Source organism: Atheta coriaria, unplaced genomic scaffold (genome assembly GCF_025399875.1).
Source record: "Atheta coriaria isolate IRGN ID8LTWV9N9 unplaced genomic scaffold, Caltech_Dcor_3.1 hic_scaffold_9_pilon, whole genome shotgun sequence".
Lineage (NCBI taxonomy): Eukaryota > Metazoa > Arthropoda > Insecta > Coleoptera > Staphylinidae > Dalotia > Dalotia coriaria.
The window spans coordinates 3080937-3335921 of record NW_027045451.1 but is presented as its reverse complement, the minus strand read 5'-3'; the positions used below and the strand labels follow the sequence as shown (position 1 = coordinate 3335921).

The following is a 254985-nucleotide window of genomic DNA, read 5'->3' as shown; positions in this document are numbered from 1 at the left end:
GTCGGGGTCATGTAATAACCCTATGACATGTCCGGCAAGAGCGAACCGCACGGAATTTATATTACGCATTCACAAATATTGCAAATTTTTCCACATAAACATCGTCCATATTCGAAACATGGACGTAATAAAGTTTTTAAAGGGTTAGATACAAAATATCAATATATATTAATATATTTCAATATCACATCCAAAAATAAAAAAGATAAATAAATGTTTGTGATTTAATTATTTAAAAATATAATAAATACGTGCCTGTATTTTAGAATTAAATAGATTACAATGACCAAAATTTTGTATGCACGAGTATTGTATGGTTCTATATTGGACACAAGGTGAATTCAAAATGGAGGCAAATGTGGTCGTTTGTATTTATGTTTATAAGTAAAAAACGACAAAAAATGATAACGACAAAAATGACCCAAAAAACTTTTTTTTCATTTGGTTAGTACACAATATAAAATCCTATTTATGAATATGGCAACATTTATAAACAAATAATGTTCTATTTTTACGAAAATAACATTTTGTACAAAAAAAAAACGCATAAAAACCTTGATTTTTTTACTAATAGGCTTGACTTTTGCTTAAACCAAGAGCGGTGACATCATTGTCGTATATAAATTTCGATAAATTGGATGAGCCCTCATGTAATTGGAGTGGGTGTTGTTTGTCGCATTCCGGAGACACAGTATGTGTGGGTGTATATGTTGAGCTTTCGCCTGCGTTGCGATGCGGTGCGTTCCGTTTCTTCTACTTTGCGCGTTCTTTATTGAATCCCAATTAATTACGTCCTTGTTATTTACGATGTAATAAAACGAGGCACGGCTCCTGCGAGCTAGCCATGTGTTTTTTTAAGGATCGCACGCGTCCGCCTTCCTTCCTTTCTTTATTGAAATTTCCTATTGACTCAACACTTCTAATAAAAAGAAAACGCGCGGCGATATTAAATTAATTAAAATCTACCAACTATAATATTTTATTTCTGTTCGACATTGATAATTCACTTCAATATAAATACCTATTTATTGAATGTTTTTTTCTGTAATATAAATAACTGACAAAGCATGAAATCATAGAAAATCATAGCAAAATCTTGTTTATTTTAATTGCTTGTATCGAATTGCTTCCGAACGGTTTCCCAACGATATTGGTTTTCATTTACGGCACGATCACGCTTCGACATCAGCATGGCTTCCACAACTTTACTTTCATGTATTTTTTCCTTATTAGACCCGTGTAACTTTATCTCTCGAATAGAAACACTTTTTATTTAATGTAACAGAAAAGTCTACCACTTCCAAAGAGTATTTGACTCACTCCGTTCTAGAGTTTGATGTTGCGGACGCTTAAAAACGAAAACAAAATTTAATCAACGCAAAACGTTGTAACCACCACGCGTCAAACGCGCGAGGAAGTAGTGATAGTGTTCCTGGCACGACAAAAAAAAATAAAAGAATCGAGCACAAACAGAACGTCTCGGCCTCGGCGCAATAAATAGAAATAAAGAAGAAAGTTGGAAATCGATCACTCGCCAGACGGATTTTGGCGGAGGCGCTCATAGAGACATACATAGGCAGTGCTAGCAGATGTAACAGACCTAGGCGAATGTGAATCCACGGGGGAACATGAAATCCGAATTGATATTTCCTCATATGAATTGTTCCGGCCTTTCATCGCGCGGCGGACCTTCACCGACAAGATGGTCCTGGCGGTGCCGTTCGCCGAAATAAGAAAAACAACGTTGCCGCGCATATAAATCAAGTTTTTTCTGGTAAACCAAGACTAAACCAAAGCATATCGGGCAAATGAAAAAGAAACCAATATTGCCAAACTTTGTTTGTATACAAATAGAATTTTGTATATTAAGTGTGCGTATTGGGACTTTTAAACACTTCAGAGTTACAAATTTTGAAAAAAAAAATATTTTTTTGTATTTTATTGATGAAATAAAAATAAAGCTTTTATATGTGTGCAAGTTTGTCCATTTTGGGTTGTGTCCTTTATTCCTGCCCCACCCTTTGACCTCACCTTTGGCGTTTGCTGCGTATTTTGTCCTTTTTGTTTTATTTTTCTCGTCGCTTCGAGTGTTTAAGTGGTGCGTTTGCGTAGGACTGAATGCAGAGATGTAGAAACGTCGCGCTCCTTTTTGCGTACGGAGCTTTACTTAATCAAGGCAAATGGCCCTTATACATCACCCTTCCGCCGCGCCGTTCGCACGCTCGTAACGGCCGGCGACTGCCGAACGAACAGAAAGGAAATAATAATTTAATGAAAGCTTTCCCAGAGCTTTCACGAAGCTCGAGAACGCACAGTGTACACACACTATTGGACGAGCCCAAAAGGACCCGATCCACCCCTAGTTTAATGCACAAACCACGAGGACCACAACTTTGCTTTAATTTAACAAGCGGCGGCGGCGCTGCGGACGGGAATGATCAAAAAGATCAAAACAAATCTCCACCAAATACCTATTAATGAAATTCGGCCAAAAAAATCTATTAATTTAAGAGTAAAAAGCTTTTTTTACCACTTTATGATAAAATAAGTAACGAGATAGAAATTTGCGGGTTATTTATTTTGCAAAGTCTGTTTGAGAACAGAAGACGAAAATATTAGCAGCAATTAAGTATGAAAATGAGATATAACGAGGGCGGTGCTCGTTATAAGGGTCAATTACTACCCTATGTTGAGCAAGTAGCCTTCATTACAGTCACATCCACAAGCATATTCAAATGGCTCTCATAAATATCAATAGGCTCGTCGCGCAAACTACGAAACGGCGCGGCGCTTCAAAGGGAGGCGAGACATGAAAAAAACAACACAAAAGAAGTATCAACTCGAGGGATAGAATCCCAAGATCATAAGAGTTGAAACACGTACTCAGCTTATCAAAATAAACAAAAAAATGAAGAAAAAAACATAATTTTAAACAAAATAAGAAAAAAATCTAAAAATAGTTTTATACAAAACCATAAATTACCCCCGGCTTTGATTTTTCACCCTCTCGTCGACGGCAATTAATCTTCGATCGGCGCGCGGTTGAAAAATGAAATCGCCTAGCGGGGCGCGGCGGCGTTGATGGCGGAGGCGCCGGTCTTGTGCACGAGACACGCGAGACGCGAGTTCTTAATCAACATTTCGAACGTAACGCTTCACGTGAAACGTCCGAGTGTTTCATTGCACGCGGGGGCCAGGCGTTCGCCTCCGGTTGCCGGCAGATTTTCGCATCCATTCGTTATCGCGCTCGCAAAACTTGATGCTTTAACGAGCGTCGTTATCGATTGAAAAGTCACATATTCTATTTATACACCAGCAACTTTGGCTGGTAATGAAAGATTACAAAAAATTACAAAACAACTTTCAATTGAATACTTTCAGGTAGACTGTAGAAAGAAAAAAATAGCTACTTAGCTATTAATGTGTCAACCGGTTGAGATTTGTTTTTGACATTTAAAAATTGCGATATTATTTTTTCATTTCAGTTTATTTCAGGTTTAAATCCTGTCCGACAATCTCGTTTACATTTACGGTCATGGAATAATATTATTTTTTCATTTTTCATGGTTCAAAAGCAGATTTTTATTTGATCAAAAATAGTAATAACAATTAAAAAATATTTTGACAGTTAATTGGGTACTAGCGCAATCTATTTTCTACTAGTTTTTAAAATAGAAAAAATTTTTTTTTTTTTTGAAAATAGCATGTTTGACTAAAGTCCCCGTGTTCAACATAAACGCCCATCTGAATAACTGAAACACAACCAGCTTAATTAATTCCGTATTCATAGCGCAACATAATTTAAGTTTAATATCGCTCCAAAGTGCGCCACCTCGTGCCATGTGGCAAGGTACTCGAGTTAAACATGCAACTCGATTTTCGCAGTCGTGATTTATGCACTAATTGAGCAATGAAACAAGAATGTATTACAAAGTTACATGTTTGTATAATTTTGACATTTTACGAAAAACATCTCTATACCTAAATTAATATTTAAAAATATTAATGCAAAGCGGATAAAATGTGAGTTCATTAAGACAGGGCAATACCCTCATCTTAAAAGATAGAAAGTCAAGAGTGAAGAAGTGGTGTTTTTTATCTGCCTGGCGAGCGCGCAAAGATCCGGAGTCGTTTGCAACGTCTCTTGAGTTTTATAAATATACCCCTCGGCAGCATCGAGGCTACATAATACTAAACGATTCATCTTGTCTAATTGGGTCGATTTGTTCATCCGACGCTTTTCCTGCCGCGCCCCGCACGAGTAATAGAAAAAAATTTAAATTCGCAGCTTGATTGCGGCGTTAGTGGTGCGAATGGCAAGACACCCCCGATATGCCTTCGTCAGACGCAAATGAGACAAAATTTTAGACCGGCCATGGCAGAGATTCGTCGACTCCAGTTGAAAAGAGAAAGTGAAGAATGTCGGGGGTGACGAGACGCAATTGAAATGTCCTCGAGGCAATGAAAGCCAGCACCAAAGGGGTTGAGTTTTGTGAGTTTCCTAAGGTCTTAAAAGATGAGTATTGTTTGAGCCTCAATGACACCACTTGACTCTCACGCCAGCACGGCGCCTTACACCAAATTACCATCAAAAAGCAAAACAGAACAAAAACACAATTTAAATTAATATTCATCCAAAAAACGAAAAAAAAAAAATTTTTAAGGATAGGAGTGTCAAATTCTCACATATTTTCCTATCGAGGAATCGGGCGTGCCCCAATTGTGTACAAGCCGCAGTGTCAACAAGGTTCGTAAACCTTGTTCGCCTTTGTCGGCGGCAGGCGACAGCGGCAACGCTTCAAAAGTCCGGGCTGGGTTAGATGCATGCGAGGCATGTTAAAATGTAACATATGCGCACGAAAATATTCGCCAGCCGAAAAGTACAAACGAATTGAAAAAAAAAACGGAATAAGAATATTCGCAAACAGATAGGTGCGAGGTGCGATAAGGACAGGAACGCGTGTGCGGGTGGTATTGGAAAAGGTGTAGCAGAATCGAACGTGCCACGTCGTTCTATTGCCAAATCGCACAAAATGGCAACGCGAACGGCTGGCGAATGCGTAAGGAAGAAAGTTTTTTTTCACTCTGGACAAAAGTTTAGTTTTATACACAATGTTACAAGTAGATTTTATTTAAAATTTAAAATTATTTACTTTAATTTCTTAATGTATTTATTTCGGAAACTTAGTTTTTGTTTACTTGTCCATTAATTTGTTAGCACATAGAAGCTTTGTGTCGACAAGTATAAAACAGTTAATACCGCGATTGACGCGCACAAAGCGCTCCTCGAGAAGCCTAAAAAACCAGAACGCTGACTCGATGAGGCGTCGAGGCGTTGAAGACGAGGTAAGTGGCGATTCGTTCGGAGTGTGCGGACAAACGCAATAAAGACAAATGAACGAAGCGACGACAGCCGAAGCCGTAGTTATGTGTCATACAATAAAAATGTTATTCGTAGCGGGGTTTAGGACAACGCGAAGCGCCTCACACGTAATTGTCCTTTGTTTGGCTCTCGGACCCGTCGAGTTTGATTTACTTTCGCGTCTCTATTACGTGTCACAATATTGACTTAGTCATGAGTGTTATTTGAACATTAAAACTATGTCTGTATACCTCGTTACAAGCATTTTATTTTGTTTGACAACTTGACCCATAGTGGAAGTAGGTTACAAAAGACGCATTTGAGCATAAATTAGAATTGTCTTTAAAACGTCGTTTTACGTCTTTGAACAAGTCGTAGATTGCAAGAATAGAATTTTATTTATTGCGCGATCGTAAAATGAGCCGTTGCGAGTTTATTATTTCCTGTTAACGAATAGAATTGTTGCGAACGGAAATGTCGAAAACCCGAACTGCAGCGATAAACGTAATGTAGCAAAAAGTTTCCGCGTGAAAAATCAGAAACGTTTTCTTGCTTCTTTTCCTACGCTTTTCCGCAATCATGCATTTCTAGTTCCAATACTGGCATGCAATTTCAAATATTAATATTAACATTAATCGGAATTTTTTACAATTTTATTAAAAATTTCTTATTTTTCAAAAAAAAAAACTCTCTCAATACTATAAAATGTATTCTCAAAAACAAAAAAAAATAAAAAAAAATGCAGTTTGGATAAAGATTTTTGGGACAAAAACTTTAAAAATTTGTAAAAACGACAATAAATTTTTAAATTGTTCATTTTTTGTGACTTTTGAGAATTTGCACGTTTCGACCAAGACGTGCGCAGCCGATAAGAACTGTAAATCATTTTTAAGGACTGCGAAAGTATTGCCAAACGAGAGGTAGTTGGAAGATCTGAACTGCGCCGTTGGGGGAGCCAAACGCGATGCTCAATTGACCTCAAGTATTGCGCGAGGGGAAGAAAACCGCACGTAAAGTCGTCCGTCTTCCCAAAAGGTTGAATTTGAGCGATTTATGAGTGTCTCGATAAAAATTTACTTCGCGCACGTATTATTAAAATTTCACCTTATTGACAATTTAGCAAAAAAAATTAAAACTAAAAACTCCTCATCAACAAAAAAAAACTATTCAAATCTAATCTCTGCGTATCCTTCAAATGATATTTTGCTGCATCAATCGTTAAACCCATTGTTCGCAGGTTTTTGTTGCATGAAACTCGCTGAACTCACCAGTTGCCATTATTACTTGCTTCTCAAGTACTCGCCGATCCCTTCTTTTATTCTTTACAAGCCTTCGCTCATTCATCGGTATGTTTTTTCCTTCATGAAACTTACAAGTTCATCTTCATCTATTTTCGATTAACTCCCTATAACTTATAGCCGCTGCATTGTTGGCAAACTTTTCCAAGTTAATAACACAATGAATAAACCCACTCAGAGTGGCTATCGACTGGTTGCAGCAAAGAAATTTATAACTTTCGTAATTATTGCGCAGCAAATTCGTTTTGTTTATTCTGTATCAAAGAGAACAAGCGCGAATAACTGGTATAATGTGATGTGATTTATTTTACGGCCACTTATCCCTATTCTACTGCTTTTTTTCTTACTGCTCCACATTCGTATTGCTTTTCGATGCGATGCGGTCGAATCGGAGAAAAACTCGTTATTGAAACTTTAGTGTCAATTATGTATCTTCCACAGTCTGATGGATTTTTATAGATTTCACGCTTTATTAGCTCGGCTTGAGCTTGAGCATAATACATTATACAGAGTGTGCTTAATGTGATCCTGTGGGTTTTTGCAGCTGGATAAAAACCACACGCAACGCATCGGCATCTTCTTACAACGAAAAGGAAACCAAAACGTAAAAAATTAATTAATCGCTCGATTAAATAGATAATTCGCGTCGTTTCATTGGATTTCGTTGCCTATATACGTCGGGTTTTTATTTTATTTTTTTCGTGCAGCCCAACTTACCAAAAGCTATTTATATATAGAGTTTTATTTAATAATGCGTGATGATCATGTGAGGACCATTTCTTCTGCTTTTCGGCTGGCGCACGCTCGTTCATAGTCTTTATAAATATATAAATAGAGACAAAGACGAGCGCTAAGCAGAAAAAGTGTGCGCTTCGAATTTCGATGGAAAAGTGCGGGCGCGCGCGAAAGTGAAAGCCAGCATGCGGGGGCGTGGGAAAATTGGTCGGCAGAAGGCCACCGCGGAGTCGTAAAACGTCGCTGGTGCCACCGCCTTCGCCTGCGGCGACAAACGGCGGGAGCGCATTCCGGACGTCCGGAATCATCGGTCGATTCAACGTTTTCAACTTTCTAACTGTTTTGTAATGAATAAAACCAATGATACTAACATTCCAGTGATGAGAAAAATATTTATTAATATCTGATATTTAAAAAAAACGGTAATTTATCAAGGGATTATACCTCAAGGTCAGTTGAAGGTCAAACATGTCTAGGATTTTTTTATGGAACATTTTAAGTTATTAATGGATTACCAAGTTTTTTATTGCAAAAATTGATGGATTAACCTCGTAATTTTTTCTTAATCCTAATTCTTATAAATCGACTAAAAGCAAAAAATAATTTTCTCCAATTTGCTTGCATGCATTCCTGGAGCTCTTTGCATACACCGTCAACTCAATTCAACTCAAATGCCCGGTAGTACATTTTTTATTTGTTTTCTACATTAGTCTCTGTTTTCCGGTCTTGCACCCCGAAACGTCTTATTGCATAACGTCGCTTCTCGCGCGAGTTCCATTTAAGTTTGCCGACGCAAAAACGTATCTCGCACTTGCTCCGAACTTCCGCTTTTTCAAAATTTCTTCCATTCACAACTTTCTCGCGCAACTTCCCGGGTGTTTTGTTCGACGTGCACACGCTGCGCCAACTTATGACAATTTAGAATTTACTGCAATATGCAAACGCCAAGTGCCGTGCGCTGAAGAAAATTGCTCGCGATCGGATGGATTCATTCGTTTTTAAGCGCGCGCGTCGTCTATGATTTACAGCATCAGGTAGACGTCCTAAGATATGTTCTCATTTGACTAGTTTTACGTTTGCCGTAAGAAGATTTGAGCGGAAAACCGTTTCGGGAATGCTTGAGCTCGATGATAGAGGAAGATGCGGGAGGGATTGCACTTGATGCGACGCTCAGCTTTTTTCTCATTTTGCGTCGTTCTTTTTGAACGTTCAAACGTTCATCGCGCTATTACGGAAGACTGCTCGCTCCTGCACTTTTATACTCTTCGCTCGACGCCGCGGTATAAAATATAGAGGTGTAGCCCAGGCTAAAGCGTTATGTGATGTAACTAGTTTGGTGGAAAATGGGGGCGAAATATAATAAATTAAAAGTAATCGCTTCGACGGTAAGCCTCGTCCATATTTTACTGTGGCGAAAGACCACCGCGTGCGGCGTTCTTATCCGCTGAATGTTGTAAAGGCCTTAACAGCAGGAATAACCTGATACTCGAAGACACAACGATTTCAACGCTACAAGATTTATTTTTTTATTGATTTTTAATGTTTTCAGACAATACAATAGTGCATTTTATGTACACACCAAGTTTAAACCAATATTTTACATCAATAAAATTTATTTTTGGCAAAATTTTGTTGTTTATATTTTATTCTAATATATAAACTATACAAATACAAAATTTTATTAAAAAATCTCCAGTGGTTTTTGTGTTATCAAGGCACAAACATACACATTCATATTTTTAATATTAATAGGATAAGATAAAGAGTAAACATGAAATAATTTTTCCGAAACGTTGTAGGAAAAAAATCATGACTCTAGTTATGCAGATAGATGCACGGATAAGAACTTCGGATGCAAACTAGGCGAATGCGCCGGGCAACGAAGCAAAGACAGAAATAAATGAGTGCAACCGCGCTGAAAAAGTACCGCCAATGTCATCGCGCTCCAAAACGCACATTGTGTAAGCGCAGCGTACAAGAAAACCATTCTAAACACGTTTTCCTCCCAATGCCAGCCAAAGAGTAACACAAGAGAAACAGATTTATCATATTCATGACTTAACTCTTTCCCCAGCGTCTTTAGAAAATATCTAAACACATTTATTTCGTTAAAATAAAATAAAATGCAGCGTAAAAATGCGCAACATGATTAATATAATACTGATATGTATCATCTGTTTGTTGACAAATATTGTGACATGTTGTTGGCTATATAAAAGCGCTTTGCATTCGCCATCGCGTGCGTGTTTACAGTATAGACGTCGAGGAGTGAGACGAGTATAAGTGATGTTGAAAAGTTGAGAAGGACTTAAAGAAGAAGCGAACTCAAGCACTCGTATGTTGCCTTTTCAGTGCACAGTGCACATTTACGAGGATATGCTACGAGTATATGCGTGCAATGGCGGATTTGCTTGACGTAAGCACACACAAAAAAAAGAAATCGATGAACTGAAGAGCGAAATGCATTTAAACATCGTGCATTCGCAGCGGTTACGGCCCGATGAGCCACGACATATACACATTTCGATGACAAATGCACGCGACGTCCGACGTTTCCATCCGCATCTCACTAAAAACACGGATGGGGCCAATTGAAGCATTTCCATACACTGTACACACTTGAAAATCAAAAAATACAACACATATTACTAATTAAACGTTCACAACAAGCAGAAATAAGTAAAACAAAAATTTTCAGGATGCAGGACTTGTATTCGATGATCCGAATAGAATAAACGATTCCAGCGTGGCTGGGGCATTTGCAAACATGCCAAATAGTAAAAGAGCCTATGGTCCACGAGTAGGAAAATCCAAGTATCCAAGGAAAGAATGTTTCCTATTTACTCTGATAGACTAATCATTCCAACAAATAGGGTAATACCCCGAGGGAGAGCGTCCACTTGTAGTCCACCTTTAACAACGCCATAAATCTGCTCGTGCACCTGTTTTTCTCGTTTTCTCTACGTACGCCGACACCGGGCGAAAAAATAAACGCAAAGCAGTGACGTTGCTTTTCTGCTTTTCGGCCAGTGGCATTGTGTGTATTTTCTGTGTGTGTCTCGTTTTTTTACGCTGCTTTCGTGCTGGAGTCCCCGCGGACGACAGACACTAAATAACGCCCAACGTGAAGCACTTCTTCTCCTTCTAAACAATCTAAGCATAGCGTACCACGGTTTATGTTCACTTATATTGCCATACCAAACCAGCAACAAAAAATTTAAAAACCAAAAAAATATTTTTAATTTTTTACAATGAAATTATTTCATTTACGAATAAAATTTTAATTTACTTGGAAGAAAATATATTGTAGATTTTTTAAAACAATGAAACAAGCAGTATATAAACATTGAAGTGTGCGAATAAAACCCGAAAAACCGCACATAAAACTGAATATAAAATACGATGTGTCAGTAAAAAATACAAAGACAAGATTTCTCGTTTTTCGCCCTTTTGTTTTATTTCACTTGAGCACCAGCGGCGCAGAACTTAAAAAACAATATAAAACCCATGCATAGACACATAATAATCAACATTTCACGTTTAAATTTTAACCCTTTCAACTAATACTTTTGAAGATATCGTTTATTTTCGTTAGATAAGCGCACTGCCGAAAGCCTAAACATATAGATCATACTAGGGCCTCGTCCGCGGTCATAATTTATAGTGGTAGGTCATGGCGGTGTTTGTATACGCTCATAAATAATCTCCTTTCCCCACCTCGCCGCCCCGCGCCGCGCGCAATTGTAAAACAGATGTAAGTTATTGCGTGGCGACGTGTATATTAATATATGTATCTTTGTTTCGCTGCGCGGGATGCAAAAGCACACGCATTCTGCACATGTCGATGGAACACGATCCCGGAATTAATAATTTTGTAAAATATTAACTCATGATGCGGTTTGCATATTAAAACGTCATTAACAATCGATTTAATCGAGTTTAAATATTGTTTTATTATCAATTTTGTAAACATAACCTCACTTCAGTGTTTATTTGAAAGTTTGGTAACCATAAACGACGTAAAACAGAAAACTTTGATTAAAATTCATAAACATTCAATGCAAGCAAAGGTAAGTTGTTGGAATTGAGTGTTTGCTTGTTTAGTTGCCCCATCATCAGCAAAAGTAGTTGTTTGACATTTGAATACATTCGTGCGGCGGAAACAAGCATACAACGAATCGAGCACAATTGCCACAAATAATTTGCATTTGTGTGTTCTCGGAATTGCTGCTTCTGATGCATATCAAATATTGCGATATACAGGACATTAAAAACTCGGAATGAATTAATACGATAATACTAGCGCTGATTTGAGGTTAGGGAATATTTATAGGTTAGAATGTGGCGATCACAGTTTGTAATTTGTGGCGGGAGTTTGCAGAAACTAATAACTAAAGTAAGTAAAGTGCCCCCTCTTAAATAATGGTATCGTTGTGTTCGGTAGGTTGCATTATGTCGGCGTACCACTCAATGTGCCGCCCCCTCCGCGTATTATGATCGCTGACCGCGCCGGAGTGCCGGATTGGGATTGCGCAAATTCGCTGGAAATTTCCAATTGGCGCCGTCGTTGCATCGTGTAAATCTCGATTACAATTTTGTACGCCGAATTTCGCGATTGCGCGCCGATTGCGACTTTACTCAAAATTATGAGCGCAAAATTCAGGTACGCAAAATTTCAACAAAAATCCAAACAAATCGCAATTCTTGGAGTGTAATTCTTGGTGATTTTTTAATAGTTCTCCTATGTTTAGGCTTGATGCGTCTGTTCGCGACTGGTTTTGTCTTGATTCAGTGCCGAGTTCACTTTCGGCCTTGCCGAACAAAGCTGTGACTGATCATAAATCTACGGCTTGCTCGGCCCCTCGTACATGTATAAAAGAGATTGTCCCTTTGCTTCTGATAACTGTTTTATCCCCGGGATACGGTGTGCGCGCAAGGACGATGGAGCGACGTCGTCGAAGTCAACGGCTCCGGAAGGGGCGCGAGCACAATGCGCGTCCGAGAATAAGTGGAGAAAAAGTGGAAATAATAAGAACGCAGAGATGGAAAAATTAATGTTCAGCGAAGAGGAGAAAAAAAAGGAATTTCGCCCCGGATGAAACGAAAAGGAATGAAGCGAAATGAATAGGTTTATTCGAATTAGGCTTAAATATAAGACGAGACAATAAAACTTGTTAGGGATTATGAGCAAATTTCATCTCGGAATCCTTTTTTTCTTTTTCTTTTATTCTCATGCATATTAAACGTATCAAAAGGCTATGACTAGTGAAATTTCTATTTTGCATCGCTTGTTAATGTGCAGACGTTTACTTTAGCGATTAAATTATCGACTAATATGCATTATCTTCATATTGTCGGCGGCCGCCTTGGAATATCTCCAATAAGCCGTCAAGCGCATGCCAAACCCCAATAACGCACCACCTTCGAGTCTATTCACCACGCCACGCTGCGGTGTCTATTAATCTGAAGCCAAATAAACAGCCGCTGTTTACTTAATATTATAAACTTCAATAAACGCCGCCCGCGCACTTTGGCCGAACGTTTTACGGTTCCACACTCAAACTGACGTCAAACCACCGCCAAACACTATAACTACGTGGAGGTCATCAATTGATAAGCGGTATTGAAACCGAGCATAGGCGGTATGTGTGTGTTGAGCCGTGTCGAAGTTTCCATTTTGTAAATGCGCGGACTTTAGTTTGCTTTCGGATTTAGGCCCCAACGGCTTGCCGACATCCCAGCCGGCTGTTATTAACATTATAATATCGTTATTAATTTGAGCGAAAACCGCAAGAAGCGCGCGGGATGTTAAGTATATTAATAACTCGTAGTTTCAAACTGTGCGCTTTCCTATTGGGGGAAAGAGATTCGGTTTAGGAAGTATTTTTAGTCGGAAGTAGTTCACATGAAAATTAATATCTCTAATTTTAGTAATTTTAAGTAATTTAAACCACAAAACAAGAAAACAAACAAATTTGTTTATAAAAAGTGTTAAAATAGCTTTATTTTATAACTGTCACTTGTCATAGTTGTTTCAAACATTTCCCCACAGATGGCGCATAATGTAAACAATGAGTAGCTTATATTTCCGCAACCCAAATTACATTTTTAAATCTTCTAGCAACATCCTAGAATAGAATACATCCAACATTGTGGCAACCTGCTCCTACCACAACAATTAAACCATATTGTAAGTAGAAACCATCTAGACTCCAACCGAATCACGCCGCCATTGTTGGCATCACGATCCGCCGTACACATGTCTCTTTCGGATGTGTGCGCGTGTTATAACAAACCGTAAACTTAGATTAGATTAAAGCGCGTTAAATTTCCTCTGCATCACGCCGCCGCCTGCAGGAATAATGGCGGCTGGTGGCGGCGCACAATGCGCGAAGAGTCAATGGCAGTTTGCCGTGTGTTGTACAACTCCCACCTCGATTGTAAGCAATACGTTAAGACGGAAGTGGCGGGCCGGCGGCGGCTGCATGCATCAGCGTCGGCGTCTGTTCGTGCATAATCCTTTAATCTAATCAGGACACTAACAAGTGTGCACGGCGACTGCCAATACATCTACGTGCAGTAACCGTACACGAACAACAAGTCAACGCGGCGCGTTGGAGCGTTACTTCACCTTGGTGGGCTTTAAAACCTAATGGATGGTGATACAACACCAGTGCACAAGTTATTATAAACATAAGACATCATTATTATTATTATTAGAATTTTTTTGTGGAGTCATTGGATGCTTTGTGTTTTTTTTTTACATAAAAAAGGTTCAAAGATGAATTTTTTGTAGAAATTCGTGGGGCTCAGATGCGAGTATGCGCAATTTTCGAAGATCCTCTCAAGAGTTTCCCACATCTCAGTTGCTGCGCGCCCATCCGCACATGAAACTGCGCTTAACTGCTTGTTTTGGTGATGGATTATTTAATCTGGTTTTCATTCACCGTCTTCCTTTCCGTTCTCTTCTCTCATTTTTCCTTCGATTCGATACGTCCGCCGGGCGAATTTATTCCGAGGGCATCGGTTTCCCTCGCGTTAGTTGCACGTGCGCCCACGCCAAATATACAAGCGGTTGCTAACTATCTTCTCTCAACACAGAAAAAAATCAAATTTTAATAAATTTTATTATTTATTCACCACAATGTGTACATTTTAACAAACGTACTGTAGAAATAAGTCACGCGGTAATAGTGTGCGCGTAACTGATGGAAAGCGGGCGGAAAAGCGTTGGCGCAGTCGGACCGCGCAAAACGAGAAAAATTTAAAGCTTCTTACGTGTTATATTTGGGGCGAGCGCGGCGGCGGAAAAACGCTCTTCTCGCCGAAGCTAAAAGCGAGCTATCGCGTATCCAGATTGAGGTTTTAAGGGATAATAAAACACGATAAATCTACGCGGGATACTTTAATGTCTAATAGCGTTCTCGTCTTCGTTCCGTTTTTCACATACTCTGCGTTTTCATTCCGCTTTTTTTCTTTCGCTTTTCTTTCCCGCCGGTAGGACGTTTTAATTTTCACATTGCTTTTCATTCACTCGTTTTGACATTTAATTCTGGTCTACTTCAAGCGACTGCATTAAATATGATTCTTTATCCTGGGAAAAGTTACGTGCAATTGATAAAATCGAGTGCTACAGATGACTTTGTTTCCACGCAACATGAAAAATGAGAGTTGGCTACTTTTCCGAATGCACATGACTTGATAATAGAATAATTAATCACTAAATTCATTTTTTTATTCATTAATTAATGTGCTGCGTGCAATTTTTGCGCTGTGCCGTAAACGTTGGAAACAGAAATTGTGCGCCGTTGTTTAATTTGGTTTTTGTAATTTTTGTTTTGTTTATTTTGAATAAGCGCGGCGAAAAACTTTTGGAGAGGGAGGTAAACGCACGGCAGTTTCGACCCGTTCGGATGATTTATGTTTTCATTGTGCCAAAAGGATTGCACCAAGTTTGCGAGCATTTGTAATGTAAAATGAGCTGAAAACAAGCAATTCGAAAATAATTTCATCTAAAAAAAAGTTAAATAAAGCGCAACATTAATTTAAAGTTCAAGTGACATTGATCTCCAAACACCAAAATAACCTTCGGTAAACCGTAGATACACATTTCAGCTACATGTATCCTGGCTGGACGACAGAACGGATGCAGTCGCCATTTCCGGTCCATGTTGGCCTACCGGATTTATAAACCGTCCGTCATTTATTCTCCGCTGCGAGCCAAGCGTACGCTTTCCACGTCCATGGATCATAACTGATCTGAAGACCTTAATTCCACGACCCACAAAACTACACCCCTTTCTTCTACACCCTCAAATCCATCCATAACGCCCGCTTTAGCCACAACTATTATTGCTAATCTAATAATCTTTATCTAATCTGGCGTTATCAATAATGCAAGTGCTTTTGGGGCTCCGCCCGGCCAAAAACTACGATTTCTCCGATTTATTACGAGTTTATCCGCAATGAACCACATAATAATTCATAAACGGTCGCGATCAAAACTTTTGGCACCCATACCGCATCCCGAATTGTGTAAAATATCGATTTCGGTGGCGGGTCGCGGAGTTGGTTTATCTAAAAATATTTCATACGCGGCGTTTCACATTTCTCGTTCTGCGATCCTAGAGCACACTGAGTGGCCACTCGAACTCGTATGAATATTGCAACACTTTTTTCGCTCTTGCACGAGGCATCGCAACTCATCGCGGGCGTATGCGGTGTGCACGGCGCGATAATAATTCCATATTAAATCAGAAACGCGTTGCGTACAAAAAGCGTCTTGGATGATGTAGGTGGGTGCGCACAATGGCGTCTGCTGCACAAACACGGGGTTTTCATTCAGTCCGAGTAGTGGGTCGCTGAACGTCGCGCAATGCATGTGTATTTGTGCACAAGATGAAATTTGCGAGGCAGCTCACATGCTTTTCACATTTATCTCTTGTATTCAAAATGCTCGCCTTGATTCACGAATAAACAGTCTGTTAAAGTCGCAAAAAGTTCACAAACTTCATCAGGGGCTCTCCTAGAGAGCAATTAACGATATTAAACAAATTTTAAAAAAATTAAATTTAAAATTTACAGTAGAAGACTTAATTTTTATTTTTTGTGCATATTTGAACGCTTAGTGGTTGTTGTAGATACACAACTGTAACCAAACACACTTTGTGAGAGTCTGGAACGACTTCGTTGAGTGGTGCACACTTTGCCGATAGCGCCGCCAATATATTACCAAAAGTAGGTATATATCAGTTCGTGCATGCAATGACGTATAGACAGACAGAGACGTATTCCCACCGCACCAAACCGAAATCTCGATTCGTCTTCTTTCCATTTCGTCCTTGCTCTGGTGTGTGCATTTCAAAAACGAATGTGCAATTACCAGTCGAATCACGAATCACGTACGCGAGCCACTCGTTCAACTTATTCCGTTCTTGTATTTTATTTTTATTTTCTTTTTGCGCCCCCGCATGCTTCTGTCCTCAGCATTCGTAGTCGGAGCGAAATGAACAATCATACATCAAGCACTCAAGACGCATCCCAGCATGGAATTGAATAAATTCGACGCCTTTTTCTTGCGTTTTGTGCAAACAAACTGTATATGAGTGTGTTTATGTCATGTATGCGCGCTTGTGTATTACAAAAATGCGAATTTATTCTCCGTGCGTACGGAAAGTGCTTTCTATTTTTATATTGTCGCGCAGGAATGTCGAGGTTCTCTACGGTGCAGACGCGAAGCGATTTCTTACACATTCGCGCCCGTTTCCAACTGGATTTGCTGTTTTTTCCAGCGCTTCCTTTTTTCCTGCATGCCAGTTCCTATTTTTTAGCTTGATTTTATTGCAGGATATCTGCGGCAACGACAGGGGAGTGAAAAGTTGTCAAATGTCATATACAACAAACACCCATGTCAAAGAAACAAATGTATTCGCCTTTTTTATTATTAGTTTTATATCAATTTGAATTATAAACCAAACTTCCACCTGACGGTGATAATTATAACCAACATTCAAAAGACGCGCGCTTGCAACTAGCGGCGATAATTGGAACTAACTGGCTTAGAATGCACCAATGCGCATGCGCGCTTTGCAAACCTTGAAGCTGCAGTATCCGGCGTGCTGCCATTTTACTTGCTGGCGTAAAAGTTAAACGCTTTGTTAGAAATCCGTGCGTCGTTTTATTAAAAATTTTAATATCACCAGCTCGTAAAATCGGCGCGGGTTTGATTGAAGCCAGACTTGTCGTCGCTGCACGCCCGTGCGTTTAATACCCAGCGATGAAAAACAACTCGACGTATTTAATATCTTCACACATAAAACAGCGAGGGAAAAAACACGTAATACACTCGGCGCAGCGACAAGGGTAAGGATCACGCTGTTAATTTTAAAATTGGTGTCGCGCTTAATTGAGCATCGTCGGCGTCATTTACGCCGGAGCGGGATATAATTAAACATTTTTTGTGCACGTTCTATACTTTTTTCGGTGTGAATAAAGCACCAGCGAGGAATGTATGCAGGAATTATATACGGTAATCATTGGTACTTCGATATTCGTCCCACGCTCTGCTGAAATGGTTAAAATATTGAAATCGTACATCGATGTATGTACGCGTGATTACGCCGGACAATTATCGGCGACATTCGTAATATATTTTTGTCGCAAATTTACGCGTTTGAAACTCGCGTTTATATTCGGCGCGTGGAAAAATTGTGCAGCGAAGCGCGAGGCTCGGTATGTGAGGAACAGTTTTTTAATGGGCATTAACCATGTGTTGCACACTGGAAATACGACCATTGCGGTCTAAATGAATAATTAAAACACACGAAACAAAAAAAAAAACATTTAAATCACTGGAAAATTATCATCCATATCCAGAATTTCAATGGAAATAAACCGCTGCAATTGATTTCTAATGTTTTTTGCGGATTTTTTTTTCATTTTAGCAAAGTTTTGAAAAAAAATTTCAACCAGTATAAATTTTTGGCATAGGAAATAATTGCAGCGCATTCATGCGTTATGACAGGCAAGCAGGAGCGGTCAACCATTCACAACAAATAATTGTTTTACCAAAACTTTACACTAATTCACATCATTTACCCCTCGATGCTGGGCTATTGCCCATGACCACGCTTTACGATTCGATGACTGCGACAAATTGTCACTGCAACAAAAATTTATGTTTCCACCGAATTAATTAAAGGTTGCAAACAAAAGTTTAAATTATTCCTGTTTGCGCTGTTGGATTGTATCTTCCTGTGTCCCTTTACGTCTATATCAACTGTCAGGTCAGTATTCTAGACCATCTCTGGAAACTCCTAAATGGAAACACCAATAAACCAGGCCGCAACACGAAGGAACTGTAAATTGAACTGGCATTATAGTTTACTTTAAAACTTTGCCGCATTCCTGATGTAAAGTGACGAAGAAAGCTTCTAAAAGGACAAAGAAGCGAAAACGACGAACAAAAGAAATGAACTCTTAAAAGCCGGAACGTCCTGCAGTCTATGAGGGAAGTTTTTTTAACACACCGCTAGAGTGTCGGTTTGTGCAGGGTGCAATGCAGCGTTCTGTCCATCGGGAGATTATCCTCGAATGCACGCCACGTACTTCATTTTACGTCTGGGCAATAAAAGTTTAAAATTAAGGAGGAGAACAATTACAACTATATAAAACTTTTCAAGGTTTCAAGGACTTTATTTTGTCGAGGACGTAGCAATTTCCTAATATTATTGTTGAGGTTTAAGTTTAAAGTTATATAAAGTAGGATACTTTAGATAAAATTTTTTGGATGGTATAGTCGCTTGAAATGCGCTTGAAAAGTATTTTTTTCCTTGGAGGATAAGAAAACAAAAGCGCAATTCACATACACAGGAAAAAAATAAAAAATAAGAAGTTGTTCTGTGTTTGCTAGAAAGTTTGCGGCGCTCGGTGCGCGTTTATTGCGGACGGAATATCAAACAGGACGATATGTTATACGTCCTATCTTGGGGAGCAGCTTTCGATGCAGCTTAAACACACAAATATACTGCATAGTGGGTTTGTGCATTCGACACATTTTGACCGCTTGAAAAGCAGTTTTTTCACTAAAATAAACCAATATATATGTAAATAAAATTGGTTTTAAAAAAAAGTATAATATGCAAATAATAAAGCTTTTATTTGCAAGATTTAACATGCTTGATACTTGTTGCAAGCTCGTTATACCTAAAGTTCAATGCAAAGATTTTTTTTCATTCATTAACGACAATTACGCTTCGCCCGGCGAGAAAAAGTTCCTCCCATCGGTCGGTGTAAAGTTGAACGGAATGATTCAATCACGCTCCTTCAGGATGATAATTGACGAGGGCAAATTCTATTAAACACAATGACGTTTCGGTGGAAAATTAAATTTTAATGAGATTTTTCGCACGCGGCGGTCGTACCTTGTGGATTTTTGCGCGATGTCAACGGAATTGCGCACGTATTTGTGCACTGAAAGCCGCGCGCGCTGTTGCAATCACACGACGATTTCAGACGAGCGCGTAAATAGGCGAAACCGTAACGCATAATGAAAACTCCGAACTGATGCATGACAAGGTATGTGCGGCGAAACAAAAATTGCACGCGGCCGAAGCTAATGGGTTTAATTTTTCGTATTTTTGAAATTTTACCAACGAAAAACGCTGACGTACGACATAATTGCATTATTCCACGTATTTCCATTTAAGCAGGTCACATTTCATTCGCATTCTGCAAATAAATTTAACTTATAAAGTTATTTAATTATAAAAAAAACATAAAATTTTATATTTTTGGTATAATATGGTTTTAAATTTAATATATCTATTAGTTGCTGCTGCCTTTGTGGTTAATTTGCAAAATAGACTTACAACGCACGAGATAATAATCGTAATCATGTATGCATTGAGAAATCCACGCTCAAAGGCTTTCGTCATCCATCATCCATCGGCGTGTAGTTTGATGTGTACTCGAATTCTACAGTCTGACGGTTAATCTCATTTGCTATGCATTAAGGCCGCCGCGCGTCTCAGCTACTACACTGGGCTAACAGACGTGACTTGTTGCTACGAGACTAGTTTAAATAAAATCAAGCTCTGCCAAAAGGACTAACCAAGTTGGTCCTGAAATTATAATCGCCAGCCGGCGTGCGATCATTCAAACCGCGACCAAAGACCGCGTGCGTCTTGAATTGCGAATTTGTGCCCACAAACGCGAAAGATGTCAGCGAATCTATAAAGTATTCAACTGCTTTGCGATGACTACAAATGCCTACGAATATAAAATCAACATTAACCTCATATCCGGTTTGATAGATTAAATATATATTACTTACAGTCATGTCTTGCGCATCCGACTTGATCTCGGCCATTGTTTGCGATGAAATTGATCGTACCCAAACGCTGTGAGCTTCCCGAACATCCGGCATTGGTGACGAGCGTAATCACCACTTTTGCGTCGGTTGGTTCTAGCTTGTCGTGTTGATACGATGTAAAGAAGTCGGTGAAGCCGGGCCCGGCTGGGTCTAAAGCAATTATTTCCGACACCAAATCAGTTTGGCCCAGGTATACTGATAGTGTCCGACCCACAAGACCAGCTATATGGGCACCCAGTGAAAACCCGACCAATTCGACGCTCTGAATCAGCGCCAGGCGCTGTAATCTTCTTATAAACGAAGCCACCTCGTCAGCTACTTGTCTTACAACACTAGCCGAACTCGCATAATTTGGATTCATCGAGTCCAACCAGTTTACTCGCACTGTATTGAAACATTTATTCGGAATGTTATTATATTTTACCGCTAATTCTTCAAATATATCTTCATAAGCGTTGTTTCTCCATCCGGGAATTATAAAAACGCATAGACAGTTTTTATCGAATTGTTTTATCCAGAGAGTGTTGTTTACATCGTAGTCGGAATTTTTAATTTGTTGATTGCTTAGAATAAATTCAACCATATGAGCTGCTTGATGGTTATATTTATAATTAGTTATTTGTTTGGTAATTGTGAGTATTACGTACCAGATGCAGAGGTTAATTGTACGAATGCAATGGAAACTAATACACAGCATGGTAATCGGAGCATATTGCTGGGCCGGCGAGGAATAAAACAAGACTGATTGAAAAGTGCAACCACAGCGGTAATTTATTTGCGCCGTTTAATCGATGACTAATGGCATGTTTAATCATTAGTTTACCAATTTACCGGCACTCAATGTTTTGCTATCCGTTTTGGTATGAAAACAGTCATTTCACGCCCAAGGTGACACATTTGATTTGCATTAATGTGATATCTACAGCTTTGGCGAATTTTCATCAATTGTAATTTGCAAAGTGCAGACTAAACATTAATTATTTCATTCTGAAGTTATTGCTGCACGCTGATTATTATGAGTAATTATCGTGGTCATGATAATCAGTTGTTGGTATGAAAATTCTTGACTGATTATTATTTTATCCATAATTTTTGAAGTGATATATGACAGGTTTCCACCGTGATTACAAGTAATTTACTGCTTCGTCAATGCGTAAATTAATTCACATCGCTTACACACATGCCACTTGCAAACATGGCCTAACCAGGCGCTTGTTATCGCAATTAATCCCCTTCCGCCACAATAAAAATGTCTAGACGCCATAATGTTGAAAGTTATTCACGATAAATGAAGCGTTTCTAATAGATCTAATTAGTTATGTGCAAAGTTCTTGTTAATTTCATTTAGTGCGCCTCGGCGAGAATAAATTCACTTTTGGAAGAGACGAAGAGAGCTAATGAAAAGTTTTAATTGGTTAAGGCATTTTTACCACAACGTTTGAGAGGTGACACACTGCGGCGTGCTTACAGTGTGGCGAACAGTTGAAATGTGACTGGATGCTGAGGGGTAGGAGAAGAGTGGTTGACTTCAGTCGGCGCATAATGAGCCATCGCGCCGATAAGTTTTAACGAGCTGATGTTAATGTGATGTTAATGAAACTGAACGACTCGGGGAGAACGTGTAGAATCTGCTGCAAGCGAGCAGAATTTACGCACACGTGAGTTTTAAACAACTTTTGATGCAACTGGTATGAGCAAAAGTTTTTGCGTGAAAAGTGTGTTACGTACATCGAACATTTTCTGCAAGCGTTGTGCACTAATTGGCAAAATATGAAAAAGATTTTAATTGACAGAGGTAACTACCTTTAAGCTCGACATGTCTCCGGGAAAGCTAATCAATTTTTCGGTTTTTAAAATTAGATTTATGTATATAATAATACTAATCTCGTTTCTTGACGTAGATTTTTTTGTGTTTAGATTGAGTTTTCTGCAATTGGTCTTGATGTCGTTGGAAATTTTCTCGGTTAGTTTCATTTTCCTTACAAGTCATTTCGCTTCATTAGAAAAATTGCACGCTGCAACGAGTTGAAAAAAAAAAGCGAACGCTTTGCCACCGCGTGCGGTCCCCGCCTATAAGCGAATGTCCTGCACGATTTCCTTTAACTGTGCTCCATATCTTCTTTAGGCGTTTCTTCTTAGGCGTTCTTTTTTTTTCTGCTTCGTTCGTCGGCGCGCACAGCAGGCTCTTCGTCCGCTTTTCCAATTTAGTTTAAGTGCGCCTCGCTTTTCTTCCTATAAAGCTAACTATACTCGGTCTTTAAAAAGTCTATTTCAAGAATGACATTTTTTAAATTATATAAATGATCCGGTTTAAAGTTTTCCTAATAATTATTACCAAATAATACTTGTAAAATTAAAAATTCAATTACACCATATTTACGACTGTTTCCCTCGAAGTGGTAAAGGTGGTAGAGGTATTAATATATTTTTTATGTTCGAGAGGGGCGTTGAAAAACATTTTTTTTTTTGGGTTATCGATATTATATGGTCGTTTTTTTTTTCTTCTTTGCTTTTTCTGTTTAAAGCTATACCTCCAGCGGCAGGGCGGTGGCATGAAAATACGTGCAAGTGGTTTATTTGCCCGATGTGCATACGGCAAGCCGCCGCCGCCGACCAAAGGGAGTTGATGTGATAAATCCGCCGCGCCGCCGGCGGCAAGGGCGCAAGTGGTCGAGCAATAAAAGCCATATGTCAGAGAAGTTGCTGTGTCATATTGAAGCTACCAAATTACCGTTTCCTTCCGCGTATATTTTTGCATACGCGAGGGGGCGGTGGAAAAGGCAGCACGTTTGCCACGCGCCATTCCACTCGCCAAACAAACGGCAAACAACGACGCGCGCACTTTTAGTTTTCTCTTTATTTCGTGCGGTAGAATGATGAAAACAAAAGTTTTCTACGTCAAACAAATGAAAATGTACGCCGAAGTTATTTTTACTTGTCATAAATTTTACATGTGGTATGACTATAATTATCATTATTGATTATAATTGTTTTGATAAATTCCGGTAATTTTTTGGTGTAAGTTAAACAAACGTTTTTTTGGGCAAACACCGAGAGTTCATATTACATCGCAAGCACACTATTCACACACATGCAGTAGAACAAAAAAAATTGCACGGACAAAAAAAGCAGCAAGATAATTTATAATACTTTTTTTGTTTATTTTGCTTATTCGTTTTGCACGTCCCATGTCAGCCGCAATGGAAAAGCGTTTTTTGCGCGTGTTTGTGTGCGTTTGTGAGTTTTGGGCCACGTGTGAGTGCCGGTAGCGCTGGCCGGCGCCTCCACCACGCTTCGCAAACCACCATTGCATAACAAACAACACGAGCGCATTTGGAAAACGACGAAAAACGCCGCACATAAATAAAAACGAGAGAAAAAAATAACCGCGACCGAAACCGACGAGGACGACCAAGGAGCAGCGTAATATATAAGCACGCTCATTATTTAGAACCAGACCGAAATTTCATCATTGAGCGCAAACAAGCAGAACACAACGCTAAGAATTCTAAATCAATACCGTTCATTTGTGTTTCACTCGGCGAATTATTTTGCTAAAATATATTTTTAGCTATGAAAAGAGTAAATTTGTTGAAAGCTGTATAAGTTGCGAGGAAAACACGAAAAATGTGAGTATAAGCGGACTAATTAACCACAACCCACATCAAAATGGCCATAAACCAAAAAAGCCTACGCAAACACACCGGTGAACATGAGTACGCTGCACGTAAATGTTAAAAGTTATTTTAAAATGTACCTTAAACAAATAATGTTTTGTGCGCGATTTGTACGCTTTGTACGAAGCGCAATTTTTATTTACGTTTTCATTTCGTGTGTGTTTTGCGATCAAACGCTTGGTAATACCTATTGCCATCGTAGATTCTTTCATCCTTGCGCTAGTCGGAATTAATTGGATTGTGGCACGACACGATATGAAACCGGGAAACGGTGAAGTGCACTTTGAACAGCAGAAAGCCGCTGTGTACAATGATAGCAGCGCGATAACGACGTGGTGGTATAGATGGCGGCGTGGAGGAAATTGGCAGGACGAAAACAATGCTAATGCTCACGGCTCAAATGGTCGTCAATTGGCACGAGCAAAGTCGGCACAAACGTAATTATATAATTTCGTTATTTTGCGGTGGCGAATAGTGGGCCAGGGATATTTGTGAAGTACGTTGATGTATTGTTGTATTATGTGATTATTTGTTTGATTTTTTACTGATTACTGTTTGTTGTTTTGTGCATGTTTTATGCGCCAATTTATTGGATTATTTTCGTTGGTTGACACGTCGTAAAGTAGCACGTTGGGATTATTTATTGACATTGAGGAATATTTGATTTATTTACATACAAATTAGGGAATTAACTATTTCATACAATCGTACATATCACATTTACAATATGAGTAATAAATTAGTTTTGACCCGCGAGTTTGAAAGTGTAAATTTTATTATTGTTGTATAGACATCATTGATATTTGAATTCACGATTCACAACGGTACACAGGCCTTAGCGCAGCACAATGTCAGATATTTACCGCGTTGTTTTGATGTTGTCCTTGTTCCGAATCAGTTGTCTTAGTCGGTTGAGTCGTCTGATAGTCTCCAATTTATTGCCAGAAAGTGCATCTTAGATCCATCTCTAGTTTCTCTAAGCAACTAAAACTATGATTTTTTGCTCGATTCGTTCATAAACATTGGATTTATCTATCAAAACACGTTCCTTACATTTTAATATCAGTACAGACCAAATACAGTCGATATAATTTTGGCTTATTGTATACAAATTCTTTTATTGTGAATTATTTATTAGCAACCAATTTAATAAATGAATATTCCTATTTTGCAGGTTGAATTCATAGCAAATTTACAGTTGATAAGTGTTTATTCAATAGTGTTTTATTTTCTGTGATTTTATTCGTGTAAACGTTTATTTAAAATAGCTTAACTAATTGCATCTTTTTTGTATCTTATATTTGGTTTAAATTAGCGGCGCACAGGCTTCAGGCTTGAGGCCAGATATTCAGCGCGTTTGCATGTTGTTGATATCGTCCTATCGGCGTGGCTGTCTCAGCAGCCGGCTAAGTCATCTGATTGTCACCAATTTATTGTCAGAAAGTGCATCTTAGGCCCATCTCTCTTCCATCAAAACAACTAAAACAATTATTTTTTGCGCGATTTGTTTATAAACACTGGATTTATCTATCAAAACACGTTTCTTAAATGAATATCAGTACAGACCAAAGGCACTAAATATAATTTCTGCTTAATGTTTACATATTATTTTATTGTGAACTATTTATTAACAACTAAATAGCTAATAATTGCATACTTCTGTTTTGCAGGTTGAATTCGTTGTAAATCGACAGTTTATAAGTGTTTCTTCAATACTGTTTTATTTTCTGTGATTTTATTCGTGTTGATGTTTATTTAAAATAGCTTAACTAATTGCATTTTTTTATTACGCATCTTTTATATTTGGTTTAAACTAGCGACGCACAGGCCTCGGCTCGGGTTAAGGCCAGATATTCAGCGCGTTTGCATGTGTTGATATCGTTCTCGAGCCGGCGCGATTGTCTCAGCAGCGGGTTAAGTCGTCTGATGGTCATCGATTTATTGTCGAAAAGTGCATCTTAGGTCCATCTCTGTTTCCACTATATAACTAAAACTATGATTTTTTGCTGGATTCATTCGTAAACAACGGATTTATTTATCTTTTCACACTTTTACATTTATAATATTATTACAGATCAAGAACATTCAAAATCATTTCTGTTTATTGTTTATATATTATTTTATTGTTAATCATTTCTATACAACCAAATTTTAATGATGAATATTTTTATGTTGCAGGTGGAATACGTTGCAAATCAACAGTTGGTAAGTGATTATTCAATACTGTTTCTTTTTCTGCGATTTCATCTGGGTAAAAATATTAAAAGTGGCCTAACTAAATGCATCTTTCATTGAACATCTTTAATATTTGGTTTAACTTGTAACGCAAGACTTCAGCTCGGTTCATGGCCAGATATAGCGCGTTTACACGTTGTTGATATCGTTCTAGACCCGGCGCGGCTGTATCAGCAGCCGGCTAAGTCGTCTGATAGTCTCTGATTTATTGTCGAAAAGTGCATCTTAGGTCTATCTCTCTTCCATCTAATCAACTAAAACTATGATTGAATTCATATACTGTCATTTTCCCTTATTATACACCCCTCAAATTTACTTTTTGCAACCAAACATAGCAGGGATGTTATTTTACTATACTCGAATAGGCTATAACATTGCAAAGTTTTATCCAAAAAATGTGAAGTAGATTATGCGTTATTAAGCCTCAAAAACAATTTTTAAACCTTTTCCACAAAATTATTTTCTAACAAACATTACGGTTTAACCGAACATGCTCCAATTCAGTATAGACAGGATAGCAAAGAAAAGAGAATTGAAAATGTAATAGCCCTGTCAGTGCATTCTTTAGTGGGTGGTGCACTCTCATATTGCACATATTTGTCGTGCAAACAAAAAGGTAAGGAAACAAGACGTCTCACATTAACATAGCATAATATCTCGGGCGCACGCAACCCTCTCTCGGAATTCACGCCGCCGCTCGCTGGCGGCGACACGAACGGATCGCTATACTCGCCCCCTATATCATTTAAAAGTCTAATAGAACGAAAATAACCGCTCGCCGAGCCGGAAAACTAAACCGATGTGCATACCTATCAGACGCCAAACGAAATTCCGATCTTTTAACACTGAATAAAACGGCGGACAATAACACCAACGAAAAACGTAAGAATTTTTAATTGAAACCCAATTAAAAACACAATATGACAAATGTATACACATAATACGAAATTTAATCAGTTGTGTAAACCAAAACTCAAGTGCAAATCAAATCGAATTGGGGGCTTGTTGCGTGCAAGACAATTGTGTTTCGCAATTTATGGCGCGATTGTCAATTTAATTTACGGAGAACAAGCGTAGAAACACTCAAAGAAGAGAATAATTTCCTATTTTCGTCTATGACTCGGAACATACAGTCGACCTAATAGAATTAACAAATAAATTAAATTAAACTAATTTTCAATAAAACATTTTTACTTCTAAATGTTTCATATAATTAAATATAAATTGTTATCCAAGAATTGTTAAATTGAAAACAATGCTGATTGTATGATATTGATTGTGCAAAATGGAACACTTTGTATACTTGCTTTGGTTGAGCGTTTTCCCAATTAGTTCGGCAAGGGCGCGACGAACTTGAACGCCGGCGAATGTAAATTCGAAACCACCAAGTCGCTTTTAATTAGCTCTCGGCTCGCGAGAGCGCCGCGTTCGCATTCCTTTTCGCGATGCCGGCGGTGTCGTTTTTGTGGCAATGAGACGCGTCGAAAATTCAACTAAAGCCGGAACACACTCGGAACAATGCGCCCAACACTTTCGCGCCGCCCACGCAATATAAGCGCTGGGTAAATGTGCAAACACAAGCGCAGCACTTGTTTTTACGCTTGAATTAATTTTTTTTCGCGGTCTTGTGGCTTTACTCGGATTTTTAGCATGCGTATTATTTCCACATTGCGGTTGTGCGTATTATAATATTTTGAAAATTGCATTAAAAGTAGGCACATCGAAGATTTAGTGTGTGTTTTCGTGTAATCAATTTATTCAATTCCATCATGCGGTATTTTTTATATCCAATTTCGTTTTCCCCGAAAGCCCTTTCAAGAGTCTAGTTGTTTCTGCTCTCGTTTACAACCCCATTCAGCGGCTCCCACGCCCCAGCAGAGGAAGAAAAAAGGCGCATTGCAAAACACGGCATTATGCGCATTAGCGAGCGCCTTTCCGCGCCCTTACTCATTTCGTTTCAATCTTCACACAAATTGAGCCGCAGCCGCGTGAAACGTGTGTATCGAGCCCGCGCCCAGCTAACACACCGAGACTAAACGAAAGCCTCCGCCTCGAAAAGAGGAAAATCAGGCACCCGAGATATCGCCAGACGCTTTCTTGAAAAAGAATGCGCGGAGACGACGAAATAAATGCACGTAGCTAACAAACACATACCGACACGCATAAATTCATTCCCGTAGAGTGACCGTATGTGTGTATGCGTGTGGTGTGGATATGGTGGCACAGACACACGAAGATGATGAATGCCGGCGGCGTTCGCGCGTTTATTCTTCGTAATCTAGACGACGACGGCGGCGCGCGGAAAAATGCGGCACGTGTGTTTTATGAGGTGTTGGGAGGAGCGCGAAGCGTCGCGTTCGCATTTAGCACCCGCCGCCGAAACGTACTTCTAATCCGCCCGAACTGCTACCACGTTACCGTTTCGCTGGAGCAACGGCGGCGGGCTTTCAGAGTTTAGGCTTATTAGGTTTTCCGTTCCGTTAGCGCGAGTGCAGGAAACCCGCGGCGAAGATGCGCGCTGAGTGCCAACAATGATGGCGCAATAAGGTGGAAAAAATAAACCAAACGTAAAAGTAACGCGACGCGAAAATATCGAATAGAACATGTTTTTCGTCTTGAGAGAGCGATGTTGATGACATTGATGTAGATTGACGTGCGTATTGCTAATAGAATGAATAAGAATGGGGTTTTGCGTGTTTTTATGTAGAAATTTAGGAAAAAAATACAAGTAATGATGCTATAACACGCCAAATCAAGTTTTACATCAATTAAACATCTAAATTTAAAGTTTTAATGGTATATTAAGTATCTAGTGGCCAAACGGGAGTTTTTGTCACGCCCCGTGACTAAAGTAGCCTCCCGTGTTGAAAGTACCACTTTTTGTGTCTCAAAACTGTAAAAAATTGCAGTTTTAAAAGTAGAAGTTGATAAACAATAATAATACTTATATTTGACATTTATTACATCATATTAATATATCTAATAAATAGTAAAATCGTGACGTGACAAAATAAATTCGAAAGATAAAAGTTTTCCTATTAAGCAACCCAAAAAATTCCCACATTTAAAAAGCAACTTCATTAATATTTATAACTTATTTTTGGCGATAATAATTCTAATCGTAGAATTTTCGATCGAGCGTTTTATAAATTAGCCGCACATTGATTGCGCACGCGCGTGCGAGCGTCCTCCGTGATTTTCCAGATCCAAAATACTTTACTTTATATATTATCAACAAGATTAATGACTTTTCATTCTGTGTTTGACTTTGTGCTTTGTGCCGCACATAATGCATAATCGTTTTCGCATTAAACCGGTAATAAATTAGTTTATGCAAGTTTTACGACGGCGAGCGATTTATACAGAAAAAAACCACGAATTTTATTTGACAAAAGATAAAAGTACAAGAGCAACTCGAACTATTCAAGTGAATTTTAATTGCACGCTTGAAAAACTCATTTTATTATACAGGCTGTCACACATAATGTTTAAACGAATTGCAATAATATTATCGCGAAACCAACGAATCGCTGATTATAGAAGACTGGAAAATTCTGTACCAGATAAAAATTTAAAATATATATATTTCCTACAGTAAAGGGTCGAAAAAGGCGACTAAAAGTGCTAAAAAGTGACATTTTTTAATTTTTGCCCATTTCATTCAATCGCGAATATCTCGTAAACTAACAGAGATAAATAGGTACAACTCGCAGAGAATATTCTACGGACTAATATCTATAACATACAGTAGTTAAAGCGGAAATCTGAGAAATAAATTTTTTTTACTTAAGAAAAAATTGCCAAGGGGGGGTGCTTGATACTTTTTTTCGACGATTTTTGAAAATTCATATCTCTTAAACTAAAAGCCAGAGCAACCAACGAATCGCTGATTATAGAAGACTGGAAAATTCTGTACCAGATAAAAATTTAAAATATATATATTTCCTACAGTAAAGGGTCGAAAAAGGCGACTAAAAGTGCTAAAAAGTGACATTTTTTAATTTTTGCCCATTTCATTCAATCGCGAATATCTCGTAAACTAACAGAGATAAATAGGTACAACTCGCAGAGAATATTCTACGGACTAATATCTATAACATACAGTAGTTAAAGCGGAAATCTGAAAAATAAAATTTTTTACTTAAGAAAAAATTGCCAAGGGGGGGTGCTTGATACTTTTTTTCGACGATTTTTGAAAATTCATATCTCTTAAACTAAAAGCCAGAGCAACCAACGAATCGCTGATTATAGAAGACTGGAAAATTCTGTACCAGATAAAAATTTAAAATATATATATTTCCTACAGTAAAGGGTCGAAAAAGGCGACTAAAAGTGCTAAAAAGTGACATTTTTTAATTTTTGCCCATTTCATTCAATCGCGAATATCTCGTAAACTAACAGAGATAAATAGGTACAACTCGCAGAGAATATTCTACGGACTAATATCTATAACATACAGTAGTTAAAGCGGAAATCTGAAAAATAAAATTTTTTTACTTAAGAAAAAATTGCCAAGGGGGGGTGCTTGATACTTTTTTTCGACGATTTTTGAAAATTCATATCTCTTAAACTAAAAGCCAGAGCAACCAACGAATCGCTGATTATAGAAGACTGGAAAATTCTGTACCAGATAAAAATTTAAAATATATATATTTCCTACAGTAAAGGGTCGAAAAAGGCGACTAAAAGTGCTAAAAAGTGACATTTTTTAATTTTTGCCCATTTCATTCAATCGCGAATATCTCGTAAACTAACAGAGATAAATAGGTACAACTCGCAGAGAATATTCTACGGACTAATATCTATAACATACAGTAGTTAAAGCGGAAATCTGAAAAATAAAATTTTTTTACTTAAGAAAAAATTGCCAAGGGGGGGTGCTTGATACTTTTTTTCGACGATTTTTGAAAATTCATATCTCTTAAACTAAAAGCCAGAGCAACCAACGAATCGCTGATTATAGAAGACTGGAAAATTCTGTACCAGATAAAAATTTAAAATATATATATTTCCTACAGTAAAGGGTCGAAAAAGGCGACTAAAAGTGCTAAAAAGTGACATTTTTTAATTTTTGCCCATTTCATTCAATCGCGAATATCTCGTAAACTAACAGAGATAAATAGGTACAACTCGCAGAGAATATTCTACGGACTAATATCTATAACATACAGTAGTTAAAGCGGAAATCTGAAAAATAAAATTTTTTTACTTAAGAAAAAATTGCCAAGGGGGGGTGCTTGATACTTTTTTTCGACGATTTTTGAAAATTCATATCTCTTAAACTAAAAGCCAGAGCAACCAACGAATCGCTGATTATAGAAGACTGGAAAATTCTGTACCAGATAAAAATTTAAAATATATATATTTCCTACAGTAAAGGGTCGAAAAAGGCGACTAAAAGTGCTAAAAAGTGACATTTTTTAATTTTTGCCCATTTCATTCAATCGCGAATATCTCGTAAACTAACAGAGATAAATAGGTACAACTCGCAGAGAATATTCTACGGACTAATATCTATAACATACAGTAGTTAAAGCGGAAATCTGAAAAATAAAATTTTTTTACTTAAGAAAAAATTGCCAAGGGGGGGTGCTTGATACTTTTTTTCGACGATTTTTGAAAATTCATATCTCTTAAACTAAAAGCCAGAGCAACCAACGAATCGCTGATTATAGAAGACTGGAAAATTCTGTACCAGATAAAAATTTAAAATATATATATTTCCTACAGTAAAGGGTCGAAAAAGGCGACTAAAAGTGCTAAAAAGTGACATTTTTTAATTTTTGCCCATTTCATTCAATCGCGAATATCTCGTAAACTAACAGAGATAAATAGGTACAACTCGCAGAGAATATTCTACGGACTAATATCTATAACATACAGTAGTTAAAGCGGAAATCTGAAAAATAAAATTTTTTTACTTAAGAAAAAATTGCCAAGGGGGGGTGCTTGATACTTTTTTTCGACGATTTTTGAAAATTCATATCTCTTAAACTAAAAGCCAGAGCAACCAACGAATCGCTGATTATAGAAGACTGGAAAATTGGTCTCTGAAGACGACGACGCGCGCCGAAGACCATCCATTATTCACCGGGGATGAACTCGTCAACTTCAATACATTATCGAAGTCGAATGTGTGGAAAAAGACGAAGGCCCGTAGAGGTAACTGGAGAAGGATTGCGTAAGAGATACTGCTGTGTGCCGGTACGACACAAAAAACCGGGCGAATAGTGTTTTTTTTCCTTCCACGCGCAGGAGGCTTGCATGTGAGGAGAAAGAAAAATATTTTTCTTATTCGCATATCTACCGGCATTTCTGAGCCCTCTGCGTGCGTATTTTTTCAGCGCTTACCTTCGCTCCAAGCCCTCCAGCAGCTCGTCTTCCACGAGTAAGTTATATCCTGTTAGCTGTGTGGGCTCAGTTGAATTTTTACACTGTGTTAAAAATGTGTTGCGTTCTGTTACCGACAACATATCTTCAACGCAGCATGCCTACGGAATACTACTTTCGCTCGAGATGTAGGGGCGGCGAATGTGTACTGCGATAGTGAAGTGTGAAAATGGAATTATAATTTCAGACGTGTCATTTATTGCGGCGGAGCGGCGATGTTTATTTATCAAAGTCAACTCGTGCGGTGGCATTAATTTTACTTTGGCGAAAAACCGACGTTGACGTATATCTACATTCGATTTCGTTTCTGTCGTAAATATTCATTTATTTAAATAGTTTTTTTGCTATTCGACGCAAATTTAAATTTTCAAGGTGGTAAAATCTTGTTTGCGATGAAAATTATGTGAAATCTATTTTCATAAAAATTACAACTTGGCATTATAGAAAATTAGATGCAATATCACCTGAAATATATTCATGTTTTTATGAGGGTGTAAATCTAGGCGATGTAACTTTTTATTCGCCACCCTCGTGCGCTAGCTGTCGTCACACGAATGTCTATTAGGCAAGAACCGGTCCAAATCTGCATGCATAAGAAGGATGCAATCGTAAAACGTTCGTCTCCGCCACCCAGGTAAAATCGACGCGAACATATCGAATTATACAAAAGTGCCTATATAATTTTATGGCCGAGATCACCTTGCTATACGTCTGCCGCCTTAAAAAGTAACCGAATGTTTGAATGGGTTTTCCGCTGGTCTGTACTCACTCTCTTTGGCGAAGCGAGAGGAGGGTTGTCGGTCGGCATGTTAGCACGAATATCAGCTGATATATTTCTTCCGCGAATTTAAGCATAACGATATTTTTTATGCTTTCTCGTTCTCTGCGAATGGGAACGGAAAAGCTGGTCGCTACGTTTACGTTTACATTTGGAAACCGGGCAAGATGCTGTTCTTGTTTTAAATTCGATTACGCTTGGTTGGATTCCAATTGCCGGCAGATTTCTTGTTTGTGTTATTACACATATGATAAATATGATGGGTTGTTTTGTTTTTGATTGATGTATTAACTTATTTTATAGTAGATTATGTATTTTTGGCTATCACAATGCATCTGATGATATTGTTTATACGTTATTTTATGGTATACTATATTTACAACAAAATTAATAATGCATATTTCTATTTTGAAAATGGACAGTTGGTTGATTAATTATTCGCTTATTAATTAATTAATTATTAGCCTAAATAATTACATTTATGTGGCTTGCATTACTTTTACATTTGAATAAACTCGTAACGCGCAGGCTTCAGCGCAGCTGAAGGCCAAGTATTCAGCGCATTTGCACGTTTTCGGTGCCCACCTTGAGCCGGCGCAGCTGTCTCAGCAGCCAGCTAAGTCATGTGATAGTCTTCGATTTATTGTCATAAAGTGCATCTTAGGTCCATCTCTAGTCTTTCTATATAACTAAAACTATTTTTTGCGTGATTCGTTCAAAACATTGAATTCATCTATGTTTACATACTTGTACATTTTAATATCAGCACAGATCAAGGGCAAGCAAAATCAATACTGCTTATTGTTTACATATTATTTTATTGTTAATTATTTATATACAACCAAATTCCAAATTAATAATGCATATTTCTGTTTTGCAGGTTGAATGCATTTCAAATCAGCAATTGGTAAGTGATTATTCAATACTGTTTCTTTTCGCGGTTTTATCTGCGTAGGATTTTGTTAAAAATGGCCTTACTAATTGCATCTTTCATTGAGCAACTTTTATATTTGGTTTAACTCGATGCGTACATGCTTAGGCTCGACGCAAGGCCAAATATTCGCGCGTACGCGCGGTGTTGATATCTTTCTTGATCCAGCGCAGATGACTCAGCAGCGGGTTAAGTCGTCTGATAGTCACCGATTTATTGTCGAAAAGTGCTTCTTAGAGACATCTCGGTTTCCACTATAAAACTATAACAGTGATTTTTTGCGTCAAAATCAGTTTGGCTTGTTGTTTACATTTTGTTTTGTGGTCGATCATTTGTTTACAACACAATCAACAGTGCACAGTTATATGTTCGTGTTAAAATTACGTTGCTGTTCGCATTTCAAAGTAATATAAGGTGAGTGATTATTTTAGAATACTAGTTTGTTAATGGACAAAATTTACGGAAACTATAACTCAAAAACGACCAATAACGTAGAAATGTTATTCGTTTGTAAATAACTCCAGCTAGCGTTCCAGTGAATTAAAATAAAAAATGGATATGAAAAAAATCAATGCATAATCCTTTCGCAAAACTGAAAAGACCTTCGGAGCAGTAAAGACGAGATTTTTTTTACTTACATAACATAGGTCAGAAACGAAGGAGCGAAGGAATATAAGCCGCGACGCTCCTCGCCGGCCCCCCAGACCACGGCTGGAAAACGGCAAACGGCAAGATAACGCACGTCGCGAATAAATTTTCTTCTAAGGCCCTAAGTGGAATTCGGATTATGAGGATTGACACAGAGCTAAATTATTATGCTCGAAGGCCTCTTTTTAATGCCGCATGTCTCAATGTTTTCATTCCCGGCTGCTTCTCGCCCAGTGCGCCAAGGGCTAAAGTTAAACCCTCTCCGGCTTATTTTCATCAGCCGTCTATTATTCAAACAAACGCGCGCGAATATATTTTTATCTAGTCATTAATCGCCTCGCGCGCTTCATTTTCAACAATGGAAAATATGAAGAGCCTTTACCTGCACGCCGGCGATTCGATTCGAAATTAAGCGATAATTATCAGCGCATGAAATTTTAATTGCCGGACGCGCGTATTTTCTCCAGACTTGAGACGCCGCGCGCAGAGGTGAACGGAAAGAAATTTTGCGTACGTACGCGGTGCAGCTAATTAATCAAGCAGAAAGCGCCAATTCATTAGCCTAGAAAATGAGGAGCGCGTCGCAAAAAGCAGTAATAAATCTTCAATTAAATCGCAATTACTTAAACGACGGACGCATAAAATAGAAGATATAGTGCGAGTGCACCGGGGGCAATAATAAAATAGCCGGCGTTCCGGCGTACCAGCGCAATGTGGAGCGTGCTGCGCGGGTGTGTGTAGGTATATACGATGGGGTGGATGATAGAGGTGGCCTTTGTGCCACTGCCTCGCGGCGCGCAAGACATCGAACACTTTTCAGTTCCTTGTTTCTGATAGCTATTATTATTTATAATTGTGCCGGCGCGCATTCCGAGTGCGAAATTATTAATTAATTAATCATCTTGGAGTGCACGATTTAATACTCTCACGACTATTATTTAGGTCAAAATATATTTTATCTTCAAAATTATTATAATAATTTTCTTAATTTTTCTGGTAAATAAACCAAACAATAAAAGATTAAATTGCTATGTTTGATAATTGTATCGTATCTCAAAAAATAAGCTACACGTGCATTTTAATCACGAGGTTGATTATAAGTGACTAAAATACTTTAGTCACGGCCTTAGCCATCCGTGTTTAAAGTACCGCTATTTTATCTCAAATCCGTGGAAAAACCAGTGGTAGTAGAAAAAGATTATTATTAACACACTGTATATTCAATAAAAATAGAAACTAGACACGTAGGCAGTAAATGGTTATTCAGTGTGAAAGAAAACTGCAAAAAGGAACGCAAAGCCTACTACGTTGTGCGTATTCCAAATAGCAGTCGAATCCAAAACACACAAGAGTTTTAATTAAACGGTTTCGTATGCAGTTGGCGATATACCACTCCAGGGCTGTACTAAATAATTTACAAATCCTTTTTTAATTAAAAAACTAATCAACCGCGTAAAAATATATTTTTTTAATTATTATTATTTAGGGAAGTTGTTTGGTAGTTACTTAATTTATAGTTATTTATATAAGTAATCCGGTCCTAATTTGATCAAACACTTCAATAGTTGAGCTGGTGAATTTTGGCTATGGCTGTATTACAGCAGAGATGAAGGCGAGAGGATAGCCGGCAATTAGACGCGAACTGTACGTTCCACCAAATTTCGAGATGTGTGAAGGCGGCAGGGCATGCCGACGCCGCTTGAATATCAAATACACCTACTACCCACCATCATTCTCTCCAGGATTTCAGCGTTCTTGAAAACTAAAAAACATAAAGTTTAAATTAACAACGTTTCAAAACCGCAGATTTTCCCACATTTTTATTAAATATCTATTTATGGTATAATTTATGCAATAGTTAATGCATCAGGTTATAGTTTGGTTGAGTTTGACTCTTTGCGAGCACAATTTATGCAAGACTCTAATTTTAAACGTGGAAAATTCGAAATCAATGCAAGCGCTGAATGCAATTTGCCGTGCGCTTGACACCTGTGCACCGAGCGCCATTGCATTGAACGTTTAAATTTGCAGTAATATTTCAATGATTTCGCGCGTATTGGCGCATATTGATTGCGACCAATTCTTTGAATTACTGCCTTGTGAAATTGTTTGCGTATGCCTAATTATGTCATAAATTTATAATGGCATGACATATTTCGTTTTGTTAACACTTTATTTTTACATTACTATATTTTCGCAGAATTTGCTTTTATTTTATTTTGTATGCCAATATCATACGTGCAAGTTACCGAATTTTTCAAAATTGTTACATTCCAATTTAATACTTTAGCCTGATTTACATGTTCATATAAATGAAGTTCCAGCGAAAAGCATCGGGTGTGTGTTCATAAAAACATAGTTAGAGTGGTTTAGACCCACGTCCGTTTGCGCAAAGCCGTAATCTATTAGCGTGTCGCTGTGGGGTGGAAAACTAATATTGGTTTTGCACAATATATCCGCTAGTAACATGACGTGTTCAGCCGCATTGCGATTTAATTTTCCGCGATTGTGGAACAAATTGAATGATGTTTGCAATGCGTGCGCCGCACGTCGATGCATTTTTTATAGTTCCGAGCGCAATAAAACTGATGAAATATTCACGCGTCAAACAACTGTGTCACCACCACATTGCTCAAGTGCTTACCTAATGTCAAATTACGGCGTATTACTACGACTAGTGGCGCTTAATGTGATTTTAAATTTCCATCGCAAACATTTACGATTCGCAGGCGTTAAGTGCGCTAATGCATAAAACTTGAAACAAGTTTCGTAAGTGGATTAATATTCGAAATTCTTGTTTACGCGCGTATGTTTAGTGCGAAACTATTTCGGTAGTTTTTGAAGTTTTCGGTACACGTTTCGTGCTTGTGATTTTAAATTGCGAGACAAGTCAAGAGTTTGTGTACCGGCTCATAACAAACTCATTAATTCTTGTATAATCTAGGAATCGTTTTTGCTGTTCCATGCGTGCGGCAATTTTGTTCATTAGTCTTCTAGGATTAGTACAATTCTCAGGGCACTTTTAATTAACTTCACGTAATTTCTAAACGCGTATTTTGCGTCAAACGTTTTCGAGGCGCGAGGGCTTAACACGCTCGGAGACACGCTTATCTCGCCGTAAAGTGGATGTTTAGAAATTTGGAATCGTCTAAATCGGAAAGTGATGAATTGCGTTTTAATTGCGCTGCGAAATCCAGCCAAATGATTTGTTTAAAGCGAAACATCCTCGAAACACAATCTGTCACCTGGCACAGGCATGACATTAATTCGGTACATAAATACCATTCCGTTTCCGGTTTATTCTATGTTCGATTACAAATGTCCAACATTGGTATTATATAAACTGTAGGCAACCAAGTATACACTTTTTGCGATGTTTGTGCATTGTTGTTGATACATTTTGAAAATATTGATTCGTTTTTTGTTTGCGTCAAAGAAATGACGCGAAAATGCATGCAAATTTTGCGCGATTATGATTCCCGATCCACGAGAGTGTCCGAGAATTCGCTTTCGGAATTTACCGACGCATTAAAACCCTCGCCGCGCGAGCAAAAGCGACTTTCCAGCGAGCGCGCACTCGTTCGAATATAAATCGCTTCGATGCGATGCGGAGGCGACGACGGCGGCGGCGGGCGGCGATGCGAAAACAACGCGTTGTTCAGCTGCAAACCGCGCGCCCCGGCCACCATCGCCCACGCTGCTGCCGCCACCACCGCCGCCGCCAAAGCGAGCTTCGTTGTTTATTCCATTTCCAAACCCATGCGACTCTCGACTCCCGACCGAGAGCAAAGAGCACAATAAAACGCAAAACACTACAGAAGAGTCGTGCATTTTCTGCTCGAAATATCAAAAAAATTTGCATGCGGATTGCATTCATTGCGAATGCATTTAACTTCTTTTTGTGTTTTTCTTGGCGTTGCAGCATGTGTAATAAAAGCAAATGCACACAAGAAAAAAATAAATAAATAAACGCGCGCAATTTAAGTAAATTTCGACGTGAACTGGCGATGGAAGGAAAATTATTTAACCTGTTGACTCAAACAAAGATTTATTGTTGCAATTTTTCCTAGCAGCTCACCCTCGATACCTACGAGTATATAGCTCTGGTCGAGTTGTATTAACACACACTTTTTCCTCATAATCAGAACATAAAGAAGGCAGAAAGACGGTAATAATTGCCACGCGCGCTATGATTAATTTATAAAGGACGCCCGCGCGCGCAGAAAGCGAAAAATAATACACAAGCAGCGAAGACGCGCGCGTTGGTTGTCCCTAAGTCCGTTGACAAACATATTTAAATTTAATCCGCTTTATTTATGTCTTGGCAGAGCGGCTTGGGGATGCATTTTCCTTGGATAAAATACTACGAGTTGCCGCACCGAGTCGGCAGATTAATTTAATTTATCGATACAACCCGGAAGCAACCCCCGCAAGATTTACTTCTTGCGTTGGGCACTAAATATTTATTAATTTTACTTAGAGCAATGCAAAAAGCACTTAAATTTACTTGTGAAAACTGCGCGAATATTACGAGAACTTTAAATAGAATTCATTATGCGTTTTATTATAATTTTAAGAGTATTCGCAGTTTAATTTAGTTTCCTGAATAGATTTGTTTAGGTACGTTGATTATTATTAAACAAAGAAAACTTTATTACGAAATATAACAAGCGTTGGATGAAATGCAATTATTTTTAGTTGTTTTAGATCTCAAAACGCAAATAATAATAAAACTGTATGGAAAATTGTTTGATTGTTGATAATTATAACAAAAACAAAAAGAAATGCGTGTAATATTAGTTGTAGTTAAAAAGTAATTAAAAATGCAGTCGGCTTTGTGCCGTCAGTGACTGATGGCTTGCATTAGCAGAACCTCGAATATCCAGCACCGGAACTCGTCACAATAGCCGCGCGCCATTGTAGTTTGAAACGCGCCATGACAGAATGCGTAATCTGTCGTCCGCTCGCATCATAATAAAGCATTCTGAAACGTGCGTACGTGCAAAAGAGAATCATAGTCCATGAGACCGACGGCTCCAAAGAAGTGACGTACGTGTTCACGAGTATGAAGTGTCATGCGCCGCCACTATCATCATAATGTCGCATATTTTTGGCCAACTTTAATTTCCTGTACGCGTACGTGCTCAGCGTATAAAATAATTACCGCCGTCTGAAGAAAATTTCTATGGGAAAAGTGCATGGGAAAATTAACAGCCGCAATGTGCATGCATCTGGGTAGAGTAAAAAGTGAGTCATTGAAAAGCGGAACGGAAAGAAATAGAGTTGACGAACGGGGCGCAAGCGAACGATTCACTTTATCGGATTGAAAGCATTGCCAGTGTGCATCCGGGTTCAAAGGTGCTTCGGCCATAAGTACCGCGTGGCTCGGTTTAGACTAGGAGTACAGAATCCATACCACGGCGCGCTAGTTCTGAGCGGGACTTTATTCACTTTGGCACTCGAATTGAATTTACCAACTACCGGCGGCAGTGGCGGCCAACGTTGTCGCCAGGAGGACTGTGCACTCCTTGCTATTATTCTTAGTTTTCCTTAAAGAGCGCCCGGAAACGCCCGTACCCACCCGGAAGAAATGAGAGCGTTGGGCTGCAATAAAAAACGAGCGCAACGAGAAGTAGATGCAACCGGAACGCGAACAAAACGGAAAACAGGACGATGTTTGAGCTCAAAGGAAATGCACACACAACCGAGATACGCGGTACTCTGATGTCGAGTGTGCTGCGTTCTGCAGGCGAGAGCGTCATTACATTCCAATAATTTAAGTGAAGCGATTCCTGCGGAAAAGTTTACCACTCGATAATGTCGACATGTATGAAATTTCGGGAGGCAAACTTTGAAAGACATATCAAACGTGCACGAAAAAATGATTTGCTGCGTGGATTTAATGCCATAAATGGTGAATTTTTTTTTGCCGACCAACCGGAACCCGGAATATCAAATAAAAAATGTATGAAAAATGCGCTCTTAATAAAAGCCATTGAGGCGCGGATTCCCGGCGACAGCACTTTCTCACTTTGAAACAAAACGGCTGGAAATTTTGGCGCCAGCTGCTGAAGCTTTTATTTGCCTGCCGAAATTCCACACAATGTCGAATTAAACGAAGTGTGAATGTGACTGTAACGGGCCCCCGAGCACAACTTGTGTGTCACTTTCGCTCTTCGCGGCGCACAGTTGATGTGTGTCATCAGGTGGCGTCGAGACGTTTTAATTCGTTCATAAAAAGCGCACGGGCGCAACGGGTGCGAAAATGAAAATTCCTTAAATTATGCACGAGTCGCGTCTCTCGTTCCGGCTTGCTGCTACACGTCGGCGACAAGCCAACTGGTTGGCTGGGGTTCGTCGAAGGATTGTTCCCGAACGAGTGAGTGCGCATGTGTGTGTGGGTGTAAGCATGTCGTTTTCGTCCCGGTGATAGTGGCTGCACAATCTGCGTGCAGATTTCGTTTCGTCCGAGTAACAGATTTAGAAATGAACGCGTCCGAACACACTGAGCACTCGAAACTTCAGCTGGATCTAAGCTGGGGGCGGTCAAATTGTGCAGGCGATTTTCGCATCATTCGGTATGTGTTCGAATCCAAATCGTGCACCGTGTCGCACAGCGGCCTTCTATTTCTAGTAGCAATTTGTAGGAAAGCAAACGTTGTTATCGAATCCGGTTGCCGGTTCCTTTTTGCATTCCGGCTTCCTTCAGCCGCCGCCGCCGCCCTGGAGTTTTAGCTGCAAATGGATAGCGGTAGTTAACCCTGTCAACTCAACTCTTATGCTCGAGCGGATCCGGAGGACAAACCGAAATAAATACAGTCACGTTCGACGCCAATGGCGTCGGCGAACGTCTCTTCTCCGAATGCCTTCAATACCTTAATAAAATCACCTAGCTCGGTGATCTGAATAAGACGAAATTGGATTCTGCCTGCAGGCCGTGCTTTTCACATGGTGTCCTCTGCAATTCCACGTTTGTGCGCTTTCAGCCTGCGTGGGGGTTTAGCGAATGTCGAAATAATGATAAACGACACCGAAACCAACACCTACTTATCTTTACCACGAGCATTCAGTCATTCATAAAATTATATATTAAAAAATATAGGAATGAGATTTTTTTTCGAAAAAAAAAAACAAAGAAAAATGCAGGTGCACTTGAAACAAAGCTTTCTACTTGATCAACTTTTAATAATACAACCGTAATGAAATGTACGAAGCACGGTTTTTATTCTTGTTATTGAAAATCATTTTCCATCGAAGATTAAATTCCGACCTTACCGCCAGTGACATTTGTCTATCTGGCAGGCGTTTGTTAAGCCACCAACATCGTCATTCTCCACGATGCGAGTTTGATCCCGATGGAAGATGAGTAATGGAGCATCATCGATGCTTTGTCAGCAGCGGAGCATAGCGCCGAAGGCGGCAAACGACGGCAATACCAAAACTACCACCACCAAGCAAGCGCCTCCACCATTACATGTCTGTCACTCGCCACCGCCGTCGCGCCACCCCGCGGGTGTTTCAGCAATGTTTCTTGCTCTTCTCGCCTCGACCTCGTTGGAAAAGCTTTCTCGCAAATCGCGCATCGTTCGGTGTATTGAACTCGCCGCCAGGATAGGAGCTTACATTATTCATTAGCATAACGACAATTTCAGGCGCGACTCGTCACCGCTGGTGAAATACTGATGACCGGCAGTGCGCTTCAAGCGCGCGAATAATTTACCATTTGCAACCGGGTTTAATGCACATTTTCGGTAAATATACAATAACAAGAACATGGAGGATAATAATCCAACGCAACATTACCAACAACGGAAAACAATGGATTAAAATTAGCAGAATGAGAGTAAATGTAAACATAAAATCAAAAAATAGACAATTTTTTAAATTTATAAATAAATTCTTCAGGAGACGTAAGTTACAGATACACTTTGTATAAATATTTTAGTAGAGTATCTAGAGCGTAGTTGGTTTGTGTCGAAAAAGTTCACAGCGAACGATGAGCCGTCGTTGTCAACATTTGCGAGACGTATCGATGGTAATTACATAGTCGTTGGCTTAGATCCAACAAGGGGTGTGCACCCTGCCTCGCCAGCAAGCACACCATCACACAACCCATCAGGACCTCCTCCGATCGCAATCCTGGTTGCTCGTTGAATAAGTGCGCTCGATGCCATCGCCGTGCCATCGCGACGACTAAGATTGATTTTATCAATATTATAAATTACCCTCGAGCGCATAATTCAATATATTTCTAGGCATTACGCCCGGCGAGTTATTCCCGCATTTCTTCGACGTCGACGTCAGCCAAGCGGCTGTAAAGTTTGCAGTCGCATGTCTCGTCGTCGACCGCGACGCAGGAGATGCTGGGCAAACAAGCCGAGGGCAAAAGAAAAGAGTATTCGACGGAGGAGAAAAAAATCACCGCACACACTATGTGAGGGTTTTGCACGCTCCTCTTCTATTTGTTGTAGTTTTTCCGATCCAAGCGTCGAGCGGCGCAAAAAGTTGCGGTTCTTCTCGTTCTCATTTCAGCGAGAAAGTTTACGAAAACTGTTTGAAAACTCGAAGACGCGATGATTAAAAGATAAAGGCGCGGCGCGTTCCAATGAAATTGAATTAAATTTTATGCACGGTCAAAGCGAAAAACTCTTGCTAAACTCTGATTACGAAATATTTGCATATAAATAAAGAAGTTTGAATAAAAACTAAAAAAAAAAGTGTGACAGTGTATCCAAATCATGATAACAAATGTCAATACAAGGTACTTATGAGTATATTGAATGAACAATCTATGCGCGTTTTTGTCCACCCTCATCGCAATTGGTTTCTTTTTTTTGCTCGCTACCCTCGATAAAACACTGATATTTTTTATTGCTCGTACAGCTCGATTCTGATTTATCACAGCATGTCTAACATCGGATTGTTTCGAATGACACTTTGTATCTATCCGCGAATGACAGGCGGTTTAATCATGCATAGAGCGATAAACGTCTACAGCACTTCGCAACGCGATAATGACAGTTTAATGGCTGACGCTTTTTATTTCGTGTACGCGTGTGTTCGTTGTGTTGTTTTGCACGCGGTGTGGTGTCGGATCAGCGCGCTTCAGAACTCTGGATGTCGAATGCAGCGCCACGCCGCTAAATATCGTCGGAAAAAGCGCAATGCGCTTAAATGTCTCGCCGCTAGAAAAACCCAGCAGCGACAGCCAATAAAACCAATAACGCGCAGCAATCTATAAACAATGACAACGTTCATTTAACGTTTGACATGAGGTCTGGTGTTGGGCTCTGGCATAGCCTGCAGGCGAGCGGGAGAATTGACGCGTTCAAATTACACTTTGAAATATTTTTAATGGCGATAGTACAAAGACCACTACTTGTATTAGACTTTTTAGGTTATAGTATGGTGAGCGAACTAATAATGAGGGCACATTTTGTATAAAATCAACATTATTCTTTATTTTTTCAACTCGGGACGCAAAATTTCCATTTTTTGCTTTTTAAGAATAAGTATTTATTATGACACCTTTTTTGTTACGATTTTTTTGCGTTTTCCCAGTCGGAATGCTTGGAAATTTGCATAATTTTATTTTAATCTCGAACGGGTTGTTTTCGAGCGTCCGTCCGGCGGCGACCGAATCATAAATCAACCTCAATCGCAATCGCACATTCACATTGAGAGCGAGACGGACGGATTTCGAGTGGCGCATAAATTCCGAGAATGATACATGTCGCGTCTGCGTCACGTCTCTATCAATGTTTCATTCATATTATCAGCATCAAGCGCAGAAGAATGCTCGGCCGGAAGCAATCCGTTGCTCACGTAATTAATTTGCATATATCGGTACGAGTGACGCATGCGCAGCGCATATCAACGTTCGGCAAATGTTCGAATTTCAATTTTCATTTGGATTAATTAGGCCGATAGTTATGTATGGCATAGCATAGCATGTGAGTATCAGTGTGCACTATCCAATTAACGCTAATAAATAACCGCCACATGCTTTGATGGTGAATAATTTCAGTGTTTTGCATTTGATTAATCCGCTAAATTCAAAAAATCGAATTCATCTTGCTGTTGTTTTATTCCATAAATATGTAAATGCGCACGCAGCGCATTTCTCTAATTCGACTTAATTGATACGTGTTTGTTGAATTGAGGCGGCGTGCTAAGTCCACAAATTGCTTTTCGAAACAAGCAACCGCGCGTAAATTGCACCCGTAGGTAAGTAAGTAAGAACAAGCGGAAAAGACAGGGTCGCGAATTGCGCCTGCGAGTTTGCACGCATACAAACAATCAAATTACCATTTGCATAATTGGATTATTTATTAGCGGCTTTTCACACGATTCATTCGCGCGAATTCATCATCTTACTTCTTCAGTGACAAGATTATTAAAGAAGTCAAGCGGAAAATCTAAATGTTTACGTTTAGTCACAATTCTTATTTTAAAAAATATAATATTTATCCGAAGAAAATATTACTCACATTTTTGCGTATAATTAAATTTGTATTTGAATAGGACTTGTAGAAAATATTTTGATCTTCGGACAACAGCGAAGAAGAGTCGAAAGTTTGTTAATTAATTTCCTCCGGGCGACATCATTTTAAAGTTTTCGACATCTTCCGCTTCGTCAGAGTGCACACGCTGCACAAAGCCAGCGCGAATGCAGAAAAGCCAGGAGGATTCCTCTGAAAGTACCGTTTATTGTCGACAAGGCCTGTCTGCTACAAAGCCAGCGCGCTACGTAGGCGTAGGTGTAGATTTACAAGCAATTTGCTCATTGCGCGGTTTGTTTCTAATTAATGAGATGACTTAATCTTTAATCATATCTCTCGTGTGTCGGTAAAGAGCGGTTGCGGCGATCTGTCACCGTATATTAATTCAGTAATTCAGTGCGGGGTTAATACACAAAGAGTATTTGCTTTCTGTTAACATAAAATTTAATATCTTAATGTAGTTATGGAGTGATTTTTGTTTGAAGTACGAGTACAGACTCAAACAGAAAAGATTTACGTCAAAGTATAAACAATGTGGGTAATCTTGATGAAATATTTAATATTTTAGTTGTGTATTAGTGTAATTATGGATATTGCCGTTACAAGTTTAATTGAAATGCTTCAAAGATTCCAAAGTGTACGTTGCCACGCAGATATTCACTTCAGATGAAGCGAATTTTGACTTTGCATCAACTTGCTAGCAGGAAACTTTCAACACCGTTTCGAAAACTACCCCTTCCAGTATATTACTCGTACTACTAAAACATTGAAACTTGACTAACATAATTAAAAGTTTCAAGATACCTACTTGGAATTATAAAAATTCTTGTAGCTGCTTATCTTTGTTATTTATATCCGTAAGTTAAATTAAATGCTTATGATAACGATCCGGTTGTTATGCTGTTGACATTTGACCTTTGTCATTTGACATTGAAGCACGTTTCGTTCATCACAATTTCGATGCGCGCAAATTCACCCCTGCTGGCGCGCGAAATAACAAATCGCAAACGACGAAAACGCAAATTCGCGTTCGTTTGATGACAGCGCAGATGCGAAGTTGGTCGTCATTACGATTGCGGTTAAAGTAATAAGCGTGAGCGCCGAACAACTTGAAATGAATGTAAATCAGCATTATTTCATTAATGTCCCACTCGCATGGGTTTTACGAGCGCGTAAAACTCGTGCGGATGTGTGGCGGCTATAGGCCCGGCGAGTTTTCCCATAGCGCGCGCTCGAAACCAGCGCTTCTCGAGAGAAATCCAGCAAATCTAACAAATATTATCGTGCGCAGGTCAAAAGGCAACTTTATAGGTTCATTCAGCGTTCACTCAACGTCCAAACGCTTTGATTTTAGCAAAACTTTGTCTTTTACGAGCCGTAACTTGGCTTTGGAACAGTGTAACTAATATTTATATTTGATCAAAGTGTCTTTGAAGGCCAAATGTAATCACACATAGGCTCTTTGTTTGTACTTCTTTCAAAAAAGAAGAAAAAACATAGTTTTGTGGACTTTGTATTCAAGTTTCTGCGTTGTGTACAATAGTTTGCTAGGCCGTTTAATGGCCCAGCTGTAAAACTGACGGCTGTCAATATAAGTTGCTGTATTTGCCAAAAGTGCCCACCGAACTACCGAATAACAATGGCTGGTGGTTGGTGGTCGGGCGGAACGATGATGATGCGTTCGCACAGTTTTACGACGCATCCGAGAATACTGTCTTTCGGCGTTGTTTGCTTCCCGATCTTCTTGGCTCCAGAAACAATTCAAATTTTGCCCGATAGTTATGATAGTCGCACATCCAGTTGACTCGTGCCTGTCTAGCGGACCAGTTTCCCAACTTGTGTAATTATTGCACAGCATCAGCTAGGAATTGTCGGTCGGTGGCCCGAATTCTCACCAAACAATGTTTCTTATCACATGCGGAATATTTTTCTTCTTTTCTTATATAAACTAAGAGATTTGTAGACAAATTCATACAAGTGCAGACTAATCAAAACGGGCCGTAAGAAACGCGATAGGAAGGAAGCGTATTAAACAAACAAGAGTTATGAAAACAGAGGCGAAAGCAAACAAGCACGTGAGTGAATTATGCGGTTAGATAATATCGCAAGTGCTGCCAATTTCAGCCAACTTCTTAACTAACTATTAATTGAGCAAACGCTAGGTAGGAAAACTCTTGCTTTTGTTGAGAATGTACAGGAAGCAGTTTTTAGTCACTTTTGTTGGCTCATATTTTTGCTCGGCTGGCCTTGAGATTTTATCGCGTTGCTGTCGCGTGAAGTGTACGACCTTGACCCGGACACACATTTGCGTAATGAAAACTGATATTAAATATTTGAAGGGTTTTTCGTCGCGTTCGCTCGCGAGCTTGTCAGCGCAGAGACAAAACGAATTCCGCAGCGCCGAGTTTGTGCTACACAGCATGGAAATCTGTCAGCTAGTTTTATAAATGCAGGCGAGGGTGATTGTGATGGCGCGCGCGTTGGTGTCGGCGGTGGAGAGTTATTAATGGTTCGCGCCTCTTTTCGGTTTTGTTGTTTTATATCTCGCCCCCGATAAATAATAGTCCTCGCATCCAGAGATTACGTTTCGCGAGGTGGCCGCGGACGAATAAATAAATGGAAGAATAGACGAGGAATGCGCGTAGGAGTAGAAAGACACTGGCGCAACACGCACTGAAAGTTGTGAGAGATGGTAGATGACAAGATGGGAAGAAGGACGCGCCCATCAGAAGACGTCGGGAATATTAAAATGAGTGCTTGACGGTTTACATAAATCAAGCGTGTTTACGTTTTTCAAGGATACAACAGTTCCATATCTTTTAAATATATCATATATAACGAGCGGTTTGTAGACAATACAAAACCACGTGAGCAGATACTCGGAAAAGGATGAATTTTATTTTCTACCAACTTTTAAAAGAGTTTAAAGTGCATTTTTTCGAAAAATAGCATAATACATGTGCTAAGCATCGATTTGTATTCTGTCGGTAACTATTGGTAACTGTTGAACATTCAAAATTGGCTGAAAATGTAAGCCTAATCAAAAAACAATGAACGCCTCAATAACATTCTTAGTTTTTTTTTTCTTCTTTTTTTGCATCGAATGCTGTGATCATATGGTGCGCCCTTTTCTGGCGGCGGCTGCTCCGCATTTTGTTCGGTTGGCAGTTTAAATATTCCGTGACTAGTCAGACATCGTACAATTTTACATCCAATTTTACTGCAGATTCTTGCTGAAGCGCGCGAGCGCTCACCCTACGCACGAAGATATTCCGCCCTCTGACAAACTACTACATATCGTTTTCCCAAACGTCCGACGGCCATAGGTTGTCGTTTTCTTTTATTTTCTACTCCAGTGACGTATTTACAAATATTGCCTAAGTAAAAAATTAATACAACAAAAGTATTATTAAAATTTAATTAATTTTAGTTAAATGTTTTATAAGAAGTGAAATTTTTTTAAATTTGTTTAATTCAACCCTGTATTGAACCAAAAATTGCACCGGATTTGTCGAATTTAGTGGTTCAGTTATTTGTTGTCTTTCTATCTGGATCCCAGCGCTCCCCATCAGAATCCCATTCGTAGCACAAGATAGGCGACGCACAAGTTGAGGGACAAAAACGAATAAACGAGTAAGCGAATAGTCGAACAAATAAAAGTCACAATATCGAAGGGTTTCCTTCTATTATTTTCTCGTATGCACACGCGAGGCAGACGGCGGCGCAGTTGAACCAACACACGTATACATTTTGGTTTTGCGGCTAGCGTTGGAACACTTTATTCCTAGTGTGGCGCGCAGCGTATTGCATTTTTACGCGACGTCGATGACATTAAATTATTGCGGGCATTCGCGTATGAAGCACGTTCGATTCAGCGGCGCTCCTTCCTGACGAATCTCATAAAATGTTATTTATTGTAATGCGCTGCAGCGATGCACGCTAGAGGGTTGAATCCGGTCGGATCTATGCAAACAGCAAATACATTCGAAAGTCCGCGATTTTGGATTTCCATCTGCGCGTCGGGTGTCAAGTGAAAACGAGACGTATTGTCGCGAGAATGGAAATGTAATGGAATAGATGAGAAATTGCGGAATTTCTCGGATTTTCTGCCGAGTAAAATATACGTATTGACTTTTAACAAACAAGAAAATGAATTGATACATTATATTATTGATAAAAGTAGTATATTTTATTCTAATTATTTGTCCAGTAAAGAATTTTAAGTGCCACTACCCTAATCATTTCAAAAAGGATGTGTTGGTATGTAGAGTGGTGTGGCGTCCGTCGCCTCTCACGTAAAATAGACGGTAAAACGACGAGCTTTCGCGCTCGGCGCGTCGTAAAGTATTCAAACGTAATTAACAGTAGTAGTGAAATTAGTGACGGAGCGTGAAATGATTTCGTTGTAATAGGCTTCCTTTTAAAACGGCAACGGCAGGCGTCGTGTCGCGGGGGAGTGCGAGTGCGCACCCGATGGCCGCCGTCGGTGTGCGCCGCGCAAAACCATCCGCAAAACGACGACAGTGTTACAACGAAGATGAAATAAGAAGGAAGCGACGCGAGATTGCCGACTACCCATTAGAGCGCGCAGCAGGCAGGGACAGTGCCGGTGTTGGTAGAGGAATGGTGGCAGGATAGTCGGGATTGAGACCCGGTTTTGCTGCCGGCAGAAAACGCAAAACGAATGAAACAATATGCTCCGAATTCGGTAGTGACTCAGTTAGTTATATGGGTTATAAGGAGCTTCACTTTTCCTAATTGCATTAACTTAATTAGGAACTTCCAACTTGGCAAGAATTTTCAAGTGGGTTTTGTGTGTTTTAAATGAACATACTGCTAACACTTTCTTTTAGTGGTAATATTTAATTTGTTGCACAAAGAAAAAAAAATATTTAAAAAAAAGGCTGTGAAGGTTATTGATACTGATAATAACAATATCCTCTTGTTGACGTAGTGTCAATTAAGCAACATGACCACGCGCAGTAACCACGTATGTAGATTAACACTACCTGTCGGGGCCCCGCTTGATCTACATGACCTGTGCATTTCGATCCACTCATACGTTGCAAGTACTCGCCCTTCATTGTCATCATTTACGAGCTTGTAGCACACCCGCCACATCAACCTGACCGAAAATGCTACTAAACGATGCGGTCTCGTCCTGCTGCCGCCATAAACCCATCCACCCATCCAACTCGGCCGCCAATCCGGCCGCAAAAAGAAAATGCATTAGCTCATCCCCCCATTCCATCGCACATTCCCCACCGCACTACGCCTCGTCGTGCCGAACCTGGAAAACAGGAAACCGTTGCCTGTAGTCCTCTAGTCCGACGCGACCGCCCAACCACTGGACCATCCGCAGATCCGCCAATGCCGCAATTAAATCGACGAGCTAGAAATCGGTCAATAAATCATGGCAAAGCCAAAAATCCACCTCCGCTCGAGCGACGCGCAACAATGTATGGCGGATCAACACCGAAGTTATTCCAGTTTGCCCGGAAAACGACCGAAGCGTCATCCCACTAGATCCGGACTCAATCCGAGCGGGTTTTAATTAAATTCAAGCGTTTCCGTTTTCCAAATAAATTAACAAAGTAAATGCAATAACTTAAAAGTCGTCCGAATTTGTTTGTTTTAGGCTTTTACGTTCGTGTGCGCATGAAGGGCGGTTGGTTATGGAACGATTCTTCTTCTTCTTGTTCATCTGCTTAAATTTTTCGAGCCCTGCGCGTGCACAGAAAAAGGGGTTGCTTGCTTGCTGCGCCTAAGTAGTTGCGAAAGTTTGGGAGCGCCGCGGGCGAAAGTTTATCTCAGTTACGCGCAATAATCGTTTGTTTGCCTTATGAAAAGTCGTTGAGTTGCTGTTCGAAAACAATAATAAATTGAAAAGTTCTGTCCTCGTTTTACTACGCTCGATCTGCAACAGGAGCAAGACATCCAAAGAAAAACATTCTTTGATGATACACTCGGTATTAATTTCTCAAACTTTGTTAAATATTTATTATTAAGTAATTGTATTTCCAACTTTGTGGTGATTTATTTTTTGCGGGTAAAAATCAATTTTTTGAAATATGTTTTTATCACACGGTGGAATATTTTTTTAAATCTTCGTAGAAGCAACTTTCAAGATTCTTTATGTACCGCCGGTTATATAAGAATTGGAGGGTGCAAAAAGCTACAATATGCCCTCAGTTTTATGGCCGAGGGCAAATAAATATGGAACATACTCTGCGATACTTTTCTTTGTGCCAAAGTTGCTGAAATATGCATATGGAAGTGTCGGCTCGTTCATTATATCAATTTTTATACAAAAAGCTAAAGCATGTAAGTGCATACTTAAATTATAAATCAATATTTTAAATTTTCACCAAAAATCTCAACATTTATGAAGAACAACTTCAAAATTTCTTATAAATTAAATGATTGGGAAACTCTTTTCAAGTTTTTATAATTCCACTGATTTCAAAAATTAACTTTAACCAATTTATTTTATATTATTATACAAACATACGAATTTATGGAAGCATGTGTCGCAGTGTCGCAATGTCGCATAGTACAGTCGGGTGTTTTATGATGTTTATGATTCATGCAACCATAAAAATGAGTTTATGCGATCGTTTGCCACGAGATAACCATGTCCTCATGTCTTCAAACACTCAATAAAATAGCCTACCAACTGATACCGCAATAAAATAAATATGCGTTCAATGCACGCGTATGTAAAGTAAGCACTGCGGCACGACACATCAACAAAAACGCAATTTCAATTGCAATTAAGCAAACACCATCAGCATCCAAACACATTTACATTCGCATAGGTGAATGCCGGAAAACAAACCATCAAGAAAGTTAACATCGACATTAGTCAAAAGTCAATTACAGTTAGTAGATAGAATATGATTTATACTCGAAATATACTGAATGTTTTAATGTTTTGTTTTAATTTTTTTTATTACGGATTAAAAATTGAAACAAGTACTCAACATGTTTTCCAACAGCATGAACATATGTGGGATTATATTCGTACATCTTGTATGCTTGGATACGAAGAGTATTGGGAGTAATTCCACTTTAATGCCATGACGTCGGTTGCACGCGAAACGTTCGAAAAGTTTAAAACAACACGCGGGCGGCAACCCTGAAAAAAAAAGAGCCAAGCGGGCGCGAGTCCCAACCGGTTCGAAGTGCGGTGATTGATGATGGCATTGTTTTCCAGACGCACTTAAAATCCAGCATTAATTTTTCCCATTTTTCCAAACGAACGTTTATCTTGTGCGTCTGCCAGTTACCTAGTGCCGTCGAGTGTTTGTTGTTGTAACGATGTGCAAGCGCCGAAAAAAAGAAAAAGAAAAACGCTCGCCAATGGATGATGTCGGCTCTTGATGATATTTTGCGAACTGTACTGTGTTCATTAACTTGTAAAAACTCTTAACAAGAGGTGAAATAACACTTTTGTTATTGTATTGTTTCGTGATGTAAATTTACAATTCAAACCTACTAGTTTTTTGTTTGTTTTTAATTTGTGGGATTTTATGGTGTTTAAGTAACATGAGATTTCTTTGTTGGCGCACCCATTAACTCGATGTTAATTCTTAATACTTTGATAGTATGTATGCGTCGACAACAATGTGCGAGGGCGACGGATGAGCGATTTGTACTTGTAACCCAGCACCTCTCGGTTCTTGCGCCCTGTGCGATAGTGTTGCTGCGAACTATTAGCGCGCGCGATTAATTCCGAACTCTAAAACGACCCCATCGTCGCCACCGTCCCCGACAACAGCGGCGCCGGCGATGACGAGCGCCGGTTCTAATGGTTTTCGCACAACCTACCTCATTAATTTTGTCACGTGCAATTATAACGAGAGACGTACTGAAGAATATCGTATTTCTGCGTGGAACCTCTAGATTTAGAGTTAACACAACTAAAACTTTGTCTTTTTTTGACAGAATCAAAGTACCAAACTAAAAAATATTCTCTGTGAGATCCACTTCGACCAATTTCATTCTAAAAATAATGAAAAAGTAATGGTTAGTAGCCAAGCGGAGTCCCTCATGCCACATTTAGAATCTATGTCATTCGTGTCAGAATTCACATCGATATCTTTCGATTCATAACAACATTATTTCCTCTCTCTTGGTCAGATCTCGTTCGAAAAATATATGTCATCTCTGCACTCGTTTTTGTGCTTTTTTTCTGACTGCCTACCCTATTCGCTGCGGGAATGATCTTTGCGTGGCAATTTCTGAATCGACTCTTTTGTGTGCAACGCCTGCAACGACCCGACGCGCATCAGCGCATACTTCGACATTAATATATGAGGAGGAGTGGATGCTCGACGGGGCGCGCTCGTCTTTTTACGCCGCCAGCCGCCGCCGTCCTTCACGGTCGCCTTTATCCTGGTTGAGCGCGTTCAATAATAACGATCGTTATATTCCTATATATACGGAATCCGTCTCTCTCATGCGCGCAACTCTCCGGAAAATGGTTCAGGATATCAGCGCGTTCTCTTTCTGGACATGGATATACAAGGTGTTGCATTTGTTTAGTTTTAATTATATTTATGGGAACTAGAGAGTTTATTAATGCTTAGTATATAAACGGATTAATTTGATTACTTGAGTTTTAATTTATTGCGATTGGGTGTGATTTGAGGTGAGTGCGATTTGATTAAAATCCTTTGCTTGATGGACAGTTATCACTGAACAAATCTGTGATCGGTGGTGCTGCGTGGATACTGCTGTGGCCGGCGTGATGATTATCGGGCATCCATCGGTCCGACCGAATGCTTTAATCGAGATCCTCATCATAATCGATGGTAATTGAATCAGACCTGGCCAGAGTGATACCCTGGAGAATTATCGTCCACTCGAGTAGCAACGATAGGCAGCAAAGATTGAAATTTCCCATTTACACAACGCTTCACGGTCTTATCAAATCCAAAAATTTAAAAATTTTAATTTTCTTTAGCAAGATAACACATAAAATACAAGTTAATGAAGTAAAAGTGTTTTACAGATAAGATTAAGCTCGTCTTAAAGAATCTCCTTGCACATGCTAATCCGTAGTTAACGCGACAACGTAAAATTAATTAAAAGCGTTTGCTATCAGCGTGTATCGTCGTAAAATTGCGGAAATGCGCGCGCGCGCGCGCGTACAATGAGCGTTATTCTCATTACGCTTTACGATTCGCCAATAAATATAGAGAATGGGATAGTGATGACGGTGTTCGTGTCAGTCCTGTCAAAAGGACAAGCCCAACGAGCCCGAAAACAGGCGTCCAATTCAAATATGGCGCTGTGCGCTTGTTTTCGCTGCTCAAGATACACATCAACACATGAACACATCCAATTCTCGCCTCGACTGTCAGCGGCTCATCATCAAGTCTAGATACTTGTTTGGTCGTACATCACATTCCCGTCTTGTTTTGTCTATGCCCGATTGTCCTTCCACGAGACGCTATCATTGACGCGTTTATCACGCCATGCTCCGAATGGTCCAAAGTTGAGTGCATGCTCAAGGACAAAGCGTTAAAGGACACAATGGACAAGAACACAAGGACTAGAGGAATGCAGAACTACACAGAAATTGACATTGTATCGGCACATGGGGCAATATCGAGCGATAGATGGTATTGTGTGATATTGTATGATGTGTATCTGGGTAGTTAATTTATTTTTTGTTGCATATCAAACAAAACAATCACAATAAACTTGATTTTGGCATTTTGTTGATTATATTTGATGAGTTAATTAATACAACGGCAAGTTTTGATTAAAATTTATTATTATTTATTTATATCTGAAAATCTGGTATTGAGTTTTGTATTATTATTATGAGGCAGGTATTGTTGTTTTTATTAATCTCAACAGAACAATTTGTGTTAATTAATGATGTTGCTGGACTAAACTAATTTACCTACATGTCATAACATAGATTTTCATAGTGCGGATAGAACCTATAATACATTGTACACAAATCATAAATATAGAGTGCAATCATACGCTAAGCGCTAATCAATTAAGCAATTAATTCGCAAAATAAATGAACACCCGGCGCTTCTTGCTATTTGCCGCCCCGCCGCAGTAACCAGCTCGAAAGCTCGCTCGCTCTGTGTACTTCAATGCTCTTTGTGCACGCCCGCGCTGTTTCGCAGCTAATTATTAACGAACGAATATGTACAATTTCACAATGCACCCGCTGCCGTTCAGCGGGCGCGCAAAGCAAACTTTCATAGAAATGTGAATCGTACATCGAGATTCATCAATGGCGTGACTACAATGATTCTTGTAACGCGTGGGTAAGGCTGTCAACGCTCATGAATAACGAAGTTCCGCTGGGAATAATTTGACTACATGCAATGCAAATAATTCGCCATTAATTGGCCAAAGTAATCAAGAGTAATCATCGCATTGATATACCAGTACGTATGAAATGCATGTTGATTACGAAAATGTAATTTGGGTACAGTTGAAGTTCTAGATTTACTAATATTCTTGCAAAAATTGTTGCTGGTGTTTTGTACACCACGTGATAGTGGAATTATCATCAAAACATTAAACATTATGCACGACAAATACGCAGTACGTCAACGCTGGGGGCTGTATGGACACAACAGACATTACATTCGACCGAGAGTCATTTGAGCTTTAGTGGCAAATGGTGAATTCGCTCGGATGCGAAAATGTTTCCCCTGTGTGGGCTGTGTGGCGGTGGCGGCGGCGTCACGGATGAGACGACGATGGCGGTGTGTGCGCCACACATCTTCCACGTTCCACGCGATGCTATCGCGCCGTGGCAAATGGTTTCATTAAATCATAATTATTGCTGTACGTCTAGACATTAATCGGACGCTTTTAGTCAGAAGTGCGCCCTTTCGCTAAGTTATATGCGTGATATGGCCCGTTTGAGATGTAATGGCGACGCACAAACGTGTAAACAATTGCGAAAAGTACAGGAAAAGAACAAATTGCAACGTTTTACATTCTGTCTCAAGTTGACACTTTTATAAACGCATTTGGTTCAACTTGAAACATGTCTGCTAATGGGACAACTATTATAGTTACAAATGATAACTCAGAAGTGAACAATAAGGTGTATTAAATATAAATATTTCTTATTTATCGATGGTGAATAAATAATTTTATTTGAATACTGCTATAGCCCTCTACCAGAATAAAGTTGTACCTTTATATAGTTCATGATTTCACTCACAGATGGCGGACCATTCTGTAATTTTGATTAATTTTTGGGACAACTTTATTTAAATTATTTTTAGTCGTACAAATACTGTTAATTTAAAACGTAGATTTTTAAAACAACTAATTTAATTAGAGATTGTATATTTACATTTAATTATCACGTTTATTCAATAATCTGGTATTAATGGTAACCTTGTCACTTTTGAGATGGCACTACATGGCACACGTTTGTTTACATATTTTGCTGAGAAATTAAATTAATAGGATAATTTTTAGTAAAATGTAACTATTGCAATTAATTATTAATCATAATTAATTAATGTTTGCATAAATTATACCTATATTAGCAAATTTCGTGCAAAAAGTTGCATCTTTGTCCCGAAATGGAATGCGCGCGCAGCCAAACCTGTAAACCGGTACTTTCAAAAACCCGTTTCCAACGATTCGCGCCGTTACATTGACCATTGTTGATTACTTCACATTATTTCGCTTCATTGGTCGTGTGTGTGCGGCCTGTGTTGCCTCCAGTCGGCTGCATCTGTCCCTCATCTGCTCTTCAGCACTCTTCGCTCACTCCATTCGTGCGTGAATTCGCCTTGGCGAAGGAAGAAAGAACCGCGTGGCAATCGCCAGCTCTAACCGCCACCATCATTCCGAAAGCATGGCGAGTGAGAAACGCACTCATTCCGAACAACTCAAACAACTATTGCACGAATTTCCGCACGAAATCGTCAGTCCTGTAAGCTGCAGGTAAGCTGCAAAAGTTAATCACAACATATTATAACCATTCAATTTTTCCTCAATGACCTTATCTGTGCTTGTACTGTGCAACAATGTCAATGCCCTGTTGCTTCATTTGCTCCATCTGAATGTTTGTTATTATATTACTACACTCATTTGAGCTGAGAATTTCGATTGGCATAACGGTGCTTTTCCGATGGTGCACGCGCAATTAACAAACAAAATTCGCTTATTCGATGAATTAATTTGTGCAGGCCTCGAAAGAAGATGTGGGTGTTTAGGACGTGGTCTGTGGCAAGTATGTTATTTAATTCATATTGCACCAGTCCCGGCCTAATCAACCTCATTGCATTCAACTCGATGGATTTTTATTGTCATGCATGCATTTTTACATTATGATAATAAACAGGAAATTAAAACAAACCCACACGTTTCTACTGTGAACAATCAAATGTATTGTGATTTACTTCCTCATGCTTTGTTCATGTTTACAGTGAGACTGATGCCGCCAAAGTACAAGCACTATCAAAATATGTGTATCCGGTATTGAAAACTGGAATTGAGCACACACTTCGGCAAATCTTGGAAAAAGATGCTCATTTTGTCGCGTTTGGAGAAGCACTTGACGAATTAGAATCTTTGAAACAGACTGGCCAAAAGAGGACAAAGTAAGTGATTACTTCTTGATTAGTACAACACAGCGGTTAAGAATTTAACTAAGAATTCTATTTTATCTGTTTTTTTAGTACTCAAGATGTGGAACCAGGAAAGATTGATTTTGATGATTACAAAATTATAGCTCTGCATAAACAAATTCGTAAAATGCAGAAGAAAATTCAAGCCAACAACACAAAAATCAACAATCTGATGAATCAGGTTGAAAGGAAGCGAGAACGCGTTAACAACGTCCACACAAATTTAATGCAATTGTAAACAATTATGATTGTAGTAAGTTACTGTTGATAAACGCCAAATATTCATCTCTAGCTTCTTGTTCTTTTCTGCATTTCATCATCCATTCTTCATTTTGTTGCTGCAATTCTTCTATTTTCTGGCTGGCAATGCTAATTTGCCTATTTACATCTTCAACATAGGCTTTAATACATGATTGTTCCAAAATCACAGCATTTATTTTGTTTCTTATTTCAGGGAGTGATTCATGCTGAGCATCTTCATCTTTAACCTGCAGGAGGGCTTCCAGTTTGAGTAATTCCAGCTCAAGTTTACAATTTTTCTGATGTAACGCCTATGAAATGTGATATATTAATTAGTTTATATTTTTTAATATTATGATCTTACATTGATTTCATTTATATGCATTTGTGCATTGTCACTGTACTCCCTAAGTTTGTATTGATTGATGTGATATTCTCCTGTATGCTGGTGATAAGCAACGAAGGTTTCCGCATTTTGTTGCTCAGCTATGACGAGTTTCGATTTCAAAGCTTCGTTCTGTCCTCTTAGTTTATTTAGCGCGCTATTCATGATTTGAACTTGGTTGGAACGTATCTGTTAAATTGAAGGTTGTGACAATAGGAAATGAATGCTTCTAGAATACCGTAGATGGCGCCACGTATTCTAGTTCTTGAAGAAATCGACGAATTCTTTGTTTAAATATTAGATTTTATGTTTGGCAAACTTTAATTGTTTAATTCAATATGAATGAAATTAAATTGTTGCATATATTTATAGCGTTAAAAACGTTGGGACCAGTTGTAATCTAAAATTATTTATTCTTCTCTAGGTGAGCTCAACAGATGTCGCTGCATGTATCATTTACGCTTCTACGGTTGGTAGTAAAGAGACGCCGAATCGGCGCAGAAGCAAGACGCGCGCGAACCGCTATGTGGTGTGCGTGCAGAGGGCATTTATTATTCAGCTGTTTGTGGAGCAGAGCATCGCTGGCGCCATTGCTTCCGTTCGGCGTTAAATTCCCAGAGTGATAGAAAAAGAGTTTGCAAATTGTGTGCGTCGCCAACGTCGGTCTACTACGAGACGAGCGGCTCGATTAAGGTTAGTATATTCTAATAGTTGCAATTACGCCGCACGCCGCGATTACATACGCCGAGCAGTCGGCGAAATATCGATAAAAACATGCGTGCTAGCGCTAGGGGCTGCCGTCGTTGTGCCGGCTGAACGACCTTTTATCATCATGGATGGCATGCCATGTCGTGAGGTTGGACGCTTCGCGGGCATCGATGCCGCGCCGCCGGTTTCTGAAATTATTGTCGACGCACGCCGACACTGCCCGCGCGCTTGCTATTAAAACGAAATCAAGTAATAACACAACAGTTGATGTTGATAAAATATTATGATCATAGATAAACGCGATGTTGGGTTTGCGCACCGCACGGCACGATGGCTGTGTGTACATGCGTGAATGTGTATGCGTGCTAGTTGGATAGAATAGATCGTGTTTTGTTTGTTTCGGGTTAGGAAACATTTCACACTTATCTCTTTGTTTTCACGTGGCTTTGCAACATTGCGACGTTTTATTTTGGGCGTTTTTTGATTTGGTTTATAATAAATTTACGTGAATCTTGGATTTATTCTTTGCTTACATCTAGAGCGAAAATGATATTTCCGTATTTTGATTTCGCAATACTACATAACTTTTGTGATTTATAGGAAGCGGATTGAAATGTGCAATTTAAATAATTTTATGTTTCTTTGATGGTAACAGGATACGAAAGACATTATTACCTCCATAGTTTATTTTTATTTTAACAAAGACTTGTCAAAAATAGATATTTATTAACATGTTTTTATCACAAGGTTTTCCCTGCTGACAAGTTGCCGCTGAAATTCCATATCAATCTAGTTAGCAGTTATTATCGCCCGGTGACATCGCGCTGTTCCAAAAAAAGATCGTTAATTAAAAACCCATAAATCCAACCGAAACTACTATTATACTAGTATTGGTAATTGAAAACCGCACCGAACGTGAAAACCGAATTAACACGCGCTCGGGCATATTAAAAAATAGTTTCCAAATTCTCTTTGCCTAGCGTCCTGTCGAATATTTCTAATTGCTCTCTGCACATAGCCCCATATCCAAATGGAGTATACCTGAAAAATACACGTAACGAGGCACAGGCAAATGTTTGCAGTGTAATAAACAAACAAACTAAAACAAACAAAATTTCTTCAAAGTCTTCTGACGTCGCCGATAACGTCAAATGCTAAAGACACACTAACGCCATGAACTAAATAAATAATATATTGACTCTATTTTGGTATTTTAGTAGGAAGTAAGTGTAATTTGTAGTGTGGAAATCAATTTAGGACATTTTTGAAATAAAACTTTGAAGCATCATGATTTACTTGTCCGCTTTAATGAAATGTATTATGCGGTAGTAATTGAATTTAACAACTTGCAATTTAAACTAATGCACGGCATTAGTCACAAGTTAATAATTCATGCGCACATTGAACGTAATCATACGTACGTGGAAGATAATTATCTAGTGCATTTCTGCTATCGTGACTTATTTATTTTACGTGTGTATAATTAGCTTGTGTATATCGCAAATGTTGCTTTACTTTGTAGTTACAGTTCCAATATTGAATATGTGTGTTAGGTGAAGTGGTCGATGTATCGATTTTTATTTGCCCCTTGTTTTGTTTGTAATGTTGGTGGTTGTAGCTGTCGATGGAAAAGTGTCAAGCGTGTCAACATTTGTACAATTTTCAATAACAAGTTATTACTTTGAACACATGGAAATTAATTATTTTCATTGAAATTTTATTCCGTAGTAATTAATTAGATTTTTCTTTCAATACTATAGGCTGTTGGTAAATATAAACATTATTTTTGTGTTTGGTCTTTTTATAAACATGGCATGTTTATATCGGTTTGAAGAAGACACACACGCGCGGTTGGTTGCCAGGCAACGCAAATGTCTGACCATACAAATACGATACAAAATGCATTATCCCATTATCCATCAATGTTTCAATATAATCGTTACATCGAAACTAATCTATGCATCATTAATGTGCCGTGCGCGCTTTCCTGTGTGCTTACGTTGTTATCCTGCGGGGTGAAGGAGGGAAGGTATATGTCCATCGGCGTGCCGCAAAAGGGCAGAGGCAGGCAAAATTCTTTCCTAACGCGTTCATTTCCTATTCCTTGGTTTATTGCTTCCTACATGACTGCTATTATCTTTTTTACTTTCGTTTTTATTTTCACACTAGTTAAAATTATTAGTTTTACTACTACGCATTTTGCTGCAAGGGAAAGAAATAGGATTTAACGATAATTTAATTTCCATAACTTTTCTAGATTTTCTTTGGAACATTCAAAATCACAAAAAAATACGATTACTATTACGACTTTGATAAAAGTTATTATGTCATTGAAAATGACACAATTTTGTAAGACAACTCTCAATTTCTATAGGTTTATTTGTTCATCCGAGTGTTCAATGTTTGCAACTCTAAACCACAAACAACAACACCAATAGCATAGAAAATTTGACACACTTTAATGAAAGGCCGACTTCTTCGCAAACTATAACAACAACAACGAATCTATATTAATTTAAGTGTAACAGTGTGTAGGATGTAGTATGAACAAACACGTATATTTAAGTATTGTTGAAAACGTCATAAAAACGTACAATGAACAGTAAACAACATCAATTCACTTCACACACGTGATCAACATGGGATGAGATAAGACACACAATGATATATGTGCTACGGCATGGTAATTAGGGTTAATAGCACCGAGAATAGAAAAAATATACGAGGCAATTAACATCACGAAATGGCAAATTACTCGGAAGCATTTTCTCTTTGACTTTATGGTTGATTGCTATCATATGTTTATATATTTAAAGTATTGCAAAATGTTGAGATACTTTCTATAGTCGTTATTCCCTTTTGTATTTCCCGGATGAAATTAGTTCTGGATTTGTTTATGAAAAGATTGCATTGATAATCGTTTTGTGCTGAAACATTAGAAACCTAGTGGTTGTTTTAGCTAATAGAGGCGCAACTGTAACGCGTCTTAAGTGCGCAGTTTTTGCTTCTTTCCTTTTAGGTTGCTTCTGTTGATAGTTGCGAGCAGTTATTGTCTGTTTTGTAGCTGAAAGGATTTACGAGCTGCGCGTTCTTACAAGATTTCACTTATGATAATTAAAATGATTCTCGTAACTTCCAAACATGTTTCGAAAATGACTTTGGTAGTGAAAAATGTGGAAGCACGCTAAAACTTTGTATTTATGTCAGTAAGTTTTAAAACGGAATTCATTATCCAGCTAAATATATTGACGATGAAAAGGTTTATTCGTTAGTTAAAACTAAACATTAAAATATACTTTAAATCATGTTGCTGTCGCTTTAATCACGTTTCATATTAATAATAATTTTTTCATTCGTCCGCCCATATCAAAAAACATACCGTGCGCACTGGTTGCATTACTCTGTTGCTCTCTACTGTTGACTGAGCTGATCGTGGTGAAATTGTGCTCCCGTTTTTATCTACCCACTGCGGACAAATCCTACATGCGAGAATTGTAGTTATCGATCGCATGTGGCTGTTGTGTTGTTGCTGAACCATGTGTTCGGATATGAGATTTAAATTTTGAGCACTGCGAATGATATTGTAACGAGTGCTAAATGCTTTTGTAAATATTTTTTACTCTACCGTATGTATGGTACGCAGGTACTAAAAGGTTAAGTACGTGTTAGTCATACAGGCTGAGTCAATATATTGTTCGATTCTGGCTAAAAGTATCTATTTGTGCAAATGGAAAGCATAAAATAAACATGTTTAAAGTTTGTGGCCTGCCTTTTCTTTTTCATTTTCTGTTTCTTATGCGTATTTCTTTGTTATTTTGTAGTCTCTTTGTGTTACATTTTTGAAGACACAGAAAGAGCCTGTCGATACCATGTAGCACGTGTTTTCAGGTTACGATATCTATATTGTCGCGCGCTGAACGGACAATCGTCGATTAATTATTTATCATCGTATAGCTTTGTCCGCTTCAAAAAGTGCTCCCAACGCTTTGCAACTACATAACTGCGATTGGCGTGTGCGTGTGAATAATTGAACGCGATATCGAATTTATGTGTGTTCAATATTTATTTAAATTGCATAAGAGGCGCAACTTATTTAAGCGCATACAAAATGTATAAATACTTCGTCCCAATATAAAGGGCGATAAAGAAATGGTGCGGATATAATAACATTTAATTTTATGCCAAGTATAAAGTCGGCGTATTTGTCACCTTGTATTGCACATTCAACTGAGCCTACTACTCTCGTTGAGTTTATTCGAGTTGTAGTATCGCTTTTATGGAATGACATCCAAGAACAGGTTACACAAGTCGCACAATGTGCGATGGTTTATCGCGCGTACGCTTTTAAAACGGTTTTATTAATCGGAAATGAAGATTTATGTCTGCGCTGTGAGCTTTTCACACGTAGGCAGTTGTGCAATGAGATGCAGTTTATAAAAACTTCAAGTACAGCACTTGTATTTCCGCATTGTAAATTTCTGCATTTGTTTGTTTTCAGGTGGTGACAACATTCGAATTTGAGTCCAAAACGTGTGCCTATTTTACTGTTAAGGTAAGTTCTTGTTTTATGCTAAAAGTTTTGTGCACAGAAAATGTACATGTCATTCACGAAAAGTTGCGAGTTATTTCGGATATAATTGTTTGTTTTTTCAATTGCGTCGCGCAGCACGCGATACTAAATTTTCGGACAAAACGACCACATCCTGGACCTGACCTGCACTGTTTAAACTAGGTTTGATAAACATTTGCATTTTACTTGGAATAAATTGAATAAATAACATATTTCTTGCCGCAATGGTCTGGTATAAAATGGCAGCTCCTCTGGTATACCGAGCGAGCAAAATGAGCGTATTTTGCAATCTCTTTTACGTGCAGTAAACTAGCTATAAACTAAACGAAACCACAAAAAATCCGTTCTGTATCGCCCGTTCACGATTCATCTTGCGAACACATGAGACATTTGAATATTTTCTTAGCTTATTGGCAGAGCGCGTCTAAATATAAACAACATGTAAATATTCTTTTAGACTTGTTATTTTACCAAGTGTTAATTTATTTACGCGTTACGTTAGCGCACACCGTTAGAATTTCCGAATTCCACACGACACATCTGCACGTGTGTATGTGTATGCGTGTGCGTCGTGAAATAGCTGTTAATAATTCCATTTAGTCGAACGCGTGCTGTGCGTACGATCGTATAGTTTTTTTTTTGTTGTGGGTGGTCCCGATATAGTTTTAATCGTTGTCGGAAGTTTTATTCCCAAACTATGGCGCGCGCAAAACTTGGTTTGTCCGCTTATAGCAGGATAATTTGTCAATAAAATATGGATGGACAGCGGGCGAGTAATCTGTTTATCAGTGCTGGCCGATCGTTTTGACGATAATATCGCGTGTCGAAGGTTTTCCATTCGTTCCTAGGCAACGCAACTTGGTCGCACACCACAAACGACATCGAAACCAGGAAAAAGACCCCCCTCCCTTCTCCCGGCACCTTCTGTGCTGGGTGCTCGACAAATGCGTAATTAATAATTGAAATATTTAATAAGTATCGGGCGTTAGGTAATCATATGCTGTTTCCTTGCCGTTTTCCGCTCGGCGTACCCTGGCTGCATTTAGCTGATCGAAACGTGTCGCTGTTTATTTTTGTCATGGCTGTTCGTAATATCCTGTATGGGATTGTATGCTGGAGGCTTCGTACAGGTGTGTATGGGTGGTTAGTAGTCGACGTCGATTCCGCCATGGCCGACAAACCACCCCCACATTACTTCCTGCATATTTAATGGACAACCTCATCATTTATTTACCAATAGCGGCTCTAAGCAACGATGATTATTGGTTCGACCGGTGGCTTTCGGCTGAGTTTCCCGACTGTTGGCCGGTAAACGCGTTCAAAATGTGTTGCGTTTCCTAAAGTGGAACACGCGTTTGATCCGCTACTGGCTAAATTCAAAGGGAATGTTATTAGATAGCATTGCTATTAAATATTGATTATTATCTGTTTGTTCATTTGGTCGTTAGTCATTTTCATATCGTCCGAGATCGGCGCGCCGCTTTGTTGTTCTTTGATGGCGTCCTGGCTGAACTTTAGATTGCACCGACGTGCAATCGGGTGTAATTAATATTAACTTTAGCGGCGTTATTCGTGGATCGTGGCGGCATCTTCTAAACCAAATTACCTTGATGCGGCCAGCGCTCAACATTAATAATGAACAAGGCGCTTCCGTCATTTGGGAAATAAACTTAAAATAATGAACGCTGGCGCACATCGTCTAGAGGTGTACACATATTTGTAATTAATACATATTTTAAAAAATGGTATCAATGCAATAAGTAGTCTTTTGCGTGTGTAGTATCATATCAAATCAAGTGACGTTTATATTCATATTCGTTTTGTTTCGTTTCGTTTGTCCGTTGCCAATTTATGTAATATCTACTAATAGAGTTCTACCTGTCTGCCCTGGCAGGAAAATATTTTCAAGAATTGATGGAAGGTTATTTGGCCTCGTTTTGTTCGGCTCGCCTGTCATTTAATATTGGTGTATTTCACATCGATTCGAATCGTTTTGTTCGCCGCTTCTACTCCAATCATCTTAATTGAGGCGAACGGTGGCATTTGTTACATCTTTTCCAGGGGAATAACTCCTTGAAAAGTTGCGCTTTATCTTTATTCGGACGAGTTTGTTTGTTTGTCCTGACTTTACCAAAACGCATCATAAAATATACCGGCGATGAATTCAATAAGTTTCTAGATTATAAGCAAGTTTTCGATCGACCCGGGTCTCTGTTATCTGTTTGTGCCTTGTAGGCTCGCTCAGCGCTTCATAAACGGAAGTAGGGAATTCCCTGTTGCATCAGCGGCTGAAGGAGCGGTCTGGTCTGGCTTGTGTGACACTACATGTCACCCTCTTTGGCTGGGTGCGCCAATGTTACCCGTGCGCGCCTGTAGGGAAGGTTGGCCAAGTCGTACCCCTAAAATACAATTGGCCCTAAATTGAAAGTTTTGCAACATAATGTCAGTTTTTTGACATATTCACCTGCTTTAGTTAATATAGCTTTAATTAGTATGAGAAAAATTAATCAGAAATGTTTATATTTTTGTAAAACATCAATTTAACAAAAATGTGTAAACGGTACGACTTAACAAACCGGTACCCTAAGTCGTACCATCGATACCCTAAGTCGTACCTATGCCAAAGTAATATCAAAATGAGAATATATATTAGTTTAATAATAATGTATTTATTTGCAAGGTATTTTTTACTCGTTTGGACACCCCAACACATTTGTCATGCATCCAAATTTTGCATTTGAGGCACTGAATCATACTATCTTCCCTATTCTCATCACGCTAGTAAAGTATCTTCGGCGCGCAACCGTAGCGCCGCCTCGTGGCGCAGCTGAAACCTTGAGTCCCATATGTTCTATAGGTACGACTTAAAAAACGCAAAGGGGTACGAGTTAGCAAACATGTGCTTCCCGCTTAAAACAACCTTAAACAATATATCAGAAGGAATATTTAACAAAATCCATGTAGAAAACAATACATGGATAGATGTATACCAATATTTAACATGAAACACATATTTAGTGGTGTTTTTCTGACCACCAATGCTTTCAAGCTCCAGGAGAAATTGGATGAGCACGAGGAGCAAAACTATTTTTGCGCATAACTTCTTAATTCCGATTCGGCGGGAACTGATTAAAGAATATGCTTCTAGTATGATTTCATGCTGCCCGAATACAGCATTTTAAGTTGCATAAAGTGCCTTCAAGTTAGAGAAAAGACCGAGGTACGACTTACGTGACGGTACGACTTAAGCGACTTTCCCCTATATTTTCTTGTTTTGCACGGCATTCTCGAGAGATTCGACAATTCCACGCCGGTCCCCTAATGTGTATTTTTATATGGACGGATGGTCGGGAAATCTATTCGCCGAGGATATTTGTGTCACACGGGAGGAAAATTTCGCTGAATTCCTCTTCCCTGTGCCACTATTTTCGCCTGTCGTCTTGTGTTGCAGCTTTGTGTCGCGCTCGCGAGAAATATATGAATGGCTCGTTGCGTGTAATAATATCAGCGAAGATAAATGACTGGGCAACTTAGCAACCGGAGACAGGAGAAAAATACGCACCGTGTCAAATTGTGTTTGTTCAACGATGCGTTCTTCGTGAATCTCTGAAATTGAAATGTTGCCGGGAAATAACATTTTACATTAACTGCAATGTTTGGAGATTTTGATTAATAATAGAAGCAAATGGCAATGATTTAGAATTCTTGTCATAAATTATAGTTTCTATTACTCCTCACCACTTGAAATTTGAATTAGCATTAGTCCTGGAAATATTTCACTCAATGGTAATTTCGCGCATCGGAAGCAACACATGAAGAGGCAACCAGTGTGCGAATGGCGTGCGATTGCCAAGAAATTTTGTAGTGTCCGACCGAAAGTTTTACTCCTATCACAAAATCTCCCCTGGACTTTTGCTGTATTCCGCTTTGGTCCGTCACTAAATTTAAATCATTGCGCTTGTGCCGAATGGGTTATTAGATCGTGCTAATTAACCTAGACTGCAAACAGATCTACTTGCGTGTTTCGTGGGCCAGCGACATCGAATATTATGTTTTAATCGTTTCAATCAATTATGCTCGATTGATGTGGGTGTGTATGTTTACATCCGCGATTTGCGCATTTTGCACGATATTTACGCGAGCGTAAAACCGTAGCGAATGCAATGAATATTGTGCATAAATCAACACTGGCATTCTGAGGGACTACAACTTGTTGAATATTTTAGATCGTGTACTAAAACTCAATTGGAAATTTTTCGTATTAATTATACTTGTATGTTTTTACGTTGATTATTTTTACATTAAGGGTGTCCTATAGTATGTTGCATTACTGGAGGCTTCGTTATGTGAACGAGGTGCTCTTGGTGAGTATGCATAACACATTGTTGTCAAGTTTCCCAGCTTGGCCTCATCGAAACAGTTCACTCACGTTCGCAAACACGCCGCTTATGTGACAGGCCTGGTTGCGCTTATAATATTGTCGGTGGCACGGATTCACTGCACTGTAAGCAGAGTAAGTGCGGTGTTTTCTATAGTTGCCGATTGGAAACATTCCTGAAATAGAACAAACATTCATATTTTATCTGTAAGGCAAATACCACGGAAATATTTATTTATATACTTTGTGGAAAACTATTTCCTTATTTTTCTGATTGGGCTTGTGAAGTTTGTTTTTTTCTCTCGCGTCATTTGCGTTTGATCGTCGCATAGAGTCCCAGTAGAGGTAATGAATGACTGTTTAAACTTCGTCAGTGCAGGAATAATTGAAGAACAAACACGACAAACGTTAATTAACAGGATGTTCAGGGTAAATTACAGCAAACTTTCCATTGAATTAAATTCTATTTTGCTGGCTGCGCAATTTGTTTCAGTGTGCGTTATCAGAAATTCTGCAAATAACATACGCATGTTTCATAAATCAAACCGTCGAGTGTAAAATGACAGCGAATCCGTGAAATGAGTTTCGACTGCCGATTGTTGAAAGAATTATGAAACTATTATTTATTACCGCATCTGATTAAAAATTAATATTCAGCATTCAGTTGTGACTGCATAATACTTTTCTGGTTTTCATACTTGTAATTTGGTTCGACGTTCCGCTTGAAATGTTAACCATCCGTGCATCATCAATATTTCAGCGTCTTCGATTCGCAATTACCTATGCTCGTCGTCTTTGATAACTAGACGCATATAGAAGTCGATTGCATGCCGCATGCATCCCTAGCATGTTTTCTTCCCATGTCAGTCTGTAATTTTCCTATGCCACGTCGTAATTTAGCCTAATAGCTTATTATGATTACTAATTCATGTGGGAAATCCCAATTGCGTCCAGCGTTTAAATGCAACTTTATAATTATGTACCATACCATCTATGTGATAGTTGGAAACTATTTTTTATTATGTCCAGCGCGTCCAGGGATTTATTTCCCATTATTAATATGCAGTGCTATTAACTACCACCGATACAAAGTTGGCTGAATTTTATATTTGTATTGCGTAGAGCATTCATTGTTTAATATTACAGAATAGGCGATGGGTTAATACATAAATTGGTTCTTTTTTGTTTTATGTTCGTCATTTTCATTTTTATTATAGACGAGGGAAAAGCCATTGGTTTTGAGAATCTTCTGCTGGCGTGTCATTCTTCGTGTTGCATTATAATCACATTTATGCAAGGGACTAGTTCTTTGAAGATATCATATAAGGACTGACATTATACAATTGTTCTCATTCTTCGAATTGAAGAAAGGTATTGGTCTAATGTAGAATATTCTCCGAATTTCATAGGTTAACACAAGGGTGCAGTTAGTAAAATTCATAGTAATCATAGTACTGCAAAACCAGGTTTGCTTAAAGATTTGAGTGGAGTAAATGTTCATAGCAAACTTGAATTTGCTCTCGGAATAAGTCATATTGACCTTGAGATTCGTGATTATTCTCGCAGAATCAGAAATTGTTTAATAATTTCACACAGATTATAGTTCTGCAATTGAACAATTTAAGTAGATTCATTGATTGTGAACCATTGTTTCATATATGGTAAAAATGACTCATTTTATTGTTATTATCAAAATGTGTTACGAAAAATTTCGATTTTCTTTTATACCACACATAAACGCTCATTCGCACGTACATTAGCATTTATTCATAAAATGTTTTATTGTTCATACAAGTAATAATAAATAACATATTCCATTTAGTGGAATAATCAGCAGTATTTCATACGCTGATTAAAAATTAGAAGCAGTACCTATTTAACGCAACGTGCTTGTTCGACGCCGCTGTGCCAATTCAACACGAAGCCTAATAAAATAAATGTCTTAATTTTACGATAACATTTCACGAATAATAACATCACCCAAATGGCAGCGCCCAGAATGTGCTATTAAAATATGCTCATGATGCCTAGAGTAAATTGTGTCCATTATGTTAATTACGTACAAATAAAATGCGTACGCCCGAGCAATTTATCGAAATGCCATCAAGACAGATAATGCAAGCGCTCATTACGCGATGTGTTTTTTTATTCATACAAAAACCTACCTAGAGTGGTAGGGAGCATTGAGGTTACTTTTACGAGTGGATGTGGCTGGACAGCACGGAAGGGGTGAACGCCAATAACAATAGTCAAAACGCAGGTCTCCGGCGATTGTTTGTATTCGGAAATTGGTCGTCATGACTACATGACAACAACAATCAATCGCGGCCACGCATCGGCGCCATTGGCTCCCGTGGCTCCCATTTGCACTGGGCGAATGGGCAACGCATCCTGGGGGAGATGCGGGAATGATAAGTTGATGGTCGTCCTCGACCGATGGTCAGTACCTCGCAAGACATCGCACCGCGCAGTTCTCGATCATAAGTCTCTGCAAACACACAGCACCGCCACAAGCCATCAACGAATTCATCAGGAAAAGTCTTACTCTGAAAATTTTACAAGTTTTCATAGCCAATCGCATCCGAACAGGCAGGCGCGCCGAGTGTGAGTTTATTTGTTTTTCGGTTTTCCCACTCGACGAGCGTGTGTGATCGCGAGGGGTTGTTGTTTGTGTACTCGGCGTTGTGCGCGTTCTGAGAGTCGACTCGTTTTCCTTTTAGTTTCGCACACTTGAGTTTGTTGTTCGCACATCCAGCGTGGTGGTTGGTTTGCACGTTTTCGCGCGCTGCTGAGAGCCGGGCGCCTCCGCCGATTGCACGTTTTGTTTTTCCAGCATCGGCAAATGCACTAGACTCTACACTAGAGGAAGATCTATTGAAGCGTGGTTATCTCATCTGTATTTATTCGACTCCGCTCTTTCTTAGCGCACTTGTAAACATCACACTTTAAGGCAACTGCACTGAACCGTATCGAAATTCTTTTCAATAGTTTCCCACTTCTTTTTCACACACATGCATCTGTGTTACCAACTTTTAATTTATATTCATTCCTTGTCATTTTGTTACAGAAGTCGAGGTCGACAGGACAACGCGGAGGATCCGACTCGACCGTAATTATCATTTAATTCAGGGTGAGTTTTAGTTTCATTTTAATAGATAATTCCATTATATCATCAACTCCTACAGCAGAAAACTGGAAGTTACAAAAAAATTAAAATTATAGTCTGTCGCGTGTTTGCCTAGTATTTTCACTCTAGTTTTTTTCCGTGTCGCCGACATCGAATATCCACAATTCGAGGGTGTTTAATGACGGTGCAACACGAACGCAAACTGCTGCAGTTCATCGGCTAATGCGCGTATGAAATGACGACTGCGAACGCCCCATAAAAATAAAACGTAATTGTCCACCGAGCATGTTTGTTCCTTCCGTTATTCGTCGAACAAAGGAACAGTCACAATATGCTCAAACCATTTTTCTACTACATTTGAGTTAAATTATAACAATCATAACATGATAACCGCCAACTGGATTCATGTATAACATTTAAATTATTTTACTTGCGTCTTTGTGGTATATCTAATTTGAACGTTCTGATCTTTGTGCGTGCCTCAAACGATAATTCAAATTAGATAATTCTAATTGTGAAGTAAAGCGTGCAAAGCGATTCTGATTGATCCTGTGGTTTTGCTGCTTCCTATATCTCTTTGACTTGCCTAGCAAACGTCTTCCACTGTGAAGCTACTTTAATAGTAGATTAGCGCAATGCCAGGAACAAGTCGCGTGTGCTTTCATCAAGATTATTAGACGTTAATTACATACACTTAAATGAGCAAGAAAATTGTTATTTCTCGACGTTTTACTATACTGATAATTTATAATATATTCATTCATTATTTATTCCCGGAAGAAATTCGCGAAAATATTTATCTTTCTAATTGGAATAGAAGTTTCACATAAAAAAAGACTACAAGATGTACCTTTATATTTCTTGACGTTGACGTATTATAGCACGATTATGCCATGCGAGTTACCGTTTTATTACTGGGCGTAATTTATGACTGACGAAAGTGTAACATCAAAGTGTTCGAAGCATGCCACCAAAAAAAAACGACGTGCGAAAGAGTTTTTAATTAATTAGCTTACATTAGCTTGTTTACAAAATGTTGTGTGGCTGATGGGTGGTCGAGCAAAACACGCGCCGCCATTATGTTACACAACCGTCGGGCTGTCACTTCTTGCACAAGTTTGCGATTCAAAATTGGAAATACACTCACTCGATGCAATTCGCATGTAGGTATAAAATTTGAAAAAAATTGTGACATGTAAATGTCACAATAAATTTAAGTCGGCCTCAAAAGCACTTAAGTAAGTTTCAAAGATGTGCTTTAGATGCTCAAAATAGACTGCATATGCGCATATTATCTTTGCACGACGCTAATATTTATTAAGAGCATCCTTCCTGGTATTGCATTACCTTCAGAGTAACCTTTCTATTTATATTTAAAGTTTTCCCGGTAGTAATCATTTGGGATATTTTATAGTTCGGGAGACCGGTAAACTTGTCATTTTAATCTAGGGATATCGGATTTAGGAAGTGTCATCATATCAAGTTTTCCTAATGGATCTATTTATGAACTTCCAAAAATATATCGAATGTGCAATCCGTAATATGTTTCGTTTATTATTAGTCTACTTTTAGTTAACTTGATAGCAACTGGAACCGACAATTTTGCCTTTTATTAGATATTGTGAATACCCAACATTCCACATTTTATTTTATTACTTCAACGAAAACAATAGCTATTAAATTAGGTTGAAACAAAACAATTTTCTAGCTTTGAGCATGATCTAATTTGAATACACGGCACACCCATTAACTGTAAATTCAATTAGTTTGTAACTGCATTAAGCAGGTATGTTTGTATTTTTTCCTTTGTTAAATCTGCGTTAAACATTTTTTTGAACTTTATTTTGCATTACTATGCGAAAACAGTTTTCTCTATAAGCTTAATACCGACGCGCAGTTTCGGGGGTAACGACGTACTATTAGTAACCACACTTCCGGCATACAAAACGTCCGTTTTACCCATCAGCCATAACTTAATTGTGCACGTACTTTTTGAATTACTTTGGATGCTTACAAGGCGTTTTTAATAATGCTCCATAAAGTGTTCGAAACGTTGACTTCAATAAGTGCCTACTTTGTAAAATGGTAGGTTTTGGAATTTTGTTGGGAATTCCCATATCTCCTTGTATGTTATATTTTACAACACTCGAATGAGTTCATGATACGATTGTTGGGGGAGCGTCGATTCGGCTCCGCGTACTTCGGTGCAAAGTCGACCGCGAGCCTAGTATGCCGTCGACCATACAATCGCGTACAACGACTTTGCGCTTGTGCTCTCAACATATACTTGTTTTCTTGTGCGAGGACACGCAGTCCAAGAGCAACCGGCTCGAGAGTTGCTATTATGTGCGTCGTCGAATGAATGAAAGTGATTTGTTCAGTGTCACGAGAGAATTATTCTTGGACGTTGTTCCCCTGTGCGTTGTGTTGTATTTTTGGCATTACGTTGATTATTGATATCAATTGTCACCGAAGGTAATTAATTTTTTCTTTTACTAGTATACAATTCTAATGGTGTGTTTATGACAATTTTGTTATTCTATTGTTTGCTTTGCCTTGCCTTGCCTTGAACTTGCGTCGGCGATAACTAGTAAGCAATAAATTATTGCTTTGCGCACTTGGAATATTTACCTAAGCAAATTACGTTAATTGGTGGCAGTTGAAGCTAGTTAATCATATCGTAAAAAAGTAACAAATAGTTTTCTTTCGTCTTGCAGTTTAAAATTTGGCGGCTTGTGAGTGAGACGTGCGCGTTTCTCACACCTTCGGCTCATTTCCGTTCATTAATTATCGCACGTCAAACCTAAGACATGTTCGCTCGGCTAGCGGCCTTAGACATGCGGCGGTACGCTTGGCTATTTTCGTGCGTGTATTCATGCTAAAACCTTTTGAAATCTCGCTGGGCTTATTTTTAACACTTTGTGCAATATTTCGCTGCATCTCATCATTTTCAAGTTTCGAAATTGAAACAACAGTCACATTTTCGGTTTGCTAGCAAATAAATCAAGTTGAAACTAGTTGGAGTGACTTTGAGATGTTATTCGGTATATATTAGAGTTAAAATCTGAAACCAGGAATAGTTTAAATCGGTTTGTTAAATGGAGTATTTTATTGAATATTGAAAAATATTTATTTATCAATTAATGCCTTTAAAATTGTAGCAAAACCCCCAAAACACCACACACTGCACTATTTAGTCAACTTTCATTAATTAGGTCTACGCACGCGCGTATTACATATTAAATGTAAATTAAAGTGAAAGTGTAACGCTTTTTGAAATCGAAGATTTACATAAATTGTTTTATTTTCGTGCGCAAGGCTACCTAACGCAGGTTAATAATGGCGTACACGAGAAATTGAATATGCTTGTACTTGCAGCCGCGACTAATGCAAAGAATCCGCCATAATCTCAAGCATCAAAGTTTCTAATCTTCGTTGATGGTGTGTCTCAAGTTATTACTTTGCGTTAACGACAAGGATTGAAAAATAAAACACATACCTCAAACGCTTCCAGACATTTCGACGGTGTAATTATATGAGAGTTAAAAATAATGTAGACGGTACACAAAAAATACCTATCAAAATTGTTTATTTGCCTTGGCTGGGTTCTCTCAGTATACTTGCGAGGCACGTATTCAACATTTAAGTCCACGTGAGGTCGCGTCACCATGGCAGAAGAATAAAGGTCGATGTTAACTCACCGCGAATCGCTAAAAGTCCACATTGACTTGTTACCGCTGTTTGCAATCATTTGAAAGCCCACAAATACCTTTGATTATCACATTCCGTATATAATTACACATTCCGTACAGAATGCCTTTGCAACATAAATATAGGAATTGTATTTACGTTTTCATTAGCCGGTCAGGTCAGTCATGCCTTGAAAATACCTGTAAATGGGATATTTGCAAATTACACATTTATATGGCTGTCAATTACCATTCACTCGTTTAATATGCGTTCGGTTCTTGCTTCGTATTCGTGCAGCATGCGTGGTGCGCCCGTAAACAGGTTGATTTAAAAGCGACACAAACAAATAAATTATTTGTAAATCAATGCATACGTTCATTATATTTGCCGGTAATTATTGGTTATTAGAGCTGAAGTCGAGAATTGACTATATAATATTATATTATTCCCATAGAAATAAAATACTGTAAAATTTAATATTAGGGTCGTTTAATAAAATACGAAATAAGAAATACATAAAAACTTCGGAAAAGTATAGAATAGAAATTTCTACTCTAGTGTTTGTTTCCTTCAATTACGAAGTGCATTTTCTCGTATTAATTGCTTAATGCAACAGCTTTCTATCTATCAATCTCTACAAACAAAACGCAGTTAATTGTACGCTTGTAGGACTGCAACCGAGACTAACAGCTTAATAGCAAAAAACGTACTAGAGTCAAGAATTGAACATTTTGCACGCTCTTAGAAGATTATTTGTCGAAAATGTTGACCTGAAAACGCACACAAAAATTCATTCACTGAATAGTTTCCTAACATTAACTAGCTGCTCGCACGTGAAATAATGCGTTGCTGCGCACCGACTAAGTGAACTAAATTTTTATCCGTTTTGTTTCTCCTTGTACGCGCCGAGGCTAGTTGAGAGTTTGTCCTGGTTTCGCTTGGTTTGTGGGCTCGACTCATGAGGGTGATGATCGCATCGCATGTCGCGCGCACATACGACTGTTTATTGGACGTGTAAACAAACGCGCACAAATCACGTCCTATCTCTCTGTGCGGTAGTTACCGGTGACTTAGAGCCGCGGAAAGAAGCGGCGGTACACATCCAACCCGTGAGAACGCAAAATTGTAAATTCTAAATCGCTGCCAACGCAAATGAACGAACATGCTGCGCAATATATTGCACTGCACGATGTGCACACTGAGATGTATCGATAGATAGTTTGGGAAAAAGTACGAAACGTGAGTGTAGAGTTAGAGTTTACAGTTTCAGAGACTATGTACGCAATGCTAGTACCTGCAGCTTGTGTATGGCTTGTACTTCTGCGTCACGTTCAACGTGAAGGTGAAGAAGGCACGGTTCGTTTCATCGCTTTGTAGAAAGTTGTAAATTAATTATGTAGCGTTTAATTTCTCGTAAATCCACGCCTAGGTCTTGGAAGAAATGAGTTATTAAAATATATTATGCGGAATTTGTTATATCCTTAGGTTACGAGGAACATTTTGAAATTTAAGTATACAAGGCTAGCTATTGCTAGTATGCAACGTTTTTTTGTTGTTATTATGATATATAATTAAATATCAAGATGAGACATGGATGTTGTGTGAGACATCGTGACGCTTCAGCTTATATTTTGTCATCTACGGGCTTGTCACGGTTGGCGGAGGTAATTTGAGGAATTCGGAATTTGTAATTTATTTCCCTGGGCGAATGACGCTTGACGAATATTAATGATGTCTTTGCGTTTTTGAGACGTAATTTTCGAAAACGCGGATGTTGGTTACTGTTGAATAGACCAGTGCGTATTATTTGAGCTGGTTGAAATGCGTTCAGCGACTATTTTTAGTCGTCGTACGGATTGTCGTCGAAGAAGCGATTATTTAATGCATAAAGATGCCCAATTTATTAGTCGGTTTAATCGTGCTGGTTACCAACGCCGCATAGCGCATCGTTGACTTCTCGAGCACACCCTAATAAATCTCATCCTTTTCTACCAGCAGAATCTATTTTTATCAAGCGAGTAGCGACTGTGAGCAATACATCGCCTTCCTAATTGTCTTAAAAATACGGAAAGTCGGACGCGGAAAAAAGGCACTTTTCGAGCAGCCATTGAAGCTGAAACTTGGTTCGCAACTGAAATTGACCGAATGTTACAACTTGGATGAGATAGCATGCCGAACATTTGCTGATGAGCCGGATTCGGCGTAATAAACAAGCGGAGCGCGCACGAGAACGCAAACAAGTCGATAAATTATTGTGAGCATTCTAATTTTTTTCTTCTTTTTTTTTCCTGTTAAAAATTAACCGATGCGAATGGGTCGTTATACAAGCGCGTCGCGCTATTATGAAACCGCCGCGACATCGAAACAGTAAATTCTACAAGTTTACGAGGTGAGAGATTGTGTGCCACACTCGGTGTCTTCAAATACTTTGGACGAAAGCAAATCAAAAAGTTTAAATAAATTTCTTCGACTAAGGTGAATTATCGGGGATTCAAGTTCTCGCATTTATTACGATTTATACCGCTCCGAGTTTACTGCGTGATGTAAACATTAAACTATTCAGGACTCTTTTACAAAGGTAATCCATTAACGGTAAATAACGAAGAAGGAAAAAATACAATAAAACAATTATTTATGATTATGGATATCGTATAGCAATGCCAATGATGATATAGGTAGTTATAAGTTATGACTTTTTGTGCATTGACCTTTATTTCATATTTATTCACTTTTTCTTTCATTGGTATCTATGCCACGATGAAGAAATGAGGTAAACTTATAATGCCCATTATTTTTTACCATCATCAATGCCACAATCGATGCAATCGTCTAGCATCATCATCTTGCTTGTTAGTGGTTTATAATACAGCTTTTGATTTTGTTGCACCATCGCAAGTCACGATTCACGAACGCCGAAGAAATAGAAACGAGTTTGCTTTCCGGAATGAGGAATGAAATACGGTACAGCATTGGTATGCAACAAGTAATATTATTTTGGTTTCTTCTGCAGCTATAACAAATCGTCTCTCACTTTACTGTTCTTCTCAAACTCGTGAAACAACAATAATGAATGCATCGATTGACGCCTTGCGAAATACGCCTTATTGTGAGCAAATAAAAGTTTGAAATGCCTTCTTCTCATGTTCTCATCTTTGCATATCGTAGGAATGTGATCAGCCAAATACTTTGCAAGAATAAATTTCGTATTTTCAACCTAATAAGGTTAACAACTTTTACTTCTCGCTGATTTAGCTGCTCGGCGCATCCGCGTGAATATTTGAGTTCTAACCAGATGCATTTCACAGCAGACGAAGCCGTAAATCCGCCGCATCTTCATAAGTCATTGTATCGCGCTGTGGGCACTTAATCTAATTATAAGTTCTGCTTGGCATCAGATGCATATTTGAACAGTGAGTCTTCGGGCACATTATACACATGTTTATGTTTGTCGTTGTTGGCAGTGCACATTACGAGCCACAAGCAAACAAATTATTCGCGATTAATTACTGACAACCGTCGTGATTATTAATTAAGGAAATTGCGCGCGGCGGTAAATGCGATGTGTGCTCTTTTAATTAATAGCCATCACGCGCGAAATTTTCGGGCTGGACGAACTATCTTGCGAAGTGAAATCGAATACTTAATCAAAGTTCATTCTAATGGTAGTGGGATCCGTTACAACGCGAAGGGCTTTTCGCCTGATGAGTTTTAGTTTTTCGATGGGGTTTCATGTTTATTAGGAATTTGCAACCAAACTTGATGTTCGAGTGTTGTTTTGATTAGTTCTTGGTGATTTGATATGAATACTGTGCTTGACTTGTAAAGTATTCAAATTGTTTTGCAATTTGTTAATGTTTTCGTCTTGTATTATAATTTCCATTTTGTGCGGGCGTCCCAAGTAAATATTGCATACTTGACAATGAAATTTCATGTCCTGATGGCAGCTATAAGTACCTCGGTTATATCTCTGTTGGTTTTCTTTAGTAGAAACACTATTTGTTTAGAAAATTACGCACCGTCAGTCGTACGAGTATGACACTCACTCATACACACGTATTGTTGTTCTGTATGCTCATGAATGCGCTGCTCGCATTGTCTATCTCAACCCATAACGTCTCCACTCCATTTCCAAGTCAACGAGTCTTCAAGTAATCTACTTGCCAGCCCACGCGTCGCATGTGTGTTTAATCTCTTTGTTGGAAATTTCGCTCGCGGACTGCTCGAGAATGCGTGCCATATTTTTCGCATTAATGCAGTGCAATATAATTTCGAGGTCGCGCGCGCTCCTCTCATGCAAGAGGATTTATCATATGGCTTGGAGGATGCTTTGTACTAGCTCGATTAATTTGCCAATTTGCAAGTCGGCCTTCAGTCTACATTTATGCACAGCGAAATCACAAAATAAAAACGCTGTGCTTGCATGTGCTCTTGTTTTGCACTCTCGACGACGTTACATTGTTTGCAAGTTTTGAAAAAGTATCAATTCAGAGGTGACTTATTCCTCGATTATTCTTGCGATTCGGTGTGCTTGGCGCAGTGAGTGGATAACGCTAGGAAAACAACCGCACGTCCAACTTTTTCGCCGATTGAATTGCGTTCGGGAAGGAAAGTAATTGCGGAAATTCGATCCGAAACGGACACCCGCTTTCGACAACTTTCGTCGTCCTGCTCTCGTAACTCGATTTAAAAGCTTTCCGCTCGTGCATATTTTCCGCATGAAAATATCCAATTGCTAGCGAGCAACTTTTCGACCAAAACGCTCAACTTTTTAACGGACTATTACTACCGAGGTGAATAATCCTCGTGCGCAGTCAGTCTCATGGGGCCAAGCGAACTTACAAAGAAGTGTCAATTCAAAAATCTTATAAGTTTATAACAAGACGTTGCGTGTCTTACTTGATGTCATTATAATATGTTACGTAAATCAGTCATTACAGGAATCATGCGACGACGAGACTAAGGACTATGACAAAAGGCATGCAATTAATGCAATTAATTTGTAATTTAAATAGCGTGCTCAGAAGATCTGCTTGGTGATTTGTCGCAGGTGTCACGTATTTTCGCGATTGGAATGGGAATGGTTTATGGTGTGCTGCATTTGCATAAATTCTTTGTTGCTTTCGTAAATATTTAGCAATCATAATTAAATTGTTGCGCTCGTGACCTTAATTGAAAAATCACGTAACGTTCGGTTGCAATAGGAATACAAATAATTTAGTCTATGCGAATGCACATGGATGTTCATCAATCATTCAATCGTTGCGTGAGCGATTTCGGCATTCAATTTTCCAAATATTTTCGATGTTGTAGCTCGCGTCTTCCATAACGTATTATTTTCAACATCTTTCCGGCACTCTAAACTCTTGAACTTCTAGTTTTACAAAAATCCATACAACTCAACATAGGGCATAGGGAGAAGTTTGCACCGGCGCCGAAAGCACGAAAATACCAAAGCGGGAAAGCATAAAAGCATTCATTCGTCGTGGATGCGGATCGCGCAATAGGAAGCGCGACACTCTTCGAGGGCCCCGGCGTCACAGAAGCGTGTTCTTGCTTTGCCTGTCAGACTCGTTTGTGCCGCGCCGCGACGCCTCACAATGCGACATAAGGTTAAATATTATAACTTCAATAAACTCGACGCAAAGAGTGCCTGAAAAGCTCTTTAGCTTTTTATTCGGAAGAAAAAAGAGATGATGGAAAAACTAACTCACATCATCAGGTAGGCGTATTTTCCAGTAAACATAAAAAAAACTGAATTAAAATGATTGTGCTATAAAGCATAATTTTTGCAGCTTCTTTTATGAAATCACGTAAACACATGAAAAAGCATTGAATCAGTTGCAGTGCGTTTCATTATAATTTTATAGCGACTTTTATGCCATAGAAAAGTGGCAGAGGCGCAAAGTTCACTTTTATTCAATACAATTTAAAATATGCGCATTTTACACGACTACGTTACTTTCAAGTACATTATATAAATCTGTAAAGTGTTTTCAAGTAGCTAAAGGTGTTATTAAATAATCCAAATTCTTAATATTTTGTTGTTTCTTTTGTCTATATCAGAGAATCACTAGGAACTTGATAACTTCCTGTGGCGGGTCCACAGTTGAAGCCTCTGAGCGAAGTCTCGGTACGTGTCAAAGTTGTGTTTGTCAAAGTGGTTTGAAAGTGGAGACTCCCGTCGACTGTAGCTATTTACTTAATTTCGCGCCGGGTTTGTTTTTAGTCGCTCAGGCGTTTCCACATTGTTCGCGGGCTCTTTCCCGCAACTTCACACTCGAGCCATACAAATACGTGCGCGCCCAGTATGAACGCATGCCGAGGAAGTTCAGTCAAGTAGAGTCGAGCCGGCGAGCCAGCGGGTTTCAGTTGCTTCTCGCGCCGCAGCACGCTTGGTTCGATTCGCAGAATAGCAGCACCATAGTTCACGTATGCTTCTGATGCGTGTAGTGATCGTACTTGTTGACTTTGAATTACAAACTTGTGAACGTTTGTTTGTGCGTGGTTTTTGACGTTACTACTGATCGGATTACTTTTGTTCTATTGTGGTGTTGGGCTGCTAAAGGAGGCACAATGGCCGCAGTAAATATTTGTAATGTTAGTCGCTTCGGACAACATGATGATTATTTCAAACGAGTGAGTACTGATCGGTTGAAATTCATTATAATCGTGTTTGATTGGACGAGTTTTGACTTTTGTGGATTACGTTGAGTGGCTTTACATTATACTACTTAAACCTTGAGAACAATACACAACTCACCTCGTTTGTATTAACTTATACAGGTTTATTTACGATTTAATCGCATTTTTTATTCGTATTGATAATGCATGCTTATTTTTCTTTTTTAAATAAACTACATTGTCTGCATCTATTTCTGTCATCAAATGAAATATGCAGATGACTTGATGTAAATATTTTGTCTATTCATGATGTGGGTTTTGCTAATTATGCAATGCAGCGTATGAGACAAAAGATGCAATGCAAAAAGAATCAAGGACAAGGTCAATAATTAATTTGGAGCATCATTACTTAATGCAAGGATGTTGTTTTCGTAACAAAATAACTTACAGAATTTAATCTTATGAGTATGTTGACAATGTTTCCTTTTTCGGCGCTGTTTCTCCGTTCGTTGGTATTGAATACCAGAACTAATTTTATTTCCATTTATGTCATGTGCCAAGGCTAATGCACAATACATTCTACAAGTTTAGTTCGCTTAGAGGCTCTTTGTGTTAAATGAATATTTTCTGCCCGCGGACGTTGCCGAGTTCTTTTTGCAATTGTCTAGGGAAAGTGCATAATTAAAAATTTCCTCCCTCGCCTCGCGCTGTCGTGCCGACAAACAAACCGTTTTCGCACTCATCAACCGACCAATGGCAGACGCTTCGGTAGAACCATTTCATGAGAAAAACATTGCTTGCCCCAAGACCCGACCCGTACAGCGAGCTGTCTGTTAAAATTAATTCCGCCGAGATTTAACGCTGCACTTTGCTGTTTTTACTCCAGCTGTCTGGGAAAATTCGTTTTTATTGTTCCTACCCGAATGTAAAATAATGCGAATGTATAAATTCTCATCTGGTTTTGTACGCTGTTACTTCTGTTATATTAGAAAACAGAGGGCAAGGGGTGTAGGCAAATAAGACGGAAGCGTGGAGTGAAACAGGATACAGCAGAGCAACTGGAGCTTGATAACCGAACAGCTTAGTCAGATTTACAATTTGCATGTATATTCTTCTAAGATTTGTTCGTTCCTGCAACACTGCCGCAGTTTATGTAAGAGTTATTAGTGAGAAATGCGGGTTATTGCAGCATCGATTTGAGGCCGGAAATAAATTCAACATTTTCTTCGATTTCACCGAATTCAACGCATAGAACTTGTAGATTCTGTTGTGCAATGTAAGGCGTGGTAAATTACGGATCTCGTTCGTTCCTCTGTGCATTCGAGTAGATCATCTTCGAACGTGAAAATCGCACCATATTTCATGCTGTTTATTTATGAGACGTAATTCGTTTTCACACTTCGCAGCGGCGCGCAAATGTAAACACTCTCGAAGTGAGTGGATGAATGTAGATTTTAAGTGTTCACGCATTCCAGTTATGTACACATACCTGTTCAACGTAAACATGGCCCGATTGTGGTGTACTTCTTGTCTCGAATCATTCGAAATGGAGGAAATACAAATATTGAAGAGTACATTTTCGATGCGTATGTTTACACCTTATTACACCTTACTTTGAGAAAGAAAACTCATTAGTAATGTTTGCGCACGCTTTGTGCCACCGTGGCGCGAGTCACGAGTTGAATTAGTTTGAAGGTTCGTGATTGAAATGCTATCACGGAACGTGCAGTTTCAGGAGATTATTTCTTTACATTTTGTGGGTTTCTTTGGGGTGGAGCTACCTGTTGCGGGCAGTTTTAATTAATATATTGATTTTATGAAATTTCTAATTGAAACAATTAAGAATTTTTTGCTAAATTTGTGTTTTTGTTACAGGTTCCAGCCATGAAACGTGAAGCTGACGGCGACATGATGGGCTCCCCACAGAAACGGTCTCGTCGCGGAGACGAAGAAGTTCGTTTGCTCATACCCAGCAAGGTAATTACTCTCGTTCTCGGATCGAGCCAAACTTGTCACGCGGGCGTTTAACGGAAACTGCCGACGAAATGAGTAACGCGCGCCGCCGCGAGTGACAAACATATGCGTAATGCCGCGATAATTACAATGTTACACCGGAGTGCAATTTAATTATAGACCCAAGCGTGCGCATGTTGTCGATATGTTTGCGCCACTACCCCCGGTTCTCGTCAACATGCTCCGCTCGGCGTGTTGCATCGCATTATTATCATCCGTCGACTGCGCCACTCGACTACACCGCCAACTTCACCGCGGATAGGAAAACCCGAACACATGTCGGGAAACACGATAATAATCCAGTGCGCCTGCAGTTGAACAGTTGTTGAAACTCACCCTTTCTCTATGCGGCTCGGTCGTATGCGGTTTTCGGTTTCGGCATTGATGAAGCACAGACACACACATGCCTATTAAATATTTTCAAGTAGGTTTTGTCACGCGACGTGTGTTGGTAAATATCGTGGTGCGCACGAAGACTCGGCGCCATTAATCATCGGATGCTGCCACCGAGGTGACTAAAGGCAAATGTATTCATAAGCATTTTCCGTGTTGCCTCGCGATTTTCCCGTGGGCGTTTCCTATGAATAGATCCGCTGCGCTCGCGACATGCTGCGACTCTCTCGGAATCGAGAATCCGCAAAAAGTCAGGAAATAAACTTCGTTGCGCTTAAGTAATTTTGCATTTCGCGTCGCATTGCTATTTCATATCAAAGTGCTGCAACTCGTGCGTTATATTTCACGACAGCGCAATTAATCGCGTTGATAATTTACAACTGCGCCAGATGAAGACGCACTTCGCGGTCGAATAAATCTTCGGAGATTTCCACACGTTCCACCGAAATCCGAAACATGTATTTGTTAGTTCACCATCTCTACGTATTGATTGAAAACGTAATTCCGGGAGACTAGCTCTCGAAGACGACGGAACAATGGATTATTAGGATCTATCGACGCCGAGATGGGCGAGGGTCTTTCACTTTTGTATAGCGATATGCATTAATAACTTTCTTGTTCTCTTGATTATCACGCTTGATTCTCCGCGTTTCACTTTATGAGACTGCGGGAATGTGGCATGACATTTACGACGACTTCTTGCCCCACAATTGTCTCGAATATGATGTTTCTGGGGTTCTAAATTCTGCAAGAAATCGCTTAAGTTAATTCGTAATCTAATTGTATTAAATCCTCCTAATCATATTATAACAAATACGTCGTAGATATAACATTAGAATTCAATATTTGCAGAATTTAGATTTGGTAATAGCCTATAAACTAACACTAATCGATTTCCGCTCTTCATATTATAAGAGTAGCGTTGCATTGCCCAAAGTGGAAAATTGCAAATTTGATCTGGTGGCAAATAGAATTTTCACTTCCATCCGCGCCCGAGGCGTCGAACCGCGCAGCGGAAATTCTATATTGCAAAAGTTGAACTTAACTCTCTTGCGCCTCTGTCTATAAACAAAAAACACAAAGTTTTTAATTACAAACTTTTGCGTGGTTTTTTGCATGCTCATCCATTGGTAACGTTCCACTCCTGTTGCAGGCCGCAGGTTCCATTATTGGCAAGGGCGGCCAGAACATTACGAAGCTGAGGAGTCAGGTCAGTATACAACCGGAAACACACAAGGCACTTTGAACAAGCAAGCGATCTTTAATTTTTCGATAAGCGGCGTGTAAACGAACCGGAAGAGGGTGCTTTAAAAGCGTAGGAATTTAGCGAGTTGCTACTCTCGCCCCTCGGAGCATGACCTCGCCGTGTGCTGCATAATTTAGTTTCCCCTGAGACTCATCACGAGGAAAGTGAATCATCATGAATAAGTCATGCGCAATTTTTTCACATTTTTTTAAACGAACAGAGAAAAAAATGATTATAAATTTACTCATCTCGGGTGGCTGAAAATTTGATTTTGGATCATGTTAAAATATGGATTTTAATTTATTGAAACGAAAGTGATTTGTAGTTCATCAAGTGTCCAAATGTGTTTAAAATCTTTGAGATTCCAGCAGCGCTAGATGTGTCGCTCTGTGTCGCAATGTGTCTTAACGTTAAATTTCTTCTGCCCCCCGGCCCGGCCACCCGTCCACCTGACCGCCCGCCCGCCCACCAACATTTTGACTTGGCATACCATCGGTACCACCACAGTACAAAGCCTCGATTACTGTCCCTGACTGTCCGGGCCCAGAACGGTAAACGAAACAAAATAATTCACCTCTATTTAGTTGTGCTCACTCCGGTCCTGGTTGCACTGCGCTGCTACTACAACTTCTTACCCTCTGATCTTTACATTTACATTATCTAGAATATTACTCTTACAATTTAATTTACATGTCTATGTTCTGTGTACGTGAGTGTGCGTGTGTGTGTGTGTTTGTGTTGTGTCTATCTTATCGTGCCGTGCTGCATATAATTTCTTCTTCTCTGTCTGTTTTAAAACTTTCAACCTAATGAATACTACGCTAATGCTACCCTCTTTGCCATAACATTAATAAACGCAGACTCATCTTTCGAATTAGATTTGTGGCTCCCTGTTTGAAATTTGCAAGCGGTGCGAATACAGCCCAACCTGCTTGACACGTGCTACGTTTGTGTGTGTGTGTCTATCTCTCTTGATTATTATCGTTTGATTTTATTTATTTTGTTACGTGTGGGTTGTGAAGATGATGTGCGGGCATCGGTTTAACGGCGGTGCAACCAGCTAGGTGATGTCCCTCCTCTATAATTTTATTCTGTTTATATTTCATCTAGCCAATGGATAACTGATATTTATATGATCATTGTAAATTACATTCTTGCTTAGGTAGAGGTATAAACCTTATTAAATTTTCCTGATGATGATTAGAACCCATGGACGACCAACGCTCACACACTAATCAACAATCACGAAACAAACACATTTTTCAAATGCAGCGAAATAAGGCGTCAGGATTACGCAACACTTTGTAGGTGCATATTTGTAATTTGTGTTTGGGTCGTGTTGGATGCTTACTTGGGATGCAAATCCTCGATGCGTATAGACAGACACACCCGTTATCATTTCGCACCAGGCGTCGCAAAGAAGTGTCACACATTTTATCGATGGCCGTTCCCCGACTACCACCACCAAGCGCTAAAACGAATAATATGCAAACATTTAGGCATGCCCATAAACCGAAGTCATCGAAATCTCACTTGCCGATGCTATCGATGGCATAAGTTGATCGAACATTTACTTGCAAACCAATCGAGTCTCTACCACTAACTTGGTACTAAGTATGTTTTGCTTACAGGATGCTCACACTCTCCTCCGACGTGCCAACCATCTGCAAGATCATCACCGATGTCATTCCAAATTTGGAACAGGTGAGTGTTTGATTTTCTGGCGTTGCTCGCTTCGTATTAGACCGCTTGCTTTTGTGCCCCCGCATCACATCAATTATTCTATTCTGGCGGCAAGTAATACCGGTATTACTGGATAGCACTCGGAAAGTGCATCGTGCAATACTTGACATATTGAGTGCGACACGCTGCCAAGCAGGAAGCCATCATCTTTTCCCAGACAGTCTGTAAATATTTCTTGTGCGGGGCATGCAAGAAAGCAACGGCATTTATTTTTTTACTTTTGTTTGCCTTTTCCTGTTTTGTGTTCCTGGGCGTTCCACGGCGCAATATCCACGTGCATTATTTTATCGACGACCGTTTCGAGCACGAGCGCGATTTTTAAAGGCAAGCATAAGTGCATTATGAATTTATGCTTGATATAAACTTCACTTATACGAGCGCGGCGAGCAATTTTCTCCCGGGTCGTTTCATTCCAAACTGTAAACGATTACCGGATTGGACCACGCTATTACTACTTTGTTATAATTTATACCCATTACTTATTTATATCGTTGTTTTTGTGTAGAATGGCGCCAAACAAGAGGACGATTTGGATCTCCGCATGATGATACACCAAAGTCAGGCGGGCTGCGTTATTGGCAAAGCTGGAGCTAAAATCAAAGAACTACGAACGGTAAGTGAGAAATAATTATATTTTCCGAGAGATTACGGTTTATTATTGTATCGTCTTAAAATGATGTAGACTTTTAGCCGCCACGCGTACGCTATTAATATTTAACGTTTGATATAATGCGAATGGTAGACGTTTGATTAATTAAAAATGTTCAACTTGAGATGGATTTGATGGAGCGCTCGCAGTCCTCGTTTAAATGAATCATGGTGCTTTGTTTAGCGATTTGGCAAACGGCCAGTAATGCTTGCGCGTTTGGTGGAGGCGCCGGGAACTTGGAACCTACGTATAAATTACTGTACAGGTTGCGACACAAAGAATCGTCTAGGAATGTCGTGAGTTTGTAGTTTACTTCTTTGCGTTCAGGGATTCGGCGCGACAATTTTTTCCAACCGTAATAATAAAAAGCATATGAATCCATTATGTGCAGTATGGCATGGCAAAAGTTTTAATGTCAAACCCAACAAGAAGCCGGTTTCTTTCCACGGTTTCCACCGAACGCCGTTGTTCGACAGTCACGAAAGGGTAGTTTTCATCGGGTTGCGTGAGCATGCCGCGCATTGTTGCCCTACTCTTTTGATACGCCTCGTCGTCGTTATGTTTATTGTGCAGAGCGGCAGTTGTGCATCGGCCACGCCACAAGTGTGATCATTTTTGCGTCGATGTGCGTTTTATTGCCGCGGTCGCGGTGAAGCAGTCGCGTAGCAGCGCGTTCGCCGGCCGGAAGAAACCAAGGGGACAGGTGCGACACGCGGGGCAGGTGAAACGCACGCGCTCGCCGCCCGCCGTTCGGTTGCTCGCGTGTGGAGTCAGACAGGCGCGCCGAACCTTGATCGATACGGGGCTGCACTGTACGCCGGCTGCCTAGCACGCCGCACGCACGTCGTGCCATTCCGGAACGAGCGTCCTTTGTTGGCTCGCGTTGTGTCACTCCTTGCGACTTGCGGTTGCTTTGGTATTTTGCTTTTTGTGCGCCTCGCGACGTGCGAAAAAGTGTGCAACGCATTTACATTGCGTCTTTGTGCATCCAACTTCTACGACAAGCTCCACGGCTTCAAACAAATACCAGTTTCATTCATAAATTCAGCGAAACTCGCTGAAAATGTGGAACATCGCCATAGATTCCAAAGGGATTTACCAAAACCACATCAGAACGTAAGACGAATCACGAAACTTGAATTTTCTTTGATTGTTTGTTAATTAAACACAAATTCAAAGTATTTCACTTTTAATTGGACTGTACGACATTGATTCCGTTTGTTCTATTTGCTTGTATAATTTACCAAGACATCATTTTTACTGAGGTTCAAATTTGTTTTTCAAGTTGTGGTTTTGCGATAGCGTGCTCGGCCGTACACAGCAAATTCTTTTTTTTTTTTTTTTAATACTCAACGTGACTAAAGCGGAGTGGGTTGGTGGTTGCATGATACCCGGAAAAAAGGTTAAAGTTTTATCATCAAATATTCACACGGTGGCCGCCGTTGGTTCTCGGAAACGCTAAATTTCAATCGACGATAATCTATTTTGACATTCATGTAATGAAATTAATTCAATGTGCCTTACCTTCGATCAATATTTCCCTTGTTAGTTCTCAGATCATTTCAGTCTTTTCAGACTTCGAAATGAACGACAATCACGTGTTGCTCAAGTTCGACTACACGTTGGTGTAATTTGATTTCTATTACGTTATAATTTCTGGAAGACGTTTTTTGGAACTTGAAACATATTTGATTCTTTTGAATATCTACCATCTAATTATATGTTTTTATGACTTAGTAAGTTTTCCGAGTGGACTCCTTCAATCTTAATCCGCTCGAGCGGATGCAGAGATAAATGTCAGATTCAATCGAATTCAGACTGACAGTCGTGAAGAAAATCGAATTTCCTAAATCAAATTGCGGCTTTTAAATTACCATTTCTGTGTTAATGTGGGGGAGGTTCGTTTCCATCTCATGTTTCTACTTTTGCGGCGATATTTTGCGATAGAAAGATTGTTATTTTATCGTAGTCTTTTTTCATTTTCTATAGAGTACTGGTGCTCGCATCAAAATTTTCTCCATCTGCGCGCCGCAGAGCACTGACAGGATCATTCAAATCAATGGGCAAGATTTTCAGTGCATCAATGCTATACAAGAAATTATCAAATTGACGAAAACTGTAAGTTTTGATTGCTTAACCGTTTGAATTGTATTGTGCAATATATTTATATTTAAACCTTTCTCTAGACACCGATAAAAGGAATCGTTAATCAGTATAATCCACACAATTACGATGAGTTTTATGCCGATGAATATGGTGGTTTTGGTTGCGGTGGGGGCGGAAACGGCAGTGGAGTTCAAGGCGATATGCGCCGCGGAGCTGGAGGCGGTCCGTCACGTGGTGGACGTGGTGGCGGTCCTCGGAATGGGGATCGCTTTAACAACCGTCCTCCTCCGCCTCGTGGTGGACCTCCACCAATGGGGTACGGTATTTTCTTGATATATTTTTGTATTTAACTTAAAAGTGAAATGATTATACTTCATAATTTTACTAACTTTTAATTGGTTAACGAATTCGATCTTGTCTCCAGGAATAACTTCAATGATCGCGGACCAATGGGACCAGGTCCAGGACCCATGCACAACCGTGGTAGTTTTGGTGGTCCACCGCCACCACCACGTGGAATGAACGGTGGGGGTGGTGGTATGAATGGAGGACCACCACCTTTTGAGCGTAATAACGGTTGGAGTAACGGACCACCGCCGCCACCAATAAATGGTGCCGGAAATGGTAACATGATGAATCAGATGCCACCGAATATGATGCAAGGGGGTGGAATGGGCAACAATAATCAACAACAATCCATGGGTGGCAATGGTGGCGGACCCGGTGGCATGCCACAAGGAGGCAATAACGGAAGCAATGGCGGTAATAAGACATCGACACAGGTCACGATACCGAAAGATGTAAGTGTAGAGCTTAGTTGTTGTTAGCCAGGCACATAACACCGTTTGTTTCGGTTGCAGCTCGCTGGGGCCATAATCGGCAAAGGTGGAAGTCGCATTAGGAAAATCAGGCAAGATTCCGGCGCTGGCATCACAATCGATGAACCGCTACCGGGCTCCAACGACCGCATTATAACGATAACGGGAAATCCGAATCAAATTCAAATGGCTCAGTATCTGCTTCAGCAAAGGTAGGTTTTTGTTTGTTTCGTTAATATCTACGATATCGTGATAATAAACGCGTGATAAATTTGTGATATGTACATAAAAATATAAATAGTTGACAATTTTATTACTTTGGAAAATGATTGCAATTTGCGACCGAAATACAATTGCAACATTTTATGATTTTTATGCCAATGTCCTGATTTCCTCTTGACCCAAATATGAATTTTATAGTCTCTCCATTGAGAGAAGTCCGCTAAAGCCCAGAGAGCACTTCCATCAATCTGGGATCAACAAATCTTTCAAGCAGTTCGATAGGTAACTGAATTTTGCAAGCTTCTTGTTTTAATATTCTGTTGTCACGTTTTCATTCACGCCATAAACTAATATATGTATACATTTTTGAGCTGAATATTTAATCGGAATAAATAGCTAACATTAGCCGGTGTAAAGGCACATTTAGCGGACTTCTTTCATACTAATATCATAATTGTGTTACATTAAAATAATTAATCCAGTCGCAATTGCAGAAACACTGATATTCTATTAATCATGTTCAGTAATGATCATCTTTAACAACTAAGGTGTGGACAACTACTACCGTTTACTAACAAATAGGTGGAATCGTGTGGAAGACTAGTGATTTTGTTGTTCTATTTAAAGTAACAAAAAATCACTAATCATCCCATGAAACCTCCGACACGCTTCGTTGGACTTGGTGCTTAAAAGGCGTGCTTCATTAAATCGCAATTGAAACTCTTTCATGAAATTCTTCATATCTTATATAAAATTTATTCAATTAATTTGAGTTATAATAAGGTATGTTGTTTTGTTGCAGTGTCCACAACAACACCGACCAACGAAATGGTTACTAAACCAAACACCAAAATGATTATCTATCTGGAGCAGACGCATCCAGCACAGCAACGATGGATAATACTTAAATATCAACAAACCCCAAAACTATTTTTTAAACAAATGAAAAAGTTTGTATAATTTTATATTTTAAGGAGTAATAAGCGCGTAGATAACAGAACTTGACATTCCACGGAAAATATTTCTAGATGGGCATTAGGTTTAACAGTTTTTTTTATTTGATTTTACAAATCAATTTTACACTCTACTATTCAAATTTTATCGTAACAGAGGAACAAGATCGAAAATCAGACACCAAAAATAAATATTTTTGCGAGTATTTTTGCATTCGACAATAAATATTTTTTTAAATACTTTTACGATATTAGGATGATTGCCAAGTATTCGTAGACGGGCTTGTCAGTGTTGAAAATCAAAATGTTCGGCCTCCATCGGTTTGTTTTTGCTTGTCAAGTTTTTCTTTTTAATTCTACATTCACATTTTTACAATAATTCGTTTTTAGTTTTACATTTAATTTTGAAAAAGACTGGTAATTACTTAGTTTTTGCTTAGAATTATTTACTAATTATTAAAAGACATGGGAAAGTCGGTCTGATCAGTTGTGCTTTCAAATATGTAATACAACTTCATAGATCATCCTATATCTAAATAATGCTATACATAAATGTGACAGATCAGAATTTGGTTTTGGTTTGTAAGTCCTGGATTGGACATTGCATAAGTTTTTAAGTGTCGATTTTCTTTACATTTCATATCACATCAAATACGAATGACTGAAATGAGTTTTTTTAGTTCCATAACATGTAATAGCGCATAAATACTTTGTTGCAGATGATTAGGGCATAATTTGTGACATGTTAGGTTGATTGTACAGTACTAATAAAATGACAGAAAATTTACAGAGCGGTCGCGATGCTCTTACCAATCAGGGAACAAATTGTTTAGTACAAAAAGAGAAAACCTTTATTCGTTACTTATATAAGATGAAAGAAAAATTAAATTAGGTCGAAATCTGTCTGTTCCATGAGACAAAAACAACTTGTAATGGGAAACGACTTGCGTGCAAAGAACTTATACATAAAAGAAAACAAATGTCAACCAAATATTTTTCTAGTTTAGTTTTAGTTTATACACATATGATCTAATAATAATGGAAACGTTTTAGAATAGCGCGTATACCATAAAATATGTATACATATAACACATAACAAAACAAACAACAAATACATACATATTCTAATCAATATTGTTCATGATATCTTTTGTATGACTCGGGGTCATTCATATTGGCTGTTGTTTTTTCCTGTTTAGTCAGTCGGTGGTACGCAAGTGTACTGTGTGCACGTATCCTCTTTCTCCTCCGTCACTGTTCGTCGCGACTGTTAGTATTTCGGACGATTTTACTACGGTGCGAGCCTTATAATTGTTTAGTCATCGATTGCTATCAACTACTGAAGATGTAATTTACCTCGACCCGACTCGAGACTTAAGACCACCACGTGCGCATGTTTAAGCCATCAGCCGCCGGCCGTCGGATCTCTTTCGTTGGGCTACGGATTCCAATTGGATTTATAGGTCAAAATGGTATTGTTAATTAGAGGGGACAAATCACGCGTTTTCTCCGTGTGGCATAGTTGTTAGTGCAAAAGTAATACAGTGAGTAGTACCATCAATTCTACTAACAGTTCTACTTTGTGTGTAACGTTTGATAAGAGAGCGTTGTGGCTCGATGGTACGTAGGATATGCCTTGGATCGTACATACGTTCGTTTTATTAAAAGGGAAAGAGGAATGTATTGTTAAACACAATTAATTAAACTCAATTTAAAATTAAAATATCATTCATACTTCTTTGTGATATCCTCTTTGTTGTTTTCAGGATATGCGTCTTAAATCATATTTCATATGAAGCTTAAGTAAGTGCAACATAGCTAAGGCATGTGTTGTTGTTTTTAAAAAGTTGAATAAATTAGGAACATAAATAGAAGAATCAAATACAAATGATAAAAACACTCGGTGGTCGAGTGGGTACGTGCACCTGCTGGCATGCTAGCAGACACGGATCGAATCTCAGGTATGGAAGGCATTTTTCTCAAATATAAAAATATCAGGTGCAATTTGGGTTGTATATATAAATTGCAACGAAATATGAGAGAAATTGAAATACAAGTGAAGGCAATACGAGAAGTAAGAAAGTAAGTGGTGAAACGAGAACAGAGAAATAGAAGAAGGAGGAGTAGTAAAGAATAGGAGAAGATAGAAGGAAGAGAACAGAGATAGAGTAGAGTAGAGAAGAGGAGAAGATAGAAGAAAAAGAACAGGGGAGGATCAGATTTTTAAATTTTTTGGCACGTGTCGTTATAAGACAGTCTATTCGCCCTCTGCTTCGATGCGTCCATTGCTCCCGGCCCATCCTACAGCTACGATGTCTCTGCGCTTCATCCCCGAAATTATCAGGCATATCAACAATTTTTATGGTGGGGGATCACCCCCAGAGAGAGGGAACTCCTTATAAGGACAATCCTTATAAGGTCTTGTTGAAATATTTCTAAGTTTTAAGTCGCCTCAAGTGAGGTGACACTTAAAAATATTCTTACAAGTTCTGACCTGTAGCTGAAATGAGAGAAGGAGTACACAAATCATACAGGATACCTTAACAATTTTTATACTGGGGATCATCCCCTGAGAGAGGGAACTCTCTTAGAGACCTGCTCCTGAAATGATAGAAGGGGTACACACAAATCAAAGAAGTCGATATATCTTACTATTTATTTATTAACAATAAAATACAAGTTTAGATTTTACAAGTCAACAAAATACAGGTCGCCATATTGAAACAAGACTTACGACCTGCATAGTCGCGCACATGCCAACAAATACTACTTCATAATGTCCTACCGAAATAATGAAATTAGTAAATAGCCAATTTTCTAGGTGATTGAAAATGGAAACAAATATACAGGGTGTTACAAAAGGTAAATTTAAAGTGCAAACAAAAAACTCAATACTACAAACGCCGCTCGTTTTCACTCGACGATCAGGGAAACTAATATACAGGGTGTTCCAGAAAAAAAATTTAAAGTGCAAATGGGAAAATCCTAAAAACAACAGCTAAAGTAAAATTTTCACGGACACAAAGGAAAACATATGAACAGAGTGTTTTAGAAAGAAAATTTCATGTTCAAAACAGAAAACACTCAAAACTCACAACTAAAGGTAATTTTCTACGTGCTGTTCGGAAAACTAATATACAGGGTGTTACAAAAAGAAAATTTTAGAAACTGCAAAGGGAGTTAATATTCACAATATGAAGAGGGAAATTTACAGATTAATAACAATATTTTAATATAAAATCAGAGATTTTAGCCCAAAAATAAAACACTTACATTTTAATATATTGTGAATATATAATTATCAATTGATGATAGCATCAACTGTATAAGGTAACCGACGGGTGTAGCATCATCATAAATTAATGGAATATCCGGCGGAAAACATCTACACGTAAATCAACCGACGGCAAGCGACGGTGCGTAGCAACACAGTGGTTAAAGACGATAAAAATAACTATTTCTTTGTAAATATTAAGATATACTGAGGCTGCGAAAACGAAAAACTATTCACCGTTCAAGATTTTACTTCCACAAAAAATTATTCATTTCATGATGCCATTCGATAAAAAATGTTTACGTGATCATCGAAAACATGACCGAACCGACGACCGACGGCAAAGTAAGCGTGGTCGACCACATGAATATTGTCATTTTAATAATCGTCAGATAATTTTAAAAACCGTGCTTGTTATAATTAAATCAAGCATGTTATTTTCAGAAACGCGACTAAGAAGAATTCTGATAAAAATGCCACCATGTGTTTGTAATCTACAATATTAATATCCCTCAAATTGAATACTCAATTTAAGTTAAACCGCCTTAATTTTCCGCAAAAAATTTTAATTATCCGCCTACCTGTGCATTGATGAGAAGATTTTCTATCCTGTAATATAGTCTATCAACTGAAAACTCCCGCAGGCATTAACGGTCACTTATTTCTCACTTAAGAAGACTCTAACCACGATAAATCATTAAACAAAACAGGTACACATGCTCATTGCGATTATTTTGCCGATGGACGAAAGAATACACGACGATTAATCCAATTAAAACCTCAAAACGCGTGGCGATTAGAGAGACACGCTCGCGGACCACGCGGTGAAACAACTGCCGTGTGCGCTGCGCGTAGCCGGGTCGGTCAAACAAAAAAAGTTGTTTATACCCAAACGTACTGATAAACACGTAGTTGAGAAGACGAAACTAAAAATTCACAATGTTGAAATACACATATAAGAAATTGACTTTTACTTTCAATATTTCACGGCATACGAAAAGAATTTATTGGCTCTGGGATATAATAAGATTGAGTCTTCGTAAAAGTTTACTGTATACCTTAGTGATACATTTATAACACTACGCATCGTAAAATTGAAATAAATAATTATATAAGTTATTATATTAATTTCATAAAAACAAATATGAAACTTTATATGAGCCGCTTATTTTGAAAGTGGCCTAACTCCATTTATCGTCAAATCGAGATATTGAAAGTTTTGCGTTTCAATGAATTTAAAAATATACGTATAAGATACTAAGGAGTCATACTACTTAAGCGTATCTAAGGATGTTAAATTTAAAGTTCCAGTTAAAATAGTGGCAATTGTTAAGTAAATAACGTGCGTTTCCTTATCAAGAATGGAGTTGGGCCACTTTCAAAATTAACAGCCAGAGTCATTATAAAATTTGAAGATGCCCAAATCCATTCAACATAATTTAAGATGTTTCAAATTGAAAAAAAAACGTCTTCGTTTCACAGACAGCTTCGTGAAGTAATACATTTTGTTTGTTAAAATCTGCCAAACCCCAAAACTTCTCAAAAATATTGTTTCTTTCTTCTTCATTAAAATTTTTTGTGCACGCATTACGACAACCACAATCTTTGTTTACGAATTTTTTTTTTCATGAACAATACTTCCTGTTTGAGTGCAATATCTTTTTCCTGAATTCCGTTTAATCTTTCGCAGTTTTTGGATATATGGTGCATCAATCTTTTCTCCATTGTTATTTGAATCTTCATCCTCTGACGAGGAATATTGTTCTATAACTCTTTTTCTTATACGCTTTTTTTTTAAATTATTAATTACTATTTCTTCTTCACTATCTGAACTAAGTGGTCTTCTTCTGTTTGTCCTCATGGGTGCAATAATTTCTATAATTTAATATTAAATTTTAAGTTTTATATTAATTAAACGTACAGGTTAATTATCTAACGCAGTTGTCCCAAAAATGAGGTAAACTTGTAAATACTAATTAATTGAAATTACCGTCATCGCTGCTTTCCGACATTATCAATAGTAAATATCTTGATGTAACTATAAATGGAGTTAGGCCACTTTCAAACTACACGTCTCAGTTATTCCATTAATTCGGAAAACTTATGTGTAAAAAATATACCGTATTTTCTCTGAATATAAGCAATCTGACGTGTGTCACTGATAAATAACATGAAGTTGTACATGTAACCATGGTAACCGGTAAAAAAATTGAAAAACGGAGTTAGGTCACTTTCAAAATAAACGGCTCATATATTTATGGTTTATGTATTATATTTTATGCAGTGCAGGTTTTAGCACTACCAGCGCCCTGGGTGAGATTTCTACGGCGCCCCCTAACTGCAATTCAAACCCATACATAAAAACTGACCAAGTGCAAGTCGGCGCCCCTAGGCGGTCGCCCAACTGCGCCATGCCCTAACGCCGGTACTGCGCAACGAGTACAAGTGTGTATACACACAACTATCAATATAACCCGCGTTACGGAATTTTCTCGCAATAAGTTTCAATACAGGGAGATACAGAATTAAATTCTGCATCTGGGAAAATTATTTCGAACTTATTGGGACATCGCGTTCGCGTGTTATACTAAAAAAACTACAATTCCTAGCGCAACGAGTACTACGGCGCACACATACAACTTTCAATATAACTCGCGTTACGGAATTTTCTTGCAATAAATTTCAGAACAGAGAGAAACAGAATTAAATTCTGCATCTGGGAAAATTATTCCGAACTTATTGTGATATCGCATTCACGTATTATTCTAAAAACACTACAATTCCTAGCGCAACGAGTACTACGGCGCACACACACAACTTTCAATATAGCTCGCGTTACGGAATTTTCTCGCAATAAATTTCAATACAGGAAAATACAGAATTAAATTCTGTATCTGGAAAAATTATTCCGAACTTATTGTGATACCGCGTCCGCGTTTTATTCTAAAAAAACTACAATTCCTAGCGCTACGAGTACTACGGCACACACACACAACATCGCGTTGTGTTATACTAAAAAAAACTACAATTTCTAGCGCATCGAGTACTACAGCGCACACACACATCTTTCAATATAACTCGCATTACGGAATACGGTGCCCTGAACACGAGTCACTTCTACCGCTACCCTCATACGGTGCCCTGATTCCTAGCGCAGCGAGTATTACGACGCACACACACAACTTTCAATATAGCTCGTGTTACGGAATTTTCCCGCAATAACTTTTAATAAAAGGAAATACAGAAATAAATTTTGCATCTGGGAAAATTATTCCAAACCTATTGTGACATCGCGTTCGTGTGTTATACTAAAAAAACTACAATTCCTAGCGATTTGGGTACTACAGCGCACACACACATCTTTCAATATAACTCGCATTACGGCATACGGTGCCCTGAACACAAGTCACTTCTACCGCTACCTTCATACGGTGCCTTGATTCCTAGCTCAACGAGTATTACGGCGCACACACACAACTTTCAACATAACTCGCGTTACGGAATTTTCTTACAATAAAATTCAGAACAGGGGGAAACAGAAATAAATTCTGCATCTGGGATAATTATTCCGAACTTATTGTGACACCGCGTTCGCGTGTTATACTAAAAAAACTACAATTCCTAGCGCAACGAGTACTACGGCGCACACATACAACTTTCAATATAACTCGCGTTACGGAATTTTCTTGCAATAAATTTCAGAACAGAGAGAAACAGAATTAAATTCTGCATCTGGGAAAATTATTCCGAACTTATTGTGATATCGCATTCACGTATTATTCTAAAAACACTACAATTCCTAGCGCAACGAGTACTACGGCGCACACACACAACTTTCAATATAGCTCGCATTACGGAATTTTCCCGCAATAAATTTTAATACAAGGAAATACAGAATTAAATTCTGCATCTGGGAAAATTATTCCGAATTTATTGTAATACGCGTTCTACGGGACACAAAATACACGCCGCCATATTGAAACGGGACTCCCGACCTGCATAAACGCGCACATGCAAGCAAGTAGCACTTCCCGAAGTACTATCGGGATTAGGAAATAGCTCATTTTCTATTTGATTGAAAACGGAAACAAATATACAGGGTGTTACAAAAAGAAAATTTACCAAAAGATCCGACGGCAAGCGTTAATTTTGAATTATTACAATACTCACGTTAAATGTGATTTAAGATTAAAATGTAATAAATTATGTTTTAATAAAGTTTACAAACTTACCAGTGTATCGGATAATCAAAGAAAGTACTGAAACAAAAAAAGCACGTGTGTGAGAATTCGCATTATGATGCTCACTTATTTAAATTCGTTCCGTCGCATAATGAACATGCACTATATTAACCGACAATATTCTTGCGACATCCTGCCAAAGAGAGACGTTAATTACACTTACTTAAAACTATCTATAGGATACAAATTTCTAATTTCAATTCTCAGCATCAAAATAATCCAATAGCCGACGGACCACTAACGCACGGATGAAGCATAAGTTTTATTATCATTTAACCGTGAACTCATCTTTCGCAAACCACTATACACGTCTATTGTTATTAAATGCCGATACTTATGCCGATTTTTAATTATTAAATAATAATGTAGTTAATGTAATAGAAATGAATAAAAGGAAGATGCCGAGCCGCGTGCAGGTAAGAACAGACTGAAATGGTCGAACGTTTGTAGCGTAAACGCATAATTGCGCGCGTATATCGCGATACAAAAAGTTGTTTATACGCAAACCCTGATAAGCGCGTAGAATTGAAATCGAAACATTTCTGATGTCCACTAAAATACAATATAATATAATGTTTCACATCAGTCGCAACTTCGACGCAATTTTACAAAAAGGATACAAACTATTGCACCAACGGATTCCGAGATACAAGCAAATTTTCACCGCGTGTTTCAAAATTTCATTAAAAAAAGTAAAAGTTTCAGAGCAATTTTAAGGCACTTCTAACAAGATTTTCGGGGGCCGGCAATATCGCATCGTATAAAATGCCTTTCGCGCAATGCCAATTTGAAAAAATCATTAAAATCGCACGAATGGTTCGCGAGATACCGCCAAATTTCCACCGCGTGTTTCGAAAATTCATATAAATAGTTAAAGTTCAAGAATATAAGCACGAGGACACAATAAATCTGGGCAGTTTTTGATAACAATTTAAGAAAAACAAATATACAGCGTGATACAACAAGAAAATTAAAAGTTCAAGAATTTAAGAGATGAAATTTTAATTCTTAATTCGCGAATATCTCGTAAACTAAAAGAGATATTTAAGATCTGTTCGCAGCGTCTTAATCTACGGACCAATCTCTATCAGATAGGATAGTTAAAACCGAAATCTGAGAGATAAAATTTTAAGTCTTAAGAAAAAATTGCCAAGGGGGTGCTTGATACTTTTTTTCGACGATTTTTAAAAATTAATATCTTTTAAACTAAAAGAGATAGCTACCAACGAATGGTTGATTATGAAAGATTGGAAAATTCTCTATCAGATAAAAATATAAAATAATTATATTTCCTACACTAAGAGGTCGAAAAACGCGACTAAAAGTGCTAAAAAGTGACATTTATCAATTTTTGCCCATTTTATTCAATCGCGAATATCTCGTAAACTAAAAGAGATATTTAAGATCTGTTCGCAGCGTCTTAATCTACGGACCAATCTCTATCAGATAGGATAGTTAAAAGGGAAATCTGAGAGATGAAATTTTAAGTCTTAAGAAAAAATTGCCAAGGGGGGGTGCTTGATACTTTTTTTCGACGATTTTTAAAAATTAATATCTCTTAAACTAAAAGAGATAGCTACCAACGAATGGTTGATTATGAAAAATTGGAAAATTCTCTATCAGATAAAAATATAAAATAATTATATTTCCTACAGTAAGGGGTCGAAAAACGCGACTAAAAGTGCTAAAAAGTGACATTTATCAATTTTTGCCCATTTTATTCAATCGCGAATATCTCGTAAACTAAAAGAGATATTTAAGATCTGTTCACAGCGTCTTAATCTACGGACCAATCTCTATCAGATAGGATAGTTAAAAGGGAAATCTGAGAGATGAAATTTTAAGTCTTAAGAAAAAATTGCCAAGGGGGGGTGCTTGATACATTTTTTCGACGATTTTTAAAAATTAATATCTCTTAAACTAAAAGAGATAGCTACCAACGAATGGTTGATTATGAAAAATTGGAAAATTCTCTATCAGATAAAAATATAAAATAATTATATTTCCTACAGTAAGAGGTCGAAAAACGTGACTAAAAGTGCTAAAAAGTGACATTTATCAATTTTTGCCCATTTTATTCAACGCGAATATCTCGTAAACTAAAAGAGATATTTAGGTTCTGGTCGCAGCGTCTTAATGCTTGATAATTTTTATTGACGATTTTTGATATTGAGTATCTTCCAAACTCGAAGAAAAAGAGATAGATATCAGCGAATTATAGATTATGAAAGATTGGAAATTTTCTATTAAGCAAGAATTTAAAATCATTTTAAATAATATATTATTTCAAATACGGTAATTAAATTGGAAATCTAAGAGATAAAATTTTAATTCAAAAGAAAAAATGGGCGAATCAGCTATATACAACCATGCTGGTAAGGTGCCCGAACACGATTCACTTTTACCGTTAGTTTGCGAGTCGCTCCTACCGCTGCCCTCGTACGGTGCCCTGAATGTGAGTCACTTCTATCGCCACCCCTTACGGTGCTCTGAACACGAGTCACTTCTATCGCCACCCTGCTACGGTATACCGAATGAGACTCAACTAAATTACCAAAAAAAATTAACAAAACCCTTCTTGCGCTATCAGAATCCTATAAAAAGTTTGGACATTTCACAAAGGTTTTCCGCAATATGATCCGTTTTCCATATTACCATTAAATATATACGCGGGCTATATTGCGGGCTATTGCAACACGCAGATAAAATGTGATAAAACATTTAACCGAATAATATAACTTAATTATAAACTTACTTATGCAGCGCTCATCGGATTGCAAGGGTACGGCAAGTACTGTAATTAAAAGAAAACATAAGTTAAAACAAAAACATTTCATACAATATGATAATACTATATTCCCACATGGGAGAAAACCAACTTTCTGTGCGGAGTATCGCAATGGTCAGATAAAAGTAACTTACTGAAGCACGAATAGATTAATCTAGCGACCGACCACGTCCTACAATAACCGAAATATTTGATTTGAAATATAAACATCAAAAGCAAGCAACAAAAAATATTTTTGCACGTTAAACGCACAATTACTTACAAGTATTAAAAAAACACTGCAGATGTATATTACGACTAAGTCGATTGATGACCGAATATAATGTAAACTTTGAAAATTGAAGTCTGATAAAACGAAACGCGTTGCGCGATATACGAATGGATACGCCAGAGACCGGCACGAGACTAGTTGCAATCCATCAATAGAGCATGCCAAAACTGCGCACGCAAGGATGGCGACAGTTCACAAGAGCAGTACCAGCGCCCTGGGCGAGATTTCTACGGCGCCCCCTAACTGCAATTCAAACCCATACGAAAAAACCGGCCAAGTGCGAGTCGACGCCCGTTAAAGTCCAGCGACCCTGGGCTGTCGCCCAACCGCGCCATGTCCTAACGCCGGTACTGCAGCTGCATAAACCCGGCAGGTAAAAGCAATAGATGCGCAAAGCCAGTGCGTCAATGCCACGCGACCTTGTACGCGAATTGCAATAGATGCGCAAAGCCGGCGGCGCGTTGATGCCACGCGACCTTGCGCACGAATTGCAATAGAGACGGTACCTGTGATAAGAACTAAACTAAAATGTGCTGCATGCGACAGCGCGATAGCGCGAAGAATCTGACGCGTAGCATCTCGCACGGCGAATGCGATAAGAAAGTGGTTTATACACAAACGCTGATATGATTCAAAACGAATACAATTCGATTTTATGATTTTTAGTTCATGCTAGTGAACTAAAATTTAAATAATGAAATAATGATTTATGATTTGAGTTTTATTCAAGCATTTATTGAAGTAAAGAATTCCGCAAAAGATATCAATTTTCTAATTGCAAGAAATCAGGAAATCAGATACTATGAATGATAAAAATTTTACTTACCAGTGTATCGAACACGGCAAATCAAATATGAGTAGATACTGAAATAAAGAAGAAACAAAACATTAGTTACACAATTTCGGACCATGAGTTCCGACGGAACCCAAAGTTTAACATAAATTTCGTTTTGTTCTCCATTATTATTCAAATTAGTATTCGTACCAGGTAACACACTGAGTCAACGAGTTGTGCAGAAGTCAAAAATGATTCGCAGAAGTCCAAAATATTATTTATAATTACACACAAAGTCAGCCGGCCGGCGTCCGACGGCAACCGATCAGAAATCCACGCGAAAATGTAATAAACACACAAAATATTGAATTCCGAAGATTACATACGCGATAAATATTTACCGAATGTCCAATTAACACTAAGTTCAATAAAATATAACGCGATATACTGAATTTACAACGAGAAACACGAATACTCGGCGGAGTATTCTTATCTGCCGCACGAAGTAAGAGCTGCGTGCCGGCACTGTGCACGTCGACTCTCACTCGCAGGAATATTTTTAGTTAAAACATGCATCGTGGCGCTACCTGAGAATACTTTATTGTACCTCCAGAAAATACAAAACGTTTCAAAAAGTGTGGCATGCATATGAGGCAGTGAGCGATTGCCTATGTATCAGTGAGTGGTCACGCACGTAAGTGGCAGTGTCCGTGTATCACACGTACACGAGAGGGCGCATGCACCACCCTATCTAAACAAATAGCAATTTTACACATAACTCGAAACTTCAAATATAGAAATCAATAGGATATACTTATTCAAAAAAATTAATCTAATTATAATATTATTGTAATTATTATTATATTATTAATTTATAGTTTTATCGATGATTTTCGACAACGAATATCTTCTAAAGATTGGAGAATTCTCTATCAGATGGAACTAATTAAATAAATAAAAATATTTAATTTAATGAGGTAAAAAGTATAAAACGGCGACTGAAACTGCTAAAAATTACAATTTTTCAATTGTTAATGAGGAACGAATCGTAAAGTCTTAATTATTAAAATTAATAAAACTCCTCATGCGCTATCAGAATCCGATAAAAAATTGAACATTTCACAAAGGTTTTCCGCAATATGATCCGTTTTTCATATTACCATTACGTGAACTATATACGGTCCCCCTAATTAGCGGGCTATTGCAACACGCAGGTGAAATGTGATAAAACAATAATATAATATAACTTAAGTATAAATATATATATATAAATATACCAATGCAGCGCTCATCGGATTCCAAGGGAACGGCAAGTTTTACTGTAAATAAAAGAAAACATAAGTTAGAACAAAAACATTTCATACAATATGATAATATTATATTATATATACATATGGGAGAAAACAAACTTTCAGTGCTGAGAATCGCAAGGGTCAGATAAAAGTAACTTACTCAAGCCCGAATAGGTTTTCGATTGATCTAGCGACGGACCACATCCCACAATAAACGAAATATTTGATTTAACACAATTACTTATTAAGAAAACACTGCAGATGCATATTACGACTACGTCGATTGATGACCGAATATAAGGTAAACTTTGAAAATAGAAATATGATAAAAACAAACGCGTTGCACAATATACATCCGGACACGGCAGAGACGGGCACGAAACTGGCTGCAATCCATCAATAAACAGTTCACAATAAGACTCTGTACCTGCTGCATAAACCCGGCAGGTAAAAGCAATGGATGCGCAAAGCCGGCGGCGCGTCGATGGCACGCGACCATGTGCATGAATTGCAATAGACACGGTACCCGTGATAAGAACTAAACTAAAATGTGCTGCATGCGACAGCGCGACGAGAATCTTACGCGTAGCATCTCGCACGGCGAATGCGATAAGAAAGTTGTTTATACACAAACGTTGATAATAGAACTGTCTTCAAAACTAATACAATTCTATTTTATGATATTTAGTTCATGCTAGTGCCATCTCTGAATAGAATTTACGATGCGACAATTCACAATAAAACACTACGCCTGTTGTATGAACCCCGCAGGTAAAAACAATAGATGCGCAATGCCGGTGTGTCGATGGCAGACGACCTTGTGCGCGAATTGCAATAGATGCGCAAAGCCGGCTGCGCGTCGATGGCACGCGTCTTTGAATGTGAAAATTTGTAAACTTTGAAATGAATTTGAATTAGTTTGAAGAGTTTCAAGAAAGATGTATCAACTTGTACTTCCATTTATGTATAAATGGACGTAATACATCAGTTTGTATGTATTTCGTTGCCATAGTAACAATCATTCTGAAATGTACACATCAGTGTCCTGGTTGTGGCTGACAGAAATCGAAATAGATTCTTCTTTATAATCATGTTTTCTGCTAATATTGTAATAAACGATGGCGATTTTACCAAAACAATTTATACCATGGTACCCACTAATTAAAAAGTGTGTCTTTGTATTAATTAAATTACTTTTCAGATTAAGGAAGGGCAACATGCAGAAGCCATCAAAATTCTACATGGCATTCCGGAATCGAATACTTGTCAAGCTGGATTATCCCTGCTGGCATATTGCTATTTTCATGTTCAGGATTTTAGCAATGCCGCAACTTACTACGAACAGTTGACACAGCTTTTTATGGATAATAATGATTATAAGATTTATTACGCGCAATCTTTGTATCAAGCTTGTTTGTATGATGAAGCTTATAAAGTTTCAGAAACTATCATTGATGAAGAATATGCTCCAAGGGTAAGACGTAGTCTACTGTAATTTTCAGTTAAGCATTAGTGAAAATAAATTCGAAATTGTAGGTGACAAAGTTACAAGCTGCCATTAAATATGGACAAGAAGATTTGACAGTTGCAAAACATTTGGTTGATTCTTGTAGTACCGAAGATCCTGATACAGAAGTGAATTTAGGGTGTTTGTTGTATAAAGATGGTCACTACGAGGAGGCTTTGAGCAAGTTTATGACTTCATTACAGAATATTGGTTTTAAACCGTTTTTGAGTTACAATGTTGCCTTGTGCCATTATAGACTTAAAGAATACGGTCCTGCACTTAGAAATTGTGGTAAATTGTTTGCAAATTAATATACAAGCACCTTCTGTAACAATTTATTTTAGCTGATATCATTGAGCGGGGAATTAGGGATCATCCTGAATTAAGTGTCGGAATGCAAACTGAAGGTATCGAGGTGCGATCAGTTGGAAACACTCTTACCTTACATGAAACAGCTCTGACTGAAGCATTTAATTTGAAGGCAGCTATTGAATATCAAATGAAGAATTGTGCGTTGATTTTTATAAATTATTTTGTTATTAATTTCGAATATTTTCAGTGGATGCTGCCAGAGAAGCTTTAACTGATATGCCACCTCGTGCTGAATATGAATTGGACGCGGTGACTCTTCACAATCAAGCTCTAATGAATATCGATCAGAACCCCGCTGAAGGTTTTGAAAAGTTACAGTTTTTATTGCAGCAGAATCCGTTTCCTCCGGAGACATTCTCAAATTTGTTGTTGCTGTATTGTCAGCATGAATGTTATGATTTAGCTGCAGATATACTTGCTGAGAATGCACACTTAACTTATAAATATTTAACTCCAGTGAGTTTCAAATTTAATATTTACTACAAAGCATACTAAACTTATTATACTGTAGTACCTTTATGATTTTCTGGATGCAATCATAACTCAACAAACATCTCCTTCGGAAGCGTATCAAAAGTTGGATGATCTAGCAAATCGTCACACAGAAGTGCTAAGAAAACTTACCAAGCAGGTTCAAGAACACCGCAACAACAACGATACCGAAATGGTAAAGAAAACCGTCATGGACTACGAAGAATGTTTGGATCGTTATATCCCAGTGCTGATGGCCCAAGCAAAAATATACTGGGAGATGGAAAACTATCCACAAGTGGAGAAAATTTTCCGCAAAAGCGTGGAATTTTGCAATGACAATGACACGTGGAGACTTAACGTAGCACACGTGCTATTCATGCAGGAGAACAAGTTCAAAGAAGCTACCGGTTTCTACGAGCCAATTGTAAAGAAACACTACAATGATGTAAGTTTAAGTTTAATTTAATTATAAAGTTTATAATTAATGTTCTGCTGTTCTTTTTAGATTCTGAACGTCAGCGCAATTGTATTAGCAAATTTATGTGTCTCCTACATAATGACATCACAAAATGAAGAAGCTGAGGAATTGATGCGAAAAATCGAAAAAGAAGAGGATCAGTTGGCCTATGAAGAGCCAGACAAGAAATATTTTCATCTGTGCATTGTTAATTTGGTAATTGGGTAAGTTCTGCGACAAATTTGAAGAAATGCTAAATTTATTGATATATAATTTACGTTCTCGGTTTTCCAGCACTTTGTATTGTTCTAAAGGCAATTATGAATTTGGAATCTCGCGAATTATGAAGTCTTTGGAGCCGTATAACAAGAAATTGGGCACGGACACATGGTTCTACACTAAACGTTGTTTTCTCAGCATGATTGAGAATTTATCAAAACATATGATTGTTTTGCGGGATGAAGTTATTCAAGAGTGTATTAGTTTCCTGGAGAGTTGCGAAAGTAAGTCAATTGCTGCATTTGTATTCATTAGTTAACATATTTCGTTTTAACCCAGTGTATGGAAAAGGAGTTAAAACAGTGGCTGTATCACCGTTTACTGAAGAAGATGACACACCGAACGGACAGCAAACGGTTACCTTCGAAGCGCGTGCAATGAAAGCTCTTCTTCTTAAATTGCAAACCTATTAAACAAATAGCACAATTACATGTGAGTTTCTTTTTATAAGTTCTATATTAATGTAACAAACGAAAACAACTACAAGTCTCATGTTACAATTTCATAGTAACATAACATTCCATAAAAATGAGTATTATTATTACAGGTAATGATGTAAACTGCATGTACTACTTCAGTAAATAGAGAAAAGGCTTGTTCGACTGTAGGTGAAGAAACGTATTCGTTCATAGTATTGCACTGTGTCTAATATGAAATATTCAACTGTGGCACTCAGCATGCATTGTTCAAAATTGATAAAAAATGTATCACCGTTCTCTTCTTCTTTTTGTCCTAGAGTTAAGTAAGTGTATCACTATAATTCAATTTGTTCAATAAAAAAAGCAAGTTTAAAACTATTTCAATTGACTGTCTGGTCTGCTTCATTTGGTTGTTTACTGGTATAAGTGTATGTAATTATGTTAAATCGTTAAGATATCATTGGTTACTAGTCCCTGAATGAGGATCTAAAGCGGGTAGTAGCAATATAAAACGCTAATTATTCAACTATAGCACTGGATGCCATTTTGTTCACGCCACAGGTGCCATCGCCTCTGTAAACTCGGTAATATCCTTGTTCGCCCCACCTTGGTCCCCACGAGTTCTTAACTATCCAATAAGGAAGCGTTTTGTTGAACAATTTGTACTCTGAGAAGTTGCATTAAGAAATATTAGAATATTAAACGTTTTTTAAATATAAATAATACTTACTGTGTACTCCGTATCCAACAATAAGCACTCCATGATCCATGGAGTCAGGATCACACAAAAATTTAGGTGGATGTGAAACGCCACCCATGTACAGTTGCATAGCGTTCGCATTGATTCCTATCGAAATCGGACCATTTTTCACTAAAAATTTAGCCATATCATCTTCGTTCTGGCTAACATTTACCGCGCCAGATAATTTTACGCGAGTCAATGAGGGCTTAAAAACACATTTTTCATCTTCTGCATCGTATGGATAATCACTTTCCAATTCTAAACCTCCCAACTCCTCAATAGCTCTATACGCATTATCCATTAAACCACCATTACATCCCTCGTCCATTTTATCGCAATCAACCAGTTCCTGCTCGGAAAACTCCAACAATTTGTCATGTTTGATCGCATATTGCCCCTCAACATTACCGGTAACACTGAAAGCCCAACAACTGCCGCATTGGCCTTGATCTTTCACATGTGTTACAGCACCTTTCGTCCTCCAATCAAATTCAGTGGGTAAGTCAATCTCTGGAATCTTTGCCGGTCCGTAAGGAATGGCATTTTCGTCGCGTAATTCTGGCCTATAGCCTAAATACTGTCTGAATTCTGCTGGGTGTAAATCAGCAAATCTAGAAGCACCATAAATAGCGCTGCCTTGTTCATGTTTCTGCAACTCTTCAGCTTTCTTCATATTCTCCATGAAAATAGAAAATCTATAATTTATCTCTTTAAGAGTCGCGTATTTCTTGTCGTATTTCTTCTGAAAATCAAGGAACTGTTCAGGTATTGATAAACCACTGTCAAAGGAAGCAGATCTTTTAGATCTGAAAGTGTGATGTTCTTCATCACATGTCACATTGGTTTCTTTGCCATGTGGCAACCAAGGCTGATCCCAAATCTTAATATGACAGGTCTTAACAGTAGCCTCTTTCTTCGCTTCACAGAGCTCCGAATCCTTATTCGCATGTTTCGGACAATTCGATTCAACTATGTCAACCTTCAGCTTATACAATACACCAGCAACTACTTGCTTGGAAGCTTCGTGAATCTTAACAATTTTATATTTATTATCTTGCGAGGATTTTGAATCAAGCTGAACTAAAGTTTCCTTAGCAAGTTTTAACATATCCGGATCATTCGTAGAATCAATTGGTGCTCCTGGAACCTGTCGTTTCGTGCGATGAGACTCAATAGACCTACGCGATCTAAACGTGTGGTGTTCCTGGTCACAAGTAACATTAGTTTCTGTGCCCTGTGGCAACCAAGACTGATCCCAAATGACAATATCGCACGTCTTTGGAACAGCGGCTTCCTTCTCTCCGCACAGAGAAGAATCTTTGTTGTCATTTTTCAAACAGTCTGACTCAATAATATCGACTTTGAGTTTAAATAGGAAACCAGACACAACTTGTCTGGAAGCACTGTGAATTTTAACTATTTTATACTTATTGTCGTGTGAAGACTTTGAATCCAATTTGACTAAAGTTTGTTTAGCTATGGTTACCATTTCTGGGTCTTTAGTCGCATCGGAAGGAGCCCCTAAACCGGCGCGTTTTGTGCGATTTTTATCCACATCGCGTTCAATCTGATGGCAGCGCGACTTCAACAGCTTGGCGTGATCTTTAGAATAGTGAATTACCAACTTACACAACTTGTCATTTTCGAATGGGAAGCATTCGCCGATCTCGTTACACTTTGTTGCCGCGAATCTTACCACCATATGATACACAGCCCCTTCAAGTTCCAGCTTTTTAACGCGGACGACTTCGAGGACTTCGTGTTTCCAAGTGTCATCATCAAGACTTTCACCAGCAAACTTGGCCAACTCGTCAACCAATTCTTTTTCGGCGTTGTACTCATTCACATTACGTTTGTCCCTATTATTGCAGTCATTTTCGGTTGAATCGGAAGAACTTGAACTCGACGAACCCTTCTTTTTGCTGTACTTACACGGTTGACTTGTTTTCTTTACGGGAACAGTTTTGGTGCTTTGATAAATACAATCGTTAGTTGGATCATTATCAAAATCATTGCACGCTATAGGTTGAACGTTGTTTTTCTTATAAGGGCAATCAACAACATCGTCGCCTGCATCACATGGCGACTGTTGGTACTTCTTACGTTTACGTTTGTGTTTCTCATCGCTGTCCGAACTGCTACTGCTACTACTTTCGTCTGACCGTTTCTGTCTCTGGAGCACAGGATCAGTTGTTCCAACTACAGTTTGCTGAGCACCAGCTGCCGCTTCAGTTTTCTTCTCATCACTTTCTTCAGATGATGAAGAAGCATCTGTGGTTGTCTGTCTTTTGTGCCGATCTTCAACTGATTCTGTACTCTCTTCCGATTCACTACTGGATTCATCCTTGGGCAATTCCTTAAAGGGTTTTACAGTCTCGGAAGCAACAAAACTATCAGTACTGGTTGGCAATGACGGTACATCCTCAACAGCCAATTGTGAATTATCCATACCGAACTTGGTAGTCTCCACTTCCAACGGGCGAACAGATAACAATGGCTCGGTGGCATCTGTAGGATCTGTAGGTATAATCTGCGCATCTAAATCTAATAAACGCGCCGGACTCAATTCAGGCTCTAGATTACCGGTCTCGGCCATTTTCTCGTAGTTTGGACTTTCTGGAACTGCTTCCGGAATCTCTGCGGATTTCTTGTATTCATTATTAACATCAATTTCATTGTCGAAATCATTACGATTTTTCTTAACGCTAACGGCCGCAAAGTCCTGTGACTTTGTGCAGTTATTACCGATGATATGCTTATCATCACTAATCCAGGGCTTCTGAATAAATTCGATGCGGCAGACTTCAAGAGCAGCGTCCGAATCAATCGCACAGATTGGAGGATTTTCAATAAGATGCGCGTCACATACAGTTGGTGCAACTTCCAACAGCAGAATAAATTTGACACCGGAAACAATTTCACGCTGCAATCGCAAAACTCTAACCGAAACGTGTTTCTTCGTTTTTTCAGCTTCCAAGTGATGCAAAGCAGTAGTGATAAGATTCTCCACTCCAGGCACGTTAGTATCCAGATCTACGGTGCAACCTGGACAATATCCTGGTTTTAAAACTGGTGGAGAGCTGCTTGTTTGTTCTTTCTAGCAAAAAATAAACAAACAAAATCATTAATCCGATAATAAATATTATTCCAATCAGAATACTTAAATCATTTAAACTTACAGTAGTGGTTTCAACAAGAACTGGTTCACCCTCTGTCACCTGAATCTTCTCTTGACAATCAAGCCCTGGCAGCGTTTCAAAACTGTTGGTATTTGCAAAGTACTCGACATACGCCTTGCATGTGAAAATAGTATTGGAACATCCAGACTTGCTTTGCGCGTAGCATTCGGCGACAACCTCGATTTCAATGAAAGTGACATCATCCGTCTAAAAACCACAACAACCACAAGTCTGATTAAGAATCGCGACGTATATAGAATGATTGAAAAATGATTAACATGACATACTCTGCTGGATAAAAACACAACATGTTTGCATGCACGCAGAAATGATTAAAGTGCAAAAGTTATCAACTGGACCAAAGTATGTGAAAACATTTACAGCATTGACGCGTTTTCATTGCCATTAACATTTGCACTTTTCAAATATTTTGAACAAACATTGTATGAAAGTCAAATAAGTTAAGTGCAACTATTTAAACCACAATTAATTGAGTTCCTCATTAATTATTCAAATGCGTAAATTAACATAGAATTGTTATAGTAACAAGTTGCGGTTTAAAATAACAATAAAACACCTTAAAGTTAACAAAAACTCCGTGAGTTTAGTCCGTTACTCTAAACTCGTGGAACGTATGTGTTTATATTTAAGTTTTCATGACTTAAAGATGAATCGGCCGCAAGATGCAAACACGCATACAAAGTAATGCACTGCCGTACAAATTTAGAATTGCTACCTTTTTTTGCGTATTAAGCAAGTCGCTGAAATTGTAGTTGTACTGGCGTTCCGGGTCGGCGTTCAAATCGTCAATCACACTCCAGATTTGCGGGCGGTATTTGGCATACAGGTCTTGCGCCTCTTGCGCATTCTTTTCGATTGGTGAGCTGCTAACGAGCACGCCACTGTGCAGGTGCAACAGCAGCAAAATAAGGGGCTGCCAATGCAGCGCCATTCTTGGAAAATCACCGATGCAGCGGATGCAGGAACTTGGACAACACACGACGACACGGCTTTCGCACTACCGTCTGCTTAGCGATCTCGGCGCTTTCTGTTTACTTTATTCATTCTGTACGTGAAGTTCTTGCGTGCGGCAAGTGAGACGCAAAACGGCATTTGTGCGGGAGGAGAATTGTCGGCAGGTGGCGCCATCTATGTAGTTCTAGTATTTATTAAACATCAAAATACAGCGTGAAACTGTAATATCAGAAATTACAAATAACTTACAGTTATTACAACTTTACGGTTCATTTACTGATAGATAAGTTAATTATATAGTTAAAAATATACAAATCAATTGAAACAATGTAGCATACATCATTTTCAAAACTTTCTTTTACTTATTTGAAAGACATAATGTCAAAGTGCGTAAATTGACCGCTTGATGGCAAACGTAGGCACAATTTCTCACTAATTTCCGAATATTGTGGAGATCTTTTTGCGACACATTTATTTCAGATTTCTGAGCATAGATTAATCATTTTTTGACATCACCCGAAATAAACTATTACTACTCGTTTCCAAAAAAATATTAAGGTAAAGTGTAACACCCACACTAAAGTTATCTCATTTTTTGTTCCGTGCATTTGCATTTTGAATACATCAAACCATAAAAACTTGTGTAACTTGTGTATCGCTTGTAAAAAACGACATAATTTTAATGACCACGAAGCCTGTGGCTGCTGTGTAAAGTCCGCCGCATGAATCGTGCGAACCGCTAACATGGCTAACATTTTATTTATTTATAAACGAAAATGACATAAGCAATCTTCGCCCGCAAACGAAATTGCATTCGACGCGCGTAATAGCCAATGATATAATGAATATAATATTAAAAGTAAACACTACAACGGACGCATAATTAAATGTAGAAGTACGCGTGAGTCAGTTGTGAACAACCTGTGACCGCATCGAAAATAGAATGCGCACGCAGCAAGAACAAAAAACAATTAATTGCTGCAATTATGAAGGTCGTTTTTGTTCGAGCGTTTTTGGCGAAACAAACTCCTAATACAGAACGTGTGCAAAGAGTTGTAAACATACGCTGGCTAAAAATAACTGATCGTTCGGATACATAATGCAATTTAAACTATTGCGCACATTATTACACTCAAGTACTTTATAGTAAGTGGACGGTATTGAGGTCTTGATTAATTTCCTATCAGAGAATTGCGATTAAACTTGAAATACACAAGGAAAAAAATTAGATTTATGGGTTTTTCCTTTGTTTTATTATTTTGTATTTGTTTGAGATCATGGACGTTTTAAAAATGGGTAAAGAGTATATAATACACATTTTGATCCATAGCTGTTTATTGTTTTAAGGACGTCTTTATTAGAAGCGTTTAATAATGAATGCATAGTTATTTATAACCTGCGCGCACTTGCAGACGGGCCAGTGTACCTACATTATGTCGTAGTTGATAGCTAAACGATTTGACACACTCTCAAGCAGACCTGAGAACTGGCTGAATTGCAAGCTGCGCAAAACCAATATCATTATAATTAGAACGAGTACTAATCGCGCTTATAAAACAACGCGAGTGAAACATAAGCAAGTTGAGATTAATTGAAATTCCCGTGGCTTAACGTTGGCCAGGTGCGCTTAATTGCGGAACCTTGTATTTTTTTCTGTTATTTGGTTAAGTTTTATTGCACTTTGTGCTGCAGTTTTTAATTTGAGTTATAGTAAAGTATAACTACGGTGTAAAATGAGAATCACGGGAAGGTTGCAAAGGTGCTGGGGCCAGTTCGTTGGTAATTAAATAACGAAACACGTTATTTATGTACAAACTTTTTTGCGTGAGCGAAACTGATCTATTATTGAGTATTTTTGTTATGTTTGAAAAGTTGTAGGTTTAGAATAATCAGTATTATAGCATTTCTAATTAGGATTAACATAACTATTTGTAAAAGAAAGATAAAGATAATTAATGTTAAGTAAAAGTAAATTCTTGTATATTTACTTACTCGTATATATAATATTATTCCAAAGAGCATCGTAAAATCAATAATGAGTAAATAATTGTTTGTTAATACTTTTGATAGAAAAAGACATTAAGATTTATACTTTAAAGCTATAATTCGACTTAAATCATTAAACTATAGTTTAACTACACATTAATCAATGCAATCTTCCTGGCAATAAAGTTGCGATTGTAACATGAATAGAGGAAGTTTAAATAATGATACAAATCTGTGCATAAACGTCCAAATTTACAAATTTATAATAATAATAAATTACCTACCACCTAACCTAACTTTTAACTTAGCTTAACCTATTTTAAAAATTCAAATAAATTTGTCTTTAACACATCAATAATGAATACTATGCTTTTATTACTCAGGTATTCCTCACCTGTGTAATAAAAGCTACCACTACATTAGCTAGATACCTAAATATCTATTATTAGCAAAAGTATAAAATTTTATGAACGCTCCATTGCCCAACTCGCAGTACTGAGATGTTTCGTCTTAAACTTTAGCAATTGGCAAGTAAAACTTGGATGCTTAACCCAGTTAAGTGAAATGTTCAGTACATAAGGAATGAATGCGATATTGTTTTCAATAACTTTTCTATATAAATCACAAAGCAGCAAATTCTGACTTTGCACGTAAAGTTTTCCGAAGTTCAAAACAACTTTTGTCTGAAACCGGTGACAAATTCAACGAAAAACATTGATAACTGAATTTCAGCTCATTATTCTTATTTAAAATTCTTATAATAATTCACATAATGATATTAGTAATTTGTTTTTGATATAGAATTATCTCCAACTTAAGTAAACACTTTTATTTGTTTGATAATAACGTAAACTGTTACGTTTGTGGGTTTAGTAAGCAAGTTTTATTATGTTAATATTTATTATGAACTCGTTGCATGTTTATTCCCGATAACTGTGTTAAAATGTACTGAAATGTTGCATACTGGATATTTTATGTGCGCGGACATGAGCTGTCATCCGAAACTGAGCGAATGAGCGAAATCTAATCACTTTCGGGAACTCATCGCAAATCCGCTCGAGATTTGAAGTGTGGCCGGGCAAAATTGGATTCGAATTCGATATAGATTTACAGCACATCACGTCTTGCTCGTAATTGGCTACCATGCTACCGCATAAATCCTGATCTCCATAATACACGAGCAAATAAAATATCTGACGAAATAAAATACGAGAGTTATTCATATATTTTATATGAAACTTTGCGAACATGAATTTTGATATGATTTTCAATAATTGACCTCAATATCAAAAAGATGATAAAATATTGAAGTCATATTGTTTTTTCGAATTACTTATATAAACTTTATAGAAGGCTTTATTATCGACGATCGACGCGTGTCGTCGTGCGTTTTTGTTTACACTTTTGTTTTATTTGTTGGAGTTTTCGTTTCAAATTATTCATGTGTCATTTTGTCCACAAAATTATTTCTTGTAAAAATCACATTGAAATTTCCCGTTAAACATTTTTTAGGTCCTTGTCGATCGTCTCGTTCGATGTGTGGAAAACTTCTGTGATTAGTTCTTGTGGAGTATTTGTGGGGGTTCGTGTGTGAATTGTTCTGACCATAATACAATGGCAATGTTTGATTAATAAGAAGGTGAATATAAATGCGGATATTTTTTTGACAGTTTGTAAGAAACGAAACATTGCAGATTTCATCATAATGAAGAGTGTCATTTAAGGAAAAAGTAAATTGTGATCAAGTGACGTTAGAAGAAATTGAATGGTGGTGATAGAAGTGTGGGATTGGTCTTGCGAGAGCGCGGCTCGCAGCGTCTTAGATACGTCGTTCTGTCAGTGGGTCAGTAGCAACAGCACACACATCCAGTTCACTCGGTCGTCCTTGCGACCAAAGCCCTGCGCCACACAGCCACACTGACACAGAGCGCGAGTGGCGGCGCGGTGCCTGCGCTTTTCCCTCCTCGATGTGATGATGATCCTGCGCCCGACCGCTCGCCGCGCGCTTTCTCTGCACACGGCGGCGCGCGCACCGTGCGCTGAAAATGCCTCGGCGGCCAGGATCCTGCTGACAACATCGTTCGCGGAACGCGCGCGCTCAGCGATTCAGTCAGCCAGTGGCGAGCTTCAAGCACGTTGATCGCGTGCGCTCCGACGACGAACACGCAGAGTGTTGCGGGCACACTCACACTCACGCTGGAAACGCGCGCGCGCGCGTGTATGCATGTGCTGCTCGGTTGTTACGTGCGTTCCCACCGCGCGCCCGCTGCTCGGCCTACACATCCACGACACCCAGCGCGACACCGATCCGCGGCCGCCCGTTGCTGCCGCTCGCGCTCGTGCTCGCGCTGGCACACATTGAAAAGTGAAGTCGCACGCTTTATGCTAATGGACGTCTAAATTTTCAAGATGGCCGCCGATTCGGGTATGGATACGTGCCCATCGCCGGAAATCGCGGACTCCAGGAAGAGGCCGCTGGACGGAGACACGGAAAACGGGGATACGAAACGTTCGCACTTTAGCTCAGGTAAAGCAACCACCAACCTAATTCTATAGTGGCCAGATTTTTGCTCGTTGTCTACTAGTAATCTGTAAGCATCCGGGTAAAACAAAACCGGAAAAGCTCGTGACAATCTAAAATAAAAAAGCAAAGCAAAAATCGGCAGCGGAAAGTTGTGAAACTGTGCGCGCTACCCAGCACTACCATCGTTGGCGTTCCGCGGCGGCGGGGGAAAGAAAAGGGCGTGCTGGGTTCGTCCTGCGAGGAGAGCCTTGAGCCGATCAGCTGTGTGGCAGCGCGAGTGTTGCAAAGTCGCGGCAGCGCTCGCACGCACGCACACAAGGCACGGGGGCAGTCAGCGACAGCAATGCAGGCGAGCAGGAGCAGGCAGCGAGCGCGGCCGGCAGACCAGCAAACGTTCGTGTGACGGCCGCCCGCTTGAAACGCGCAGCCAACGAGACGAAGGCGTTTGCTGCGTGGTGGATGAGCCGCGAGCCGCATCTGGTGCACAGCACAGCAGCAGCGTCGCCGCCACCGCCGCAAACTTATCAGCCATCTAAATGATAAACGAGCCGGCGGAAACGTTCCTCTTTGACGGTCTGTTGTTTTCGTTGCCGATTGGTGAGTCAATCAAGTCCGCTCATCGCTCTCTCGTTCGCTCATCTTCGCATACCAACACATCGTTTGATATCGCCCAGCCGCCCCCACTTGTACATTTTCTCCCCCGTAGACGCGCGGCGACGCATCGTCAGCATATTTTTGTCCGCCGCATTGCAATATCACACACACACACACCACACAGCCGTGACCTTTTTTTTTTGTTGTACGTTGCACACATTCGATTTTTCATGCTCCATGCGGAAAAGTCGCAATGTAATGTTGCGCACACAGCTGTTTGATAACCTTAAACTTTGCCTCCTCGCGCTCCCACGAATGTGCCACATCATTACCTAATACCTATAAATTTTATCGATTGGCAGCCTTCTGTTTGGAAACATTTTACGAAACACTTGCAGTTGTGTAGTATGTATTTGTTTCGGCTCTCAATTTTTCACACCTGTTTTAATATTTGATTATATATATATTGCATTCGGCGCTAGTTTTTTGAACAATATGTTTCGTACGTGACAATTTGACGTTACGAATTGTGTTGCGGCATTGTGCGGTGTCGACACGATAAATATCAAATAGGTTGCCGCTGTGTTCCTGTTTGTGGAAACCCGGCAGGTCGGAAGTATGGACGCGCGCCGCGCTGCGGCAAGGGGGCGGCGCGCGCCGGCCGCTTTCGTTTGAATGACGTCAAAGCCGCGTTGAATCAGCTGTTTCGATTTATTCCGTGAAAGCGCCGCAGCGCTTTTCTTTTCAGCCGAGCGCGGCGAAGGCGGCACACAAATACCACCATCGTAGGCACACTTACACATCTACACACACAAAACACCTTGTCATAGGTTTTATCAATGATTAACATTTAACAAGTATCGATATCAATAAGTCTAGCGTTAAAGAAAAGACATTTATTAATAGTAAGTGGGGCACTTTTAAGGTGGAGGTCAAACGTTTGTTTCGCTGCGAGCGCTGCCGCCGCGCGCGCGCTCCGCTGCACATTATTTCGCTGCGAGCCTTCTTATCGCCACGTATGTGTGCTGCGTATGTGTATTTGGTAACAACACACATTCAGCAGCGCGATTCGTGGCCCCTGCGCTCGCGGAGATGGAGGATGAGCGCGCGCGGTGCACACGCAGCGCGACTCGCCGACGACGTCGACGTGTCTTACGTAACGACAAACGGCGACGGTTTACGTAATGTTGTAAAACTCGTAACGCTCGTAACTTGTAAGTCGCCGCGCGCCTACCTCTCGTCGATCGATGTGTGTTCGAACACAGTCACATACGGGACTTGAAACAATGAGGAAAAAAACACACGCTTTGAACTTGTACTTTACACATAAACATTTGTAAAGTTTGCTCTAAATCTCATTATTATTTTAATTTTTTTCTAAATTGTGTTTAGCGCAAACACGAGTGCAGCGTTGATGCGCGCTCTGAATTAGATTTGTTTTTGTGCTCGTTACGTCACTGTTTTGTTCACATTTTGGTGTGTTTTTTTCCGCTTTGCGTTTACATTGTTCATGCACAGGCACGCAACGTTTCTTCATTCATTTAATGCTGCGCACCCAAATGCGTTTCCCAACGTGGAAGCTTAAAACTTTTCGAAATAACGGGCTTATCTACTGCTACTTTGTGTACTAAAGTTTACTGTTTACCAAAATGGTGCCACTATGCTCGGTGTGTGCGTGTTATCGTACATAAATATTACGTACATTGAATTTTTTTCATAAAATTTTGTAATGTGATGTAAAATTGTGCTTCGTGTTTCGATTAAAATGATCATTTCGTGCGTATATATTTGATTAATTCAAATGAAATCCCTTTAAGCTTACGGTACGAGAGTTACGAGTAAGTACGTGCTTACAAACATAGTTCGGAGAGTGTTGGCGGTTTTACCTTGAATAGAGTAGCACGTGTGTGTGGTTGGATTAGTTGGATTTGCTTAGTAGGACAGCCGCCCGCTTCTGGAGAACGTTGCCCGGTGCTAAATTGGAGAAAATGGCTCGGTTCCTTCCGGCGTAATGCGTTTTGCAAACTTTGGACAATGTCCATTTCCAGGGCCGCTTTTGTTTCAATCAATACTCGCACTTCTGTGCGTTCTGGTTTTGTGCAAAAAATAAAAAACAGCAAACACGCAAACTAAATTATTGCTCAACGCATTCTTCCTGTTTACATTTCGTTTTGTTTTATTTGTTAAGAAATTTCTTTTCTCTAAATGTTTGCATAACGGCAGGTTTTGGTAAGCGTTTAAACTGGCGACTCTTAAGTAGTAGTTTGTCTAGACGCACAGAGCGACCTAAGTAGTTAAGTTGGTAGCATTAAAGGTTATTTAATCGGTAATTACTGAAATTACGATGCGAAGAAGTCAAAGTTGAAGCGAAGTTAATATTCAATTGCACTCTTGGTTTACATCCATAAACACACACTCGGAAACAAATTAAGCGATATCTTGAATATCTTAAACACCCTAATTAACATTAAAATCAACATAATTGTTTGTTAATTATTTTAAATAATTCTAAATTATACCATTCACTAGGCGGGTGTTATTATGTCGTTTTGTTAATGTAGGCAAGAGAAATTATCGACTTTTCAAGTGTAAATTTCGCATTTGGTGGATTTTTTGGAAACGTTATAAAAGTCCCCGGATTTGTCGGCTAGATAGACGCGTTGATATTTACGTCTCGATGAATAATTCATCAACTTACCTAAGCAGGCGTACGCAGCACATTCACACACACATGCATTTAAAGTTTGTGAACGCGAACGAAAGTTGGTCGCTTTGCTCGCGTTGGAATTGAAGACTATGCGATGCGAGGAGCATTTGTGCCAAGGTAACGTGTGCTTTTTTGTGCGCGCGATCGCGCGCCATGGAAGCACTGGAAATGCTATTTCTATTTTTCGACATGGCTGTAACAGTAACACACATGAAACTCTATAAAAATTTCGTTCGTTATCGCAATATTGACTTTGGTTATGCCAGCCGCGGGGTTCTTATCGCGGCCACGCCAATGCTTCACACAATGGAATATTTTCGTTCAATGCGAAGTTTGCGATTAATTTCTGACCATCTCAATCAGTTATTAGGTGCTGTACGAAACATGAGTAGCAGCAGTTGGTAGTTTATAAACTCGTGAGCGCGTAAAATTTCAGTTTAAACTCTGTTTGTTTAGTCATTGTTAAGAAAACGGTGAGTTGAGTGAGTCGCGCATGTGCGATTAGTGTATGTATGTGCGACTGTTCCGCGCCAAGTGCACACGTTGCATGTATGTACCAGGAGCTGTACGTGCTTACGGCGTTCTTCATTATAACACACTCGAGAAGTCGCGCATTGGTTGGGAATGTTTTGTGCGTTTTGTTAGTTATTTGCTGGTTTGTGAATGAAAATGAAGCTGGAAGCTTTGGGTCGACTGCGTTTGTAAAGCGTTTAAACACTTAAAACATTATGCATTCATGTAGGTAATCTCTTGGGTGCGCGCTGCTTCAAAGGGCATTATTTTATGGGTGTGTTTTCTTGAGATAAGTGCATGTACTCTATGTGAAATTGCGAATGAACAAACATTTGCAGCGATTTATGCGTTGCACTGTGAATTTTCTGTTATCTTCATATAGTAGTTGATAACTAATGCCGGCGCATGCGATAAGGGATTTTCTTGTTTGAACTATACTTCGGCATCGGAAATATCAGGGTCAAAAACCGTTGTATTTCAACATTAAACAAATTCTGTTAGGCGAATAGTTAGTTAATAGTGTATTTGTTTATGGCTTTAGAGGAAAATGTTTATGAATGTTATTGATATTTAGTCTTTGTTAAAATTTGCATTTGCATATCTAAATGTTAAGTTGAGGTTAATAGAATGTTAGAAATTTGAAAAAAAAAATTGTTTTTTGTATTGTAAAATTATTGCAAACGTTATTTATGCACCAAGTTACATTTAAACCCGTTATGTTAATTAGCAACACAAAACTTTCAATATATAGGCATTGAAATGCTATTTCAATTAACAATTTCGTGGAAAATTAATTTTGATCGAAGTTATGTTTATTTCAAAAGCATTCACATAATCATTAATAAAAATATTACAGAGTTGAATAATTAATTCAATTCAGATATTAATTTACTATATCATAAAAGTGTATTACTTGTATTTTAAACACTAATGTGGTTTTGTGGTCTTTTTAGTCATAAAATTGACGAATGTGACGAAGCATGTTATTTTGTAATATCGTGTGTGTACTCCGACCGCGTGTAGCGTTGTTATTTTGTTATTTTCGCTCTGCTATTGTCATCGACGAGCGATTTAATGAGCCACGTGCTTTGTGCGCGCCGTCGCAGCGTCGCCTCGTCGAACGCAGTGCGGCCATGTGTGTGCGGAAGTGTCATGACAATCAAGCGTCCATCATTTTTCCGCTTTTATCTATCTGGATGTTATTTTATCACGTGTCGAACCGCACAACACACACTGCATTCTGGGTAAAGTACTCTTCAACATTACATTACATTCATCGTAATCACCAGGCGTCATTATGAGTGGAATATTATATAGCGCAAATAATAAATTACAAACCTAAATAAAATAAATTTTAGTTTTTTCTGATTTTTACATTAGCTGAATTGAAAAGTGTAGTTGGAATTAAAGTTGAAATGCTTGTGTGGAGTTTTGTTGAGAATTAATTCGTGATGCAATTGCTTTGGGTCTTTTTACGCATGGCGCTCGCATATAAACACTCGAATCTGGAGCACATAAACACATTTCCCTCGATGTCGGTGGTGGTGCGTGTTCTTGCGTGCGATTTGGTTGAGCAAACAATCAATATCGCATGATGTTCAATTTCGCATGCACGTACCGGATATTTATTGATTTTTAATTCATTTATAATGAAAACAAATATGTTGTAAACAAACGGTTGCAGTAGAAAAAATAGAAAATATTTTTATGCAATAAAACGAGATTTTGTGTAATCTATTTCCAAACGCAATGCGAGAGAAAATAAAATGTTGGAAATTTAATTTTATGCTTTTGATTAAAAGTCACGAAATGCGCCAAAAATTGTCGAGTTAAAATATGCGCATACGATTCGATACATCGTGCCAAATTTTCAGTTGTACATAAATCATACAATCATAAAGATAAGATTTATCATATTTATACAGAGTGTTGGGTAAAATAATGATTTTGTTTAATATTTAAAGAAATTATCAAAAAAAAATATTATTTAATTTAAGCCATAATTTAAAAATAAATAAATAAACAATTTATATATACACTTTGTATACACATAAATCAAATTCACTGAAGATGAGCATCTCAAGAATGTAATAATTTGAATAAAAATTTATTTCATGAATGTAATTCCGAATCAGATTTGCATACATGAAAAATACCAGTTGTGAGCAATAAAAATATTTCCTGTAATTCAATGCTGATTATGATACATGGGCGTGGCTTCTTGCGTATCGAATGACAGCGTGTCGACATGCATATAAAGTTTGGCCGCTTGGGACAAAGATATTCTTGCGAACCAACACATTGTGATTACGTGTGCGTTACCGTTACGCCAAACTTCAATAACCCTATGTAAATACATCATGAATTTGAATTTGATATTAGTGTGATGTGTAGCGAGACGAGAGAACCTAATGTAGATTTTTACTTATTCATCAAGGATAGCAGCTTGTTTTTTTTGATTAAAAATTCATTTTTACCTGAATACTCGGTTGGTATTCAATTTTTTATTTGTCGACATAATTTATTAGGTGTTACGGTGAGAGTTTAGCACTGCGCTGCCACAGTGACAAAATACTGTTTAGTATAAACGTACAAATGGGTATAATTAACATGCGCGCGTTGCCTAATCTCGGTTTTACTGTTGAAAAAATGAAAATATTAGAACGTGAGCTAATTGCATAAGCACGAATGTTAATACATGTACACACATGCATCGCTGATATGTGGTGGCCGCACCAGATGAATGTCGAATATGCAGCAGTGGCCCGCTGCTGGCAATATTCCTGCTCGCGGCGGTAGCGCAACATCGAAATCGACTAAAATATACCAGCGCACAACACGATTTGGAGCGCGCGATGTTGTGTTGTGTTGCGTTGCGGTGCTTGCTCATTGCGCGCAGAGAGTGATTATTATGCGTTTCGGTACCAACTGCCAACAAGCAACCTACCGGCCCACCTTGTACTCTCGATCTCCTACGGTTTGCATTTCGCATTTTACTAGGTCTAGGCTATCCACATGTTTCGTAGTCGTCGGCGTAGTTGACATTTTTGAGCGCTGCGCTCCAACTTTTCTAACATTTACCTCAGCATCGATTAGATTTATGCATTCTCGATGAGAGGACTATCGCTTGATGATGTATTATAATTTGTTTTATTACGGCGTCGCATGCATAATGAGGTATGAGATGTGTTTGCGATTGAAATCGAAGAATCGCCTAGGATTTCATGACTCGCGTTGGTAAGCGCGCGCTCTGGGTACTTACAATAATTAACTCAAGGTTGCTTCTGCTCGACCCACTTCCATTCGCGCTCGTTCTCTCTATCTGCCGTGTGAGCGCGGTTTGCTTCACTAGCGCTGCAAAGTGCAAACTAAAGTTGTATAATAGTTTATTGCGGTGGATTCTGTTTCTCTTGGAGACACTTGCCGCGCGCGCCGCCTGCGTATTCTTCACTTTCTGTTTCTGGCATTGAAAATTTTTTAATACATATTGAACATTCATCAATGTAAATTTCTTCTTTGTTGTTGTTGTTGTTGCTTCAACACAGGGAATCGTACCCAGTTTAATTACGTATCTCAAAGCATGATTTTGATTTGTATGTTTTTTGTTTTCTTTTTGAATGTGTATTTGTAAAGAGTGTTCAATGTAAAGATATGTTTGATTGTTTTAGGTGGCGATGGAACGTATCATTTCAAAGTGCTGGTGCCGAGCGTGGCGGCCGGCGCCATTATTGGGAAGGGCGGCGAGACCATCGCCCAGCTGCAAAAGGACACGGGGGCGCGTGTTAAAATGTCAAAGTCACACGACTTTTATCCTGGTAAGTAATTCATACCTACTACTTGTCTCTCCGCACGTCGACGAATGTGTTGTTGTATCAGTTGTGTCGGATGCTCGGATGCTTTCGCAGTTTCGTCGTCGTCGTCGTCGATTTGTCTAAAAATAAATTTATTCGTTTGATGTGTTGTGGTGGTGTTGCTCGTTGCACAACCTGCACGCACCGAATCATTTTCAAGTTATTTTAATGTATTATCGCACGATTTGTGCCATTTGGAAAATGGTGCACTTTGGGCAGCAACGCTAAAAGCATCCACACACTCTAGTTCATTATATTTTTAAAGATGAACGAATTGTTTACTGTTTACTTTCTACTCTCGGCGGTTGCAATAAAGCAAACAGGCGCAAAGAGGTCGTCAAACAGTTTTCTGTTTGCACGGATACTGTTTTATCCAAACAGTGAGCGCGTTTTTAAATTTATACAACAGGAGTGAAAATATTGAATCGTTTTGATTCATCGCTTGCATCAGCATCGGGGGGAGGGAAACAATGTTTTATAATACAGAGTCGACGGCCTTCGATTTATGTAAATGCTGGCAAATAACAATGACGCTATTTTATTTATTTCGTTTTGTGTGTGTGTGTTGTGTGCAATTATAACTGTTATTAAACAAGATAGGATGCACGTGAACACGTTAATTATTTAGTCGTTACGAAAAACTTACTTGGATATCTGGAAATATATTTTTTTTACGATTTGTTCATACATTTTTATTAGCAATTCACATTTGAAAATTGGCTTGGGGCGACATACGTCATTGAATACAGCAATCACACGGATTTGTTTATATCATTCAATTCAACGAAACAATGTTGTAATTTTGGACGCAGTTTTCTTAACGACGCACTTGTAACGCGTTTCGGATGCCTGCATACCTTGCAATTTTCGGAAAATTGCTGTTTTCTTCAGAGAAACTTGATTATTAGAACGAAATTTGCGGATATAATCATATTTTACGGTTTTGTACCTTGTTTTGAAACGAGAAAATAGGTCATTGATGTGAGGATTGACTTGTCTTTTCTTATGTGACATAAGACGTGTGCAAAGAGTTTTCATTTTTCAGTCGCCAGCGTGGCGTTACTTCTACGACTTCGGTACTTTATTATTGATTTCGTGCCCGAAGTAGCTCGTAGCCGATTTGTACACCATCAATTTTCGTGCCTGCCTAAATTAAATATCGTGCCGATCCATATTATTACTCATGTCAAAAGTCATATTTTATGAGTGGTTTGAATTATGTAAAATTTTAATTACGAATGGTTTAACGGCTTCGTGTTTCCAAAATATTCCAGCGCAGGTAAATGCTAATGAGACGTTTCATTAGCAGACTGGGCTGAATTAATTGTACGCGCAAATCTGCGCGAGCAGATGTGTGTGGGGGGAAGTTGCAAAAATTACATTTTAAAGAAATTACATAATTTCCTTTTCATTTCCGCGGGCGCACAGTTTAATTTAAACTGCTTTGTGGTGAGGTGACAAAGGGCACACTAGGGATGTTACATTCATAGGTTTAGATTTAATTATGATAAGTGTGCACGTTATTGATGTTGTGTGTTGTATTTTTATACAAAAATCCATGCAGAAAGTAATTTAAGTAACCGAGAGTCGATAAATACACGAATATCGATTAATTTTCTTTTTGCTGTTGGAGTTTTAATGGAAACGATGCCATTGTGCCCGCATGGACGACTTTTCTCAAAGTTTTACGAAAGCCATCGCGTTAAATATGACGATTTAATGCCGGTATTGCTGCGACTTCAATGTCTTTGAGTAGTAATCGACGTTTTCATAAATTGGAAACGTGCTCGCGACGTTTCTCACGTGGCCGAATGGACATGACATTATATCGTTAATATTATGTCGCGGGCTTGCGTGCGTTTGAAGCCATTATAGTAATACATTGCTAGCCACGGATGATTATTATTAGCGCTAAGAAATTATTTTAATTGGCTTGGAGAACGAAGGTAATTAGATCTTCGAGTAATATTTGTCATGAAAGTTACAGTTCTGATGACAGGATGTGTAAAATTTCATTTTATGTGATACATATTACGTTCTCTTTTTATTGATTGCGCAATGTGACTTTTCCAGGGACGACGGAACGAGTGTGTCTGATAACGGGTAGCGTCGAGGCCATAATGTCCGTGATGGACTTTATAATGGATAAAATCCGGGAGAAACCTGACCTTAGTAAGCCGCCACTGGCCGAGGGCGATGGCAAGTTACCGCAGGACAGGGACAAGCAGGTGAAGATATTGGTTCCGAACTCGACGGCCGGTATGATTATCGGCAAGGCTGGTAGTTACATAAAGCAAATCAAAGAGGCGAGTGGGTCGTACGTACAAATCTCGCAAAAAGCCAAAGACGTTAGCCTGCAGGAACGCTGTATTACTGTGATAGGTAAGCGATGCGACTGGCTGTCGCAGTGTGGTTGTTGGTAGTTGTGCGTTGAGTGTAGTTGTTTGTTGTAATAATTGGCGTTTTGCGTTTTTGGGTATGATTGCAGGTGAAAAAGAGGCGAATAAAAAAGCGTGCCTGATGATACTGGCGAAGGTCGTGGACGATCCGCAGAGTGGTACCTGCCTGAATGTGTCCTATGCGGACGTGAGCGGCCCGGTGGCGAACTACAACCCCACGGGCTCACCCTTCGCTCAACAGAACGCCGGCAGTGCGTTCAACGCGTCGACGGCGAGCCTCAACAGCGGCCTGAGTTCGGTCTCGCAGAGCATCATGCTCAATGGCGGGCTCAATCTCAGTCTCAATCTGAACGCGCCCGGACAAAATGTTAGCTCAATAACAACTAATATTTTAGAAAGCATTAAGGTAATTTTAAGTTATTTTAGGCAGTGCGGATTTTGTTAATTTTTTTTTGTGTTTGCTTTCGTTTTAGATTCAATTAAGATCGACCGGATACTCGGAGTCGCAGGTGGTGGAGATTTGCGCAGCGTTGTCGGTGCTTTCAAAGTACGGCATCCTAGCTATGGGGCTGGGCATTGGCAGCGCTCATCCCACGATTTCGAATTACCTCAGCCTCGCTGAGCAGGCGCCGGCAGGCACTTTTGGCGCTATCGGCCAGGTTAGCATCGGGGATTGCCTCGGCACCACGTCACCTACCCCTCGATCTGGCCTCGAGCGTTACGACACCTTCGATCCCTTTCGTCAACAGAGTTCTCCCGCTGTAGCGCCCATTTCGATAAACAACAACAGTTTTGGCCTTGGCACCGGCCAGCAGATGGCTGTTCTGAGCAAGTCACCTACCCCAGCCGAACTCTCCGGCAGCAAGGATTCCAAAAATGTGGAAATTGCCGAGGTCATCGTTGGAGCCATTCTAGGTATGTCCATGTCTATGTTGAATCGTCATTTCTGGTATAAAAAATCGATTTCAATGTTCATTTGTACATATGTGTCTTTGGTTCCCATATAATGCGGTAAATAATTTGTTGGACCAGGACCCGGTGGAAGATCATTAGTAGAAATTCAACAAATCAGTGGTGCGAACATCCAAATTTCGAAAAAGGGCATCTTTGCGCCCGGGACCAGAAATCGAATCGTCACGATCACGGGTTCACCGAACGCCATTAACACAGCACAGTACCTCATTGAACAGCGTATCTCCGAGGAGGAGATTAAGAGAGCGCGCACGAACGCGCTCGGTCCACTGCAGTGATACAATGGCAAACAACTAGTTCGTCAACATTTTACAATTCTCATCTCACAGGTACAACAATCCAACTACATGCGCTAAACACCTCACCATCGCTAAAGATAAGTTAAGTTAAGCAATGAGACGAGATCGTAGAATGACAAATTGTGACGTTACCACAACAACACATACATGCATATACCTCGATTATCGAAAACCAACTAAATGAAAAACCAAATCATTGAAAGGCGCGCGCAAAGCAAACACTTCTGATGCAAAGATAATGAAAACAAATTCTATCCAGACACTATAAATGGCATTCTGTGGGATCAAACATAGAAGATTTGATTCTGTTTGCTGACAATACTTACGATTTAAACGAGGAAAGATGGTAATTGAAGAAATATTACGCTATTACGATGACATTTGATTATAATTATATACAAACACGTGCTTTAATCGTTAGTACACAATACATGAGACATGTTTAAAACGCCATTAGTGCAAATGCCATATGCGAAACATCCAGACAAATGTTGAGAATCATTTCATGATAATAAGCGAAGCAAATGCCCATTTCGTCCTCACAAATACTGTGGAAACAGCACGTTGTTGATTCGATTTATATTTATACGAGTTCCACAGTCAGAAAACGTTAAGAAACTCATATTGCCGACGAAGAACAGAACGCTTACCGTATCGCTAAAGTTACAACAATATCGACCTATCCACCGATTATTATTAATAAATTTTACGTTTGTGCAGAGTCCCCCGTATCGTCACACATTAGAATCGCGCTCGCGATTTTTACTTCTCAAAGTTTAGGATCATTTTTACACATACTCATGAAACATACGGCAATGTTTGTGTTTCGCGGTTTGAACGTCGTTTTTTACACTTAGATTACTATCTCAAAATTCATCACATTTTCCCAACTCTGCACGCCAAGCATTATACTATTTTCTTTTTGTTTGTTTTGTAAATATTGTTGTGTAGGTTTTATGAGAGAAAAAAGAAAATATAATGAATTATTTTTTTCCAATTGGTTTTGTTAGCGTTGTTTATTTTGTTTTTAATTGGCGGGTATATTAAGAGAAGTTTACGATCGTGTTATATCGACTACCATTAATTTCTATATATATTTATATATAAAACACGTTATTTTAGTGTCGGAAACTTTATTTATTGCTTTACAACTACTGATTGTACCTGTAACTTATGAACAATTGTCGGCCCCGCAAAACATGAAAATATTCAACAACTAGCTGAAGCTGGTAGTACAATTTAAGTACAAAAGTTAGCGAGTCATGATGTTGAGAATTGCAAACCGGAAGTGACACCGACGAACTGTCGTACAATATATTAATTTACCTGAATATTATTCCTTCAGAGAAAATCATAGATCAATATAATCTATAAAAAAAATTATATGAATATATAAAATATATATATATAAATATATATTATATATGTAAAACTAAATATATATATATTGTTGTTATCGCATGTTGTTATATTGTTAATGTTTGGAAATGGCCGGTAACTTTTTGTGAAACTGAATTATGTCAGATGAATACTAAAGCAGCAGAAGTATATACAATATGATTGCTTGCGATGGTACGCATTATTGAGCTCTGTGCTGGTCACGGACGCTGTTTCATGGAACGTGCAATTATTTATGTCGTCTCCTTCGCGGCGACACTTACGATTTCATTGGCGCAACGCTGATTATAGAAGTTATCTTCTTCTTCTGTCGCATTCCGATTCATCTCTAGGTATAAATAAATAACTTTAATCTAATGTAAATCATTTTATAATCAGCCTTGTCGATGCGTCAATCATAGTCACAACACACACTGAAAAAGAATTCATAACATGATGATTTATATATAATATGAAGCGCCTCCAAACATTGATCGATTCATTTGACTGAGATGACAATTAGAAACGAAATATTGCAAACAAGTGAATATATTATTCGACCTGTCTAAATGTGCGAATACATTTCATAGATCAATTGTAATATTGAGAACGATGAACGAAATTTACGTTTCGAGGGATGTTTACTGAGACGTGTCTGCTTTCCGATTAATAACAAGCTTAAACAAATCTTTATAGACTAAATTCTAAAATTCACTCTTTTTCGAAAGTCTGTCTTGATCACTTTTTGTAACAGTCATTCATAGCATTAAAATTAGAACATACAGAACATTAAAATATTTAATATTGCTGTGATAACAATTTATTATGTGTTTGTGTGGGTGTTTCATTGCATACTTAACTCTGCAGGACAAAACCTATGAAGATTGGTTTTATTTTGCTTGAAACTATGAGAATAAAAACAAAGAGTTGTGAATTTTGCTTGGGAAACACTCACCAGTCACCACACCAGGGTGTAATAATTTCCAAACGCAAGTGACTTTTTCATTCAACAGAAATCTTTAAATAGTCAGAATAATTTAGACGGCAGACGATGAGAATGATGATTATATTCTAGTTACAAGTGAAACTTTTCAGATATATATATTGATAAGGATTATAGACAAAATGTTATTAACGCACCACTTTAATAAAATACCTATTACATTGACATGGAAATTGTTGATTAAATAAATCGATAAATTTAAATCACATTGGCGAATATTACACGTTTAAACATAAAATTACATATAGAACGATATGATGAAGAAAAAAAAACTGTTTTAAAACTAACATTCGATTATTACTATTTAACTATATTATTATTCTACTTTAGATAGACCATAAGCGATTAACTAATTACGAAATGGAAATGAGTCATTCTAGTTATGATTTGTATATTTTTGCGACTTTACGTTACGATTTTATTTTTGATAGCACATGTTATTGTTCGCGTACTGTATATTTAGCGTGTTTTATATTAATTGGTTGAGTAGAATGGATGCGAGTCGATTGTTTGAGAGTGTTTCGTTCAAATTTTTGTGTATTTTGAGCCATTTCATGCGAGAGGAAAGGAGGAGCACTTCGAACGGTCCTACAAAATAGATGTATATTCATTGCGACGGATTCAAACACTAAATTAATAACGACGAGATAGAGAAATTGACTTACGTTGGACGCAAAAACTATGAATAACAATGAAAGAAAAAAACATTCACGTTTCTAAATAGACGAACAGTTGATGATAGCTGAAACTAAGTAACATTAACTACGAGAATATATTATTAATATGTAACGATAGATTATATTTAGATTTTAAAAAGTGGGAATGGTGAAACAACCTTATAGAGCAGGGATTTATAAATATTCAAGGAATTACTAATATGTTTATAAAATAAGAGGAAACTATATATGCGAATTTTGTGTATAATAAAAAGGTCCGATAGGAGGGAAAAACTGCGATAAGTTACCATTGTGTTGCGTGTTCAAATATTTAAGATGAAATCTATTCATGATAAATGAGTATAAAACGTGGCTAAGAGCACTTTGTTATTACGAATAGAAGAAAAAAAACATTAACTATGTTAATTATATTAGATATTATATAAATGATATAAGATACCTACCATACTTTATTGTGATTGTGTCTGAAAAACTTGATGAGCACTCTTGGATTCTTGGGCGGAGAGGGTTGCACAAACGAAACAACTTCGGATTGGCATTGTCATTCGCAGACCTCATTTCTTTTTGCTGCAAAACACATTTACTGATTACTGCTTTCGATTGACGTTTGAGGAATGCTCTGCCGAAGAAGATTCAGACGAGTTTTGGATAGTGATTTCGATCGTAATCTTAGCGTAATTTTGTTTACGACTCTTGCGTTTCGACCGTAGCGTACGCTAAATGGTGGCAGGTGATTACCGACCTGCATATACATCAAATATATAAATATATATTGTTATGACAAATATTGTACCATTGTTTGTAGATCACTAAAAAATTCACTGCATTGTCAAACACATTATATTCAATAAAAATCCATAGTGCCATATCTCTTTGTATTTGTTCATTTCGCAAGCAAAAAAAAAAGCAACGCTCGAACTCTGCATTTCTCATTTGCTTTACATCTGCTCCATACATCCTACAAACAATCGTTACAAGTACTGCAAATATTGTGATAATGTAAAACTAGTGACTTTTGTTGATTACACACGACCTCGATGATCACGATGAGATATTTATTATGTAGTTGTAATTGCGAATTAATTAATACTTTTCTTCCGTCCATGTTTATTAACTCTACTCGATATTGTGTTAATTATGATCATAATAGATTGTTACATTTTGCTATAAGTACAAGTGCGATTCTAAATTACGTGTAAGAATATTCTGAATGTTATTATTGTTGATTTACTGATTTATTTTTTTGTATTATACTTACTTACAATGGTTGAATGAATAAAATGAAATTCTTCAAGATGAGATTAAACTCAATTCAACGTGTGTCGTGTTCAGATAAAACAGGTGCAGATATAAATAAAAACGTTTATTTTATGTAAAAGAACAAAGCATATCATCTACACATTTTTATCAAAAATTTACAACTTTAAGCGGCTAGAATTTGATAAATTTTCTATAAAAAATTACAATAAAATAAAAGCATTGCAATTATTGTCAAAATTTAAAACAAGCAACAAAGAAAAATAACAAAGCCATAAGCGTAAAAAAATAAATCTCAAACGAAACCAAATCCATTGGTAATCAATATTGCGCAAAATAAATTCATTAAAGCAGAAAGAAAAGCAACGCGTTTGTACTATAACTTTAGGTATTCATTATTTGACTTACAAACTATGTATTCATTTATTCTCTTGGAATGTAAACAAAATGGCGACTCGTATAATTTTAAATTATTTTGGCGCCTCCGGCGGACAGTCCGGTTGATTACTGGGATGTGCCGCTCTGAATGCCGGATGATTCTCGAGTTCCCTGTCAATTCGCAGAATTATAGGAAATGGTCGCAGATCGACATGAAATCGACGTGCATTGAATACTTGTGGAATGAGGCAGCAGTCAGCTAAGGTAATTTCATCACCAACACAATATTTTCCTGCACTGGATGACAATAGTTTTTCCACTGCCCTAAAACCTCTTGTGATCCAATGTTGAGCCCATTCATTTTTCTTCTCCTCACCAACATGTATCAATACTATTAAGTTCTGTAGAGGTTGAATTCCAGATGCTATGACTTCACACAACTCCCTAACCTGATGAATTAAGATCATTATTTTAAATTGGTGACATCAATCCTACATGCAACATACTTTGGCTCTTTTAATGACATCATGAGGCATTAGACTTCTCTGTGGTCTGGTCTCTTCAAGATAATGGAGAATATTTAGTGACTCCACCAGAGTGTTGCCATCAATGTGCAAAGCTGGAACCTGCTCCATGGGATTGACATCTCGATACTCATTGCAGTGTTGTTCACCACCAGACTTAATTAGTGAGACAGGTTTTATGTCATATGGAATCTCCTTTAGATTCAGAGCTGGAAATAAATGGCTTATAATAAATCAATTTTCTTTTCAGATTGGCTTCATAATCTCACCAATTCGTACTCTCCATGAACAAGAACTCCTCCAGTACGAGTACAGGACGGGCTGTTGAGGTTAGAATAAAAATACATTTAAAAACAGGATAAAATAATTTTGAAACTTATGTTTTCGATGAGAAAGCCGCTAAAAATTATTAATAATGATTTGTCAACTGTGTGCGTACCTTTCCAATAACTGACATTGCGTAGAAATGGCTTTTCTTGGAGGATCTTCCTTGAGATACTTGTTACTTAATACTTAGACCCGCATTTATCGATTATTTAAGGAGCTAACGGTTCCTTGGAGCGACGCGCAAGGGTAAGATTCGCACTCAGACTGAATGCTGCGAACTGCGATTTGCGATTCGAAGTGCTCTCCCGGTTGGGATGGCTACCGCCACCAGCTTCCACTTTATGCTACTTGTTTATTGCGAGTTTTTTCTTTTCGCTTGTTGAATGTGAGATAATTTTCTTGATAAACTGGTTTGCACCAGTTACACCGTCTACATTGCTAAATCTCAAAATCCTACACCTCGTATGCACGTATGGTAATCAGTTATTTTTGTAATTCAAATTTTTCGCTTAACAGGTTTCAAAAGTTTACGAATACTTCAGGTGTGTATTTTCAAGGTTTTCGAAAGAATGATTGCTAGATAGAAGCTTAATATTCATGTAAACAAGCATATGCTTTATTATATCACAAGTAACCGCTTACAGATAAGAAACAAACTTAATATTAATTTTTTACATACATTTTTATGTTGCTTTTTTAATTTACTACGGCCCTGTCCACTTGTGCCCTTTAAAAAACAGTTTCTCACGCATCGCACCCTTAAAATGAGTGCAACTTGTTCTCCCGTATTCACCCTAATAAGTTGCACAAGTTGAAATGCAATTTTTTGATTGTGCACGAAACAGTTTTGCAACAATATCTATTATGAAACCGCCGCGCTTGGGCGCTTATTTCGTAAAAATACCATTTTATGTATTTATAAATGAATTAATTTATTACTTAAAATATGAATTCGGAATCTTTCCATTAAAATATATAATTATTGGTTAATATTTACTGGTTTTTGCGTAACTTGCAAACAACCCCTTTCTTGGGGATAAAAGCGTTTTTGCCGTCACCCTACAAGAGATAACGAACATTTTCCCTAGTTACAAAACATAGTTTCAACTGCAATGTTTGTAACGATTTCATGCAAATTATTTGCATTCGTTATTTGTTTAAAACCAGTTTGAATTTTAGTAAAAAAATTCTCGTGCACGTTATATACAAAAACAGAGTAATTGCATATATTTGCTATAAAATTGTAAATTGCTGAATTACACAGCTCATATTCAGCTTGAAACTGCACCATTGTACAACAAAAGTGAGCTTGTAAATAGATAACTACACATACGTAATGAGAATAAAGGTTATTTCTTATCTATTAAATATGTAAATTGCGTTAATTGAAGAGAAAATATTGGTTGTCATCGGTAATGTTTTTCGTCTGTATATAAATTGAAATTAGCGCTGAGTACCGACCGCCTGTCAGTTGTCAAAATCTGTTCATACTTTATCTTGCTTTATCATCTATATCGTGCAGTTGTTTTGGTTAAAGCAAGCAAGGACGGAGATAGTCAGTCCATTGTACATTTTCACATAGCGTGCTCGCGTCATCAATTCGGCGTGTTCAAGATAAACCCAAAGGAGATTGATCCCCGCTTGTCTGCTGTGCGTCGAACCGCTCCCTTTTTACTTCATTCCGAAAGTTCAACGACGGTTGTAATCACAGAAAAGTGCCACCGCGTCAGTTAAAATTTCGGCTCCAACATGGAAGGGACGAAACTGGATATTGCTGCGAAAGAAAAGGAACCTTTGTCGCCGTCGGCCACATATAAGCAGATTCCCGAAGACGACATGGAAGGTAAGGTTGCATCAGCTCTTATTCGGTTACTTTAATCTATGATGGCTGAAATTCATGTTTAGGCAAAGCGAAGAACGTTGTGCAGGAGTCAAATGGGCATGAACCCGACGGCGCTGATGAGAAAATGCTCTCCAAGGAGGATACTAAAGTCAGCTCCAATTCCAAGATCAGTTTAACTGAGGTTAAATTTACCACCAATGAGAAGAATGGAGATGCTAAATTGGACATTGGTATGTGCATTCATTCATTACTTTTGATTTGAGCATTGCTGACAGTGAAGTCTGAGTGTTTGTGTCTTGTATGTTGTTTGTGTGTTTTCAACTTTTATTTCTATTATTAGATTTTATTGTCTTATGTTACATGCCATGTTTGGTATTTAGTTATACTAATTTAAGGAAAGAAATACTTCTATTAATTTATTGGTTTAAAACATGTTTTTCCTACATTTTTTTGCTTACATGAGGAAATAGTATACATGCTTTTTGTTTTTGAACTGAGGTTTGACTACTGCTCTTATCTAAATATTATGCAATAAACTTACATCATAATATGCGATAAATCGCGTGGCCTCATCGTTTTTGATAGATTTCAATCAGAAATCGCGTTATTTGTTTCACTATGGAATTAGTAATTTTCAAGCTTTTAATTCATATCTTAACTTAATGCAATATAAGCATTGCTAGGGAGGAAACCGCTTTAATTGGACGTTGCAAGCTAACTGCTTGTTGCCGCCTTTATTAGCTAGCCTTCGACCGACGTGTTTCCTCTTTATTTCATTATCAATGCGTCGATACTTTATTGAGTTTGGAATTACAATTTACAATGCATTGTAACACGATCATAATTCCATTTAAAAGCTTACTAATATGGCTTGGCATGCAGGTTTTTCTTGTCTTTGTTAACCTCACTAGTGTTGCAATGTTCAGTCTTTGGTCAGAGTCTAAAGCAACAGTATGAACATGGATGAAATTGAGCTCCCTGTTCCTGTAAAAAAGATTGAAGAGACTACTAAAAATGGTGTTCCTAATGGTTCATAAAATTTCCTGTGCATTTTATAGTCATTTAGTAATACATTTTATTCAATTTTAGGAGAGGTCAAAGGAGAATTCGTGGGCCTGACCAAGGAAGAGTTGATGAAATGTGCGAATGACCCCTTCTGGGTGCGTCTTCGTTGGTTCCTCTTTATTGTGTTCTGGCTACTATGGGCTGGTATGTTGATCGGCGCTATTATGATCATTGTGGCTGCGCCAAAGTGCACACCACCTCAGCCAAAGACCTGGTGGGAACAAGGTCCACTTCGTAAACTTGACGATATCAAATCTGAGATTACCAATGAACTTGCCTCGACTAATCACGGTTTCATCCTGACACTTCCACATGACACATATGCACCTTTGAACACAACGCCTGGCCTCGAAGCATTTCTTCAGAATAATAAAGATCGTAATATCATTATTGAATTAAATCCGACTGTTTCGGATGTTTGGTTCACTAACTCCGAGGGCAAAACGGACGACTACGTTGATTATTACATCTGGAGAGGTCAAGAAGGTGCTCAAAATGATCCACCCAACAATTGGCTTGCCAAGGCGTCCACCGATGAACTTAAGAAGTCGGCATGGGTATACTCTGAGACACGTAAACAGTTTTACTACGCACCTGAGGGCGCGCCACACCTTAACTTCCGTAATCCTAAAGTTGAGGCCGAGTTTAAGGCAGTACTGAGTCGCTACATTGATGCAGGCGTTGATGGTTTTATGTTGAAAAACGTCCCGGGTCTTTTGGTCGACGAAGCGTTTAAAAATGAGGGCTTAGTAAGTACCCCTGCTAATGTTAACTTAGACGACTACAGGTTCTACACGCATACGAGGACTGAGAATCTTGAGGAAGTTCAGCCGATTGTGCGTCAATGGAGGGATATCATCAAGAACAAAACCAATAACGGTGTGCTGATGCTTAGCGATGAATTGACTTCGCTCAAGCCGTACAAACACAACGGAACATTATTGGTTGACTTGCCTAAGCATAGGAATGCTTTTGATCACGATGAGCTCACGGCGCCGCAACTTGTGAAAGAAATTGAAGGAGCTTCCACTTTCTTGGAGCATAATTGGCCGGCGTGGAATATTGCCCAGTCGTCTTATCCTGATGGAACACTCGAAGTAGTAGCGTACTTACTTAAGGGTTCGCCGATTCTGAACAAAAACTTTGAGGTCACTGAGGATCTGAAGGAAGCCAGAAGTTCACCATCGGTTCTTTTTGGCGTACAGAAGTTATACACAGCAGCGAATGACACCATTTTTGCTTATACAAGGTAAGTTCAATTAAAAACTAATGCTTCTAATTACATACACATTACTAATCATTAATTGCCTTTTCTTACAACTAACGCTTACTAATCTATTGCTTGTGGTCGGTGTGCAGGGCAGGGTAAGAGTATTTACTTGTTTGATGCTGAATATATTTTAAATCGTAATTTTTCAATAATTCTAGGACTTATCCTGGAAATCCTGGTTATTTGGTAGCATTCAATCCGACTGATTACAAGGTCGTTGTTGATTTTGCAAAGGATATACCGGAAATTCCTGAGGAGTTTACAGTGCAGCATTTCACTTCTAACTACAACGAAACTAATGTTGAGTTGGGGTAAGTGTTCAAACATATATTTATTGATTTGCAGTCAATCTTCCAGCAGCTCTAATCGTTCATGTTTTTCAATTCCAGGCTTAAGAAACCGGCGCACGACTTCCCAATTTCACCGAAGTCGGCGATTATTTTGTCCTATGTGCCCAAGGCAGCTGAATAATGATAAAACCATGGAAATGCATTTAAGAGTAAAGCTTTTAGTGTTTCGTATCAACTTCAATTTTGATTCTAAAATTTTCAAGGTAATAAAAGGCAAGCATTGAAATTGTTTCGTTTTATTCAAGAATACATAATGTCTGATATTAAATTATAATAATTGGTTAAATAATTTCGTTCGAGATCGAAGATTCTCATAAAGGAAGTCAAACCTTTTTTTGTGTAAAATATTGGGTGAAAGTATGTAAACAATCTTTTTGTTGGCGTATCTAACTGCTTATCGCAGTGACCGCGTGTTGTCGTCGTTGGCTGTGTGCAGTCCGGTGCACATGCAGTGTGACTCCGGCCATGGAATGAATCGCGCGTGTTCATCGCGACTAGTTTTGTTTCTTTATATCATAATTAAGTAAATCGATTTATATTTAATGTACAGTCGACAGCATATACCAGATTTGGACGTGGGCAGAGGTTTGCTAGTGTGATTGCATGCGTTAAACGTTTACCAACCGTGGAACAATTCAATCGGCAGTTAACATGTGCACGTATGAGGTTTCGTCGGCCGTCGGTGATTGTTCTTTCGCCTGTGGAACTATTTTGAACTTAATATTGGACTAATACTTGTTGGTTCTCAATTAGCAAATGCAAGAGCTACCATGTAAGTAAAAGTAATCGGAAACTTGTAGCCTCTAACGCGGGTTGTGCCAGTTTTCTCCAGCAAAACATGATAATCTTAGCGGAAATATTTGTTTTCATTACGCGTAACACTCATGTACGGTTGCTAAATCTTCTATCTATTATTCGGTAAATCGCTTCGTATTTCATAAATAATTGACAATGTATTGAAAACAATGTATTGATTAACATCTATCATGTATGGTAAACCGTGACTACGGGTATACTTACTCGTAAGACGATCCGTCGGCCGTCTTATTCTTTGATTATCCGACACACTGGTAAGTTTGGAAACTTTATTAAATCATAATTAATTATATTTTTGTCTTAAATCACATGTAACGTGAGTACCGTAATAACTCAAAATTGACGCGTGCCGTCGGATGCGTCTTCGGTTTCGTTGCAGACAGTCAATCATCGATTTTATTTTACATTATTTTTAGTTGTGTGTGTGCGCCGTAGTACTCGTTGCGCTAGGAATTGTAGTTTTTTTATAATAACACGCGAACGCGATATCATAATAAGTTCGGAATAATTTTCCCAGATGCAGATTTTAATTCAGTTTCTCTCTGTTCTGAAATTTATTGCAAGAAAATTCCGTAACGCGAGTTATATTGAAAGTTGTGTGTGTGCGCCGTAGTACTCGTTGCGCTAGGAATTGTAGTTTTTTTAGTGTAACACGCGAACGCGGTGTCACAATAAGTTCGGAATAATTTTTCCAGATGCAGAATTTAATTTTGAATCTCCTGTGTTCAAATTTATTGCGAGAAAATTCCATAACGCGAGTTATATTGAAAGTTGTGTGTGTGCGCCGTAGTACTCGTTGCGCTAGGAATTGTAGTTTTTTTAATGTAACACGCGAACGCGGTGTCACAATAAGTTCGGAATAATTTTTCTGATGCAGAATTTAATTCTGTATCTCCCTGTATTGAAATTTATTGCCAGAAAGTTCCGTAACGCGAGTTATATTGAAAGTTGTGTGAGTGCGCCGTAGTACTCGTTTCGCTAGGAATTGTAGTTTTTTTAGTATAACCCGCAAACGCGGGGTCACAATTAGTTTGGAATAATTATCCCTGATGCGTAATTTAATTCTGTATTTCCCTGTATTGAAGTTAATTGCGTAAAAAAATGGAATTTGGCTGTGTCTCGGGAACTATTGGTGCAATATTTTTGATAATTTTTGTAAAGTTGCGCCGAAATTTGAAATATTATATTTTATTTTATTTAATTTTAATGCAAATCAGAAATGTTCTATTTCAATTCTACACTCTTATCGGGGTTTGTGTATAAACAAGTTATTATATCGGTATAAACGTGCGCAATGCTGCTTCTCACGTTGCGAACGTTGGACCGCTTCAGTCTGTTCTTACCTGCACGTGGCTCGGCATCATTATTTCATTCATTCCGATTACATTACATTTTATTGATTATAAATCAGCATTAATTTCGGCACCGAAAGACAACAGACGTGTGGAGTGTTTTGCAAAGGTTGATTTACGCGTAAAATGATTATAAAACTCGTGTTTACAAGTGCGTGTCGGCTATTGGATTATTTCGATGCTGAGAATTGGAATTAGAAATGTGTATCCTATTCGTAGTTTTAAGTAAGTGTAATTAACGGCTCTCCTTAGCAAAATATTCCGTGAAATTTGTGTGTTAAAATAATACATGTTCATTATACGACAAAACGAATTTAAATAAGTGTGCATCATAGTGCGAGTTCTCACACACGTATTTTTTTCTGTTTCAGTACTATCTTTGATTACCTGATGCACTGGTAAGTTTGTAAACGTTATTACATCATAATTTCATATTTATCTTAAGTCGCATGTAACGTGAGTACCGTAATAAAACAAAATTGATGCGTGTCGTCGGATGCGACTTCGATCTACCCGTAGAGTATGGTCGTGTCAATCATCGGTTTAATAACGTGAAATTTTCCTTGCTTGCATTTTCATTTCATTTCATAAATCTACAGGCTCTTTAACGTATTTTCGTAGTTTGTAAGTAATTATTGAGACTAATATATTTGTAAAAGACGATTTAAATTTCCTTCCGCGTGTGTGCTTGAGTTGCCGTCGGCGGATACATTTTGTCTTGCTTGTGGCGTATCTGGAGAATCCGTCGCAAAGAAAATTTCTAAATTTCTAGCTCTTTATTCTTAAATTAAAATGTAATTGTATTTTCGTTATTTCACCCTCTCTAAGCGTGAATCTAATTCCATGCATGGAAAATTTTGAATTTTCTTATTAAATATGGCGATTTCCTTCTTGTATCACCCTATGTATTAATTTTCCTTGCTCTCTAATGTAAAACTGATTAAATTTGTCGTTTCCGAGTCGTTTTTTATTTAATTTTTATATTTTATTTTTAAATTTTGAAATTTCTTATTTGTAACACCCTGTATGTTTGTTTTTCTAGATTTTCTATTATAAGTTTTCTAAATTTGTTATTACCAGGTGTTTTCTTCTTTGAACTATTGATTTTCTGTTTGTAACACCCTGTATATTTGTTTTCCTTGATTTCCTATAAAAAAACTGTCTATATTTAGTGTTTCCTAATATTTTCCTTCTTGGACTTGGCATTTTCTTTTGTGATGTAGTAATTTCCTTTTTGTAACACCCTGTATATTAGTTTTCCTAACAGCACGAAGAAAATCACCTTTAGTTGTAAGTTTTGAGTGTTCTCTGTTTTAAACTTGGAATTTTCTTTCTAGAACACCCTGTATATATGTTTTCCTTTGTGTCCGTGAAAATTATGTTTTACCTGCCGTTTTTAGTATTTTCCTCTTTGCACTTTGAATTTTCTTTCTGGAACACCCTGTATATTAGTTTCCCTGAACGTCGAGTGAGCGGCGTTTGTAGTGTTGAGAGTATTCGTTTCCATTATCAATCACCTAGAAAATTGGCTATTTACTAATTTTATTATTTCGATAGAACTTTATGAAGTAGTACTTGGCGATATGTGCGCGGCTAAGCAAGTCGTAAGTCCTGTTTAAATATGGCGACATGCATTTTGTTGACTTGTAAAATCTAAACTTGTATTCTATTATTAATAAAGAAATAGTAAGATATATTGACTTCTTTGATTTGTGTGTTCGCCTTCTATCATTTCAGGAACAGGTCTCTAAGAGAGTTCCCTCTCTCAGGGGATGATCCCCTCTATAAAAATTGTTAAGGTAACCTGTATGATTTGTGTACTCCTTCTTTCATTTCAGCAACAGGTCAGAACTTGTAAGAATATTTTTAAGTGTCACCTCTCCTGAGGCGACTTAAAACTTAGAAATATTTTTACAAGACCTTATAAGGATTGTCCTTATAAGGAGTTCCCTCTCTCTGGGGGTGATCCCCCACCATAAAAATTGTTGATATGCCTGATAATTTCGGGGATGAAGCGCAGAGACATCGTAGCTGTAGGATGGGCCGGGAGCAATAGACGCATCGAAGCAGTGAATCTGTGACTGTCATATAACGACACGTGCCAAAAAATTTAAAAATCTGATCATCTTCTGTTCTCTTTCTTCTACACCTCCTCTTTTCTCCACTCTACTCTCTCTGTTCTCCTCCTGCTACCTTCTCCTATTTTCATTACTACTCCTTCATCTATTTCTCTGTTCTCGTTTCTCCACTTACTGTTTTCTTACTTCTCTTATTTTGCCTTCACTTGCATTTCAATTTCTCTTATATTTCGTTGCAATTCATATATGCAACCCAAATTACACCTGATATTTTTATATTTGAGAAAAATGCCTCCTATACCTGAGATTCGATCCGTGTCTGCTAGTATGCCAGCAGGTGTACGTCTCCACTCGACCACCGAGTGTTTTTATCATTAATATTTGATACTTCTATTTATGTTTCTACTTTATTCAACTTTTTAAAAACAACAACACAATCTACAACTATGTTGCACTCGCTCCACGCACTTAAGATTTACATGCAATATGATTTAAGGCGCCAATCCTGAAAACAACAAAGAGGATATCACAAAGAAATATTAGACATATTATAATTTTACATTGAGTTTTATTAGTTACATTTAACAATACATACTAGTAAAAAATATACAAACAAATATATATCGATGGCTATCAAATCACGTGGCAGTAAAGCCTTAAAATACGTGCATCTCCAACACTGCTACATATTGTAAACTCCATGATTCGTGCACTCACAAACTTATTTCCGGGACACCAATATTGTCTATTTGCAGGAATTCATCCTATACCAATGTTATTTTTAGGTGCGAAAAAATAACCGTTAGCCGACGGAATCACACACGCGCACAGGTAAACCGAAAATTATTCTGCGATTGATAAACACTCAACGCTAGTACACTTGTAAAACCTCGATCACGCGAGATTCCGGTATATGCCGCTCAATGTTTAATGAATATCAATTGATTAACTTATTCATGTACTGAAGAGACAAAATTAGTCGTGATGAATACGCGTGATTCATTCGATGGTCAGAATCACATTGCATGTATACCGAACTACACAGCCAACAACAACACGCGGCGACAACATGCGGTCACTATCAGTATTGCGATACACTTGCTAAACACGTATAAAAGGTTGGCATACGAACATCGAGCGGAGATCGATATAATGGCACTTACCAAAATTTGAAGGTATCTAATGGAGTCCAATTCATTAAACAACTCTTTTTCTCGAATCTGCTAAAAACAGAATTGAATAAAATCAAACAATTGCAAGATAAATGTCTTCAAATTATTTAAACCAACCAAATGTGCGAGGAATGTTTTTAGGTGTTAGAAATTCCATCAATTACAAGACTGGAATTAAAGATTTTGTCATAAAAAATGCAAAATATTTCTCGTTTTTATGTGTAAAAGTATTGGAATATTTAAATTCTGATTTTGGATCCCGATAGATAATTCGATTCTACGTAGAGTATTTATGTAATATTTTGTTATAACATTGACTAGTAAGTCCTATTTGCAATCAGGGCCGTCGAGAGCCAGCGCGGACCCCGGGGAAAATCCGCGGGCGCCGGCAATTGTTAGTTTTTCGTAATTTTTTTGTGTTTACGATTTAAGAGCGATTAGACGGACCCTGGGGTAAATTCCCCAATTGACCCCCCCCCCACTCACACGCCCTGCAAGTACGTAGTACGTGATAAATAGAAAACTACTTTATAAACAGCAAATGTAAATTTGACAGAAAAATATAATTGAACTTACCAGTGTACAGCTTATCGGACTGCCAGGCACAACGCTGCTGTAACTAAACGAAAACAAAAATTAAAACAAAAATATTTCATACATTTGAATTATGTTATAATTAACCATCAACACAAAATAAAAAAACAAAACAAAAATCAAAATAAAAAAATTTGTGCTGTTTAGTTAAAAAATACTTACACGAGCCTGATGGATCTTTCTTAATGATAAGAATCAACATGGGGGCGATATATATTATATCCGATTAATTTAGAAACCGCCAAGTGAAAAATGTTATCAAATCCAATTTCACGTGACTTGTAATATATATAACAAACGCGACCAAACACCGGCATTTCCGAAAATTAAACAAATTACTATAGTCGCAAAGTACAAATATATAGTAGCTTGATCTTCGAATATAACACACATTTAGAATATTGAAGTCCAAATAAACGATATACGTCTCTCAAAACACGACTGGATTAACCAGCGACCGGCACGAAACTGGCTGCAATCCACTGATAGTGCATGCCGAAACTGCGTAAACAACGACGGGACAGTATATAATAAGAAAGCAAGAGGTGTGCAAAGAGGTGTCCAAGGCACGCGACCTGGTGCGCAAATGACTCTCTATAAAATAAAACAGTTAAATCGAAAATCTAAGAGATGAAATTTTAATTCACAAGAAAAAATTGCCAAGGGGGGGATGCTTGATAATTTTTATCGACGATTTCCCTATATTTAATATCTCTTAAACTAAAAGATATAACAACCATCGAATAGCTGATTATGAAAGATTGGAAAATTCTGTATCAGATAAAATTATAATATACTTATATTTTTAACAGTAAAAGGTCAAAAAACGCCACTAAAAGTACTAAAAAGTGACATTTTGCAATTTTTGCCCATTTTATTCAATCGCGAATATCTCGTAAACTAAAAGAGATAATTAAGATCTGATCGCAGCGTCTTAATCTACGGACTAATCTCTATCAGATAGGATAGTTAAAAGGGAAATCTGAGAGATGAAATTTGAATTCTTAAGAAAAAATTGCCAAGGGGGGGTGCTTGATACTTTTTTTCGACGATTTTCAAAAATTCATATCTTTTAAACTAAAAGAGATAGCTACCAACGAATTGTTGATTATGAAAGATTGGAAAATTCCCTATCAGATAAAAATATAAAATAATTATATTTCCTACAGAAAAAGGTCGAAAAACGCGACTAAAAGTGCTAAAAAGTGACATTTTGCAATTTTTGCCCATTTTATTCAATCGCGAATATCTCGTAAACTAAAAGAGATAAATAAGATCTGATCGCAGCGTCTTAATCTACGGACCAATCTCTATCAGATAGGATAGTTAAAAGGGAAATCTGAGAGAAAAAATTTTAAGTCTTAAGAAAAAATTGCCAAGGGGGGGTGCTTGATACTTTTTTTCGACGATTTTCAAAAATTCATATCTCTTAAACTAAAAGAGATAGCTACCAACGAATTGTTGATTATGAAAGATTGGAAGATTCTCTATCAGATAAAAATATAAAATAATTATATTTCCTACAGTAAAAGGTCGAAAAACGCGACTAAAAGTGCTAAAAGTGACATTTTGCAATTTTGCCCATTTTATTCAATCGCGAATATCTCGTAAACTAAAAGAGATAATTAAGATCTGATCGCAGCGTCTTAATCTACGGACCAATCTCTATCAGATAGGATAGTTAAAGTGGAAATCTGAGAGATGAAATTTTAAGTCTTAAGAAAAATTGCCAAGGGGGTGCTTGATACTTTTTTTCGACGATTTTCAAAAATTCATATCTCTTAAACTAAAAGAGATAGCTACCAACGAATTGTTGATTATGAAAGATTGGAAGATTCTCTATCAGATAAAAATATAAAATAATTATATTTCCTACAGTAAAAGGTCGAAAACGCGACTAAAAGTGCTAAAAGTGACATTTTGCAATTTTTGCCCATTTTATTCAATCGCGAATATCTCGTAAACTAAAAGAGATAATTAAGATCCGATCGCAGCGTCTTAATCTACGGACCAATCTCTATCAGATAGGCTAGTTAAAGTGGAAATCTGAGAGATGAAATTTTAAGTCTTAAGAAAAAATTGCCAAGGGGGGGTGCTTGATACTTTTTTTCGACGATTTTCAAAAATTCATATCTCTTAAACTAAAAGAGATAGCTACCAACGAATTGTTGATTATGAAAGATTGGAAGATTCTCTATCAGATAAAAATATAAAATAATTATATTTCCTACAGTAAAAGGTCGAAAAACGCGACTAAAAGTGCTAAAAAGTGACATTTTGCAATTTTTGCCCATTTTATTCAATCGCGAATATCTCGTAAACTAAAAGAGATAATTAAGATCTGATCGCAGCGTCTTAATCTACGGACCAATCTCTATCAGATAGGATAGTTAAAGTGGAAATCTGAGAGATGAAATTTTAAGTCTTAAGAAAAAATTGCCAAGGGGGGGTGCTTGATACTTTTTTTCGACGATTTTCAAAAATTCATATCTCTTAAACTAAAAGAGATAGCTACCAACGAATTGTTGATTATGAAAGATTGGAAGATTCTCTATCAGATAAAAATATAAAATAATTATATTTCCTACAGTAAAAGGTCGAAAACGCGACTAAAAGTGCTAAAAGTGACATTTTGCAATTTTTGCCCATTTTATTCAATCGCGAATATCTCGTAAACTAAAAGAGATAATTAAGATCTGATCGCAGCGTCTTAATCTACGGACCAATCTCTATCAGATAGGATAGTTAAAGTGGAAATCTGAGAGATGAAATTTTAAGTCTTAAGAAAAAATTGCCAAGGGGGGGTGCTTGATACTTTTTTTCGACGATTTTCAAAAATTCATATCTCTTAAACTAAAAGAGATAGCTACCAACGAATTGTTGATTATGAAAGATTGGAAGATTCTCTATCAGATAAAAATATAAAATAATTATATTTCCTACAGTAAAAGGTCGAAAAACGCGACTAAAAGTGCTAAAAAGTGACATTTTGCAATTTTTGCCCATTTTATTCAATCGCGAATATCTCGTAAACTAAAAGAGATAATTAAGATCTGATCGCAGCGTCTTAATCTACGGACCAATCTCTATCAGATAGGATAGTTAAAGTGGAAATCTGAGAGATGAAATTTTAAGTCTTAAGAAAAAATTGCCAAGGGGGGGTGCTTGATACTTTTTTTCGACGATTTTCAAAAATTCATATCTCTTAAACTAAAAGAGATAGCTACCAACGAATTGTTGATTATGAAAGATTGGAAGATTCTCTATCAGATAAAAATATAAAATAATTATATTTCCTACAGTAAAAGGTCGAAAAACGCGACTAAAAGTGCTAAAAAGTGACATTTTGCAATTTTTGCCCATTTTATTCAATCGCGAATATCTCGTAAACTAAAAGAGATAATTAAGATCTGATCGCAGCGTCTTAATCTACGGACCAATCTCTATCAGATAGGATAGTTAAAGTGGAAATCTGAGAGATGAAATTTTAAGTCTTAAGAAAAAATTGCCAAGGGGGGGTGCTTGATACTTTTTTTCGACGATTTTCAAAAATTCATATCTCTTAAACTAAAAGAGATAGCTACCAACGAATTGTTGATTATGAAAGATTGGAAGATTCTCTATCAGATAAAAATATAAAATAATTATATTTCCTACAGTAAAAGGTCGAAAAACGCGACTAAAAGTGCTAAAAAGTGACATTTTGCAATTTTTGCCCATTTTATTCAATCGCGAATATCTCGTAAACTAAAAGAGATAATTAAGATCTGATCGCAGCGTCTTAATCTACGGACCAATCTCTATAAGATAGGCTAGTTAAAGTGGAAATCTGAGAGATGAAATTTTAAGTCTTAAGAAAAATTGCCAAGGGGGTGCTTGATACTTTTTTCGACGATTTTCAAAAATTCATATCTCTTAAACTAAAAGAGATAGCTACCAACGAATTGTTGATTATGAAAGATTGGAAGATTCTCTATCAGATAAAAATATAAAATAATTATATTTCCTACAGTAAAAGGTCGAAAAACGCGACTAAAAGTGCTAAAAGTGACATTTTGCAATTTTGCCCATTTTATTCAATCGCGAATATCTCGTAAACTAAAAGAGATAATTAAGATCTGATCGCAGCGTCTTAATCTACGGACCAATCTCTATCAGATAGGATATTTAAAGTGGAAATCTGAGAGATGAAATTTTAAGTCTTAAGAAAAATTGCCAAGGGGGTGCTTGATACTTTTTTTCGACGATTTTCAAAAATTCATATCTCTTAAACTAAAAGAGATAGCTACCAACGAATTGTTGATTATGAAAGATTGGAAGATTCTCTATCAGATAAAAATATAAAATAATTATATTTCCTACAGTAAAAGGTCGAAAAACGCGACTAAAAGTGCTAAAAAGTGACATTTTGCAATTTTTGCCCATTTTATTCAATCGCGAATATCTCGTAAACTAAAAGAGATAATTAAGATCTGATCGCAGCGTCTTAATCTACGGACCAATCTCTATAAGATAGGCTAGTTAAAGTGGAAATCTGAGAGATGAAATTTTAAGTCTTAAGAAAAAATTGCCAAGGGGGGGTGCTTGATACTTTTTTTCGACGATTTTCAAAAATTCATATCTCTTAAACTAAAAGAGATAGCTACCAACGAATTGTTGATTATGAAAGATTGGAAGATTCTCTATCAGATAAAAATATAAAATAATTATATTTCCTACAGTAAAAGGTCGAAAACGCGACTAAAAGTGCTAAAAGTGACATTTTGCAATTTTTGCCCATTTTATTCAATCGCGAATATCTCGTAAACTAAAAGAGATAATTAAGATCTGATCGCAGCGTCTTAATCTACGGACCAATCTCTATCAGATAGGATATTTAAAGTGGAAATCTGAGAGATGAAATTTTAAGTCTTAAGAAAAAATTGCCAAGGGGGGGTGCTTGATACTTTTTTTCGACGATTTTCAAAAATTCATATCTCTTAAACTAAAAGAGATAGCTACCAACGAATTGTTGATTATGAAAGATTGGAAGATTCTCTATCAGATAAAAATATAAAATAATTATATTTCCTACAGTAAAAGGTCGAAAAACGCGACTAAAAGTGCTAAAAAGTGACATTTTGCAATTTTTGCCCATTTTATTCAATCGCGAATATCTCGTAAACTAAAAGAGATAATTAAGATCTGATCGCAGCGTCTTAATCTACGGACCAATCTCTATCAGATAGGATAGTTAAAACGGAAATCTGAGAGATGAAATTTTAAGTCTTAAGAAAAAATAGCCAAGGGGGGGTGCTTGATACTTTTTTTCGACGATTTTCAAAAATTCATATCTTTTAAACTAAAAGAGATAGCTACCAACGAATTGTTGATTATGAAAGATTGGAAAATTTTCAATCAGATAAAAATATAAAATAATTATATTTTTAACAGTAAAAGGTAAAAAACGCCACTAAAAGTACTAAAAAGTGACATTTTTCAATTTTTGCCCTTTTTATTCAATCGCGAATATCTCGTAAACTAAAAGAGATATTTAAGATATGATCGCAGCGTCTTAATCTACGGACTAATCTCTATCAGATAGGATAGTTAAAACCGAAATCTGAGAGATGAAATTTTAATACTTAAGAAAAAATTGCCAAGGGGGGGTGCTTGATAATTTTGTATGACAATTTTCGATAATTAATATCTCTTAAACTAAAAGACATAGCAACCATCGAATTTTTGATTATGAAAGATTGGAAAATTCTCTATCAGATAAAAATATAAAATAATTATATTTCCTACAGTAAAAGGTCGAAAAACGCGACTAAAAGTACTAAAAAGTAACATTTTTCAAGTTTTGACGGTTTATTTCAATCGTCAAATCGCCGAGTCTTAATCTACGGATAAATCTCTATATGACAAGACAGTTAAATTGGAAATCTTGATAATATTTATCGAAGGTGCCCTGAACACGAGTCACTTTTACCGCTGCCCTTGTACGGAGACCTGAACACGAGTCACTTCTACTGCTACTTTCATACGGTGCTGTGAACACGAGTCACTTCTACAGCTGCCCTTGTACGGTGCCCTGAACACGAGTCACTTCTACCGCTACCCTCATACGCTGCCCTAAACCCGATTCACTTCAACCACTGCCCTTGTACGGTGCCCTGAACACGAGTCACTTCTACCGCTGCCCATGTACGGTGCCCAGAACACGAGTCACTTCTACCACTGCCCTTGTACGGTGCCCGGAACACGAGTCTCTTCTACCGCTGCCTTTGTGCGGTGCCCTTAACAAGAGTTATTTCTACCGCTACCCTCGTACAGTGCCCAGAATACAAGGCACTTCTATCGACACCCTTCCACTGTTAAACCGAATGAGACTCAACTATACAATTGCTATTAATTGCAATATAACTAAATATAACGCTTCATATATATGAGTCAATAAACGATAATAGTGCATCTCTTTTAAACTAAAAGCGATAGCGACCAACGGATTGAAAGTTATGAAAGTTTGGAAAATTCTGCATTAGCTAAGAATTTAAAAACGTGACTGAAAGTGCATTTTTTCTGTTTTGCCCTTTTTCTATGAATTGCGAATATCTCCTAATTTTTGCTATTTTTTTGTGTTTGCTATTTAAGAGCGATCAGCCAGGCCCCGGGGAATTTACCCCAGTTGACCCCACCCTCTCTCTCTCAACGGCCCTGTTTGCAATGGCATGTGCAGAATTTTATAAACTTTGGCAAAGAAGAAATATCCAAGCTTTGCGTTACCATGTTTGAACTAGTTGCAGCTTTCAACCTAAAGATGGCACAGTGCATGACAATTCAGAATATATTTGTTGCCCATCCACGCATGTTAACTGTTCGTATACAATCACTATAACTTCTACATAATTTGCCCGATGCAAAAACTGAATATTGAAAACGATAATTATTTTACGCATTTTCGGTAATTTAATCGAGTAAACAAATACCACAAACATATATTACAAACAATAGTAATTAACGTGAATAAACCAACCTAACGTCTACGACTCCGTTGCTTATATTTTTCGTTAATTAAGATTAGAAATCACATTTCGTTAAAATATGCACACATGTGTGCAATTTCATGTGTTAAAGTGAAGCATTTAGCACACGAAAATGAATATTAATTGTGGGAAATACGTTCGCATTGTCTCGCAGCAGCGGCGAACTAGATGCACAGTTATTTATGATTATTATTGCTATTAAAAAGAATATAATGTATTATAAAAAGGCAAAATCGACGCAGAGCAGAACAGTCGCGTCGCGTTAATTTTGTATAGTTTATAGGTCAAAGTTTCTTTTACCGTTTTTTGTTTTATTTCGTTACACCACGCAAGCAGAGACCATTTTCAAAGTAATTTAAAGTAATGCAAAGTAATGTAAAGCAATGCTGAACAATTCAAAATGCAAACGATTTGGTTTTTTAACTGAAACACGGGGGCTCAACGTTTTGTCAAAATAAATGAGCTAGCAAAAAGTGATGAAAAATGACAAAAAAACATCACTTAAGTCGCGAATGTTTACTCTTTTCTTGACGGGGTAGACAAAAAGTGGTTTTGGCCAACAAATAAAAAATTAAGTCAAGTTGTCCCTTTTATCATTCAGTTCGGCGTTTGTAGGACTTGGACGTGCAAGACATCAATCACAATTTGGATTTTGGAATCAAGTTAACTTTTTTAACTTTTTTTTAAAGTAGAAGTGTTTTGGTCATTTTCCATTCAAAATGTTTCGTTACTAATTGGAATCTATTCCAAATCTAATTTATAGAAAAATACTTCATGTACTTACCCAAATATCGATAAACAGCAGCCACGATCAAATAAACTCGGCATGATTTATTTGCATGATCGTTTTATCGCATCTCTTGAATCATACGATATGAAAAGAAATAAAATCTAAACATTGGTACGATCGCAAACTGTCTTCGTTTCAGCAATGCTCCTGCAGCGGCAGACTTTGATTTGCATATTGCCGGCTAATATGGTAATGGCGCTTTTTTGGTCGGTCAGTTTCAGCAGCTTTCTTTCGTGACGGCCGGTCGGCCGGCATTTCTGCTGAACGCCAACGACACCGCAAAAAACGTTTCGTTTGCAGTCGACAGCAAAAGCGCCGTGTAGAAAAACATCTGAAGTTATCCGAGAGCAGAAGTCAACCTGAAACCAAAATTAATAAATTAACTTTTTAAACAAACGTTTAAAATCTCTTGTTTTTATTTTCAGTTTTTAAGGCTGCTTATTTTTGACTGATTTCAAAGAATTCGATCATTCGATGGCCGTGCATTGTTAAAACGCGAGCGTGCGACACGATTATTAAACATTCGTCGGCGGTGGCGAAAATAATGAGTAATTATCGAATAATTAGCGCAATTTTGACTCATAAGCATGCTATAGGCAAACAGCCGTCACACTAATCACCTTTATATCTGGTTGATTTGTGTGTTATTGTGTATTATGATTATGCAAAACAAGTTTTCACCTAATACCTTTCGGCACGTGCGCAAAATTAATTATTATTATTATTATTATCGAACCCAAACATCAAGTAATAAAGTTTTAGCATGGTAATAAGCAGAAATCTGTAAAAAAAGATTGAAATGATATAATTCCCCATTGCTAACACGATGTAAACAAAGGCGGTGACAGAATAAGTGCACTTAGACACTGAAGAAGCTTTGCGAGCGCGTGCAAATGTATGAATAAAGAATCCCATTGCATTGTCATGACCTACATATCGGACATCAATCAATCAGTACACGGCTCGCGGTCGGCGGCTGATGGAGACAGTGGAATTTGACTCAACTGGCGAATTACTCACTCGTTACTTATTTACTTCGTCGGCGACGGCGGTACGGCGACGCGCACTTGAACCACCGGGAGCCTGCGCGCCTAATGGGAGCGCGCGCGCAAACTTGGCGGCGTAATGAGAGATGATCGAGCGCAAACAATGAGTATTGTGTTGCGTTCCTGGCCGGTGACTTGGGCACAAGTGCAAGTGACAATTGGGTTTTTGTGCGGACGCGCGGTGTCGCTGCCGATGCCGTTCAGCGTGTCCTGTCGGCGCTGCGCGCGGAGGTCCACCTCTCGGCTTCAGGAAGCCCTCCGCCAGCCGAAGAGATAGTGCTGACCGCACGTGACAGGCATAAGTTAGACGGCCGGTCGGCGGCATTCCAGCGAGCCGCAGCCCTGTCACCGATAGCTTTGTGTAGGCCGCCGGAACGAAGCAGGCACGGATCAACAAAAATTTGAAAAACACGAAAAACCCACGAAAATATTGAAATACAATAATTGAAAAACAAAAAACGCAAAATACGAAATAAAATTTAAACCTAAGACAAGAACAAACCTAAAAACTGCTTGAGTTTGAATCTAAAAATACGTAAATATCAACAATTCTGAAATTACACGCCTGCATTTGTTTGTATTCGATATATTCCGTTGAAATAAACTGGCTTGCGGATTTGTGTTGAGCTTTCCTCGTACCTGCTGGTCCTTGTTCGGTGCTCCTGCCAGCTTCGCTGAAACTTTGCGACGGTCGAATAAGTTAAAGCGGCGGCATTCTGACCGTGAATTCGGCGTTGAATCTCCGCCGCGCAGCGCTGCGCTATCAAGATACATGCATGCGCTTACCGTTAATTAATTGCTCTTGATTGGATTACACTATTCGCCGTGCTTCTTTAAGTAGCTGGTTGTTTAACAACTGTAGATACCAGCGCAAGCTCTTTTAAACATATTTATGCGTTCACTTTCTGTTCGTGTCATTTTGACTTTACGCTTTTTGCACTTCAGTCACAAGCAGTTTTACTCTATACTTAACTTAAATTGTTTAGATACCATAAAATTCACTTTCGCGACATTAGATTAAGAAAAAGTTTATACAGATCTCTCTTAAACGAACGCTTTTCTAATAATTTTAGACTTTTTTACTTGAATTGTAGACATAAAGAACCAAAAAAACACAAAAATTGTCATTATAAAACTGCATTCACTACAATTATGTAGTTACAGTAATTATGCATGGTTTGAATTTACATGTATGTAAATGAAATTCAAATAAGAACATTTTGGTGACCACCCATGACGAATTGCAACGCACCCCCAAATGAACAACACAGCCCGATAATAATGTAATTAATAAATGATACGTTTGTCGTGAGTGATGCGTTCAACACCCGCATTGGCATTGTTCTGTCCTCAGGCGTCGTGTTTCTTCATTTGCTGGGTCGGGAGGTGCGCGGGCGACGGCGCTAATGGCACGGCAATTTCGAATATTACAGGGTTCGGCGTCGAATGTAAAACGCCGATTGTTTAAAGGTGCAAGATTCGACAGCAATTATGTCGATTGTTCTAATCGGTGAGCAATTGAACTGGAATCACCAGACAATTAGAGGTATTACTGTGGGTCACAGACCACGCATTTCTTTATTTATTTGCTTACATGCAAGAATCCACTCGAAGTAAACGTGAGTGCCAACTTTGTGCCAAATTACAATTTATTTCTAGAGATATTCAATTGTCCACGAAAATAACTGTAGAAATAGAAACATTTAATTAATTTAACAATGACAAGTTCAACGGAAGCTATATATAGATTTAATGTGCAAATTAACTGTTAATGGTAATTAAAGTTTCTAAATGAATTGGGTGTAAATTATGTCCAAAAACATTAAATTTGCATTTTATTACTTTCAAAGTAGTAAAACCATTGATATGGCAAAGATTTATTGATATTTTCTTTGCTGACTCCAAATTTTATCACACTTTTCAAACAATTTAAGAAAAAATGTTTTTCTTCAACAATGTATTCTCTGTTTCAAAGTTTTTCACTGTATTCAATGTTTTCACAGAAAGATAAATTTAAGATTGCCGGTGTGAGCAACTGCATTGAAATCCAATAAATATAAAATATAGATAAATTGACACCCGGATTAGAATAGTAGTAGGCCTCATTTGGCAGTCGATGGGAAACGATATTCACGGTAATTACCTGCGCCTGGAGTGATAGCCGCGCGGAATAGCTACGTGCGCGCGTATCGCGCCTGCAAACGCAATGCAAAAGCATCGATAAGAACGAGGAAATCCAAAGGCGAGAAAATGTTAATGCCGCACGTCAATCAACAATGACCATACGCAGTTCAGCTGCTGCACCACGCCGTACGCGCTTTCTCGCCCGCTCCGTCGCCTGCACACGTTTATTTGCAATGCGTATGCGATAGGAGCTGCCCGACGCGCATAAGTTAGAGTAACAACGGCGTTTGTTCAAATATGGTGCGGTTTAACGCGTGCAATTTACATTTTAAAGTTTTGCATGCGTCGTGTTTACAATATGGGCGAGCGCGCTGGATGGCAGTAAATGAAAGCGGGATGGCTGCGGTGGCAGCGGCGTAACACGGTAGCGGCGAGTGGTAACGACGCGCGGAGAGACGATTTGCAACCGATGCTGCGGCAGGGTCTGCCTATGGAAAATTTTACTGTATCAGCATCTTAAGTAGTATCGGAGGTGTACAGAGCAAAGCATACGAAGCAAAAGGTGGCAATATTTTGCGATGCATTTTAGAAAAATAAAAATTGCATGTGAATTTTAAATATCTGAAATTTATTATTACTCCGCGTTGTAGTAAAAAAAATATGGTGGCAGCGCTATCCAAAACTATCAACTTTTAGAAAGTAAACATAATTTACGTATGTTTTATGATTTAACCAAATGTATTTTTAAAGCACGACTTGTTGCATGAGTCGATGTGCATGTGACATTTAAACCAACGCACAGTATAAGCGTTTGTTTCGCCATGCGACCGTCCTCCGACGATATCGGCAATACGTTATGGCGAGCGCGGTCTTTCTTCAAGGGCTGCCTCGGCCACTATCAACAAATAAAGAGTATGCGGGCGCGCGCGCGCATACACACGCAAGCACACACACACACACACAGGAGAAGAAAACTGCTCTCTGCGCGCGGCCCGACTCGGCCGGTACTTTACATCGAAGAAATACTACTGATACGGTCACGTATGGTAATTAGATTAACAGATTTATATGTTGGATAATAATATACTCGGGGCATGCTACTTGCGCTCTTGTTGAGCGCCGAACAGCCGGGACATTATTTTGCCAACATAGAAAAAAAATCGCGAGCCGGCGGCCGCGCGTTTCGCAACCGCGAGCACCGCGAAGAGATACCTTTCGAGCGCGCCGAAGAGCTCGAGTGGCGTGGAGTTTACGAGCGCGCTCAACGCGCCGCCCCGACTTTTTCCCGATTATATTTATTAACAGTAATATGGTAAAGCTTTTGCGCGTGGATAAATCGAGTTGGGCAGCCACGTTTTGCGGACGTGTGCGATGAACATTCAACGCGCCGCACTTGCTTTCAGATTAGAGTCAAATTAGTTAATTATTTATACCTATTCGTTATCGCCATCGTTGATCTCTGCCATTGCGATCAATGCGCAAGCTGCGACGCATTGAGCAACTTTAATATCAAAGGCGATAAGTGAAAGTGGATATTGTTAATGTTTTACACATTTGTACATTGCACTTGTTTATGTGGAGAGAAAACTTCACACATATTTGGATCATTTCCTGGAATAAATTAATAAACAAACGTAAAACTATGCTAAGAAAATCAAAATTTTACTTAACAATGTCCCTCACTTAAATTATCGTCAAAAAATTGTTTTTCTTTATTTTTAGACACAAAATTAACAAAAAACAATTTGAATGCATTCAAAAGTATGTGAATTTAAATGTGTGTAGATTGTGTGGTCTATTGATTGAACAATCGCCATAGAAATTTAGTTAAACTTGAAAACCGTTTAGTTATATTGTTATAACTAATAGTTAAAGGTTTATCAAAGATGTACAGCATGCATTATGTAAATGAGCACGTGCCATTCGCGATGCACAGCTTGATGGCATGATGGTCCTTATTAAAAGGGCCCACGTACAATTCGAACGACTTGAAGACACTTGGCAAACAAAGCCCAAAAGCTGCGCACCAAAGTTACCGCGTCTTAAAATAAACAATTGAATTGTTTTCGTTTTACACGATTATCGCCAGTTGAATTGTTAATTCGAGTGCTGATAATATATTCACCATACGCGCAGCACACGAGCGCGCGAACGTGCAATCACCATCGGCGCTTCGACGACACCCCAAAAACCCATCTCTTCAGCGTGATAAATATTTGCATGATGATTTCGTTGCAGCAATGCCAAAAATGCGATTTACGACCGTTTTATTGCCATTTGTTCCCGTCGATACACTTAGCAAGCGGAAAAAATTAAAACGTCAAAGAAGAAAAAAGACTTCAATGAGAATCGATAAAGATGCGGCGTTTTATATTATCAGCACGTGCCGCATTAAATCAAAAACAAACAAACGGGTGCCTGGACGAAAATGCACGCTGCTGCATTGAAATAAATACATCAAAAGTGCGACAGTTCCTCTGCCGAAGAAAATGAAAGAAACGCCGCCGCGGACGGACACCTGACGTCTTCATTTGATGCGTTTATGTCACCGTCGCGCGCGCGTCTCGCGAGGGAACAATCGAACGTCGTCGCTGTTGGACGCGCGCGCGCACGTGCCCGCGAGATTTACAATTAACTATTATTCAACAATTGTCTTGTTTGATTGAAATTGAAAATTACGTGCCGCCGATGTGCTTAAATCGACGCGCGACCGTCGGACCACACAAACGTGAACATTTTCCACAAGATACACACAACCAGACTCACCCGATGCCAGAAAGTTTCACAAGAAAGCGGAATCGTCGAAGAATAAATGTGAGAAGAAAAACACAAAGAGACACAAATGGACTGCGCACTTGATGCGTTCAATAAAGCTTAACAGTGACAAATTTGTAGCCATTAAGAGTGAAAAGTCGTCGGAAAAAATCGCCCAGCGACAACAGATCTAGCGGACGCGCTGGACTGATAAACAAGATTGACAGATGTAATGATAGCCGCTCGGGATGGCAGCTCAAGGTTATGACAGTGAGAGTGCATAACGAGCTAATAGACTCCGGGTGGAAGAGATCTTCAGGTGGCACCCAAGCGGGTTGATTGATTTGGCTTATTTATTTTGATGTTATGCTAGCACCATTAAGCCATTGAGCCTCGAAATGGTTTATTTAATTTGGAAATTTTTCACGTCACGACACCTTCGCTTTTTGAAAAATACTCAGAAGCTGAAAATGGGCGCTTGTGATTTATTTTCGATTTTTGGTCGCGCCATCAGTATTTTTATGGCTTTTATGACCGAATGATAAATAACGGTTGAGCCGATAGCGAGACGTGTGCGTTCTCGGAGTTTTGATTAAAATAATCAATTATCAACGAGTTGGGGATAGTTTTTTTAATTTAATACTATTATCAAGATTAAATTATTTATAGACATGTTGTGCATGTGCGCCGAAATGATTAATTATTTTGAACAACAAATTGTTGTGCAAAATATATTAAATTGATTAATGCAACAAAACAAAGCTTATCATTTTTTTCAATATTGATTTCCTATATATGCAATTTTGATTGTTATGAGCGAGATTCGTTAATTCTAACGATATTTTACTAACAAAACACACAAATATATGCATTAGACAATGTTTACAACGCAAAATGTGTTAGTTTTGACATGAAATGTAAATTAATTTCATAATATTCTAATGAAAGACACTGAAACGTACTCTGTACCTACGATTTCAACCCCATAACATACTTCTAACCTAGCCGGTTAAACATGTATTGAAATTAGAACGGAAGAATTATTTCCGATCAAGCACGTCGCTCGAGTTTTGCGCTAAAAACATATAATTTCAATACTTAATCGCGCAGTGACAATTGAATAGCGAATAGTTTATAAACGCCTTACTTATGCATATTTTAGAGTTCACTTTTTTCACGCCGTTCATACTCAACATACTCAACGTATGTTGTTAAACATAGGTTGTATCTATTTATCACTTACCTACATGTCTTGTCAATTAAAAAAGCAACTAGGTGAACGCGCGCCACCGATATTTTTATTGAGCTGTCTTGTCTTGTCTTGGCTTGCCTTTCCTCTCGAAATATATTAATTAAGCTACCCTGGTTTCTGACGCGGCCGCGGTTCGCTCATTTCGCGTTTCTATTTTACATTAATTTCTCGTTAATTAACGAATGTGTAAGCAGTATAAAGTGGCGAACACACACGCCATCATTATTTATCTCGACTGATAGGACGCGTTATGGGCTATTATTGTTAGCGTGATGTGTGTGTAGAAGTAACCCGACACAGTTCTCATCGGTTTCGTTCGGAATTCCTGCTCCTTTTGTTGTTTTTTTCTCGGACGCACGTGAAACGCACATTTCATTAATAAATTAAGGCAAAAACATCGCGATAGATGGATTTATCGCGCATATGTGTGTGCTCAATTTCACAACACGCTTTTTAATACCGTTTAATTAATAATTAACCAAAATTTATACATTTTGGAATTGTTATTTTGTATTAAATACGTAAAAGTAAGGTTATAAACACTCAGAAGAAAATATTTATTAATATAAATTTCTGAGTCTCTTTAACCGAAGATTTAATTGATTAAAAATGTTTATAATCAAAAATTTGCATTTTTGTTGATTCAATCATCATTTTACACAATTAACAAACATTTAAATATATTTAAAATAGTTGTGTATTAATTATTGATTAACGCAGCATATAATAAAACGATTACAACGTTTTGTCAAGCCCATCCTTGATACACAAAACATACACGTTATTACATTCATTATAGATTATCAAGGCACGCTAATGATACGTTTTGAGAGCTATTAAATTTCATAAATGTTACTTGGGCGATCATCAAGTCTAGACCCTCTATACGTAAGTACTTATAATACTTGTCCACGCATGGAGCTATCGAGCTTTACGAGGCGAATCCTTCGCGCGTCGCGTCCACCGGACACTTGAAGCTTCAAGCTCGAAGTGGTTTCGATATCAAGCTGTTTGTACGTAAACGTACCTACACATCACGTGCGCATCAAGTGTCTACCCGAGAGCGGCTTATGAAGATGTAGCCACTATCGTCTTCATCGAGATTCATCATCTTCGACTTCTACTCGCGGCTCTATTCGTTGGCTCGTGGTCAGCAACTCGTTACACGACTAACTGTTGTCCAATAATGTAAATATTTTGACTGTGCCTATCAAGATTCACGACCAGCCGCTGTGATATTAAATGCAAAACCTAATTGAAACGAAATTCGAGGCGATGAAGACGTTTTTCGATGTTTGAATTCATTCAATTATTGCATTTAGTTGTGATCTAGAAAATGCTCGAAACAAATCGGCGTTGCATGACTTGAATACCGGCAAAACAATGGAAGGATTTGTAGTTTTGTTATTGCAACCATAAATCTAACACTGCAATCAAACTTATTGCCTCCGTTGATATATTGTTTTTGATTTGCATGTGTAGGATAAGCTAAAAATGTAATATCTGTAATTTTGCAATAAATTATTTGTTTTGGCATTTAAAAATGAAAAAGCTACGGTACAAATTTTTAACATTTGTTCGGTTATTTTCAGTTACTAATATTATTTAGCAGTGTTCAGAATAACTATGTAACAGAGAAAATCAATAACTTTAATTATCAACGACTTCATTGTTCTTCAAAGCCTCTCTTCCTGATTTATATTCCAAGTGTGTCTCTAATGTCGTCGTTTATTTGCGCAATTACATTTCCCATATGAGCCAGGAGGCATTTTCGTACAGCTTTATAATATCGTTTCTTAGAATTATTTTCAGATAATCATATAGCAAATTGTTTGTACGAATATTACATCCTTATTACTTATTTTTTGTGTACAAATCATATCAAAATAAGTATTTAAATATTTAGAAAATTCTCTTTAAATAGAAATTCAATTTAAGAATGAATTATTTCACTAAACAAATGTTAATACCTGGTGTTTAACCTTTTCGTAAGTGCTAAATAACATTTAAATCATCCGACCCGACCGAAGATAATTTATTAGATAATTATTGTTCTCCGAACGCGATTATTGGCTAATTATAATTAAATACCATCGTGCATCGTGAATGTGTTGCAATACAATTTATTATAATATCGGCCGATGGTCCCCGCTTATAAGAAAAAAAGTGTGTTGATTTTATGCCATGTATTTCGCTATAGACGCCGGCCGAGACTTGCGAGCTCACTTCTTCTACGAGCGCCTAAGTATCCATAAAAAAGAGTCATGCCCGACGATCGGCACACCCACCACACAGATAATATTTTCATTAATAACTATAATCGTGCTTGAGTTGAGTAAATATATAATCAATTTCGAGATGCGGACGCAGACTTCATTCTCGAAAGGGTTGGGAGCGTGCGCGCTCGCAATGAGTAAAAAGGACGACGAGATGACGACCACGAGCGCATCGGGACACCCACGCGCCGTTCGCTTTAATGCTTGATTTTTACTCAATAACGCCCGAGAGACGCGGAGTCGAGTTTGACTCCGAGCGGAACGCACCGAACAACGGCAATCGGCGCTTTTTTATAATCGCGCAGTTATTAGAGAGACTCCTAGGACTCGTAACTCGTAGAGACATACTCGAGATGTGTGTGTGTGTGTGTAGGTAAAGCCTACGGTGTGTGCTTGCGCTCGAGTGACTAACGCAGGCGATAAACGCCGCGATAAAAGATCGAACGGCGTGATTAAAAAAACGCTAATTACAATTGTCGAGTCAATAAATTAAAGCCGCCGAGTTTGGGTTTGGGCATTGAGGAAGAGTCAGCGCAAAGGCGTTGTACGTTTGTGGAAAAAGCGGAATAGGAGATGTGCTGGGATGAGAAGAGAAAAATGGAAAGTTTGAATTAATATGTGAAATTGTAATGAACGTAGGCTGTTGTCGTGCGCGCTTTGTGTGCATTATACGAGCGCATTAAGCATTCAATGTTTATATTTATCGAACGTAGGATGTGTGTATGATGTTGATTTTTTCGGATAATGTGATAAATAAAACATATTATTATTCATACAAGATCAATATTAATTTTTAAACGCACAGAAACCGCTTTAATTATACCGAGAATGTAATTTTAAACATTCTAAAATTAGTATCTTTACGGATTTTATAAAATTATAGCCACGCTGTGTAGATTAATACTACGATGCGCTAAGTGCACGTAAAAAATAATAAATTACAATAACGAACTCATGAATTTTAATCCTGTCCACCTTAGCCCGTATTTTTCCAGCGTAGGCCGCTTCTGTGTCGCTGTATTTATGAATAAAGTTGAGGGTGTACGCATTGAAAATAAAAGACTCGCCGACATCGCCAGCATGGGTAACTCATTCATAGTGGGTACTCCATCTCGCCGGTGGACTACACCTTCGCGTTCACGGTTAAATTCGACACGAAAATAAACGCTTCGGAAAAGAAGTGAATCTTAATTAGATGTGCAGTGACCTGAAGCGAGCCGCGTCGTCGTCTCAAAGCCGAAGGGATCGGCGCGGCGCATCAACAAACACCCACCGGAACCGGAAGCTTCTGGACTACACAAGCGTTAAACCGACCGGTCGGGCATAGCTGCATCATCGCTGGCGGCCTCATTCGAATTATCACGCTATTACCACTCTCAACTTCCATGTTTGGTGATATTCTAATAAAAGTGATGGAAATTACCATTGCGCTTGAAGTTGACAAGGTAGCCTAGGTGGTCGGTGAGTTTCAGTGAGCTTCAAGGTGGTGTATAAAATATTCGTCGCGCACGTTCATGACTACCGGCAGTAATTGTCAATCGAAGGAAATCGTATATTATGTCATTATTTGAAAAATTTACACTTTAAATCCAGTGATTTCAAGAATATCAAACAAACTTCGACAAGAAATAAATTATACCATAGGAGGATTAATTGCATTTTGCTTTCTCTTTCATAACATAACCTAATCTATACTCAATATTGTTTCAAAACTGTTTAAAAATGAAGTAATCTGGAGCAAACACAAAAATAATCTAGCATCAAGATGCGAGACACAGTTCTTTGCAAAAGTTAAGTTTTATAATGCGACGCAAGCGCGTTAAAGCACACAACCAGAACAATCAGAACAAACCACAACGAAAGAAGGGAGTTGAACGCGGCACAGCGCAGCAGCAGCAGAAGAAGTAGAGCCCAGCCGCGAATAAAAGTCTCCCGCTCTCGACGAACGCTCTTTTGCTCTCTCTAATCTGTTAATAATTATTAAGAGTAGCACATTAATTTTTTAGGCTAATTACAAATACTTCCGCCGCGAGTTTCCATTCACATACTGTAGACTCGTAAACGTACAAGACAAGCAATAGAGGAGAAATCTCACCTTTGCTGCAAATTTAAATCAAGACTATAAACACGGCCGAGAATTTAATTTGTATATGAATATATTTTTACATGAATGATTTCATATTTAAAATTATGCTAACATCAGAAAGATTTTTCTACAGTTTAAATTGTTTATGTGCTTGAAATCTGGATTATATTACAGTTGAAAACCTCGAAAAGTTGATTTTGAACAAAGACTCAAAATTAGGTGTTAAATGACCTGATCCTAATTAGAGTTTAATGACGATTTCGGTTAATCTTAACAGCGCTCACTCAAAAGCACCAAGTCTAATTATAATGTGTGCAGATTTTTGAAAGATTTGCAAAATGTTTGCCAGACCTTAACACCAGTTGCAATAAACTAATAAACGTTGTACCAGTTTGGGTTAGGTTTTGTGAGCTATCAACAAACCGAACGGTATTTTTGCACTCGCACTGGTTTTATTATTGAACATTAAACGCAGCATACGAATGTGGTGTTCCCTTGTTTGCAGTAGTCGAGTGTGTAGTTGGAGGTAAAACGATAGCGAGATGCTTATCTGCCGCTGCGGAGGAAACCCTTCTCTACGTGGTTTCTTCGTCTCGCACTTCACGCGCCGCGGATTTTAAGGCAAAGGCGTAATAATCATAAAAGAGATTTCTTTCTGGTCGAGTTAGTTTTTAATCGTTTTACACACAGACACGCGTGCTACAAATGCACCATGTTCGTAAACCTAAATCTGCAAATGACCAAAACACCATCCGAAAACAAAAAAGCAAAACTTTGCTTTGTGTATCGAATTCTTCAAAGTTAAAACAAATCATGTCAAATCGAAGTATTTGATTCCGTTTACCTTGAATACACTTACGCGTACACATATTTTTTTAAAAGTACAACAACTTTGACCTTCTACTAAATATTCATTAGCATCACATCACTCTTTTGCATATTCACCACGTCTAATTATTAATATCCTCTTTCCATCTTTACGCGCTTAACTGCAAAATTTGTTGTGGACGACATTCACAATCAGCGCATAATCTGACTCAATTAAAAGCGAACGGTAAATCCACAACAATGACTTAAATTCAAAGTAAGCAATTTTACACAAAATATTCATATTCATATAGGTTCAAGGGTTCAAGTAAAAGATTTTTACTCTCAAGGACATTGGCTACTACCAAAAGGGGCTAACCCTGTATGCGTACGTACATACGCACACAATCACCTGCAAGCCCCCCGTCCGACATAATAAACTTCAGCGTGTGTCGGCTGTGACGTCAGGTAACTTCCTGTTCTCACGAGATCCCATCGCTGCACAACGAAATAATTACATCCGTACGGACATCGCACTCCATCTCCTCGAACCTCTTCAACTTTAACTCTTCAACTCTTTAACATCGCCAACTAACTATAATAATAATAATTCAGTGCTGGCATTACGTCTTCTGTGCTCTGTCCCTGCGGCCCGAATGAAAACTTATACCATCGCAACTCGTACGTCGCTTACGAAAAGTTAATTACGGTAATATAAAAACGACAAGCACGCCAAGACATGAGACACAAATTGACGAGAGTTCAAGCCGGGACATAATAATTGTTTTCTGAATATTTTTACTGTTTTCACATCTATGAAAACTTGATCTAAGAAAATTTGATTTGGAATTAAAATCAATTCGCACAGGTTCACACGTTATTCCGATCAATGACGGAGGTGGCGACTTAAAATTGAATTCCAATCGCTTTCAATCCCATGAATGTTCAAGGTAATTTATTGGACAGCAGTTTTGACGAATCTGGGAAAATTGATTTTATTGATGTATATGTTTTAATTTAATAAAAGGTTCGATTTGATTCGACAGCACGTCGTGGGTCGTGAGCAAAACAATTTCGCATATATTGGAAATAAATACGGTAGAAAATTGAAATAAAGCCGCGTTTGGTAGGCAATCACGGCGTTCGTTTCGCAATCACCGGCCACGCCGCCACCGGATTCGTCGTCAGGCATTTCAATCTCGACCCTAAGCCATCACTCTTTTGATCAAGCCTTGATATTACTTGATACTATACCCACAGTTGTCAAAACCAATAAAATCATAGAAAACCAACAATAACGCTCATTTAAAACATGATTATATTAAAATAATCAACAAAACTAGTTTAATTGTTAAATCAGTAATTTATAAGGTTCTACTGGCTGTTTCAGAAAATAATTAAAATTGTTTCAGGTTTAGGTGACAGACGGTATGCGCGTTTGCTTGACGGCCACGCTTTGCCACTTGTTTGTCGATTCGCATCGGGAATAAGGGCGACAATATACGAAAAGGCCGACGTGCCGACGTAGTGCTAAGGTACAAAGGCGCGCCGCGGCTGCATTATATGAAATTCGTCGTGATTTACGATAAATTTATAACGCAAATTGCGAGCGCAACGCGTCGACGACGCCATTCGCTCGGCGCGCACACAATTTTACGACGACAATAATTGCCGCGTACCCCGCGCACCCACCTGGCTGGAGTGACGATTCCGATCATGGAAAAGCGCGCGCCAGAATTAATTTAAATTATCGCCAGGTCATTGAGAATTTTACGCGTACCAATTATTAATTAATGCAATTAAAAATTTATTAAAAATCCCATACTTATTATACAACACACGGGGCTAATTAACATTTGACATGCTGACCTCTCGAGTACCTCAACGTCACGGCATCCGGTTTCAATCTAGATTTCCAGCAAATATCATAAAGTTGAAATTTGAAAAATTTACTCTGATTTATGTAACTTCCTATATTTAAGTTTGTACGCTTGTAACATGATTAAATAACGTTATAAAATAATTTCTTATTGCGACATTCTCGAAACACTAAAAAAATAATAATGTCAAATAAGTTGTTTACAAACTTTGTTCAAATTAGATCGGCGTGCGTAAGGAAGTTTACTTTTACTTTTTACTACTTGCGATTTGCTGTTTGTTTCTGCGTGTCGCGCTGCTCGCGGTGGGTGGCGATGGTCATTAATTGCATTTTTACTTTTTCGAAATTGTAACGCGTGTGTCGCCTCGCAAGCGCCGTGATTAATATGGTACTGCGCAGTGCGGGTATGACCAAGACGGAGTGAAAATACGATTAGAAAAAAAGCGGCCGCACGCTCCTCAATTAAGTCTCCAGTGAAAGTGTGAAGCAACCCCATTAGTGAAGGGTACTCGATTCCAATTAAAGCGACATCATGTTATTATTGTTAGCCGGTTACAACTTCTCTATTTTTATGTTCTTACTCATATAACAATTAGGATATATACAATGCGTTCAAATTATTATTTTTTTATAAAATATATAAAACAAATAGCAATACTTTGAACGGATTGTATAAAAATATAAAAATTGAAATGTACCTCGGTATACTGAGCCAGCCAAGCAGTCGATGATTATAAAAAGTGACAAAACGATGATACGCCGTCTTGCATATTTTCACTTTTCCTTCATCCATGTGCGACACATGAACGCGAGCAGCGCGTGTTTAATTTGCCGCAAACTCAGATCAAAACGCAATCATGAATTCGCTCACGTCTAACTGTTTCTCAAATCTCCACAATTGCAACATCTCCAAATAATCACCTCCGTTAATGCTGATTCAGATCATCGAGATAAAATTTAGTTGCCTGGGAATAACCGCCTTCAATGAGTTTGCGTACGTCATGGCATTGGACCAATAGTAATTAAAATTAAATATTGTTTACCTACAATGCTTACGCTACAACCGCAAGCAAAACAATTTTTTGCTGCGGTGAATTTTCATGTGCACTTGCGACAACACACGTTAAATGACTTAAAATTTAAACATCATTTGCGGAGATGTCACCCAAGTGATGCGAGTGCGGTGCCGGTCTGAAAAACAAGATGATTTTGTTTTGATACGTGCCATGCACGTGGTTTACTCTGAATTGTATCAGGCGGTTCGAGAAAGTTTACCGGTATTTAGTCGAGAAAATTGCGATTTCAAAAGCTAACGCCGATTTGATCTACAAGAATGGCGAGACGGGAGATAAAACGCAAATGTTCTAAAGGCAAATATTAAGCAACTTAACAACCAAAAAAACTAGTTGTAGAATGAAAGATTAAAAAATATTCTGATTGAGAAAAAGAAGCAATCCAGCAAATTAAACAACATTTTCTCCAGATTTTCTCCAGAAATCGTTGGTGGCCGCGCCGGACAGCAATGAATCTTCAAAGCGCGCGCGCATTGCAGTTATCTTCATTTAATATGTGTGAACTCCTGAGGCACACTAATTGCAAATTAAAACCAACTAACGAACTCGCCTCCGACGACGGTGCACCGTTAAGCAGCGCACGTACTGCGCACTTTGATGCTTAATCCATATAACCAACCTGACCGTTCGTGGCGGCGTGTTCGCGGTAGATTGAAGAAGAAGCTAAAAAAACACGCGATGCAAAGAAGCGGCAGCACCAAGCCAGGCGATCAGCGCGCACAAACGCCGCATCATTTCGGAAACAATGCGCAAGGGGTTCACACAATCAACATTTTTCCCATCAACATAATAATAATAATAATAATAACAGCAAAGCGGCAGCAGAAGCAGCAGCAGCAGCGGCGGTAACAACCGGCAACCGGCGACGACGGCAGCGAGTGTGCCTTAACATCAACTCAAATGAACTTTGTGCTTGTCAAGAAAACACGAAATGCGGAAATTCATATAAAAACAACACGCTAGAACCTATTCCATGTATCCAGCGCACTTTTTATAGATTATTTATGCTAGCATGCGAGGAACTAGCTAATGTTTCAAAACTGGATTTAGAAAACACTTAGCCTGATCTGCACGTATAAGTAAAATCTAAAAACTCTACATTCTACGCTCTACACCGTAGATAATCTAAGTGTTTACTAAAAATTATCCTTTAAGTCACTGCTAGTCGTAAGAGTAAAAAAATTTATGCAAAAACTTTAAAATGTCTATTTCGAAAATTTCTAAAGAAAATGACTTGATATAAAAAATTATCTGCAAATCTTGGCGAAAGTTGTTTTCATTCCGCTTGTAAAAACCCATTTTAAGCTCCTTTGACTCTGATAATGCGTTGTCGCATGCGTGCATTACGCTCTGAATCACAACCAACGCTGGTTTGGCAGGCGGCAGCGAAGCGATGCGCTTGCGACACCAGCAGCGTCGTCTTCTGCGCTATGACAGAATGCAAATTGGACAAGTATGTGCCTGATGACGCTTTCCGAATCTGTCAACTGGATCTAAACGCTACGCTTTGCATGCGCCATTTTCTCCGGACAGCTAAAATATTGCTACAACTCTATCATGATGAATATTTAGCACAGATTTTTCGTTCCAACAAAAAGATGCTTTTTTTAACCATAAGAATTAACTTAGCAGGTTATTTTGAATTGCAACACACGAGTATAGCATGTCTTGTAGTTGTCTTGATAGCATGTTTTTGCTGCTGTCTTGATCACATGTCTACTGAAGAAACTTTGCATAAGAATATGGGAAAATATCGAAATATTTCTTGCCCAATGGAGATGATTAGAATACACACGCTGACGGCCATTATGCGCGGGGCAAAGTTGTTAATGCAATAATAAAAATCTTCATAAAAACAACGTGTCGAGACTTGGTGTCGACCGTGTTCGCTTGAATCTTAAGCAATTGGCTGGAATATGTTGTAAAAATTTTTAATGACGCCAGTCTCCCTAATTAAATGAAGTTGCTTAATTATTTTAATAATTTATGAAGGACAAATGCAAGATTTTGAGAGAGCAAACACGTAAGTCGATGAATTTGCGAATAAAAATGTTTAAAAAATGGGTACAGTAGTTAAAAATTGATTTTAAGAAAATCAATCAGTGCACTCGCATAAAAAAGTTGTAAATACCTTAAGTATAATACATATTTCCATTTCGAAAACAATGGTCCCCGGTATTATTGGACTAACTTCAAAATTCAATTGAGTCATTATGGTCGACACTGAAACAAAATGATTCAATAATCAAAAATCAATCTATCATTCTTGCATATTATCGGAAACACCCAACAAAATTAAGTTAAGTACCTTGCCCATATACCTACAGCAACGTTAACGCCTAGGCATTAAACAGTGTTCAATTCATGTTTTAAGTTTAAAAACGCGTCTATTTAAATGACATGCTAAACTCTCCCAGGCCAGACAACAAAAATCAAGAAAAACAAGTTTCTTAAAAGTAGAAATTAACCAATGTGGAGTTAGGTGACGTTTTATAATGCAAAAAACCGACTCGTGTACATTGTGAATATGAATGTGCTCACATGCTAGCTAGGTTTGGGTCCGTCTCCGGCAAAAAGGAGGCTCTGACCAAGCGAAGCAACGACGAACGGCGATCAACGTGCAGGCAGGTATCGCCTTTGAACCAGCCCACCGCCAACCTGCCGGTCGGTGTCGTACGCGACTCAGTCAGTTTCAGTACGTGGCTTGCGCATGCCGCACGTACTGAGTCCGAGTCCGCCGCTCGCTTCGCCGTAAGCTGCTCGCGCCCGCGCGCTTCGTCAAAACCGCGAGTCTCGCGTGGACAAATCACACTTGTCGCGCTTCGCACCGTCAATACGCCCGCAATTGTGTGTTTTATCAAAGTTTTCACAAAAACTCAAGACTTACTTAAGTTGGTTGCGTTCGAGTGATAGTGACTTTCAAAACAATATGGGATACAAGCGTTTAAATTACCATTAATTTGAAATCTTGCTAGCGCATCATATAAAGGACTTTTTGCGCGCAAAGTTTTTACTTAAAGTGTTTGTAAAGGGCTGTTTGTTGTTTTCTATTACCTGCAATGGCTTCCGATGAGGATTGCAACGCTGGCTTTGGTTATGGGTAAGGAAAAAACATTATTATTGTTTACAAAAGCGTAAATATAGATTATGCAGGCAGGAGCATTTAAAATGATATGTAATTTTTGATAATACTGTGACGCTATCAAGCCTTGGCCAAACACGGGGATTAAATAATACACGCGATGGTGCAGGTGCCTTGACCTAGAGCAAAATTGCTTAAATATTTACCCAGTGAACACAAACTCTTTGTCACTTTTGTATCAGTAATGATGCGCAAATACACACATTCCATGACTTCCATGGTTGAATGAATCCTATAAATATTAACTCTAGATACCTACCTACGACAATAAAATGACATCAGATACACACAAGGAAAATAAACGTTGTTCAAAATTTCTGATTACATTTATCATTAATCAAAGATCAAGAGCGCGTAATTAAGCGTCGATTTTAAGTAGGCATTAAATGCGAGTATATCAGCTGTGTGTGAAACTTGTGCTCGGATTTTTGAGTTTTTGTTTTTTGGGTGACTTTTTTACATTTTTCGGTCGGCGTCCTGGTCAAATTCTACAAATATTATGTTAAATTAATCAAATTTATTCGTGCGCGCCGCATTTTTCGAAAGTCACTCACTGACGGGGTTCGGCAGTTCGTTTGCCCACCTTGAATTAATGCTGAATTTTCGTCCCTTGATTTATATCCGAAATCGATTGATTTATATATGTTACAAATAGCTTTCTGCGGAAAACCGAAAAAATAAAAGGCTTGATTTACAAAATTCACAATAAAAAGTGAACCGGACTTTATAAGCATAAATAAGTAAATTCTTTGCGTCCTCAGACATTCGAATGCAATTTATAATTAGCAATATATCACTGATGGTAGATTACACCGAGGATACTCACTTGTACTTGAAGTTATTTTTGTTTTATTTACGTTTTTCGCTTATAAAATTCATACAGGGTCTTGCAGAATATTTTTCTTAATTAATACAATTTAAACCAATCACTCAATACTCAAAAATGATAAGAAAATGATTTTTTGGTTAAAATTTAATTTTTCTTTAAATTAAATCAAATCAATTTGCAAAAAATGAGAATATGTCTGAAATAGTGTTTTAATCATACTAAATTTCACATTCTTCAAAAAATAACACCCTTATATCACCTAGTATAAATATGGAAGTAATCATCTATCGAGTAATACATAATTTTGAACTTCCACGAATCACAACTGCGCAATCTCGCGAGGTAAAACAAGATTATGGCTGCTAATAGCTGCGCAGTAATGAAGTAATCAATGTCGTAAAAAACGCTCGATAGGCCGGCCTGCAATTAAACGCCACGATAATTACCGATCCGTATTAAAACATACATGTTATTGAAGCACTACGCGCAAAAGAAACGCCGTTTTAAAATCCCGATATGATATTCCTCATAACTGCAATTCTTCACTTGTGACTCGCGATTGAATTGTGACGGCAAAAACGTCTCGAAACTCGTTTGTCACCAAGTATCATCATCAAGAAATGATGCATTGCTGTCGAAGTGTTTTCGCTTTATTACCTATACGAGTTTTTCAGCGGGCGCAAAATCTGGTCCTGCATTGATGATGATTGATTGTTCTTATCCAAACATTTAAGCGTAAAATTGTTTTTTATGCATTCGTATTTATTGGCATGTAGGTAGTGTATTTTTTTAAAATAAATAAAGTGGTATACATTTGTTACGAAATAAGGTCGATACTTGACATAGATCTTGATTGTATCAGAAGTAAAACAAACATTAACACATTGTGATATATTTCGGCAATGTATTGATTTCTGTGCTGCAAAACAAGTTTAGTTATTTCTGGTATGTGTAACCTGCCAAATTTTCATGCGTGATTCTCAGCCGATGTTTGCTTACACAGAAAAAAAAATGTTGTCGGCTTAATTCGTCTTTCCTAGAAGCCTTTCCTTAATGCGTTCCTTGACATCGCAGCGTTTGCGCTGACAAAAAAAGTGCAACAACATCGGTCGCCGCGCGCAAACGCATTTATTTCATATATGAAATAATAGAAATATTTCGCATCGGTCGCGGCCGATGAGCGGCGCGTAACGGCAGCGACGAACCGGTGGCAGCGAGCCATTAACATAGTTCGTACTTGATTTAAACGTGATATCTCGCGGCAAATGTCTTAATTATTGGATTGGCAGCGACGGCGCGAATTTAAACTGTCTACTAAGACCATTTCGGGCGATGGCCGTCCGTCGACGGCGTGTCGCAGCATCCCGGCGCGTCCGCGGCCGCAAAAACGCATCTCGCGCAAGTTCCACGGAACACGACGGACGTGATAAGAATACGCGCCGCGCTACAAATGCCACCACTAATCTGCCGCGCGGGCACTGCCACCACCGACCGACTGGACTGTGGATAACGAAACGATCATTTGGAAAACCTTTTCAACAGCCAGAGAGCAGATGCGCATACCTCCGGCTAGTTTTTATCGCGCAGGGCGCTCGTAAAATTTCTTTCAGCGACCGAAAAATTTTTCGCCAAGCGCGAGGTCAGCGTGGAAAAAGTCACGACACAGCGAGCGATACCGCGAATGGTAGTTACGGCCGGCCGGCGAGCGAAATTTATGGAATGAGCGTCGGTAGCCGATGTTATTGATTATTGCCTCATTAAATATGAACGATGATAAAATAAATGACGTCATTGGACGAACGTTTGAGCCATCGCGCGCGCAGCTATCGCACAGTGCACATTGCACATTATCGTAATTCAGTCTCCGACAATCGGAGATTTTCTCCCGCGAGTCAAAGCCGCGCTCGTGGTATTTATCAATATGCGCGATTAAAATCTACATAAGGGCAAAAGTAAATAGCTAATAAACCGATAAGAAATTCGCCGTAAATGGAAATGGCACATATAACTGTCGGCGTGCGAGGCAGGAGTCAAATTTATGCTTAATATCGCGCGATTGCTTCGTGTTACTTTACGAAATTTCGTTGTGCGCCAATTACGCAGCGTTCGAACATCGATCGCTTGTTACACAGAAGCCCCAAGCCTACGCTTAAACTTAATTAACGACTTAACGACTTTACGACTAATTAAAATAAACAATACTTAAGCAGGGCGCATGATACATATCTCTGCAGGCTATTTTATTATAGATTATACCTTATCGTAACTGTTGCCTGCACGCTCAATCTCAATATGTGCTATTGAGAAACGCGTGGGTCGACGAGACTAATGCGCATTGATAAGGCGATATAGTTTTCAAATCTAGCATAAAATTATTGGATAACTACAAGCCAATATCCACTATAACCTGGAGTTAGAAGTTTTCACCTCTAAAAACCAATAAAACGCATTGTATTAATTGGTCTCAAGTGCGAAAAATGACACTTAACATATACGGAAGTTGTAGGCGAGTGATCGTATATCGCAAGACCATAAACGTTAGAAATATTTATTTATTTTGGTTTTGAATTGAGGCGTTTATTATTAATTTATTCCTCACCGATAAACCAAAAATGTTTCAGGAGCAAAAAAATTCAATTCCCATCGGCAATGAGTCGTGCATTATAAAAGTGTCGATAACGCGGCGATATTTCCATCGAGTGTTGCAATGTTTCACTCCAAGGATGCGCTTTATACAACATTTGCACGTTTGCACGTCAAACCCCGCTCGATTCTCATCGCCAATATAAAAGTATTGTTTGGCTTTCGTTTGTTTCTTAATTCGTTTTTACAGATTTCCTTAAATGAGAGCGGGTAATTCATTTTTGTGCGAGATTGGCGAGAAAATTGCATATAATGCATGTTCAATTGCATTCGTCACACTTTCAAAAGTTCATTTAAACGTAGTCACGCAACGTTTACGCGTCTGAGCGCCTATCAAATGACGAATTTTCAATACCATTAGCGACAACGCACGCGCACCACACATTCATTAATCGGCGCAGACACGCGGTCGCTCGAATATAATAAATATGCAATCGGCCGAAATATTCATCCTCATTGTTGTCTAGTGGCAATACCATAATCTCATACGAATGGTATTTTTAACACACCAGTTGTACATAACTTTAATTACTGCATATCTGCGTTGATATCTTGAAATCAAATAAATACGCCTCGATTTACACTTTTATTAATAGCTTCTGAATGTTTAATGATTTAATTTATTATTACCGGGATTGTTTGCCTAGCGTTCAACGCAGAATAATTACACGTCCTTCAGTGTGAATTGGATTTGTAATTGTATTGTATCATTGTAGAATGATGGAAGCAGCGACACCGTCGCCTTCAACAACAAACCCTTACTCAACATGTATCTCTCCGTCCAACTCGCCCTCTCCAATGCTACCTCAGAATCAGTATCACATGACGCCTAGATACGAGTATCAGGATCAGGATACCATTCCAGCATCGCAAGTGCTTCCACAAGTCATGCAGAAGGAAGCTGGCGTATGGGACATGTCTCAGAATATTTATCAAGAATACCGAAATTATGATAATAGGTAAACATACCTATTTTTTGATGTTTCAAGGGTTTTAATGGATTAATTTGTTTAAAATTTAGATTTTCTACAACGGATGTCTACATGAGGCAAACCTACAACGACAGTATCCCTGTGTTCGCCCAGACGCGGCCAACCTATGGCAACAAAATCGCCGCGCAAGGACAAAAAGTCGCCAAGGAGGTGCGGATACGTCGACCCATGAACGCATTCATGGTGTGGGCTAAAGTGGAGCGCAAAAAGTTAGCCGATGAAAATCCAGACCTTCACAATGCCGATCTAAGCAAAATGCTAGGTAAGTCTTCTGAAAAAAAGCATACCTATACGCATGAGTGTACATTGACATTAAAAGCAATTCGGAAAAATAAAAAGGCCTCACGTGACCCGTTGACCCTCCGCTTGATTGACGTCTGCTGGCGTGATTACCGCGACGCACGAGCTCGGGGCACACCTACGTGGAATTAAAATTACTGTTGTCGTGCCGTGTCGCTGGCCCCGGCCGTTGTTGTTTGTCATTGAGCGCAGCGGCGATGAAGAAGAGGATGAACCTATATATTGAGCAGCCATCAGCAGGGTCGGGACTGATGGTTGCAGCGCCTCAAACCGCTCCCAAAAAAATCGCTTTTTGTGCGCTTATACCAACCGAACAAAACCACAGGCTAACGAACAAAGAACAAGTTACAACATGGCAACACCGCTGTTGTAGTTGTTGTTCCGTGGCTGTGTACAGGTAAAGCGAGTAAGTACACCGTAAGTGTTTCAGATCGCTCATAGCTCATTGCGTTTTTCCCGGATGTGACTCGTTCTACAATATCTCCGCCGCGCTGCCGCACCGCCCGCCTTCAAGACTTTTCGTTCCGTTTCTGATTTCGATCTAAACCTCCGCCGTGAAGGTACCACGGTTATTAATCGGATGAGGAATGCCGCATGTCTTACTTTCGCTTAACAAATTCGCTGCGTGCCGCCGTTAGCAGAGTCAGCGAATGGTAAAGTGGGTGCTAGTAAAATTAATTCAAAGCCGGAAAACGGTTATTAAAGCAAACAACAGCTAGGCCCAACACGGCGCACAGCCAGACGTAGAGCGTAAAAACAGATTTGGATGTTAAGTCAAGTGGGACACCTTCAATTTTACACGCTACAAGAAAAAGCACCGAAATTCGTTCGGTTTGGTTGGCATTCACGGGCTGAGGTGGTCGTATAAATTGTGTATGATGAGGATGGTTCTGGTAACTAATTGGTGGAGCATGAGATCGTGTATGAGTCGTTGCGGCGGCCAATGAAACGTAAAACTCGATGATGTTTCGTGACCGTCGGAGAGCCGGAGAGCAGAGAGCCGCGCGGCGCTTCTCTCTCCTCCGTCTATCTCTGCGGACGACGCGCATCTCTCCTCTCCCCGTTTCACAGCCGCTGCCAGCACGCTCAAATCGAGCGCGGCCATTTTATAATACCAGTTTAACCTTTAAAACAAAATAAGCGGGAAATCGCCGATCGCCGGGGATTGGACTGCGAAGACAGCGCCCATCCAATGAGCGTGTCGACGCGCCGCTCACTCGCCACTCTACCCGACAGTAGCGCACTTTACTTAAGTAACTTACATTACTTCTATGCGCCGCGGCTATACGCAACATAGAGGCCTTAATAAATTTGATAAGAATGCCATTTTCGAAAACATAAACAATACTACATTTGCCGCGATAAGCCGTACACAGCGCTGCCAAGGCCGGCCGCGTAGGTGTTGTCAAGTTTTTTTAATTAGTCATTCCCGGCGCGCGCGAATGATTAATGCGTCGTGCCCGTGGAAGAAACCACACAAAACGCATAAAAATCAATCGGCCGTTCCACGTACCATGGGGCCAGCAGCGAGCTTTTCGGGGTGATCCCATCGCGGAGTCAAGACACGAACGCAGGCACGACGCGACGACGCGTTCCCGAAAGCTATTTCTTTCATCCGTCACGTGTCTTCACATATCCGGTCGGAGTGGACGAATGTGTAGACCAAACGCATGAAATGCTCACATCGCGACACAGTATTACAATAACGGATGTTTTATTTAGATTTATTTTTCCTTTTACGGGCGGGAAACATACAGCAATAAAAATATTAGATTGAAATGACATACATATGAAGAAACTATAAAAGTTGAAGAATTGGAGAAGTACGTGGTAGAAACCTCAAAATTTAATCAAAAATTGTAGAATTTTTTAATTGAATAGTTTAAAAAGTCAAAAACTAGAAATTTGGCAGTAAAATTTGTAAAATTTAAAATTTAATGAAAAAATAAAAGTTTTTGAGCATTTGCTGCTCTTTTATTACTAAAAACCACCATAATAATTATGCTAATCTATTGTTTATAATCAAATTTATACACGTTAACAAAATAAATAAAGTGCCGTACTGATTTGCATAAATTACCAGATTCTCCGCCTCTGCAAAATCAAAGTAGGAGTGACCGAATTTAAAAATAAATATAATAAATTTCCGTGTTTATCTTCACTCATCCCAACATCTCTCTAAAAAAAATGAGCACAGCCGCATGCGTGAGCGCATAGTATTTAAAACAGTGTCGCCTCATTAAATCGCCCGCCTTAAGATAATGATATTACCATTTCCACTAATAAAAATAACCCATACACCTACATTTCGCTGATCAGCTGCTCGTGAGCTGGCGTAAGCGTATTCCAAAGAAGACTATAAAAATCCGTGTGAAAAAGTAACGGCTCTCAAATAATACCGCCACGCATTACGTAAAAAAACAATACAAATCTCGATCTCCCATTGTATTTCGTGTTTCGTATTTCGTTACATTCATACCGTCTCTGGTGTGCAGGTTTTTCTTCCATCTCTTCGTCGCAACAACGACGTCAGCACGTACTTTAAAGCACCTAGAGCCACACACTGGTACAGTTTTCCTTCTTTTTATCAAGCGCGCATGTAGATGCGCCGGCTGAAAGTACGTGTGATACTCGCTCGTGGCATTTCTATATGAAATAATAATAATAATAATAATAATAATAATAATAATAAGCTCATGCATTGTGTTTCGTGCGGTTGTAGGCACGAAAACACCTCTGCGGCGTTTCATTCACAACTCGTGTCTCGAAGCGTGTTCCATTCATTTTTCAGCCCCGTCAAGTGCTCATGTGTTCGCAGGTTGTAGCGCCGAAGAGTACAAGAATAGTTCAACAATCGATTGTATTAAAAATAAATATCGAATGACTCGACACGAATGAAAACACCTCGCGTACACACATCATTGACAGATGAGGAAAGCAAAACAGATAAAAATTGATCGAATCACATTGAAAGTTTTGCATGTCGCTATGTAGATCTAATTGAAGCTAAAACTTGCCATGGGGACGATGATATTATTAAATGTTTCGAGGTAGACGACATTTAATTAACGCGCGTTTTTGCGCGAATTAGCCTGCTCCGCTTCGCAATGTTTAAACTCGCGCAACTGACGCTGATGTGTTTTACGTGTACGGAATTGATTACATGATTACCCTGCTGAAATGCGAACAATTTGAGACGAGCGTGGTCGTTACGCGACGCGCTAGCGCCTGTTATGCCACCCTTGGACTTTCAACGGTGCCATATAAAAATTATAGAAAAAACCGCTTTTTCAATGCGATCGATTCGCTGTACCGGCGAAGTCGTCAGACTTTATATGGATTTCAGCGTAATCACTGATGAATCGTTACATACGCAATTAACTTCGCAGCGCTTCGGCGCAACAGGTCGCGCGCTAACGATACCCGTAAATTAGAACTGACAGATGATCAGTGATATAAAAAGAGCATTTTTTTTCGCTTATCACCTAAGAAATTTGTTTTTTGCGGTGTTGAAGGTAAAAAATGTGAACTACTGTGTTTACGTTTTTATGTTTTGCTTTAATATTGTGATCGCGATTGGTATTATTCAATATATTGTTTTTATGGGCAATCATTTTTTATAAAGTACGGATTTTGGGCTATTCTCGCGCTTCGAGTGTTTACCTACTCAGTAAAAACCGCGTGTGTGGTTAGCACAGCACGTGCCATCAAGATGAGTCAAAATTTGGAACAATTTAATACGTAGATTACTATAGCGCGATAATTAATTGAGATAAGAATCTAATCATCAAGATCAACTACAACATTGATTTTGTCATGGCCAATTTAATAAATACATTATTAAAGCATGTATTAATTATATAATTAATTATTTAAATACATAGGTAGGTACTTTGCTAAACGAATAATGCACTAATAAATTTTTAAATAAATTCTACAAATTTCTTGAAAAATAAATTTAATTATTAAAGATAGCCTATAAATGTAGGTCAAAAATTGTTATCACTAAAAGCAATAGGTACATTTTAAATTTAATACTAAGAAAATGTTATTAATCTAAGATACCTAAATGTTTTTGTAAATAATTAAAACATTTTCGTCGTAGATAAGAGAATAAAAATAAAAATAATAATTGCGAAGCCAAACTTAAACTTAAATCATTAAGACATTTCTATTTGATGATTTTGTAATTCTTTTCTCTATATTCATATGCTTCTGATACAAAATGTTATCTCAATTACAAAAAACTGCATACCGACCAACCTTCTTCAAGACTACTTCTTGCTTAGTTATAACACAAGCGATACCGAGATACTTGCAGATAGAAAACTAAAAACTAATCTAAAGCGATGGCAATAAAGCCCGAAACTACGCAAGTGCGCGCAACGAACTAATAAATAATTTTCGTGATAGCCCTGGGTAGCGTTCGAAACTTATCAAGATCCGATGAACGAACCGAGAGCGCCGGGCGGATCGAGAGAGCTATCGCATTGCTAGAACTGGCTCAGGTTATTATTATACCGCGCGATATTAAATTATATTGATTTCTTATAGAGTTATAAAAATCTATGGGCATAACCATCGAGATGCATCTTTTTCTGACGTTTTCAATTCGATTTCGAACAATTGTAGGTTGGTTTTGCATTCGTATTGATTTCAAATAAATTCTGAAATCCCCATCACCAAGGTATTTTCTAGTTGTTTTTTCTGTTGCAAATGTAATTAGTTTAGTGTGACCAATAAGAACGCAGACTGTCAGTAGTAGGTCTATGCAATAATTGGACACTTCATTACACCATGTCGATTGTACAATGAGAACGCGGTGAGATAGTTGCTGAGGTCAACAAGATTTATTTCTTTTCGATTTGTCATACGAATATGGCAAATAATCCCTAATCAGCATCGAAGCACCGCAGTAAAACAATTATTTTCTCATTATGGACCATGCTATGCACGCCGGTGTAATTTATATCGGAATGCAAAATGTCTTGTTCGCATCAGACCACACACAACATAACAACAATTCTAAATTAGGCAAGTCTTATGTAACGCTCGCATAGTTTTACATATTAAAAATTCTAATGAGCGCTGGCAAGTGCTCGGCGTAAATTTACGTCTGAATAATTGCCAATTACTTTTTATTACGCACATCATAATAAAACAAACCCGAAATGTATGAATTTAGATGTTGTTGCGGTGGGTAAAATTATACCTTGATAATTTATTAATTAATTACTTGAAAACTATTTGCGCTATTGTTATAATACTTTCAGCACTTAACTATGAATTAAATTGTTTATCTAACTACTTAAACACAGGTTTTGATCAACAGAGATTAATGTATTAAAAGTATAAAAAAATAAAATTTGAAAATTTTTTTTTATAAAAAATTTAAAACTGAGTTTAAAAAAATAACTTAAGTTAGAAAAAAGTAAGACATAATGATAACAATTTAGATTTAGACCGGTTTTTGATCAAAATTTGTTGTAAAACAATTTTTCGAATTTTTTACTAAATGTACCTATAAGGAAATAACGATATGAAAGGGCTTTGCGCTTGTAATAAATAGTCATACGCATAAATATATAGGGAAGTATGATGAGCGCAAGAATCTGATAACAATATACGGTTGTTACCATCGTGAGTATCATTATCATGCGCACTAAGCGGTTGTTTTTCCGCAAACAAAACCACCGGACTCGCGCACTGAATTAGAGTGGAAGTCAGTCACTCTGCAATCTGCCAGCATTGCTCTTTACGCGAATAAGTGTAGTATATGGAGTGTGGGAGTATTCTTATGGGAATATGACCCGACGACCTCTCACCGGGGCGTTCCCACTATTGTCGGTGCGCCTGCCGGCCGTCCGTCCGCTGGTGGCGTGCTCATAGCGTCGTTACAGCTACCGCATTACTCGCATTACCCTCTAACGTACGGCTTAAGTATTATTATGAGCCGCATGCGATCAGCTTCTGGCACGGCAATCTGGGGCCCCCTCTTCGCAGGTTGAAGTTGAAAAGTTACGAGTTACCTCTCGCAGAGCGGCGGAGAGCAGGGGAGTGCAATACTCGCGCACTTGTTCGGCAACGTCGTACGCTCGCTAATTACCCGGTAATTGCGTGCTGCAGGAAGTTGTGAAATCATAACTATACTACATCTGTTGATCTCGTGCATGTTCGACGCCGAACAACATCGCAAACATCAAAATTAATCGCCACTTTCAAATGTTATTTCTATTGCTTCTTTCTCGGTTTTTATCCAACCGAGTTGTGTAGTGTGTGTGGTGTTCGAAGTGTGATTCATGAAAAACATTACCCAACACACAGCTTTGATCTCCGTCGAGGAGATTTAATGTGTGCGCATGGATCAAGGAGGGTGTGGTAGTCTCTCGAAGTCGTTAGATGTCGTGGAATTAGTTGCATTAAAATGTATTATTCAATAGATACCGCGTCCGGAAAAATAATCGCCAAGTCAGTCAGTCAGTCAAGTGTTAGCTATCCCGTTTTCTTGGACGCTTCGCCGGCGATGTCAAGTCGCGCCGCGCAGTAGGGTCAGTATCGGGAACACCCATATATTCTTATGAATAATAATGACACACGCTGCTAACGAAATTCACTCAAAGTTCCTAGTCATACTCGTGGAAATCATGACTGGCAGGATTTACTACCACACGTTGCGGACGAAACCCGTCGCAACACTAAACTGTACACGGTTTAAATTTAAAAAAAAACGTAAATAAAATTGAATTTTTGACGGAAACTTCAACTTCTTGTAATTACATCCTTTCTAATTGAATTTACATCTAATCACCGCTGGCAAATTCATGCACATAATTCATTTTGTGAATGTAACTCTGGTTGTAATCATCATATGCGTAAATCATCATCGACACTTTATTGCTTCCCCATAAAACGTAAACTTTTAATTTTTGCGCCGCGTTTCTATCAACATTGCGGCTAATCGCCGCATTGTGCTCAGTCGTTCAGCAAATATTATGCAGGTCGTTTGAACTTGCTGTGGAAATCAATAAAATTTACGCTCGACAATAATAATTACAAGCATTTATGCATTCCGACGTCGAGGCGGGTTTTATTTCGCTCGTGATTTTCATCGTAAACACACACACACAGTGTTTAGGTACACGTGGAAACTTAAAAACGTTTTTGTTTTTCTATTCGTGAAAAAATAAAGGAGCGACGGTGCGCGCAGAGAGCGTGGGGATTGCGGATGATCGCTCGATACCAATTATTAAATTTCTTCTCGTGCGCAATGAGCATGTGTCCGGCGATCTCTAGGTCTTAATCGTTCACTAAACGTGTGTGATTGCTCCGCGAGCGCGCAAGCACACCGGCGTCGTAAAACGGCGTGTGCTTTCGAGGTAGGCCCGATTGTGTGTTATTACAAGCGCCGCTCTGTTATTACCGCTGCCCGCCGGTCTGCCCATTTGACCATATATCACCACACATCGATGCCGCGCGGCGGCGAAGAGCGGCGCGCGCGCGCGCACTCCTCGCACTCTTCGGCTTAGCCCATGTGCTGAGTCCTGATATCACGCGAGGCCGCTTTTTACCGTCGCGCTCTCGTCGATGTGTCCCGTAACGCGTTAATGTGCCGTTTGATTGCAGGGTGGAAACTTTGTCATTTCGAATGCCCGCATGCATATATGTTAGCCCTGTCTCTTTCCCACTCACGCACTCGCGGTACACATTATCTCGCTGTGCCGATCTGAAGATACACCATCAATTTTATTACATAGACGCGCCGTGGAATTGAGGAATATATTATGAAAACGGCGTGCATTACGGACACGCTGGTATTCAATTATCTCTCACTTTGGAACAATTTCACTAATAAATGCCTTATTGAGGTTCTTGCATAACCAAATTGAATGTTAATAACTAATCTTGCTAAATATACTTATTTTGCCATACAACACTTTACAATGTTTTGTTTAAAATGAAGAAATATTATTACAAACTGTAGCGACCTCTAGCGGCAACAAACTAAAACATGAATTCTTAAATTCCGAAGCAGATAAGAGCGACACTATCGATAGTGTGACTTGTTATCTCTGAGAATCAGTCTAACCACACAAAAATATGCATAATACGCTTACAATACATTGGTTAAATTACAATTAGTAATGAAATTATCGCAGAAAAATGTTATCGTATTCTAAAAGTTTATTACTTACATGATATATGCACTTGCACAACCGCCCAAACTCTCCATGCACGCGTACCGAGGCCTACGGCCTACGCGACAGGCACTTATCAGACTATGCACGAGTAATGACAAATAAATGCAAAATAATCACTCGATATTAATCGGTCGCGGCAATTTCGAGCGCGTACGCATTTGAAAATTGAGCGATTATCCGCGTTTTGTTCATAACGAAGAAGAACGCAATTACGCCCGGGCGAGTTGATTACATTCGCGAATGATTAAATTAATATTTGCGTGTATTTTCGATTCGTCGCACTGTGTTTTTACTCGCGTGGGTTAGGAACACGGTATTTTAATACACGTGGAATAAGAATTAAAGATAAAAACTCAGCGACGAAACACGCGCGTCTGCTGTGCGCACCAGCTGCGTGGCTTCATGCGCAACAGCATCAAATTTGCGAGTGCATTCGGCTGCATAACACTGACAAATATTACAATCAATAAATATAATTGAATAAGTCTCTAAGTAATCAACAACCATTCCGTGTTGAAGATGATAACTATTGTAATAAATCTAAAATAATCATTAAATATACAAATATACCTATTAACGTTTTGTGTTAAATCAAAAATTTAATCACTTCGAGGCCCTAAGAAAACCATTGGAGAATGAAAGACGCAACATTGTAAAAAGTCATAACATCGCGATGAGTCATCAAGATATTGCGGTGATCTGCGCCAATAAATATGGAAGTATCCTCAACATCTTCGGCGGGCGCGAGCAACATCATACTTACACACTGCACACACTTTTTTTCCAGCCGCGCGCGAGTACAAGCATGAACCTACAGCGAACTCGCAAGTAATAATAATAATCAATGTAATAATGCATTATTAATATTGCGTCGGCGGAGTTGAGAGTTTACGTTTGCGTACGTTTTATTTTTCTACGGTCACCACAATCGTTTATAATGCTGTGATCAATGTAGAAAGTGTTTTTTTTTGCGTCACGTAAACGCCGAAAAGTCGACAGTTGACCGCGGGAAAAACGTCCGAAGCCGTTTTTTTTAATATATATTTTATCGTCATTGTGCTATATTGAGCACTTGTTTTACTTCTGTGTTGTAAATAAACGCGACATCGTGTTATCAGGTCGTAAACTTATTTTTTCTGGCAAATATCCGTGCGAAAATACGTAGCGTTGCCATTTTTGCGTCCGGATAAAATAAAACAAAACGAAACAAAGCAAGCAATGCACGCAGCTTCAACGCTCTTTGTCTTGTGTTTTTTGCTTCCGCAAGATGAAGGCAGAAAAACGGATAATCGTTACATTTTAATTGGGTATTGGTTACGCTTTGATTTACGATAGTCGCTCGAAATTAATTTGCATCGTAACGCATTGGATATTCATATTTTATTTATGATTTTGTCTCCTACGTCTTTTCCCGTATGATTTATAGTATCAGAGTTGTATTTTCAATACTTTTTCTCCACCTGCGCGAAAATCCATCTAAAAATATTTTTATTTGACCAAAGCAGTAAAAGTCCGATAAGTATTAACTTAATCTTTGCTGCAAAATTGTGTGGTAGCCATAAAGGAAAATATTCCCATATTATTTTCGCCTCAAGAATTTATCTTGACTATTTGCATGATAAAAATAATACCGGCACACAATACAGCATAATATACGCAACTTATAAACAAATTGACGTTAATTTATCGTACAGAACAAATTCCTTGAACGTGAACCAATATTATTTTTACATCATTGCTCAGGGTGCTTAAACTTGACGTTGCTTGACGCATTACCGTCGCCTGAAAATTCCGCCCTGCTGCGCGTGTGTTTAAATTAGATTACAGAATTAAGCGATTGACTTGTCACACCCAAGTTAGTAGCGATTGCTTGCGCGGCGCTGCTCTTATCGCGGTTTGAATTATAGACGCGCGCGCACGATCGTGTTACCTGCGCGGACCCGGTGAGTCGGTCACACGATTAACGCGATTACATTCGGACTCGACTTCACGTCCAAGTTGTGGCTGCCGTGGCGCTCTCGGCAACAAACAACACACGGTAACACGGCGACGAGGTTTTGTCGGTTGCTATAGAACTAAATCGGCGTCTATGAAATTGTGAGCGCGCGCGTTTCGCTGCAGTCATTGCGATGAACTTTTTAATCAACTCGAGCAGCAGCGCCAGCAACGCGGCGGCGAATGTTCACAGCGGCAACAATCAATCGCTCTTCATCGTTCGTTAAGATACGGAATCACGAACGTCATCTGCATTTCATACTTCATTATTTATAACTTGAGCGCGGATCGGGATCATCGATTCACGTTTATGCGACTCGAATTAAAATTGGATTGGATTGGTAGAAGCCAATCAACTGGTGATTCAAATTAAAGCGTTTAAATGGTGACGCTTTTAGTCACCCACAATAACAACATCAACGAAAAAAAAAACCTGTTATTTTTGGGTTAGGCCATCGACATATTTAAGGATTCATCGCGATGTTATGAGCGCGTGCGGCTTTCGATGCAGTTCGCGATGCTTTTGATGCCTTTCGCGGTTGTTGCGTGCGCGGCTTGCGGTCGATTTGTAATTCCGCCGGCGTAAAGAGGAGCGCGTGTCGGCCCGCCGCCGCAGCCCAAACACCAACTACAAACAACACAAAAAAGAACCAACTCAACGCTCGACGCGGCGACGAACGCGTCGTCTTGCTCCTTTTTTCCTTCGGCGCTCGATAATAACGAAGACGATTCTTGTCTTCACTCGTGCTGCGCTCGGTTTCAAGGTGCGGTAGTACTCACAAGCAATGGTAATGTTTTTTTTCCTTCGATTTGCTTGTAGGTATAAGTACGATTAGCGCACGAGGTGGCAATTATTTTCGCGAATGGACACAAATTAAACAAGTGGTAGCCAAACATTGTAGCATATTTTTAATGGCGTGATGCGCGCGTACCCGTAGCCCTTACCAACTAGTGCTATCGTAAAGAAGGTAGAAAAGCAATTACTCATTGGACTTTTGACCCCATTACGCGGCCGTAAAATCTTTACACGACCAACCATCAGTTTCGGTTTGAGTTACCGCGCGCCGGTCGCGGAGGAGAACGCCAAAGTTGCTGAGCGATTCTCGCGAAACGCGTCGTAAACTTTGAGGTTTTGCTGCGTGCACCTTTCGTCTAGCAGCGCCAATGCGCATGCAAAGCGCCAAGTTTACGATGACGCGAAATAGAATTGCGAGGCGTTTTTCGGCGCGGCAAACGCTGCTAATGTGTTATTCATACAAGTTTGTAATTATTCCGCCATTAGGTGTAAAATTTGCAAAGACAATTTATACTTATTCTTAAATACATAAATATGAACGTAATTTCAATCAAGTGGCAATTAAAATTGAATGATTTTCTTGCATTTTCTCACCTTTTCTGCTTCGCCAGAAAACTCATACATGGTAAAGAATCGTGACTGTCGATGACTTATAAATACAAGACACACACACATAGAGCCATAGAACGGACACGGCGCGCACATGAAGAAATAATCGTTGGCGTTTATTAGTTAATAAATAATAGGACAAAGTATAATCAGTTGTGACAGGCAACAAAATTGCTTAAGAGGAACGAATACGAATTATGCGAATGATGCCGATGATTTCACAGAACCTCTTCGAGTAATTTCGCGGCCAAATTCTCTTATTATCCAATTCAATACTATTACAACACTGTGTCGCACTTATTTCGGCGCGACTGTACGGAAATAACGGTAACGCAATCGAAAATCAGTTAGACAAGCGAGTTTGCGCTTAATTCGTGCAACACGGTTTGGGCGGTGGACATCAGACCATTCTAAATGACAAATTCGTGTACCCCAAAGAAGATTATACTTACATTAAGTTTAAAATCACCCAAAAACTGTTGGAAGTTATCACAGCACTCACAAAACGCACAAAAGGCGGAATAATTCTGTCAAACTTGGGTTACGAAGTGCTGCGCATGCGCAGAATCAGCGCCGCAGATGTCAAAATTCAAATTTCAAAACGATAATGTTTTAATTAAAATTTATACGAGACGAATAAGTGTTGTTGCAGAACAACGACAAACGCTTTGGATACTCTCGGCTTGAAATTCAACAAAGCGTGAAGAGTAAAGCACGAATTTTCAACGCATAATAGCGGCTCGGCATGGTCATTACAAGGAGTGCCCTTTGCGCTGGCTTCAAACTGGCGAACGTTGATTGCCCATCAATTACGGGTTTCCTTTCGGTGACGTCACTCGTTTTCCGGTGCTTATCCTTAGTTTTTTTGTCGAGCACTCAAAAAGGATTCTCGTTTGCATATTGCACGCGCGACAATCGCGCCTCAATAACGACGCGTAACAACTCGTAATTAATGTCTTGCGTTATGATAAACAATTTTATACGGCTAATTAACTTAGCATCACGCACCATTTTTAACCAATTTGCGATTTGTGTTTCGTTCTGGTGCTTCGTGTTGTGTGCTCGTTTCGAAAACGAACGGAGATGTTGTTACAGCCCCGAAATTACGTAAGTGCTTCGTTAATTATCATTACAATGAGCCAGATATGGTGGACGTAGCGAAATGACTTTAATTAGCGGCGTGTGAGTGTATGTGTGTGTATCTCGGCAACAAATTGAAGCACTTTAGATACGAGTATTTCGTATGTGTGCACGATGCCGCAATTTCAACTCCGCCTACTGGTCCCAAACGCCAAAAAATGATAAACTATCATTATTAATGCTGTACGATTGTGAATAACAAGGTTGAAAAACCAACATTTTGACCCAATGATGATTGATGATGGCGACAAATCATTGTCGAGATTTTTGATCCGAAGCACGGAACCATTTTGTTGTTAATGTACATTAAGTGTACACGTAAAGTGATGGCGATGGCAGAGAGTTGTATCATTGTTCCGGCCGCATGACGCGTACACGATCAAGGGAACAACTTGTTTAAATCCTACACACATCGAGACGATGAAAACAAATAACTAATCGATTCTGTTCCACACGAATCGAAACTAGTAACATCTAAATCCAAATTTCATCGCTGCGCATTTCACCCAAAATGACCGCAGGCAAAACCAAACCAAGTTAGTAATAATTAATTGATTAATACAAAGGTCCAGATCTATCAGTAATTGAAAATGTTTGTGGTTAAGTTTGGGTGTTGTTCGCCGTAGGCTCACCCCGGAGAATTTTCGACCAGCGTCCCGTTGCGCTGTCTTATGATATAGCGAGCGCAACACAAACCGAAAGCATTTATTGTCGAATGTCTCACCGGTGGACCATCATCATCTCTTCGTATGTGTTGCGCTGTTGCGTCGTGTCTCGTCGCGTACACGTCGGCCGGATTTTGACGTTGCATTCATCAGGGCATCGCGGGGATTGTTAATACAAGAGCAACAACTCCAACATCTGGGGATATCATTATTAATGTTCTCGATTATACAAATTCCTTAAATGTCACTAGTGCCAAGCGATTTGTATGTGTGTGTGTTGCTACATGCTGCAAGTCCTTTATGGCTTTATAAATAAAAATATTTATTTCCCCGTGTTGTGTAATCTGTGTTTGCTGATAAGGATTAATTTTGTGCCGGCGAAACGAAACGCAATAAAAAATAATTGCGGGTTATTTTAATTGAGCGTCTCACTGCGGTTAATTGTCTGAAAAACGCGTCGATAACGCGAATAAAAAACCGAAAATCGTACCTACGTTTAGAAGTCCCTGATGACTTCAAACGTTACCCTTTCATTAAAATCAATAAAATGAAAACAAACAGTAAAATACTTTGTTTAATGATAGCAGTTTAAGTGTTCATAAACTTTCAGCCTACGCTTTTTGGTATAATCATGTGATAATCTCAGCTTCAGTGCTATTACCTACAGTTAAAAGTATCTTAAAAATATAAAATGTGAATTATTTGAAAGTAACTCACCGCTGCAGAAGAAAAAAATGAAGATATTAATAAGCGATCTACTCGAACCGATAAAAACCTTAGCTCAATGCGTCCTTTGCCCGTGAGTTATTTATACGGTATTCTTGTTGGTGCTCTGGCCGAACTCATGTTTCCGTGTAGCATGGCATAAGCGCATATGCGAGCGAAACTATGATTAATTATTGAGGGGCGTGATCGGTGATTGACACAGCGATTGTGAGTCTGCGGGTGGTCAAACCCGGTGCGCACCAACGCAGAGCCGTGCACCTTTACAAGGATTACAAGAGCATCCCTTAATATCCCGCTCTTTATGAACATGCATACAACATTAATGCATTTTCGAGCGACTTGTCGTTGAGTCGCCGGAGTGTGGCAGTGACATGCACCAGCCATACCAACTTTTGATTGATTTTTTTCACTGATGGCCACGGGAAATTTTCTCTGGGTCCCCAGGTTATTAATAAAATCTGTCTAAATCAATTTTTATCTTACAAACAGTAAAAATATTAATACGTGTAATAAATTATCACGATTTATATCAACCATCAAATCGATGCTTTCTAATTGAGAGTGGAGTTATGAAATTTTTATTTTACTGCGCGGAGACATTTCTAATTTGCATTGTTGCAAAGCTGCGTACTTATGATCATTGCCACGCGCATTTCGAAAAGGGTAAAACAATAAATTCTAATGTTTTATTGCGCGTTCCGCGTGCTAGGAGAGAAGCCGCGCGTGGCTTGCGACAACTGACAGTCGAAAGCCTTCAAGAAATTGTTTCTGCCGGGCATCTTATGCGTGCGATCAGCGGGTGGTTGCGCTTAATGCGTTCTGCGCTGCGTGGCTCCTCCACAGTGAGGTAGCCTAGCCGCTGGACATCACACTAAACAAGCGCGCATTCGTAGTTACCTTTATTTGCTTCCAAAATAAATGCAACCAACAACACGCTGGAAAACCGTAAAAATCCCGAGCTGTAAAATCGACGACTTTATATGAAAATGCCAACCGGAGGTGTCTCGCCGCGGTTTTCGACTACCGGCGCATCATCTATAAATTAAGTCGTTTCGTTCTTATGAATAAACAAATGACTTACATACCGCACTCGACGGCAAACGCGCGTGTAATAAATTTGTTAGAGAATACACGAACCGATGCGATGCACGGAACGCAGAGAAAGACATTATTTAATTTCCTGCGTGGCGCATTGTAGAAATAAGTAAACGCTGAGCGCGCACAGCGCGGGTGGATGTAATTAGGTCACTCTTTAAGTTTGACTAGAGGGTGTGTGATGATGTGCACGAGTACCTTTTCGATGCCCCACCTTAAAGCGCAACCGTCGCGGCTAAAACTCACAAAAAAAGTTATGTTTAATGTACCGTGACATCCCTTTCGGACGCGTTTACTACTTAAAAACGCATCCGTCATCGGCCAACTCGTTTTCGATAAACACTTCACAAGCAGTATAATAATTTCTCATTAATAAGACTCTACGAAGGTGATTATTTATTGCACTTTTGGTCAAAAGTGTACGAGCGCGGTTATTTTTCCAACGACCCACCCACGGCAACGACTACTACTTGCCGGAGCGACCACCGCATTATGTGACTTTTAATTTGAATATATTGCGATGGAGTCGTGCGCACCCAAAACGAAATAATAAATTTCGTTTTTATTGGGCACCGCTTTGTTGAAAGTGTCCACACATACTGTCCCTAGATGAAGATTTATCACGCATAATATTTTTTACAAAGTAGTTTATCTTTAATTAGTATCCGCTTATTTCTATCCGCATTGGTTTCTTTTGAGAAATCAGAATAACATAAATTAATTACGGTTTTTGTGTGTTTTAGGTAAGAAGTGGCGTTCTTTGGCACCTTCCGATCGCCGACCGTACGTGGAGGAAGCCGAACGACTACGTGTGATACACATGACAGAACACCCCAACTACAAATACCGGCCGCGTCGCCGTAAGCATAACAAACAAAGAACAGGACCGGGCGCACAGACCGGACCACGAGTAGGTACTTCGCTGCCTTCGCCAGGGTTACCGAATGTTTCGCCAAGATATTCCGGCTACATGCCCAATGCATCTCTCGCCAAGCGCGATTCAGCAGCAGAGTTTTGGCATGGAGAATTATAGCAATCAGGGTAGTAATGAACGCTACAGTCCGTTCCCAGCAAAGTATCCTACCAACCAGCAGACCTACCAAAGCTACTACACCAACTATCAACAAAAGAGTCCCTATACTCTCCACACTCCGGAAACATCTCCGACACATTCCCCGGAACCCAACAAGACTTTAATCAAAACCCCTAAAAGCCCTGAGAATAAAGATTCCAGCGCTGAAGAACCAGTACTACCTACTCCCGAGTTGTCTCCGCTGGAACAAGAGCAGCAGTTTGAGGAGAAGCGTGCGAGTAATATTCAACACACTAGCAGTCCAAATTTCCGAGTTCAGAACTACCATCGCCAGCCGGTGAGCGTCAACTATACTAGTGCACAACCCATTACCTCGGTACCAATGGCCAATGGAATGTATGTGATGTGCGCGAATAAGTCCAGCGTTGAGCAGGGACACGTAGTCACTGGTACATTCTATCCACCGGTTGCAACCTCACAAGATCAGCAACTTTTGGGCACGGGAGCTCCTCAAATCAACACTGTTTCAGTTGCGAGCAACACTCCAAGCACAGTGCACTACTATTCAACTAATCTGGGACAATACTACAACAAAGATGGACACGTAGCTACGCATTACTACAAGGAAGAGATGCCACATCTCATGCAGCAACAGGCACAACAAGACGCTCAGGATAACTTGGTCTATGCCAATACTGGCAATGTGGTGATGCCAAAAGGTGAACAGGATTATGATCTTAGCAATCAATACAAGGTGGATTCCTATGCGTACAACAGTACACTGGTGAACTATATTCCGTCGGCGCATGCCAATAGTCAACCACATCCACCACACCAGTCGTTGGAGGAACGCAGTGACGTCGAAAGCGATGTCGACTCACGTGAATTCGACAAGTATCTTGATAGTAACATAGACTCCAATCATAATTATCATCATCATCGGGTAAACAACGCGCCTGGTAGCAATGAATTGGGTACTACACCGGTATCGAACATGACTACCTACAATTTCCACCAACAAGCTGCTACGACTGTGCAACACACATCGGTGATTCTACCAAACACGAATGTCAAACATGAGTCACCAATGATGGCCGCCCATTATCAGGATATGGTGTATCACCATCCCGAGCTACAAAATGGTAATGTTAAAAACGACGACGATTTCAGCGAGATTCTCGCCGACGTGCGGAAAACTTGTTACAGCAATTGATTTCCGAATTCACTATCATTCCTGGACCGCATTAAAACCAAGTGCAATAATATAATTAGTTCAATCGAACTCACTACATAAGAACGGTGCTAAAGTGAAGTGGACGCAAAACTACATTTATCCAATATAAACTTAATTATTCCACGCAATTATTCCTTTCAAAGTGTAAATATTAAGCATAGAAAACACAAGATCTTTTTTTTTGTAAAAAATATCCTATATTTTCACGATACTGTACATATTTCAATTAAATTTAGGTTTTAGTGTAGAATATATTAAGCAATTCTTTTTTTACTTAGTAGAAATTATCGCAGTAAGTTCTGCACACAAGTAACTTACATTTCAACTTTAGTTAAATTTGACGACGAGTACAAAGTACTTAAAATAATGCAAACTTTTGTTATCGCCGACGCAGCAATACGAAAACTGATTCTCCTCGTTAGTACGTTTTTATATTAAATGTAAAGCCAAAGTGTGTGTGTATGTATATGTTGTATCATATTTGGAAGTACTTGTTTAATTGCACATTATTATTGTAATTTTGTAATTTTATTGATATTTTTGAACATTCTGTATATGCTATGATTACTGTCGTTAGTTCTTACTCGTGTACTTATTTTAACAAACACACTAAATTTTAATTATTATTGATTGAAAAATTTATTATTATAGACATATATGGGCAAAAAATATACAAAACTTTTCATAACACCTGTGCGCCTTTACTTCGACATTGTAATACTTATTTTTAGCTTGTTCTTGGTAAGCAGAAACACACGAAAACAAACAAAGAAAATTAAATGGCAGGTAGGTACAAAGAGCCGCCCAATTTTAATTTAAAACGAAAACACTCCGGCGGAATGCATGATTAGCAAAGCGTGAATTCCACTTTACATCAAATTAAATGAATTAAACGCGTATAGAGAAGAACATGTTCGCCGGGAATTGCAGACGATCCTAGTACAAGGTACCCACTCACCCTTCGGGCTTATCGCCATCGAATCAGGAATGATTATACAAAACGTATAATCTATAATTACTTTCCCATGACGGGTGGCGTTAATATGCACGCGCAGTGAAAATTTCGTCGAGTGACAATATGTGTGCGTCTTCGGGTCGTGGCGTTGTTGTAAATTCGCCGCAATGTACGCGCCGCCGTTCTGCTCGTTGGTGTTTCGTCGAAGAGCCTATAATGAATTATAGATTTGGCTTGCGGTATTTCTCCTCTCCTCCGCGCCGCGTGCGTTATCTTAAAAGAACATCTCCGCATCTATCTCTACTAAATTCAAGAGACGCCTCTCGGTCTCCGCGGTCGTCCGCTTTGGTGACCGCGCGCGCCGACAAAGCGCATGTACGGGGGCTTTCTTTATTTCTGCGGCTCGCGCGCGCGCTCATTGTCAGTAGGCAGAGGCCGCGATGTTTCGATCACGACGACGAGTTATTATCGACGCCGGCGCGAGCTGCGGCCGACGCGTCGTGCGCGTTTAATGAAGTAATAAAAGAAATGCGACAATGGCGAATTTCGTCGAACGCGCGTAAATTTGCCGCGGCTGAATTATAATTATTAGATGCGGACGCTAATAACGCGATTAATAACCCGCGCGATGAGTGGACGCAGCGTTCGGAAAAACGATGCGGTGTTGAAAGAGGCGATTCAGTGCACGTTTTGCGTTTGAGCCATCGGCCGTAGCGGATTCACCGGGCATGAAATATTAACAAATTAATATTAAACGTTTTCGTTTATGTTGTATCAACATGGTTTTACTATTGTTAAGTTTTTACTCCTTGCATAAAATCACAGATTATAGAATAAGCCTCAAAACATTAAAAAAAAAAAAACAAATTTTTTGAAATACCTACATCTTCATTTTATCATTAATTTAATAAATAGGGGAAGGGGGGGGGCAAAATGGGCCCCTGGGGGCAAAGTGGGCCCCCTGAAATTCAGGAGGCTTAAAAAATTGAGGGCCAAAGTGGACCCCCTAAAATTTTTGATATATAAGATGAAGTTGCAAGAACAACTTATCCACAACAAATTCGAAGTAAGAAATAAAAAAAGAAAATAATATAAGCAAAAAATTGATACAAAGGTAAGAGCCTAATTTTTATGAGTGGGGGCCCACTTTGCCCCATATTCTGATTTTTTTTTATTTTGATAGACACGTCTTATTAATATTGAATACTGCACAAGGATGTAAAAAATAGTGTAACGAGTGAAAAAAGGTAAACAAATTCCCTTTTTTCGCTTTTGGGGCCCACTTTGCCCCACCCTCCCCTAAATCGCATGTTGTGTTGCCTATGTTTTAGCTCCAAGACAAATCAAGTTAAGATTATGTTCGAGACAAAAAATACATATAAATAATTTATAAATATACATCTACAAGCACAACACTCCCACGAACAAATGCCCTCGGGCTATCCCTTTAATTATCCGTAAAAAACACACACGCACACACTCGTACAGTACCAAAGTACACGCATGTTATTTTCTTGACCCCGAGCGTAAATTTAAGAACACCTAGCCTCTTGCGCTTAGCGCACATTACGGCCGCGCACCTTAATCTCGAGATTATAATACGCGCGCACCGGAAACCAGCTCGGTAAATCGCTAATTATCATTTCAAAGCGTGTGAATAACGCGTATTTATGGTACCTACATACGCGCGCGCGATATAAAGCAATTTCATTAATTAATGCCAATTTATTTCCTAAATAGATAACGATGGAATAGCGTTGCGGTGGCGCGCGGACCTTTTTATTGTGATAAATTTATGTAGTAGCCGCGATAAGATGAAGACGAGCATAAAAAAAAAACAGCCAACAAAGAAATAGAGTTACGGCATCGTCGACGAGCGCAAAAAACGCAATAAAAAGACACGAGCGCGGGTCCCCATCGGGCCATGGTCTTAGGCACATGTCAGTTTTAGCAGTACGGTAGCGGGTGACAACCTTGCTTCTCTAATATATGTCCTTTAAAGTTCACTAGCTATCGACAATACAGGTATCCGTGGATAAGCAGGTCTGTATCAACGCTAAACGAAATAAATTTATTCAGGTATAAGTTTTCTGGTGATGCTCACGAAAAGCCGTCCCTGTTTGGGCGGCACGAGAAAATCAGAAGAACGACTTGATAGAAAAAAAGAAGAGCCATTCTGGTGGACATTCTGCGCGTGTATATGCGCGATCATATTGTGTGTGTTTGTTATGTATAACCAGTGTGCGCGCATCGGCAAAAGATTTCAGCCGGTATGCGGCGGTCGCGGCGGCGCTGCCCGCTTTCGTTGCGATTCCCGCGACCATAACTCGCGGCGTGGCACTCTTGGCAGGCCGCGCTGCCAAAGCAGCCATCTGACCACGCACCAGGCACGAATCCCTTCTGCCTGTCCAGCCCCGGACCTTCGGACCAGCATTTTCGCCGCCGAGAAACGACTGCACGCGCATATGATACCCGTACACATACCGTTTCGGCTCGAGGAACCGCGGGGCCCGGTGGAAAAGGAGTCACTTATAAAGAATAATATGCGGCGCACTTGTGCCCAGCGCTCGGCATGCGCACGCCGCGGTCACAAATCCGCGCGCGGCCGATATCGAAGACGTCGTCTTTTACCTTCTTCGCGAAGACGACGGCCGAAGGCGAAGGGACACAGGAGCACATACACATATCTCTCCGATGTTATGCCCATACATTACGCGGCGTAGACGTGCGTTTCGACAGGGCACCGCCGCCGCAATGTGGAACGCAAGCAAATCGCAAAGTGGTCAAGTCCTTTGACATCACACCAAACCCGAGATTGCCAATCGTTGTGCGTAACCGGAATTAGTAATACCCGTAAACTTTCGTCAGTTTGACAATAGAATTAGTATTAATTCATAGTAATATCAGTATCAGACGAATTTGTAGCTTGACACTCCAGACTCAAAATGATTTTGTATAAATTAGAGTTGAACTTTGTGCAAACATACGTTGACCATGAAGATTCTAGAGCATATGTAATTGAGAATGCAAAATGTAACTCGAACCATTTGTACACAATTCAATGTCAATTATGTCAGCCGCAAAACTGCCGTCTCAGGCTCCGATCAATCACCTGTCCATGTCCATCAGCCGCAGGATTGAATGATTAATGGGGACAGTTGCACATCTTACATCCTACTACTCAGTCGTTGTACAGTATACAAAAATAACGAGTCTTAATTGTTCCTACGTTAAACGATTTATGACTTGTGTAGTACGTCCAGTTTCAGTTTTAAGTAATTTCAACAAGAAAAATCAATCATATCATATGACAATAAATGTTATAATTGGTTTACGCACCTGTCTGCAATTTGGTTGGAAATCCATTAATCACTTCTGTACTTTATTGGTTTCACATGTAAACTGCTGTGTTGTAACTGTAAAATAATAATATTCCAATGTGTTATTTAACTTTAAAACGGTTTACCGGCTTAATTAGAAGAACAGATTATTATTACAATGAATTTTCAATAATTTAAATCTTACAAAACACTTGTAAACGTCGTTGTTCTCCATAATTTCACAATTCAACATTCTAAATGTTAACCACGAAATGTTAACGTATAAACAACAAAAAATATTTCGAATTTATGTCTTGCATTGTTACTACTTGCGCCCCCTTTGGTGTAAGAATAGAATTATAATATATATAAAAGTTTAATGATGCGGAAATAAGATTTGTCATGCATTTGAAGTAAAATTTAATTTGAATTTTAAAAAATGCTTTCAAAAATAAACTACATACACTTTTGGATTGATTAGTTTCTAGTTTTCAGCACTGCTTTATAACGCTTTCTTTTGTTTTATTCCCCATCTACCGATGAAGCTTTAAACAAACGTTAGACATTTACGTTTCCTTCTCAAAAATCAGCTGTGAAATAGAAGCGATCGCGCTCTTGTGGTACAATGAAAATATACAACGCAAAAAATATGGCTGTCCGTCTGTCATGCGATAACATTTTGTAAATAAAGCAAACGTCCACAGTAGTTTTGCTTGCTGCTAACTCCTGCTTCGCGTCGCGCAAATAAATACCAGTGCAATCAATCTTTAGAGTGGACAATTAATGATCAATTATCCACAATGGCTGAAAGGTAAAATATTTGGGCTTGCTCTACATGTCTCAATAATTTAATGCAATTTGTTATAACAGTAACAGCAGCAACATCAACGACAGTGCCAACGACAATTGGTTCGGATCGTGGTTAACTGCTGCAAAGAATAAAGTAAGTGAATTTTACTATTGTTTAGTTTGGTTTGAGTATATATTTTTAATAATTATAATTCAATGTCAATACTAGAGCTGTGAAGTCTTGGAGTTTGTCAAGAAGGACCTGGAGGAGTTTGGTAGTGTTGTGAAAAATGAAGCCACCAATGTTGTCAGTACAACTGGTAATGCCCTAGAGAAAACTTTGAAGGTATTGGTGACAGAAATAATTTCTGTGGCTTTTTATAACAATTAATTTTAGTTGGATGAGCCTGAATCAACAGTAAACACCATGAAGAGGTCAATAAGTTCATTCCTAGGTAAGTTATAAATGTTTAAACATTAGATGCAAGTTCAGAAAATATTTCTGCCAATGATAATTGTGTTTTGAATCAGCTGAGTTTGTTCTTTTATTAGTAAAAAAGGAATGTTTTTATCTTCTATACTTCATATCTGAATGAATTTTCAGGTCAAATGAACGAAGTCTTAAATCCTAGTCCAGACGATTCCGACACTGAAGCTATAATGGTTGTCGATGGACAAGAAACAGTTCCGTTGACAAAATTACAGGTAAGCTATTTATAAGTAGATTAACCGTCTCAAGGTTACTTATTCTTATCGCACTTTTATTATGAACGAAACTTGTATAAATAATGTTTTGAGCAGCAAGCGATTTACGAACTGCAAAAAAGCGAGAGCACATTTACCGATGATCCTGACGAGTCATCAGTGAAGCAGTATCAATCATGGTTGGAGATTATAGATGATGAACTTTCTGAAGAAAGGTTGAGCAGGCATTTACTTAAGTCTCAGATGTTGAAGGACCAATACACCAGTCTAGTTCCGCTCAAGGTAGAACACGGCGCATTTTGGAAGAGATATTTGTTTAAAAAGGCGCTCCTGGAGGATGATATTGCTCGCCAGGAGGCAATGCAGAAGCGTGAGGCGAAAGAGAAAGAAGCGACGATAGAGAACGTTAAATGGGAAGAAGGTATTCGTGATTTTAATTTCGCCTTTATTTGCAAATTGCACTGATTTTTGAACGTGGAATGACTCGCTTATTTTATTGGTTGGCTGCTTATGTTGCATTGTTTTATTTTGTTTTACTTGTGTCCAGGAACGAACATTAATGATGTTGCAGAGGAGTTCGCCAAAGATATTGAGCTGAGTGAAGAGGAGCAGATCCGCTTGCTGGAACAGTACGAGCACGAGACAAAGGCACGCAAATCGTCGACGACCTCCAGTCCGTCCGATAAAGAGACAATAGACTCCAAAAAGGAGATTAAAATAAAGAAAGTGTCCCCGTCTACAAAAATGCAAGTCTCAAAAGTCTCGAATAAATCATCAAAACCAGTAGCAAAGACGAATAAAATCAGCACCAAGTCACCACCTAAAACGCCGAAAAATAAACCACTCAGCGAAGAACTCGAAAACGCCATGGAGAAGAAGCCGGCGAGCAGCAGCAGCAGCAGTACGGATGGCGACTGGGAGAAAATATCGGATTAAACGCGGGCACTGTATGTTGATGGATGTTAAACCAAGTTAGTAGTTATTGCATTTATACCTATATTTTTGTTCAATATTAGTCACGGTTTTACTATTACTAGCCTATGATATGATTGCATTCGAGTTTAAATTATAACGGACGAAAATTACTTCTAATCTAATTAATAAGATTAGTTATATAAACGCAGAAAAAATTTGGTAAATGCTTTAATTCTGATGGTTTTCAATTTTTATTTTCGTGTAATTGTTTCTTTATATGTTGTGTTATGAATAGTTCATATTTTATATTAAATAGTGTTGATATTTAATTTGTTCGAAGCCGATAATGGGGTTCTGAGCAGATTGCTTCGATTTCTAAGCGTGATTGAACGATAATGGATAAAAACATGTTTTTATTGATAGAACACTCATCATAGTAGAATTCCGATTATTAAAAATAAAACAAAAGACTTAAATCATGTTCTTGAAGATAAAAAATACACTGTTGATTAGATTTAAGGTTGAAATAAAAATTATAAAATATACGATACTTTCCAAGCAAAATATATTGACTATTACATACCTTGAATATGTCTCTTTAAATAAATCAACTGCGCCTCACGCTCCAACATCGCTAATTGTGCGACAGCCGGCGCCATTTGAAGTGAATGACTCTCGAAACCGCTGCCGGTTGCCTTGCGTTTCTGACCGTAAATTACTTTACCATCAAACTCATTCATCGGCACTTTAATGTCCTTATCGACTTGTTGAATTGTCACACCTAAGTGCTCTTCAATGTCAGCCAAGTACTAAAATGTTGTGGTTATATATTAGCAAAAGTAGTATAAGACGTGAATTAATAATTACTTGTCTCTCATTGTACCAAATACAACAACCTTTTTGGTCTGTCAAATTGGTATTGGAGCAGTTTTTACCGCGACTCTTACACCATTCACCGTGATACCAAACTTTTTCTGGCACAGTGCTTACCAAACTTATAGCTAAACCCATACGTTCAGCACGTCCAACACGACCAATGCGGTGAACATAGTTGGATTTTTCATCAGGCAAAGTAACATTAATTGCTGAAAGAACAAGAATTCGGTCAATATTTTGTGTTGACTTTTTTAGCATTTACACAATGTGCAACTTACTAAAAGGAAGTCCAGTAATATCCAAGCCACGAGCAGCAACATCAGTACAGATCAAGAACTTAACTTTCCCGGCTTTAAAACAGTCTAAATTATTCTTACGCTCTGCTGGTGCTCTATCACCATGCAGGCACACACAAGAATATCGCGTCTTATCTAATTGATTAAAGTACTTTTCCAAATTATCACAATCGGTTTTGGTTCGACAGAAAATCAGTGCTTTATCCATATTATGCTCATTAATGGCACGCACGCAATATTCCCCTTTTAGAATTTTGACTGCCTCGCTCCAAGCCTCCGGTGTAGTGCAACCAGGCCTAACATTGTCATTCCTGTGGACTGCATCAGTAATTATATGACGGTTCAATTCCTGCCAACTACGATCCGCTTGAGGATCCACATTCACCACCACATGATGAACCGTTTCTGGCACAGAGTCCTCTCCTTTGAGATCAATCCACGTTGGGAAGTACATTAACTTATTCTGTAAACCAAAACCATAGGAACACAACTTTTAAGATTATTTTCATACCCACCGCCATTTTTTTGACTTCCATGGCGTGTAGTGTTGCAGAACAGACAATCATTTGTAATCTACGTCCATCCGCAGTCACTTTTGGCATTTGACGATGCAGACGTTCAATGAATGCATTATATCCTTGCTTCAACAAACCGTCAGCTTCGTCTAAGACAAAAAATCTACAGTTCGTGAGTGACAAATGCCCTGCCTGGATTAAATCTTCAAGTCGGCCGGGCGTTGCCACAATAATATCAACTCCATCATGTTCTAAAATGTTGATTTGCTCTTTTACGTTCACACCTCCAATAAGTAGCAACTCGCGAATTTTTGGATTGTTTATGTACTTTTTAAAGTTTTTAATTTGTGTGCAAGTTTGTTCGGCTAGTTCTCTAGACGGCTAATGAAAAAATTGGCATTAATTAAGAGTTCTAGCAGAGTGATAAGTAAATATAAATATCACCTCTATAATAATAGCTTGAGGAGCATTATTTGCTAGTTTAATAGCAACAGCCGCTTTGCCATTAGTATTTTGAACTTGTACGTTCTTTGGCGCATCACTGATTGCTTTGTATCCATTAGGAAGTTGATATTTTAATGGTTTATCACCAAAATTAAATTCCATTTCCGCATTCTGTAGAATTAAACAACACAGATTCAAATGTCATGCTTGAAATGTTCGCCTTTGCTTTATTACCTTTAAAACCACAGCAGGAAAGTAGGAGCAGTTGGTAACTTGTTTATTCATAACAAACGCTTTACCAAAGTCTTTACCGTTCTTCATGAATGATACTTCGCCGCGATCCAAATCTAGTAGACATGTTATAACATCATTCTTTCCAAATGCTTCACCATAATCATCAAATTGTCTGTTATTCGACTTTTTACCGGTTCCTCCAAAACCAAAGCCAAACCGGCAAGTACCCAAATCTAAATTCCCTGCTAACGTGGACCAGCCGACACGGCACAGTCCTTCATCGGTAACAATAGCTTCAAATGCCCACTTGCCACTTTGCACACCACTTGTGCATCTTGTGCCATGCCAATCACGTTGCTCGCGGGATTGTACGCGGAGGCCATTTGGAGAGATAGCAATTGCATTGCCTCTGTCTTCAACTGACATTCTCCATATTGGGCCTATATTATATATATATTATAAATATTAAATACTTTTAGCATATATTAATTTACCTGAACTAGTAATAGTTTTAGCAGCTTTTCCTGCTTGAATATCCTTAATTGTTTCCCAGACTATTTGTATAATTGGTAAGCAAAAGGCTGCAGTTTTCCCACTTCCAGTTTCAGCAGCCATCAAAACATCACCACCACCCAAGATTAGAGGGATGCTCTCAGCTTGAATATCAGTTGGCAAACTTAAATAGAAATATTTAGTTGAAAATAAATATTGTGAAACATTGCATTTGATACATACGTCCAGTCTAAATCATTGATAGCTTGGCCGATTTCAGGCAAAACGCCGAATTCTACGAAGATAAATGTATATTTAATAGTACTTAATGAATATAATTTATAATATATAATACCTTCAAATGCAGACATTTTAATTTATGTTTCTTATCAATTATTTGATGATTCCAGGCACGACTTCCAGGAATAATGAAAATTGTATGGTTAGATTAGTAAATACGAATTTAGGCAAATTATTTTACACCAGTCAAATCTGAAACCACTGATGAGAATGATTATGGTAATTATTATAAAAACAGTACATCTTGGGACAAATTTTAATTATGATAAAGTATTTCAAATTAATTTTTTTTTAACACTACGAATTAAAATTTCAGGCGCCTTCGCCAATTTTATTTCCGATCATCATAATTTAAAGTCTTTCGACACCTGTTTAAAAAGATATTTTCAAATAGATTATACATTAATTCCAAATTCAACAGTCTTACCACGATATTACAGAATTACTTTCCTTCTTAAAGGAATGTCACCGTATACAGCGCTTAGATTATAAACAATCAAAAAGTAATATACATAGAAAAATAGGTAATATATTACAAAAAGGTGTAAAAACAACAACATTTAAATCTCCTCCATTTTAACCACGGTATTCCCTTTGTAATTCCTAGAGACGCGATAAAACTCCTTCACTGCATCTACTTCCCTCAATGCGTCCAAAAACTCTTCATCGTGGGTGATAATCAAGAACTGAAAGTTCTTCTGTCCACGACGACTATTAATGAGTCTTGCGATGGCCTGGCTTAAACTACGAATATTTTCTCGGTCCAAGTTAGTCGTTGGTTCATCTAATGCAAAGATTCCACAATCTACACTAAAATGTTCCGCCAGAACAATCCGAACTAACAGGCAAGCAAGGACTTTCTGCCCAGCACTGCATTTCCCTCGCATCGGCATCATCACATCTCCTTTTTTCTGAACCAAACAGTACGAATACTGACGCCTAGTCGCGGTTAACTGAGTCTCTCCGCTCTCAATCTGAATATAATCAATGTCATTGCCTTTGTAAATCGAACGCCACATATCACGCAATCTTAAATTCAAAGAGAGCAATTGTTCGCGGTGATACTTGCAAATGGCTGCTGACATGCATTCAGTGAGACGACGCATGTCCTGAATAACCATCTCCTCCAACTTTATTTCAATCACTCGGTCCCTGTAGGTCTTGATTGGATCAGTTTTACAATTATCGAGTTCCTTAGTGAGCTCCTGAATGTTATCCTTGAGAGATTTAACTTGACCTTCGATCTTTGCCAAGTCTGTACATACAACATTAATTTCCTTTTGTAATTTATGCTTTTCCGCCTCGATATTACCGTAGTTCTTATTTCCTATTTCAGCAGCGTAGGACTTAATCTTTTCGATCAGTTTAACTTCAACTTTCATCAAATCTCGTAATTTTTTATTGTTTTGTAAGGACTTATCAGTACTATCTTGGTCGTGAAGGTCTTCCTTGAGATTTTCACGCTTCTTATTCGAATTACTCAATTCTTCTTCAATTTGATTGCGCGTAACATTCAATTGGGAGATTTGCTCCTCTATATCATTACACCGGCCCTGCAAGTTTTGCTTTTCCAGCAATTGTATCTCTCGCATTAATTTGGTAATATCATTATAAGAACTTTCGTGCCTTTGAAGCATAGTGCGCATTTCGTTTAAAGTCCTTGCATGTTCACGTTTGACACTAGTCAACCTGGATTTGACTTCCTCAACCTCGGCAAAGGCAGCTAAGGAATCGTTTTCAATTGTCTCCATAATATTAGTAAGGTCTTCAATTTTTTTCTCAAGTTCAACTTGTTTTAGAATGAGTTGCGGCTTATCATTGAGTAACCTTTGAAGTTTAGACTGAGTTTCTAACAGATCAGATTTCTGCGTACGTAAATCATACAGACGCTTCTGATTTGTGGCAATCTTCTTGTTGAGACGTTCGCTTTCATCAGTTAACTTAGCCATCTCTTCCTTGGTACTTTCAATCAACATTTCAGTTTCTGCCTTCGTGCGATTCGAACCAGTCGGTTCAAGTTTACGATTTAACTCTGTGAGTTTTGCAGTGGCTTTTACAATATCGCCAGAATACTGATCAATTAAGGCTGCATAAGGGGCGAGTTTTGTACAAATATCTAACGTGTATTGAGTCTCATCAATTTTGGTTTTCAGATCGACCAGTTCCTTTTCAATTTCAACATTTTTTTCATTGGAAGTTTTGAGCAATTCTCGTTTCTCCTCCAGGTCACTTTTTAACTTAGTCAGTTTCAAATATACCGGTTTCAGTTGTGTGAGTTCATTATATAACTTCTCACTTGCCTCCAATTTTGCTGTTACGGCATTTAACTTCTCGGGAGTCCTTTGAATTTTCTCATTCATATTATTCGTCAAATGCTTCACTTTCGTATGCTTCGTACTGAAATCAGTCTCACAGACTGGACAACACTTCTTTTCAGCAAAGCTATTTACAAAATCTTTATAGATAATCTTGAAAGCATCCAATTGACCTTTTTCTTTTTGCAGATTACAATTTTTTTCTTCCACTTCCTTTATTGTCGTTTCAAAATTTTCCACTGTGCAAAACTTACCAATTGCCCGCTGGGCATTTTCTAACTCACGTTCAATGGTATCCAACGTGTGCTTTTCGACAGATAGCTGTGCGTTTAAAGACTTCGATATCTTTTCTTTCGCCATTAAATCCCTGCGTTGCTCCTGTAACATTCGCGTGTTGTTCTCCCGTCTTTTTTCAATTTCAGTTTTTAGTTGTTCCATAGCAACGTTATCATCAAAAAGAGTACTAAGTTGTTTATGATATTTATTTCGGATATTACGAATTTCTTTGGTTTTTGATGTTTTATCCGCCTGATGGTGTTCCATTTCTTTCTCAATCATCGCGTTACGGAAATAGATCTGCATCTCATGATTGTAATCTTCCAGAGAATCGGTAAGAACCCGCATTTGTTTTTTGTTCTGGAATATGGTTCGTTCTGCACTTTCCGCGTTGAAGGATGATTGAATGGAGTTTATTTCATCCTGTAAACGCTTCATTTTAGTTTCGAAACTTTTGAACTCTGTCTCAGACGATGAAAGATCTTCAAGTTGACCTTCAATATTGCGTTTTTCGTCAAGCGCCGCTTGTTTTTCTTGATGTTTGAGCGTTTCACGGCTTCGCTCTTGCATGAGCTTAACTTGAGCCGCGTCTAGATCCTGTTGGACTGAATTCTCAAACTGTTCTAAGTCAGATTCGGTATTAGAAAATTCCTTCCTTTTCATTTCTAAAGAAGCTTTAATTTCAGCATGATTTGCTTTGAAACCTTCTTTAGGAGTAGCCTTGAGCTCAATAAGAAGTGATTTAACACTCTCGTCTCGCTCATTTATCCTAGTATTGTAACCCTTTATTTTTCTTGAACTGTAGCCATAGCAGACCTTCTGTCTTGTACCTCAATACCGTTTTTCTTCAATTGACTCTGACCCTGTGAAATTTTTGCTTCAATTCGCTGTAACTCATCTCGTTTCTGTTTCACACACGCTTCAAAATTTATAATTTCATGCTCTAGTTGTTCATCGCTGCCTTCAAATTCCGATTTCAAAATACTTCTTAAATCTCTTTGATAATCTCTATTGCTCGCAAGTTTATGTTCGTTTTCCGATTTCATTTTATACAATTCAGACAAACTACCTTCGAGAGATAACAGGTCGTCTAATTTCGCCTTCAGTGGAGTGTAACGTGTTCTCATCTCGGCAGTTTCCTTATTCAACAAATCTAAAGATTCTTTTTTATCTTTCAGTTTTTGTCGCTTCTCCAGAGCTGTGTTTTTCATCTCAGTCAGAAATACTAACTCTTTTTGAAGATTTTTTAAAGAAATGGCACGCGCTTTAATGCTTTTCGTTAAGTGATCTACCGTTTGATCATATTTGGAAGAATCAAATATCTGATCGAACTTTTTCTTAACCGCACCATCCTCGCCCAATGGCCACATCGAATCCTCCTGATGGCAGAAAAGCACATTACTCAAAACTGCCTCCGAGACGCCAATGAGCATTCTAATCATGTCTTTGCAATCGTTCAATTTCACGCAACGCTCGCGTTTTGTATTGTCTTTGTCAATATACGAATATGATGCATCCAACGATGTGCATTTAAATTTTGTACCCAATGCTTCAAGTTTAAGCGAACGTGAGATTATAGCTGGTTTGCCGTAGACATCACGAAATTTTAGCTTAATACAGCCCTTCACGGAATGAACATTATATAAATGCGGGTCAGCAACGAATGTTTGCCCACCAGTTTTACCACTGAAGGGAAACTCTCCAGTGAGAGCATGTTTAACAGCTTCAATTATTGTTGTTTTGCCGCAACCATTTTGTCCCAGAAAAAGAGTAACCGGTGATGAGAATGTTAATATTTGTGCGTCAGTCTTATTAATGCCATAGCTGCGAATGCCCGAAATGAAGATCTCCTCAAGTTTTGCCATATTCAGTAGTCTAAAACATAAACGTATTAAATTAAATTTGGTTTTGTTATCATGCGCACACGCAGAAATATTCACCCTAAGTTACCTTAGTTACCGACAATACAAACAATACCGGCAACTCTAAACTCTCAACGTTTGTAAACAAGAAAATAAAAGTGCGATCAAAATGGATTCAGAGGTATGATATTAAAAAAATTAATATAAAATAATCATATTGAAATGAAACTCAATAGCATGAATTAACAACATTGGCAATGGAACGAAGAAAACCAAGAAAATTAGTACCACCATTAAAAAATGCCCCCAAAAACAAGCAGAGGATGAAAAACAACAGAATTTCATCGCCAGAAATAGAATCTATAACCGAATCAGGCACATCCGATAAAACATCAAATAATTCAAGTAACACTGATATGTTCTTGGCACATTCGAAACGCCATGTAAATCGATCTGCAAAACATATATCTGAAGATGAAATATCGAATATTTCAACGTTAGACTCTCACCGTTCAGAAACAACTGCCGGAACCTCAGAGGATATTTCAAGATCCAATCTTCTCAATTCTTCCCCAAAAGCTTCCGAGTCAAAGACTTACAGAGACAAATTGAAGGAAAGATTTCGAAGCGTAAAGAAACAATCATCACAAAGTATCGAAAAATCTTCGATAAAAAAGTTTAAAAGTAAGAGTCAAGATGTTGTCATTTTGAACAAATGTATAGACAACCTAAAACATGATAATCACAACGTTAATTTGCAATTAAAAGCACATAAAAGGTATGTTTATCAAGGCGTCGGAGGTGAAGTAAGCAGTGCTGAAAAATATCTGTTCTTTTGTGAATCTTTACCGGATACAGCTATTGAAACAGAAGGAAGTGATGAAATTGATAAAGATAATATGAACGAAAATGTCGTTGTAGAAAAAAGAGCTGAAAATATGAGCGAATTCTTAATTAAAAGTTATGAAGAGTCGGTTTGGTCACCTAAAGGGTAAAACTACTTTTAATTTTAAAACAATGGTCTCCAAATTATTAGTATAATTATTATTTCAGAAAAACTTTGACACACGAACTAGAATCTGCAAACAAGGATCTTGCAGACGAAGGTTTATTCATTGCAGAATCACCTAAAATACCCCAAAGAGATTTGGCGCAGTTAAAACAAAGATTATTAGCATCAGACAACAAGTAAATAATACCTTAGCATATTAACAACTTGTATTAAAACAATATTTTTTTGCTTTCTAGTGAATTTTTTGACGCAGCTGGAAAACTTAAATTTGAAGAATCAAATTACTCCAAACTCAATTATCGACCAGACCGATTCGATGAAATTAACCCATTTGAATTAACATATCATAAACCATCTACGACAGTACCAGCTGGTATGTCTTCAGTGGTAATCAAGAAAGCAAAACCTATGTTGGAAATCAATATACAAGGATTCCGTTTTACAAACCATCCACTATTTAGCCCCGAACACACGTTGCAAGAAAATCTAGTCCGCCATTTTGACATTCACAAAGAATTTCGGCGGAATAGAAAACGCGATAAACTCTGGGAGCGTTTACAATCGTTGAGAAGAAGTCAGTCGGAATTACAACAGGGCGATAATGCAGCTGGTGATGCACATCAAGACTTAGATTTATCCAAAATTGCTCTAACAAAACAAATTAAAAATATTAGAGAAGAATATTATGCAGAGTGTAAAGCATATAGAGATAATGCTAAAAATGTCATAAATGCATGGAAATCACTAAAACAACTTCGTATTGATAATGGTTATTCAACAACAACAATCAAATTAATAATTAGTAAACATACAGAGTCTGAAGGCTTTTACGACGATCCAGCAGTTGCACTAAATGAGTTAAAAGCGGAAAAAGAAGAAGAATATCAAGAGCAGTTGAATAACTATAAGAAAGAACTTATATCATGGCGGAAACTACAAGAAGATGATGAATTAATTGATGAGGAAAAACCAATAAAACCGCCACGCATCATCAGCGCAAAAAAACTGCGAGCAACTGTAGAAAGTATGATCACAGAATCCTTTGGAGACAGTGATGAACCAATCATTAGTTTTACAGTAAATTATTCACATGGAATTACTCCAAGTGATCAAGTAAACGACGAAGAGAAAAATAGGAGAAAATCAGTAGAAAACACCAAAATGAAACTAAAATTAACACTAAACAATGTCCTAATTTGTAAATCAAAGACATGTAAACTAAACCCCAACTTTACACTGAATTTCGATGAAGTTTTAAGCCTGAAACTACGCGAAACTGAAAATATTACCAATGAAAACATAGATATTCAACTTATTGAAGAACATGTAACAAATATATCGAAACGATCACTTGGCACTGCCAAAGTGGATATTCCTAGATTAGGACAACTAATCGGACAAACTGATTTCCAAGAAGTTTATTTTAATGAACAAACTATACAAGGTTTTTTAACATTTTGTATAGGATGGGATACAATTGGTACCAACCAGGATGAAAACAAAAGTACGAATATTCTAAACGCAGAAGGAGGCTTAAACATTGAAAACCTTCAACACTGGATAGATACAAGTAATCCTGATCCTGAAGATCCGCGCAATGCAATCATATTCGATTATTTATCCGAAAATAAACGCGATAATTCTCCATTGGCACAAGTGGAGTCTACTAAATACTTTCGATGTGATCCGTATTTAGAAACATTTACAATTTGTTCGAAAGAAGATATTGAAAACAATGTGCGTCTGCAACTGTTAAGATTACGCGATAAAAACGAGCCGGAATTTGTGGGAATGATGGTTCCGAATCGTCTAAATGAAATACCAAGTAATATATTCGCAACGTACAAACGGCGCTTGGCCGAAGAGAAATATCAAGAGTATTTCGATAAAGAAGATGAAGTTGACGATGATCTTACCTCAAAAAGATCTTTGGGGAGGAAGTACTTGAGACAAATACACACAAAAGTGTTTCAACTTTGTAGAAACTGTGAGAATAACTTGACTTTCGAAGACGTTATTGATGAAAAGATGGTTCCATGGATTCAGTAAGTCATTCTTATTCTTATTATATTTATTTTCTTCTAATTGCAATGAAAAATATTGTAGAAATTATTTGAAAACTATGCTGTCGAACTTTATAAACTGGTTTAAAATAATACCAGCTTTAACTAAACCATTGCCAATGCTAGAACTGCGTTCGGAAGTTGAGTGTTTAAACGCAAAACATGATTCTGGAGTGACTTATGGAGGAACAGCTAAAATTGTTATTAATTTAAAAAGTGGTATTAATTTACCAATACCAAATGAAAATGTTAAAGTAAATTCAAGCAGAAAACAAAGTAAATCGAGAAGTAGCACCGGTGATGGCAGTAATAGTGCAAACTCTACTAAAACGACGCCTATTCCACAATATTTTGTTGAAATTTGCTGCGATAACGACAAAAACGAAGTAATAACAAGCGGGTTATCACAAGGAAAGCAACCAACGTGGAATGAGACTTTAACAGTTTCGTTAAACTCTGAAAACTTAGATTATTTGAATCCTAATTCATTGAATGGGTCTATTTATATAAATCTTTTCAACTTGTCGAAGATGACTCTGATGGACTTGCTGTTAACTTGGGTAGTGTAGTAATAACAATTGCTGCAGCAGTTTCGGAAAACAAGGTTTGCTAATTTAAAAAGTAAATTTGAACATTTAAACAACGTTTTTATTTAGCTTGAAGGCGAATTTCCCTTAAACAAGCCTCCATTTATTCACGGATATGAAAAAGAAGAAGAAATACGTTCGCCAAGTACACCCAGAACACAAGTCAATAAGAACACAAATTTGAGCTTCCTTGAAATGTCTGTTTATGTTGATTCAACAGTTCCAAAAATCTCTGCTGATTTGGTATTGAAAAGATGTTTAATTCAAAGAACAAAGTATATAACAAAACTATTCTAGGGTTCAATAACTTGTGGCGAACCACCTTTTATTAAAGATCACATCATCGAATGGAATAAGCGCTTTAATCTCGACCATCCCCGAAGAAAATTCAGTGCTTTGGCTATTGACAGCAATGGGAAAACAATTTGTCTTACAAGATTTATCAAAACTTTAGAACCACCAAAACTAAACGCTGATGAATTTGATGTTAATTTGGAACAATGCGCGCGATTTGTTTCTTTGATTCCATTTAGAAAAGTTAATAAATTTTACGAAAACATTTGGTTAACAGCAGAAGTAAGTTATATTAACAATGATTTTACTACCTACAAGCAACTAATGATATAATAATTTTAGCAAACCTTAAAATTGGGAATAGGATCAATTTATGACCATGCAACTTTATTAACTTGCTATTTGCTCTCTCTTAAACTGGAAGTTTGGTTGTTGATGGGGTTTGGGATACCCCATGGTAATACTGCTTATGTTTTGATTAGAGAATACAATGAAACACCGCTTCCAAATCACTTCATCATCGACGTAACTAATGGAACTGTCTATAATGTTACTGATCTATACTGTCCTCTTAAGAAAGTCTACTGTGTAGTCAATGAAAATAATGTAACATTGCGCAACATATATTTCTGTATTATCATGATAACTATTTAAATATTTTTAGATTTGGGGAAATGTTCAACGTGGCGATGCTGTTTTCACAACAAGATTTGATTTTACACGAAGATTTGACTGGCAACCACTGTTTAACAACTCAGTTTCATCACCTAGCAATTCAGTGCAGCACAGTTTGCATTATCTTCAAAGTGGTGATGCACTCAAGTTACAAAATGTCATTGAGAAGAAACTACACAAGAAAATAGCGAAACTGCGGGAGCATGATGTTACAATTTGGAATCATTACATATCTAACTTATTAAGGGCGCAAATCTTAAAAGCTGAGAAGAACTTCATGCATAGCAAGACTCATTTGACTTCATCCAGTCAAATGATTGAATATTCAAACAATTTCAGGGTACTTATATTGCGTGCTAATTTCTTTTCAATAGAATTAACATGAAATTTTACTTCAGATTAATGGAATTATCCAATATTTCTCGTTCAGCAGTGTGAATGAAGTTGTGGATATGATTGCACAAACAAAGATATGGAATATTACTGGCTCCAATGTTGAGTTTGCCAGTTGTGTACAGGTACATGCTTATGTTAATCAAGTTATCGCCGTTTGGATCGCATTAGTATCAATTGTTAAGAAATAATCAATTAATATAACTACTTACTTGAATAAATAATAATAAAGAAGAAGACTGGCTGCAACTCACACATTTGATTGCGGTAACCTCAAATGGTTTGGTTTTGGCGCAAAATTTCGAACCAACATACAATACAGAACACAACCAATAGGAGGATGGGGAGTTTTGCTAATGCGCAGGCGTTTTGAAAAGAGCTTTGATTCGATTTATGAAAATTTTATAAGTTTTTGAGGTATTAAAGTATGAAAGTGCAACTGACATCATATAAATTGATACAAGTGGAATATACTGATCTATAAACTACTCTAAATATATTGAAGCCTTTAGGTTTGAACTAAATTTTAAGATATTATAAGAAGTTTAAGCAATTCTCAATTTCTTGGCACATGTTTCATCATTGAAGCTTGCATCCCCAACATCCAGTTCAGGACCAATTGAATTCAAAAGCGGCTGCTTACTGTATTTGCCGAATAAAGTTGTAAGAAGAGCTACGCCATAGCCGGTTGCTCTCTCGCCCTATAGAAAAACATTCGAGTTTATTACATATTGGTTAAAATAGTGTCGGAAATTGTAAAAACTTACTGCATGCACAGGCGCAGCCATATCTACATGCATCCAAACCCCCGGAAAATCGAACCCAAGATGCGACGCAATAAACAAACCAGCACAGCTTGCTTGCGCGTTGTTCCTGTCAGCTACAGAGTTCTTCATATCAGCGATCGCAGATGAAAACTCACTGAAATGCAACTCAGGGCAGTACGGAAGCGGGAACGCTAAATCCCCTGAAGTCCTTCCAGCAACAACAACGTTATCCTCCCATTCCTCGCTATTTGCCAACACTGCAGCATGATATTTGCCCGTAGCGACCGCTTGTGCACCTGTTAACGTCGCCATATCTAAGATAATATCTGCCTTCAAGTCCCTTTTCGCGTACACCACGCCATCAGACAATACAAGACGTCCTTCTGCATCAGTGTTGTTGATTTCGACTGTACGTCCTGAATACAAAGTGTGTATGTCATCAGGACGAGTTGCAGTTGGCCCTACAGCGTTCTCAGCTAAACAGAACACGGCATGCAAGTTTTGCGTGAAGGAATTTTTCACAGCAGCATAAAACGCGCCTAAGATGGCAGCGGCTCCGCCGCAATCACGTTTCATTCCTGGCATTGCAGTTTTTCCCTTGATGCTTAAACCACCGGTGTCGTAAACAATACCTTTACCAACCCAAGCGACAGTTTTGTGCGCACCCGCAGGAGTGTAACTCAAGACTGCTAATGCTGGCGGTGAAGTAGCTGCCTTGCCTACACCGTAGATACCGCCTAAACCTTTGGTATGCAGTTCCTCTCCGCGGATAATCAGTGGTTTGATATCGAGCACACCGCCGATTTTCTCAACTTCCTTGAGGAAACCATCAACATTCATTTCATTGCATGGTGCGTCGACAATGCGCGCGGCGGTGCGGATGCCAACAGCGGCGGCATCGAGAGCAGCGATGTCCCCCTGCGTAATTTCGGTAGAAGTATCTTTATCATCTTGACTAGGTACAATGATAAATTCAACAGACACATTGACCTGACTGGTGTTGATTGCAGTTTTCCTAGAATAAGTTGGAAAAGCACGGGCGACAGCGCATCCACTCGCATACAAATCTTTCCTTTCACAAACCACCTACATAAACACACAAATTACCAAATTATAAAAAAATTTTATAAAATACATTGTGTGACACCTACCACAATGGATTCATCCACATTTACAGTACAATTCTGCACCAGTCTTGTAAGAGTGTGGCATCTTGATGGAGTGTTGTGCCTGCTGCATTTAATTGGAAGCGCGGCGATTGTTGCAAAGTTCAAATACAATGAGCAAGTGTCACTTGGTGAAGGATGCAGACTAGAAACCGCATTTCTGAAATACTAAAAGACAAAATTTAAGATTTTAAATGGCTGTTTTCTCATTCTTGCAATTTTAATTTCCTACCTCTTCAGAAACTCTTGGTTCCAACTTAGCTTTCACATCACTGAATTTAAGTAGATTAAGATGTTTCACTTGCCCAATGATAAGTACAGGATATTCATGAGGATCAGTCCGCGTCAACTTCGAGCGAAACGTGAGTTTCGTGTTAGTTGACATTATACTTTTTACTGAAAAATATCAAACCAACTTCTATGTAGCTTATCTAGATTAAACTTTATTATCAAATTGTTCATGTACTTAAGACATATTGACTTCCAGATTACGTACATGTCGACAATCCTCTTAACTGATTCATTTTGTCGCGATGGACGTGATTTATTTCACATTCTCAATTAAACATTTAACATGTAATAAAATGATGGCGAGATTTGAGTAATCATAAGACTTAGTAAATAATTGTTAAAAATGGTTAGGTTATGCTACAAAAGTTGCGCATAAATCTAGATAATTTCGCTCGTCATTCCAGCAAATATTTAGCCATGAACATCGCAAAGTATTAATAGAATTTCTTAAAATAAATTTGAAAGTGTCACGTTATATGATAACGGCGATAATCGTGTGACCAGCTAATATGTTTAATATATTTCGTCTGTGATTTCTGTGTGTATTTAATACATACGAAGTTAGGCAAATAATTTCTGTGTATAGTAGTCAATTGTTAATTCAATTAATCGATTAGCTTAGCTTCTATGGAAACTCATTGTTTGATCATTACCGGCAAATAAAAGAAATAACAAATAAAGAACCGGTTTTTAAAAGTTATGCATTTTTACTACGCGTTATTTTATACCTGTAATTGAAAAATAATTAATTGAAGAGTTCTTACGTTAATTATGATGCGCAATGATGTTGTACTGCAATTAATTAGACAGAAACTGAGCGCCCATCAGAAGTATGGGCTGTTTTATTGGCAAAACCTCTAGCGATGTACACTTGCTCACTACCCGATTAATGATGACAAGCTGACTTGCTGACTGGCTGGTGCCTGCGCTGCTTGTTCGGCTTGTCCACGGATCTGATAGCAATAACCTACAAAAAGACGTCTAGGATTTAGCGCATAATTTGAAATTGATTAAATACTAATAAAATTGCAATTTTAGTTTAAAAAATGTATATACATAAATGCATGTACATGTATTTAAACTAGTTATTTTATACCTATTAAGATTTAAATTATTTACCCAATTAAAACTTAAAATATTAAATAATTTTAATATTTTTTAATAAACATAGAAAAATAAGTATAAAATGTTAAATATTTGGGTTTATTTTTTTATATAAGTGTACCAAACGAGTTATTTCTTAAGTTTGTAAATAGGATCTAGTATATTTTAAAATCTGGTTGTATTCTAGGGACATTGTTTACCATATAGTAACTTTCATAGTTGTATCTTGGCAACAGTGTAAATACTAACTTAAGAAAAAGATCCAAAGATACATGCAAAATGGCCGCCTCGAGATTCGTAAATTGTTTAATAATTTTACTATGCATAACACTATGCTCAGGTATGTATTAAAAATATCATCAAACACTCTTTTAACAACACTTTAATTACGCCTCAATTTTATAACACGCCCAAAACTTGCTCAAGCCGATTGTTTTGATACTCTTCCCCAGCCTCCCACTGGTGTTTATGTTTACATGTTCAACTTTCAGGCGAAGTTGCGAATCACATAGGGCTGCAAGAAGAGCTCGACGGCGATGAAACTAATAATGACAATGATCCCGGCGAACCGCCGCCATCACACAGCTACAAGCATCACTATGACTCCAACAACCACAACCAGTTGCTTGGGGCACAAGCTTATGCCAAACCAAAAGTAAAATGCCACAGTTGTGATCCACCACATTGTACAAATGAGACCACCTGCCACAATGCTGTGCTGTGCTGGAAATCCCGGCTCCGTGAGTCGACTGGTATGGAGAAGGTTCAAAGAGGATGCACAATTGATCCAGAACAAGTTCCATTCTATTGCCATTCACCAACATTTGATGGTCCTCAGAAAAGGGACTCCAGAGTGCTGGTAAACATTGTGTGCTGTTCACAAGACTTTTGTAATGCAGGACAATTTCCACCAATTCATGTGGATATTGTGCCATATTCAGATTCATTTAATTATGGTTTAAAATTAACTGGGGCTGTGCTTGTCCCAGTATTATCAATAAGCATCCTGGGGGCTATTATTTTAATATTTATGAGGAAAGTGCACAGACACAGATTGAGAAATCAAAGTAAACATGATCCTGATACATATTATGCCAGTGATGATTTGCTCAGAGCCACAGCAGCTGGTGATAGCACATTGAGAGAGTATTTAGAACATTCAATGACTTCTGGTAGTGGCTCTGGTTTGCCACTGTTGATTCAGAGAACTTTGGCTAAACAAATCTCACTTGTTGAATGCATTGGTAAAGGCAGATATGGTGAAGTCTGGAGAGGGATTTGTCATGGGGAGAATGTTGCTGTAAAGATCTTTTTCTCTAGGGATGAGGCCAGCTGGAATAGGGAGACTGAGATTTACAGCACTATCTTGTTGAGGCATGATAATATTCTGGGTATATTGGGTCAGATATGACATCTAGGAATTCCTGCACACAATTGTGGCTGGTCACACATTATCATTCTTTCGGCAGTTTGTATGATCATCTCAATAGGACGACGTTGACGCATCAGCAAATGCTCCTGATTTGCATATCTATTGCTAATGGATTAGTACATTTACATACAGAAATATTTGGAACAGAGGTTTGTTTAAATGCATATCTTCAAAATGAATATTAAACATTATGTATTCTTTAGGGTAAACCTGCAATTGCTCACAGAGATATAAAAAGTAAAAACATATTGGTAAAGAACAATGGCACCTGTGTCATTGCTGATTTTGGCCTCGCCGTTACGCACACCCAGCAGAACGACATGCTGGACATTGGTTCCAACCCTAAAGTTGGTACAAAGCGCTACATGTGTCCTGAAGTCTTAAATGAAACGTAAGCAGGCATAATTTTAATTTGTTCTATTTTAAATCTTGATTTGTTTCTTAAACAGAATAAGAATGGACTATATCGACTCATTTCGGCGCGCGGATATTTACGCGTTGGCGTTGGTCTTCTGGGAGATCGCCCGGAGGACGCTGAGCAACGGCATCGCCGAGGAATACAAACCTCCTTTCTTTGACGTTGTTCCTAGTGATCCCAGTTTTGAAGATATGAAGAAAGTCGTCTGCACTGATCAGCAGCGACCTAACATACCCAATAGATGGGCCAGTGATGAGGTAATTTACTTCACTTTGTGCTTTCAGGACGATTTTTAATTATTTCTTACTTTATTTGCAGACACTAAGTGGTTTAGTGAAAATAATGAAGGAATGCTGGCATCCCAATCCGAACGTGCGGCTCCCCGCGCTGCGCATCAAAAAAACTTTACTAAAATTAGTTAATAAGGACTGTGTTATCAATTTGGACGAACTGGCTGTCTGCGTGTAGAGAGTGCATGTGAATGTGTATGAAATTGCAATCAAAATGGCGTTACATTGCTAACGCCTCACATCGGTACAAAAAGGCATGCAATATTTGAGTTGTTTTAAGCGAGTGCAGAAGGAAAGCCGGCGGGATCGTATGTGCCAAACACTTTGACTTTTAACTCTTACTTTAGGTTACTTTCCCACGCGCCATGGCATAATAATTGCAACTTATCGTGTGATTCGTATTTATGTATCTCTGCAGCGGGGCGAACATGTATTAAGATTAGTTTGTTAACAGTATTATGTTAATTTTATTAAAATATTCTAGATTTATTAGCGCGCGCCATATTTGCAAAAGGGGAACCATTGCAACAGCTCGATAAGAAACGCGGTGCCATCTGAAGATATTTTTTAATGTAACGTAGGATTATTATTATTATTATTAATTGACTAATTCTCGGACAAATGCGGATATCATTGATTTACGTCGGACAACCACTAACAACGCAATTGTTTTTCATATCTAATTCGTAGTGATAAAACCCAGTTTAGTTCGTACGGTCGTACATGAATGTAAATACTTTCGTTGTAGATAAGATATCTTTAAATCATATCGTTTAATCCTAAATGGTTATGACAAGAATTACGTTAAGCAACACATACTCAATGACAGAATTATTAAAACGAAGAGGACAATATCGACTTAAGAAGGGAGCTACCGATCTAGCAGATACTTATTTTCAATCGAAATTCGTGTGTGTAAAAATCAGTGTAACAGATTCATATCAAATTTATTTATCAATTGATATCGACGAGATGTGGACGGCGACGAGGCTCACACACAATCATTTTTTACTCATCACTAATTATTATTGTAAACGATAATATCTGTGTCTAGTAGCGTGTAACTATAAACGTATAGTTCAAATCAAAGACGTTCAATTTGGTATGCGCGATGCATATTACATTACTAACGTGTTATACTTATTATTGTGTACATAATTATAACAAAGGTCTCACTAATACATATTTCATCATAACTTAAGTTGAAACGGTTCATTTTATTGTATGATTACTGATGGAAATGATTATTAAGCAATATAGTTTAAATTGTATACATTTCATTTTTATAAACAAGCAAATCCCATTGTTTTCTATATTTTACTGCGTTTAAAGTCAAGAATTGCTTCAATTTTTTTATGTTTGCACTATCGCCATTTTGAAATGATCTGCATCTAACCAAACTTGATCTTATTGGTGTTGTTTATGGTACACCAACCTCATGCAAAGAAAAGAATCACGCTGTAACGCAATTACATCACTCAATTGCTCCAAACCGCTCGCATCAATCACGCAAGGATGGTCAAGGTTAATGGAATGAAAAATTGGCGAAATACGTTGCGCGAACGAGCATCGTCGGGCAACCCGCGAGAACGATTACGGCCAATCATCGGCCATTCAGGCGGACGGCGATCTTTTGAATCGCCAATTTGGTTTAAATTGCATGACCTATATGACCTATATGATGATCCAGATGTGTGTCCATCTAACACGGACACGCCGCCTTACGTTTTCAGCGACGCATATTAACTTTGCACGGTGTTGTTTATCGGGCGCGTTACCTCCGCGATAATTGTCAACTTTTAATCTCAGTCGCAAAGATGTCTTGGCGAAGATGCGCCCTGGTCGCCGCGTGTTTTATGTGTTTGATGAACTTTAACAACGTATGTACGGAAGGTAAAGAGATACAAGTTGCGAGGTAGCTGTTGGTTAGCATAGGGGTGCTAATTTAATAAATTTTAATGTGGACTTAGGTAAGAAAGGCGTTGGTCCCGGCGAGCAGGACTGGGGATATATTAAAGTGCGACCAGGTGCGAACATGTTTTGGTGGCTGTATTACACCACCGCTAATGTTACACATTATCGTGAGAGACCGTTAATTATTTGGTTGCAAGGTAAAAAATTTAAAGTGTAAACAAGTTTTATGTAAAGATGCATTGTATGTATGACTTTAGGAGGTCCTGGAATGGCGTCAAGTGGTTATGGCAATTTTCTCGAAATAGGTCCATTAAATATGGACATGGAACCCCGGGAACACACCTGGGTCAAAGACTACAATATTCTCTTTCTTGATAACCCAATCGGTGTGGGTTTCAGTTATATTTCCCAAAATAAAACAAAGCTTGTTCAAAACCAAAAGATATTGGCAACGATCTAGTCAAATTTCTCTGCAAATATCTTCGAAAATTTACCGAATTTTCTACGGTGCCTTCGTATATATTTGGAGAATCTTATGGCGGCAAGATGGCGATCGAGTTTGCGCTTCAAATTCACAACGTAACCAAAATTCCCCGTAAAGTGATCACATGAATAATCTAAATGCGAATTTCTTCAATGTAGGAAATTCAAGATGGCAAACTAAAAATGAATCTGAAAGGAGTTGGACTTGGTGATGCCTATATTTCACCAATGGATTACATCAACAATTATGGTCCATTTGCATTAAATTTAGGTTTAACTGATCGTCATGGCTATAAAGCCATCGTTGACCTTGCCGAAAAAATCAAATGTGCAATTGCCAGACATGATTACGAAGAAGCTTCCGAATTGGAAGCAAGAATCACCGATACTGTATTTGAAGCGACACAAGGAATCGATATTTATAACATTATGTTGACGTCTAACTCGACATCAATGCCTAGTATGAATGTCGCCATCTTGTATTAACACATCTTGTAAAAACTTGCGTGTACAAATGTTTGTTTTAGGATTTTTGAGTTATCAAGAGCCGTGCAATACATTTATGAATGGTCCAATCAAACAAATGTTGAATTTATCCAGTGATATTGAATGGAGTTTCATTAACGATGATATTTATAATTCTTTGCTTGGAGATTTGATTCGACCAGTTACAAATACAAGTATGTATCAGATATATAGTGAATTTGGGTTATTATTATTTATTTTCATGTTTTAGTTGAAGAGATTTTAAACAAAACAGACATCAAAGTGATTGTTTACAATGGGGTATTTGACTTTATCGTAAATACGCCAGGAACAGCAAATTGGTTAGACCGTTTAAACTGGTCCGGACAAGCCGAATGGGAGAATAGTACCCAAGAAGCATTGGAAATCAACATGGTTAATGAAGGATACATCAAAAAAGTTGGAAATTTGGTGTTTTACACAGTTCTTCGAGCTGGTCACAGTGTACGTTTAAAATTACCAACAAATGAAGGCAGACACATAATGAATTAAACGTTTTTGTGCAGATACCTATTGACAATCCAGTTGCAATGGATGAAATCCTGCGTCGTGAGTTGCTCGAAGATAACGTCGATTATCCATCGCCTACTTGACACGCTCTCTAGTATTGTTTATTACATACACACACGTTTATGTCTTATTTATAACATCTAACAGAATATTAATAAGTCCCAGATTAGGATACAAATAGCGTATTGATGAAAGGGCTTATCCTGATTGCTGCATTAACTTTGTTTGTTGTGTAGCAAATTGAAAGCAATTGAAATTCAAGGACTTTGTCAATTATAGTTTCTGCGCAGAATTAACAAGTACACCGTCTCGATGATGGACAACAATGATGCGCCGACAAACAGTCCCGCCGTCCCACCGATAGACACTGTAAATACACCAAGCAATCAAGACTAGGTTGTTTAGTCGACTGCACTTGTTATCATGTTGTTTTGTTGTTACTCACCTACCAAATCCAATGTGGTGCGCACAACGTTTCTTTTGAAACGCAAAGTTGGGAGTGCTTGTAGTCGAATCGATATTTCACCATTTGATGATTTTACCCTTTAAAAGAACAGGTTTCTAAGTGATTGAATAAATATACTCTGATATAAGTTACCCTTTGTTTTCTGAAACAATATTATACTCGGGTTCAACGCAGGATGGAACACAATCACAAACCAGACCTGGTTTATCAAAGCCTTTTGCATGAAGTCGATTCACCGTCTCTATTTTAAGAATATATTAATATTATGTTAAAAAGGCATTAAAACTTTTACTGCTTTTACCAAAATATTCTGTAAGACATAATAATCCTTCTATATTGCAATAGTTTGCATCTCCAACAACGGGCATGAGATGATGTGTGCAGTTACACAAATTAATGTGGGCATCAGCGTGACATTGTACAATGCAGGTTGAATAGCTGTAGAATTTGTGAACTTTCAGTTCCGGATAGATTTCGTCTGGAAAACGGCAACCGCGTTTTTCTACATTAACGCTTCGCACATTTTCATCGTTAGCAATTTCAATCACCTATAATACAAATAAGTAAAATAATAAATATGAAGGCTTGTTTTATAAGCAAGAGAATACTTTAAAATCTAATTGGTAACGTTCACCCAAGACTACTTCTTTGCGAAGATCTGTATCTGAATTGATGAATGGTACATCTTCTGGAGCATGAATGTATAACTAAGGAAACAAGTTAAATTAAGATCATATTTATCATAAATCGTAAACAGTTAATACCTACTCTAATATCGTCAATATTTTCAATTACAAGTTGACCTGGTCCTGTAAATCTATTAGAAAACATTTGCTGTTGTTTCATTCCTTTTTGTCGACTGCAAAATTACAATCAAAGATAAAATATGTAAATTTTAATGTTACAAGTATAGTAATAAAATTTGTTTAATGTTTCTTACATGGTATGAATCGAATTAATTGCAAAACACCAACCGTATTCCGTATTCAGCGGTAAAAAGTGGTCGCAACAATCAAACTCAACATCGTTCCACTTACATTTACCAATCAGGCTTGTACACTTTTTACGATACTGCAATTCACAGTTAATTTATGTGTTCACTGTTTGTTATATTACTTAGAACCCATTACTTACCTGCCTTACTAAGCTTTTATAGTTCATTTCCTTACATTCAACGCAGTTTGTACTGCACGAATAACAACTGCCTGTAAAAAATATGATGTCGGAGAGGAATTGTTGCATTGGTGAATAATTTTCACTGGGATCACTTAAATAGGAATAAAAACGTGTTATTTCTTTATATGCTTATTTAGCTAAGAAAATTATTTCTTACGCAGTCCAGAAAACTTCGGTACCAGCAATCTCACAAACGGAAATCGCCGGAAACGTTGTGTTCCAGTTGAGATACGTTGTTTCCGTTGCAAAACTAATCGAGTGTTGCAGGTACGAATCATAAGAACTTTTGAAAATACGCATCATGCCTAACGTTGAAAGCAAGACTATAAATAGCCAAGCAAATCTGTAATAATTAATATTTTAAGTCCAATTGTTTCAAAAATAAAATTTTATTAGTGACCTGTAGAAAATACTTGTTTTTTCATCTGCAATATGGTGCAAACCGTGTAAGTTGCTATGCTTAAGATAGTACTTTATAACCGACCAGAACGACATTTTGAATTGACGAAAAACCAAGTGTTATTTCCCAACAAAGTCGAAAACTGCCCATATTGGTTTGATATAAAAACATAAACATTTCATAGATCTTTTAAGATATGATTATTCTTTAGAACTTAGTAATGCATCCATTTATAATAAAGTGAAATCAATAATGATCAAATGATTACCTAGATAAATGTATGTTTAATGCGTGCACAGTATATCAACCTTGATCTTTGCACTTATCAATGAATTAACCATTAGGTGTGTGCGTGGTTGATAAGTACACATTTTGTACCTACCGAATGCACCGGCAGTGTTTGAATCAAACAGAAAAATGAACATTGAATTATTAATAATATTGATTTTCGGAGTTATTGCGAGTGCAACATATAAAGTTGCTGTTATTGAATATCTGAGAGAAGTTTATAATGGATTTGAAGCTAATATTAAACACAATTTGGACAATTATTTAAAAATAATTGATAATATTGTAAATGAAACTCAGGTAAATATAGGGGAAAGTAGCCATATTTGGACCATTTTTATATTTTTTGATTTATAGAGCCACATATAAACTGTCAATAAAAATTAAGTAGCGGAAAAGTAACTCACAAGGCTTACCTACAAAATGATATTTTTGATTTAAGTAAAAATTATATTTATACCCCTGAAATTTCAATTTAAAAAAATTGTGTTTTTGGTCCAAATTAAGAAACCGGTTTCCTAAATTGGACCGCGCGGTTTCCTAAATTGGACCATGCTTTTTTAACGGCAATTGACACAATAGTAAATTTTAGTTTTAGCACTAACACAAGCACATTTTGTTTAAACCAAAGTTTCATACACTGGATCATTTCGAAGAGTTGTGCTCGTCCACAAGCTTTTCTAGGAGGTCGAAAAAATGATATACGTTTTCCCTGTTAAAACCCCGGTGCCTGTCTTCGGTCCAACTTGGGCAACTTGAAGAATTTATATATAATGACAAATTAATACTATAAATTTTAAATAAATAATGATGATAATGAAATCTAACGTTTAAACATGACAGCTTATGCACTTACGTCGTTATAATAGATTTGATAATCAAGAATACACAAAGTTGTTGTCACGACGAAAGCACGCGGCAAGTTTTAACTCAAATAGTTGCATCAATTGTTTAAAATGAAAATATTCAAATAACTGATTTAATTTTTGCTACCTTCCCTATAAAACAAAAATGAAAATATTCAAATAACTGATTTAATTTTTGATAAAGAAATTGGATTTGATTGTTTTTCCTGAGGGGACCTTAGTATTTCAACCTTCTTATACAAAAGAAGAATTATTAAAACATGCAGCTCGATTACCAATTGATAATGCAACAATTCCATGCTTGGAAACAGTCGAAACAACTAGTTCCTATGTTCAAAAGTTGTCATGTTCGAGTAAAACTCATAATGTTTATATCTCAGTTAATATAATCGAAAAAACCGACTCTGGGGAATTATTCAACGCAAATATTGTTTTCGACCGCCAAGGCCGCTTAGTTTCAAAGTAATTATGTACTATATAATTATATGCATTATGTTAATTTTGAGATTTCTAGATATCGTAAAATGTATCCACTGGCAGGAGAAAAATTCATCAGCTCAGGGAATACTGTGGAATATTTCCAAACTGATTTTGGCGTGACTTTTGGAGTGTTTATTTGCTTTGACATATTTTTTAAGAACGCATACACGGATGCTCTCGATGAAAATGTGGATGCTTTTATTTTTCCAAGTTATTGGTATTCTGAACTTCCATATCTTTCATGTAAATACATTTTCAATTACATTATTTAAATTTTTAGTGTTAAACTTGTGGTTTTTAGCGACACAGATGCAAAAAATGTGGGCTTCATTACACGGAAAGACCCTTCTTGCAAGTGGTGGTAGTAATGGAAATACAGGAACAAGTGGTAGTGGTATTTATTCAGGAAGTTATTCTTATGCAAGTTACCTGTCGGGTACAACAAATACCAAAGTCTTAATAGCAAATTTAACAAAATCATCAGAATCGAAACAGAACAAAAAACATAAAACTCAATCAAATCATAGCAGAGATTTAAATAACTTTAATTTTATTACCAAACGTCCCGAAATGATCAAATATCCATTAAATCAAAACGATGCACATAAAGACATTGAAGAGACTCTGTGTCATAATGAGTTTTGTTGTAATTTCAAAGTAGACGTAAATGATACTAGCGGATTAGTTTTTACTATTTATAATGGTTTGCAACCATTTATAGGATTCGGTAAACTGGGAATTCAATTATGTGCGGTATTGCAGTGTGAAGATACTAATTGTTTTAAAATGTAAGTATAAGGTAACAAAATATATAAAACTACTAATATGTATCATTTGTAGGCCCAGTGATGAGTATTTTCAGAAGAACTTTAAAGTTTTGGAAGTTAAAGTAGTCAACGCAACTGTAGGAGCAGATTATTACCCAAATATAGCACTAAAAACTTTATTTTTCATGCCAACGGAAAATTATAGCTGGACAGGTACAAATTTACACCTGAAATTATTGCAAGAAACAGCTGGAATTTACACATTTGGATTTTATGGTCGAAATTACAAAATTGATGAGATACAATAAAAAGCAATGTTGCTTACAGACAACAAAAAATCTGTAGTTAAAAAACAACGGTCTAGTTCTTAAGTGCATTTAATAATTCAGCTAAAAATTCAGCTACTTAACAACTACTACCTTATCGCTTAACTTAATGTATATATTTTTAAATTGATAGTACAAATTTGTCTAATAAAGTTGACGCAAATAATGCTTGATTTTGTTTCTCTCCTTCATACAAAATTGAATAAAATCACGTTACAATCTCGTGTTCGGCTCATCATCAGTCCAGTCGCATATTTTTTATAAGTTATTATTTAGTTTCACAAAATAAATTCAAACGAATGACAATTGGTGATCGATGATGCGTAAGCGAAACATAACAATAGTAAAATCTTAGCCCCGGAACCATGTTCTTACAAAGTAGCTACACACTGGTCGCTTAAAGTTAGTTACGCATATTTACTATACATTTAATTAATTGATTCGTCTGATATCGCACCAGCAAAACGTTGTCGATTTTCACTCTATTCGGGAAGGATGTGAATCGAACCAAGCCGAACAAAAACAAAAGAAACCCTCCAATGAAAACTCAATATATTAATATATAAAGCGGTGTGTATTTACATTTTCGCACTCTTCATTATTCACTCATCCAAGGACAATCGTAAAACATATATATAAGGATTAAAATTATAATTGAATGCAACCCTTCTCGCTAATGCATGTTTCAAAAACACCGTATAAATAAGGACACTAGTTTCGCTTATTACCAAATCGTTATATTTTATTTAGAATAAATAACTATACCTGGCTGGGTTGTTATTCTTTTATCTTTTGGATTTGTCGCAACTACAAAAACCGTGTTTGTTTGTTTTGTTTGATTGTGTTGCGTGTTCAGTGTAGGTGTATGTGTGTGGTTATAGTAAAAACATAAGAGTTGAGAATTCCAAAAATAATATGCAGTTGTAATAATTGATGAAAACTCTTTCTGAACGAATATTATACATACAGACAAGATTACTATTATGTTAGATTATATTAATAATTAGGTATAATGGTAGTAGTCCTTTCTTGTTTTGCTGTATTTCAAAAGGTCTACTACATGAAATATAAAATTAAAGTCCGTGCCATTATTCTTTCAACCGCACCGTAAACCTGCAAACAAAAACCAATCCTAGAAAATGCTGCAGCTAGGATTAAGAGGAAAATGCGTTACCTTACAGGACGTGGAAATGTACGTTTGCAAAGTGCGTTGTTTTCAGCAGCAGCCCGACTTGGTGGATTCAATGGGACGGCCCTGGTCGATCTTCACCTTGCTCGCCTGGTCTGCAGCTGAAGACGGTGGTCCCACGCGGTTCTTAATCTCGGCAGCCATCGTCATGAAGGCCTGCTCCACGTTGGTGGCGTTCTTTGCCGACGTCTCCAAGAACGGAATATTTAACTGCTCGGCGTACTCCTACAAACCAAACAAAAGTAATCAATTAAAATCTCGATAATTTATTTATTGAATGATAGTAGTACCTTTGCCGTTGTGTAGTCCACGACTTTTTTGGTCGTCAAATCACTCTTGTTGCCGACGAGCAGTTTGTTGACGTTATCACAAGCATAGCGATCAATTTCCTCCAGCCACTGCTTCACGTTGTTGAACGAATCCTGGTCCGTGCAGTCGTACACTACGATAATGCCGTGCGCGCCCCTGTAGTAACTGGATGTGATCGTCCTGAATCTTTCTTGGCCAGCTGTGTCCCACTACATCAACAAAATATTGTTAATCAACTTTCAGCAATCATGAAATGTTTATACTTACAATTTGCAGTTTAATTGTTTTGCCATCTAAGTCAATAGTTCTAATTTTCTAAAAGAGAGAAAACAAGACGTTTTAGTTTACTGACATCATTCAAACAATAAAAATACTTACAAAGTCTACCCCAATAGTACTAATGTAGCTCTCAGTGTATGTATCATCCTAAAAAACGAAGAATTCATTCATAAATAGTTATCCAGACAAAGAATCTATTAATACTTACAGCAAACCGAAGAAGTAAGCAGGACTTGCCGACGCCGGAATCACCGATCAACAGAAGTTTAAATAAATAATCGCTGAAACACAAACATTTATTAGTAATGAGTCATCTGCTGCTGAGAGTAACTACGCATAAGATTGATTATTGCTCAATCTTGTGATAAGTTATAGTTCATTGAAAGTCTTGTTTACATTTCAAATGTAGTTGAATTGAATAAAGAGTCTATTTCAGCAAGATTCATAGCTGCACTGGTTGAAGATTTTGGTTGTTTTTCTTCATTTATATGAATGCATATCAAATGGAAAACAACTCATAAAGGTTACATAGTTTTACAATAAAGTAATAAAGTTTTCTTAACGTTGTTTATTCAAAGAGTGACGGCTTATGTCTGATAACAAATAATGTGCTGTTGATCCAGAAACTGAAGGACTTTGCGTGATGCTCATTTTTAAGCAATCGCCATGACTGCGCACAATAAAGGAAATATGTTTTTGGATCAGCGACAAAATGGGAAACAAAATTACGATTTGTAATATTGTAATACAATTATGCTCGGTACACGTACAGGTTGTAGTTGCGGTTGAGTCATGACGTTGACACCCATTTGTAATACAATAACGATATTTAATTTGTGGGTGTAAGTGCATTCGATGCATCGGTAACGTACATCGTACCACAGGCAATCGTACGCAAGAATCAAACGCGGGCTGCTCGAGTAACGGTTCAGCCACCTGCGACGAAGTCAGCAGTAATTCCCAGCGAATGCGCTTCTTTACAAGAACTACGTATCAGGCACCGAGCGCACTCGTCATTGTCAAAAAAGATAAAAGCAGAAAAAGGCGAAAATCAATACTCACTATTCGGGATTCATATTTATTTATGTATCGTTCGATAGCTGAAGCCGTGGAAAGTCTTCGCAGATGCAACGGGGGCGTGCGTCGTTCACTCGTTGCGTTAAAAACGTGATTGTATCGCACACAAAATATAAGCAAATTCAGGACAATGGCTACCAAAGACAGATCACTTTTAACATTGACGTAACGGTGCCAAAGTGGCAAACGCGCTTAGTACGCCTGTTCGGTTGAGATCGGCACGGTTAGCGCAACTTCGTGAACGCACTTGTTGAGTAATTTTAGTTCTATTCGGTTGGCGATACTGATTCTTACTTGAAAAAAATATTGCGCTGCTGCAAAGTCTACAGCTGTCACAATATATTTAAAATAAACAAAAAGCGCAACTTATAATATTAATAAAATTGAACCAAATGTATTTCTTTTATAACATAAAATAAAACATATTCTTCAAATATTATGACAGGGTTTAAATGTGCTATTTTGTAGTATTTAGTTTCTTGTTTAGTTCAAGTTTGTTGCAAGAAATCAAAGTTTTTGAAACTACAAAACATTATTTCGGTAACAAATAAACAGACAATTGCAAAAATACTATTTTATTGTCAAATAATTGTAGACTTGTATAATTGCGGACAAAAGGGCAAAGTGCGCAGCAATTCCTCTCTCTTACTTTCACTACATTCACAACATTCACTCACACACTCTCTTCACTCACTAACCGCGATCACACCACCTCTACTATCCACTTTGTACTAAAATCGCGGAAGCTTTGACACTCCGTCAGATTAAACTCGCTTCGCTCTGCGTTCGGTGTGCCCGGTGTGCGATCGTTTGTTAGCTGGGCGAATGCTCGCCGACAGCGTTTTCTTCAATCAACATTAATGAACATATAAACAAAATGGCACGGCACCTGTCTGAGTTCGTGGATATTCTAGAACCTCGACGGAATGAGTTCAGCAACTTCATGTGGGCATCCAGGGAGGTGAATTTGTTATTGCCCAACCGGCAAATCAAGCCCGTTGCACCAGACTCGCATAAAGTGAATGTTTTTAACAGTCCCAGGATACAATTACTTATTGAAAGGGTAAATCTTTAAAATATATTTAAAAAAATATCAAATACATTGATATACTTTGTGGTAGATTGCTCAAGAGCAAGGGGTATCAAAAGCTCATGTGGAGGACCAAGTAAGATTGATCCTGGATGAAATTGGCTTCAAGATGAGTTTGACGCTTATTCGGTGGTTGGGAATCTTCTTGGCGAAGTTTACTTGCCGGGCATGTAGCAGTATTTATGTTAATCAAGAAAGTTTAAACCGGGTAAGTTGCAGAAGGTAATATTTATGATAATTTTTAAAATAAGACCGTTTTATGTCTGTATTTCTACTATATTTTACATTTATCTGCCTTTTTTCATTAAATAGTCTTAAAAGTTGTAAAAAAGCAACCAAAACGATCAAAATACATTAATATTTAAAATATTTATTATCTATCTGATGGAACTTTACTGTATTCGATTCAGAATTAACCGCTTAATCGATTTCTGAAAGCATCATTATTCGAGCGCGTTGCGTTTTTGAGTAATTAATTATTAACTGAGATAAAAAGAATACTAGTGCAGTGCGTCGCGGCTTTATTTTATTCTAGCTATTGATGTTGACCCCTTCCCTTCCAAAAGAAAGATAATAAAAGGGACAAGTTTTTTAAATTTCACTTTTATCTTTGTAATGTTTGATAAAAACTGTACTTGCCATAATCATCACATAAGTATCGCATAATTTGAATCGATTTTCTAAAGAAACATCACTGCACGTTTATTTTTTTATTATTTCATCAATATTTTTACAAATGTTTATGTTACCGCATTTATTTTATGACAAAATTATCTAATTCCTGATCTATGAAAAGAAACAATCATAAATTAATTAAGATTAATAAAATAATACATGTTGTACTTTAATTTTTGAAACATACGATGTTCACAGTTTCATTTACTCATATCATGACTACGCGCAATTCTTATCACAAAACCGGTACACGGTTTGACAAGTATGTGCTATTCATAGCATTCTAGGGTTTCAGTATAATTAAGTGCTCGTCGGGTCTTTTCATGAAGCGCTGAAACACTTGTAGGTCATTTGTTTCCATGGGAAACTCTGCATAGAAAAATGTCACGTGTGATTAGGTATCCATGTATTATTTATTTATGTTCCATTGATTCTTAATCTGGTTGATGGTAGACGTTGCACTTAACACAATGTGACTCACACAGGATGGATATTTGAGTTTTTGCTGTGTGACATGGTTTATTAATGATGTCTGATTAGATCATGTCAAGGGAAAGTGGTCATATTGCGCGATTCTTATTGTAAAACATAAACAAAAACAACGAATATCCAGGTAAAATGCAAATCGGTTTGTTTTCGTCCTCAATATTTTCGTCTGGAACAATGAACGTGAACTTGATGTTGAATTGTCGAGTGTTATGTATTAAAATTTACATTTACTGCGTGGTAGACTAAATTCATTCAAAAGATGGGTATTAAATAACGCGGCAGCATTTTAAATTACATGAATTCGTTAAAACGATGTACGCAAATGATGTTCATGAAATTATGCGTTGCACTTGGACGCAGTCCCGGAAATGTATAAATATCCGAAGGTAATAACCAGGCATTAGTACAGAACTAATGTATCAAAACATGCAAATAATAAAACTTTAACTATTTCGCCAATTTCCCTTTCAAAAACCGAATAAATATTTGTTTATTCATATGTATCCGTTGTTTTTTCAAGGTAAAATCACAATTGGGAAATACACCAACGGTGTTTGTGCCCAGTCATCGGAGCTATGCCGATTTTATCTTAATGTCCTACGTTCTGTTCTCATTCGACATGGAGATACCTGCAATCGCCGCAGGAATGGGTAAAATGACTAAATTATTGATATTAATGTAGCAGTCTATTTGATTATGATGCATTACTATAGATTTTCACGGTATGCTTGGAATGGCCACGGTTCTGAGGAATACCGGTGCATTTTTTATGCGCCGCATTTACAATAACGACGTCCTCTATTGGGATACGTTTCGACAATACGTCCACGATCTGGTCACGCACGGAGATTCGGGCATCGAGTTTTTTATCGAAGGCACCAGGAGTCGAAGTTGCAAGTCTTTACCACCTAAATACGGTATGTTAACGTAAAACAACAATTTATTAGTAATTGCATTGAGGAAATGAGAAAAGATGAAAGTTTTAAACTTTTTGTTGATTCTAGGTTTACTATTCATGATTTTGCGTGCCTTTATAACTGGTGAAGTACCTGATATCCTATTTGTTCCGATAAACATAAGTTACGACCGCGTCATGGAAGAGAAACTATTCGCGTTTGAATTATTGGGAGTGCCTAAACCCAAAGAGAGCACCTCGGTAAGCAACACGCGATTATCTAATATTATCCGCTAATATTGATTATTAATATGTTCTCTAGGGATTTTTCAAAGCGTTGACGATCGTGAATGAAAACTTTGGCAATATTTACTTTGAGTTTGGCGATCCCATCTCTGTAAAACAATTCCTGGGTAGCAAATTAAAACGATTACAGCATGGTATGCGACCGGTGCACTCACAAGAACTTCTCGACGAAGAGAAAGCAGAAATCACTCATCTTGCCGAAAATATTGTTCATTGCCAGCAGAAACTCGCTGTAATTACAACGTTTAATTTGATTGCAGTCGTTTTAACGAATAGCTTAACAATGAATCAGAACATCATGCGATTTGAACAATTAGTAGTGGAAACGATGTGGTTAAAGAGCATCCTGGCGATGTGTGGTGCTGTGGTTGATTTCGACTACGCTAGAAAGAATATTAAAGCTGCTTTGGACGTGCATAAGAATTTGATTCACATGGATGCTGATTCGAATATTACCCTCGTACAGAATGCTATTGTGTTGTCGGGATTGAAGGAATCCAAAGCGAAGTTAAAAGGACACGACCTCAGCGAGAACACGATGACAGTAGCGGTGCCATTTGTCATGTTGCAGATTTATGTGAATCCAACATTACATTATTTAATTAATCATTCCATGGTGGTGGCCATTATTACTAATGCCAGCGAACCGATTGTTGAGGAAAACCTATTTGAAGAGTTTAAATTTTTACGGACACTCTTTGCAAATGATTTCTTCAATTTAAATCAACATTTACACATTGTAAGTGTACTCTGGTTGTAATATTTGAGCGTTGAGTTTTAGTGTCTGTATGTTGTAGGATTTACTGGGGAGTCTAAAAATACTGAAAGATTTGAACGCGATAAAAGAGGAGGCTGGTGTTTATGTGATATCAGATAACAAAAAAGTGCTCCAGTTGCTTACTCACTTGTTAGAACCATTTTTATACTCTTATTTTGTTATCTGTAGCCTCCTCAACAATGTAAGTAAATATTTAATTCCCTTTTCAGAAAATAACACGTGGTTTATTCTTATATTCTAGTTAAGTTCACCGACGTTCGAAGAAAAAGCCATTCTTGCAAAAATCCAAGAAAAACTTGAAGAAATGATCAATTCCAGAGAGGAATTTGTTCATCCATACGTTTTGAGTTTAGATTCAATTTCCATGTGCTTGTTAAGTCTAGTCAACCTCTCAGTACTTAAAAAGAGTCGAGTGTAAGTCATTGTAAAACATTATTATTATTACTCTCTATATAGTCATGCGGTATCATATTGTAGTGCGTATGTGCTAAATGTTGTTTTGTATTTACAGAAGCGGTGCATACAAATACGAAATCAACTCCGACGCGTTGTTTGGATTGACTACCCAGATAAGTGAGTAATCATGGGGTCGACTGGTTGCTTGTTTGCGCAACGTGATGTGCTCACTAAATTGTTTTATTTTCAGAAAAATACGTGCAACATAAAAAGACGTTAAGGGCTCAAATTACATCCGTACTTAAAAACAAATTATAAAATTTGGTATTTTATAGGTAAGCTATTTATTTATTTGGTGTGAGTCTAATCATGAAAAGATAGTACAATATTCTGGTCGTATGTTTAGTCATTTTTAAGATAAGTAATACCAATGATTGTGTTATTGTTTGATTTTTGATGTTATTTTTACCTGTTTGTTATGTAATTTATTTTTTCGTTTTTTTAAACTTGAAACATTGATTTGTTGATGGCGGAAATATGACTTTTTTACCTTGACTGATTCCTGATTAATAAACGGCTATTGTGAGCTATTGTTTTAAAGTGAAAGTATTGTGTGTTTATATTATTGTACATCCGAGTAAAGTGTTACCTTGGTAAGTACAACTTGATTACGTTGAAACATGGTTTTTAAAACGGTTGAATTTTGTATAGAATGTTAGATGGCAGCACGGGGACCGTTTCTATTTTCTCCCACATATTTGCTTCCTTGTTCATCAAACACGTTTGGCACTTTCGGCTCGATCGAGTAGTCGGCCATTTTCCCCAAAACCTTAGAGGCGAGTCGCTTTGCCGGTAAGCGCGTTCTCCAAACGCACGAAATACACGACAAATACACACAATTTCAACGTGTTTATACTGACAAGTACATCTTTCACAGAATAAAACAACATCCACCATGGGCGTCGATATCGAACACATTTCTGGCGGTGATGGTGAGTGTCCCATATATTTTAGCAAAATCACTGCATTCGTTTTGATTCTCACGCGCAATTGTCTACGCAAATGAATTTTCAATGCCAAGGAGTTTGATCTCCTATGCCGCGTTAATTACTTTTTATCGTTATAGAATATTGCGTTATGATCATGTTATTTATGCTTCATTAATTTGTGACCTTGATAGAAACTTGTGTGATTTGCCATTTATGGATTGATTTTGTGTTTATGCAGGCTCAACCTACCCGAAGACGGGACAGACCGTTGTTGTGCACTATACTGGAACATTAGAGAACGGAAACAAATTTGACTCTTCTCGCGATCGCGGTGTGCCATTCAAGTTCCGCATTGGAAAGGGCGAAGTTATCCGAGGTTGGGATGAAGGAGTTGCCAAGGTATAGATATATGGACCACTCTTTAACCATGAGTTCTTATCTTATCATGATGATTTCATTCCTTGCGCTCCTAATTCGCTTGAGGACAAACACTGGCGATTGCAAAACACGTGTGTTTTGTAGTCCTGAACAATTCTGTCATTGTTATAATCTAACCTTTTCAAATCAATATATAAGGATTTAATTATTTTTCAGCTGAGCATTGGCCAAAGGGCAAGACTTGTCTGCTCCCCAGACTATGCATATGGTTCCAGAGGCCATCCTGGTGTCATCCCACCAAACTCCACCCTCATCTTTGATGTGGAGCTATTGAGAGTAGAGTAGATGGATTGTACGATCCGAACGTTCAGCTCTAAACACTAATATGTCACGATCTTAGTTACGAATTGAATTCAGTACATAACCATTCTGCATTTACTAGATAACTTGATAATCTGATGATTCGAAAAGCAATTGAATTGTTAAGTGCATTTAACTACTAAGCAACCTGCAACAAAACAAACTAAATGATATACTTACATATACATAATGACTTACGCAAAAATTCAGTCAGGGCTACACAAATTTTACATGTTTATAAAATGAATAAGCAGTCAATAACAATCAAACGTGGACTTCTATGAAGTATCATCCACACAAGCAACATCACCACGCAGCATGTAACTTAAATACGACTATATATGATGTTCTTTTGTAAGTATTTATTTGAATACTTCCCACCGTTCAGCGGGGTACTTCGGTAAATACGTGTGTAGAGAATATGCTTCATGTTTGATTTCAATTCATTGCAATCAGGTATTTGTGTGTAATGTGAATGTCCCAAAAATGAAAAAATAATGAAATAAATGTCGAAAGAAATGCAAACAAAGCCTTTACCCACATTCGTCCACTGTTTCTGCAAAGAAAAAATACGCTATTTTCTTTTCATGATCACTGGTTGCATAATAATATTGTAATTTAACTAAGTGATTGACAACATACTTCAATAATGCACATAAAAGATGAAAAATAGTTTGTCGGGCTATTTTGCATAATAATTTGCATATGCACGGCGCATATTTCTATATTTGTTGTTATCAAAGTAAATTACAAGCATATATTACAAATGTGTGTAAAAACTGAACAGAAAATTATTCGGCTTATCTTTTAATGTATTGACAACTTGCCATGTCGTGTGCAAACAGTGCAATATCCTTAACAAAATACTGAAATTGTTTTATTTCAGTCTAGTGTCGATTCGTAGAGGGTTTGTGGTAAAATGCTCTTAAATTTTCACTTCAACTATAATAAGCAACATTTACGACAAGTATGCCGCCATTTTATCGCTGAATTTTAAGAAATTTGGGTGAAATATGGAATATTATCGTTTTTAGTGTTTATTGGCTCTTGCTGTAGCTATCGATTGTATGATCGGAGGAGCAGAGCTCAGTTTCTCAGCAACTTTACTGCCACAACTTGAAGAAACAAATTCTACGATCAAATTTACGGAAAATGAAGAAACCTACTTTGGTATAGTTTATTTTAATTGTCTCTAGGCCGTTAATATTTGTAAATTATTTATTTTAGCGTCGGCACTTGCTTTATTTTGCCTCCCCGGAACAATCATAGGTTGTTTCGTGCTGGATTGGTTTGGACGGAAGTGGACTTATGCTTTTGTAGCATTTTTGAACGTCATGACATGGACTATAATTACATTTGCCACACAAGCCTGGCATTTATTTCTTGCCAGGATTCTTCAAGGTCTTACAATAGGAATTAGTTTTCCAGTGTGCATGTGCTTCGTTAGTGAAGTATCTTCAGTTAAACATCGCAGTGCGTTTATTAATATTCTCAACATTGGCGTTGCAATTGGTCAGCTAATGGTAGACGCATTGGGTAGTTATTATCCTTGGCGACTCTCTGCAGTCGTTTTGGTTGGTTTGTCAATTATAGACTGTGCTTTATTCTTGTACTTAAACAACACACACGTATGGTACTTGGCTCGAAAAGACTTTGAGGGTGCAAAACAAGCTTATTTCTGGTATAACACAACGAATGCAGAAAATACTACTGATTACAATCAACAGGTTGAACAAGTAGACATACACAACGCAACAACAAGGAAAGATTATTGGAAGGCATGTCGACAGAGGGAGTTTATAATTCCCTTGTTACTGATGTGTTGGTTTTATATAACTTCCGGTTTTCCGGTGGTTACGCCATTGCGTTATATTCTGTTCAAGTAATGAGAAATGTAGTCTCATTTGACGAGTACCTAACGACGATATTCATTGATATTATTCGCATTCTAGCCGCCATCTTGACCGCTGTATGCGTCAAACATCTCCGAATACGTGTAATTATTAATTCATGTGTAGTTCTATGCGTGGCCTCTCTAATCACACTTTGTATTGCGTTATTTTGGCAAGACCAGTGGTCCCCGTTTCGTTGGATAGTTTTAGGGCGATATTGTTTTATACGGTTGTTTATAACATTGGAATTATCAATATGTCGAATGTGTGCATGGGTGAACTGTTTACCGGAGTCACCAAGCCTTTGGGCACATGTTTATCGGTGATATTTTTGTTCGGAATGAATTTTATTATAGCGTTGATAATTCCAATAATGTTTAGAGATCTTGGAAATGTAGGAACGTTTTTGTTCTTTGCTGTGTGCATTATTGTTGGTGGAGTAGGATTGTTTATTTGGTTACCGGAAACAAGGAATGTGACTAACGATCAAATTAGGAATCACTTTAAAAAACAAAAATCTTAAACGCAGTATGCAAGCATTTTTATGATACTTATGATAAAACCATAAAGCATGAATGACTTGTTTTTTGAATGTAAGTGAATAATATTTTGCAGTCTAGATGTTACGAAAATAAAGCTATAATTTACTAGTCACTTTGCATATCACATGCCGATTGGTAAAACAATATATTATATGCACGTGTAATACCAACAATGCGCTCAGTTTACTCAGCACTCAATTTCGTTATAGTTTACAAAATCTATTAACTTATTATTACCAATCAATTTCCCAGAAAAAAAGGTATCAATGCCCGATAGGTAATTTTAAAAATTGAGTACGTGCGGAACGTGTTAATACCAAATTACAACACCGTAGTTTTAAATATGTTCGTGTACGTTTAAAGAATGTGTTTGGATAAGTTTATCGTCATTGTTTTCATTTCCATGATACGATCGCCGCGCTTGACTTTCCACGAGTTGCGTGCCGTGAGCCTTGTAAAATGTCTCATTAAAGTTAATATGATTTTAACGTTTGTGAAAAACTGTCGTGGCTGAATACTCCACGTTGTCGGACACACTGACGACTATTTAAAACAATCACTCTTGTTTTTTACTCGTGATTAATGTATCCAAAAGCTACAGGAAACAAAGAAGTATTGCGACAAGTAAGTTTTTCGTTTTTCAATTTATTATCGATTTATATAAACAAATACAGTAATTATATTCTGTTTATTGCAGTGTTTGTTGGGACTGGTAGTGACAATCGATTGTTTCATAGGTGGGACGGGTTTAAATTTCTCGGCCACTTTATTACCTCAACTGAATAAAGATGATTCTTCATTGAAGATTACTGAAGATCAAGGCACATGGATTGGTGATTAAGTTGCATAAGAATTGGTTACCATTTTGTAATTTTTTGTTTTCTTTAAACAGCATCTGTATTAATCTTAGCCTGCCTCCCGGAACCATCGTGGGCACGTTCCTAGTTGAATTAATTGGTCGTAAATGGACTTACGCCTTGGTAGCATTGTCCAATTCTACATCATGGTTGATAATCGCAACGAGTTCCGGAGTTTCACAACTTATACTAGGCAGGAGTCTACTGGGTTTTGCCCTAGGCATGAGCTATCCAGCTTGTTACTGTTTCATTGGCGAAGTAGTAATGGTAAAATATCGCAGTATGTTGTTGAACATAATCAACATCGGCGGTACCTTCGGAATGCTATTCTCTGATTTAATGGGCACGTTTTACTCCTGGCGCGTTGCGGCGTATGTTATCACCGCCTTGGGACTGACATATTTCTGTATATTGCTGTACTTGAAAGACACTTACGTCTGGTATTTGAATCACAATCGTATTGAAGAAGCGCAACATGCGTACTTTTGGTACGTAAGAGAATCGCCTGCGAATGCACAGGATTATAACGATAGAGTAAACCAGGTTAAGATAAGTCAAGGGATATCCTTTCGGATGGTGGCGAGAGAATGTAAAAAACGAGAGTTTATCATTCCGTTGTTCATCATGTTCTGGTTTTCGTCCACTGTGGTGTTTACAGGTGGTTCCGGTATAGCTTTATACTCAGTTACAATAATGGATAGGGTTGTCAACATGGATGAATACATCACAACGCTTATTATTGATGTCATTAGAATTCTGGCGGCGTTAGTTACGATTTTGGTTTTGAAGTATTTTCCAATTCGTTGGATTATAAACACTTCTTCAGTGCTATGCGCAACTTTTTTGTTGGTGTTCTCAGGTTCATTGTACTGGGAATCATCTTGGATTGGCTTTCAATGGATTGCTTTAGTGGCAATTGTCTCGTTTAACTTCTTTTACAGTCTGGGATATATTAATATTAACAATATAAGTTTAGGGGAATTATTTACCGGAATTACGAAATCAGTCGGTACGACAATATCTGTCATGCATCTTTATTGCATGAATTTTATAATAGCACAGTTGATACCAAAAATGTTTGCAAATTTAGGAAATGTTTGGACGTTTTTAGTGTTTGCCATTTGTAATATTATTGGAGGTGTGGGATTGTTTTTGTTTATGCCTGAAACTAGAAATTTTACTAATGAACAAATCAGGGAAAACTTTCGAAGTTTTGGCAAGAATAAAATAAACAAGATGTAAATTTTAAGTTATTGTATGATGTTGATTTTACAAATAAAACTTTTTTTGAACGAATAATATTTAATGCGTCTTAAAAATCTACGTCATCTCCTCACGCGTTTTCATACAATATTGGAGCGTCTAGTTTTGATAAAATTAATATGTTTTTTATTACTGCTACCGATTCTGATAATCGGAAACAAGTTGTTGTTGACATTATTTAATCGGGAAGCTAATGAGTAGAACAAAACAATTATTAGGCCAAAAACAAAGTATAACACTTACAAAAATTCCAATTAATTGAAAATTAACACTTAAAATCCTAAACGGACTCAATTTTATTCTATATGATAAGTAAAAACTAATTCGAAGGTAAGAAGCACGTGTTCCATAAATGATCACAATAAATATTCTTAATATTCTTAAAATTACGTCTGAACTATTTCAATGTCCCGCTTACACTCAACAAAACACAAAAATGTAACAATATCGTAAAACTACATCGTAATAAAACCTGTAGTTATGCATTATCTGAGAAACTGGTAGATAAAAATGAAAATTATTGAGTTTTATGCATTTACGCCGTGGTTGTTTATATTGAACTCACCATCTTTGCGCTTCGGCATTGACACTCGTAGAAATGTCGTTGAAGCACGTCAAAAAACATTCAGTGCCCATCATCGAAAGCTTCATTGAAGAAACACAACTAAACGCATTCAACAACACAGAAACACGTTACACTTTTCGGCAGGTAAATCAATTTTTAAAATTTGAATACAAAAAGAAAACAAATTTATTCAATTTAAAAAATTTGCAGTCATTGTTAGCATTCTCTAGTCTACTTCAAGCAGCATGCGGAGGTTCCGTATTAGGTTTCTCTTCAATTTTATTCCCACAACTAGAAGAAAGTAAAGAAATTGTTCTCACAATTGATCAAGCATCATGGATCGGTTAGTATCCATCAAAATATAAAACAAAATTTATTAACTTTGTTATTTTTAGCTTCAATACCAACATTGGTCATGTTACCAGTTGTTTTATCCGCTGGATGGATGTTGGGACTTTTCGGACGACGCCTATCTGTAATCATGGTTTTCATTACCACCTTACTCGCATGGTTAACAACTTACTTCGCCAATAGCTATGAAACCCTTTTCGCTAGCAGATTCATAGCTGGAATATTCGTGGGTGGTGCCTATCCGGTTGTAGTAACTTACATGGGTGAAACAACGCATCCAAGAATCCGCGCAGTTTGTTTAGCGGGCGTCCCATTGGGATGCGCCGTTGGAGTTTTACTCACGCAATTCTTAGGAATATATCTGCACTGGCGCAAAGTGGCCCTTATCTTAGCCACATTTCCAATCTACAATTTACTAATCTGTTCCTACATAAAAGAATCATACATTTGGTTATTGAACAAAAACCGTGTGGACGAAGCGAGACGCGCGTTTGTCTGGTTCCGAGGAATAGACATCGACGCAAAAGCAGAATTCATGGCTGCCTTGGACTCCAAAGACAACGTCGTTGCTATAAACAGTTCAATCAAAGAAAAAATCAAATTTTGTTTTAGTAAAGCCTTCGTAATGCCATTTCTTCTCACAGCTTTACTATTTTTAACCAGCGAATTCTCTGGAGACACCGCTTTAATTTTCTACACGTCACACATTATCAAAATCATCACGAATGATCCGGAAGCCCAATACTACTCAAATCTTATTCTGAATATTCTAAGAGTGATTGCTACGTTTGCTAGTGCGATGTTAATCAAACGATTCTCGATTCGTACTGTTTTCATCACGACTGGATTCTGTTTGGCGTGCTCATTGGCTAACATCTCTTTGTTTTTGTATTTGAGCGGTGCGTATCCAGAAAACAAAGCGTTTCCATTGATTTGTTTGGTGTCGGTGATTGTGAACGTGATATTCTTCGCGCTCGGATTGGGACCGCTGCCGACTGTAATTTGCGGGGAGATGTATCCAGCTTCTGTGCGTGATATTGGCGGCGCTCTGAGCGCATTCTTATCGTTCACGTCGCTGTTTACAATCGTGAAACTGATGCCGCACTTTTTCGTGCTTGTTAATCCGGAGTTCATATTTTTAATGTTTGCTTGCTGCACTTTAACTGGGGTTACGGTCATGTGCTTTGTTCTCCCGAACACGAAAAACAAGACGTTGAAAGAGTTGGAGAATTTTTACGAGGCGTAAACAGATTGTGTAAATATGTAGATTAGCGCGTGTACTTTTTGGGTATATTGTTATTGTAAATGTAAGTAGGTACTATTACATTAATAGCTAGAGTGGTTGATAAATTGATTTATTTATGACTATAAGGTGTAAGTAAGTTGTTTTAAGTTTTATTGTACAGTTTAAACAAGGTAGAAGATATAATTTAAGTTAAAAAGATGAGAAAGTAAATAAAAACAATTAAATTTTAAAATTTCAAGAGTATAACAATATTTATTTTTTTTCCGCGTTTATGGTCGTTGATGAGATAATTTTTAATTCGAAATTGTTAATATCCGTTAGTCGCCTTCAGTGTCAACGCTTGTTATACAATTCACTTGTGTAGTTAAATTAAGGCATAATTTATGTCCCCAAGACAGAACTATTCAGTCTTTTATAGATGCCTAAACCAAAATAGTAATATTCTTTTAAGAAATATGACAAAAACGTAAAAGGAAATAATGTTTCACCCAAAAAAACTATTAATTAACTATTCTTGATATTAATAAGTAAATGTAACTACAAGTCCTATCAAAGAAGACACTTGAAACAATTGTTTACGATTTAAATTGTTTTTAAAACATTTGTGCGTACGAATATGAAAACATTGTTTACCAATTCTTGTCACTGATATTCACTGATGGTCGTTTTGTACAGCTATTGTTTGACAACAATATTAACACTGCAACTTTGTTGTTACAAAAATTCGAGACGATAAAACATCGTTCGCCATGTATGTACATTGGTTACTTGTCCAATGCGTTTATTAAAGGATTATATCCATTGAAGCAACATCATTCGACAAGTTTGGTTGCGACGCGGACATCATGGAAACACATTCGAACCGAACTTATTTATTTCGGCAAGTAAGTACCCACACAGTAACAGTAAAATACTATTCGTAGATATAGAATTTAATTTTAATTAATGTTTTAGAGTTTGTTTGCAATCACAGCATTACTTCATGGTATCTGTGCTGGTAGTGTTTTTGGTTACACGTCAATTCTATTCCAACAATTGCAAGATGCTCAAAATACTTCCAATGCAAATGAAACTGTTATAACATTGACGGCTGGGCAACAATCATGGATAGGTATGTGTTGTGGTGGGATAATATCATTATTACTTTTATTTTGTTTATTATTCATTAATTTAGCGTCTGTACCAACACTTGCAATGATTCCATCAACGTTAATCACCAGTTGGGCGTTAGAACAATTCGGACGAAAGAAAATGGCGCTGACTGCGATTTTATTTAATCTAGCAGGATGGGTAACTATGTACTTTTCGCACACCTACGAAGTTATGTTGGCTTCACGGACATTTTCGGGAGTCTTCACTGGAATGGGTTACTCTGTCTTCATCACATATCTCGGCGAAGTGACAGCACCATCCGTGCGAGCGTTCTTTCTCAGTTTTTTACCCTTGGGATGCACAATAGGTGTATTTATCTGTCAATTGTTGGGCACTCTATTCAATTGGAAGACAATTGCTCTATTGCTGAGCGCTATTCCAATATACAACACACTGATGATAACATTCTACATGTCCGAATCTTACATCTGGTTTAAAAATCGCAGCCAAATCAAAAAAGCCTACGCTGCTTTCATATGGTATAGAGGATTTGGTCCCAAGGCTAAAGATGAATTTACAAAAGCTACGGAAATGGTGGAAATCTTTCCGGAGGCAACTTTTACTGAGAAGATTCGTTCCTGTGCAGATAGATCATTCCTGATGCCATTCGGTATCACAACGTTGACATTCATCACGAATCAGTTGTCGGGAAACATGGCACTAGTTTTCTACACGTCTACAATCATTGGTATTATTTCAGACGATCATAATGTTCAATATTATTCAACAATTCTGCTTAATATTTTACGGATCGTGGCAACTATAGCTTCCTGTATTCTGGTAAAAGTTGTTTCCGTGCGTAAAGTATTAACGGTGGGGGGATTGCTGTTGTCTGGGTCATTGGTAAATTTGGCACTATTTTTGTATTTGTCAACCGTGTACCCAGAAACTAAGGCATTCCCTATTGTTTGCATGGTTTCGGTTATTTCGAATGTGATCGCGTTTGCGACAAGTATAGGGCCATTACCATCTGTCATTTGTGGTGAGTTGTTTCCGGCAAAAACTAGAGGTATTGGTGCACCGCTCAGCGCTTGCTGCTCGTTCATTTCGCTGTTTATTATTATTAAAGTGTTGCCGATTATGTTAAAAATGCTGACGCCTGCGGGTACCTTTTTGTTTTTTGCGATATGCACGTTTGTTGGAGTTAATATTATTGCTTTGTTATTACCAGATACAAAGAATAAGACACTTAAAGATATTGAGAATATTTATCAACATTAGCAATGTTAGTTATTCAATTTTTACATCGTTTATCTTATGAAGAACATATATTTGAATGAAACTCATTTATAAATAAGGAAAATATATTTTAAATTCCGTTTTATTACAATATGTTTTTCAGTTTAATACGAAAGTATATCATTATTACTAAAACTATTTAAAATATATCTAAAATTTTTGAGTAATAATTAATATTGTACAAGTTTTGATCGTTTTCTTAACAAAATAAAGAATAAAAACAATAAACAAAAACAAAATCAAAAACGGGAATTGTTGCGACCTCTGTCAGATCTACTCCAAAACAAAGCAGCAGCACTGCGTCATATTTTTCTCAAACCAGTCGCGAAGTCACGGCGAGTACGAAGGCCACAAACAATAATTTGTAATTAAACTAAAATGATGAAACAAATTTAACATACCATACGAAATACATTCTATTCATCTGTTAATGGATTTTATTTACATCACAGTATCAAGATGAATCATTCACGGCGAACAAAAGTAAGTGCGCATTGATAATTACGAAAATCCGTTAAAGTAACCTTACATAAATTTAAATTCTAGCGCGGAATACTCCAAATTGGAAACAAAAACATCTTCATCTACGAGGGCATAAATATTGTTGGGCGAAGCATGCAAGCAGTAGTAATTTTAAGGGACCTAGTGAGTAAATAAATATTTAGACATGTTATTATCTTCTAAAGTTGAATATTTTAGGTCGCAAGTCAACAACATGCTATCTTTACTATTATCAATGATGCCCATTATATCTCTGATGTTAACTCCACAAATGGCACTAAACTTAATGGTACCAACCTATCACCATTTCAAATGTATCTGCTGGAAGAAGGCAGTGAAATTGAATTCACTCCACAATTTATTGGAAAGTACAAGAAGATACATGATAAAAATTCATCACAAATATATACTCCACAATATGAATCTCAAAATACACAGACAGAGGAAGGTTTTTATGAAGCCAGCACACAAGTGGAAATGGTTGACAAGACAAAAGCTATGTTCAATGATGACATGGATGATGATTTATCAAAGATGGTCATTGATACACAAATGATTAATGATTCCATGATTGGGAAGAATAAACCTGCAGCTCCAGAGGAAAGTATACATGAAGCTGAAACCCAGTTGATGGTAAATGTTCCAAGTATTAATGAGGCACCAACACAATTGGTCACTAAGAGATGTTCTGTTGTAAGTGCATTTGTGGATTCTCAATTTTTTGCTGGAAATACTCAACATGTTGAAATTGCAATGGAACCATCTGGTGATAAGTTAGATTTGAATGGTGATGCCCCAAATTCTATTGATGAGGAATCCAGAAATATTCCTACTAATGAAATAGGTCCTGAAACATCAACTACTCAGCCACTACCTTTGACTAATGTTTTGGAAAATGAAATAACAGAAGAAATTGTAAAAGCAGTCCCACAATCAAGTCAATTAGCTACAGATCTTACTGAAGAGGAGTCTTGTTCAAATGAACCTGGGGAATGTTCAGAGAAATTAAGAAAAATTAATGAAAGTATATCTGCACAATCTGATAAAGCTGATTCTCAAGCCCAAACACAAAATTCTACCGAAAACAGTTTAAATTTAAAATTGTCACTAACACAAGATAAAGATAATGATAATGGGAATAATAGTAATGTTTCTGTAGGTTTAAAGTCAGGTATGACTCAGTCTACTTTAGAGTTGCTCAATGAATTTGCTAAATCAAGAAAGGAAAAAAGTATAACTGGAGCAAATTCTGATGAAGAAGTGCTTGAGGAATCGGAGATTTTACCTAATGATGGATATGGCAGTGATGAATCTATTGATTTCTTAGCAGGAATGGGTAATTCTACTTTAGAAACTATTAACGCATATGCTAGAATACTAAATGAAAGAAACAAAATCGAAAATTCTGAAAAAGAAGCAATTGCGGAATCAGCTAAGATTTTACCCGAATCTGATGATGAAGGCATTGTTAAACAGAAAGTTAGGTCTAGCGTGCGGAGAAGTCGATTCATCATCAGTGATTCTGAAGACAGTGCTGGAGAGGAAGTAGAAACTAAGATCACAGAACCTAAAACTATAGAGAATTCTGTGCTATCAGATTGTGAGGATTCATTTGTAGCAAGAAAATCGATTGGTAACGCAAGTCTTGATTACATACCAGCCACGCAGGATGCTTCATTTTCACGGACTAGTGATGTTGCTTTCAAGTTAGGATTAAGTCGTGTTCAGGAATTATGTGAATCCGGTGATATTTCTGCTTTGCAAATAAGTACAACAGAAAAAGATGAATCAGTTATAAACGACAGCGTTGTAGGAGAAAAGGTTAATATGCCAAATGAATCTCTGCATGATACACCCAGGAAATCATTTGATAATGAATCTCAAGAATTTGTTGTACAAAAGGCCAATTCTAATGTTGTTCGCGATACAGAATCAACTGACTTTCTTGTCCCAACTCAACCAATTTGTAAACGAACTCGATCGTCAGTTGGCTTAAATTCGTCCGATTTAATACCTGCCACTCAAGATGTGTGCGATGATGTTGATTTTGACGCTCCTACACAGCCTATACTTAAAACTAAGCCAGGTGTGGTTCAAAATGGTATGGTTGATGAAGATGTAGATTTTTCGGCACCTACTCAACCAATTATTGCTTCTGAATGTAATGCGTTGACTTTTGATATCGAGAGTGAAGTATTTTGCATGCCTACTCAACCCGTTGCGGAATTTGCAAAGTCAAAAAAAGGATCACGCAATTCGTGTAATACTAGCAAACTTACTCAGTCAGAGAATTTTGATTTTGATGCACCTACTCAGAAATTGTGTGATAACGTTTTCGACGCTGCGACACAGAAGTTAAAAATGTGTGATAACGTTTCTAACGCCGAAACGCAGAAGTTGAATGATGTTGATTTTGATGCCCCCACACAACAATTAGAAGCTCAAGCACTTTGTACAGAACAAGAAAAAGATGATATTGATTTTGAGGCCCCAACGCAGCCTATCATACAACCAGCTAAAGTGGTTCCAGTGCCACACATAGAAGAAGAAACTGATTTTGAATCTCCCACTCAACCGATAATGCGCAATGATAATGATTGTGCTATTAATGAACCCCATCAAGTTATGAAAAGAGTTCAAGAAATTGAAAGTCAACTGGAAGTCTTGTTTGAAACGCAAAATGTTACGCTATCGACCGCAGATAGCTCAAGACCAACAAATCCTTTAGCAAGTTTAATAGAAACATGTTCCACTCAAGATGTTATCAGTAGTTTAACTGGAGGAGGAACAAAACGCTCAAGTGATGAATTTGACGTTAATGGCCAATCAAAACGAGCTAAAACAACAGCAACTCCAAAAGCGAAAACAACAAGCAAACGGAAAAGTATTGATACACCTGAATTAGATAATAGTCGAAAATCTTCCATCAAAGATATGGATGTAACTAATGCGAATAAAAATAAGTCGATTTTAGACTTTTTCGGGAAAGCAAGTTCTACCATGATCGAAAATTCCATAAATGGCAAGGTATCTTCTAAGTTATCTATGATTAAGAAGCAAATTGCAACTGATGTGCTAGATTCGGTATCTAATGTTGAGGTTGAATGTTTGGCAGACACAATCCCAATGGTAGCAATGGATAGCACTGATAATTTTAAGCACACCCAGGTAGTAGAAGATCAGACAATGACGGCGGATAAAACATTAGACATTACTGCAGCGAGGAAAAAAAAGCGGAAGTTACTAGATGAAGAAACTATGTGCTCCATGCCCACCCCGGAACCTGTTAAGACAATCGATCTTACGGACGACGACAAAAATGAAATGAAATCGACGGAAACTCCAAAGGCATGTATTAAAAAAACAAAAACCACGGCGAAAACAAACACCACAAAAAGAAATACGCGGCAAACTCGCGGTAGTGTCAGATTCGAAGAAAGTTCTGATGATTCGGATGAAGAGTGTAAAGTTGCTACAAAGAAAACAAGGGGTAGGCCCCCAAAAAACGTTCGTGCAAGTACCCGTGCTAAGAAGAGTGTTAATTACAAGGAAAATCACGAGAAATCTAAATCAACTCGTAGTCACCAGAATAATTCTTCAGATAGTGAGAAGGAGGACAAACGAATAATTATAACAGTTCCAGAGAAACAAATTAAACTCGTGATTACTGATGAGGAAGACTTGAAGAAGAAAGAAATTAAATCTGATATTAAGAAAGTGAGTCGATCTTCGAAAATTAAAGAGGAAGTAACTATGTCACCAGAGCGGAGCAAACGAGTTACGAAACCGAAGGTTATTTTCACGATGTTGGATGATCCAAAACTTAAGCAAATTGTTCGGTCCCTAGGTGGTTCAATTGTGGAGAAAATTGCCCAAAGCACTGTTCTGGTTACGGAGAAAGTGCAACGTACGTTGAAACTATTGTCTGCAATTGGTAGATCAATACCAATCTGCTCTCCAGAGTGGTTGATGGAGTGTAAGAAAGCGCACGCTTTCCTAGATCCGTGGGACTACCTAATTAAAGATCCTGATGCTGAGAAAATGTGGAAGTTCAAAATTGGACAGACATTGGAAATGAGTAAGCGCTCCAAGATATTCGCGGGCATTCAATTTTTGTTAGTTACTACTTTATCGGTGGATGTAATCAAAGGTGGAATTGAGGCAAATGGCGGCAAAGTGGTCACTCGCAAACCAGCAAACGACAATTTTATTGTTGTCGGTGATGCTGCGCACCAATCCAAGTATGCAACCTACTTGAAAAGTAAAGTGAAGGTTGTATCGGCAGAAGCGATTCTTGTTGGGATTTTAAGACAGGAAATCGCGTTCGATGAGTTCGCATTGAGTTAAATGGATGGATCTATTTTATATTATAACGTTATTGTATATGTATTTGTTATAAAAATATCTTTGATTATATTAAGGGTTGTGTGCCCAAATTGGAACCTAATTTAATGTGCTTCTGTGCATTACTGAATTATTACATTTTATATTTTATACAAATAAATATTTATTTTGTAGCTTCAAACCAGTTGTCTGTAAGGTAAAGCCGTCGAACTGTATGGAAGAAGCAAATAGTTGTAAAGTGGAGCTGTTTCTCATTAGATGTCGCTACCTTGAACTAAGTAATCTCGATTTATTGATTTTTATAGTATGACACCTGCATTAATAAAATGCAACTAATTTCGTTGCGCTGGTGACAAGATTTAAACATTACAAACAAACATCTAACGTGTTTGCGTCGCCACATCAACAACATCGCATAGGTTGTGTACTCTACTTGTTTTCTTATCAAAATGCCACCTTTAGAAGTAAGTTTATAAACATTAAACATATAATTACAAACTTTAAAACTCACTTATTTCAATTAAGGACACGGGAAACACCGAAAAGAAAACAATCATATTTAACGCGTCGCGCAATGAGCTCTTCAAGCTGAACGAGAACTACAAGACGTTCCATCGCAAAGTGAAAATCTTCTGGAAGCTGACGGTGTAATTATTTACCGTGCGCACGAATGATTTATCGTTTTAACGTTGCTTTCGGGCGCTGTGCGTTGCAGGAACAAGGAAGAAATATCGTCGCAGTTATTAAAGAATTGCTCACTGCTAATATTGCCGGGGCCGCAAGGGCAATTCGAGGAGAGCGAAATTAATGCGATGCGCGGTTATTTGCGCGAGGGCGGGCGGATGTTGGTACTTCTTGCTGAGAGCAGTCAGGACGACACCGGTAACATCAACATCCTTCTGGAAGAATACGGCATCTACGTGAATATGGGTTGGTTATTGTATTTCCAACTGCAATCGGTTAATTTAAACACGTCACGTTTCAGATTCACTAATTCGCACGCACTACTACAAGTATTTCCATCCGAAGGAGTGCTACATCGCCGACGCGACGGTGAACACGGCGCTCTACGCGAACAAGTCGGAAAATCTGAATCTGATTTATCCGCACGGCGCCACGATGAATGTGAATAAGCCCAGCTCGGTGGCGTTCACCAGTGGCAGCGCAACGTTTCCGGTTGATAGGCCGTTGGGGGCCGTATATTACAATCAGAATGGCGGTAAGTGCTGCAAATCCACCCGAAGTGAGCATCAGTCGTGCAGTCGGGTGAAAGCGAGAGTTCAGTCTGTTTCAAGTTTTATATTTTAGGCGGCAGACTGGTCGCGGTCGGCTCCGGCCACATGTTCATCGACAAGTACATCGACCAAGAGAAGAACGATAAATTCAGGGAGTTACTCTTCGAGTTCCTAATGAGGACCGACGCAGACGTCCGGATGTCCACGATGGATCATGATGATCTAGACGTCAGAGAAATATTTTTCTTTGCTTTTAAATTATAATTAATCGATTGTTTAATTATCTGTCTAGGCTTTGGATCATCACATTGTACCGGATACAGGGGAACTTGCCAATCGGCCAAAACTTTGTCTAACTGATGCGATAACTCATTCGGTATCTTTGGATTACAACAAGTTGTTTGATCATAAAACGTATTCCATGAATACGAATTTGGGTAAAAACTCAATTAGTGCATATATTTTACATTTATTTTGTGTTAATTTTGTTTAGTTCCGGATGCTTTGAAACTCTTCGAACGATTAGGTGTGAAACATCAACCGCTGAAAGTGATAAGTCCGAACTTTGAAGCACCACTGCCGCCATTACAAGCCGCCGTATGTATGAATTCAGGGTTGTCATAATATTTTTTCTGACATTCGTATATATCAAAAGTTGCGACGCAATTGTTGTACAATAATATCAATAACAGCAAATTACGTTTGAAATTCACGTAAATTGGGATAAAATTTGATGTATGGTTAATTTTTGCAAGCACGTTCCTGAACAGCAATTTCCGGCAATTTTTCCTTAAATGGAAACCACTTTTTCCAGGTGTTCCCACCATCGTTCCGGGAATTACCACCGCCGCCGCTCGAGCTCTTCGATTTGGACGAGGCGTTCAGCTCGGTGTTCTCGAAACTCGCGCAATTTACCAATAAATATTTGATGTCATCCGCCCAGCAGCATCCGGGCAGTATTGGCGGTGCACCGCCAACGGAGAAAGAACTCGACTTCTACATAAAAGAATGCTCGAACATTGTGCGTCTCGATGGGGATTACTCTGACCCCAAGCAGATTTTATACACACTGGGTGTACACTGCGCGCAATTCAAGAGCATCGACACCATCAAATAGATTTACATATTTGCAAAAAAAGGGGCACAAAGTTTAATATTTCCAAGTCAACCGGAACGAGCACGGCAGTTGGTTGCACTTTGCACTTGTTACGTTAAAGTCGACAAGGACAAGTTCTTACGAATTATTTGTATTTGAATGGCGTAATAATAGAAAAGAGGTGACGGCATAAAGAGGGTAATTTTTTTAGGTATAGGGTGTAAGGGTGGGGTCTACAAGTGCGAATGTAGTATAGATGGAGGGTTGAGATAAAACACGCAACACACCCTTATTACAGAAGGTGGTTAATATTGCACATGATATTTACAAAAATAATACAACTATACCTCTAACGAAGATAATTATCCTAATTAGTAGTAACAATTGTGTTCGTTGTATGGTTGTTTTAGTTAGCGCTGTAATTAGCAGTCGACTGATTAAGGAAAGAGCGAAACGCAGTTGAAATTATCTCCGACGCGTTAGAAACGTTCATCATGTCGTCTTTCCTGATGTGGCGATGTTGAAAACCTAGGAGCAGATCAAGAGCCGTCGGCCGGCGGGCGCGCCGCCATACAACAAGAATAAAACCTGTTGAATGAAACCGTTAAAGCGTTTCGACTGTTTCGAGATCCATTTAAAGCGCGGATTCTGCACTCGCCCCGCATGCAGTAGTGTGGACCAGTATCGCCGCACCAGTACTGACCTCTTGAACCGCGAGCGCTCAACCCTTTTTCATCTGCACCCCTATACATGTATGCCTTGATTGCGCCTGTTTCATGCGTCCAGCATCCAGCCGCATACACTAACCTGTTTCAATTTCAGCTGACCACTGGCCAGCATTCCCACACATACGCATTCAACTCACGATGGCGGTTAGGGAGTTGCACCCGCTAGCTGGATTCTGGCGACTGGACCCTGGTCAAGGAACGACCGCTGGACTTTTAAATTTTAAACGTCTCGCGCCGGAAGCCGGTTTCGTTAATTTTTAATACAGGTTCAAGATGCAAATGCAACGCGGTTGATATGAAATGCTGTAACCGTTAATTTTTTTTTTGTGTATGTGTGTGATAAATTTGTAGCCAGCAAGTAAGTTTGTTGTTTGCATTTTGAAGATGCAGAGTTGAGGTGAGGCGAAAACGCTAATTAGAAACGCTCTGTTAACATTGTCGGGTGCCGCGTTTGGTGCGCGACGGTTTTCATCCGCGCCCGCCTCCGCACCGTCCCCACGACGGTTCATTAAACGATCCAAGCCCGTGCGGCGAGCATTGCCGACACAGATTCCGGCGACGCGGACTTTCTCGTTGCGGCGTTGCGCCAACCGAGTGAAGATAATCGCCCATAGGAAAGATCTTCATTACCGAACCGCCGACCCGGCGCGCGGTGTTTTTTTTCTTCTCATTCTTGCGTGCGATATTTGTCGGTGGCGCAGAATTTATTGAGTGGGTGGCGGTATTACGGTATAAATCATCCCTTACAGAGTACAGATATAAAATAAATACAAAATCCACTCTTAAACATTTAAAAAAATATCAAAACATGAAAATTTTAAAATGTTTGTGTAGAATTTTTGCTATTTGGCATTTTTTGAGTTTGATTGTATTATGAGCGGCAGTAGTAGAATGACCGCGCTGAAACATTAAAGAGCCCAAAGCATATACAACGCCGCTGGCGTTAGAACTGCTCGTTGGTTGGAAAGCGGGGGCTGTGAAACGCGCCCAACACACAATCACGTGCGCACGGCGCACAATAACAAAAAGCGTCGCACACCACGCTGCCCCGTCGGCGCGCCCGCCGCTCGGACGCTGGTAACGGACCGGATATCAGAGTCCGTTAGCGGTTCGCGCATAGCGTATAATCAATGACCGTTACAGCGGCCGGCCGGCCAGATTAATTCACCGGAACTGGTCCAGCGGCATGAGCATGAGCAACATCATCCCGCATGCAGAAATCTCTCATATACGAAGCCAACCACGCACAACAAACGTACTCACTGCTTCCAGCGCGTACTAAATTTCAACGTGCGTAATAAAAATTCATATTTTTTCATTTTTAATTTTCATTTTTTTAAGCAATACTTCACGTTCCAACTGGATATCCATGAATGTGAATCATTTGATTGTTTTGGGTGTGTCCGTTGAAAAGAAACGCGCCCGCTCCCGGCAAATGAGTTAAAGAGATCGTTGTCCGTCCAGAGGACATGGATAAATAATTATATCCGGAGCGGGCGTACGAAAGGGTCCGGCACCGGCACAATTACCTAAGTGCCTGCGACATCCTGTACCATAAAGTCCTGCCCTCTCGCTTGTGTGTCTGTGTGTGTGTGTTTGCAAACGCGTGGGTCGGGCAGAGTGCCGGCGACGTCCTTTCATCCGTGCAGCGGCGCGTCGTGCATCGTGCATGTGCATATCATCATCTCACGGGCACGCCGCGCTGCGTGCATGCGAGCATGAAAGCGGCGACGGGTCGCCCACGCCGCGTTTACCTTTCTTCATTTCCCATATTAAACGCACGCGGCGAGCGAACGAACGTTCGGACCGTAACGGGCCGCGCAGCGCCGACCGGCGTCGGATGTGCGCTCGCTGCCTCACTGTTCAAACA

At 38.2% G+C, this 254985-nt stretch overlaps 27 protein-coding genes and 4 long non-coding RNA genes across 43 annotated transcripts; 19 read left to right on the top strand and 12 right to left on the bottom strand.

Annotated features, from left to right (window-relative positions):
* Positions 1–20482: 20482 nt before the first annotated feature.
* Positions 20483–21128, bottom strand: LOC135799789 (phospholipase A1-like). The gene is made up of 2 exons (XM_065312999.1): positions 20729–21128; positions 20483–20664 (listed from the first exon to the last, which is right to left on the bottom strand). Exons 1-2 carry the CDS (start codon positions 21126–21128, stop codon positions 20483–20485), a joined length of 582 nt encoding a protein of 193 aa, XP_065169071.1.
* Positions 21129–57556: 36428 nt separating this feature from the next.
* Positions 57557–59172, top strand: LOC135798304 (uncharacterized). Its single transcript, XM_065311106.1, has 4 exons — positions 57557–57877; positions 58363–58536; positions 58615–58816; positions 59018–59172. The coding sequence occupies exons 1-3, from the start codon at positions 57789–57791 to the stop codon at positions 58799–58801; spliced, it is 450 nt and encodes a 149-aa protein (XP_065167178.1). The 5' UTR covers positions 57557–57788; the 3' UTR covers positions 58802–58816; positions 59018–59172.
* On the bottom strand, positions 58771–59391 carry LOC135798305 (uncharacterized). Its single transcript, XR_010549687.1, has 2 exons — positions 59168–59391; positions 58771–59114 (listed from the first exon to the last, which is right to left on the bottom strand). It is a non-coding gene; the product is annotated as an uncharacterized lncRNA (long non-coding RNA).
* Positions 59392–59689: 298 nt separating this feature from the next.
* On the top strand, positions 59690–93557 carry LOC135799289 (heterogeneous nuclear ribonucleoprotein K-like). 7 transcript variants are annotated; one of them, XM_065312314.1, is made up of 14 exons: positions 59690–59881; positions 64395–64448; positions 71912–71974; positions 84158–84259; positions 85842–85898; positions 86442–86485; positions 87566–87638; positions 88183–88290; positions 90316–90444; positions 90513–90748; positions 90857–91232; positions 91293–91462; positions 91671–91754; positions 92275–93557. In XM_065312314.1, exons 4-14 carry the CDS (start codon positions 84167–84169, stop codon positions 92309–92311), a joined length of 1407 nt encoding a protein of 468 aa, XP_065168386.1. In that variant the 5' UTR covers positions 59690–59881; positions 64395–64448; positions 71912–71974; positions 84158–84166; the 3' UTR covers positions 92312–93557. The 7 variants fall into 7 exon arrangements, with proteins under 7 accessions (XP_065168386.1, XP_065168387.1, XP_065168389.1 ...); XM_065312315.1 differs by lacking the exons at positions 59690–59881; positions 64395–64448 and adding an exon at positions 71290–71448; XM_065312317.1 differs by lacking the exons at positions 59690–59881; positions 64395–64448; positions 71912–71974 and adding an exon at positions 74207–74446.
* Positions 93558–95069: 1512 nt separating this feature from the next.
* On the bottom strand, positions 95070–99488 carry LOC135799291 (uncharacterized). Its single transcript, XR_010549983.1, has 2 exons — positions 97690–99488; positions 95070–97574 (listed from the first exon to the last, which is right to left on the bottom strand). It is a non-coding gene; the product is annotated as an uncharacterized lncRNA (long non-coding RNA).
* A 247-nt stretch (positions 99489–99735) lies between these two features.
* LOC135799290 (uncharacterized) lies at positions 99736–105093 on the bottom strand. Its single transcript, XR_010549982.1, has 4 exons — positions 105052–105093; positions 103826–103863; positions 102696–102734; positions 99736–99958 (listed from the first exon to the last, which is right to left on the bottom strand). It is a non-coding gene; the product is annotated as an uncharacterized lncRNA (long non-coding RNA).
* Positions 105094–106057: 964 nt separating this feature from the next.
* Positions 106058–108952, top strand: LOC135799288 (intraflagellar transport protein 70A-like). The gene is made up of 9 exons (XM_065312312.1): positions 106058–106216; positions 106268–106540; positions 106603–106864; positions 106918–107082; positions 107133–107401; positions 107457–107864; positions 107925–108100; positions 108171–108379; positions 108435–108952. The coding sequence occupies exons 1-9, from the start codon at positions 106157–106159 to the stop codon at positions 108566–108568; spliced, it is 1956 nt and encodes a 651-aa protein (XP_065168384.1). The 5' UTR covers positions 106058–106156; the 3' UTR covers positions 108569–108952.
* On the bottom strand, positions 108593–113563 carry LOC135799286 (uncharacterized). Of its 2 annotated transcripts, XM_065312311.1 has the most exons (5): positions 113232–113563; positions 112496–112702; positions 112008–112413; positions 109305–111953; positions 108593–109241 (listed from the first exon to the last, which is right to left on the bottom strand). In XM_065312311.1, exons 1-5 carry the CDS (start codon positions 113445–113447, stop codon positions 109093–109095), a joined length of 3627 nt encoding a protein of 1208 aa, XP_065168383.1. In that variant the 5' UTR covers positions 113448–113563; the 3' UTR covers positions 108593–109092. The 2 variants fall into 2 exon arrangements, with proteins under 2 accessions (XP_065168383.1, XP_065168382.1); XM_065312310.1 differs by having other exon boundaries at positions 109305–112413.
* A 3308-nt stretch (positions 113564–116871) lies between these two features.
* On the top strand, positions 116872–133666 carry LOC135799293 (RNA-binding protein Pasilla-like). Of its 2 annotated transcripts, XM_065312323.1 has the most exons (8): positions 116872–117095; positions 117151–117299; positions 117866–117983; positions 125463–125609; positions 127719–128027; positions 128134–128450; positions 128518–128959; positions 129077–133666. In XM_065312323.1, exons 2-8 carry the CDS (start codon positions 117222–117224, stop codon positions 129292–129294), a joined length of 1629 nt encoding a protein of 542 aa, XP_065168395.1. In that variant the 5' UTR covers positions 116872–117095; positions 117151–117221; the 3' UTR covers positions 129295–133666. The 2 variants fall into 2 exon arrangements, with proteins under 2 accessions (XP_065168395.1, XP_065168396.1); XM_065312324.1 differs by lacking the exons at positions 116872–117095; positions 117151–117299; positions 117866–117983 and adding an exon at positions 118001–118577.
* Positions 133667–133720: 54 nt separating this feature from the next.
* LOC135799295 (probable maleylacetoacetate isomerase 2) lies at positions 133721–135229 on the bottom strand. Its single transcript, XM_065312325.1, has 4 exons — positions 134971–135229; positions 134801–134852; positions 134514–134740; positions 133721–134456 (listed from the first exon to the last, which is right to left on the bottom strand). The coding sequence occupies exons 1-4, from the start codon at positions 134986–134988 to the stop codon at positions 134100–134102; spliced, it is 654 nt and encodes a 217-aa protein (XP_065168397.1). The 5' UTR covers positions 134989–135229; the 3' UTR covers positions 133721–134099.
* Positions 135230–136339: 1110 nt separating this feature from the next.
* CD98hc (CD98 heavy chain) lies at positions 136340–139612 on the top strand. Of its 2 annotated transcripts, XM_065312321.1 has the most exons (5): positions 136340–136701; positions 136764–136931; positions 137791–139015; positions 139195–139347; positions 139426–139612. In XM_065312321.1, the coding sequence occupies exons 1-5, from the start codon at positions 136608–136610 to the stop codon at positions 139505–139507; spliced, it is 1722 nt and encodes a 573-aa protein (XP_065168393.1). In that variant the 5' UTR covers positions 136340–136607; the 3' UTR covers positions 139508–139612. The 2 variants fall into 2 exon arrangements, with proteins under 2 accessions (XP_065168393.1, XP_065168394.1); XM_065312322.1 differs by lacking the exons at positions 136340–136701; positions 136764–136931 and adding an exon at positions 137602–137730.
* Positions 139613–144226: 4614 nt separating this feature from the next.
* Positions 144227–198516, bottom strand: LOC135798481 (uncharacterized). 2 transcript variants are annotated; one of them, XR_010549714.1, is made up of 6 exons: positions 198388–198516; positions 198202–198278; positions 170642–170733; positions 153208–153572; positions 145381–145423; positions 144227–144855 (listed from the first exon to the last, which is right to left on the bottom strand). It is a non-coding gene; the product is annotated as an uncharacterized lncRNA (long non-coding RNA). The 2 variants fall into 2 exon arrangements; XR_010549713.1 differs by lacking the exon at positions 198388–198516 and having other exon boundaries at positions 198202–198326.
* On the top strand, positions 171214–194595 carry Sox15 (Sox box protein 15). Its single transcript, XM_065311319.1, is given in 5 exon segments — positions 171214–171610; positions 175841–176083; positions 176146–176378; positions 192384–192621; positions 192623–194595. Coding segments are annotated over 5 exon segments (2019 nt in total). The 5' UTR covers positions 171214–171569; the 3' UTR covers positions 193887–194595.
* A 254-nt stretch (positions 198517–198770) lies between the features above and the next one.
* On the top strand, positions 198771–201155 carry LOC135798478 (BSD domain-containing protein 1-B-like). 2 transcript variants are annotated; one of them, XM_065311327.1, is made up of 7 exons: positions 198771–198993; positions 199053–199125; positions 199201–199317; positions 199369–199426; positions 199576–199676; positions 199773–200097; positions 200248–201155. In XM_065311327.1, the coding sequence occupies exons 1-7, from the start codon at positions 198983–198985 to the stop codon at positions 200610–200612; spliced, it is 1050 nt and encodes a 349-aa protein (XP_065167399.1). In that variant the 5' UTR covers positions 198771–198982; the 3' UTR covers positions 200613–201155. The 2 variants fall into 2 exon arrangements, with proteins under 2 accessions (XP_065167399.1, XP_065167398.1); XM_065311326.1 differs by having other exon boundaries at positions 198773–198993; positions 200224–201155.
* On the bottom strand, positions 200987–203952 carry Ddx1 (ATP-dependent RNA helicase Ddx1). The gene is made up of 9 exons (XM_065311318.1): positions 203804–203952; positions 203692–203743; positions 203451–203632; positions 202957–203396; positions 202723–202893; positions 202279–202659; positions 201746–202226; positions 201459–201676; positions 200987–201400 (listed from the first exon to the last, which is right to left on the bottom strand). Exons 1-9 carry the CDS (start codon positions 203817–203819, stop codon positions 201167–201169), a joined length of 2175 nt encoding a protein of 724 aa, XP_065167390.1. The 5' UTR covers positions 203820–203952; the 3' UTR covers positions 200987–201166.
* Positions 203953–204052: 100 nt separating this feature from the next.
* rad50 (DNA repair protein rad50) lies at positions 204053–213539 on the bottom strand. Its single transcript, XM_065311330.1, is given in 3 exon segments — positions 204053–207125; positions 207128–208214; positions 213438–213539. Coding segments are annotated over 2 exon segments (3894 nt in total). The 5' UTR covers positions 208205–208214; positions 213438–213539; the 3' UTR covers positions 204053–204308.
* Positions 208290–213503, top strand: Cc2d2a (Coiled-coil and C2 domain containing 2A). The gene is given in 11 exon segments (XM_065312997.1): positions 208290–208382; positions 208438–209192; positions 209255–209389; positions 209450–211258; positions 211320–211807; positions 211810–211880; positions 211933–212106; positions 212161–212439; positions 212500–212763; positions 212822–213172; positions 213231–213503. Coding segments are annotated over 11 exon segments (4524 nt in total). The 5' UTR covers positions 208290–208370; the 3' UTR covers positions 213417–213503.
* Positions 213540–213605: 66 nt separating the features above from the next.
* grsm (granny smith) lies at positions 213606–216389 on the bottom strand. 2 transcript variants are annotated; one of them, XM_065311322.1, is made up of 5 exons: positions 216214–216389; positions 215391–215554; positions 215144–215326; positions 213993–215078; positions 213606–213926 (listed from the first exon to the last, which is right to left on the bottom strand). In XM_065311322.1, the coding sequence occupies exons 2-5, from the start codon at positions 215541–215543 to the stop codon at positions 213771–213773; spliced, it is 1578 nt and encodes a 525-aa protein (XP_065167394.1). In that variant the 5' UTR covers positions 215544–215554; positions 216214–216389; the 3' UTR covers positions 213606–213770. The 2 variants fall into 2 exon arrangements, with proteins under 2 accessions (XP_065167394.1, XP_065167393.1); XM_065311321.1 differs by lacking the exon at positions 216214–216389 and adding an exon at positions 215655–215815.
* Positions 216390–216777: 388 nt separating this feature from the next.
* Positions 216778–219964, top strand: sax (type I BMP receptor saxophone). The gene is given in 6 exon segments (XM_065311320.1): positions 216778–216893; positions 217045–217944; positions 217947–218134; positions 218189–218376; positions 218435–218660; positions 218722–219964. Coding segments are annotated over 6 exon segments (1713 nt in total). The 5' UTR covers positions 216778–216832; the 3' UTR covers positions 218872–219964.
* A 406-nt stretch (positions 219965–220370) lies between these two features.
* Positions 220371–222716, top strand: LOC135798476 (retinoid-inducible serine carboxypeptidase-like). The gene is given in 8 exon segments (XM_065311324.1): positions 220371–220586; positions 220664–220804; positions 220865–221044; positions 221047–221186; positions 221250–221550; positions 221618–221770; positions 221827–222059; positions 222122–222716. Coding segments are annotated over 8 exon segments (1311 nt in total). The 5' UTR covers positions 220371–220510; the 3' UTR covers positions 222209–222716.
* LOC135798477 (sodium channel protein Nach-like) lies at positions 221794–224294 on the bottom strand. Its single transcript, XM_065311325.1, has 10 exons — positions 224168–224294; positions 223925–224110; positions 223726–223858; positions 223532–223662; positions 223360–223450; positions 223200–223298; positions 222893–223139; positions 222724–222832; positions 222571–222668; positions 221794–222492 (listed from the first exon to the last, which is right to left on the bottom strand). Exons 1-10 carry the CDS (start codon positions 224260–224262, stop codon positions 222395–222397), a joined length of 1287 nt encoding a protein of 428 aa, XP_065167397.1. The 5' UTR covers positions 224263–224294; the 3' UTR covers positions 221794–222394.
* Positions 224295–224532: 238 nt separating this feature from the next.
* LOC135798474 (vanin-like protein 1) lies at positions 224533–227060 on the top strand. Its single transcript, XM_065311323.1, has 5 exons — positions 224533–224755; positions 225506–225783; positions 225836–226044; positions 226103–226589; positions 226642–227060. The coding sequence occupies exons 1-5, from the start codon at positions 224585–224587 to the stop codon at positions 226874–226876; spliced, it is 1380 nt and encodes a 459-aa protein (XP_065167395.1). The 5' UTR covers positions 224533–224584; the 3' UTR covers positions 226877–227060.
* Positions 227061–227429: 369 nt separating this feature from the next.
* Positions 227430–229931, bottom strand: Rab1 (RAS oncogene family member Rab1). Its single transcript, XM_065311329.1, has 7 exons — positions 229734–229931; positions 228880–228952; positions 228771–228818; positions 228660–228707; positions 228374–228601; positions 228069–228308; positions 227430–228007 (listed from the first exon to the last, which is right to left on the bottom strand). Exons 1-6 carry the CDS (start codon positions 229745–229747, stop codon positions 228111–228113), a joined length of 609 nt encoding a protein of 202 aa, XP_065167401.1. The 5' UTR covers positions 229748–229931; the 3' UTR covers positions 227430–228007; positions 228069–228110.
* Positions 229932–230439: 508 nt separating this feature from the next.
* Gnpat (dihydroxyacetone phosphate acyltransferase) lies at positions 230440–234913 on the top strand. The gene is made up of 10 exons (XM_065312863.1): positions 230440–230811; positions 230870–231046; positions 232523–232652; positions 232716–232919; positions 233007–233158; positions 233220–233942; positions 234001–234162; positions 234223–234395; positions 234493–234554; positions 234628–234913. The coding sequence occupies exons 1-10, from the start codon at positions 230626–230628 to the stop codon at positions 234693–234695; spliced, it is 2037 nt and encodes a 678-aa protein (XP_065168935.1). The 5' UTR covers positions 230440–230625; the 3' UTR covers positions 234696–234913.
* Positions 234914–235144: 231 nt separating this feature from the next.
* Fkbp12 (peptidyl-prolyl cis-trans isomerase Fkbp12) lies at positions 235145–236633 on the top strand. The gene is made up of 4 exons (XM_065312867.1): positions 235145–235229; positions 235315–235369; positions 235605–235765; positions 235961–236633. Exons 2-4 carry the CDS (start codon positions 235333–235335, stop codon positions 236087–236089), a joined length of 327 nt encoding a protein of 108 aa, XP_065168939.1. The 5' UTR covers positions 235145–235229; positions 235315–235332; the 3' UTR covers positions 236090–236633.
* Positions 236634–236763: 130 nt separating this feature from the next.
* On the top strand, positions 236764–238650 carry LOC135799673 (facilitated trehalose transporter Tret1-like). Its single transcript, XM_065312866.1, is given in 4 exon segments — positions 236764–237071; positions 237139–237274; positions 237332–237937; positions 237940–238650. Coding segments are annotated over 4 exon segments (1173 nt in total). The 5' UTR covers positions 236764–237023; the 3' UTR covers positions 238323–238650.
* Positions 238651–238834: 184 nt separating this feature from the next.
* LOC135799675 (facilitated trehalose transporter Tret1-like) lies at positions 238835–240694 on the top strand. Its single transcript, XM_065312868.1, is given in 3 exon segments — positions 238835–239162; positions 239236–239364; positions 239366–240694. Coding segments are annotated over 3 exon segments (1443 nt in total). The 5' UTR covers positions 238835–239120; the 3' UTR covers positions 240638–240694.
* A 513-nt stretch (positions 240695–241207) lies between these two features.
* On the top strand, positions 241208–243052 carry LOC135799671 (facilitated trehalose transporter Tret1-like). The gene is made up of 3 exons (XM_065312864.1): positions 241208–241367; positions 241434–241566; positions 241619–243052. Exons 1-3 carry the CDS (start codon positions 241257–241259, stop codon positions 242818–242820), a joined length of 1446 nt encoding a protein of 481 aa, XP_065168936.1. The 5' UTR covers positions 241208–241256; the 3' UTR covers positions 242821–243052.
* A 138-nt stretch (positions 243053–243190) lies between these two features.
* On the top strand, positions 243191–245296 carry LOC135799672 (facilitated trehalose transporter Tret1-like). Its single transcript, XM_065312865.1, has 3 exons — positions 243191–243704; positions 243775–243931; positions 243995–245296. Exons 1-3 carry the CDS (start codon positions 243666–243668, stop codon positions 245191–245193), a joined length of 1395 nt encoding a protein of 464 aa, XP_065168937.1. The 5' UTR covers positions 243191–243665; the 3' UTR covers positions 245194–245296.
* Positions 245297–245495: 199 nt separating this feature from the next.
* Positions 245496–250159, top strand: LOC135798746 (uncharacterized). Its single transcript, XM_065311686.1, has 3 exons — positions 245496–245694; positions 245758–245856; positions 245911–250159. Exons 1-3 carry the CDS (start codon positions 245671–245673, stop codon positions 250057–250059), a joined length of 4272 nt encoding a protein of 1423 aa, XP_065167758.1. The 5' UTR covers positions 245496–245670; the 3' UTR covers positions 250060–250159.
* A 249-nt stretch (positions 250160–250408) lies between these two features.
* Positions 250409–252581, top strand: IFT52 (intraflagellar transport 52). Its single transcript, XM_065311687.1, has 8 exons — positions 250409–250520; positions 250582–250703; positions 250772–250986; positions 251042–251275; positions 251365–251519; positions 251584–251728; positions 251785–251888; positions 252106–252581. The coding sequence occupies exons 1-8, from the start codon at positions 250506–250508 to the stop codon at positions 252406–252408; spliced, it is 1293 nt and encodes a 430-aa protein (XP_065167759.1). The 5' UTR covers positions 250409–250505; the 3' UTR covers positions 252409–252581.
* The last annotated feature ends 2404 nt before the right edge of the window (positions 252582–254985 follow it).

Bases quoted from the DNA above. Each gene is read 5' to 3' on its own strand.
- LOC135798746 (XM_065311686.1), top strand. From the start codon at position 245,671: ATGAATCATTCACGGCGAACAAAA. The intron at 245,695-245,757 runs GTAAGTGCGCAT...TTTAAATTCTAG, and splicing joins ATCATTCACGGCGAACAAAA to CGCGGAATACTCCAAATTGG. The intron at 245,857-245,910 runs GTGAGTAAATAA...TGAATATTTTAG, and splicing joins TAGTAATTTTAAGGGACCTA to GTCGCAAGTCAACAACATGC.
- LOC135799288 (XM_065312312.1), top strand. From the start codon at position 106,157: ATGTTTTCTGCTAATATTGTAATAAACGATGGCGATTTTACCAAAACA. The intron at 106,217-106,267 runs GTACCCACTAAT...ATTACTTTTCAG, and splicing joins CCAAAACAATTTATACCATG to ATTAAGGAAGGGCAACATGC. The intron at 106,865-106,917 runs GTAAATTGTTTG...AATTTATTTTAG, and splicing joins TCCTGCACTTAGAAATTGTG to CTGATATCATTGAGCGGGGA.
- Rab1 (XM_065311329.1), bottom strand. The intron at 228,819-228,879 runs GTAAGTATTAAT...TTCGTTTTTTAG, and splicing joins GCTTACTTCTTCGGTTTGCT to GATGATACATACACTGAGAG. The intron at 228,708-228,770 runs GTAAGTATTTTT...TCTCTCTTTTAG, and splicing joins GTACTATTGGGGTAGACTTT to AAAATTAGAACTATTGACTT.
- LOC135798477 (XM_065311325.1), bottom strand. From the start codon at position 224,262: ATGTCGTTCTGGTCGGTTATAAAGTACTATCTTAAGCATAGCAACTTA. The intron at 223,859-223,924 runs GTAAGAAATAAT...TTCCTATTTAAG, and splicing joins ACCGAAGTTTTCTGGACTGC to TGATCCCAGTGAAAATTATT. The intron at 223,663-223,725 runs GTAAGTAATGGG...TGTGAATTGCAG, and splicing joins ATAAAAGCTTAGTAAGGCAG to TATCGTAAAAAGTGTACAAG.
- LOC135799672 (XM_065312865.1), top strand. From the start codon at position 243,666: ATGGAAACACATTCGAACCGAACTTATTTATTTCGGCAA. The intron at 243,705-243,774 runs GTAAGTACCCAC...TTAATGTTTTAG, and splicing joins GAACTTATTTATTTCGGCAA to AGTTTGTTTGCAATCACAGC. The intron at 243,932-243,994 runs GTATGTGTTGTG...TCATTAATTTAG, and splicing joins TGGGCAACAATCATGGATAG to CGTCTGTACCAACACTTGCA.
- LOC135798304 (XM_065311106.1), top strand. From the start codon at position 57,789: ATGGCGAGTGAGAAACGCACTCATTCCGAACAACTCAAACAACTATTG. The intron at 57,878-58,362 runs GTAAGCTGCAAA...TCATGTTTACAG, and splicing joins GTCAGTCCTGTAAGCTGCAG to TGAGACTGATGCCGCCAAAG. The intron at 58,537-58,614 runs GTAAGTGATTAC...CTGTTTTTTTAG, and splicing joins ACTGGCCAAAAGAGGACAAA to TACTCAAGATGTGGAACCAG.
- LOC135798478 (XM_065311326.1), top strand. The intron at 199,318-199,368 runs GTATTGGTGACA...AATTAATTTTAG, and splicing joins CCCTAGAGAAAACTTTGAAG to TTGGATGAGCCTGAATCAAC. The intron at 200,098-200,223 runs GTATTCGTGATT...ACTTGTGTCCAG, and splicing joins GAACGTTAAATGGGAAGAAG to GAACGAACATTAATGATGTT.
- Ddx1 (XM_065311318.1), bottom strand. The intron at 202,227-202,278 runs GTGGGTATGAAA...TTTGGTTTACAG, and splicing joins TGGAAGTCAAAAAAATGGCG to AATAAGTTAATGTACTTCCC. The intron at 201,401-201,458 runs GTAATTATTAAT...ACAACATTTTAG, and splicing joins TTTGGTACAATGAGAGACAA to TACTTGGCTGACATTGAAGA.
- Gnpat (XM_065312863.1), top strand. From the start codon at position 230,626: ATGGCACGGCACCTGTCTGAGTTCGTGGATATTCTAGAACCTCGACGG. The intron at 230,812-230,869 runs GTAAATCTTTAA...ACTTTGTGGTAG, and splicing joins TACAATTACTTATTGAAAGG to ATTGCTCAAGAGCAAGGGGT. The intron at 234,163-234,222 runs GTAAGTAAATAT...CTTATATTCTAG, and splicing joins TCTGTAGCCTCCTCAACAAT to TTAAGTTCACCGACGTTCGA.
- CD98hc (XM_065312321.1), top strand. From the start codon at position 136,608: ATGGAAGGGACGAAACTGGATATTGCTGCGAAAGAAAAGGAACCTTTG. The intron at 136,702-136,763 runs GTAAGGTTGCAT...ATTCATGTTTAG, and splicing joins TCCCGAAGACGACATGGAAG to GCAAAGCGAAGAACGTTGTG. The intron at 139,348-139,425 runs GTAAGTGTTCAA...TTTCAATTCCAG, and splicing joins GAAACTAATGTTGAGTTGGG to GCTTAAGAAACCGGCGCACG.
- LOC135799295 (XM_065312325.1), bottom strand. The intron at 134,741-134,800 runs GTGAGATTATGA...ATTTATTTCCAG, and splicing joins TTCATGGAGAGTACGAATTG to CTCTGAATCTAAAGGAGATT. The intron at 134,457-134,513 runs GTATGTTGCATG...TTAATTCATCAG, and splicing joins ATGTCATTAAAAGAGCCAAA to GTTAGGGAGTTGTGTGAAGT.
- LOC135799789 (XM_065312999.1), bottom strand. From the start codon at position 21,128: ATGAATCCAAATTATGCGAGTTCGGCTAGTGTTGTAAGACAAGTAGCT. The intron at 20,665-20,728 runs GTAAGTAATATA...TTATATTCGTAG, and splicing joins CGGATGCGCAAGACATGACT to GCATTTGTAGTCATCGCAAA.
- LOC135799293 (XM_065312323.1), top strand. From the start codon at position 117,222: ATGGTGGTGATAGAAGTGTGGGATTGGTCTTGCGAGAGCGCGGCTCGC. The intron at 125,610-127,718 runs GTAAGTAATTCA...TGACTTTTCCAG, and splicing joins GTCACACGACTTTTATCCTG to GGACGACGGAACGAGTGTGT. The intron at 128,028-128,133 runs GTAAGCGATGCG...GTATGATTGCAG, and splicing joins ACGCTGTATTACTGTGATAG to GTGAAAAAGAGGCGAATAAA.
- grsm (XM_065311321.1), bottom strand. From the start codon at position 215,682: ATGAATCAGTTAAGAGGATTGTCGACAT. The intron at 215,079-215,143 runs GTAGGTGTCACA...GTGTTTATGTAG, and splicing joins ATGTGGATGAATCCATTGTG to GTGGTTTGTGAAAGGAAAGA. The intron at 213,927-213,992 runs GTAAGTTTTTAC...GTTTTTCTATAG, and splicing joins TGGCTGCGCCTGTGCATGCA to GGCGAGAGAGCAACCGGCTA.
- IFT52 (XM_065311687.1), top strand. The intron at 251,729-251,784 runs GTAAAAACTCAA...AATTTTGTTTAG, and splicing joins TTCCATGAATACGAATTTGG to TTCCGGATGCTTTGAAACTC. The intron at 251,889-252,105 runs GTATGTATGAAT...CACTTTTTCCAG, and splicing joins TGCCGCCATTACAAGCCGCC to GTGTTCCCACCATCGTTCCG.
- LOC135799671 (XM_065312864.1), top strand. From the start codon at position 241,257: ATGTCGTTGAAGCACGTCAAAAAACATTCAGTGCCCATCATCGAAAGC. The intron at 241,368-241,433 runs GTAAATCAATTT...AAAAATTTGCAG, and splicing joins CACGTTACACTTTTCGGCAG to TCATTGTTAGCATTCTCTAG. The intron at 241,567-241,618 runs GTTAGTATCCAT...TGTTATTTTTAG, and splicing joins TGATCAAGCATCATGGATCG to CTTCAATACCAACATTGGTC.
- Fkbp12 (XM_065312867.1), top strand. From the start codon at position 235,333: ATGGGCGTCGATATCGAACACATTTCTGGCGGTGATG. The intron at 235,370-235,604 runs GTGAGTGTCCCA...GTGTTTATGCAG, and splicing joins ACACATTTCTGGCGGTGATG to GCTCAACCTACCCGAAGACG. The intron at 235,766-235,960 runs GTATAGATATAT...ATTATTTTTCAG, and splicing joins GGGATGAAGGAGTTGCCAAG to CTGAGCATTGGCCAAAGGGC.
- LOC135798474 (XM_065311323.1), top strand. From the start codon at position 224,585: ATGAACATTGAATTATTAATAATATTGATTTTCGGAGTTATTGCGAGT. The intron at 225,784-225,835 runs GTAATTATGTAC...TGAGATTTCTAG, and splicing joins CAAGGCCGCTTAGTTTCAAA to ATATCGTAAAATGTATCCAC. The intron at 226,045-226,102 runs GTAAATACATTT...TGTGGTTTTTAG, and splicing joins TGAACTTCCATATCTTTCAT to CGACACAGATGCAAAAAATG.
- LOC135799286 (XM_065312310.1), bottom strand. From the start codon at position 113,447: ATGGCGCTGCATTGGCAGCCCCTTATTTTGCTGCTGTTGCACCTGCAC. The intron at 112,414-112,495 runs GTAAGTTTAAAT...ATTTTTTGCTAG, and splicing joins TTCTTGTTGAAACCACTACT to AAAGAACAAACAAGCAGCTC. The intron at 109,242-109,304 runs GTAAGTATTATT...GCAACTTCTCAG, and splicing joins TGTTGGATACGGAGTACACA to AGTACAAATTGTTCAACAAA.
- LOC135799289 (XM_065312313.1), top strand. From the start codon at position 82,235: ATGGCCGCAGTAAATATTTGTAATGTTAGTCGCTTCGGACAACATGAT. The intron at 85,899-86,441 runs GTCAGTATACAA...GTACCACCACAG, and splicing joins TTACGAAGCTGAGGAGTCAG to TACAAAGCCTCGATTACTGT. The intron at 90,749-90,856 runs GTACGGTATTTT...TCTTGTCTCCAG, and splicing joins GGTGGACCTCCACCAATGGG to GAATAACTTCAATGATCGCG.